At 41.2% G+C, this 288,358-nt stretch overlaps 4 protein-coding genes across 21 annotated transcripts; 2 read left to right on the top strand and 2 right to left on the bottom strand.

The window, feature by feature from the left end:
* Positions 1-33,130: 33,130 nt before the first annotated feature.
* Positions 33,131-59,629, bottom strand: THAP12 (THAP domain containing 12). 4 transcript variants are annotated; one of them, XM_023538906.2, is made up of 6 exons: positions 51,012-51,124; positions 50,003-50,097; positions 49,617-49,650; positions 46,725-46,832; positions 42,887-42,923; positions 33,131-38,653 (listed from the first exon to the last, which is right to left on the bottom strand). In XM_023538906.2, the coding sequence occupies exons 3-6, from the start codon at positions 49,626-49,628 to the stop codon at positions 36,720-36,722; spliced, it is 2,091 nt and encodes a 696-aa protein (XP_023394674.1). In that variant the 5' UTR covers positions 49,629-49,650; positions 50,003-50,097; positions 51,012-51,124; the 3' UTR covers positions 33,131-36,719. The 4 variants fall into 4 exon arrangements, with proteins under 4 accessions (XP_023394674.1, XP_023394675.1, XP_064144796.1 ...); XM_003420030.4 differs by lacking the exons at positions 49,617-49,650; positions 50,003-50,097 and adding an exon at positions 59,444-59,629 and having other exon boundaries at positions 33,132-38,653; positions 51,012-51,132; XM_023538907.2 differs by lacking the exons at positions 50,003-50,097; positions 51,012-51,124 and having other exon boundaries at positions 49,617-49,990.
* A 411-nt stretch (positions 59,630-60,040) lies between these two features.
* GVQW3 (GVQW motif containing 3) lies at positions 60,041-61,686 on the top strand. Its single transcript, XM_023538908.2, has one exon. It carries the CDS (start codon positions 60,541-60,543, stop codon positions 61,171-61,173), a length of 633 nt encoding a protein of 210 aa, XP_023394676.2. The 5' UTR covers positions 60,041-60,540; the 3' UTR covers positions 61,174-61,686.
* Positions 61,687-101,620: 39,934 nt separating this feature from the next.
* LOC135232183 (uncharacterized) lies at positions 101,621-114,235 on the bottom strand. Its single transcript, XM_064289515.1, has 3 exons — positions 114,229-114,235; positions 102,762-113,904; positions 101,621-102,273 (listed from the first exon to the last, which is right to left on the bottom strand). The coding sequence occupies exons 1-2, from the start codon at positions 114,233-114,235 to the stop codon at positions 112,748-112,750; spliced, it is 1,164 nt and encodes a 387-aa protein (XP_064145585.1). The 3' UTR covers positions 101,621-102,273; positions 102,762-112,747.
* EMSY (EMSY transcriptional repressor, BRCA2 interacting) lies at positions 112,971-220,635 on the top strand. 15 transcript variants are annotated; one of them, XM_023538900.2, is made up of 22 exons: positions 112,971-113,181; positions 114,963-115,071; positions 121,467-121,566; positions 123,018-123,092; positions 124,626-124,667; positions 128,503-128,678; positions 130,327-130,479; positions 132,321-132,580; positions 154,058-154,334; positions 179,272-179,526; positions 184,162-184,311; positions 186,655-186,825; positions 192,850-192,986; positions 195,572-195,745; positions 197,428-197,626; positions 204,943-205,107; positions 206,926-207,081; positions 208,122-208,163; positions 210,381-210,532; positions 212,514-213,077; positions 214,047-214,547; positions 218,598-220,635. In XM_023538900.2, the coding sequence occupies exons 2-22, from the start codon at positions 115,002-115,004 to the stop codon at positions 218,790-218,792; spliced, it is 4,014 nt and encodes a 1,337-aa protein (XP_023394668.1). In that variant the 5' UTR covers positions 112,971-113,181; positions 114,963-115,001; the 3' UTR covers positions 218,793-220,635. The 15 variants fall into 15 exon arrangements, with proteins under 15 accessions (XP_023394668.1, XP_010597866.1, XP_010597867.1 ...); XM_010599564.3 differs by having other exon boundaries at positions 113,153-113,262; XM_010599565.3 differs by having other exon boundaries at positions 113,153-113,262; positions 130,330-130,479.
* Positions 220,636-288,358: the final 67,723 nt, after the last annotated feature.

Here is a 288,358-nt window from a genome sequence, read left to right on the forward strand (position 1 = left end):
CCCAGAGAAGATCACCCACTTCCCCAAATCCACACCTTCAGGCAGCACTAAAAAAACAAAAAACCAAACCCGTTGCCGTCGAGTCAATTCCGACTCATAGCAACCCTACAGGATAGATCAGAACTGCCCCATAGAATTTCCAAGGAACACCTCGCAGATTTGAACTGCTGCGCTTTTGGTTAGCAGCTCTAACACTTAACCACTACACAACCAGAGTTTCCCAGGCAGCACTAGGGGGTTAAAATAAACCAGTTTGGAGTTTATGATTTGATTTCAGGTTCATAGCTGGGACATCAGTCATTGAGTGCTCAGTGGGTCCCACTTCCCTCCGTAGCCAAAAGAGGATGGAGAGGCTGGCCTCCAGGGTGTGGGGAGGCTGACCAGGGAGTGGGGCAGCGCTTGGTAACCTGCAGAGGGTTGCCAATTCTCTCCGACCTGGTGGGTGGATTGCAGGGCCCTGCCCTGCCTCTACCCTGGCCCCCAGCAAGCTGTTGATGTCAGTGAGTCTGCTGGCCAACAAGCTTGCTCGGGGCAGAGATCTGAGCTGAGATGGAGAATTTCTGAGATGAGGCCATGTGAAGCAGCGTGGGGCTAAAGCAACTCGACAGGCCAGGGATAGAGCTGGCGCCTTTCCTCATGCTCCCTGGATGGGGTTCAACACCAAGGTGACAGAACAGTGAGGCAGTTTCATGCTAAGAGTCTGCCTTTGTGGACTCAGCCCTAGCCTTCATGTCCCAGTGTACACATGGGTATTTGAAACCCAGCGTCACCCAGCCAGGTGGTGGCAGAACTGAGGCCCAAGGCTTATGGATTGGCAGATAGTGATATGTCCCCTGCCTTGTGTTGAAACCCTGGTGGTGTAGTGGTTAAGTGCTGCGGCTGCTAGCCAAAGGGTTGGCAGTTCGAGTCCGCCAGGTGCTCCTTGGAAACTCTATAGAGCAGTTCTACTCCACCCTATAGGGTCGCGATGAGTCGGAATCGACTTGACGGCGCTGGGTTTGGATTTTTTTTTTGGTTTTGTGTTGCTTGTTCCATTCATTCATTCATTTTCAGCCTTCCTTCCTGGCCCTATCATGGAAGCTGGAGACTCAGAGAGCAATCAGATAAGCCCCTACCCTCAAGGAACTCCTGGTCTGAGGGGGAAACAACGGCATAATGACAACATGGAAATAGTGTGACAACTCCCAAGGACTGGGGGAGCCCAGATCGGGGCCCAAACCAGGCTCAGGTGATGGGAGGCTTCCTGGAGGAGATTGATTCTGTAGAAGAAGAGGGCTCCCAGGGGTGTATTGCCAGAAAGCAGGGAACACAGGGCTATGAGAGCCAGGAGGGAGGAGCAAGGCACAGGAGCCCACAGCCTGAGTGTGGAGAGGCCCTTCCCAAAATGACTTGGATGGGGTGGGTGTTGGGGGGGGGGGTGGAATCTCACTGTTCATTTGGCCCTCTTTCAAGTCCTGGGTTCTCTTCTGCCTTCTTGGACTTGCTTATCTCTCAATGGTGGGAGATGAGACAGAGGAGATGATACCCCAGCAAGTCGTGAGATGCAAGTGTGACTCTGTCCTCAGGTCCCTGAGGCACAACTCTCCAGCCTCAGCAGCTATCCCTCTTCACGGAGAGTGTGATGTCCAAGAGGGCCCAGGGCGAATACCACTAAGGGCAGGCCATCTCGTCCACTGCCCAGGCCTTGAAAACCAGTTTGTTCCTTCACTCATTCCTTGAACAAATATTTATGGAGCTCCTAAAACCCAAACCAAACCCATGGCTGTCGAGTCAATTCCAACTCACAGTAACCTATAGTACAGAGTAGAATTGCCCCACATGGTTTCCAAGCTGTAAATCTTTACGGAGCAAATTGTCACATTAGCTGGTGGGTTTAAACCAGGGACTTTTTGGTTAGCAGCCAAGTATTTTAACCATTGCGCCACCAGGGCTCCCATTGAGCCCCTACCTGTTGCCTTCAAGTTGATTCCAACTCATAGAGACCCTATGGGACAGAGTAGAACTGCCCCATAGCGTTTCCAAGGAGTGGCTGGAAGATTCGAATTACCAACCTTTTGGTTAGCAGCCAAGCTCTTAACCATTTTGCCACCAGGGCCCCATTGAGCCCCTACTACATGCTAATGAAAATAGTTATTCCCACAAGTTACATTCGTTGTCAGAAACAAAAATTAACACATATAGTCTTTTTCTAGACATGAATGGGGACAGCTTGGAAAAAGCAGTAAATTTGGATTCAGAAAGATGACATTCAAATCCTGGCACCATCACTTAGTGGCTTGGCAATTTGGGGTCTCAGGTGGTAAACAGGGATGACAATACTTAAACCTCATGGAGGGACTCTGAGGAGTGGTGGAGCAAGGCATTTACACAAAGCACCAGCGGAGGCCCAGGAAGTGTTCATCCGGCTCCCTCTGGCCAGCAGGGCCAGCACCCTCAACACGCCCTTCTCTGGGAAGGGAGTGGATGTTTCAAGGATGAGGCAGAGCCTGAGGAAGAGCCAGGAAGCCAAGAGAAGCAGCTTTGGGTCATGTTAAGACTCGCCTGATTTCCCCACGTGGGGTGGGATGATGCTTTACCCCTCATGTCCCCTGAGGCAGGTGGTGGCACTGACCCAGAGGCTGATCTGACTTTTCCCACCAGGAAAGCAGTAGGAACCTCTCCCTGCAACCCAGAGCTGGGGAGCAATGACCAGAGGCCCCGCCATCCAGACCCAAGTGGTTCGAAGAGGTGCCCCACCCCTAAGATTGATGACCCTGAGGAAGAGTGACTTTCTGGAAGAATCAGGGAGAAGCCCTGACGAGGACCCCATGGGAGTCCCCAGGAAGAAGCCTCCCAGAGAGAGGATGATCTCATCAACCAGTGTGACGCCAGCGGATAGGCGCGAGGATGGGCAGGCGGGCGATGGGCAGGCAGGCGTCAGGCTGAGTTGGGCGTTGCCACCATGCAGACACCCCTCTCCTTACCAGCAACTCCTTATAACGTCTTGCCCAAACCCCACCCCCCACCCCCCAAGCAGGATGGCCGCAGCTAGATGGAGAGGGTAGACTAAAGGATTTAGACCAGGAAGACCTTCTGAATCCTCCCTCACAGGGGGCAAGGGTTAAGGTGGCACTGCCCAGACACAGGGGGCTGGACCAAATGACCACCAAACGGTTCGCCAAAAGGATCTGAGCTGGGAAGAGAAGGAGAGAATGTGCTTCAAGTCATTACCAAATCAGACTGGAAATCTGGAGGCCTGGATTGTGGGCCTGGCTTGTTGGGAGAGCCGGGCAGGTGCAGTCCTTCTCTCTGAGCCTCAGTTTCTCCTTCAGATAATGAAGGGCCTGGGTTTAAGGCACTGAGGGCCCTTTTATCTCTGACTTCTGTGTCCCTTAGGGACTCCAGGCTATAATTTGCCTTATTGGTGTACAGGGAGAGGCAGAGCCCAGGCCAAGGTTATGCAGCAAGTTGAGGACACCCCCATCATTTATACTGTGACCCGGAAGACTGAGACACTCTGCCAGCCCCTCACTTTGCCCATCCCCACCCCTGAGTTTCTGTGCAGCAAATATTTGCAGTTCATGACCACGTCCTGCCCGCCTGTCTTCTGTGGGCAGCCCTGCTGCTGTACCTCTTGCTTCCCGGCATCCAGCCTGCTGACCACAGGGCTCCTTGGAAAGACTGGGTATTTTGACCTGGCCTGATCCCAGACTGTCCACCTGGCTGGGTCTTGGCTCTCCCTGGATCACCACAGCAGCCTTCTCTCTAGCCTCCTATCACTGGGCTCTGCCTCATGGCTGCTACACAGATACTTCTGGTCCTTGGGTCGCCCATGTCCCTGCCTGACTCAGAAAGTTGAGAGCTCCCCATGCTCAAGACAGGGGAGGAACCTCATTTTTTTTTTTAATAAATTTTTTATTGTAATTTAGATGAAAGTTTACAGAACAAACTAGTTTCTCATTAAACAGTCAGTACACATGATGTTCTATAATATTCGTTAACAACCCCATGACATGTCAATACTCTCCCTTTTCAACCTTGGGGAACCTCACTTTTTGAGGTCCCTCTGGCCCAGACACAGAGTGGCCTCCTCATACCCCATACTGGCCATATTCAGGCCTCTGGGAGATGTGGCTTCTGCTACCCTGTTCACCTGGCAAGGCCCCACATAGCGAGTCCTTTCAGCTGCAGCTTGATGCCTTGCTGAGCCAGGCAGCCTGCTGAGTTACATTCCACTTGCTGGCTGTGTGTCCTCAGGCAAGTCACCTCTCCTAGCTGTACTTTACCCTCCTCTTCCGCAAGATGAGTGTGATGGTTAAGGTTGTGTGTCAACTTGGCTGGGCCATGATTCTCAGCAGTTTGACAGTTATGATGTTTGGCAGTCATACGATGTTGTGATCCCTTCCAAGATGAGATGTGATATAGTGTGATCACCTCCATGACGGGATCTGCTGTGAGTAGCCAATCAGTTGAACGGGAGTTTCCTTGGGTGTGTGGCCTGCATCAAATATAAGTGGACTTTCTGGCAAGGTTTAGGGGCTTTTGCTCACTCTGGATCTTGCAGCTGCCTCCTGTTTGTCTGACCTCTGGTTCTTGGGACTTGAGCTAGCAGCTTACCTGCAATCTTGCCTGACAATCTTGGGATTCAATGATCTTTGCAGCCTGTGAGCAAGAGCCCTGCTCTTTGACCTGCTGATCTTGGGTTCGCCAGCCCCTGCAGCTACATGAATCAGGAGAAGCCTCTATGCTGACCTACGGACTTGGAATGTTCCAGCCTCTACAACTGTGTGAGATATTTCCTTGGTATAAATGTCTCTCTATATGTATTTATACGCTTTACTGGTTTTGCTTCTCTCGAGAAGCCGGGCTAAGACAATGGGGATAAGGATTCCAATCTCAGACCTCATCAGGCTGCTGTGAGAATTGGAAAGGGCTATGCATGACTATATCCAGCATAATGCTTGACCCCAGTAGGGCTGAGCTGCTTTTGCCCATGCTCCAGAGCGTAACTATTGTTCAGTCATTCATCCAAAAACGCTGTTCTGAGCTGTGGGTCAAGCCTTGTGCCAATTCACTTGCGCCACATAGTGAATTGGGTGTCCTGCTCTGAGGCAGTCTGTGATTCAGAAGAGCAGATGGATGTGGGAAGGTCAGTCACACAGTGTGGTCACAGCCATGGAGCCCAGGAGGATCACCTAAGCCCCACATCCTGGAGGCCTCGTCTTAAAGGACAAATAGGATTTGACAGTAGGTCAGGGAAGGAAGGATCAGCCTGAGCAAAGGCTATCAGGGGTCTGGAAGCCCAGAGCCGAAATGAATGGTTGAGGCCTGGAAGAGGGAAGAGGACCTTGTTCATGTCCATAGGCCCTCCACTGCCAGGGTAAGGAGTCTGGGGGTAGTGGGGGGACATGAAAGGATTTCAGCAGTGGGGGAGGGTCACAGTCAGATTTGTGTGAGAGAAAAATCCCTGGGCTGGGTGGGTGATGGATGGGGTGGGGAGAGATACAGGCAAGCATGAAAAAGACCCACAGTGCAGGGACCTGTGGAGGCTGGGGCAACAGTCTGAGCCAGGCAGAGAAGAAGGACTGAGTGGGGAAGGGTCAGCAGGGACAGTCAGGAGGAGGGGGCAGTCAGGAGGAGGCAAGTTGCCAAGGGATTTAGGAGAGAGGGACAGGAAGACCACCCACACCTGGAACACAGGGACCACTCCTGAGCCATTAACCTACTCTGTGTCACAGGCAAGTTCCTCCTTTTCTGAGCTTTAGTTTTCCGACATCTGAGATATGGACATGGCACCCACCCCCCCAACCCGCCCCGACACACATTCTTTGGCTCTGTAAAGCAAGTGGCCTTCTTTGCTTCTGGGAGACAGGAAGCACAGCCCACCCCACCCAATCCCAGGGCCCTTCTCTGAGCCTCATCACCAGAGATAGGGACCAAGAGCCAGGGCCAAGCAGGACAAGAGGTTTCACCCTCCCAGGTGAGGGACAGGTGGCCGCACCCAGGAGGCTGGATGCACAGAGCTGCAGCGCCATCTACTGTCCACCTGAAAAGAGGTCACCAGTCCCAGGAGCCTAATTCAGACCAGGAATTTGGTCCCAGTGGATTAAAGCATAGCAAATAGTTCCTACTGGGTCCACTGCCCCAGTCCCCCATCCTGGACCTCTCTAGGTAACTCACTGGACACAAGCTGTTTCTTTCTCTAATGGGTTTTGAGCACATCACTCCCTTGCTCAGAAACGTTTCATGGCTCCTCACTGCCCTCAGATTCTGTGCACGCCTCTTAGCCTGGCATTCAAGGCTTTTCTGGTCCTGGCCCCTGCTGACCTCTGCAGTCTCATTTTCAATATTTCCTATACAGCCCCCTAAACACTCGATAATCTCCCTATCCTCGTGGTTTCGCGTATGCTCTTGCCTCTGCTTAAAATACCTTTCCCTGCCTTCTTGGTCTAGAAAACTCCTACACTGCCATCAAAGGCAAGGGCAAATGTCACCTCCTCCATGAAGCCTTCCTTAACGTACCTTTCTCCCCAAGTTCACCACTAAGCACAGAGCCTGTCCTACAGTAGGGGTTCAATCCCATCTGTCTTTGGGTCCTCACAGTCCCCATACTGCCCTTTATCACTGCATAGGCCAGGAATGTTTCTGTGCCTCAGACTCTAAGTTCCTTTGGGGAAGGGACTGTGTGACCCATTGCTGCCCAGCATAGGATCTGACATCAAATTAAACATCATGTATTAAGCATCTAATATGTGCTGGCCATTGGACTAGATGCTTTCTCATTCTTGACCTCATTACAGTGACTCAGTTTACCTGTGTCAAACCCAGAAGCCTTTACCACTTTGCTCCTGCTTTTCCTGTCACTCAAGATGTCCTGTCATTAGTCTGGTGCATGACCATGGGTGGCTCACCTGACTCTCACCTGGGCAAACAGTGGGTGCAGTGACACCACTGTTACGGCCCCTCCATCTGGGACCAACCCAAACTCTATGGCTCTGCCCATTGTCTCATCGCTTCAGTCCCAAGACACCTGCCCCCCATGCCCTCATTCCTGCTGCAGCTGCTCCAAGCCAGGCCCCTACCAGTTTGTCCTCTTGGATTGGCATCTCTGGGCTGGTCTTCCAGGGTTCTCTGCCTCCCAGGCCCAATCTCACCAGAATCCAAGCCCCACAGGAGTACCCGCCCCAGGTCTGGTCTCTGGAGGTCTGTGGGAGGACAATACTCTCACTTCCTTGTCAGGGTGGCCCCAGGGGGAAGCCAGACTCTTAGGCTGGGAAGGAAAACATCATGGCAGCCCAGGAATATAACTGCTATCCCACAGTATTCTGGGCTTTCTGGAAGCCATAGAGCTCCACTGGGAAACTGGATGTTGAGGGGCATCAGTGGGAACCTTAGGAACCATCCCGTCTATGACCTTGCTCAGATGGGAGAACCTGAGGTTCACTGAGGGACCCTGACTTGTCTGAAGTCATATAGGAAGTTAACCTCAAGAGTGCAGGCCTCCCAATCCCCAACCTGTCTATTATTCCACTTTCTATTATTATTATTCTATTTTCTATTAGTACCCTGTTACTTCTAATCCAAAAGCCCTAGGGAAGAAGTTCCAAGTAACACTTGAGAGGCCCTTGTTTGGTTTCTGGGCTGACGAACTCTAGCGGAAGAAAAAGCTCACTCACTGAGCATCTACCAAGTGCTAGGCATTTAACCCTCATAGAACCCTTCAAGGGAGGAATCATTATCCCCATTTCACAGATGAGAAGAGTAAGGCTCAGAGTGAATGAACGAATTACTTTCCCAGGTGACAAAGCAAGTCTGCAGTAGAACTGGAATTCTAATGTGATCTTAACCACTATGCCAGGCTCCAGGTGGTTGAAGTCTGATGCATAAGAATTAATTCCAGAACAACACAAGACAGCAAATAACCAGATACAAGCTTGACATGCTGAGGTCCATGAGAGAGCAGAGAAGACTTCCTGAAAGTGGAGTGGTGGGGCATTGAGTGAAGCCATGGAAGAAGGATCCAAGTTGGATAGGGAAGGAGGATTTTTCAAGCAGGAGAGATTATATGAGGAGCCACCATCCTCCCCCTTGCTTCCTACTTGAGAAAGGCCCTGCCACACACCCAGCTGGCTAAGCTGGTCACCTGGGCATTGCCCTCTTCCTGACCCAAAATTCAGTTTATCATCGCTGATTCCTACACATTCCACCTCAGGAATTCTCTTTAGTTCATGCCCACTGCTGCCCCCTCTTCACTCCATACTTTACTTCTGTCCATTCCCATTGCCACTACATTGGCCAAGGCACCATGATCTCCGTATACAGGTCTCTCACCCAAGTCCCTGTTGATGTTGTTGGGTGTCGTTGATTCCACCTCATAGCGACCCCATGTGAAATAAGAGAACTGCTCCACAGGGTTTTCTTGGCTGTAATCTTTACAGAAGCAGATCCCCAGGACTTCATACCACAGAGCAGCTGAGTGAGTTGAAACCCCCAACCTTTCCCCTAGCAGCCAAGCACTTAACTGTTGCGCCACCAGGGCTCCTCGCTACCCCTCTAGTCCACCTTTCATACCAAGCTAGAGTGGTCTTTCTTAAACAAATAATCAGGCCGAGGCACACTTCCTCCTCAGAGCCCTTCAGGGCCTGCCTCCACCCTTTCAGCGTGGCTAACAAGGCCCTGCTTGGACTGGCCTCTGCCAACCTCTCCAGCTTCATCTCCTGACACTCCACCTTCAACTCAATATCCAGTGACATGCAATATTCCTAATTTCCCCAAATGTTTTCTTGGCCTTTGCATATTCTGGTCCCTCCGTCCATTATATCCCTTCATCATCTTTCAGAAAGAGCTGAGCTTAAATGTCTGCAGAAAGCCTGCCCTGGGCCCTGGGTCCAGCGAAGCGTCTTCCCCCGCACACAGCGCGGGTCCGCGTCCGCCTCCTCCCGCCTACGCCCCCTCCCTCCGCCCCCTCCCCCGGCCCCCGCCCCCGGAGCGCCCCGCCCCCTGGGGGGGTCCGACGCCCAGCTCCCGGGGCCCGCGCATGCGCCCCTCGGGCGAGGGGGCAGGAGGGGCAGAGGGGCGCTGAGCAGCGTCCAGACTCCTCTCTGCAGAGTTCCGCCCGGGGGAAGGTGGTCTCGAGCCAGAAGACCCGCTGGAAAGCCCGTTTCCGCCCCCTCCGGGCCCGAGGAATATTTATGGGCTGTTGGAGGGCCCGGCGGGAGGGAAGCGCCGCGCACTCAGGTCCCCCGCGGTCCACGGCGGGGGGCCGGCGCGTGCGGACAGCGGCCCGGAGCCCCCAACCTCAGCGCCCGGCCGCAGCCGATTAGGAATTGACTGCAGCCCGGAAGCGAAGAGCCCCCAGCTGTTTGCTTCCACCCGGGGGTGGGCGGATGGAGGCGGGAAGGGGCCTGGGGAGGGAGGGAGGGAGGCAGGTGTGGAGCTCGTCAGCCTTATGGGGGCCGGCAGCCTGAGGCGCTTTTCTCTTGGAGCCTCGCGTGACCCGCCCCACTGTACGGGCGGGAAACTGAGGCAGACCATCCGAAGGCCAGAGGTAAGAAGGGCGGTGCTGACCCCAGGGCTCTGCCCACCGCACCATCCGGCACCACTGTTGGTGGCCAAGGGCGGCTCACTATTAAGAATCACAGGAGTGGGACAATCACCGGTGACAATTAAAATGCAGATTCCGGGGCCCTGTCTCCCAGAGATTGGGTAGGTCAGAGGTGGAACCCAGTAATCTTTTTAAAACAAGCATGCAGCCTACATGCCGCACGTTATGGAACACTGGCGAAGAGATATTTTGGAGTTGGAAGGCTCCTCTCAGCTGATGGCCTGGATAAAGCAGGGATGGGCAGGATGCGGCGGAAGCAGAGAGCCCTGGTCTTGGCACTGAAAGAGTGGAATCCTGAAGCCAACACTTAAACTCGCTGAGTAACCAGGAGCCAGTGATTAGCCTCTCTGTATCTTTATTTTTCTTTTGCATAAAAGGGAGATAACATTCAGCTCACAGGATTCTGTAATATCAAGGAGATGTGTGTAAAGTCCTTGGCAAATTTCACCACTACCGTCATTATCAAAATAGATTCACACCAGAACGCTGGGAACAAACAAGATCACAAAAGCTTCCAGACAGAAGAAAAAGTGAGGGGCTTCATACAAAGAGTCAAGAATCAGAATGGCTTTGGATTTCTCGATGGCAAGATGGAAACTGGAAGACAATGGCAAAATGCCTTCAAAATTCTGAGGGAAATTATTTCCATCCCAGAATTCTGTGCCCAGCCAAATGGTTATCCAGGGTGAAGACAGAATACATTTCAATCATGTTTAAGATCTTTTACATGCTTTCTCAGGAAGCTACTGGAGCATGTGCCTCAGCAAAAATGAGTGAAATAAACCAAGAAAGAGGAAAACATGGGGCCCAAAGAATAGGAGATGCAACAAAGGAGAGGGGCAAGGAGTCCCCAGGCCAGTGGTTGTGCCATAGCAACCATGCAGACTGGAACAGGATGGAAGACTCGGAGAGATTCCTTCAGGAAGATGAAATTGGTAGAGTACCCTGTGCATGTCCACATATTGAGAGGAGATTTACGCAGCTGAAATTGTTACGGGGGAAAGGAAAAGTAATCATACAATATTACATGGCTCAGTTGTCAACTGCATTTACATGGCATAATAATGCAAATAGTGAATACTGTTCAATCAAACTTGTGATGTAATTTTACTGGAAGGAATGGGGGACAGAAAATATAAGTGTGGCTGTGGCGAGAGCGAGGAAAAAGAGAGAATACCTAAAACTGAAAAATCCAAGAAGTAGAGACATAAGCAAACAATTTGGAGTTGAAAGCAGTTGCCTCTGTGAAGTGGAAATGGTGTGTGTGTGTGCGTGCGTGCGCGCACACGTGCATTGAGGGGGAGCTGCTGTTTTCCATTAAAGCCTGTAGACTTTCTAAAATAGCCGCAAAGATGGACTCAAACCCGCTGGCAATTGTGAGGATGATGCAGGCCTGGGCAGTGTTGCATTCTGTTGGGCGTAAGGTCACCATGCGTCAGAGTTGACTCAACAGCAGCTCTCTAATTATCTGTCTAGGATTTCTAAACTATGCCTATGTACAACTAAATTAAAAAAAAAAATTGAGTGACAAAAAGCCCCCACACCCGGGCCACTAGTGGCAGGAAGGCATTTTGTTGTTGTTTGTTTTTCAGTAATTTATATTTGTTGCTGTTGAAAATATACACAGCAAAACATAAACCAGTTGAACAGTTTCTACAAGTACATGTAGTGACACTGATTACATTCTTGGAATTATGCACCCGTTCCCACCCTCCATTTCTGAATTGTACCTCCCCCTTTAACACAAACTCACTGCTCCATAAGTTTCCTGTCTAACCTTTTGAGTTGCTATTGTCAATTTGATTCCATATAGATAGTTCTTTAAAGAGCTCAATGTTCAAGGCAAACATTCTTTACTAATTAAGCTAAACTATTGCTTTTTTTTTTTTGCTTGGTTTGAAGAAGACGTCAGGGGATATTTTTAGTTTATGGTTTAAAAATTTTCTCAGGACAATAGTTTTGGGGGTTCATCTAGCCTCAATGGCTCCAGAAAGTCCAGATTCCATGAAATTTTAAAATTCTGTCCCATATTTTCCCCTTTTTGATCAGGATTCTTCTATAGAATCTGATCAAAACGTTCGGTAATGGTAACCAGGCACCTTCCAGTTCTTCTGGTCTCATGGCCAAAGAAATATTTGTACATGGAAGCACTTAGCCACGCATTTCATTTCCTCCTCCTGTTCCTGACTCTCGTTCTTCCTCTGTTGCTCCAGATGAATAGGGACTGGCAGGAAAGCATTTTTAGCAGCAGGCTTAACCTAATACCAACTCTGCAGTGCTAGCAAGAGACTCCATCTGGGGAGCTAACCTGGGTAGGTGGAATGCAACTTGTTTTTCATGGCAAATCCAAATGCTACACCTCTAAGAAGACTGCTGTGTTCAGTGTAACCTCATGTGATGCTTCTAGCCCCCTCATCCCTCATCTGACCCTCATCCCTCATCTGACCCTCATCCCTGTAATCACTGTCTGGCTTCCACTGTAAACATTTTGTCTGTCCTCATCTCTGCCACCAGACTGTTGACACCTCAAGGACAATCACTTCAGTCTAGTACCTCATACAGGGCCAGGCATGCAGGTACATTTTTATTGATTTAATGGGGCCAGACTATAAATCTGTTGGCAGGGAGGGGGAAGAGGGGCTAGAATGCTAAGCCAAGGAATCTGGATTTGACCTAATCAACAGTAAGGAGTCATACTCAGAAAAGGATGGGTCATTGTTAGAAGAGCTTGAGATAGATAAAATACCAACAGAAGGACTGAACCAGAAAGGGGCTATTCTGGGTCTGAAGAGGAGAAAGAAAGAAATATATTTGGGGCCTGGAGAATGAATGGGGGCAGAAATCTGAGAGGAAAAATTTGGAAGCAGCTGGAAAGGAATAAGGAGTAGAATTGTGCAACATGTAGGCTTGAGGATAAGTAAGGCACCATTTCTCACTCCCTAATCCATGGCAGGCGTCACTAAGCAATCACAGCGCTGTGTCTCAGAACCGTTGTGAGCACAGCAATCCAGATAGGCACTACCCATTGCCGTCCAGTCCATTCCGACTCATAGCGACCCTATAGGACAGAGTAGAACTGCCCCACAGAGTTTCCAAGGAGCGCCTGGTGGATTTGAACTGCCGAACTTTTGGTTTGCTGCCATAGCACTTAACCACTGTACCACCAGAGTTTCCCAGATAGGCAGTAATCATTGATTAATCTGCACAATTATTAAAATATATTTGTCATCGAACAATAGACCCAAAGAACAGAATATTGGCAGCACAGAATCTTAGATCACAGAAAAATAGTATCTTAGAAGAAAAAACTAAGTTCTTCCATTTAAAGGGACCTTAGAAGTTCTCTCTCCCAAACCACACCCTAAACAGTAAATACTCAGAAGAAAAGGATAAAGGAAAATAGCGTTTTAAACTTCCTTGGTGGCTATTGTTGCATGCCGTCGAGTCAATTCTGACTCACTGACCCTTTTGCAACCCTATAGGACAAAGTAGAATTGCCCCAGAGGGTTTCCTAGGCTGAAATCCTTACAGGAGCAGATCACTAGGTCTTTTCTCCTGCGGAGAGGCTGGTGGATTCAAACCACCAACGTTTTGGTTAGCAGCAGAGCGCTTAACCATTGCACCATCAGGGGTCCTTTTTCTTTGTGGCTAGGATGCTCTACTCTCCATTGTTTTGTCTCCAGTGTGCCGAACTAGAATCTAAAAAGGCCTGTTTCTTATCCCTGCTCTGCCCCGGCCTTGTTGTGTGACCATGGGCAAACCCCTTTACTTCCCTAGTTCTCAGTTTGGTCATCTGTAAAATGGGGCTAAGAATTCCTATCTTGTCTACTCCTCAGGATTTACTCAAGAATCAAATGCCCACATATAAGGAATTCTGCCTTTCTTGATAGACAGGGAGCTCTGTGAGGCCTGCAACCATAACCATATTGTCCTCCACAAAATCCCCGGTGCCAGCACAGAGAAGCTGCTCAATAAGTATTTGCTGAGTGAATTAGTGGTCAGCACCTAGTGAGAGCTGGGCACACAGAAAGGACCTTCTTCCTTAGAATCACCCTAATCCATGTTTTTTCTACAGAGCAAGCCCTTGATAAATGTGCATTGCCTTGGTTGAGTGGACGTGGTCTCCTGGGACTTCAAATTCTAATCCCAGCCTGCTGTGTGATTTTGAACAAGTCTCTTAACATCTCTGTCCTATGATTGCGCCACGTATCAATCAAGAGGGAGAAGGTAGAGAATGATCTCCTGACTCTGGGAGGCATTGACTTGGGGAAGGGAGTGAGTGGCAATGATGGCACACAAAAGAACCCCTGAGGATCCCATAAATGTCCATAAGACCTGGCCCTGGAGCAGGCGAGTAGAAGGGAAGAGTAATGGCTTATGAAAAGCCCTGGAGAGCAGCTTGGATGGGAAGAATGATTCATCCCCCAGCATCTCCTGCCCAGAGCCACTCCTTTTCACTGCCCCTTGGCCCTGACTTCCACAGCTGGTCATGCTGAGCTGATTCCTGCATCTGGAGGGACATTTACTGGTCACAGAAAAAGGACGTGGAAGTGTTGGAAGAGAGGCAGGAGAGGTCAGGGCGGATGTTCCCAGATTTTCCCCTCTCCCCCGGGATTGGGCAGGCAGAGTCCAAGGCTCAAGCCTGCTTTCCCTGGTTGGTCCCTCTGGCTCCCAGGGCTCCAGCAGAGCTGTGGAGTGCTCACAACAGATGGGACATTAAATCATCGAGCCTGCAAGGCCCCCAAATTTTAGATTTTACAAACTGGTAAAATTAAAATAAAGCATGGAAGGACCAAAGTAAACTTGCCAGTGTTTTATTTTGCTAGGAAAAGAACATTAAAAAAAGAACTATCATGATATTCTGTTTCTTAATCTGAGTGGTGATTACACAGTGTGTTCACTTGGTGGAAAGACATCATCAGGCTGTACAATTATAATCCTGAGTATGGGTAATCCCCAATTTACGACGAGTTACGACGAACCCCACTCAGACAGTGTATCCGGGACATAGTATCTTCCTGGGAGGAAGTTAAGGGAAAATACATGCAGGGTATGTGGAAAAATTTGCTGAGTTATGTGAACACACTCCAAGCATTTGAATCAGGATAACATGATGGAAGAGATCGATGGAAAAATCATCCATATGGCAAGAATGCTGAATTTAGAACTTGATATCGCCTGTATAGAACAGCTCATGGATAGATCACGAAGGAGAACTGACGGATTGGAATTTACTGGATTTTGAAGAGGAAAGAAATACTAAAGAAGAAATAATGAGGAAGAGGAAGGACAGAAGTTGTCAACAAATTTTACAGTGAAAGGATTAGCTAGAGTTTTTTCTAAACTAAATCAGGAGCTTCTAGTCGCCTGAAAACATGGACCCAAACACTGATCACTTTGCTAAAGTCAACAGGCAAATTCAGGAAGCAGTGAGATGTTATCGTCAAATACATGAAGGAAAAAAGAAAAGGACCATACAGACAACTGTCACTAATTTTCTGAGTAGAAATGCCATTCCCAGGGATAATCCAGATGACCCAGAACCTTCCACAAGTGGAGTTATGACTGTAACTGACAAAATGCCAACGTCGTCCTCATGGTCAAAGTAAATTTTTATGATTTGTGTATTTTTTTATGTATGTACATATGTATTAAAATATATCTGTGTAAGTTTATATGTTATGTTTCCAACTCCCAAAGGCAAATAAAGATAGGATTTACATATTCTGAAAATAAAAGACAATAATAATGAAAACTAAAAAAAAAAAAAAAAAAATGAAGTATTCAACTTACATCAGAACCAATTTACAATGGAGTCGATAGAACCCTGTCATAAGTTGGAACGACCTGTATTCTGTACAGAACAGTTACCATTCTGTATAGAATTGTTCTGTTAGATTTTGTAAAGTATTTAATTGTAGAACTATCGTGTGATATCACATCATCATTTCATCTTAAAAAAAATAAATCACGCTTTAATGCCAAAAATGGGAAGGGCATAATCTCAATAAAGGATAGTTATTCTTCTGAAAAAGAAAAAAAAGGGAAACTGGTAAGTTTACAACAGCGTACTTAGGTGTAGGACAGTAAAAAAAATTTAGGGGAGAAAGAACCAAAATCTTTATTTCATGATATTATTCACACATTGGTTTTGTGCTTGTGAAGTTCTATATCCAGCTTGTTTTTAAGCTTTTTTATCACAGTTGTTTAGAAAAATCCAGCTTCACTTGCTTATCCTGAGGGAGATGGAAGCCACACCCAATGTGTTTCCATTGAATTTGGAATGTTCTAGGAGAACTGAGAGAGGCTGAGGACCAAGACAGAGAGTACCAGCCACCAGCTTTCCCTACAGTTTGAAGGGCCAGGAGGCCTGGTGGTGGGGACTCATGGCCGTCGGTCACCCTGACCACCTGGCAGGGAGTTAGTCAGGCCTTTATCAGAAAGGGATTGTGTAGACCAAGGACAACTTTGCCAGGAACCCTGGCCAGTCAGTTCATTTGCAGGCTTTGGGGAACCACTCATCAGACTCCCTTATGTGAAAACTGAGGCCCAGAGAGAGGAGATGATTTCCCAAAGTCACACAGCAAATTAGTGAGGAGTTGGGGGCTTGAACCCCGGCCTCTGGCCCATCAGCCCAGTATTCTCCCCACCCACTCTGGCTCTGGAGTTTCTGCTGGCCACTCTCTTCTGACCCTGAAAATTGCTCACAGGCCCAGCCAGTGTTGCTGAAAACTCTCCAGGGCTCTGGCTGTGGTGGCCAGAGCTGGGCTGGTGCTGGGCTGCCGGGGATCAGGTTGCCTGTTTGGAGAGGGCCCCCCCTCAGGAGCCAGTCACTCTCCAGCTTGGCAGAAGGACAACTTGGCAAGGCTGGGCTCCTGGAAAATGCCAGAGCTGCTACAATGGAGGGCTTCAGCCATACAACACCTCTTTCGGGGCTGCTGTCACCAAATCCAAGCTGACACCCTGGCTCTGGGCAGAGGATGGCGGGGGTGGGTAGAGGAGGGCGAGGTTGTAGGAAGGTTCTGCCAGGCAGAGGTGTGGGGGCTTGGCCTCTGCAATACGGGGCTTCTTTCCCACCTCCAGGGCTGTGCTCAGGCCAGGCCTCCTTCCTCATAGACACACCCAGTCTCCACTGATTCCACAAAGCTTCTTTGATTAGTGGTGCCATGAAGAGAGTGCTTCAGAGGACTCAGGGTTTGGTCTACTCTTAGAGTCTTCATCACCCAGTCTGTAAAATGGCCAGTTGTGTGTGTGCAAGTATCTCTAAGATTCCCATCGGCTCTGTGGTGGGTGCTCTCCCAGATCAGGGCATGGGCCTTTGGCAGCCCAGGTGACTGATTCCTACCCTGCGGGGAAGGGCTTGGGGAAAGACCCTTTATTTCTCTACCGCACATCAAAGCAGCTCAAAGGAGGAAGAAAATCCAGTCAACTGTATTTTCCAGACACCTTGTCGGTCTCAAAAGATGTTTGTTGAATGGATGAAAGAATGTTAACTTTCGCTTTAAGATTGGTTTAAAGAAAGGCGCCTCTGCTTAAAAAGATAAAATCAGACTTAGTCCAGCTGCCCTCATCTGACAGAAGAGGAAACTGAAGCCCAGTGAGGGGCCCTTTTTGCTGAAGGTCACACAGGGAGCACAAGGCAGGGCCAGGTAGGCATCCTGAGCCCAGCTATTTGAGCACTGCTCTTCTGATGGCTGAGAGCCAATCCCAGGGCCAGCCCCACTGCTCAGGCCCTCAAATCTGCAGCTGCCCTGTCTTCCATCCACATCCTGAGCCTCTCGGAAATTCCTGTCATTCCTTGGGCTAGTTCTTCTCCCTCTCCTCCTTTCTTTGAATTTCCTCCAACTTTTCTGACCCTCTGCTACAAGCTGTGTGACCTTGGGCAAATTGTTCAACTTCTCTGAGCTTGAGCATCATTATCATTCAAGTGAGAGGAACACTACCAACCATGAAGGATTGCTGTGAGGTTCACAAGCTCCAGCAGAGAAACTACTTGATAAAATCAACATCCATGGGCCCCCACTCTGTGCCAGGCACATGCTCAGGGGTGGATTAACCAGTAAGCAAGGTATGCACAGGCTTACAGTAAGCAAGGTATTAACCGGCTTAATTGTGCTTACTTACTAATGTGTAGTGCTACTATTTCACATGGGTTTCACTACATCTTTGACATGGTGAAAAACAGGTGAAATCATGCACTACAGATTAGTAAGCATAAGCAAGCCTGTGTGTACCCTGCTTATTGGGTAATCCATCCCTACTGACATGCTGGATGCACGATCATTTCGAACACAAAGCAGGTTAAGGTAAGACTGGACTCACAGGTGGGGTCGACCTGAGTTAGAATCCTGTCTCTACCAATGACTCACTGCGTGACCCTGAGTAAGTCACCTGGTCTTTCTAGGCCTCTCTTTTCTCATCTGTAAAATAGAGATAACAATGCCTACCTTTGTGGGTTGTTGGGAGAATTAAATGTGAACCCTGTAAATGTAGGTGCTCAGTGAAGGGCAGCCTCTATGTGTTTCCTTCTCCATGAAGTGTCCACTAGGCCTTCTTCCAGGCCCCCTCCCCCCACCCCGCCCAGGTCGTCAGGTGAGCACTGGCCCCTGGCACTTAGTAAGTCCTCCATCCAAGGCTGTGGAGTCCTGCCTGGGTCTAGCGGGAAGCAACAAAGTAAAGGGAGGGAGGCCCTGGGATGGGAAGCTTGGAGTGAAGGTGTCGTGCTGTGCGGCAGCCAACAGGCCTGGCCCTGTGCCCCAGGGCAACCACCTTTCTAAATCAGATCCTTCCCGCCAAGCAAGCCGGCTCTGGCAGGGGCCCTGGCCAAGCACAGCGGAACCTTTGTGAGCGCTTGGCTCTCCCCACAGCTCCCCCTTCCTCCTTGTCATCGCCTGCAAGAAGCCTGGGGATAGGGCTCCAGGCAGACTCCCGGCTCCCCGACAATCTCTAACTGCCTTAGCCTGGCATTCGAGGCCCGAGGACCTGGTCTGAGACCTTCTCTCCAGACCCATTTCCCTTCCCGTCTCCCTCTTTCCTCCCAGGCTGCCATCCTATCTTTGCACATGGGGCTTCCTCTCCCTTTGATTCTCTGGTGGAGGTGTGAACTGAAGTGGAGGCCAGGGAGGGCCACTCCAACACAGGGGCCAGGGCCGTGGACGGGCAGGAAGGGGCCTTTGCTCCAGGAGAGGTTAGCATTGTACCCTCACCCTCTGCTGCTCCCAGAGCACCACTTCGCCCCGCCCCAGCCAATCCAGATACTCAGACTTTGCTTAAGTCTCCACTGGCCTCTTACTAGCTGGGTGGCCTCAGCCTTGAGTGTCACTTTCCTCTTCTGTACAAAGACATGAGAACTCCTGCCTTGTGCAGCTTTCTGTTCACTTCAGGGTCTGAAGGGACTCCTTGAGCTCCTATCCTTGCTTCCCCATACACACTCAGGCATGGCTGTGCCAGTCATCTCATCATCACCCAGGACCACTTGGGCTCCAGGAGTCTGAACTCTGAAACCTCTCTGAGGTCTAGCCTTACACTGTTCACTGCTCAGAATGTTTTCCCTACAGCCTGGAGCCCTGGGTAGTCCCACTTCCTTCCTCAGGTCAAGCTGGGGAAGGTATCCTGTGACGTTTTCTCTGAGCATTGTCCCTACTCACGCATCGCCACCATGATGGCAGAGCCTTGGCCTGTCTTGCTCACCACTGGATTCCCAGGCCCTGGAGCAGGGTAGGCTTCAAAATGAGTACTGCCTGCCAGACTCAGGTCCCTCAGCCCTTCACTATCAGCACCTGAACCCACCTTCACTCTGCTGAGAAGATCCAGCTAACCTTTCCCCAACCTGAGGACCCATTCTTTCCCTCCACAGGGAAAGAGTTAAGTAAACCTGAAATATCTTTGCTGCCGGATTTGAAGTGGGGTGGCCTTTTATATGCTGCTGTGCCTTGTGGATTGGTTGGAGGAAGACCCTCTATGTGGTGCTTTCCCACACTTGCTGCATCCTTCACTCCCTCTCTTCACTGGCTGCTTCCTTTCAGGAGATAACAAAATTCTCCCCTCTTCAGAAATCAGGCCCAAACTGCCCTCTACCAGGCAGCTGTCCCACCCTCTCGCTTTCCTCCGCTCAGTGCCTAGTCCTTGTCAGGATCCCTTGTCTCCACTGGTGTCTCCACTGGCTTTCCTCCTGCTCTCAGCCCACCCAGACCGGGCTCCTCTCGGGAGGTAACCACTGCCTCCCCTTCTCCTCTGCCTCATGATGGACCCCACTCCTGCTCTCCCATCAGCCTCCATAGAGGCTCCTCCACAGAGGACTCGGTAACGTGTAGACAGACTGGCTATCCAGCTGAAAAAAGAAAGTGGATTCCTACTTCACTCCTTTCACTAAAATAAATTCCAGGTGGCTTAGCATTTTCAAGTAAATGTAATAAAATCATAAGAGCGCTAGAAGAAAGCAGGATTTTGCTAAAATCTTGGGGAAACTTTCTAAGTAAGACTCAGAAAGCATGAAAGAAAAGATCGATAAAGTTGACTTCATAAAATTTGAACATTTTTCCATGGAAAAAAAAGCCCTAAGCAAAGTCAGACAAATGGCAGTTGGAAAAAATATGTGCACACAGGACAGACAAAATACTAATTTCCTTAATCTTTTCTATTAAGCAGTAAAAGAAATACCTTTGGTCATATTCTTTACCCAAAAAAATTACAGATAGAAGAAATATAAACATTTTTATACCTGTGAAAAGATGCTTACCCTCACTCATAGTAAAGGAAAAATCAACTAAAATAACAGTGGGGTGTACTTTTTGAGCTATGTGTCTCAGATTGGCAGAGATCAAATAAGATGGTGTTTGTGAAATCTACTGGCAATAACGGTAAGGATACTGGCTGCAGCGATGTTTAGAGTAGGCGTCAGCAAACTTTTCCTGTAAAGGGCCAGATAATAACTATTTTAGGCTTGCGGGCCAGATGGTCTCATCGCAGCTGCTCAATTCCGCCACTGTAGTTATAAAGCAGCCACAGACAACACATAAAGGAATGGGCAGGTTGTGTTCCAATAAAATTTCATTTATGAACATTGAAATTTAAATTTCACATACTTTTCATATGTCACGAAATATTCTTTTTTTTTTTTTTTCTGTATCTCTATTCCAACGTTTAAAAATGAAATAAAAAATTCTTAGCTTGTATGCTTTACAAAAACAGATGATGGGCTGGATACAGCCAGTCAGCCATAGTTTGTTGACCTTTGGTTGAAAGTGACAAAAGACTGGAAACTATCTCAATGCCCATCATTAGGGAGTGGCTGCATTCCCTACAGTATATTCCCCGGGATGGAATACACCTGCAGCCCTTAAAACGCCTGCAGGAGAGATGTGTTTATGAGGTGTCTCCATCTGTATTTTGAAAACAGGGGCTGCTAATACACACATGCATCCTTGTGTCCACCTAGGATGTCCCTGGGCTGACACAGAAGAAGAGAGGCAAGTCACTACCTGGAGAGTCTGAGGGAACGGGGTAGGGGGGTGCGGGGGAGAGAAAACTTTTCAAAGCACACCCTGTTGCTCTGTCTGAAATGTATTAATACCTAAGCACATGTTAACTTAGAAAAAAATTAATCCCCTAAAGATAGTCCCTGAAACAAAGGAACCTGTGCTAAAATAATTTCAGTGAGTGCAGGGTTAAGTAAACCTGACATATCTTTGCTGCTGGATTTGAAGTGGGGTGGCCTTTGATACGCTGCTGTGCCTTGTGAATTGGTTGGAGGAAGACTCTCTATGTGGTGCTTTCCCACACTTGCTGGGACCACTGGTCCACAGAGGATCTCTGGGGACAATCATGCTGTGGAATAGATGTTAGGAATCACCCCCTCTAGGATCAAATACAAGTGCCTTCACTCTCACTACGCCCTGTTACACACACACACACACACACACACGCACGCACACACGCGCACACAGACACGCACTCCACAACATTTCCTCCAGGGCATTCCTCAGGCCACTGATTTCGTGAGATGCTCCGCGGTCAAATATTCTTGGGAAACACTACTACTCTGCCAAAGCGGATGAAAAATTATTGCTCACACTTCTCCCAGATTTTACTACTTCTCTGCCTTTACTCACACCATTCCTTCCATCTGGACTGCTCTTTGTTTTAACCCATCTCTGCCTGCCAAAGGAAACCCTGGTGGTGTAGTGGTTAAGTGCTTCAGCTGCTAACCAAAAGGTTGGCAGTTCAGATCCACCAGGTGCTCCTTGGAAACTCTATGGGGCAGTTCTACTCTGTCCTATAGGGTTGCTGTGAGTCGGAATGAACTCGACAGCAACGGCAATGGGTCTGCCTGCCAAAGTTCTATCTTGAGCTTAGGCCTCATGCTTTCTGCACCATGATGAAGGCTTCTTGAATCCTAGCAAATGTTAGAAGTGCCTGACAGGTATCTCAGACATTTGATGAAAGAAAAAATTAATTACTGAGTGCAACGGAGGAATAACTGGAGGGAGGGAGAAGGGAGGGGTGGATGGACGGATAGACGGATGGATGGATGGACGGATGGATGGGAGTGGCTCTGATTGGGTTAAGCTGTGGGGGGATGCAGTAGCTTGTTATACCTGTATCTAATAGATTGGTGCTTGTGGAACTTTAGCTCTGCAGGTCTGACTGAGGGTTCCAAAGCAGCTTGTTGGCCAGCTTTTGCACAGCCCCCAGGGACAGCTGAAAGGTCCCTCAGTCCTAAGCCTCAAGCAGGGCTCTCATTCCTGTTAGAAGCCCCACTGAGAAAGCTTCCCACCCCTAAAACATGTGGGTCCAGGAGGCGCCTTACCATACAACTTTTTCTTGCCCTTCAGATTGTCCCCACAGGCACTTCAGGGGAGGCTTGACCACAGAACCTGGTGGGACTCTGCAGAAACTGGGCTCCCCCCACTCCCTACCCCAGCTCTGTAGCTCACTGGACTCCCATCACTGCCCCTCTCAGGACCTGTATGAGGGTGGATCTGCACAGGGCCCCAAAATGGAAAGAAGCCAATTGTCTTGCTTGGCCTTATAAGAAATTTTCCTTATAAGCAGGTTCCTCTGGAACCTTCAGCAAATTGCCTAACCTCTTTGAATCTCATTTTCTCCAACTCTACAATGGACAGATCTACCTCTGCAGCTACCTATGCATATTAAGTTAAATAAAATAGATGAAAGTACCTGGCACGCAGTAGGTACTTAGCAACAGTTCCTTTCTCTCTTTCTCTCCAATGCTGATCCTAAGCTGCGAGAGAGAGACTTTCTTAGTTTTCTGTTGTGTGGTGTCAGGACACTGAATGCAGGAAAGCTGGGACAGATGGGAGAGGGCACCTGTGGCATCCACCACCCCCCACTGCTGTTGAGTCGATTCCAACTTATAGCAACACTATAGGACAAAGTAGAACTGCCCCCATAGGGTTTTCAAGCCTGTAATCTTTATGGAAGCTGACTGCCACATCTTTCTCCCACAGAGTGGCTACCGAGTTCAAACCATCGACCTTTTGGTTAGCAGCTGAGCACTTTAGCCGCTGCATCACCAGGGTTCCTACCTGTGGTCCAGTCCATGCCAAATACAGGTATGCAAGCTTTAAAAGTGGCCTTACCCTGCAGGGAAGGCTTTCTCGAGCCTCTCTCCTTCCAGGATTGCTTTTATCATGCTGTCCTATAACTAACTGGTTTCCCCCTCTATCTCCCTCTCACTCCTACCCACCTCCCACAGATGTGAGCACTCTCAGATCAGGTGCTAAGGATGACTCAGTTCTCTGTCCCCAACACACCCCACCCCAAGCTTGGCACAAAGCAGGCTCTCCAATGGAATTGTGGGAAAGGCTGTTCTCTGTAGTTGGCAGTGAAGGCCCCTTAAAGAACAGCTTTACTTGCTGCCCAGAGTCCCAAGCTCTTGGCAAGAGTGAGCAGTCACTGGGAGCCCCAGGCAAGGATGGTGAGTAGTGGTAAGAAGCAGGAGCAGACAGGGTTCAGTGAGAGACAAGCCACTTTGTGAAGCCACTTTGTGATTTGCTCTTGTGCATTCACTTATTAAATTCAGTTAACAAGTATTATGTGCCTAGTGTCTGCCAGACACTTTGCATACTCTGACTTGGAGTACTATAGTGTGTTGGTTAAGAACATGCTCTTCAGAGTGACGTGGATCTGGTTCTCTGCATTCTTGGGCAAGTTACTTAACATCTTGGAACCTCAGTGATATCATCAGCAAAATGGCTATAATATCCAATATTTCACAAGGTTGTTCTCAAAATTAAATGAGCTCATTTATGTAAATTGTTTGACACATCCCTGATAGGTAACTGTTGGCTAATGTAATTATTAAAGGCGGAAATAATTCTGACGGTGATCCTGTGTGGTTAGAGCTGGCGCTACAGCAGGCCAACAATCCAGTGCCTTCACCTGAGAGCGGAGAAAACAGGCCTGAGAAGACAGAGGCAGAACAGGAACAGATCCCAGGCTGCGGGCCTTCGGGGGCTCTCTTTCCATCTAAGCCGTTGTTTTGCTGAGTTTAGAGCCTGCAGAGCAGGCATGCAGCCTGGTTCGCCAAGTGTTCCTTCGGGGAAAGTGGTATGTGAAGCTGGGGTGCTGTTTGCACATAACAGTGCAACAAAGGCAACTTCCTGCACTCACAGCTGAGGATGTACTTAAGGAGCCATCCGCTGCTGGGCCTGCGACGTGCTGCTCTGAGCACCTCCTCTTTCTGGCTGTCCCTTCTGCTGAGTTACAGCCTGCCCCGGAGAATTTACTTCTTCACCCCAGAACATTCTTTTACTAGAGTTTGGAGCAATAATAATGACACCAGTATTTGTGTGATTTTCTTCTGTTTCCATAGTGCTTTCATATCCTTGATCTCATTTGACTTTCAGAATATTTTACTTTTACTAAATGGAGAGAAACTGAGGCTCAAAGAGTGAAGTAACTTACCTCAGGTCTTAGTATTGGTAACCAGGTATTTTTCACCAAGGTCTGGTGTTCTTTCAACTACTCTAATAGGAGCTAACACTCATGGAGTGCCTCTGGGTGCCAGTCTCTGTCTGAAGGGTTCTACACACATGAGTTCTCCACAACCAACCTATGTGGCTGCTACTGTTATTACCACTCTCATAGATGAAGACGCTGAGGAACAGAGGTCAAGCAACTGACTCAAGGATACGCAGCTAGTAGGTGGCAGAGCTAGTGTTCAAATCCAGGAAGTCGGGCTCCATGGTTCACTCTTAAACTCGTTGTCAGGTTTCTTAACCTCGGCACTATGGATATTTGGGGTGGGGCATTTTGGGTTGGATAATCCTTTGGGGAATCCTTTGTTGTTGGGTACACTGTAGGACGTTCAGCAGCACTTCTGGTGTCTACCCACTAGATGCCAGTAGCACCTACTCCTCTCCTCACCTCAGTTGTGACAACCAAAAATGTCTCCTGATATTACCAAATGTCCCTAGGGGAGCTAAATCGCCCCCAGTTGAGAAGCTCTGCTCTGTGTTATGGTATTCTAAAGTGACAACATATAAAAAAAGTTATTTTTAAAATATGGCAATCCCTAATCTTAGACAAAATATGTTCCTGTAGACCTCTTCCCAAAATGAATCAACGTTCATGTTCACATTCATACTTACCTCCTATGCTCAGGCTATTTATAGACCAATTAAAAAAATAAATTGATGCTTAGAAAAATCAAGTGAGTTGCCCAAAATAATAAACACAGTATGTGGCAGAACAGGAACTTACCCCACATGACTAACTTCTTTTGGTGGCATTGATTCTGAATTGATGTGTTCTGTATTTTTTCCATGCTAAGATACACTTTCTCCACATAGTTGAGTGGTTTTGAAATTGGGATGCAACTTAAAAACCAATGTATTTTTATAGTAGCAATATTTTTCTTCCCCTAAAACCTTTAAAAGCTACTGGAAACCCTGGTGGCATAGTGGTTAAGAGCTACAGCTGCTAACCAAAAGGTTGGCAGTTTGAATCCACCAGGTGATCCTTGGAAACTGTATTGGGCAGTTTTATTCTGTTCTCTAGGGTCACTATGAGTTGGAATTGACCTGACGGCAATGAGTTTGGATTTTTTTTTTTTTAAGCTACTATTTAATTAAAAGTTCATCTCACAACTAATAGTCTCTTAGAATTGAGAACTGAGAGCTCTAGCTGTGTGGGTGATGCTGACAGAGTCAGATGGGAAGGGAAGAGGCAGAGCAATAGCCCTTCCTGTTGATGCAGGATGCCCAGACCTCTTCCCCAGTCATCCATCCCAACTCTGAACCTTTACCTGCTGACATCCCGTCTAGCCTTCATGACCTAGCTCAAACCACACTCCTCCTAAAAGCCTTTCAAAGTTGTTTGGTGTGAGTCTCGCCCTTTGCTGATTTCATCCAAAAGCTTTTGTTTTTATCAGAGGATTTCAGGAACATGCCACAGCATACAGCTGACTAAACACTTTCTCCTTAATCAGGGGATGTATTAGCATCCTTGCTTTATAGATGAGGAGACTGAGGCACAGAGACAAGCAACTTGCCTAAGGTCTCTTTGAAAGTCAGTGGAAGGGCAGGGAAGTGAGTCTCCAGGTTCTACCCATCAAAACTTTATGCAACCAGCTGGTTAGCATGCAGGTTAGCCAAGCCTTCCCTTGGAGAAAGTGGAATCCCAAGTTATGGGAAGACTTCTCCGTGATTCCACAATAAAAACTGTGATATTTGAGCTCAGAGAGGTGACATGTTCACCCAAAGACCCACAACTCCCAACCAGCAGGGCTCAGACTGGGTTTCCTCACACTAAGCCCCTGCTTTCTTCTGCTCTGTCCAGCCCTGATCCCTCTCTCATTCCAATGCTTCTAGGTCCCGGCCAGGCCTGACTCCACTCTCATAAGCGGGAAACGGGCAGCAGCCTTTTCCAGGCTACCCCAAAAGAATGAGCACCCACATCTTTGCTCTTATTGGTCAAAGGATATAGTCTTGCCCCACCAAGGTTCTAACTCTTCCAGAGCTGGACCCAAATCCTCCACCTAGCACAGTGATGTGCAGAGAAGGGGCATTCCTCGTGTCTCCACTTAGACCCTGCACAAGCCCCAGATCTCAAATCAAGAGCCAGAGCTGGAGGAAAGGGTACATGAAGTCAAGTTCCAGCAGTGTTGCATTTGACAAGTCACTTGGGGATGCCACTGTCAGTTTCATGGGTTGTTACAAAGACTGAAATGACAAATGTTTGCGAAGATTCTCAGTGCACTTTAAAGTGCTGTAATGGGAGTTGAGGCTGGCTGCACAGTGTAGTGCAAAGAGCATGGGCTCTGGCTTTGGGCAGACAGGGACTGTGTGACCTCAGGCAAATAGCAATCTCTTTGAAATCCAGTTCTCTCATTTGTAAAATGGGGATAATATCAACCTCATCAAATCATGAGTGTTAAATAAGATAATACACATAAGGAATCTCACACAGTGCCTGGCATACAGGAGGCACTCAATAAATGTTAGATTCCTTCCTAAGTGTAAACATCATTACCTGAAGCATAGCAGAAATCAATATCTTCATCTTATTATTTAAGCTCACTGCTAAATTTCACGCAATGGGTAGGGGTTTTAACTTCAAGTGAGCACTAAGATCGCCGATTTTAAAGCACCAGCTGCCACTTTGCTTCTAGTTATCTATCTTCCAAGGAGACTGCAAAGCTGGAAGAGGAATTGCAGTCCAGAGGAAAATGCCACTATATGATGAGGGTAATTTCAAAGGACACATCTCTCCCTCCACACTGTTTCAGGTCTGTTCCCCTTCTCTATAAAAAGGCTGGAGCCGAGACACAAGTAGGTTCTAAAGAGGGCAATGAAAATTATATGGGTTGTGGTTTGAGAAGGGAAGGAAGAGAAATAAAAAACAAGGCAGGAATTACTTGGCTTGGAAAGGAAGAGGTAAGACGGGTGATAAATAGGAGGGTATTATATGGTGGGGGTGGGTAGTAAGTCACATGCCAAGGTCGTTATTGTGGTAGGGGGCTGGGAGGACCAAAAGGATCATATCTCAAGACTTGGAACACTTTGGAAGAAAGACTATACAAATCATGGACGTTATTATCATTAACAATGACCCATGTAGGGCTTGCTTTTTAACCTAATCATGTTCTCTCATTTTCTAAACATGCCCAGAAAATGCAGGCTGGACCTTGCCATATGCATCTCACCTATGAAGGAACTGTTCCTATGGCCAGTTCACATAGGCACAAGCTCTAGGCTCAGCATCTCTTAGAACACCCCTTGACCAGAGGGAGACAGCCAACTCTTGAGCAGGACTTCTAAAGGCTTTCATGGATTGGCCCCTAAACCCCTTCCTATCTTCATCTCTGGCTGCTTTTCCCTGCCTCAACCCTTCAGCCACTCTGAATTTCTCACTGGTCCTAGAACACATTATTTTTTTGTTAATTCAACAAATAGGGAACACCTATTAGATGCCAGGCACTGTTTTCAGCAGTGGGGATAAAACCTCAGTGAACAACAGACCCTCATAGAGCGTAGAAGACAAATCATTTCTGATAAACATAGGCGAGTTTTGAAGGGGTGGTCAGAGAAGGTCTGTCTGTGGAGGTAATATATGAGCACAGACCTGAATGATGCAAGAGTGAGCAAACAGGTAACTGGGCCAACAGCTTTCGAGACACATCAAAGATAGTATAAAAGTCTTGAAGAATCTTCTCAGAATGAGCTTGATGAATGGGAGAAACTGAAAGAAGAGCATAACAGTTGGGCTGAATGAACAAGAGTCTGAGACTAGGAGGTGAAGCCGGAGGCTGGCATGAACCAGATCACACAGAGCCTTAGAGCCATGGTCAAGGGCTTGGATTCTGGTCTAAGCGGGAGGGAAAGCCTCTGAGGGTTCTGAGAAGAGGAGGTGCATGACCACTCTGCCTGTTGGGTGGAAAATAAACATGGAGGGAAAGATAAGGTGAGAGATGATGGTGGCTTGGACTAGGGTAATAGGAGCAGAGGTGGTGAGAAATAACAGGGGGCAGGAAATGGGGGAAGCACTGGTGAAAAGACACTTGAGCTGGGCCTTGAATAACTAGCCATATGCCTAACAACTTGCCACTGACTCAATGTCTTATCTTTGTAGCCAAAACACTAAGAATAATGCCTGGCATGATGTATACTAAATTGAACTGGAAAAATAATAATAAATCTGGAAGAAAAATGTTTTCCTGTAACTAATCTTGAATTTTCTATTTTAGAAGGCTATTTAATCCTTTCCAACATGGGAAATTTACACACATGATAAAAAACGTGGAAACTAGAAATGTCAAAGAAGGGAAATTTATAACTCGTTATACTCTCAGACAAAAATTAGTATTTTGGTGTATTTTCCCCCCAGTCTTTTCATACACATTTTTACAAAGGTGGGTGAGTGGGAGAAAACTTGAGGGGCAGCCTGGTCAACCAGAATCAGTTGGTCAGGTTTTGAATCCTAGCTCTGCCACTAAGTGGCCTTGGACAAGTCATTTTCTCTCTGATCCATAAAATGGGGATATCAACACCTGCCGCATCAGGTTTTTGTGAGCCTAAATGAGATGATTCACACCAAGTACCTAGTGAGGTGCTTATTATTTAGTAAGTGCTCAGTATACAGTAGCTGCAATTAATAAAAGGAAGTCTAAATCCCACAACATACAATTATAAGGAAAGCTTTCACCATCTTATTTTTTAGGAAATAACCGCCCCCCCAAAACCAAACCCATTGCCATCTAGTGGGTTCTGACTCATAGCGACTCTAAGACAGAGTGGAACTGCCCTATAGGGTTTCCAAGGCTGTAATCTTTATGGAAGCAGGCTGCCTCATCTTTCTCCCAAGGAGCAACTGATGGGTTCAAACTGCTGACCTTTTGGTGAGCAGCTGAGCGCTTAACCACTGCACCACCAGGGCTCCTGGTTTTAGGAAATAGGTTTTGCAATTCACAGTCTAACCACATATGCTCTTCCAAAGAAAAATAATCACACTAAGTATAGGAATTTGCCAAATAAGATGCAAGCAATACCAAATATTTTTAAAACCAAAATTTTACGGTAATGCAAAACAGAAATGTGCCAAGAACTAACCCCAGGCCCTGGCCTGTTTAATAAATCTCTCTCCTATAAAGCTGACATGCTTATGGGATTACCGTTTACATTAGTAACAGTTTAAAGGGCACTCTCACCTGCCAAGAAATCATTCTTTCAGGTTTTCCATCTCCAGTTATGCCTGTGTGGTATGACAGAGCATGGCACTGAGTCAGGACGCTTCTGTTCTCCCCCAGCCTCTGCCACCACAGAGTGGTGGGATTCTGAGCAAGTTGCCCTCTCTAGTTTTCCAGAAAATGAGGTGTTGTCCACAGTCTCCACGGGTCCTTCAGCTCTAAAACTCTGCTACCATGCACATTTTATAGTTTAACATGTATAATATCGATTTGAGGAGAAAATACTACATCTTAATCAGGTACCTAAAAATACCTTAAATACCTAGTATCATAATTACCATCTATATAGGTTTTTGGGAGGGGGGGAAATGAATCACACATTATATGAGTGTACTTCTAAGACACCAGCCTCATTTTCATAGAGAAGGGAAGTGAAAGACTAAGTTAAAAACATTTGGAATCGTGAAATTCCACAGTACATACCATTTTCAAAGGTTGGCCTACTCTTACTAAATGCCAATTTTTCAGTGGCTTAAACCCATTCCAACTGGATCTATATTGGCAACGATGGTGGTGAATTTGGCTTAGTTTTATACACCATTGCCACTCATTAATTAAATGAGGTAATGTATGGGAAAACGAATACTGCTGTTTTTGTAAGATTCTGTAAAGGCTGTTACCTACCTCTTTGACCTATGTTCAACGCCGGCTGTCTACCCTGAAGTCCAAACTTAGAGGTGTGTGTGTGTGTCAGAACCACATGGGTTCTCACAGGGCTGGCATCTAGCAGAAGAGACAGGCCAACCTGGGAGTACATGACCTGGACTTCAGGGTTGGGGAAGCCTCCAGAGGAAGTGACATCTAAACTGAGGTCTGAATGAACAACGAGCCTGGAGGGAAGAGTATGCCTCACACTTTGCACTCTAGGTTTAGCTAAGGCATCACCTCCTCTAGTCTGTTAGAAGCCCTTTCTTCTTTGCTAGCCTCGTACCCTGGATTCTCCTCTGGGTAGGGTGACTCTTAATCTTGGTTTGCTCTGGATAGTCCTGGTTTTTTGCTTGTTCTAGAATGACTATTAGTAGTGCCCCATTACACTCTCAAAAGTAGCCTGGTTGGGACTATCAGACTATATGATTACCCTACTATTAGTCCTGCTCCTGGCAATCCCAGGCTTGCATGTCATGCTCTTGTGACTCAGCTCATTGAGGGCATGGCTCTATCTTATTCATCTTTGTATTCAGGACACCTAGCCTCACGTGTGATGCTAAACAGATTGAGCATAATAGGCATTCAACACAATATTTGAAATTAAAATGAAAAGCAAATACAAGCTACAACAAATGGTATTTGCAAATCTTTGTGGTAAAGAATCCCAGTTCCATCTTCCGCTAACTGTGACCTTGTAATCCTTAGGTTTTCACTAAACATGGGGTAACAGTATCCTCTTGCCTAGGGTGAAATCTAACTAAATAATCCACATCAAGTGCTCTAGAACCGTACCTGGTGTTTATTGAGCCTCGGCAGCAGTCGCTCCTGTGGACAGTGATGATTCCTCCTCCTGTTGCAACCCTGTTTTGCTAAGAAAACAGGCACCCAGTAGGGACTCAATACGTGTGCACCAAATGAATGCTTGGACTTATGCTAGATGCTGGCTGAAGCCCATACTCTTAAATTATCAGATGCATTAATCAAAATTAAAATTTAGAAGTCAAAAGCTTTGACTCTTCTAAGTCCAGTTTTAGTAATAACTGAAAACAAAAACCCACCTCATATCCATAAATCACAGAACACAGAACACAGCAGCACTGTCTGGCCCCGTCCTCGATGTGTTACCTATAATTAGCAGCATTTAAGCCTCACCCTCATTACAACTGTGCTCTCTTTTAAAGGTTACTCTTCAAAAAGCATGCCAACTTGGTTAGTTGGGTCCCCTCTTCCTCTTTTTGAACTGTCAGCCTTTCAAGCCTTATGTGATTAATGTACATACAGAGAACATTAGAAAGACCTCAGACTGAGTGAACAGTAGTTTCTTGATCCCCCAATTACAATATTCTCTTTGCAGTATATCCTTGTTGGACATTTGGAATGGATTAAGACTTTAAACTTCCAGATGTTTAAACTACTACTGTAAATTCAAACTCATTAAATGGGGCAGATTTACTACCTCTACTTAGTTTTGAAGTCTGTTGTTCGCCCTGTCCAAATAATTTATGAAACCAAATACAGTGGCAGGTAGTGTATTCTATTTATATAGTTTTCGTGGTGGGAAATAAAGGACATAAAAAAAAAGTCTGGAAATTAACTGCCATCTTCGCGAACCTATAGATCACACTTCTTGTTGTTTCTAAGCTAGTAATTGTTTCCTGAAACCGATCTAGTAGAGATTTTTATGCTAATCTGTACTAAAAATTACTTTGCTTTTTCTGGCCACAAAAGTTGGCTGCAGAGGAGCATTTGATTACAGCGAGAAGACAGCTGCGCCCACTCTCATGAAGTAAATGGGCCTGGATCTACAGGCCTTTGTGGTACTGTTTTGGCAGCCAAACAAAGGTGGCACCATTTCTACCCCCAGTTTGTAAAGTCTCAGAAGTTTCAGGCTCCAATTTTTTTTTTCTTTTGCGAGGAACCCACGTGGACTATAATGAGTGCATTTCAGAGATGCTGTGTTGAAAGCTGGCAATGGATAAAGCAAGAACATAAAAGGAGCCTATTCCTAAAGCAAATATTTCTTCTATGAACCGTAAGAATGAAGTGGCTTTCACAATCAATTTTAAGATTGAAGGACTGGACTGAAGTATCTGGCTCTGGCATTTATTTGCTATATAATTTGGGCCAATTCATTTACCTCTGTTTGATTTTTCAACTGAAAAATAGGGATAATACCCGCCCGAGGTTTTTTTTTTTAGGACTGAATGAAATAATTCAATGTGCTTTCTAAAAGTATCACATAAACATTAATAAACATTGCAAGTGCAATTTCCCTGTATTATATGAATTACATACTTTAAGTAGCACTTAAAAAGTAGTGGTACCTAATGTGAAATGAAAACAAATCCAACTAGGTTACTGCAGAAGAACTGGCCTCAAGAGGAGCGCTCTCTTTCAACTCAGCCAAATATTTACCTTGCAGGGCTATTATGGGAATTAAATAAAAATTACATTAAAATTATTAATAAGTCATTTGCTCTAGTTTCTTTTATAGGTAACAAATCCTGTATTACGCAGAATGGCTTCAATTGTGTAACTTTTTTTACAAAATGAGTGGATGTGTCAAAAGCAAAAGTTTCTCCAATTAGATATGCTAAGTTTTAGAATAAATTTCCAAGTACATTTTGTGAACTGTTTTGACACAGAATTTATTAAAAAAAAAAAAAAAAACTACACTTTTATGGATACCCTATATGATGTTATTCCCCTTTCCCTGAACTTTGATAAACCTGATTCACTAGTCTGAAGTGTGGGTGTGTATATATGTAATTATAACCAAGTACAGCTGTGATCCTGTGAACCAATGCTATGTTGCAAACTCTGAGTCAGAAAACACATCTGGTATTGCCACCACTTAGCCTGGAAGTCTGCCTGCCACGCAGTAAGCACTGAAGCAGTATTTGTGGAATAGTCACTACTCCTACCACTTTGTAACTATCTAATTTTGCAAGACAATCTGTTTCATGTGTGTGGATACTACCACGGACTCACCTATCTTTAAAGATCAAAGTTTGTGAAAATCCCCTTTAACCAGGGCTTTGGACCAGTTCATTCCAATTCAACCCTCCGCTGAGATTTACCTTTCCACTCCAGATATACTCAGTCAGCATCTACATTTTAACAAGAGCCTCAATCAACTGGGGATCTTGTTAAAATGTAGTTCTGCTATTTTAGGAGAAGGGAAAGACAGCACACAATACAGGAGAGGTCAGTGCAACTGGACTAAACCAAAAGCAAAGAGGTTTCCGGAATAAACTGAACACTTTGAAGGCCAGTGTAACAGCGCCAGGGGTTTGGGGACCATGGTTTCAGGGGACATCTAAGTCAACTGGCATAATAAAATCTATTGAGAAAACATTCTGAATCTCACATTGGAGAGTGGTGTCTAGGGTCTTAAATGCTAGCAAGAGGCCATCTAAGATGTATCAACTGGTCTCAACACACCTGGAGCAAGGAAGAATGAAGAACACCAAAGACACAAGGTAATGAGCCCAAGAGACAGAAAGGGCCACATAAACCAGAGACTACATCAGCCTGAGACCAGAACTAGATGGTGCCCGGGTACAACCGATGACTGCCCTAACAGGGAACACAACAGAGAACCCCTGAGAGAGCAGGAAAGCAGTGGGATGCAGACCCCAAATTCTTGTAAAAAGACCAGACTTAATGGTCCAACTGAGACTAGAAGGACCCCAGAGGTCATGGTCCCCAGACCTTCTGTTAGCTCAAGACAGGAACCACTCCCAAAGCCAACTCTCCAGACAGAGATTGGACTGGACTATGGGATAGAAAATGATACTGATCAAGAGTGATTTTGATCACTCTACTTGTATCACACTACTTGGATCAAGTAGACACATAAGACTATGTGGGTAGCCCCTGTCTGGAGAAGAGATGAGAGGGCAGAGGGGGGCAGAAGCTGGCTGAATGGACACGAGAATAGAGAGTGGAGGGAAGGAGTGTGCTGTCTCATTAGAGGGAGAACTAGGAGTATATAGCAAGGTGTATATAAGTTTTTGTATGAGAGACTGATTTGATTTGTAAACTTTCACTTAAAGCACAATAAAAATGAAAAAAAAAAATATAAAAAAAGGTAGTTCTGGTTCAATACATTTGGGGTGGAAATGCAAATTCTCAGCAGGGGGCCGAACCGCAACGAAATGGTTCAAAACTCTGCTTTTAATAAATTAGCGTTTCTAATCATTCACTAGATTCCCAAATTAACTTACAGATTATACGGGGTTATATAAACAAGCGCTGGGCATCTTAAAAGCTTAACTAATGCTTGTTGCATGAATGTTTTTGGATACGCTATTGTGGTAGACTAAAAACAGGGCCATATTTTGCTGTTTCTCCAACCAAGAAGAGTATTTCCTCTTATGACTTGCTTTGACCAAAAGAACGTGGTAAAAGTGATTTCTGTGAGTTCTTAAGCCCAGGCTTTGAAGCTACTGCCTTTGTCTTCCTGGTACTCTCAGACTACCATGGGATAAGCCCAGGATGAAAGACCACATGGAGAGGTCCAGCCCTCAGCCAAACTGCCAGTTGAATGCAGCTGCACAGAGTCCCACCAACCCACAAAACTGTGAGAATGAGCAATTGTTTAGGTCACTAAGGCTTAGGATGTTCTGATGCAGCAATATGTACCTGAGAAGTTATCTAACCCTCAGAGCACAATCACAAGGCAGATTTTAGAGTGAAGGAAACATACCCAGTGTGCCAAGGTCACACCACTTTTAATTGTCTGAAGAACTGGATGCAGGTATTTGAAAGGCCATTTCTGTTTCTCCTTCACTGTCATTCTGCCATCACGAACCAGCTCAGTTCTTTCTGGCAAGGACAGAGGTACTTCTTAGAGACCTGGCTGTAAGATAAACTCATCTGTTTTATAACTGGCATGGGCAATGAATGTGTCTCGGTCTGACACATCTGCTGGGCTTGCCCACGGCAGGGAAATGCACTGTGCCTGAAGACCCAGCGCACCAGCAAATGTACCCCATTCTGCTTTCTGAAACTCAAATGACAGTAACGGTACCCCACAGAATTCAGTGACATCTCCCAATTATATTCATTCATTTACATTGTAGCCAGCAACAATGCAAGCCCTGACAATTTATATCGGGTGTCATACGGTAGATAATATAAAAATCATCAGCTAGAGAAGCCTTACATTTAACAATGCCTCAGTTGAAACGGCTTTTCCTAAACCTCAAGTAGTAAAACACATACCGAAACAAAAAAAATTAAGAACTCATCTTCAAGAGTTGTGAAGTTGATAACCGAGTATTTTTGAGAAGACACTTTACCGTAAGAACCTGTTTTGTCCCCGCCAGAAACAATATACCTCAACTTTAAACAAAATTCGCATTTTATTTAGATTGAAATAAACTATACAAAATTGATTTTCTTCACCAAAAATAACAGTAATATTTTCTGGATTATTCCTAGATAAACCATAAAACACTTATTTTTGTAGGTTTTCCAGGTTTCGCTTATAAATCAAGACGGGGCAGTAGACGTACTAATGGAAAAAGACAGAAGACAAAAGATCTATCAGTTGTTAGTGTCCATGGCCTCTGACTCTGTCGCAACCATGAACAGAAGTGTTCAGCATGTACCTGCCAAAAAGTCTATGAAGGTGGGGGCTCAACAAAGGAATGTAAACAGCAGCAACCAGATGTGGAACAACAATGGTCAGCTCTTCCATTTGAACTTTACCTGTAACTTGTTCCTTTAGGCTCATTGGATAAGACAAAATCTACACTGAAATCCTCGTCTGGCGAGCTCAGTTTGTCTCACTCTGGTAATTCCCTTAACTGTCCATTACAGATTTTTTACAACATACTTAAAACTCCCTCTAGTCAAGGATCAGTCTTGAGATTCATTGTTACATTTTATAAAATGTATTCCTTCTTCCCACACCTTCTCAAAATTTATTTCTTAAAAGAACTGTAACTCAATACCTGAAAATTGGATCCACAGTGATGATAAATGTTACGTCTAAAATGACTTAACTAAAACAATTCCAGAGTGCCATAAGAGAGAGCACACAGAAACAAAATGTAGCACTTCATGGCTTTCTTATGGAAGAACAGAGACATCCTCAAAGCATGAGAGTTCAAATGAGGGGCTGTTTAAATAGGCAGATTATCAATGGCTAATGTATTCAATCGCAGACCTACAGGCAAAGATATTCGGTGATTAAGAGGCCTACTATACACTTTACAGCTTTTCCTCCAAATATCAAATATAAAAGAAAACCTATTTTAAAACAGTCTCTTAGGTATTTTCAATAGTTTCTGAATTACCTGTAGGAAGCTCTGACTTAGTTGTATAGAGTTTGATATATGTGTCCACCATTAAATCCAGATCATGTTTTATATCAAAATTTATGTTAAGCAAAGCCAAGTTACTTGACCTTTGATCTGTTAAAGTGTTCCTCAAGTATGCTCTGAGACGCCTTCGTCCATTTTCATAGCGCTCATTCTCAACTTTCATCACAGGAAGTATACATAGGACCTTCAGCAATGCATAAACATTAGGGAAGAACTTGATGTCAGGTAGATGGAGGGCTTCATAAATGGTGGATGGAAGCTCTATATCTTTTCCCCTGTGTTTCCACTTAATTCTCCAACAATGAAGCTCGGCTGACAGTGTGTCAGGATTAGGTAAGTCACTTCTGTACATGTCAGCATGGTGTTCCTCTGACGTATTGAATTTGAGCTGTCCCATGACAGAGGGTACCAGAGATAAGCATTTGAGAGATCTGAGGTGCTGTTCTGAGAATATATCTTTAAGTTCCTGAATAATGTGCTCCACTGTCGGGACACTTAGGGTTTCTTTATAGTAACTCTCAGAGGTTAGCTGAGAATCCACGTTACCTTGCTGAGCTCTGCGGAATTTCCCAGGGAGTTTCATTTGTATGTCAAGTTTGGTTGCCAAATTCGTGGCTTCCTCAAACCAAAACTCATGGTAAACTTCAATATTTTCCATCACTTCATTCAGTGAATGCAGCACTGCAGTCAAGCTGCTGGCTGCGAAGAAGACGTCAGAGGTTTGGCCCTGGAGATTTTTCCCAAAGGCTCTTGTAAAAGACAGAACATTCTTAAGAACAACAACGGTAACAATGAAATCAAAGTCTGTGACTGCACTACAGAGTACAAATGCTCGGCCAGCTATACAGTTATTCCATCTAATATTTGTGTCATTATTTATACCATCTAAACATAGAACAAGTGCTTGTAAGACGTCCACTAAAATTTCAAAAGCATCATGCCTGCCTGTCCATTGAGAATGGCAAATTTCCTTTAATTCATTACCCCTTTCTTCATTGTTCTGAAAAAGGGCAGAAATGACACTGTCAAGTTCTAAAAGCAGTTGTGGAGACCGATGGAAAAAAGAACAAACTTCCTCAATTGTCCCCAGTGCAACAGATACTCCCACAACAGGTACTGATTTTGCCAACCACATATTTAAGGCACAGGAAGAGCAGAGTGTGTAGATGGCTTGAGGGTATTTCTCTAAAAGTCTAGAAGCAACAACTTTCATCTTGGAAGAAAATCCACTGGACACAATGTAAGCCTGGCCACGACAGTACTCCATGTTTAGTCCCCATTTCTCAGTTATCGTAGTGTGAAATTTCACAGCCAAAATTTCTGCATCAGCTTCGTAAGGCAGAAAGCCCACAAATTCCTCTCTTAGGTTATGAGATTCATCGACAAACCTCACCAACACGGGCAGGTGCTCCTCCCCTGCTATATCCACCACGTCGTCAGTGATAATGGAAAAGAAGCGTGAGTCTCTCACTTCCCTGAGAGTTTCTTCCCGAATGCAGCTCTCACAGATCTCTAGCATCTGCTTCTGCTGCGTTTTTGAACAGAACAGTGTGTTAACTGCTGTTGTCTCAAACCGTTTTCTCAGAACCTCTTCACCAGAATTGATGCGGCATTCCAGCAGAGCTTGAAAGTTATCAGGAGTGAAGAGACCTTCTGGGATTTCCTCAGCCTCATGTCCGTCCAGAGGTATGTTTTGTTTTCCCATAAGAATCAAAATTTCAAATAACGATTTTAGGTATTCTTTGTTTTCCTTCTCTTCAAGGGTTAAAGGTAAAACGTCTTCATCCTGTTCTTCACCTCCTCCTTCTGCACTGAGGTTCTGAGCATCGCTGTTGTTTGTTTCTTTATGCTTTTGTTCCTGTTCAGAAGTTTCATCAACTGGAAAAGAAAGAATTAACTTTAGGAACAGGCTCATGAGCAACCATAAAAAACACACTATATTTTTGATTAAATATTTAAGATCCACAAACGCATTCATTCAACATTTACTGGGCATCTGCTCGTTCAGAGACTGGGATACAGACATTAAAATGAGACATGCATCACTGTTTCCAGATCAACACAATCCTAATGAATAAAACCAGTTCCAGGGGCTCCCCAATGCTCACTGCACTATTAGGCCAGTGGTTCTCCAGGTGTGGCCCCCAGACCAGCAGCACCAGCTCCACTTGGCAAATACTTGGGCCCGCCCAAGCCTACTAAATCAGAAACGCTGGGAGTGGGGCCCAACAAGAGGTAGCTGAAAGAGCCCTCCAGGTGATTACGATTAAGAGCCACTGGAATAGGGTAATGATTCAATTGATTGCCTTGAATTTAGGTTTTCCTTCCTGGTTCTTCTAATGGTACGGTAACAAATAAATTGTCCTTGTGTTTATTAAAGAAAAAGAGACAGACATTGCAGTGGGGAGACAAAAACTGTAAACAGATATATTCATAAGGTATATTTATAAGATAGAAAACATTTCTTACAAGACTTAACAAGGCATTTCATATATTATACAGAGTAATAACAGTCCATGCCCTCAGACAAGGGAGGGCAAGGCAACTACTATTTATTGAGGCATGGTACTAGGCTTTTTATATGCATCACATTAGTCTTTCTCCAGGCAGGAGATGAGGACAGCAAATAACTTGCCCAAGGTCACAGATGCAGTTAGAAGGAGGGAGGTGAAATTTAAATCTAAGCTTGTTTGGCTCCAGGGTCCATGCTATTTCTACCAAGCCATTAAGCCACACTTTTATAGGAGAAATTAGACACCTATACAAACTAATATAATACAGATTCATGCAACCTTTAGGGCTGAAATATGAGAAATCTTAGCCTATTCTTTTCATCTTTGGGTGGGAAAACTGAAGCCCTGCAACGTTAGGTGTCTCGCCCAGCCATACAGGACTAGAATCCATATCTGAAGAGTTACTGTTAGAGCTTAGTTCTTAGAACATAAGATATTTGAGAGGGCCACCAAGAGTTGTGTAGTACCATGGAGAGGGGAAAAAAAAAATTCAGAACAAAGAAGTTGCATTTCGCATGACAAAGATAAGGACACGGACAAGAAGGGCACTTTAAGTGGTGGAAGAATTTCACCAAGGTCAAAGAGGGAGGCAGGCTGTCCAGGTACAAAGCGAAACCTAATCTGACATCCCTGTGTAAACCATGCTTCCAGGCATCTCAGGGACTTTCAGAGCTTCTCCAGTTTCAGCAAGGCCAGGGAGCATCCTTCTCCAGCCCCTCCCCAACTCAGATAGCACTACTACTCATTATATATTTGTTGTTGTTAGTTGCCATTGAGTCAATTCCGACTCACGGCAACCCCATGTTGGCAAAGTAGAACTGCTCCATAGGATTTCAAGGCTGTGACCTTTTGCAAACAGACAGACCTGTCTTCCAAGGTGCCTCTGGGTGGGTTCGAACCACCAACCTTTTAGCTAGTACAGTCATGGGCGGCATAATGCCCGTTTGGGCAACATCCAACTGCATATATGTCCATGGTCCCCAGGTTACGAATGTTAGATTTATGTAGAACCTATACATGAACCAACCCCCATAAAGCCTATGATATTAAAAATTCAAGGTACATTTTACAATGGTTCATAATAACAAACAGGTGCTACTATGTGATGTGTTATCAAAACATTGTTACTATCACTACGGTAAAGATGTTTTAGTGTATCAAAGTATTTCTATAATATTTTTTATGCATTGAAAGGTACACTATATACTATGCTGTTGTTGTTGTTAGGTGTTGAGTCTATTCCAACTCATAGTGACCCTATGTACAACAGAATGAAACACTGCCTGGTCCTGTACCAATCTCACATTCGTTGCTATGCTCGAGCTCACTGTTGCAGCCACTGTGTCAATCTATCTCATTGAGGGTCTTCCTTTTTTTCATTGACCCTCTACTTTACCAAGCATGATATCCTTCTCCAGGGACTGATCCCTCCGGATAACATGTCCAAAGTATGTGAGACATAGTCTCACCATCTTTGCTTCTAGGGAGCTATCTGGCCCGTATTTCTTCCAAGACAAATTTGTTTGAACAAGTTTATATACAACATGTGTAGATAAACATTTGACTAACTAACTCATGTTAGATACAAACCGTACCTAACTGTTCTGACTTACACACAAATTCGACTTAAAGACAGATTTAGGAACAGAACTTGTTGATAATCTGGGGACTGCCTGTATATAACATAATGTTCGTACAACGTCCAAACAACGTATCGTGGATGTTAAGTGATGCATGACTGTAGCTTAGAGAGCTTAATCATTTGTGCCACCCAGGAACGCCTTATTCATCATATATAGTACATGGCTAGATTCATATAGTCATATGCTACAAAGCAGTGGTTCTCAACTTGGGGAGATTTTGCTCCCCACAGGGCATTTGGCAACGTCTGGAAACATTTTTGGTTGCCACAACTGTACGTGGGGAGGTGCTACTGACACTTGGTGGGTAGAGGGCAGGAATGCTGCTAAGCATCCGACAATGCACAGGACAGTCCCCACAACAAAATATTATCCAATCCAAAATGTCCATGGTGCTGAAGTTCAGAAACCTTCTATGCAGCTTTGGTATAAGTTTTAAAGAAAGGGTCTGGATGCTTAACATAAAAGTAATTTGAAAAAAAGCTGTGGTAGAAAAATAGCAGAAGAAAATTTTGGCCATCTTGTACAAGGCCCTGAAGGCCAAGCTGGGAAATCTGTACTTAATTTGTCAGGGTTTGTGGCTTGTGGAGCCTCTGAAGAATTAAATGCACTCTCCTATGTAAAGCACTTCAGCATGTGCTTGGCCTGGTGAGCAATCAGTCAACAGTAGCTTTTTTCTAAGTTTGTAAAGGGAACTCCTAAGGAAGGGACTCAGGTCTAGTCAGGGGTGAGTTGTCTATTGTGAACATATAGGTTTTCACAAGCCAGGGAAGAGGTTACCCTGGATGCCTGCCAGCCTGCCTCTCTCTCCCTCTCGCCTTCCTTTTCTCTCTATTTTCCATTACTTCTCCATTTCCAATCAAAAAGAATAATTCTATCACTTTTATTTTTTCAAAAAAGGTGCTTATAACAGAGAAGTCAAAGAGCGTAAAGTGAAAAGTAATTCCCTCTCCTCTGGCCATCCTTCCACATGTGAGACTTACAGGTATTTAAGTTTTTTGAGTTCCTTGAATCCATCCCCTCATCTCTATTCTCATTACCATTGTCTTAACTCAAGGTCTTTCAACTCTTGTTTGGTGTGAAAGCCTACCTGGCCTCCCTGCCTCCAGTGTTATCTTTTCTAATCCAACAGGGAATGCTTTACGTAACATGAAAATCAGGTCCATGTCATTACCTATTTACAAACCCCTCAAGGGTTCCCTATTGCCATCAGCCCACAACCCTGCATGTTTGGTCCCTGCAGTCCCCTCCAGGCTCATTTTCTAACCATCGTGGGTTATCAGAAGCTCCAATAACATCAAAATGTTTATAATTCCCTAAGGAAGAAAATAATAGTACTTACCTCAGGCTAGGGACTTACTATGAGAATTAAATTGATATAAGTAAAGCACTTAGAATAATGATTTGGGACACAGCAAGCATCATAAAAGGTTATGTTAATAATAATAATGGCAGCAGCAGGAAGAGGATGAGTAATATAGTAACTTACAAGAACAAAAACAACCACTAGCCCTCATTCTTTAGAGACACAACTCAGGCATCAGCACCTGCAAGAAGTGCTAAGTGCTCCACAGCACTTATTCCTTTAACATTTCACCAAGAACTTATTATGCACCATGAATTAGGTGGATAGAGATTCTGTTCCTGCCCTTACTGTTGCCTTCCTTTCCCTACTCTGGGACACTCTGCCTGTGTGCCTGCCATACTGAGAGTACCTGGGAGAGAGACGGAACAGTCACCTGTGAGGCCTGGACACGGCAAAGTGTATGGCACAGTGGCACTCAATAAAGACAAATGAACTGAGACTTCAATCTCACAGACCACAGGACAAAACCCACTACACTCTCTCATCCATTCTCAAGGTGGGTTTTAGACACAAAGCATATTTATTTGTCCTTACCAGATCAAGGCCTTTTAAAAAGGCATTCAGAAGTTGAGCCATTAACACTATCACTTACTTTTTTTCTGTTTCAGTGTCCTGATTTCATCTTCACTCTAAATGACAAGAAAAAGAAAAAAACAAACCATCTTTGAGACAACTGACCTCTAATATATTATCTTAGGCTCACAAATAAAAAGCATATTTTGAGGCAAATTTAATTCTTCTAAGCCTATAAATTGTTTATACGGAATACCTTTCTCAAACAGATGACAGGAAAACCAGAACAATAATTTGCTGATGACTCCAAGGTTAAAATAAAGCCCATCATTTAACTTACTTTATACCTAAATTAGCAAATCTTCAGATAACAAGTATTTATAGAAGGCATAAAGTACACCATGACAATTAGGGTCAAACTCAAGAGGACACAAATTGCCCATCCCCCCCATCTAACCCAGGAGATGCCACATAAGAAGTCTGCTGGATCCCAGAACCTAACACAAAAGCTATGAGAAATTCCTGGAAAGCAGGCAATGACAGAGTACCAGGATGGAAGAGAAATGGCAGCTCAGAGTAGGAGGGAGCAAGTGGCACAAACAGGGGTAAACCAAAGAAATTTCCAGTTGTATCCTTTTTTCTTCCTCCAATCTTGTACAATGTTTAGGTCACAGCCTACCCCATTACTGTTCTGTGGTAGGAAAGCTGCAATGCCACTGTCAGCTGGAGACAGCAAGGTACCTGCTGGGCAGTGCCTGGCATGGTGTTGACAATAAGAAACACCAGCAAGCTGGCCAATCTGGAATATTCCCTCCTTATCCTGTGAGCTGCACAATTACAAGCGACGGTAGGTGTGGAAAAGAGTGTGCCTTCTGTAAGGTGTCTGAGGCCCCCTGAAGGGCAGGGTACAGAAAATGATAGCTCCAGGATGAGAAGTGGTTGAGCCTTTCACCTCTGGTACGCATTACCAGGCAAGAAAGAAAGTACTAGGAATGACGTGGAAGAATGTTGTATACATCTCGGCATCCATCTACAAGGGGTTTAAAAAAAAAAAACAGATATAAACAAATCAAGGGGAACAAATAAAAACTGGGGATTTTCCAGAACTTAAGACCTAAGTCCTCAGAATGAAAGGACTTGTAAAATGCTAAACAGGCTGGATAAGGAAAAACTCATATCTAGCTATAGTTAAGTGAAATTAAAAATGTTGAAAATAAAGAAAAAATTCTAAAAGCTTTGTGGGAGAAAAAGTAGTTCACCTAAAAAAGAACAAGAATCAATCTGGCACCAGAATTCAACAGCAACAATGGTACAAAAAAACTAGAAAGAATCAGCACCATCTAGGCTATGCATCTCCTCTATGAATCACTTGACATCTGAAATAAAAAATATAAAATGTCTTAAAAAAATAAATCCAACTCTGGGAACTAAAAACAAAATAATTCTACGTTAAAGAAATCGGAGAATTACAAAATCCTTAGAGCTGAACAATGAAAGTGGTACATGTTTAGAATTACTGGATGTAGCTAAAACAGACAGAGATATTTACAGCTTCAAATACACATAAATATGACCTAAACATTGAAGCTAGAAAAAAAGCCAAAAGGCAAATCCCCAAATCAAGAAACCAGTAAAATATCTTACACTTATAGCAACCATTGGAAAACTAAATACTAATTCTTCAAAAAGGCAATTTTAAGAGCAGAAAAAGGCAAACATTTCAAAATCCTAGATGAAGTTCATAAACTTTTGAAAACATATACAACACAAGATGCAAGAGAAAACCAATAAAGAAATTGAAATGGCAATGAAAATCTTCCTACACCCACCCCAAGCCCTATAGCCTTGATGGTTTAACCAAGCTTACCTGATTTTCAAGAACAGACAGTGTCTATCTTATACAAATTTTTTTTTAAAAAAGGAAAGCTACTCCACTCATTTTATTAAGCTAATAAAACCTTGATATCATAACTAGATAAGGAGAGTACATGAAAAGAAAATTATAGGTCAATTCACCTAGAGTTATGAATGCAAAATCCTAAATAAAATACTGACTAACTGAATGCAACAGTATATAAAACTAAATGGATATCTTGCAATCAGTTAGGGTTCAGAGGAATGCAGAGATGGTCCAGCATCAGAAAATCCATCAATGTAATTCATCACATTAAAGAATAAAAAAAAACTGAACTTTCTACTTAGTAGATGCAATAAAAGCATTTGATAAGTTCAACAAGTTATAATGAAAACTGAATACCAGGACTAAAAGGAAATTTCCTTACCTTGAGGAAAGCTATCTAACAATACCAACAGCAATGGAACAAGGCATGTTTGCCAGCTGTGACATTACTGGGACTGCTGAACACAGTACTGGGGATCTTAACTAAACAGTAAGACAAGCAATAGAAAAAATGTCAAGGATGGGAAGAAGAGACAAAATTATACCTATATTATTTATAGATATAAACAGCTGCCTAGAAAACTCAGTAGATGATTAAGAAAAAAAGCTTTTTCAAAATTGCTGGAAACATTCTCAACCAGAATTGGTCTGTATACCGACAAGAACCAGTATTTAGGAAGTAATCTAAGGAAGAAGTATGCATCCTCTGTTAAAGAACAGCAACAAAAACTCTGAAAATTCTTCCAGGTTTTGACTAACTGTGCTCCTAAATTATTTTAATAGGCTTTCCAAGGAACCAGTATTTAGTTTTTTCAGTGATTGCTGTTACTTGTTAGCAACTTTATTTGTTTCTTCTGTTCATGGGTAGGACAAATTAATGTTGTAAAGATGTCAACTCAAAGCAGTTATAATGAAAATTCCAACAGAATTTCTAGGGGAACTACAAAAATGATTCTCAAATTCATATGGAAGAATAAAGGTCCACAAACAGCTAAGACAATTTTGAAACAGAAGTGTTAATAAATCACCCTATTTGAAAGTAAGATATATTACAAAGCTAAGGTAACAAAACAGGTGGTACAGTAAACAGACAAGTAATCCAACGGAACAGAACAGAGACAGCCTTGCATATATGTCAACTTGGTCTAAGACAGAGGTGACATCTCCTGCCAGTGGGAAAAAGGATGGATGAAGTAACAGGCTCATGTTAAGAAAACTGATTCTCTATAAGGAGAAAAATAAAGTCAGCTGCTACTGGACACCATACATATAAACTCTTAAACATGCAAGACAAAAATAGAAGAAAAGGAGGAAAATTAGATAAATGTTAAAAGCACATGGTAGGTGAACTGAAATGATATATATTAAATACTCTAACACGGATACCAAGAGGGAGGAGAATGGGAACGGTAATAGTGAAGAAGGCAAAAAAAAAGGGCGAGGGTCTTGTCAGTGACAATAATGACAGAAAGCCCTGAACTAAGGAGTCTGAGTAATTTAAATTTGTACACCTAAGGTCAACAAAAAACAGTTACATTTCAAACAGCAGACCTGAAGGATATCAATATAAACACATGTACAAATGATATAATATAGAAAGATTTAAAAGCTTTTTCTAAGCCCTGTTAGTACTCAATGGTGATAGAATTCTTATCTCGCAAACTCTTAACTTTCACTTTATGACTTTGTGCTGAATTCTGGAAGCATACCTCACCTCCACTTTCCTTACTCCAGAAGAAAAAGTAACATTTCTGTCATCCCAGGAAGGGAATAAACCAGAGACCCGTAATTAACAGCACTCTTTGGCCCAAGTAAATTTGACGGAGATTTTCCCATTTAAATACTGAAACAAACTAAGCACATCCAGGCTACTTTAACAGTAACCAAACCACTCATTTCCCATAACACTACCTTTGAAATACAGAATAACACTTGAATCAATTTTACAAAAAATGTATCTATTATTTGATTTCATTGTATTGCGGGGCAGGGGAGAGCTGAAAGCACACAGACATACCAATTCTTTTATTCGTTTTCTGTGTCTGCTATGTGGATTATTCAGATGACTGGTGAGATCAAATATTGTTGGTATAGCATTATCTCGAAGAACTGTCCTATAAGGACTCTGAAAAAGAAAAGTAATAAGTGAGAGATGGTCCCTAAGAATGTATTACATATAAAATAAATCAATGTTAATTATTTTCCCAGCACTCATTCAACCCCAGCTCGAAAGTGTAGAGACTTGCAGAATTTGATGATGTCAGTTCACATTGGCCTATTATTTCTAACTTTTTTGCATTTGTTCTCTTAGCAATCTTATTATAAATCAAGGAACTGAGCTGACAGTAGCCATAAAAAACAAAATGTATTTGTCTTTTGCATATACATATTTCTAATTCAGCCTCCCAGCTATTTTTTCTCTTCTGTCCTTTCACGAGACCATCAAATCTACAGCAGGCACTAAAGTCCCCAAACAATCCACCCTCTTGTATGTCCTATAGTACCGCTTCCCTCCTTTACCTGTGCTGTTCATCCCACTTTTGCTAATATCACTGAGAAGCATCAAGACACAGTGAAAAAAATACTGGACAGGGACCCAGGATCTTAGGAACTAGTCCAAACTCTACCAGTGACTCACTATGAGACCGTGGCAAAATTACTTTCCCTTTTTGGCCCTCAGTTTCATATTCTGAATAACACTGAACTAGATCACCATTTCCTAAAATGAAATTATTCCCATGCCAATGATCATAATGCTTGCCATCTCAGTTATACCACCATCTGTACTTTTACATAATCCACTCACTCTTTTAATTAACACTGTCTTCAGCAATGTTAATGATTTGGTAGGCTAGTTATATTTTTAACACATATTACAGAACTTCTTAAAATAAAAATTGATTCATGTGCCACCTGAAATCATCTCATCCCAGAAGTGATACACACAATCACATTTTTGCACCGTAAAGGAGTTACTTCTAAATTCTCCTCCGGTTCTAATGATCTTATCTTTAAAGGACCATTGTTCTCTACCTAATCCACTCTGGCTCGGAGCTGGGTGCATACTTAGTTGGTGACAGTCTTCCAGAGCCAGTCCAGAGGAGGCTGGGTAGGCACAAGAAGTTTATTAAGAGAGAGAAAAACTGTTGGATAACTGCTACTACATTCCCTTAGCTAGTCCAAAGAAGCAGTTCCTTTAATTTCTTCCTGAATTTTCAACGATTAAAGACAAAGAGCACTTCAATAAAGACGTTTTCTTAGGAAGCAGTGATTGTTTCAAAACTAACTATTAAAGCATGTTCAAAGACTATGCCAAATAAGAAAAATAACTCCTAAATCTTTTCACCTGGGGAAAGGAGATTTAGAAGATACAAAGGGAAAATATCTAAATGTTGTTGTTAGTTGCTATTAAGTCAATTCTGACTCATGGCAATTCCACGTATGCAGAGTAGGACTGCTCCACAGGGTGTTCAAGGCTCTAACTTTCAGAAACAGATCACCAGGTCTGTCTTCTGAGGCACCTCTGGGTGGGTTTGAACCGCCAACCTTCTGGCTAGTCATTGAGTGTTTAACTACTTGCACCACCAAGGGTCTCCAAATATCAAAAAGAACACACTATCTTTGAGCTTTATTTACAAATAAGAAATTAATTTTGCTAAACAAAACACACTTTCTTGGGTTTTACCTGAAAAGTTGTTAAACACAATTGGGAAGAATTTCTATTTAGATTCAGTATTTTCCAGTTGAATTCCATGCCTCATACAAAACAAAGAAGAAAATCTGATTTTTTTTTTAATTGTGCTTTAGGTGACAGTTTACAGAACAAATTAGTTTCTCATTGAACAGTTAATACACATGTTGTGTTGTAACATTGGTTGCCAACCCTGCAAACGTGTCAACACTCTTCGTTTCTCGACCTTGGTTTCCCCACTTCCACTCGTCCAGCTTTCCTGTCCTGTCCCGCCTTCTCATCTTTGTCCCTGGGCTGGTGTGCCCATTTAGTCTCGTACACATAGTTAAACTACACGTGTTATTGTTTGTTTTATAGGCCTGTCTAAACTTCAGCTGAAGAGTGAACCTCAGGAGTGCGTTTAGTACTGAGTTAAAAGGGTGTGTAGGGGCCACACTCTGGGGGTTTCCCAGTCTCTGTCAGACCAATAAGTCTCGTCTTTTTTTGTGGGTTTGAATTTTGTTCTACACTTTTCTCCAGCTCTGTCAGGAACCCTCTACTGCAATCCCTGAAAAATTTGATTTCTTAATGACACTCAGCTTCTAGAGCTGGGCCAATAACCTTGAGTCTACTGGGGAGTTTGAATCAGGGACTGATTAGAGACACACTCATTGAAGGGAGTCAAAACTATCATACCCAAAGCTTCCAATCTTTCCCACTACACAAATGTCTCAAAAATTAGCAAACACATATACAGTTAACACAACGTTTTTCAAACTATTAAAAAGAAGGGGAGGGATAAAACATTCTAATGAATTTTAAAAATTCAAATCAAATTAATTTGCTATTTGCAAATAAGGCTCAAAGATATTACAGACCAGAAAATAGACTATATCAACAAAAAGCATTCAATTTTTTATAAATATTTGTAAGTAGCATACAAAAAAAGGTACGTTCAAATGATATGAATGATAATTTTAATTCAGAATCAAGATATAATCATTAACTGCTGAATTCAGGTTTGGGCATACAGCTCAAAATTGATCTTACTCTAGCATCAAAAATAATAAAGTATTTGGCTTTAGTTTAACTAATCATGCGTGAATGTTTACCGATGAAATCTTAAATGCCAAACTAATGAAGTGAAAACACTTTTAAACACTTGGATATAGTTATCAAATAAGCCAGGTTTTAATAGCAGCACCTTCTTCTATATGTGTAGAAAAAACATTTTCTTACATTTGGATTCATTTATTCAAGACTGAAGAATCATCTGGAAATTTAAAAAATAGTAATAAAAAATAGCTCATTTTTCTGTTCTATGCTCTGACTAAACAAGAATATGAGTGAACTATATTTTAAATTTCTCACATTAATTTGGTTGAAATTATCTAATTAAAAGACCATACTTATTACCAAGACACAAATATAAAAATGCATATGGCTTGTATATTTAAAATAATAATTTGGGATATTTTTACTTAATGTCAAGAACATAAAAGTAGCTTGCCTTTTAAACATATGAAATCTCTTACTTTGGTTGATCATTATTCCCTTTTAGCAAAGCAAGGCAAAAATATCCCTCAAATATTTGTGATTATATTGTTGAACCGGAATTGGCTCACCTCCCAGTGACTTCACAAGTATCTGCTTCAATTAATTTTGAGAAATAAAATAACCCAATCATTCTTTAGTTTTCTGATGCCTCTGCAAAATGTATCTGAAAAAAATATCAAAATAAATTGCTGCATAACATATACTATAGTGTACCTTCTATAAATCAAGTTTACGTCTATTCCAATACCTGAGATGATACATTAATTAATTCCTAAACAAGAATATATAATTTGTTTAATAAAACTGTCTTCCTAGTTATTAAAGTGTTTCAAGTCTGCTTCATTTTGATCAAATCTGCCCTATTTGTGCCTTTTATGAATCACAGCAATAACAGAATCACAGAGGATTAAAAATCTTAGACACCTCAGAAATTATCTGGTCTAATCGCCTCATCAGAAACTGGGGCCCAGAAAGGGGAAGTGATTTGACCAAGCTCACACAGATAGCAGGAGTCAGGCTGAGAAACCCATGTTTTGATGTAAAATTATAAATTAGAGATGGAAATTTTTTTTCACATTACCTATATGGTTTGTTCCCTGTTGTAGTATCTAGGACATAAAAATTAAGGGTTGGTTCTAAAATTAAATATTAAAAAAAAAATACACACACACACACAAAAAAAAATGAAAACAAAGATCTTCATTCTTAACTGAAGATTTCACCCATAAAAAAGATCTAGAGGAACTACTCCAAATAAGAATACCAAATTTACCTTAGATAAATTTACACTTTTATAATCACCTAAAATTTTCTGAAGGCTACAGAAGAAGTTTAAAATTGATTACTTCTGATGAGTAGGAATGGGGTATCAGGAACAGGGAGATTAAAAAAAAAATCAGATTTTTAAGCACAAAATGGATACTATTCAGCTCAAATTTGTCTTCTTAAAAAAAGTATGGCAGGATATAGGAATACCTTCCAACATTAACAGATAAATATTTACATTTCCACTGGATACTGACGAGTAAGCGAGAAAGAGAGAAGGGAAAAGATAAACCAAGCTCTCCTATTACTTACAGTTCTACATATCATAGAGGTCTCAAAGTGTTTGGCACATAATCGATAATGTTTATTAAGCTGATCAGGTGTTTTATCTTCTAAGTCGGCTCTCCTACAATTCTCCACCCACTTCTGGCATCTATAAATAAAACCAAAAAAAAAAATCATGGAATATGAGCTCAACATTTAAATTTCAACATTCAGTTTGAAGGCAAAATATATACTATGAACAATTGGGTTTCTGCCCCGTGTCCCACAAGAACATAACAATTTGGAAAAGCTGATTAATAACAAAATGAGAGTTTTAATAGAACTTAAAAACCATTCAATCACAGGCAAGGTTAAGAAGTAAATCGCTCAGCGACAGTTACAAAGCCAGCCACAAAACCAGAACTTAACTCTGAATCTTCCGACTTCCAGGACATTCTAACATCAAAGGGGACCAAATCACTGGCAGTAAAAGCAAAAAGTTGCACAACCATGGGACCAAAAATCAAACCTGTTGCCACTGAGTCGATTCCGACTCATAGCGGCCCTACAGGACAGAGTAGAACTGCCCCATACAGTTTCCAAGGAGTGCCTGGTGGACTGGAACTGCCGATCTTTTGGTCAGCAGCCTCAGTTCTTAACCACTACGCCACCAGGGTTTCCACCATGGAACCAATGGCCTAATATCCCCCCAAGAATTTCAACTCAAACAAGCAAATGAAACAATGCTGTCATTACAGAAAATTCGTAAGTGCATGTTGTATAAAACATGATTTTTTTTTTTAGGAGGATGAAGGCTGTATTTGTTTTTCTTATTATCAACATGATTTATGATCTACAATTATATGCACAGACTAGATCACAAGCTCCATGAATGCTACATAATCTAGAACATAGTAGGTGTTGAAGATAATGGAATCAGCAAGACAAAGTCCATGCCCTCCTGGTGCTTATATACTTGCAGGAAAACTAATGATAATAATAATACTGCTCACTACATACTTACTATGAGCCAGACACCGTTCTAAGTCTTTTCCATGTTGTTGGGTGCCATCGAGTCAATTCTGACTCATAGAGACCTCGTGTGACAGAATAGAACTGCCTCATAGGGTTTTCTTGGCTATAATCTTTACGGAAGCAGATTGCCAGGTCTTTATCTCATGCAGCCGCTGGGTGGGTTCGAACTGTCAACCTTTCAGTTAGCAGCCAAACGCTTAACAACTGCGCCACCAGGGCTCCTTTCAGTCCTTTCCATAGGTGGGTACTATTATTCTCCTTTTGCACGTGAAAAACCAAGGTACAGAAATGTTAAGTAATTCTTTAAAGGTCACAACCAAATCTTTCCCTCACTCCTCAAGTTTCTAAAAATAAAGTCCTGCCACGGATAACGAGTGTCACAAATTTGAAAATATTCATTTTATAATTACATCAAAGTATATTTTCTTATGTCTTAACATTACTGCCCACCCCTACACACACCACCCTGACAACAGTCTCTCCTCTTAAATATGTAAAATCATAGTAAAACGTTATGATTTTCAAACCTAAACTAAAACCACACCCAAACTGTACAGCATTTCATTCAATTAAAAAACATTACTGAGCACAGTAATGAAGTAATGATGCCTAACATGTACACATTTTAATCATTTTACAGCTGCGCATTATGGTTATAAGTATTTCACGCTTCAGTGTCCAAGAATTTAGTATAAAATCTGTCTATAAAATAATTTGCCATGCTGTTGCAGTTAAGTTTGTTTTTTAATTCTTAAATCTCTGGAGATCTTCCACACAGAACACTGTACAGTATCTCTGAACTAAGCTAAAACAGCTTTCTGATACCAATAGCAACTCAGAATCAAACAATCAAGAATTGACTGGGCAGAGTCCAATTCTTAAAACTACACTTATGTCTTCCATATCAAACACCTAGGAATCTAGTGAAAAATGAATAAGACCTCTACTAAAAAAAGAGACAGACATACTTAAATAAATGGAGGGATGTCTAAGTTCATGGATGGAATTCTGGATTCTAAAGATACCAAGTCTCCCCAAATTGATTTACAGATTCAATACAATCACAACCCCAAGAAGTTCTTTTTTGTGCGTCAGTCTGTGTGTGAGGGAGAGACAGGCAGAAAGAGAAAGATGGATGACAAGATGATTCTAAGACTTTTTATATGGCAATTCAAAGGAGCAAGAATAGCCAAGCCAATCTTTGGGGAAAAAAAAGTTGGGAACATAGGCCAATGGAACAAAATAGAGTTATGGCTGAATGCTTCAAAGGCCAGCGTAGCAGGGGCAGGGGTCTGGGGACCATGGTTTCAGGGGACATCTATGTCAACTGGCATAATAAAATCTATTAACAAAACATTCTGCATCCCACTTTGAAGAGTGGTGTCTGGGGTCTTAAATGCTACTAAGCAGCCATCTAAGATGCATCAATTGGTCTCAACCCACCTGGATCAAAGGAGAATGAAGAACACCAAGGACACAAGGTGATTACAAGCCCAAGACTACATTATCCTGAGACCAGAAGAACTAGATGGTGACCGGCTACAACCGATGACTGCTCTGACAGGGAACACAACAGAGAACCCCTGAGGGAGCAGGAGAGCAGTGGGATGCAGACCCCAAATTCTCATAAGGCCAGACTTAATGGCCTGACAGACTGGAAGGACCCCGGTGGTCATGGTCCCCAGACCTTCTGTTGCCCCAGGACAGGAACTATTCCCGAAGCCAACTCTTCAGACATGGATTGGACTGGACACTGGGTTGGAAAGGGATGCTAGTGAGGAGTGAGCTTCTTGGATCGGGTGGACACTTGAGACTATGTTGGCATCTCCTGCCTGGAGGGGAGATGAGAGGGTGGAGGGGGTTAGAAGCTGGTGAAATGGACAGGAAGAGAATGGAGGGAGAGAGTGGGATGTCTCATTAGGGGGGAGAGTAATTGGGAGTGTGTAGCAAGGTGTATATGGGTTTTTGTGTGAGAGACTGACTTGATTTGTACATTTTCACTTAAAGCACAATAAAAATTATTTAAAAAAAAACAAAGTTATGGCTACTTAAGACAAAGGTAGCACTGAACAACAATGTAGATTTTTTTCAATAAATGGTGCTGGGTCACTTGAATACCCATAATAAAAAATAAATGTTTACAAAAATACATACAAATATAAATTCCAAATGGATTATAGATCTAAATATGAAAGGTAAAACATTAAAACTCCAAAAAGACAGCAGACTATCTTCACGACCTTGGAGTAAACAAAGATTCCTTAAAGAGAGCAAGAGAAGACACCAACTCTAGAGGAAAGGTGAGTAAATCAGACTACAGTTAATAACTTTTCTTCATTAAAAGACACCACTGGAAAATGAAATGGCAATCCACAAAAATGGAAGATATTTGCTATACACTTATCAATAAGGGACACGTATTCAAAATATATACAAAGGACTCCTACAAATAAATCAGACAATTCTACATAAAAACGGGCAAAAGACCAGGTACTTTACATGAAAATGTTATCCAAACGGGCAATACACAGATTTAAAAAAAAAAAAAAAAGGCTCAATCTCATTAGTCATCAGGAAAATAGTAATTAAAACCACAAGGTATTACTACATACTCAAAAGAATGACTATAATGTAAAAGAGACAATACCAAGGGTTAGTAAGAAGGTGAAACAACTTTGCCCATCAACAGCTGAAAGGATAAATTTTGGTATATTCTGTCAACAGAATACTGCTCGGCAACGGGAATGAGTGAACTACCTGTGGTCTCGCAAACATAATATTGAGAGGTAAAGAAGCCAGAAACACATACTATGTGATTCCTTTTATATTAAGTTCAAGAACAGACAAAACTCATCTGTAGTGATTATGTAGTAAAGAGTGAACACAGTAAACTCTCCTTAGGAAGGTCTGCTTGCAAGGTTTGGCTCTTGGCTGGCATCTGGGATCCTGGTTGGTAAACAGTTCCCTAAGCTGACATAAAACTTTCCCTAACTGATAAGAATGGCTCACTGTGCCTAGACTGTTTGTGCAAACAACATGATTTATGCGGAACACCTGCCTTCCTTCTGGGAGACTGGAATTTTAATATGTGCTATGCAAAGAACAGCCGACGTGAACAGCCCCCAATAAAAGCTGTAGGCACTGAGTCTCTAAAGGGCTTCGCTGGGCAAACACACGGCGCACAGGTTGCTGCATTTTCGATGCTGGGCAAGGGTAGACTCTGTGTGACCCGTCGTGAAAGGGAGAATATAAGCAACCCTGCACGTGGACTCCTCCAGACTCTGCCTGTCTTCTTCCCTTAGGATCCACATGTGTATCCTTACTACATCACTGTAATAAATCTTAGCCATGAATACAACTATATGCTGCGTCTTGAGAGTCCCCCAGTGCATCTCCCAATAGGGGGGTGGTCCTGGGGACCCCTGATACAGCAGGCACCTTTGGAGAGGGGTAACAACCCGGAGTAGGTACAAAGACTTCTAAGGTGCTGGTAATGTGCTAGATCTTAAACATTACCTGGGTATGTTCGCTTTGTAAAAATTCATCAAGCTCTAGACTATCACTTTTACACTTTTCTTTCTGTATGCTATACATCACTAAAAAATGGAAACCCTGGTGGTGTAATGGTTAAGAGCTATGGCCTCTAACCAAAAGGTCGGCAGTTCAAATCCACCAGGCACTCCTTGGAAAACGTATGGGGCAGTTTCACCCTGTCCTATATGGTGGCTATGAGTTGGAACCGACTAGACAACAACGGGTTTGGTTTAACTCTATTGCCCGTCCCCCCACCCCCCGCCAAAATAAAATAAAATAACTAAGGTGTGTAAAGTCAGACAGTGGCCGCCACTGGGGAGAGTAGGATAAAGAATGGGAGGGCCTTGAAGGGAGTGTGGGATGCTGGTATTGTTTTTTTTTTAAATCTGGGTCAGTTTCACCAATATGTCATTGAAAATTCAACAAGTTGTACACTTACAATTTGTGATCTTGTATGTATGTTTTATATCAATAAGTTATAAAAAGTATATATAACCACGATAGTCTTTAAATATACATGCATGTCTTTATACTGCAATTAAAAAAAAAAAACCAAACCCATTGCCGTTGAGTCAATTCTGACTCAAAGAGACCCTATAGGACAGGGTAGAACTGTCCCATATGGTTTCCAAAGAGCACCTGGTGGATTCGAACTGGCCATAGCTCTTAACCACTATGCCACCAGGGTTTCCTATATTGATATAAGTACATACATATTCATGGAATTATTTCTCAAACTTTTACCAATTTATCCCTCAAATTTTTTATCTTTCCAACTCTCTCTGTATTGCTGTATTCCAGATGTTTGGGCCTTTTCCTTAGTGGAATGGAAATCACTCCCCGAATCCACTTACTTCTCTACCTCACACCTTGGTCCAAGTTACCAGTATTTTTCACTAGGTCTACTTGTAATCTCTTCCGAACTGGTTTCTCGTTTTTCTCTAACCCCTTCTTCATGCTGCAGAGTGAATGTTCAGAAAAAACAATCTGAGAATGTCTCTTCCCTGCTTAATTAAAACCCTTCAGTAGGTTCTCATTACTCTTAGGATAAAGAACCAACTCCTCACATATCTTATGAGACCCTGTACAATCTGAACCTCATCTACCTTTCCATCTTCATATCATACCACCCTTCCACTCTCTCTTTGCCACCTCACATGCCTTCCCTCAGTTTCTTGATAGCATTGTGCTCGATTCTTTCATAGCGCCTTTTCCCCACGCTGTTTATCCAGTCTGAAATACTCTTCTTGTGATTTTTTTTTCACTTCCTTTGCAGTTAGGAAACCCTGGTGGCGTAGTGGTTAAGTGCTATGGCTGCTAACCAGAAGGTCAGCAGTTCGAATCCACCAGGCGCTCCTTGGAAACTCTATGAGGCTGTTTTACTCTGTCCTATAGGGTCACTATGAGTTGGAATCGACTCCACGGCAACGGGTTTGGTTTGGTTGGTTTGGTTGTATAGTTAACTCCAACTCAGCTTCAGATCTTAGCTCAAATGTCATTTCTTGGGAGAAACTTTTCCTGATTCATATGTGTATTTATGTGCATATAAAAAAAATGTGTATATAGACACACATATATCCAAGCAGGTATGACTGCCCCCTACCTCTCTGTATATGGTCTCTGAACACCCTATATTTATCCTAATGGATTATTCCCATCAGTATAAGCACGCTCTAGTATCTCCCATCTTAAAACTCCCATTGGCCCTGATCATAGAAAACTAGTTAAAAAGTCCCTTTTCACTGTATCCACTTTCTTATCTCACATTCTCTCCTTAATCAATTCCAAGGAAGCTTCCGCTCCATTTCTTTTCACTGAAACCGCTCGTGATTCCTACTGACTTCCATCCTGCCAAATCCAATGGTCACTTACCTGTCCTCATCTTAAGGGCCCTTTGAGCGCTATTCAGCCCTACTCAGTGACCACTTTTTTTTTAATGTTTCCTTCAATGGCCCCCCTACTACTGCATTTCCAAAAATGTATTCCAAAGAACACTAGTCAAAGAATTGTTTCATTAAAAAAAGGGTTCCATGATCAAATAAGTTTGGGTAACATTACATATTATACCCCTACTCTTGGAGTTTTAGACATTCCTGTGGGACCTTGGACAAGTTACTTATCCTCTCTTTGCCTGCTTTGGTCATCTGCAAAGCAGGGTCTACCCCAAAATTTACTGGGTTAAATAAAATAATATACAGAAAAGACCAGTGTCTGGCACATAGTATATGTTATATAAGTATTATTCTAATTAACAGCATTGTTTGGAAGATTAAATAAGATGATGTGAAAGTACTTTAAGATCATACTTTACAGCAACGGTTATCAAACTTTATAGTCTCGGGTCCCCTTTACACGCTTAAATTATTGAGGACCCCAAAGAGCTTTTATTTATGTGGGTTTTATCTATCAATACTTATCATATTAAAAATTAAAACAGAACTTTCAAAAATATTTATTAATTCATCAAAAATACAATTCCATTACATGTTAATATAAATAACATTTTAATGAAAAATAGTTATGTTTTTCCAAAACAAACAAAAAACATTTAGTGAGAAGAATAGCAATGTTTTCCATTTTTAAAAATCTCTTTACTACCTGGCTAAATAGAACACAGAGTCTCACATCTGCTTCTGAATTTACTCTGTTAACATATGTTGTCTGGTTGAAATATACGAAGAAAATCTGGCTTCACATTGATATGCAGTTGAAAAGGCTATTAGAATACTCCTTCCTTTTCCATACAATTATGGATGTTCTTCTCTGATACTATACCAACACTCTACAAGCAGTGGTTTCTTAAAGATTAATTGCAACATGGAATCTAAAACAAAATCAATGAGCTTTTTTATACTCTGTTACATTAAAATCTATCCACACACGTCTTTGTAAAACAATGTATTAGTCATTTGGAAAATATTGGTTCTGATTAATTTTCTATTTCCCCCCTCCAGAATGTAATCACTTTGAGGGCAGGGACTATGTCTGATTTGTTCATCTGCAGCCCTCCCCCTCAGAAAAATGTTTATCACATAGTAGGCTTTCAATTAATATTTGTTGAACTAATAAAAAGTGTGGTATATTACAACTGCCTGTTTATACTGTCTGCCCTACTGCACTGTGTGCTCCCTGCAGGCAGTAGCACTGCCTCATTCACCTGTGAATTCCCAGTCCTAACATCAGCGCTCCGCATACAGCAGTCCATAGGTTTTAAAAGAATGAATCAACAAGACAGGCCTATAAAATACCCTCAGCCTTTTCAAACACAGTCCCTGCACGATCACTCTCTAAATATAAGTCAGAGTGTGTGGGTTTCCCCAAGGAAGAGGTTTCAATACTAATTCCCATGCACTCGGGCGTAACTCCTGTTATCCCCATAATAACCTAATGAGATAACGTAACGGTCAGAACCAGAATTTAACCGTGCTTATAAAGAGTAGTTCTGACTTGAGATCAAAGTAGGTGGCTGGACTCCAAACAGAAACACTGTCCAGGGGGTGGGGTCAAGGAGAGGGAAGGGCCCCGGTGACCGCAACATAGTCTAAAGCCCTCTTTTGACAGCTGAGGAAACTAGAGCCCAGAGAGGAAACGCGGCTTGCCCGAGGTCACACAGCAAGTTAGCCGGGGAGAGAGCCACGTTATCTCGACTCCGCACGCCGCCCCAGTTGCCTCTTATTTCGGGCGGTGCGCTCCACGCGGAGCCCCCGCCAGCGCACGTGCTCCAAGGTCCGGGGCGCCCGCCCGCCCGCCCACTGCTCACGGCCGGTTCCCTACCCGGGTCCAAGGCTGGGGTCGACGCTGGCGCACCGACCTCCGACGCCCCCCTCGCCCGCAGCCTGCCCCAGGCCAGCGGTTGGCAGCAAGCACCACGGAGGTGGGCCGGGACTGCCAGCTCCGCGTCCGCCGCTTACCTAGCTGGATCCCGCGGGAACCTGAAGAAGGCCAGGTCGGACTGCGTGCTCTTCCGCGTGCAGTTGGGGGCAGCGCAGAAGTTCGGCATCGTCGCCCGCCCGCCGGCCGGCCCAGCTCTCCCCTCCCCGTCTCCTCAGGGCAGCCTGCCCGCCCGTCGGGGACGGGGAGGGGAGCCAGGCCGGCCGGCCGGCTCGGTAGGGCCGGCGCCCCGAGGGGAGGGGCGGGCGGACGAGAAGCCGTGAGGGGCAGGAGGGGCGCCGCGGTCCGAGGCCGGGCTGGAGACGCGGCTCCACAGTGCTGTGAGCGGCCGGGAGGATTTACCGCCGCCACCGCCGCTGCTGCACCTCCCGCCCGCCCGGGACGCTGCCGCCTCCTTCCCACAATGCACCGTGGCGCCCGGGGGTGCCCTCTCTTCCCTCAGCCTTCCTTCCCCGCCCCCCTGCTTTCCGCCGGCGTCTTCGCTGGCGGAGACGCGGAGGCGGGGCCTGACGCGCGGGGCCGCCGCAGTGCGCCTGCGTACGGCCTAACTCTCGAGGGGACGGGATTTGCGCATGGGAGTTTGTCCCTCGGGACTCTAGAGCCTGCGATCTCCAGGCAGCTGCGGTAGGTTTGGCGTGCGCGGGTGTCCGCTGATGTGGGGCGAGCTTGCACGTTACATCACCGTTGCGTCTCTCTTTACTTGCTTAAGTTGCCACCACTTAGTCCTCTATTACACAAATCACCATATACTCATAAGGGCCGGGGAATCCCGACGACCTTGGTGATTGACTTGCAAACTTCCGGCAGAGCTGCGTGCACGGGTTGGACGCAGACGTAGATTGTAGGGAATTTCATTTTCTACAGCTTTTGCAGCTACTCTTTGGCTCCTTTAGCTTCTCAGAGCAAGCTTACCCTACCTCGACTGGAAGTTGAGGAGCAAAAACTCCGAAAAGCAATTTACTCTGTGTTGTAGAGTGATTTCCAGGTAATTTTCCTGTGAGGCTTACAGAGGAGCAAGAATAGCGACACGATTCTGCCCGCGGCCCTGTAGAAACTGGCCCTGTCTTCCTTTCACAGTCCTGGCCTGTTAACGTTCCTGTTTTGCTTAAGTACCAAAATGAGTGACCGCTATTTAGAACAAAGGATTAGCATCAAATTTTGCGTAAAATTGAACAAGTCTGCAAGTGAGACTCACCACCTTTTAAAAGAAGCTTATGGGGATGAAGTTATGTCAAGGGCCAGAGTTTTTGACTGGCACAAAAGGTTTAAAGAAGGGCGGGAAGATGTTCGAGATGATGCACGAAGTGGTCGTCCGGTCACTCACCGGACGGATGAAAATATCCAGAAGGTGAAGGACTTGGTTTGTTCAAACAGGCAGTTAACCGTGAGGATGATGGCTGAAGAGTTAAATTTAGATAAAGAAACTGTTAGACTCATTCTGAAAGAAAACTTGAACATGAGGAAAGTGTCTGCAAAAGTTATATCGGGTATTTTGAAGGATGAGCCTAAACCTCAAATACTTGACTTTCAGTCTAATCTTTCAAAGGAAAGTAGAAAAAATAGCTCATCTGTGAGGAAAAAGATAACAATGTCTGAAACATGGAGTCATCTACAAAGCCAAGCTGGTCGAGAAGTGCCTCTGCCAGTACCCCATCCCAGAATCCAATACCCTGCCAGCCAGCTTCTGCAGGCTTCATCTTCAGCAAGTCTTTCCACCAGGGTAACTCAGGATTGGTTCACACCATGGTGAAAGGAATGTGAGGTAGCTGAGCTAGAAGGCTGCCTCCATGTTAAGCACCTTCATGTGTTGCTCATCTATTTTCTCTTCTCTACCACCTCTCCCTGTGTGTCATGGCTTCCTAGTTATTACTCTTTGGTGGACTGTTGGACCATTTTCTTTGTTGTTCTCCAGATCTTTGAAGAACTCTTGGCTGTTGACTACGTGTTCTCGATATCTTTTGCTTAACAAGTTTGGATCTCCTCACTGCCCAGACCTTAGCTTTCTGTGGTTTCACTGTTCCTTGGTTCTCAACCGTCTGCCTTAGGGGATCCTGCCAGTGAGAGGTGGAGACAGTACCCCTGGATGTGTATCTCTGTGCCCAGGGAGGCATGCTCTTCTAGAAGGACCACAAAGAAGGTCTGCAGTTCCAGCCTGCTTTGCAGTCAGGGCCTGAGGTATGGTACAGAAGGCAGTGGCATGCTGACATAATGAGCCATGCTGAGCCTAAGGACTGATCTGGCTCAGATGACTCAGTGGGAGCCTCTTGAAACTGAGGGGTTGGCCACCAGTACTAATCTACTCATAGTCCTATGCCTCACAGAAGAGCTGGGTTTGTTTCATTCCAGTGCTTTGAACCCCACACTCAACTGGGTATCCCCTCTGCTGCAAAAGGAGGATCTGGCCCTGGGAAATACAAATCAAGGAACTGGGCCTAGACTGTGATGTGTGGGGAAGGTGGTCAGGTGATATTCTAGACCTTGAATTAAGGGAGTTGGCTGCCTATGTATTGATTACCACACAGCAGCCTGTTTCTAGTGATTGACACTCACATTGTCAGGTTTTTTTGTTTTTAGTATTTGCTGTTTTTAGAACACTGCTGGATATTAATGATGCAGTTATGAAACAAGATCACCAAGGACTAAGTGGATTTCATGGATGAGGTGGTCCTTGAACTGAGTCCACAAGGAAGTGTGAGTCTTTGACAGGGGGTGAAGAAATTAGGGAAAGCTTTAGGCAGGTTGAATAGCATGAGGCTTTGAACTTGTGTCAGTAGGAAAATGATGGTATTATTGGCTGAAATCATGAAGTCTAAAAGGGAAATAATGGTGTTGCAGGTGAACAATTTGGAATAATTTGCTTCCTCTCCTCAGTCCCCAACAGTATGCCAGTAGTTTATAAATTTCTTCTCCTGAGTCTGTGAATAAGTTAATAATAACCTACTTATTTGAGTATGTAATTTTCCCATCCAACCCAAAAAAGCAGTCTCTACAAGTTCAGACTCTCTCTTCCTGCCTCTCTGCCAAGATTTATGGGCTAGAACTTGTCCTAAGTGGATGTCAGGCATTACCACGTAGACTGGAAATATCTCAGAATGCCTGATAGAGGTTGGGGAGTGGGAACGGCATTTGAGCCAGATTCTTTTTTTTTTTTTTTTTTAATTGTGGTTTAGGGGAAAGTTTACAGAGCAAATTAGTTTCTCATTGAACAATATACAAATTATTTTGTGACATTGGTTGCCAACCCCACTGTGTGTCAGCTCTCTCCCCTTCTCCATCCTGTGTTCCCTGTTTCCATTTGTGCAGTTTTCCTGTCCTGTCCTGCCTTCTCGTTTTTGCTTTTGGGCTGGTGTGCCCATTTTGTCTCATATACATGATTGAACTATGATGCACATTCCTCGTGTGTGTTATTGTTTGCCCTATAAACCTCCCTAATCTTTGGCTAAAGGGTGAACCTGTGGAGTGACTTCAGTACCGAGTTAAAAGGGTGTTGGGGGCCATACTCTCGGGGTTTCTTCAGTCTCTGTCAGACCAGCAAGTCTGGTCTTTTTTTTGTGAATTTGAATTTTGTTCTCCATTTTTCTCCAGTTCTGTCTGGAACCCTCTATTGTGATCCCTGTGAGAGCAGGTGGTGTGGGTGCCAGGCACCACGTAGATGTTCTGGGCTCAGTCTGATGGAGATTGTGATCCGTTAGTCCTTTGGACTAGTCTTTCCCTTGTGTCTTTGGTTTTCTTCATTCTGCTTTGCTCCAGCTGGGTTGGGACTAGTAGATGTATCTTAGATGGCCACTTGTGGGCTTTTAAGACCCCAGATGCTACTCACCACAGTCGGACGTAGAACGTTTTTTTCATAAACTATGTTATGTTAATTGAGCTAGATGTCCCCCCACTTTCTATGTTTTATCCAAAGATTTTTACACATAATAGCCCCTATTATTTAGGAAGGAAGTAAACAGTATTGGTTCATAGTAGGAAACGAAACCAAACCCATTGCTGTCGAGTTGATTCCAACTCATAGCAACCCTGTAGCACAGAGTAGAGGCCCAACAATTATTCAATTCAGTTACTTTTAGTTCTGTTTTTTCAGTGTCTCTGCCCCCTTCAGAAAATTACTAGTTCTCAACTAATACCTGTCAGTTTTGAGGCAACTGAAAGCGAGATCTTGTCCCACAAACAAAACATACTGTGCAAGAAAACTATTAAAGCAAGCAACAGCTTCCACCTACTTAGCGATTTCTAGACTTTCTGTTTCAGGACTCGTAAATCAGGTGCAGCCCTGGGTTCCCCACAATCTTTTGCCATTAAGGACATTGTCTTTCAGGAACAAAACCCCCACAGCTAGCTCTTGCAGCCTTGTTGCTGAATATATTAATCCTTGCTTAGGCTGGTAGTAATTGTTGCACAATTGCGTGCTCTGGGTCCAGACCAGGATCCCGCAACAGTATTTACAAATATTATCTTCGACTGGAAGAGATCCATATTTATGCCTGTTACCAGGAAAGGTGATCCAACCAAATGCAGAAATTGCCAAACAATGTCATTAATACCTCATGCAAGCAGAATTTAGCTGAAGATCATTCAAAAGTGGCTGCAGCAGTATATCAACAGGGATTCAGAAGAGGACATGGAACCAGGGATGGCAATCCTGATGTCAGATGGATCCTGGCTGAAAGCAGAGAATACCAGAAGGATGTTTACCTGTGTTTTATTGACTACGCAAAGGCATTCAACTGTGTGGATCATAACAAATTATGGATAACATTGTGAAGACTGGGAATTCCAAAACGTTTAATTGTGCCCATGAGAAACCTGTACATACATCAAGAAGCAATTGTTCAGACAGAATAAGGGGTGTGTGTCAGGGTTTTATCCTTTCACCATACTTATTCAGTCTGTATGCTGAGCAAATAATCCGAGAAGCTGGACTGTATGTACAAGAATGAGGCATCAAGATTGGAGGAAGACTCATTAACCTCATTATGCAGATGACACAACCTTGCTTGCTGAAAGTGAAGAGGACTTGAAGCACTTACTGGTGAAGATCAAAGACCACAGCCTTCGGTATGGATTACACCTCAATATAAAGAAAACAAAAATCCTCACAACTGGACCAATAAGCCACATCATGATAAATGGAGAAAAGATTGAAGTTGTCAAGAATTTCATTTTGCTTGGATCCACAATCAACACCCACGGAAGAAGCAGCCAAGAAATCAAAAGACGCATTGCATTGGGCAAATCTGCTGTAAAAGACCTCTTTAAAGTCTTGAAAAGCAAAGATGTCACCTTGAAGAATAAGGTGCGCCTGACCCAACCCATGGTATTTTCAGTTGCATCGTATGCTTGTGAAAGCTGGACAATGAATAAGGAAGACTGAAGAAGAATTGATGCCTTTGAATTGTGGTATTGGCGAAGAATATTGAATATACCATGGACTGCCAAAAGAATGAACAAATCTGTCTTGAAAGGAGTACAACCAGAATGCTCCTTAGGAGCAAGGATGGCGAGACTGCATCTTACATACTTCGGACATGTTGTCAGGAGAGAGTAGTCCCTGGAGAAGGACATCACAGTTGATAAAGTACGGGGTCAGCGGAAAAGAGGAAGACCCTCAACAATAGAGTGACACAGTGGCTGCAACAATGGGCTCAAGCATAATGATTTTAAGGATGGTGCAGGACTGGGCGTTGTTTCGTTCTGTGGTACATAAGGTCGCTGAGTTGGAACCAACTCGCAGCCCCTAACAGCAACAACAGTCTTCAACTTATAACACAGAGGTCTTGAGAGAACTCATTTCTGGAGTTTATTCCAGTCCTGTGAACAGGGCTGGAGTAACCCTGCCAGAGATGCTGGACCAAGACTTATGTTGGAATGTCAGGTACCAGAAGCAGTGTTGGCCTAGACAGATTTTGGACCTAGAGCAATGGAAGCAGGTAATCGGGAGAGAGAATTCAAATTGTCCCAAATGGCTGTAATGAATAGGACATGGTTTATTAACCTTAGATCATCCCGAGTAATAGGTTGAACTACTGCCACAGCCCATTGCTCATTTGCGGGGCTTCCCAGAAAATGTCCAATGAGATAAACTCTAGGATACCTCAGATTTGAGGAAAGTAAAATTACTGCCCTAAGACTCATACAGAGAAACCATTCTCAGAACCACTAAATCCAAGGCTAGAATATGATTTCCTAGGAGTATGCCGAGCAGGAGAATTCTCACATAAAATTACCTGTTACGTACCCACCTACAGGAATTTTGTCCTGGCTTGTACCTTGCTGAAAGGAGCCCTGGTGAACAGTGGTTAAAGTGCTTGACTGCTAACCAAAAGGTCAGTAGTTCAAACCCACCAGCTGCTCCATGGTAGAAAGATGTAACAGTCTGCTTCCATAAAGATTACAGCCTTAGAAACCCTATGGGGCAGTTCTACCCTGTCCTGTAGGGCCACAATGAGCCAGAATCCATTCATTGGCAGTGGGTTTGGTTTATGTTTATACCTTGCTTCCCAGGCCTCTTGAGCTCCTGATCCTATAGTCTCAGGGATCCACCCGCCCATGCATCATGCCCCAGGCATTTGTCCTTGGCTTGTCTCAGGCCTTTCAATTTATTCACCACCAGTTTGCTCTTCCTCTGCTCTTTGCCTCGTGCTTGGACCACACCTCTTGTACTTGCTTTTGGCCCCTTCGTTGTGCTGATCCTTGCATTGCGCTTTTGTTCATGGTTTTCCACTCAACTCACAACTTCTCTCTCTGATTTTTGGATTCCTCTTCTAGCCCCTTACCTCAGCGTTACAGTCTTGAGTAAGGAAACTGTTCCAGCCCTGGTCCATGTTACCTTCCTATCCCCAAGAGATGGGTGAAGCAACATGGGGGTACGTGCTCTTGTTTTTGTTTTTTATGAGGGGCATGCAAGGGGAAGAAAAAGCTCCTTCCCACCTCTGACTCAGCCGTCTGTTCCGCTCTCCAGGGACAACCAGAGTTAACCAATTTCTTAAGGGGGCAGTTTGGTTCCCTTTGGTACTCAAGCATCATGAAGTTTCTCATATAACATCCAAACACCATTCTCCCAGCAACTATATCTTCCCTAGCTGGAGAAGCTCTGCCTAATCATAAGACATCAAGCCCGGCTGGCTGTGGGATGTCAGAAGAGCTGGCCACCTGTAAACCGTGATCATAATACTCAAGCTCAACAGGCATTGAATCTCTTTGGCCGTCAGATTTCTCCCCCACCTCCATCCCCTGTTCTGATTCAGGATCCACATGAAATGTTATATGGCACAGCTGAAAGTCCGGGAAGAATAGATCTTTGGGCAGATCATCCCATCACTGATCTTATCCAGTTCACCCACCACGCATTGCTTCACACCCCCTAGGTCCGTCTGTTGTTATGTGCCATGGAGTTGATTTCAACTCATAGCGACCCCATGGGACTTATAAACCCCCATAGAATTTTCTAGCCTGTAATCTTTATGGGAGCAGATCACCAAGTCTTCTGCAGACCCATTGGGTGAGTTTGAACAACCAGCCTTTCAGTTAGTAGCCAGGTGCTTAACTGTTGCACCACTAGGGCTCCACCTGCCCCAGTGGTAAAGATCAAAAACAGAAAAAAAATGTTCACCCATCTTTGACTTAGAAAAACATGTAGATGGTTGTGCAGTCTTCTGAATTCAGGCTCCTGGCTCTGAATCCTCTTTGAAATGTTTTTCCAACATTATTGGAGAAGTATGTGTCCCTAGGCCTGCTTTCCAGGCCCTTTCTATCAGATCCATTTCTCAGTCTAAGTCCAGACTTGGCCATTGGAGATACTCAGATAAACTTGGATGCTAAATGACTTGAGGACACCTAATAAAGGAGTGGGGTACTCCTGGAGAGCTATCTGTCAGTGACCTCAGCATCACAGTCACTGCTCAGCCGGCCTGCTCTTTGCTAACGTTGCCAGCAAGACTCCCCGCTGTCCTCCCATGGGATTAGGTCTCGCCAGGGTCCCCTGTGGCTCAATTAGTAGGAGCCTGCCTTTGCTGCTGGAACTGTATACGGTACCTTGCCTTCTCCAACAGATTCTTTGGTTGGATTAGACCTCCCATGTTTTACCAGGTTTTTACATCCTATCTGAGGCCATCCTCCCATATTTATGTTCTTACCCTGTCAACCCTCTTACCTCTGACATATCAAGTATTTGCAAATCCTATCCCAGTTGCATCATCCTTCTCCCAGTGTTACTATCCAGAAACAAAAAATCTGTAATAAGAAAATTCAGTACCTTCAGGGACCCACTTAGGTCTAGTGCAGGAGTCAGCTAAATTTTTTCTGTGTATTTTAGACTTTGTGGGCTACGTGTTCACTGTCGCAACTGCTTAACTCTGCCATCTTAGTGCGAAAGCACACATAGGTAATACAGAAACAAATGAGCGTGGCCATGTTCCAGTAAAACTGAGTACTGAAGTTTGAATTGCGTATAATTTTCACATCACGAAATATTATTTTGATTTTTTTCAACCATTTAAAAATGTAAAAATCATTCTTAGCTTGCGGGACCTAGAAAAACCAGTAGCCAACCAGACTTTTCCCGTGAGGTATAGTTTACCAACCCTTAGTCTAATATATATATAATGTGTCTATAAAAATGACAGATAATTGTTCCTTTTCTGTCAGTAACATTGTTAATGACAAGTTATCTGGCAGTGTCTGGTAACGTGCTATACAGAGCTTGTGGAATACTGGAGGGAATCCGCGTGGAGCCACATGAGTGAATTACAGCTGAATGAGTGGCCATCCTGACGGTATTCTGGGTCATAAAATGATGTATGTGCTGTTTTTGATTTAAAATGGTATCACCCAAACCGCCAGCTATACTACTCCGTTATAATGTCTCAGAAACAATTTTAGCAATACCGAAAATGGTGCCAAGGTGCAACCAGCGAGAAAACGAACTGAAGCTACTTCCAGAAATGCCTTGACCATGAGTAGCATTTGCATAAGTTTATGCTGTCACCTATGAAAGTTACTTCTTTGGAGGTGACAAAATACAAGTCTATTTCTTGGCATGCTTGTAAAATACAAATATAATATATATATATTCGCACCTTGCAGCTGGTGCTGAGGTATGTCCTTTTAGGTGTGTGTATTCTTCCCCTAAAGAGAGCTTTATTGTGTCACCTTCATTTAAACTGATCTTCCAGTGTTAAAGTAGAATCTCAGGATTGGACAGACCTATACAGGGGCACCTAATCCAGCCACTCATGTTTCCCTTGAATCCAGGAGTGACTAAACCCTACAGCAGCTGAAAAACTGCATCTGAAAGAAGATTCTGTGTTAATTCGTTCAACAAAATTTTATTGATGGCTGTCTGTGCCAGACACTGTGTATTGTGCTGGAGTACAGCAGTGGGCCAAACAGACAAGGACCTTGGATGTAACAGTCTGAAATCTAATTATATTACTCTTTGCTTTTGCAAAACTTGTATGTGCTCACACCAACTTATTGTTAACTGCATACCTGGAAATAGGTGTGACCTTTGCCACATACCTTTGCACTCTGGTCATGATGCCCTTCTAACTGCATTAATAATTTGAGGACTGTATGTTCCACTTAGATTTTTATTATCAATTGGACAGGTCTATGTTGGTAGACAAACATACTGGCAATGTTGGAAGTGTAAATTGGCAGCAGTTTTCTGAAAGGCAATTTGGCAGTATCTGTCGGGAGCTTTAAAAATGTTTATACCCTCTGATCCTCTCATTCCACTTCTGGGAATCTGTCCTAAAAAAATAATCTAAAATGTGGGTAAAATTTATGCTTTAACAATCCAGAAGTTCAACAGAAGATTGGTTAAATAAACTTCAGTATGACTATTCAGTAGACTATTATGCAGTCATTATAATGTGTATGAGGTGTATATAACAGCATGGCAAAATGCTTATAATGGTAAGTGAAAAGAGTGATATACAAAATTGTATGTGCAGTAAAACCTGTGAAAGCCTGAACCTGTGTAAGGTGGAAACCTGTTAGAGGAGGAAAACTCAAATATTTTCCACTAAAGCGAGTGATAGAAAAGTGGTGAGACTGCACCCAAAGGTGGAAAACAAGGAGCTGTATAAATTTGAAAATGTTTAAAAATGACTGGAAATCATATGCCGACTCTGGGTGGTTGGATTATAGGTGATTTTAAAAATTACCTTTTTAAGTGTTTTTAAAAACTTTTTTTAATGCATTTAAAAAATACTTCTCCAAAGTGTCATTACTTTTATCATCAGAATGAAATAATAGCACAGAAATTGGCAGCATAGAGCACAAGGCAAGCCACTAGTTTGGTCCATGAACAATTAATGGGTGGGTTGCCTTGGAGACTGTATGATACTGTGTTGATAGAAGGAGTTGTACAGAAGGGAAAAGGCCTGCCACAGAGGAGAAGGAGGTAAGACCAGAATCCCTACCAAAAAAAAAATACAGGAGAAGGTGCTACGAGTTGCACACTACTGGCAGGCCCGGGTAGGTAAAAGAGCACTCACGAATCAAGTACCTTCTAACAAATGGAAGGAAAGAGTATAAAGAACTCGTTTGGTAAAATGAACCCCTTTTGGACTTCACTCCCACATCATCTCATTGAAAATTAATTTCCAAGATGGATTTTATTCTAATCAACTCTGTGAAGAATCCTTGAGTCTTCTGTATAATTTCTTTACGTAGGAACGGCTTTCAACACTCCAAGCCTACCTCCTGCCATGCTGGGAGACTCACGGATGTACACTGGAGTACTTGATATTCTGTGTTGAGACTACCACACACATACCATGAGTCATTGTGATGTTATAGTGCACCAGACTGGTTTGTGAATGTTATTTTGTCAGCATCCAGAATTACTGTGCTTTTATGTCTGAAGAATAATGTGGGATTTTTAAATGAGAAATGAAGTAGCTAATGCTTATCCATAGACGTAATTTTTGTTACACTGGGAAAGTGTGTATGTAATTTTTGCTTTAATAAAATGTTTATCGTTAAAATGCCAAAACTGTCTCCTTGGTGGAATTTCAAACCTCCAAATGAGTTATCGTTTTTAGGTACTGTTGTGTCAAATCCGACTCATAGTGACCCCAAGTGACAGAGTAGAACTTCTCCCATAGGATTTCCTAGGCTGTAATCTTCATGGGGACAGATCACCAAGTCTTTTCTCCCTTTGGAAAGCAGCTGAGCACTTAACAATTATGCCACCAGGGCTCCTTCAAATGTACACGAGGTAAATACATGTTTTATGGGCAGATAGAGTAGATTTGTCAAGCTGGAAGAGGTATTCAGTATGTAGATCTAAGTCCTTTGCTGTATAGAAAGAGCAAAAGAGTAAGATTTGGGTTTTAATCCCTGCTCTTTAACACCTAACACCTATGTGACTCTGGACAGTCTAACAGCTGTGCAACTAAACTAGCTATGTGACTTCAGGCAATTCGTTTCCCCTCTCTGAGCACTTCAATTCATCAGTAAAAGCAGAATAAAAACAGCTGTTCCATGGAGGAGTTTATTCAACAAATATTTATTGAGTGCTATGTATCTGACGTTGTTCTAGGCACTGAGGATATAGCAGTGATCAAGACAAAAGAATCTCATGAGCTTACGTTTAAGTAGAAGAAACAGACAAAAAATAAATGAGTAAAACTATAGTATGTCAGATAGTGATCATTAGTTACGAGGCTGACCTTGAATAATATGTATGCAGTTCCTGACACAATCTCTGGCATGTAGTAAGTGCTCAGTAGATCGTAATTGGCTTCTTGAGTCTTCCTAACAGGCCCTGAATTACTGTACAAAATGTTAGTAACCCACAAAAAGTCTTCTGCCAGTTCATCTGGCCTAAACACGTGTGTGCTTAAGAAGACAAAAGAATTCTTGGAATTGTGTTTTGTATTTCCTGTATGGCAGATTAATCAAAGTGATGCCTTAACACTTGATAAATGACCTTTTCTGAAGTGAGTTGGCAGAGACTAGATGGAGGTGTTAAGTCCACGAAGACAAACACATAGTGTCATTGCTGTTTAAGCAAAGCAACTAGGAGATTTAATGACTGTTTCTCCTGGAGAAAAAATACATGCCCTGTGGCATGTGCCAGAGACTTGGAGAACTGGGCAGACTGCAGCACTAGAAGGGGACTCACGACTTCATTACTTAGGAGAGATGGGGACATTGTCAGAAAGCCGGCCAGGGAAAGGAGGGCTTAACTCTTATAATTTGTATTTTTGCCCACTGTAGAAGAACTTGGAAGTTCAGAAATGATTTAAAGAAGCTGCCGAAAGTTCACTCCTAGGATTCAGGTCTTTCACAGACTCATCACTCTATCTTAGCTTCCTTTCAAAATCATCCAGTTAACAGTCATTTATTGGATTCCCTCTTTGGGGATTCCTTCTTTGTACAAGGCACAGGAGGTCCCGTGGTTGCCCTAAGGGAGTGCCCAGCCTTGTGGGAGAAGGGAAAGGGCCAGAGGTGGAGAGATACACCAAGAAGGAGCTCCTACCCAAGAATGTCAATCTTTCTCAGAGGACCAGCTGTAAGAAACAAGCTACTGTAAAGAATTTCGGGCAAAAAGTTGGAATCATCACAATTAGAGTACTTGCGGAAATGAGAGAGTGGGGTATGAAGAAGCAAAACATGCAATGGTACCTTGTGGCCTCTTGGCCATGCCATCCCTAGCTCCTCTTACTTGAAAGGGCTCTGAGCTCCGTCAACAAGGATTCAGATGTATCTCTCAGAAGGAACTGCATGTTAGGCTGTTGACCAGGACCCATGAACCTGGCTTTAAGAACCTAATAAATGAAAATTCAAAATTATAACCCAGATTTAAAAAAAAAAAACCAAACCTGTTGCCATCAAGTCGATTCTGACTCATAGCGGCCCTCAAGGACAGAGTAGAACTGCCCCATAGAAGTTTCCAAGGAGTGCCTGGTGGATTCGAGCTGCCAACCTTTTGGTTAGGAGCCGTAGCTCTTAACTACTTGAACTGCTGACTTTTTGGTTAGCAGCTGTAGCTCTTAACTACTACATCACCAGGGTTTCCACATCCTGGATTAGGTGAGGAAATCGGCCCATGGAGTTTGAGTGACTTTTCTTGAATCACACATCTAGCTGGTGGCAGAGCCAGGGTAATAATGAAGGACCTTGAACCTTACTCAGTCCGGTGAGTTTTTTCCATTACTCCGTTGGTAATAATTTGCTTTACTAAAGTATATTCTTAAAACAGCTTTAAAATAGTCACCCTTGATACATTTAGCAAATATAATTTACCAACAGTCGATTTACATGCAGTTTTTGGGGAACATATTTATGGCATAGAAGGTGGTAGGGAGGGTTTTTCCAAATTTCCCTGGGGTGCCCAGGCCCCCGGTCGTTCCAGAAGATGTGTATTCATAAGCAAATGTTGAGATTCTGTCATTTGGTTTTTCCAGATGTTCTTCCTAAGTAATGTATTATGTTTTGGGTTTTTAATATTTCTCATATGCATTTTTTTAAAATCAGGTGACATAAATCCTAATAAAGTTCTCAACTATCTTTGCTGTCTCAGATTTCCAAGTATGTTTATATTTATGACACAGCGTCTGAAGTCATGAATACTATCACATAATTAGGGCTTATATTCGCAAGCTCTAGTCTTATGTTTCTAGATGTTCTGAAAATTCTTGACACTTCACTTATAAATGCCACTATATACTGTGCCATGACATTCCCATAGTAACATGTATTTCAAACAGGAAAACAGAGGAAGCCCCATGGAAGGAGGGAGTAGGTTTCAAATGCAAAAAGTCATCAAAAATAGCTGAGTACATAAGACACAGGTAGGGAAAAAAAGAGGGGCCTGTAAATTCTATTCTAGATTGATGTCCCCTGGAAAGAGAATATCCTGCAGGTCCCCCTTAGGGGCTGGCAATATCCACTACCCACCAAGTGGCCCCGGCTTGGATGCAGACTTTCTCTGACCCTTACTTCTAGTCCGGTCTGTGTCTTTTCCAAGCATGTTAACCGTTTGTACCACCCAGGGACTCCTGCCTGCACATATAGGTAAAGTACATTGAATGTGGCATTGACTGTGCATATGGCAGGGGTTGGGGTTTCTGTTTTTCATGAGTGCCGTTTATTTCTCTACCCGAGGCCCCCACAGACATCAAGCTTTTTTGTGACTTTTCTCACCCTGGGGTAAAGTTTTTCCAGACTACTTTTCCTGGAAGGGGCTGTGCTTCCAATCTCGGGGCTTTATGCAAGGAGCTCAGTTCCAGCTTCATCCCTTGCCCGGGACGGAAGCCCCATCTCCTACTCCTTGGTGTACAGTGTAACTGTCTATATCCCACAGCTCTGAGAGCCTGTACCTAAGTCTGAAATCCTTGTGGATTTCTAAGGCACATCACCTGTCCACTGTTCTGGCTTTGAGCTCCTTTTGCTTTTCTGACATCTAGAGGTTTCTCTTTATACTTTTCAGCTTGGGCAATAAAAATATAACACTTCTGTTGTATTTTATCCAGAATCTCCATGTGTCTGTAGCAGGCCTTGAGATAGAAGACCCATCTATACCAGTATATAGTTAGCCATGTTTCTGGAAGTTGCCAGATCAGAAACAATAATTCTGGTAGGTAGACATACATTGTCCCCATTTTATAGATAAGAAAGCTGAAGCTCAGAAAGGTGGTCTAATTTGCCAAAGCAATACAACTTTAAGTGGAGAGGTAGATTTTGTATTCAGTCTATTTGTCTCTAAAATTCCATGTAAGGCATCCAGGCATCTTAAAGGTTGCCCAGTACCTCTGGCTTCTCTCCATTTTTAGCCTGTATAGATAATTCACCCCTGGCATTTTGCTGGAGCAAATACTCTGAAAAGGATTCTTTCTGCTTCCTAGGTAAGGCTGTTTGTGGGAGAAGGGGAAGAGGTAGAAAGCAAGCAGAAGAAGCCAGGCTCTCTTCAGCCTGGTAGGAGCATTTGGCTGGGAAGATGGGAGAAGTGACAGGCATTTCTGCCACTTACCCAGAAGCATCCCCAAGCTCCCCCCTGAGGTGGACAGTGAAGGGGACATACCAAGGGCCCTGTATATTGTCTTTGGCCTGCCTCTGGAAGAAGGAAGCTGGGGCCTTGGCAGGACTTACGTGTGTTCTGCAGCAGACGGGGCTCTGGCATCCTCCCAGACCTCTCTCCTCCCTCCTTAGGCTTGGAGCACTTCTTGTCCAGTGCATCTTGCACAGAGCCTAGTCCTGAGTAGGTGCCTTGCTACAGTGTGGTATGAGCTTAGACCTAAGTGAGGGAAAAGAGGCACTGCAAGTATTTACAATAGAGTGATTTTAATGAAGTGGGCTGGTCACACAGGTGATGGGGTAGAGGACAGATCTATCCCAGAGATTAGCAGAAGCGGGAAACCACTGCCACCCATAAGCCAAAGGGATAGAGAGAGGAGGCAGTGTCACCAGGGCCCAGGGCCCAGGTCACTTATCAGAATCTTGAACCAGAGCAGGCCTGTCAGTGGGAGCAGGGGCCTCTACCTACGAAGGAGGCTGGGAAAGCAAGTCTCAGTGGTGGGAAGTGTTGTTGTTGTTAGTTGCTGTTAGTCAATTCCTATTCATGGCAACTGCAGGTGTGCAGAGTAGAATGTGTGTGACTGCTGTGACTTTTCAGAAGCAGATTGTGGGGCCTGTCTCCATAGGAACCTCTGGGTGGGTTCAAACCGCCCACCTTTCTGCTAGTAGTTGAGCACTTAACCATTTGCGCCATCCGGGGAGGTAGCAAGGGAGAAATGACTTCTGAGTGATCAATCAACAGGGTTTGCCACATTCACATAAAGCGCAGTACTTGGCACAAAGTAACCAAAAAACCCAAACACATTGCTGTCAAGTAGATTCTGACTCACAGTGAACCTATAGAACAGAGTAGAACTGCCCCATAGGGTTTCTAAGAAGCAGCCGGTGGATTCAAACAGCTGACTTTTTGATTAGCAGCCAAGCTCTTAACCACTGGGCCACCAGGGCTCCTGGAATAAAGTAAGCACTCAATAGATGTTAGTTATGTAGTATGTCTATGTGTTTGTGTCTCTGTGTGTGGTTATATACATTCCCCATTTCTCCTAACAAATCCATGAAGTAGGATCCTCATTTACAAGTCAATCCTGACACACAGCTGGTAAAAGGCACTGCTTGGCATCAGACCCACATTTTTCCAACTGCACTTGGAGGGCTCTTACAATTACCGTGCCATGTCCTTCCTTCCCCCAAACTTCCCCTCTAAAGTCATGGCCATGGAATCATATCAGGCCCCAGTGGGTTTGATGAAGAGAGAAGAGGGGAAGAAACCAGCTCTGAAATAAGTTGATGCTTGTCCCTGGGGTTATACATGGAGTAACGGTGAAATCATGAGAAGAGGTACAATAATTACACAGCTAGACTCGTGCCTCCACGTGAGTGTAGCTGCTTTGGAATGGTCACACTGGGAGGCTCAATACTTGTTCCGATGATGACGCTACTTGCCCAGCACTCCTGTGGGACCCCTCTTTACAAATCACACACACACAAAAAAAACGCAATCTCATTACTGTAAAATTACACCTCATTTCTGATCCCAAGCTTGGCTGGAGCTCTCGTCCCATTTATCATGCATTTTAAATGACATTTGACTATTGCCAAAAATCAAAAATCATTCCCCAAAGACAGAAATATGTTACAAATTAGATACAAAAGATTGTGTTGTCTGCTTTGCAGGAAATTTTCAAATAAAAATTGTAGAATTGCTTAAAGTAGTGGAAGCACTGTTCACATAAACATACTCTTTCAGATTGATACCTTGGAAGAAGATAACTCTAAGTTTGGTTGTACAATTTCTGCTGTGTTTAAGAAAAATTACTGACCATAAGAGACATTGTGAAAAGAAAGCTGGAATTGGTATAAGTGGAATAATACTTAATACAGGAAAGGGCATTGTGAGATGGGTGCACTCATGCATTGGCGGAATTGTAAATCGGTATAACTTTCTCACAGCAATTTGGCAGTGAGTATCGTGAACCGTTAAAGAGTTTAAATCAATGGGCCTAGAAATTCCATTTCTAGGAATATATCTTAGGGAAATAGGAATGCTGACAAAATTTATGTATACCAAAAAAAAAAAAAAAAAAAAGATTTATGTATACAGCTATTCATTGCAGTGTTATGTGTAGAATAGTAAAAAGAAGGAAATAACCCAAATATCCCACAGTGGAGAAATTTTTAGGTGAATTATTATACACTAATTAAATGAAATAATGCAGCCATAAAATAATGCTTGGGAGAATTGACAATGATGTTTGAAGATATTCACAATAAGTGATAAAATCAGACTAAACCAGATTGTTCCACTCTTATTTTCTAGATGCTAAAAATAGACTCAAGATATACGCAAAATGTTAATGGTAGTTTTACCTGGGTGATGAAATTATAGGTGCTTTTAAACTTTCTTCATTATACTTTTATATATGCAATTTGTTTATAATTGTAACTACAAATATTATTTTTATAATTAGGAAAAAATAAGTCTAATAAAAATTACTTTTCAAGAAAGAAGTAAGTGTGTTTTACTGGGAGAGGATAGATCTGCCCCCAAAGAGCTGATTGTTTAATGGAGGAAATGAGACATGTATACAAATAAATTAATTACAATGTAATGAAGGTTATCATTGGGGTTTCACAAAGTGTAGAGGGAAGGATTAGCTCTGCCTGGGAGAGCTGAAGGCTGGTGAAAAGAGTTAACATTTGTGCTTGTGCTAGGGTCTTGAAGGATGAATAGGAGTTCTCTAGGGCTTTGTAAATTGCTAAGCATTATGTAAGCGTAAGTTAGTCTTCGGCCTTTATTGTCACTGTCAAGGCTTACCTCATATAAAGCTCTCTTTCTTGTCTCATTCCCATGCTCCCTGAAGCCCAGATCCCTGGGACAGGAAGCAGAGGCAGTTAAACAGTCACACATCAGTGCTTCAGCAAGTGAACTGAGGTGCATCCAACTAAGGAGCAGATCCAGGACCAGAGGACATAAAATTACCCGGGAGCAGTGCCAGGAAGGTGCTGGTGGGTAAACAATTCCCCCTTATTTGCCACCTTGAGGAAAGGCCAGTTTTGCTTGGGCCTCACCCTGAGTTATGGGGCTATCTCCACCTGGGGGATGGTAAAAACTGAGAACAAGCCTCACACATCAGCCTGTGATTTACATTGGCAGGAAATGGTGTGTCAGATGTCCCTACACCTTCCAGACAGGGTGGAGTGGAAAGCAGGGCTGTGAGTAAGGAGACTAGGCAGGGTGGCAAGAGATGATCTGTTCAGGAGAAATTCTGAGAAGCTCAGGGTTGGAAGAGATTTAGAAGTGATCTGATTTAATCTTTCTGATCCCCTCCCCAACATCTCCATCATATTGTTATCCTCTGACATCAGGGCACAGCTCAGAGGCCTCCTCTTCTATTGCCTCCCATCCCAATTCCTATGGCATTCACTTCAGGCATTCCTCAATGTTCAATTTTATGGAAAAAAAAAAATTCAATGTCCCCTGTATGCCAGGCGCTGTTCTAATAGTTCCTTGATTGCAGCATGCCCTCCTATACCTCCTGTTGTTCTTTCATTTATTTATTCATGCAAAAAATATATTGAACATCAGCGATATGCCAGGCAGTGTTCCAGGTGTTCGTTGTAATAGAGCGGGTAACAGACAGCCAAATCTCAGGTTCTCATGGATCTTTCATTCTAGTGAAGGAGGCATATAATAAACAAATGAATAAATAAGAAGATACCAGGTTACAAATGTCAAGAAGGAGCCAGTTATGGGAAGACCTGGCAGAAGAATTTTCCATGCAAAGAAACAGCTGATTATAAGATTCCAGGGGATAAGCTTCGTTTGTCCTAGGAACAGAAAGAAGGAAACTGTGGCCATGTGCTTGGATATCTTTTCTTGCTTTACCTGCAAATGAAAATCTTCTCATCTTTCAAGACTTAGCTCATGCATCATCTCCTCAGGCAATTCTTTCCTGATTTCCCCAGGTAGACATGACCTCTTTCTCCTTTTCTCCCCATTGGCACTGAATAAACTTTCTCAGCATTCCTGTAACACTTGGCCATTCTTATCATACTATATCACTGTGCGTCCTAGTGGACGACAATCTGGTGAGGGTAGGATGACCTCCCTAACAGAATCTCTAATGCCCAGCACAGGGCCTGGCACAGTTTGTGACCTGTGAACATTTGTTTGTGAAGACGTGAACGCTCACATAGCACTCCGTCAGAACCTCTCTTGTGACACTTATTCAGAATTGGCAACCATGTATTGATTGGTGCCAGGCCCTGTGTTGGGTACTTTCAATCCTGCTAACGCTTATAAGCCTCATAATTACCATGTGCAGTAGGCATTATTATTCCATTCCGTAGTTAAAACTAGGAGAATCAAAGTAACTGTCCAAGGTGATTCAGAACCAGAGCTGAGATTTGAACCCATGTCCCCTTGGTGCCAAATCCCGATGTTTTATCTTCTACGTAATGTCACCTGCCATGCCTTCATTCATCCGTAGGCTTGTCCTCTCTTTTCTCCTAGAAAACCATTTCCTAAGGGAAGGGTCTGTACTTGATTCAGTTTGTATTCTCTATGATACCAGAACAGTGCTTTGTATGTAGTATATACTCAGTGCATGCGTCCTAGATCTCTGAGGGGTAGAAAAGAATGAATGGGTGAATGAATGCTTCACCCAGAGGGAATCAGCCTCGGATGCCAGTTCATAGGATGGTGACAGGCTGGAGGGAGAGGTGTTTTTGAGGAGGAGGGTCTTCTCTGGGAGGGTCTGAGCACACATGTTCTCTGGGAGGGTCGGGGGGAAGCCGAGTGTGCCACCTATGTGCTAAGGCACTCATTTCTTAGAAATCACACCTTTTGCTCAGCTGTATATCTCGGCACACAGGCAGGAGCACAGAGGGGAACGAGCATGGCTTCCAGTGAGTTGAGAAAATGAGGTCAGGTTTCGATTCAAATAGCTATTTGTGTTTTCTGGGTCTGCACGGTCGATAAATTTTCAACGAGCAGTGATTCTGTTCCTCATCTTTCATTGCTTTATGGGGCTTCAGGGAATGAAAGCATAACATCCTGCTTTCCCATAAGTTCTCTGGCGGCTACCCTGGCACCAATTAAAGACATGTCTATGTAATTAATCAAAACCAATTTGGAAGTACTCTGGCGCTGCCCCTCTGATGTGCTGCCTGTTCCCCGTACAGTAGTTCCTCAGCTGCAGTGATGGAGCCAGGCACATAGGAGCTTTTGATGAACTGACTGCGCCAGCCCCAAGTGTTAACTATGTCATCTGACATGACTAATGAGGCTTCCAACCTGATCCACCTGAACGGAGCAGCCCCGCTGTCTGGAGGAGGCTCGGTTTCTGAAGCCAGCCTGGGAAGAGGCTGCAACGTGCAGGGTACACACTCTGTCATGTCAGCTGGAGTCCTGGAGGCCTCTAGTGTTGGAGTTGGGAGTTGTCCATGGGGAGGGTGATGGAAACTGTGGGCTAGGCTCTGTGCTGGGTGCTGGTGTGAATAGGACCCAATTTAAACTTCTAGCTCAGCCTACTCATTTTACAGACATGAAAACCGGGACCCAGCCAAAGTGTGGGGCTTGCCAAAAACCTGAGTTTTGGGGAGAGAAATGGCATGGTCTCAGCCCTTGAGCAGCTAGCTAAATCCCTAGCTGAGCAGATAAATTTGCATGGGTGTGATAACTGGGACCTAATGCAAGTCCTCCTTATCAACCTGGAAACCATAGCTTCTCTGTCTTCACTCTGCAAATCTTCATCAAGCACCTACTGTGTGCAAAGGGAGCCTCTGCCCTAATCACCTCAGCAATCCCAAGAGCATGGGGTTCGGAGTCAAAGGCGGTAGGTTTGAGTTCCAGCCCTACTATGAGTTGATGTAATCGTGACCAAATCACTTCATTTTTCTGAACCTTAGTTTCCTCACCTGTGACATTGGGACAGCCAAATACTGCCCACTCAGCGTATTTCCTAGAGTCCTTGTGAGGCTCCACAGAGTTAACTGGTGTCAAAGTGTAAGTGAGAGTCTCTGCACATGTTAGTTATTATTCATATTATTACCCCCTCTAAGGAGCTCTGGCTGAAATCCCTGCAATATGGATCCACAGATAGCTTTAACTCTCTTCCTCTTCCTGCCCTTCTCAAAATGCACAGGAAAGAAATGGACATAAAACCAGTTGGTCATCTGCCTACAATCTCAACAACTTTCCCAGAGAGTCCAATGACACATACAGAGGGAGAATTTAGTCATTGTAATTTAACATCATTCCACACGTTGATTGATCACCTACCATATGCCAGACGTTGGCCACACTGTGTGGGGAATCAGAGCTGGATAAGACATGTTTCTTGGCCACTTTAAGAAGCTCATGATTTAGTGGGAGAAACAGACATGGACATAAATAACTATAATGTACTGCAAGAAAATAGAATGGCCATAGGAAAGACACAAACCAAGTGCTGCAGGAGCCAGTGGAGGGAATGATTCATTCCCCAAAGGAGATTGGGAAAAGGTGTACCAGTGGAGGGCAGGATTTAACCAAGTCAAGATGCACAAGAAAGGGCACTCCGGGCTAAAGCAACAGCCTGGGCAAAAGCATGGAATCAGGAGGAGAATGGTGATCCAGAGAACAGAATAAAATCAAGTATGAGGTATAAACAAGGACAAAAGAAAAATCACTGGGCCCCAGCTCCAAAACCTAAGCACTGATATTGTTTCACTGTTTTCTTTGCTGGCTAAGGTCACCTTAGCCTCTGTCCCACAATCACAGAAAATCCCATACTGGCCCTTCCTCCAGCCAGGCTGAATCCAAGTCCCAGCCAGGAGAGTCAAAACAAATGAACAGGAAGTGGTAACGACCCCCAGATACAAAGAGGCCTGGGCTGGGGAGCACTTGGTCATAGCCACACCTCCCCAGCCCAGGTGAGAGCTTCACATCCAATGTTGTGATGATACCAACATTCGGAGCATGAGAGCAAAGAGCTGCAGCCTCTTGACATGGGCCACGCACTGCGTTTTTGTCCAGAAGAAGCCAGCTTCTTTATGAGTGCTGCTGTCAGAATGACTTTGGAAGGCCAGGAGTTGCAGCTGGACTCAAGACATGGCTGTGGGCCACCCCAGGAGCTCATATGTTCTCAGTCTTTCCTTATTTCATCATGAATTGTTTTTATTGTGCAAATAATACTATGATAAGTACAGAAACCCCAAAAATAAGGGAAAGAGGAAAGAGAGTACCCACCTATATATTATCTGTTTTTAGTTCCCCTTGCCCCTTCCTGCTGTTGTCTGTGAGCTGTGTGTGTGTGTGTGTGTGTGTGTGTGTAGTCTGCTTTTAGCACTGATTCTTGCATCAACAACTATATCTTCTACTCTTATTTCTTAACATTGTATCATAAAGCTTTTTCCATTTTTCTATTTACAGTTGGTTCCTGGTGTTTACAGAGGCTTGGCCCTGTTTCCCCAAGATTGAAGAAAGAGGCCAGGGACCATAGAAAAGGAATGTCCCATAGATAACATGCTCGTCACTAACAAGTGGCATCATGGTGCAGAGGAGAAGCACTGACTGCCCTTGTACGATATGTAGGTATAGCTCCTCTGCTAGGCCTGAGTGGGCGTAACAAGCAGGGCTGAGGCAAGCCTCTGGGGGAAGCCAACAGCAGTGCCGGCCTCTCCAGCAAGGTCCTGGGGCCCCTGAGTGTGCCAAGTATTGTCTCTTTAGTTGCTAAATCCTGGGAAGGTCCAGAGAGTTCTGAGACTAGGGAAAGGGCAGCTGGGACAGTGGGGATGGGGTCCTCAGGGAGTTTAGGGTAGCTACTGTTTACTAACCAGTATAGAAATATTTCAACACTTTGACAACTAATACATTCTAACATAATTAATACAGTCCTGTGGGTCCTGATTATGACTGTGTAAATATTCACAACCAAGCCGTGCTGGGCCCTGTGATTGCATTTCCATTCTAGTTAAGATTTTACTTTTTCCTAGAGTTATAATTGTCTCCTTTTTTTCTTGTGCTCAGCTTCTGCCTCAACCACTAGTTGCTATCGAGTTGACTCTGACTCATGGCAACCCCATGTGTGCCAGAATAGAGCTGTCTGTGCTCCATAGAGTTTTTAATGACTGATTTTTCACAAGTAGATCATCGGGCCTTTCTTCTGAGGGGCCTCTGGTGGACTTGAACCTCCAACCTTTCGGTTAGCAGCCAAGCACATTAATCGTTTGCACCACACAGGGACTGGTTTCTATATACCCATCACTAACTCTTCTCCCAAACTCTTTATAGAAGAGTATGGTGATCAAACCCTCCAAGTAATTTATCACTTCCAGCTATATCCGAGCACTGTGCTCAACACTGGGGACACAACTATGAACAAGACAGACATGATCCCTGCTGTCATCGAGTTATAGTCTAGCAAAGGATCAGATGCAAGAAACTACAGTTGTTTTAAGTGTTGCGATGGGGAAGTGTGGGTTCCATGTGAACACATAGCAGAAATACCTCACCCAACAAGGGAGACAGGAAAGATTTCAGACCAGAAGGATGAATGGAAAGTATTCAGACAACATAAATTTATTTGAGTGCTTCTTACATGCCTGGCACTGTTCTAAATGTTAAGAACACAGAACTGAACAACACAAAAAAGGCCCCTGCCTTCCTGGAGCTTACATTCTAATGAGGGAAGACGGATAATAAACAAGGTAATTTCAGATTGAAAAAAAGGACTATAAAATAAAAAGGGTGGCATGATGGGAAATGGCTGGGAAGGGATTGGAGGGTGAGTATTTTAGGCAGGTTGGCAAAGATGAGGAAGGTTTCTCTGAGGAGATGACATCTGATCTGATATCTGGCTGAGGATAGCCAGTTATGTGAAGAGCAAGGGGAAGGTGTTCCAGGTAGAGGGAACAATATATGCAAGATCCTGGAAGAGCAAAATCATAAGGTCTTAGAGCATTTTTTTCTTTTTATTGTGTTTTAGGTGAAAGTTTATAGCTCGAGTTAATTTCTCATACAAAAATTTATATACATATTGTTATGTGACACTAATTGCAATCCCTGTAATGTGACAGCATACTCCCCCTTTCCACCACTGGCTTCCCATATCCATCCAACCAGCTCCTGTCCCTTCCTGCATTCTCATCCACCCTGCCTCTGAACAGGAGCTGCCCATTTGGTCTCCTGTATATGCTTGAACTAAGAAGCACACTCTTCACGAGTATTATTTTATGTTTTATGGTCCTGTCTAACCTTAGAAGAGTGGGCTTCGAGAATGGTTTTAGTTCTGGGCCAACAGAGTGTCTGGGGGCCATGGCATTGGGGTTTCCTCCAGTCTCAGTCAGAATGGTGATCCAGAGAACAGAATAAAATCAAGTGAAGTATGTAGTGAAAAAGACCAGCCCATCTCCGTGACTGTGGGTTGGCTTCACCCAGAAGTGGTAGCACCTTCCTAAGCTCTTTTTTTCCTCTTCTAACCCCTTCCTTTCTTCCTTGGGCTACTCTCACATGCCCAACATCTTTGTAAACAATTCCCCACATTAAATCTCTTTCCGCTTGAAATATCTAGAGTAGCACTGTCCAATAGGACATTCTGTGATGATAGAAATGCCCTAGCTATACTGACCAATACAGTATCTTGAGTTGCTTGTAGCTATTGAGCTCTTGAAATGTGGCTAAAGTGATTGAGGAACTACATTTTTAATTTCATTTAATTTTAATAACTTAATGTAAATAGTCACATGTAGGTAATGACTACCATATTGGACAGCACAGATTGAGAATGGTTTGTTTTCCTGACTGCACAGTGGCTTATGCAGTGCTTGGTACTGAAAGTGGTTATGGGAAACTGACCCTCAAAAATGGGAATCTGGGATTGGTTATATGACCTGATTGGGCTTGACTTCAGTGATGACCTCATTGCCAATAGAAAATGGGATACTGTGTCTGAAAAGAACCCCAGCCTCATAGAAGATGGCAAGGAGTGATGGGATTCCAAAGGATATGGAAAAGCAAGCAAGCAAGTTGGCTTTCCATAACTCCACAGGTCCTGAAAGTAGACAAGAAGCAATGGATCAGAGAAAGACAGTTTATTGTTTATAGTACAGGAAACGGTAGGACCAGCAGCGTGGAGGAACTGGTTTCCCCGCCCCCAAGTTCCACATGGCAATGCAGTGGGCCCAGATGGTGGCTAGCATGAAGTAGAGTTGTGCCGTGGCTGAGGAATCCTGGGCCAAGGTCTCAGAACTTTTATAGCAAGCAGTAAACAAGCCAGTCTCCTTCCACTGGAGTGTGAATAGTTGTAGAGAGTTGTCATGCTGTGTCACCTTGACCTACGTAACTGCCTTTGTGACTGGTTGCAGAAATGGCTCAGGGTCAGAAGATAGTTAGGCCTTGCAGTTTGGCACACTCAACAAGGATATGCAGGGGCACTTGGGGCCCACGGTAGACTGCCTCTCCCAACAACTAATAGTCCACGGCATGCAATGGCAAAAGATTCACTTAAATTATCGCCTGTGAATCCTGGGATGAAGCACCTGTTGAAGGCAAGTCTTTGGGAGACCAAATCCCTGTTGAAATGGACTATTATAGTGGGAATTGTGACCACAAGGATTTTGAGATGGGTTGACTGCTTCTGGCTACAATGGAAGGCTTTTTTAAAAATAATTTTTATTGTGCTTTAAGTGAAAGTTTACAAATCAAGTCAGTCTGTCACATATAAGCTTATATACACCTTACTCCATACTCCCATTTACTCTCCCCCTAATGAGTCAGCCCGCTCCCTTCTTCCAGTCTCTCCTTTCGTGACCATTTTACCAGTTTCTAACCCTCTCTACCCTCCCATCTCCCCTCCAGACAGGAGATGCCAATACAGTCTCAAGTGTCCACCTGATACAAGTAGCTCACTCTTCATCAGCATCTCTCTCCAACCCATTGTCCAGTCCCTCCCATGTCTGATGAGTAGTCTTTGGGAATGGTTCCTGTCCTGGGCCAACAGAAGGTTTGGGGACCATGACCACTGGGATTCTTCTAGTCTCAGTCAGACCATTAAGTCTGGTCTTTTTATGAGAATTTGGGGTCTGCATCCCACTGTTCTCCTGCTCCCTCAGGAGTTCTGTTGTGTTCCCTGTCAGGGCAGTCATCGGTTGTGGCCGGGCACCATCTAGTTCTTCTGGTCTCAGAATGATGTAAGTCTCTGGTTCATGTGGCCCTTTCTGTCTCGGGCTCATAGTTATCGTGTGACCTTGGTGTTCTTCATTCTCCTTTGATCCAGATGGGTTGAGACCAATTGATGCATCTTAGATGGCCGCTTGTTAGCATTTAAGACCCCAGATGCCTCATTTCAAAGTGGAATGCAGAATGTTTTCATAATAGAATTATTTTGCCAATTGACTTAGAAGTCCCCTTAAGCCATAGTCCCCAAACCCCCGCCTTGCTCCGCTGACCTTCGAAGCATTCAGTTTATCCCGGAAACTTCTTTCCTTTTGGTCCAGTCCAGTTGAGCTGACCTTCCCTGTATTGAATATTGTCCTTCCCTTCACCTAAAGTAGTTCTTATCTACTAACTAATCAGTAAATAACCCTCTCCCACCCTCCCGCCCTCCCCCCTCTCCTAACCACAAAAGAATGTGTTCTCAGTTTATACTATTTCTCAAGAACTTATAATAGTGGTCTTATACAGTATTTGTCCTTTTGCATCTGACAAATTTCACTCAGCATAATGCCTCCCAGGTTCCTCCATGTTATGAAATGTTTCACAGATTCGTCACTGTTCTTTATCGATGCGTGGTATTCCATTGTGTGAATGTATCATAATTTATTTAACCATTCATCTATCGATAGGCACCTTGGTTGCTTCCAGCTTTTTGCTATTGTAAACAGTGCTGCAATAAACATGGATGTGCATATATCTGTTCGTGTAAAGGCTCTTATTTCTCTAGGGTATATTAATGGAAGGCTTTTGAAAGAAAATTACAAACTTAGGGTTCTAAACTCTCATCTCTAGGCACAGTAAGGGAAACAGAGAGCTTCTATTATGGCTCTAATTTTTTTTTTAACTTATTACACCTTGCAGAAGTAATATTATTGAAAATCAGACCCAAACTTTGATCCTGTGGGTACAGAATTAAAATGTTAGTAGAATTCACAGGTTCCCCAGGTTTCTTACATGAAAGAGCATTTATTGGGAAGGAATGCTACCCAGAGACTTAGAATAGAGACATTTGGTTGAACTCTGACAAATATGAGAATCTGGAATGCCTCCATCTTCCTGAGCTCCAGAAAAGTAAAAAGGAATCTTGTTTGAGTCTCTTTCCTATTTAATTTCCTGGGGGAAGCATAGAAGCATGATCATACATACATTTTTTAAATAAACCACTGCATAGATAACTGTGTGTGTATGTGTTGAGAGAGAAAAGAGAGAGACAGCAGAGAGCAAGCACATGTGTGCAAAAGGCACATACATCCCCTAAGACTATTCAGGGCCTCTGTGATTGAAGATGGAATGTAAAAATTCAAAGCCCTTTCCAAGTCAAATGAATCTAGGTCTCCTACTGCCTCCAAATCACTTTGGCTCTATGTCCAGCCTTGCCTGTTAGTATATTGGAGGCAGACAAGGTCCATGTGGAAACTCAAACTTCCCAATCATAAATCTGTCAACTGTGGAAGTATTCACAGCTTCCTGCCAAATCTGATTCCAACCCTCCTCTTGAGGGCCAACATTTCCCTCTCCCATTTGTTCCACACTTCTATTGTTTGTTTATTAAAATGCTCCACTTGCTGGGATAGTTTCCCAAGGAAGTCATCATGCTATTTTGTTGTGGTTGGGATTCCTAGGGTATGGAGGGAAGGAGGATGAATGATTCGGTGGTGATATTGTCTGGGGCCCCACAAAACACCAATGGTAACTTCTTTGGAAACTGCAGAGCCCCCTTCACTGATAAGACTTCAGTGCAGTGATAACACTTCAACATTCTTTACTCATCTGAGGGTACAGCAATGAATAAATTGGGGGACTCTGCCCTCAATTCATGGATCTCACAATCTCATAGTAAAGATAGATTAGGAAAAGACAGTTACAGTCCAGGAAGATCAATACAGTGATAGAAATAAGTACAAGATGCTATGGGTGGGAGGTGGAGACACAGAGACGCTTTTCTGAATCTCATCCTGAAGGATGAGGAGGGGTAATCTGGGAGACAATGGGCATGGAGCTGGCATTGATCTTGGCAGAGGAAGTAGCAGAGGCTAGGTGAGTATGCTCAGAAACTGCAGGTCGTTCCAAGTGACTGGTACCCAGCATTTGAAGGAAAATTGATGAGAGGTAAGACTAGACAGGTAAGAAGGACCACCTGTTCTAGAAGAGCTTTAAATATATGAGTGACATGATCAGTTTTTCTGTTGGATATGTCATTCTAGAGGATGACATGGGGGCAGAGATGAGATAACATGAAGGCAGATAGACCGGTTAAGAGACTGCTGCATTAGTCCAGGCAAGAGATGTCAGAGGCCTGAAACAGGGTAGTGGCAGTGGGAAGCATTTAAGTTTCCTAGGGCTTCTGTAACAAAGGACCGCAGATTAGGTGAGTTAATAAAAAAAAAAAAAAAAAGAAAGAAATTTATTGTTTCACAGTTCTGGAGGCTAGGAGTCTGAAATCAGGGTATCGGCTGTATTGATTCCTTCTGAGGGCTCTGAGTGTCTGGATGAGATTCCCGGAACGTTGGCAACCGTCTTATGACCATAAGGTGTACCAGCTTAGGAAAGCCTACAAGGTCGAAAGAGCATAAAGATGGAAAGAACCTGAGTCCTTAATAAATTAACCAATCCCAAAACTCCCCTACTTTTGGACTTCTTATGTGAGATAATAAAATTTCCAAATTATTTTAGCCATTTTGGGTTTTTGTTACTTGCAGCTGAAGACATCCTCACTGATACACATGTATTTTCTCATGTAATAGTCACCATAAATCAGTGAGAATGGTATTATTGTCCTATTTTACGTATTAGAAAATGAAGGCTCAGAGAAGTTGGGTAATCTGTCTGAGATCAGAGATAGGAAATGACAGAAGACGTTTTAAACCTAGTTCTGCCTAACTCCAAAGTCAGAGTTCTTGACGTCACATCATACCCAACAAGACAGAATGGAAATTGAACCCCACCTGGCCAGTTACATTTCATTGCTAACTTCTGGGATGAAATTCCCCTAAACTTAAAGCCATGAATGTGTGGTCCTTACAATATGATGCCCACCTTTCATGAAGATAAGGAGGGGTAACCATGGGGTGCAGGGCCCAGACATACAAGTTAGCTTGGTCTGGGTCCACTGTTACCAGTGGACCAGGCCTTTCCTGCCCCTGAGGCTTGAGAACGTCTGCTGAGAGGGATAGGCTGGCCCCCAATGAGACAAAACTGTATTAACTCTGGTGCTTTTTTTTACATGAAATTCCTCTCTTGCCTTAGGTATTTAGTCCCACCTGGATCCACTTTTTCACCTGCCCCAGTGGGAGATTCTTATCATCAAATGTGTTGTTGTTGTTAGGTGCCGTCGAGTTGGTTCTGACTCATAGCGACCCTATGCACAGCAGAACAAAACACTGCCCAGTCCCGAGCCATCCTTACAATCGTTGTTATGCTTGAGCTCATTGTTGCAGCCACTATGTCAATCCACCTCGTTGGCGGTCTTCCTCTTTTCCACTGACCCTGTACTCTGCCAAGCATGATGTCCTTCTCCAGGGACTGATCCCTCCTGACAACATGTCCAAAGTATGTAAAACGCAGTCTCTCCATCCTTGCCTCTAAGGAGCATTCTGGCTGTACTTCTTCCAAAACAGCTATGTTCTTTCTTTTGGCAGTCCATGGTATATTCAATATTCTTCGCCAACACCACAATTCAAAGGCGTCAATTCTTCTTCGGTCTTCCTTATTCATTGTCCAGCTTTCACATGCATATGATGTGATTGGAAATACCATGGGTTGGGTCAGGCGCACCTTAGTCTTCAAGGTAGACATCTTTGCTCTTCAACACTATAAAGAGGTCCTTTGCAGCAGATTTACCCAATGCAATGTGTCTTTTGGTTTCTTGACTGCTGCTTCCATGGCTGTTGATTGTGGATCCAAATAAAATTAAACCCTTGACAACTTCAATCTTTTCTCCATTTATCATGATGTTGCTCATTCGTCCAGTTGTGAGGATTTTTGTTTTCTTTACGTTGAGGTGCAATCCATACCGAAGGCTGTGGTCTTTGATCTTCATTAGTAAGTGCTTCAAGTCCTCTTCACTTTCAGCAAGCAAGGTTGTGTCATCTGCATAACGCGGGTTGTTAATGAGTCTTCCTTAAATCCTGATGTCCTGTTCTTCTTCATATAGTCCAACTTCTCATATTATTTGCTCAATCATCAAATGTAGGATTGGACAAAATGATTGTTAAGATCCATTCCTCTGCTGAAGAGTCTAAGATTACTTGAGAGCTACCAGTAAGGGTTCACCCCCCACCCCAATCTACCCAAAAAATAGGGCAGGGAGGAAGAATGCAATCAATTCAAATAAATATTTCTGAGCATCTTTGATTCACCAGGCCCTGTCTGGGACATGGTGATACAGATGAACAATACATAACCACCACTGTCTAAGATCAGTCTAGCAAGAAGGTTTAAGTGTGTGGTTATATAATTAAAATAGGAAGTAGCCTATGCCCAGAATTTAGCAAGAAAAGGCAGAAACCTCAAACCAGGAGAGACCATATGTGTCTGAGGCCATCAGGGACATTGAGAAGTGGCACTGAGATGAGATTTATACAATGAGTAGGCTTTGGACAGGTGGGTTGGCTGTGGAGGAGGGAGAAGAAGACAAAGGCAAAAACTACATGTCTGTAGAGAATGACTAGGCTCATCCTGGTTGGAGCATTTGGTATTCACAGTGGGAGACAAGCCTAGAAAAATCATTTGGGGTCATCCTGGGGAAACATGCCAGAGCAGATAACTAGGTTTGAGTTTGATAGGAAATGGAAAGCCATCGAAGGCTTTTGATCAGAAATATGCCGTAGAACATGCATCATGTTCTAATGGGCATGCATTCAGCAGGTGCAAGCAGAATTGCTGTGGGAAAATATGGGGAGCAGAGACATCAGTTTAAAGACTTAGGGGATTCCCTTCTCCCTGGCCACTTAGTGTAGGCACTGCTTTTTTTTTTTAAGACTATTAAGTGGAGCCCAAGTGTCTGGCTTACCGAGGAAAGGCCGCTTCAATGACCTGGGAAGAAACTCCCACCATACTCTGAGGGGTCCTTCCCAGCTCAGGGCTCACACATGTCGTAGTGTACACAGCAGAGGTGCTGAAAGAACCAGAGGATGGGGATCAGTTACACAGCGAGAGGAGTTAAGACTGCCAGAGCTAAACTGCAGAGACTTGTCACTGAAGACAGGAGGCCCCAAAGGAGCCCAAGGCAGCCTCATCTCAGCCAGCTGCAAGGAGCTCAGGAGCAGAAGTTTAAGGCTCTGGGAGGGTTGGAGGATTTAGATACTTGGAAGTGCAGTGTAGTTCCAGCATGTGAGGACCATGGGGGTTTTGTGCAGGATCCAGTAATCCTCTTACTGAGAAGCTGGGCCAGTTCTGCATGGTTCCTGAGAGCAGCTTGGTCTTTTGGCCCTAGATCTGGAAGTGGGGGTTGCGCTGTGTTTCTTCGGTGCTGTCGCTGGCTGCAGAGAACTCCTGCCGTTAGCTGCCTTTGGGGCACAGGTAGCTGAGACTTACAATGAGCCCTTTTCTCTACCCTCTCAACTTCTTTTACTTGATTAATCACCTATTTGAGGCTCTCCGAGAGTCAGTGTTGGTCTCTGTTTGACAAACTCTGGCCAAACATGTACATGTCTCCTACACCTTCTTTAAGACTAGCACTCTCAGCACATTTGTTCTTGATGGTCTGTGAGCATTGCAAGGCTTTATAAAAAGGCAACCCCAGAGGTAATCATTCTTTATATAGCAACCTGTGCAGGTGACATAAACTAGTGAAGGGGACTGGGTTTAAGAGAAAGTTGCAATCAGTAATAACCAAAAAACTAGTGTATGGTCACACAGATAGGTGTACAGGCATATATGTGTATGGGTAAGTACAAGCAAGTACATATGTGTGCACAGATAGAAGTATTTATATGTATGGGTATATACAGCTATGTGTGTGCACACGTATATATATTCATAGAGGACACAGTTACAGATACTTCTCAGACATAAGCAAACACCTTATAAGGATGGTTTTCTAGGTTTGAAGGCTTAGGACCTTAGTCTCATGGGACAACTCAGTCATTTGGCACCACGAAGCTCATGTTCTGCATCCTAGTGAGGTAAGTAGATTCTGGGATCTTAAAAAGCTTACATGTAGCCATCTAAGATATAACTATTGGTCTCTACTTGGCCAGAGCAAAAGAGAAAGGAAACCAAAGCCTCAGAGAAGAAACTAGTCTACATGGCTAATAACTGACTCAAGCCATGGCTTCATCTATCTGAGACCAGAAGAACTAGATGGTGCCCAGTTACTACTGCTGATTGTACTGATCAGGGCCACAATAGATGGACAGTGATAGAACAGGAGAAAAATGTGGAACAGAACTCAGATTCTTAAAAAGTCCAAACTTACTGGACTGGTTGAGACTGGAGGACTCCCTGAAGCTTTTGCTCTGAGATAGTCTTTAAGCCTTGAACTGAAACTATCCCTTGAAGTCACCTTTTAGCGAAATAACAGATTAGCACTTTTTTTATGGTGCTCCAGTTAAAAAACCATCTATATGAAGCCAAATGATCAACAATCACTCTAAAGCAAAGATAAGAGGATAAGTGGGGGCAGGGAAACTAGAGTACTAGAATCGGAACAACGAGAACACAAAGAGAATGTTGACACATTGTGAAAAATGTAATTGAACAAATTGTGCAGAAATTGTCAAATGGGAAATTAATTTGCCTGTAAACTTTCACCAAAAACACAAAGTATTATTTTAAAGAGAGAAAGTTACAGTCCTCTAATAGATACTTTGTTTCCTCACCTCTGCAAAGAAGCACACTCTACCTGTTTTGTTTTTTTTTTTTTTTAATGCCTGGCTCTTGCGGTCCATCTTGCATTTCCTCACTTTTCACAGAGACATGGGGAGTAAAAAATACCTCTCCCCTTGAAGAAAAACAAGAGTGCAAGCATGATGCTAAAAGCGTCTGGTGGAGACTAGTGAGCTGGAAAACACATCTAAGAAGGACAAACAACACTCAGCTCGTGTGGGAATGAGAGCCCAGTGTGGCCAGATCTTCTAATTTGCCAACAGAAGCTAGAGATCCAGGCTTTTTTTGTTGTTGTTGTTATTTCTCCCGATTTTTAAATGTTGGCTTTCTTTTTTTAACTGTGCAGGGCAAACCAATCATATCTCTGGGCCAAATCAACCTGACAATTTACAACCTCTGTCGTATAGGATCGTGTCTGAGCCCCTTAGCTGGAAAAACAGGGTCTTTCATGTTCTGCACATTTCCTCCCACTTTCCAAGTGTGCTTCAATGCTCTTCCCACCACACCAACCCACCTGCAGCTCCCTAAACCCTACTCTATCTCTCCTGTCTTCACACTTCTGAATTACTGGTCTCTGTCTGCAATGCAAGTCCTCCCTTTCTGTCTTGGGAATCATCTTTGCAATTTCTCAAGACCCAGGTCAAGCTACACTTCCTCTGAAAGCTTTCTTCTCTTTGTATGTTTGGGTGCTCTTCATTCATTCTATGCTTCCACAGTACCCTGAACATACTTCCACCGTACTCTTACCACACTGCTCTGGAATTGCCGGTTTCCTTGTCTATTGTTCACCATCTAGAGAACTCTGTGAGGGCAGCAACTTTCATAATCATCTCAGTGTCCTGATGTTGAGCAAAGAACTCACACAAAGTAGATACTCAGTAAATGCTGGTTGAATAAATGTTCAATTTAAATCTATGAAATTCAGGAATACTAATTAGGAAAAAAAAAATGAGGAAGCTGTTGTAATTGTCCAGACAAGAGATCCTGAATGACTGAATTAATACAGTAACAATGGGGGTGGTAGTGGTGGTGGTGAAAGGGAAAGGGAAAGGGAATTTTAAGGATACAACCCGTAGAACTTGGTAACTGATGAAGATGCAGACTAGGACAAAGATGACCCTAAAGCTTCTAGTCTGAAAGGTTTGAATGATGGTGGTGCCAAATCAGAAGGGAAAATGTGCTGTGTTCTGCAAATATAGAACTTGACGTATGTGTGCAATAACCAAATGGTGATGTCTAAATACATATAGATCTTGAGTTCAGGAGAGCTTCGATGCAGATAAAGAACCGGGGCTCGCAGTGCAGAAATAAGGTTGGGGCCCTGGGACAGAATGTAAAAGCTGTGCTTCGGGAAATACGCATCTACATGGAGTGCTATTATCCTGGGTTTTGCAGTGAAAAATGGTGATATATTGGTCAAGCAGGCAAGTACCAACTGGGCTTCAGGAGTTCTTAAGCCTTGATGGAGAAATTGTCAGTTAGTGTTAAAGTTACAGCTTCATGTAGTGAGAAATTCCACTGAATCAGCTCCTTAAGGGGTGAATAGCTCTTGGAGGATTTAATTCATAAATGTAAAATGATCTAATCAAACTAATGCTGTCTGAAGATGCTGGTGGCTAGTTGCAGCAACAGGAGTCCCTGGTGCAAACAGTTATGTGCTGGACTACTAGCCAAAACGTCAAAAGTTTGAACCCACCAGAGGCTCCTCAGAAGACAGGCTTGGGGTTTTACTTCTGAAAGTTCACATCCTTGAAAACCCTGTGGAGCAGTTTTACTCTGCACACATGGGATCTCCATGAGTTGGAATTGACATGATGGCAGCTAACAAAATTTGCAGCAACAATGGACACAGAGGTGTCAGCAGGTTTCAGCTTGCTCTCTCACTCTCCTCCACTCCAGCTCTTCTTGACAGCTGACCCCACTGACCAATAGTAGCTCTAGGTGCTTTGCCCAACCTTTGGCTGTGGACCTCCAGGCTTCTGTAGGCTTCCCTATCAGCACCCCTTCTGCAGCCCCATCTCAGCAGCTGGGTGTGCTTGGCCTCTTCTCAGAGAATGGATGGTGACTCCACTGACCCTACCCGCTCCACTCCGAAAGCTACATTTTCCAGCCCCTCCCACCATTGTGTAAGTTCTAATTAGAATAATGAATCTCTTATCCCATAACTTAAAGTGGTTCAGCTTCACTAACTGAACCCTGAGACAATTTGCTTTTCCCAAAGATGAAAATACGTCAATGAGTCAGAGTTGACTCGACGGCAACAAGTATACAACAACGAGCTATGATGAGAGCTCTAGCTTCACCAATATCTTTATAACTTCAGTGCCCTGCATGCAGTTCCGTAAATATTTCTTGAATCGGATTGAAATTTTAGGTTACTTCTTTTTTTTTGTTTTTTTTTACCGGTTACATATTAGTACAGTTATCACTGCAGAGAAAAGCTTCTGGAGCATTTCTTCTAATTGTGGTAGTATATATATAACAAAACATTAGACATGTCAACCATTGTTATGTGTACAATTCAATGATATCATGTCCACCATGTTATGCAATCGTCAACACTATCCATTTTCCTATTTTTTTCATCACCCTTAACAGAAACTCAGTGCTCCTTTGGAGCAGTTTTTGTTTGTTTCTATTAAATTATTTTCCTTGGATCGATTTAAGGGTATAGAGTCCCTTACGATTCTGATGTTTTGACCCAGGATGGTATCTGTTGTGTTGGCTTTATGTGTTCTTCATCTCCTGGGGTACGACAGATTTTCCTTTGGCTTCAATTTTGCTTTCTCTCCCTTGCAAAAACAGAGAAAAACACCACTCTTATGCATTTTCTCCGAAGAAAGTATTTCACACTCATCAGATCAGCAAAAGAGGATATATTGAGTTACCCTTATGGGAATGCTTCTCTGGCCTGGCTGGGCTGAAAATGGTAGAAACAAAGACATCTGGAAGTGGAGTCTCTGCTTACTTGGGCTGGACACCGACTGCAATCAACTCTGAGCCACTTAATTACAGGGGAATTTCCTCCTTGCTACTTACACCATTCAGCACTTATTGGGAGGGGACATGTTACATGCTCACTTTGCCTCCTAGAAAAAAAAATAGGTTAAATGCTGTTTCAATTAGGAAACCATTTATGGCAAGTCTCTCTGAAGCTAGTTCCTATGCTAGGTGCTGGAAACACTGCCCTTTGAGGTGTTCTCAGCCTGAGGGAGCCAAACACAATGAGTTATAGCACAAGTCAATCTGTAATAAGTGGCAAAAAAAAAAAAAAAAAAAGGCATTGACAAAGCGCTATGGAACAGAGGAGGGAGCAATTATATCTGATCAGGGAGTGGTGGTGGTGGTGGGAGGGAGGAAGAAGTCTAAGAGAGGTGTTAACGTATAGGCAGAGGGTCCTAACCTTTATTAAGCAATGAGCTGCGTGAATCAGGGGAGAGAGCTAACAGTTATTTATTAATGATCTATCCTGTGCCAGTCACCGAGCTAGGCACTTTACACGTTGTTGTTGTTAGGTGCCGTTGAGTCCATTCCAACTCATAGTGACCCTGTGTACAACAGGATGAAACACTGCCCGGTCCTGCACCACCCTCACAATTGTTGTTATACTTGAGCCCATTGTGGCAGCCACTGTGTCAGTCCATCTCCTTGAGGGTCTTCCTCTTTTTCACTGACCCTCTACTCTACCAAGCATGATGTCCTTCTCCGGGGACTGATCCCTCCAGATAACATGTCCTAAGTATGTGAGACGAAATCTCGCCATCCTTGCTTGTAAGGAGCATTCTGTTTGTACTTCTTCCAAGACAGATTTGTTTGTTCCTTTGGCAGTCCACAGTATATTCGGTGTTCTTCGCCAATACCACAGTTCAAAGGTGTCAATTCTTCTTCGATCTTCCTTATTCATTGTCCAGCTTTCCATGCATATGAGGTGACCAAAACTACCATGGCTTGGGTCAGGTGCACCTTAGTCTTCAAGGTGACATCTTTGCCTTTTAACACTTTAAGGAGGTCTTTTGCAGCAGATTTGCCCAATGCAATGCATCGTTTGATTTCTTGACTGCCGCTTCCATAGGTGTTGACTGTGGATCCAAGTAAAATGAAATCCTTGACAACTTCAGTCTTTTCTCCGTTTATCACAATGTTGCTTATTGGTCCAGTTGTGAGAATTTTTTTTTTCTTTATGTTGAGGTATAATTTGTACTGAAGGCTGTGGTCTTTGATTTTCATCAGTAAGTGCTTCAAGTTCTCTTCACTTTCAGCAAGCAAGGTTGTGTCATCTCCATAACACAGCTTGTTAGTCTTCCTCCAATCTTGGTGCCCCATTCTTCTTCCTAAAGTCTAGCTTCTCAGATTGTTTGCTCAGCACACAAATTTAATAAGTATGGTGAAAGTATATAACCCTGGTGAACACCCTTCATGACTTTAAACCATGCAGTAATCCCCTTGTTCCGTTTGAACAATTGCCTCTTGATCTAAGTACACATTCCTCATGAGCACAATTAAGCCATTCTTCGCAATGTTATCCATAATTTGTTATGATCCACACAGTTGAATGCCTTTGCATAGTCAATAAAATACAGGTAAATATCTTTCTAGTATTCTCTGCTTTCAGCAAGGATCACTCTGACATCAGCAATGATATCCCCGGTTCCATGTCCTTTTCTGAATCCGGCTTGAATTTTTGGCAGTTCCCTGTTGATGTACTGCTGCAGCCGCTTTTGAATGATCTTCAGCAAAATTTTACTTGTGTGTGAAGTTAATGATATTGTTCGATAATTTCCAAATTCTGTTGGATCACCTTTCTTTGAAATAGGCACAAATATGGGTCTCGTTCAGTCGGTTGGCCAGGTAGCTGTTTTTCAAATTTCTTGGCATAGATGAGTGAGCACTTTCAGCGCTGCATCTGTTTGTTAAAGCATCTCAACCGGTATGCTCTCAATCCCTGGAGCCTTGTTTTTTGCCAAAGCCTTCAGTGTAGCTTGAACTTCTTCCTTCAGTATCATTGGTTCCTGATCATATTCTACCCCCTGAAATGGCTGAATGTTGATCAGTTTTTTTTGGTATATGACTCTGTGTATTCTTCCCATCTTTTTTTAATTAATTAATTTTTTTTTTTGCTGCGTCATATGTCATTTTCCCCATAGAGTTCTTCAATTTTGCAACTCAAGGCTTGAATTTTCTTCTTAATTCTTTCAGCTTGAGAAATGCTGAGCATGTTTTTCCCTTTTGGTTTTCTAACTCCAGGTCTTTGTACATGTCATTATAATACTTTGTCTTCTCGAGCAGCCCTTTGAAATCTTCTGTTCAGCTCTTTTACTTCATCATTTCTTCCATTTGCTTTAGCTACTTGTTGTTCAAGAGCAAGGTTCAGAGTCTCTTCTGACATTCATTTTGGTCTTTTCTTTCTTGTTTTTTTAATGACCTCTTGCTTTCTTCATGTATGATGTCCTTGATGTCATTCCACAACTCGTCTGGTCTTTGGTCATTAGTGTTCAATGCATCAAATCTATTCTTGAGACGGTCTCTAAATTCAGGTGGGATATATTCAGGGTTGTCCTTTGGCTGTCTCGGACTTGTTCTAATTTTCTTCAGCTTCTACTTGAACTTGCACATGAGCAACTGATGATCTGTTCCACAGTGAGCCCCTGGCCTTGTTCTGACTGATATTGAGCTTTTCCATTGTCTCTTTCAACAAATGTAGTTGATTTGATTCCTGTGTATTCCATCTGGGGAGGTCCATGTATATAGTCACTGTTCATGTTGTTGAAAAAATGTATTTGCAATGAAGAAGCATTGGTCTTACGAAATTTCTATCATGTGATCTCTGGCATCGTTTCTATCACCAAGGCCATATTTTCCAACTACCTGTCCTTCTTTGTTCCCAACTTTCCCATTCCAATTTTACACATTAAATCTTCCCAAAACCCATCTGGAGGAAACTGAGGCACAAACAAGTGAAGTAATGTGTTCAAGAACTTGAAAGTGGTAGAACTGGAATTCAAGTCCAGATCTCTCTGACTTCTAAGAACATGAACTACTACCATTTGTGCTTGGAGAATTTTTTTTTTAATTAATTTTTATTGAGTTCTAAGTGAAAGTCAATAAATCAAGTCAGTCTCTCATACAAAAATTTATATATACCTGGCTATACACTCCTAATTGCTCTCCCCATCATGAGACAGCATACTCCTTCCCTCCACTTTCTCTCCTCGTGTCCATTCGGGCAGCTTCCGGCTCCCTCTGCCCTCCCATCTCCCCTCCAGACAGGAGATGCCAACACAGCCTCATGTGTCCACTTGATCCGAGCAGCTCATTCCTCACCAGTATCATTCTCTATTGCATACTCCAGTCCAATCCCTGTCTGAAGAGTTGGCTCTGGGAATGGTTCTTGTCTTGGCCTAACAGAAGGCCTGGGGACCATGGCCTCTGGGGTCCTTCTAGTTCCATTCTGACCATTAAGTCTGGTCTTTTTATGAGAATTTGGGGTCTGCATCCCACTGTTCTCCTGCTCCCTCAGGAGTTCTCTGTTGTGTTTCCTGTCAGGGCAGTCATCAGTTATGGCTGGGCACCATCTAGTTCTTCCGGTCTCAGGCTGGTGTAGACTCCTTTCTGTCTCTTAGGCTCATAATTACCTTGTGTCTTTGGTGTTCCTCATCATTCCTTGCTCCAGGTGTGTTGAGACCAATTGATGCATCTTAGATGGCCACTTGCTAGCGTTTAAGACCCCAGACGCCACTCACTTGGAGAATTTTTACAAAAAACATTTTAGACCGAGTATAAAGAATGAGAAAGATTTTGACATGCTACAGAAGGCAAGGGGGTGGAAGGAAGGGATGGGTAAAGGCATTCTAAGAAGAGAAAGAATGGGAGTACAGTCACAGGGCAGAACATGAAGGTGTGAGGCCTATTTGGGGGAATTTAGGCAGCCAGTGTGGCTGTGGGAAGACATTGTCACTTGCCTATATCACTCTTTTTAAAGTTAGTACATCATTCATTAATTCACTTAACACAGTATTGGCTGCTGGGGTTGCAGAGTTCAAAAAGCTTCAGCTCTTGGTTTCAGTGAGTCTCCAGTCTAATCATAGTCTGGTGAGATAACTGCTACCAGTGCTGATTATTTTGTAAGCTTCAGCCCAGGGTGTGTGTGTGTTTATGTGTATATGGATGTTGTGCATACTCACACAGGATTATCTTGGCCATTTCCTTCTTACAGTTATTTCTCAAGGCGTACACTCCCGGGATTTTATAAGCGTGTGTTCCTTTATTACCTCTGCCTCTCAAAAGGCTGGGATTTGGATTTGAACTGCTGGCCTTGAAGTGATAAGTTTAAAGCCCATAGCATCTCACAGTTTCTCAACAGATGCCCTTTCAACCCAAGAGAGACCGGCCCTGCTCTTCCATTAGCTCACTTAGAAAATAATGATCAACTCTGGGGTTGCAAGGAAAAGATCTTAATTGGAACTGACAAGAAAGTGGGCACCTTCTACCATTTCTCTGCAGACATCACAAGTGCTCAACATTTCTTGAAAAAGAATATGGCTCCAAGTGGAGGGCCTTTCGTTCAGCTGGCTGGAGCAGAGCTTTAAAAAAATGCATTTCATCTCTGGCAAATCACGGCCGAATGTCATAAACAGCTGGAAACTCTCTGAGGTGAAGACAAGTTGGATATTATGTTTGGATTTATAGCCCCCTCCCCCACGATAGCTGATTTCCATTTCCGACAGGGTTATTATTTCCATCTTTCTGAAACATCTTGGATCTCACCTTGGATAATTACTGATTATCATCAGCTCCTCACCTGAGGCGTCGTAGCACTTGTGTGAACCTAAAAAAAAACTTTTTCTTTTATCAAAAATGAACTGAGGAAAACTCAATTTTGTGACTATGTATTCCCATTTTCATTTGCAATTCCCTTTGGCTTTCTAATGATCAAGCCATTAATCAGTGTCAAATCACCATTCACAGCACAGACTGTATTTTTACCTCTTGGCTTCCAACATGGATTAAATGGCAATTACTTGTGTTGTTAGGTCTGGTGCTCTCCCAGGAGGTACTATGGTAATTACAGACTCAGAAACTTTTAGGGTGTAGACAAAATCTCAGTGGCCAGCTAAGGTTTTTAGCCAAGGGTGTGCATCAAGATCTTCTGAAATTTCATAAATTCCCTGGGTTATTCTGACAAGTCCTTTTGACTGAAGACCACTAAGAGTCCAACATCCCTCCTTTTGCTTCTTGAAGTTGTCACTCTGTATGTCCTTTCATGCCTCCATGCCTTTGCTTCTCCTATTCCCTCTGCCTTGATATCCTCTCCTCACTCCTCTACCACTTGCCGCCTGGTAAAATCCTGCTTACCCAATGAGGCCCAGCCAAAATGGCTACCTCTGCTGGGAAGCCTTCTGTGATGGAAAGAATTATTTTCTCCCTGCTTCCGCAGCACTTCTTAAATACTTTTATCATCCTGTGTTATCCCCTTCTACTATGATATTCAGAGCTATCTGTATATATGTCTCTCTACCTCACTCAAGAGGAAAAAAGTTGTATTTTATTCATCTTTATATCTCAGGGTCTGGAGTGGGGCCTGGCACTTGAATAAATGAGGAAGCTGATACCCAAAGAGACTTCTAATTTACATTGGTCTGTTTGATTTAGCCTGATCTGGGTTTCTTCTGTATTTATTCAGTAAGGTGCTTATAAGGACTGATGTGCAAGGCCGTGAAAGGGAAAGACCTAAAGAGCCTGGTATTATTTTTTAATATTCTTCTTAAAACATCACTTTCTCAATAATAGCAATAATAGCTGGTTTAATCTGAATTAGTAATGTAAGACTGAATACAAACTTGAAGTTGAAAATGTGTTTTCAGGAAAGCAGACAATCTTACAAAAATCCAAACTGTACATTGCTTCCATTAGTGTAGGGAAGGTTAGCCTGAAAATCAGGAGACATACCCCTGGTTCCTGAGTGATTTCTTCTAACTCAGAGTCTATGACCTTAACCAGTATCATCAGTCAACTGATGTAGCAACGTTATTCTATACCTAGGAGAATGAAGATTCTTAATAAGGTCCTAAGGAATTTTACAAAATACATTATTAAATTATAATGATATAAATTCCTAAAAAGAAACTTGGAAAAAAGAATCATCCATAGTTCTACCACTCTAATTTATTATTCTGGTTTTAGCATGTCTTCTTCCATTATTCTTTTTTAAATAACATTTTATTGTGTTTTCAGTAAAGGTTTACATAGTAGTTTAGGTTCCCATTTAACAATTTCTACATAAGTTTTTCAGTGACATTGGTTACAATCTTCACAGTATGTGACCATTTTGATGGTTTCCATTCTGGTTCTTTCATTTCCATAAATCTAGCTTCCCCTCCCCCTTACATTCTCATCTTTGTTTTAAAGTAATTGTCTATCGTTTGGTCTTAGGTAGGTAATTTTTAAAAGCAGCACAGTATTTACCGGTGATATTATTTTTTGAGCCTGTTTGTTATTTAGCTACAAGGTGACCTCAGGGGTTAGTTTCAGTTCAAAGTTTGGAGTATCTCGTGTCTGGGAATCCTCCAGTCTCAACCAGTCCAGTAGGTATTTTTTAAAGCAATTTTAGGTTCTGTTCCACATTTTTCTTCCATTCTATCAGGGTCTATCTATTGTGGCCCTGATGAGAACAGTTGGTAGTAGCAGCCGGGCACCACGTAGTCCTTTTGGTCTCAGGGTAAATGAGATCATGGTTCATGTAGACTATTTATCCTGTAGACTAGTTTCTTCTTTGAGTCTTTGGTTTCCTTCTTGCTCCTTTGCTCCAGACAAGTAGAGACCAATAGTCCATTATTTTTTGATAGTCACATGCATATGCTTTTTCCACTTATCACAAACATTTTTCCTTGATGTTAATTATTTGTAATTTTCAATTTAAACGACTACATACTGGGTAGATACGTGGGATGTATACTCTCCTATTGTAAGATAATTAGGTTGTCAAACTTTCTGATAACATTGTAATTAAAATCTCTGTAATTACAACTTTTCCCATATTTTGGTTATTCTCACAAATGGGAATCCTGTATCAAACGGTTACAAACATTTTTGACGCTTATTACACATTGCCATGGTTTAACTGCAGTGAACATCTGTGGTTCTCCATGTTGTATTCTTTCATCTTCCTCTATTAGTAACACCCTAGCTTTCCTGAGGGAAACCAAGCCAACTCCATGTGCTTTGGGAATAAATGACTCTACCCACATCCCTCCTCCTTTTCCCAGAGAGTAACATGTGGCTCATACCTGGCAAATCAGGGCATTACATTCCCCTGGCCACAGTTCAGGGATGGTCATGTGACCCAGATAGAGCCAAGAGCAACGGAACAAGGAGACTTTGGTAAGACTGTTGGGAAGGATGGCACTACTCTTTTCTGCTGACCAGGGACGATGATGTAAACTTGGAACTGCTGGGACCCACCACATGGAACCTGAGAATGAAGCCAATACAGTAGAAGACAGAGCTGAGGGATGGAGAGATACTAGGACAGGCCCTGTTTGAATTGCTGGATTCAGTAATGTCTGATGCCAGAACTACCCCAGGACTTTTCAGTAACATGAACCAAAATTTGTCTTTGCTCCTTAAGCTATTTCATTCATTCATTTACTTTTCTATCATTTGTGACCAAACAAGTCTGAGCTGGTACAGGTAGGTCCTTTTTACTGAGGTGTAACTCGTATGAAGTACACAAATCTTGCATGTACAGCTTGATAAACTTTTACACACGTGTATCTATCAATACAGTCATCACTCAGATCAAGGTGTAAGCATTTACAGCACCCTATTTTGAGTAGGTTCTTGGAAACCCTGGTGGTGCGATGGTTAAAGAGCTACGTCTGCTAACCAAAAGGCTGGCAGTTTGAATCCACCAAGTGCTCCTTCAAAACTCTACGGGGCTGTTCTACTCTGTCCTACAGGGTCCCTATGAGTTGGAATCAACTCGACGGCAACAGGTTTGGTTTTTTTTTTTTGGAGTAGGTTCTTGGAGCCCTGGTGGTGCAGTGGTTAAAAGCTTGGCTGGCTAACCCAAAGGTCAGCTTTTGAATCCACCAGCTGCTCCTTGGAAACCCTGTGGGGCAGTTTTACTCTGTCCTATGGGGTCGCTATGAGTCAGAATCGACTTGACAGCAACAAGTTTGGTTTTGGTTTTAGTAGGTTACAAGCTCTATCCCAGTAGTTACTCCCCTAAACTCAACTATGGTTGAGAGTGATTTTTGTAAAATATAGATCTGATTGTGTATTGATAAACAAAAACCAAACAGAAAAAACTTTTTATACTGGGGGGATAAAGTCTGAGTATCTTAACATGCTTTACATGATCCTTCTCTGGTTAACCTTTGATGAACTTTCCAGTCTTTCTTCCTATGGCCTCCTTATGTACCACACATTCTGGCTGAACTGAAATGCATGCAGTACCCAAATCCCAGTGTTGTTCATGCCTGCGAGTTTGCCGTTGGTGCTTCTTTCTCTGCCTTGAATATCCTTTCCTCCTTTGCCTGTTGAACTGTCAAGGCCCTACTCAAATACTGTCTTCTTGGTAACCTTTCCTTACTAGATCCAGGAAAAGGCTCCTTAACGCTTTCCTTATAACTTCACAATACCGTGACGCCATATCTATGGTAATGTATGATAAGGGATGTGTCTGTCTCCCTCCGCCATTAAATTATGAGCTTCTGAAGGGCAGTGATCATGTTTATTCATCCGTTTCTCCAGTGCCTGGTACAGTGTCTTACCCATATTAAGTACTCAACAATGAATAAACAAACTTTATTATGTGTGAATTCTTTAATGTTTACCACAAATCATTTTCTGGAAGAGAAAAGATATGTCTAACCTTTAGAATTACTCCCAGGTTTACGTAACATTTTTGACAACAGTTACCCAAGCCCCTGCTTTTACCATAACACTGGTACAGCTAGTATGCTGTCCATGTAGTTCGTTTTCAGATTGACCTTCTTACCTTTTAATTCTTCTTTTGCACACAGATTCTTTTGGCTTTTAAATTTCATATTCACCCATCCAAGAAAGACAGTATGATACAGTGGAAAAGCATGGGCTTTAGAGTCAGACCTAAGTTTAAATCTTCACCTGGCTCTGTTGCAGTTTGTATTTTCTAGAAATGGCCAGGGTCCCTGCCAAATCCTGCCCAAATTGCAGACTCATGAACAAAAATAAACCTTGTTGTCTTCACCCAGATCGTTTTGTGGTGCTTTGTTATGTAGGAATAGATAACCAGATCAGATTTTGGTATGATAAATGGAATGCTATTTAATAAAAACTAAAACATGTGATTTGGGACTGACTGGACATTGAGGATAGTGTTAGTAAAAGTCCAAAGGGCCTTCAAGAGACTGTTAGCAGAAGCCTGATATCCCTGAAGGAGGCTGTCTGTGAGGGCTTAACATGAGGAAAATCTAATTGGAAGCTAAAGGAAAACAGACCTTTGTTATATAAAACCAAAAACCAAGCTCCCTGCCAGGGAGTCAGTTTCAACTCATGGTGACTCCATGTGTTACAGAGCAGAACTGCTCCATAGGGTTTTCTTGGCTGTAATCTTTACAGAAGCAGATTGCCAGGCCTTTCTTCCACAGAACTGCTGGGTGGGGTCAAACTGCCAACCTTCCAGTTGGTAGCCAAGTGCAAACTGCACAAGCCACAGACCTTAATAGTGGAAGAAAATTTAGCAACATTGTCACCTGTGGTAATGTGAAAATATGAAATATACTTAATGAACTAGATGATCTAGTTAAAGAGATTTCTAGGTAAAATATCAGAGGTGTCACCTGGCTTTTTCTGACTTCGTATAGTAAAATGAAGAAATAAAGAACAAACTGTTAAGAAGAAAGGAGCCAGCACTCACTAATTTTCAAAGTAAAATGTTCTTATTCCCAGATGCCAAGTGGTATTAAAATTAACAAATGGCTGTTGAGCAGATAAACCTAGTGTGCTATCAGGACAACATGGTCTAAAAATGAAGCCCAGGGCATGCATATAAAACCCTCTGTTGTGATTTCAGGAGGTGGTGTCTCTGACAGATAAAACTCCCTCTAGGGATTTCAAGGGTATACCTTGCAGATCTTCTTTGCTAAACAATATGATTTCTATGAATCTTAAGGGTATTGCCCCACAGTAGCCTTACAGGAGGAGCCTTGGAAGCAAAATGGTTAATTAAGTACTAGGCTGCTAACCAAAAGGTTGATGGTTGGAACCCACCAAGTGGCTACACCCACCCAGCGGATCCGAGGGAGAAAGACCTGGTGATCTGCTTCTGTGAAAGATTACAGCCTAGGAAACCCTATGGGGTAGTTCTAGTCTGTCACATGGGGCTGCTATGAGTCAGAACAGACTCAGTGGCAGCTAACAACAGCCTCACAAGATCAAGACAGAGGAGGACTTATCTTTTTTTTTGCCTTGCACTTCTACAATTTTACTTTTTTTTTTTTAATAATACTTTATTGTTTTAGGTGAAAGTTTACACAGCAAATTAGATTCCTCTTTAACAATTTTTTATACAAATTGCTCCCTGCCATTGGTTACAAAGTTTACAATGTGTCAGCACTCATTATTTCCATTCTGTTTGTTCTGTTTCCACTGATCTAGCTTTCCTTCCCCTCCTTGCCTTTTCATCTTTGCTTTTGGGTAAATGTTGACCATTGGGTCTCGTATAGTTAATTGTTTAAGGAAGCACATTACTCACAGGTGATATTGTTTATTTTATAAGCCAACCTATTATTTGGCTGAAAGGTAACCTGTAGAAATAGCTTTAATTCCAAGTTCAAAGGGTACCTTAGGGCAATAGTCTTGGGGGTTCCTCTAACCTCTATCAGCAGAGGGACTTGATGAGCTTTGTTGCTATAGCTTTTGTCAAAAGTAGTATATAAACACCAGTAAGATTCATTAAAAAGCCACGAAATTTTTAAGAGAATTGTACTAATGGAAATACTGCAACCTTAGAGTAAAAGGAACAGAAAGTCCAAAATGAAAAGAAGCCTTTTGGACTCCTGAATTTCTATGAGCAGGAAGCAAGCTGAGAAAACAACTCAGTGTCAAACACCAACCTCTTTTTTTTTTTTTTCTTTAATGGAAAAGGAAGAATGATTCAGAGGGCAGAACCTAGAGTCCAGAGGGTACAGTCAAGAGCTGTGGAGAACCATTCCTAGGCAATAAGACCGAGCCCTAAACAAGGAACTTAATTATTAAAAAGATACAACTTTCTCTGGGCTCTCCCTCTATACTGACTTGGCTTTGGAATCTAACCTGGCAACACGTTGTGAGGAAAGCAAGGCCACACAGAGAAGCCACGTATAGATGTTCTGGTCGACACCTCAGCAAAGGTTTTAGGCAAAGGCCAACATCAACATATGAATGAATAAACGTTCAGATGATTCTAGATCTCAGCCTTCAAGTCCCCACTAAACCCTACCCAAATTGGAGGTTCACGAGCAAAATAAAATATTTAAGCTACAACAATAGTAACCATAGACAACTAGAGCTCCTTAATACCCTTGTGTTCTTGGGAAGAGACTTCTAGTGCTATTTGACTTTGAACAAATTACTTTTAACTCTAAGTCTTGGTTTCCTTGGCTGTAAAATGGAACAATAATTACTATGTTGCGGTACAATGGGTTTCTTTTATGTGGCCTTTCTGGTCCTGGGTTTGCAACTCTCCCAAAAGGATTGGTTGGTTTGCTATCTGCATAAACCGCTTGCGAGGACTGGCTGGTTTGCTATCTGCCTAAGTGGCTTACAAGGATTCGTAGGTTCGCTATCCTCCTAAGCAGTTTGCAAGGTTGGTCAGGTTGCTATTCGAGTAAGTGGCTTGCAATCCACCCAATAGGATTGGTTGGTTTACGAAAGTCATGCCTTGAAATTGGCAAAGAGTTTTCATATATAAATAGCCCATCTCACAGAAGTTTTTTGGGGACCTCCTGATCAATAAGAGCCTGGAGAGGAGCACATCCTTCAATAAATGCTATCTAATATTTTTTTTTTAATATTGGCTGGGTTTGTTTTTTAATATTAGTTCAACTTATTTCCATGAAGTTGTTCTAGTTCTACTACTCTGTACACATTCCCCTTCAGGCTATGTGTGTGTTATATACATCTACACACACACACACAGATATACATGCATGTATAAAACCTGGTATATATATTTCTCACCTCCACTGATTCTCATTTCTGGTATTCATGTCCCGGTACAGTCCTCTCCCACAATGAATAGGGTTGCAGAAATGATCTGTTGGAGGTTAGGTCAAAAAAGACATTGTTGCTTCTGTACTGCTCTCTTTCTTCGATCACTTGCTCTGGAGAAAGCCAGCTACCACGTTGTGAAGATGCTCAAGTGGCTTGTAAGGAGGTCCACATAGCTTAAGAAACTGAGAACTCTTGCCTCACTAACTTGACAACCATGCGAGTGTGCTACCTTTGAAGTGGGTTCTCCAGGCCTAGTCAGCTTTGAGATGACCGCAACCTCCTGGGAGACCCTGAGCCAGAACCACCCAACTAAGCTGCTCTTAACATTGGTTTTCCACAGAAACTCTGGAAACAGTATGAGATAAAAAATACTATTATTGCTTTAATCCATAAGGTTTGAGATAATTTATTATGCAGCAATAATTCACAGATATATTAGTTAATTACTGCTGTAGGGGAAACACTAGCTCAAGTTGAGGACTGTTTTAGAGTCCATGTGGAAGGACAGGGGTGGCTGAACGGACTTGAAGATGCTGATGAGACTGAGTTTGAAATAAATGACCATGAGGTTCAAGGTAGAAAGTGAAGACAGAGGAGGCAAACAGACCTGGAGAACTGGGAGAGACTATAAACCTGCAGACTTCACTGAAGTTGAAAAGCAGGTTTGGTGAGGGTAAAGGAGTAAGAAATCTGGAATAAAAGAAAGTTTTGTTTAGAATGTGCAATACTTTGGTTACTGATTTCAGCAGTGTTAACAGTTCTGCAGAACGAAGTGCAGGAAGTGGTCACAGAAGTGGATGGTCAAATGGCAGTGGTGGTGAAAGGCTTTTATGTTGGTGAGTTCAAAGGCACAGAGGACAATGGATCGGCCTAAGCTGATGACAGGATACTGCTAAAATCTTCTCCCTAAAAGAGTGACAGGTCCCTAGGTGGTGCAAGTGGTTTGCACTCATCTGCTAACCTACAGGTTGGCAATTCAAACCTACCTACTGGTACCATGGAAGAAAGTCCTGGTGATCTGCTTCTGTTAAGATTTAAAAAAACCCAGGGAAACCCTGTGAAACAGTTCTACTCTGTAACACGTGGTCACCATGAGTCAAAAATGACTCCATGGCAATTAACAACAAAACAATGATGGAATGAGGGTGGAACAGTGTATGGCCTGATGACGAAGGCAGGGGAGCTGGCTTGGAATCTGTAGTGAGAAGTTAGAATACCAGCCGCTATTCCTGGTTCCAGTGGACACCCTGGTGGTGTGAAGGTTAAGAGTTTGGCTGCTAACCAAAAGGTTAGCAGTTCCAATTCACCAGGTACTCCTTGGAAACCCTATAGGGCAGTTCTACCCTGTCCTAAAGGGTTGCTACGAGTTGGAATTGACTTGATGGCAATGGGTTTGGTTTGGTTTTGGTTTATTCCTGGTTCCAGATATTGATAGTGGGCAAGAATGAAGATGTCCACTTGAAAGGTCTTCAAGGGAAGCAGTGCATTTAAGAAAAAAGAACTGAGATCAGATTTTAGACAAGATAAAGAGGCCGCAGCAGTATTCTAGGAAAAGATTAGATATGTAAGCAAGTTTCTTGGCACGATAGGATTGTTTGTAAAGAAACCAGAACTTTTAGTCTATTGGCAATTGGGAGTCATTGAAATGAAGCCCTGGTGGCATAATGGTTAAGAGTTCAGCTGCTAAGCAAAAGGCTGGCAGTTCGAATCTTAGAAGCCACTCCTTGGAAATCCTATGGGGTGGTTCTGTTCTGTCCTACAGGGCTGCTGAGTCGGATTCGACTTGACAGCATCAGGTTTATAAGGTTTTATGCAGGAAACTGACACAACAAGCTTAGAATTTTGGAAAGCTCCCCTAGATACCAGTAGCAGTGTAGTGGATATACTGGGCAAGGGCGGAGGTCCACAGAGGTTCCTCTGGAGGAAGGGGGTTGGTAAAAAGTCCATTCCACAGAGGTGATAAGCCCCATCATGCACACCACTGAAACAATGAGGTCAGCTACTTAGGAAGTGGAGACTACGTAATTTAATGGAAGATGAGGGAGAGAGAGGAGTGGAGGCAGTTGGCAAGGAAGAGAATTTAATGTGGGAAACATTTGGGAATTCATTAACATCAGAGGTGGCACAGGGAAGGCAGTTTCTGGCTACAAAAGAAATACGGTTAGAAGGAAGGGAGGGGATGTGTGGTAGATTAGAGGTAGCATATAGTGGCCAGCAGCATCAACATCATTTCGGAGATTATTAGATACACAGGGTCTCGAGCCTCATGCCAGACCTACTCATCAAATCTGCACTTTCTCAAGATCCTCAGATGGTTCATATTAGACGTTAACAGTTTGAGAACTACTGGTCTAGAGCACAGACTCTGGAGCCATACAGCTTAGGTTTAAATCCTCGCTTTACCATTTACATATTTAGAATGTGTGACTTTAGGCAAGCTATTTAACCTCCTCCCCATGCCTGCTTCCCCATTTATAATTAAGAATAGTAAGTTTCCACCTCATAAAGCTAAGATCCAAAGTTAATATGTGAAATGCCTAGATAATACTTGGTGCTTAGAAAGCATATCAAACCAAAAGCCCGTTGCTGTCGAGTCAATTCCGACTCATAGGGACCCTATAGGACTCAGTAGAATGCCCCATAGAGTTTCCAAGGAGCATCTTGTGTATTCAAACTGCCGGCCTTTTCATTAGCAGCTGCAGCTCTTAACCACTATGCCACTAGGGTTTTCTTAGTAAGCCTAGCACTAGCTACTTTCCAGTCTCATTTTCTACTTAGTATGATCAGGGTTGGTCTTATAAGCTCCTTGTCTTTTCATTTCTACCCCCTTATGTCATTATGGGAAACCCTGGTGGCGTAGTGATTAAGTGCTACGGCTGCTAAACAAAGGATCGGCAGTTTGAATCCACCAGGCGCTCCTTGGAAACTCTGTGGGGCAGTTCTACTCTGTCCTATGGGCTCACTATGAGTCGGAATCGACTCCACAGCACTGGGCTTGGTTTTTGGTTCTGGTATGCTGAGCAAATAATCTGAGAAGCCAGACTGTATGAAGAATGGGGCATCAGGATTGGAGGAAGACTCATTAACAACCTGTGTTATGCAGATGACACAAGCTTGCTTGCTGAAAGTGAAGAAGACTCGAAGCACTTACTGATGAAGATCAAAGACCAGAGCCTTCAGTATGGATTACACCTCAACATAAAGAAAACAAAAATCCTCACAACTGGACCAATAAGCAATATCATGATAAATGGAGAAAAGACTGAAGGTGTCAAGGATTTCATTTTACTTGGATCCACAATCAATGCCCATGGAAGCAGCAGTCAAGAAATCAAACAACATATCACATTGGGCAAATCTGCTGCAAAAGACCTCTTTAAAGTGTTAAAAAGTAAAGATGTCACTTTAAGGACTAAGGTGCGCCTGACCCAAGCCATATTTGTAATTGCTTCATATGCACGTGAAAGCTGGACAATGCATAAGATGGAAGAATTGAAGCCTTTGAGTTATGGTACCGGTGAAGAATACTGAATATACCATGGATTGCCAAAAGAACCAACAAATCTGTTTTGGAAGAAGTATAGCGAGAATGCTTCTTGAAAACAAGACTCCGTATCACATACTTTGGACATGTTATCAGGAGGGACCAGTCCCTGAAGGACATCATGCTGGGTAAATTAGAAGGTCAGCAAAAAAAAGAAGACCCTCAACAAGATGGATTGACACAGTGACTGCATCGACGGGCTCAAGCATAACATGACTGTGAAGATGGCACAGGACTAGGCAGTTTTGTTCTGTTGTTGCTGAGTCGGAATTGACTTGACAGCACCTAACAACAACGTGGCATTTTGAAATTTGTTGTAAAGTACTCTTGGAGGTCAAAAAACCTCGGGTACAAATGACTTTGGGTGAATTCCTGAGTATGTATATATTTTCTCATCCACAGTCTGAGGGACCTTAATTATACCTGCTCCATTGAGATGCTGTAAGGCTCAGATCAAACAATGGATGTTAAAATTGCAAAATCTTCTATTAAGGTTTCATGTATCATCTTTTCAAGGGTTCTTAAACATTTGGCCTGAAAGCAGGTGGTATCCCAACTTAGTGGGAAACACATGGAAGAGAATGCACTCCAAGGTCAGGGAACGAGTGGAGGGAGATCCTGAAGGTTAATTTGCCCCACTGTACGATTTTCTGAAGGGGCAGGCTTAGATTTCAACAATTATTTCCCTGGACCTTGGACAGTAGTTTTAGCTAATAGGTAAAAAGTAGTAGGAAAGTTAAATGCTGTTACTTATTTTCTCTTCCTAACCTACAGCTCCATTCAAGAACAGCCTGACACGTTTGTACGGTGGTTCACAACTTTTATCTACATTGTGTCTTACAACATCACCATAGGGTAGTATTAAGCACATTTTTCAGAGAAGGAAAGTATGTCTGGTAATAGCAGAATACATATAAAAAGACCCTCTGACTTGAGCATTTCTAGCCAGATCCCATGTTGCTACCCAAAATACAAAATTTAAAGAGAACTGAATCTTCAAGAATACCAGGTACTGGCTTCGATTTTACGGTCGCGAGTAAGTTTACAGTGGGATCCTTTTCTCATCTGTAAAATACCTTCTTCACAAAATTGTTGTAAGATTAAATAAGAAAGGCTGAAGGTGCACCTACCACGTCGTAGGGGCTCAAGTAAACCCCTTCTGCTTCTTGCCTTTGACAGATATAGCACGAGATAATCACCATTCTCGCTTCACATGTGGAGAAACCCAAAGTCGAGAAAGACTGACTATAACCCAAATCGGAGCCTGACCTGTTGGTTCCCCTTGTCTACATGCAACTCCGCAGCCCCCAGAGTGGGTAGAGGCACCTGCGATGTCCACTATGTCCGTACCCGTAACGTGGATTATCTCTGAGTTGTCGTTTGGGAGGCCGGCGGCCGCTGATAATTGCTCCCATGATTGTGAGAAATCCATTCCTAATCCTCAACGCCGGATCAGGGACAAAGCTACTTTCCCATCATCCCTAACTTCCCCTAGCGTAAAGGTCGCAGCAAATTCTCGGACCCAGCCACTGACGCCATTTCGACCGCTACGTGTGACGCCACACGTAGCAGAGAGCGCAGCCGATTGGCTGGGAGACAGCAACTCCCGAGGAGAGGCGCGCGAAGCCAGAGAGAAGAGGGTATGGAGGTGAAGCCAAAGAAACTACAATCCCAGCCTTCCTTGCGCGTGAGACAGCAAACCCGGAGCAAAAGAGGAGAGAGCCTGGGTTCGGACCACAACTCCCAGCACCCCTCGCGATGTCTCTTTTTTCCTTTCGTAACGCAGAGGAAAAGGGGGCCAAGAAGAATGGAGGCCTTTTGGTGTCTATTCTCCGAAAGGCGGGAAAGGCGAACTACACCTCCCGACTGGCAGCGCGTGGGTGCGCCTGCGCCTTGATACCTGTCGCCATCTTGCCCCCTCAGAGGTACCGCAAACAAACCCAATTCCTGGTGTCCCCTAGTCTTGGCGGAGGAGCCTTTTAGATGAGCGCCGAAAGGCCGGGCAGGTAGGTGACTCTCAGGCAGGGTCCTGGGAAGAGCTGGCAGCCTAGCCAGGCTAGAGGAGCTCCAGACCAAGCATTCGGAGCCCGGTTTGGGGCGCTTTGCCCCATCCCCCGTTGTCTCATAACGGGATCGCGGTGCTCCCCGATGTGGGCTAAGGGGGTCTCTGGCAGGCCTGGTGCTGGAGTCCTTGGGGTCCAGCTTTGGGAGCCTCCCGGTGAGTCTCGGCTCATCTGGCTGGCTGTCCGCGCGCCTAATCTCTCTCGGTTGTCCTTTCCGCTGAGGAGGGAGGGAGGCACGGACGCCGGCCGGGGCCCCTGACACTGGCTCCTGGCCCCGAGGGTCTTCGGTCGTGGGCTTGACATTGGGGCGGGCGCTGAGAAGCCCCGGTGCGGAGGGTGGGCGGGCTGCTCTTGTTGTGGTGCTGTGAAAGAGTGCGTGTTTAGGGAGGGGGCGGGGCGGGTTGCCTCCTTGACACTTGAGTGGGGTAAAGATTACACTAGATCTCGGTTCCCTGGGCGGGCTCCGGCATCTACTGCCCAGGTTTCCGAAGCGGTGTGGCCCGGTGGTGGGGTCCGCTGGCGGGGACGCCTCGGGATGCCGTGACGTGTGCCTGATTCGGGCGGTCGCCGGCCGCCTCCGAGATCCTGTCGGGAGGCGGGGACTGGCCTGTGGAGGGAGCGGATTCCTTTGGCTCTGCCCCTTCTTCCTCCTACCCACCCCTTTTCTTTATGTCATCTTGCCGAGTGGGGCGCGCAGTTCAGTTCTCCTTGCTCTGGGTTGGTTCTGAACTGAGAGGACTATGGGAAGAAGGGGGAGGGGGGCTCAAATCGGGGCGAAGAGTTGGAGTTAGCAGCCTCAGCGCCTGGAACGAGATGTATAGCAAGTTAGTTATTTCGGCTCGGTGTGTGATTCCTAGGCTAGACAGCGGGCTCGTTCATTCATTCGTTTTACACACTCACTGCCTCAACCATCCATTGATCTATTTAAGAAATATTTTCCGCGGTTTTACTATGAGCTAAGCAAGTATTGTCCAAGAGCCCAGAGTTTTTTATCCTCTAAACCAGGGAGTTTTCAGTACGGAATCAGTTCCTGGGATACCAATAGTAAACTTGGTAAATAGTTGTTTAACGACTACAGGGTCCAAATTTATATTTCATTGTTAAGGCTTGAAGAGAGAGTTCTTTATTAAGTTCCATTTACCCAGGAAATGATCTAAGAGCTATCTGTACTTTGTCTTACGTAACTCGTGAGGAAACAGACCTGGAGAAATCAAACAACTTGCTTAATGTTACACAGATAGTAGCACCTATTTATTAAAATAAAAAAAATTTTTTTTTCTTTTTAGCCCCTGCTCTTTAATCCTCCTAACAAACTAGGTGGTATTATCTCTGTTTAGCAAATGTGTAAGTTTCAAGATTCAGAGAGGCTAATTTACCCAGTATCACAACACCAGTAAGTCTAAAAGCTGGAACTGGAACCTAGATGTGTCCAACCCTAAACCCTGTGCTCTTTCCACTGTCATAGGCTGGCATATTAAGTTCTCAAATGGTTAATTCTTCATTTTTCAGAAGTTGAAAAGTGTGGTATTAAAAAAGGATTGTGGGATATCTTCTTGGTTTTACTTCTTAGCCTGTCGAACACAAGGTGAGTGGCCTTTTGAACGTGCCTTAGTAATTTGATTTCTTTTTTTTCTTTTTGGCAGGGAAGACAAGCTCTCTGGGGCTACCAAAAGGAAGCAGCAATGCCTGTTGTGTGGCCAACCCTTTTGGATCTCAGCAGGGATGAATGCAAAAGGATTCTTCGAAAATTGGGTATGATTTTAATTTTTGATGTTTTACACCTTTCTGTGATACTTTTCCCTTTCTGCTTTGGGTCATGGCTATTTGCATAGATGTTGCACCTCATACTAGGTTAGAAATTCCTTGAAGGTATAGCCCCTGTCTCACTCATTGCTATTTCTCCTACCACAGCGCTTTGTACATAATTGGTGCATAAATCATAGTAGTAATAATAGTAGTAGCTAAGAGTTATTGAGGGGTATTGGGCTGATAGGAGCCCTTGACATTCAACAACTCATTTAATCCTCACTCAAACCTAAAAAATAGACTTTTTTGGTCACCATCTTACCTGTGAGGAAACTGAAGCTTTAGAGCCGGAGGTAAAGCTGCTAGTAAGTAGTGGAGTCAGAATTTGAACCCAAGAAGTATAATTCCAGCCTCGCTTTAGTCTACTCTTAACGATCATACTATATTTCCTTCATGGATGTATGCGTGAGTTATACACTATTTCTGAATTCTAAATGTAAACTATGCTGACTTCCCCAAATTATATCTTACTGTCAGTTATAAGGAGCTGTGGTGGCGTAGTGGTTAAGAGCTTGGCTGCAACCAAAAGCTCAAATCCATGAGCAGCTGCTTAGAAACCTTATGGGGCAGTTCTACTACTCTGTATCATAGGGTTGCTCTGAGTCAGGATTGACTCAGTGGCAACAGGTTATCAGTAATAAAACATACTTTATTCTTGTAATTACTTATTTAGTGTCTGGTGGTGTAGTGGTTAAGTGCTACAGCTGCTAACCAAGAGGTTGGCAGTTCAAATCCACCAGGCGCTCCTTGGAAACTCTATGGGGCAGTTCTACTCTGTCCTATAGGGTCGCTGTGAGTCGGAATCGACTCAATGGCAGTGGGTTCAGTGGGTTTTTCCCTGATGGAAACTCCGGTGGCATAGTGGTTAAAAGTTCGGCTGCTAACCAAAAGGTCAGCAGTTCGAATACACTAGGTGTTCCCTGGAAATCCTATGGGGCAGTTCTACTCTGTCTTACAGGGTTGCTGTGATGAATCAGAATTGACTTGATGGCAACGGGTTTTTTTTTTTTTTTTCGCGCCTGAGAGCAACATTTTTCAACCAGAATTTAAGTCCTAATGCTAAGGTACCCATTGTATGTACTGAATTAACGTCTCCCCATGTATCTAAACCGAAAACCAAACCCATTGCCAGAGTGGAGTACGGCAGAGTAGAACTGTTCCATAGGGCTTCCAAGGCTATAATCTTTACAGAAGCAGACTGCCACATCTTTCTCCCATAGAGTGGCTCGCGGCTTCAAACTGCTGACCTTTGGGTAAGCAGCCAAATGCTTAACCACTGTGCCATCAGGGCTTCCCCCATGTATCTAGAATGGTGTTATAGTTATGCACAATCCTTGGGAAAATTGGGAAGAGAGCTATTCAAATCTGTGATTTAAATGAGGACTCTGGTTTGAGACTGTAAATTCCAAGAAAAGGACCTTGTTTGTCTTATTTACTGCTCTGTCCTAGGGCTAGCACATTGTAGGTGTCCAGTAAATGAATAATTTGAAAACGAACATTAAATATTTTAGCAGTGGATATGAATAGATATCCATGGTTTTGAAGGTATACCAGTGTAGGGAAATTGTGGGTCTTGAATTCAGACAGATCTGGGGTCTTAGTCCTGTTACTAATGACCTATGTGATCAAGGACGAGTTGTTTCATCTCCCTAAATCTGCTGACACTTTTGAAAAGAAGGATAGTAATATCTGCCTCATTAGTTTGTTGTGTGGATTAACTGTGTGTAAAGGGCCTATCACAGTGGCTGACATCAGAGTGTAATGTTTTAAATCAGATGCTTTCAGACATCTATTTATTTGCAGCTGAACCTTTTCTTCAAAAGAAGTTTTGTTGGGAATTCCTATGTATAAGTTAAAATCATAGTTGCTGTGGCCCTGCCTACTAATAACTTTTGCCCTTTTTATTTCCCTTCAGGTCACTGTAAGGATTTCTCTTAAACTACTTCTTAGCATTGTGTTTTAGTATTGTCTAGAAAGCCTTTTTTTGGCAATTATTCCTTTATATTGTTTTACCTCATGTCCAAAATTTTAATACTAATGCGAGGATGGTTTTCTACACAATTACATGCAATTGCTGTAACTCAGTTGCTGATTATAAAATTGGACTCATATTTATTTCATAGCTGAAATAATTGCAGAAGGATAGATCACAATATAGCAAATTGGACTGAGGTTTCTGGGCTTCCAGGGCCTTGAATCAAAAGATAATGTTTAAATATAAAAATGGTAGTCTTTAGGTCTAACCAAGAAACCAAACCAGTTGCCATCAAGTCAATTCTGACTCTTAGCGACTCTATAGGACAGAGTAGAACTACCCCATAGGATTTCCAAGGAGTGGCTGGTGGATTTGAACTGCTGACCTTTTGGTTAGCAGCCAAGTTCTTAGCTATAGTACCACCAGGGCTCCTTAAGTCTACGTATACCCATAATTTTAAATCAGAGCCGTGTGAGTAATGCTGCTGGGGAGCTGTGTCTATTAAAATGAAACAAAACAAAACAAAGCTATCCTACAGGGAAATGTAATGTGCAGTGAGCCTTCACTTTAGGAGGTGAGTGAATTGTAGAAAGATTTCTTCTTCACCTGTTGGCTTATTATCATAACAATGAAACCTTTGAAATGCCTTCAACCAAAGCTTTGAACCGCTTCATTCTGGTTGGAACCCCTGCTGAGAATTTGCATTTCTACCCAAGATATGCTGAGTCAAAATCACTTAAATTTTACTTAATTAAAGATAAATTGAGGTAGAGAATTTGTTTCTGATGTGCTGAATATTCCAAAAACACAAAGAAAAGAATATACCAGTGATAGATAAATGCTTCCTTCCTTCTGATCTGCTTCTCTACTACCCTGTTTTATGTGACCATTTCTGAGCTGTAACTCTAACATGGCGCTTTATGGACTACAGTATAAAATTTGTTTAAATGGAATGGGTTGAGGGCTTTGTAAAAATAGCTCAGCAACTCTTATTTTCTGAGGTGTTTGCATGTGTTTATTATTTCATTATACTTTAGTGTCATTTCAAAAAAAAAAAAAACCCAAACCCTTTGCTGTTGAGTTGATTATGATGCACAGTGACTCTATAGGACAGAGTAGAACTGCCTTACGGGGTTTCCAAAGCTATAAATCTTTAGTGAAGCAGACTGCCACACAATTCTCCCTTGGAGTGGCTGGCAGGTTCAAACTGCTGACCTTTTGGTTAGCAGCCAGCACTTTACCCACAGTGCCACCAGGGCTCCTTTGTGTCATTACAGTTAACTCTAAAATTGGATACCGACCAAGATAGTACCAGCAATTCAACTAAGTTCGAGATGTATCAGGATCTGAGGATACCCGTCAAAATGGGCATCAATAAATATGTAGGGTGGGAAGCTAGTAAGGCTTCTTTACAAAGAGTGCATTTCTGGAGAAGGGGAGGAAATGCCTTGGGTTGTGTAGCTTTGTGTGAGGTTGCCACATCTTACTTTTGTATATGCTCTTTTTAGTTAGACTTGAAATGCAAGAAATATTTATCACATTTCTTTAGTTAATTACGTTTTCTTTGAAATAGTGTCTCCATCACCATAAATTCCACAGGCCAAATGGACTTTTTCTTTAAACTACTTTCCTCTCCCTGACCTCTCCATTTCTTTTTGTGTCATTGCCATTCTCCTGAATACCTTGCAAACTGTAAAACCTGACTCCTTCCCTTCTCTCACTCCTATAGTCAATCAATTACTGAGCCCTATCAAATAGAAACTTTTTAGGCTGGAATTAAAGGCTTTTCTCAGTCTGGCCCCAAACTGCTTTTTCATTTTTATCCTTTTCTATTCTCTTACATGTGCGAACCAATCTTTATAATAGTTATATATTTCTTAGGTCCCTTATTGAATTTTAATCACCTTGAGGATAGGAACTTTGTTGATAAAATATTCTCCATGGTACCTTGTGCTAGTAATGTTCAGTTAGGCGTTTGACTTGAATCAGTGATTATCCAAGTATGGACTCCCCTAGTGCAAACCGGTCATAGTCACTGACTCTTACTGGGAGTTGTCTATATGAAGCATTTCCTTCACTCCCTCTATTCCTTTTGAACATTTGCATTTTTTCCCCCGCCTGCCTGGAGCATAGTTCTTTTTCTGATTAAAGCTTATGCCTCCAGACTAGATGCGTTTCTCCTTTGTGCATTTCCACTGTATTGTAAACTGAATCGTAATTGTCTGATTACTTGTTTCACTGTAGTTTCATCCTAGAGTTAACTCCTTGATGGCAGGACTTAGCGCACTGTCTGGCTTATATAACAGGGACTTAGTACTGATTTGTTGAATAAAATATTCCATAAACAGAGCATAAACCTTTAGAGTATAGTGATTTCTTAGTTGGTTATCCGTGGTGCCTTTCTGAACTCTCCCACGTGCCCTGATAAAAGCTGAAATATGTGTTCCCTGGAACTGTTTCTTCCACTACTCCAGAGCAGCAGAGCCTTGCACTTAAGTAGAGAACTCAGGAAATGTCTATGTAGTACCTAGCACAGATTGAACATGCATATGGTTACACATGGGGCAATTCACTTGGACCAGGCATTTGTATTTAACATAGTGAGCTCACTCTTGTATATAAAGCTTTCTTTTGCCAGTCAGAAATGTGAATAATATGAACTGGATGATGCTACTAGTTGATTGTGTATGTAGTACCTAGCATGCATGCGGTGCAGTGCTTAAGCACTCAGCTTCTGAATGAAAGGTTGGGAGTTCAAACCCACCAGCTGCTCTGTGGGAAAAAAATGTGGCAGTCTCCTTCTGTAGAGATTTACATCCTTGGACAGTCGGAGTGGACTCAGTGGCAATGGGTTTTTAACCATGCATGCGTGCATTCATTATTTGGGTAATATTTATTATCGTTTGTGTTGTCAGACATGGACAAATAGCGAATACTCTATAGGAACTTGAACTGAGTTTGGAGGTAACTGTAGTCCGGACATTATTTCCCATCATTTTATTTTGCGTAGATGTATGTGTCTCATAGTGGTAATGGTTTCAGACAACAACCATTTTATTTTTTTTTCACGCTTCTGTGGGTTGCTTGTCTTGCCTGAGCTCTCTCATATGGCTGTATTCAGCTGATAGCATAGATGAGGACTGGGTTTAACTGAAATGACTGGGCCTCTCTCCACGTGGTGTTTCATCCTGGGTGTCTTCACAGCTTGGTAGTAGTGCAAATGCTTGGTAAGCTTCTGCTTACATTGTGTTTGCTGATGCTCCGCTGGCCAAAGCAAGTCACATGCCAAGCCCAGAGTCAATGTGGGAGGGGACTACACAAAGGTAGTACACAGGAGGACTACATTGGGAGACATGCGTAATTCATTAGGACCATTAGGGACTTTATGGTTATATATTTTAACCAGTACTAGGGACTGACCTTTTTATTTCATAATGGTTGTATTTGTGGAAAGATAGTGAAATGAGACGGTCCAACATTAAGGTTTAGCATATTATGTCCTGGTTGCTGTAAGAGCATTTCATGGCCTCTGTGAGTCAGAATCAACTTGATGGCAGTGGTTTTGGTTTTTTGTTTGAATCACCAAGAGCTGCCTCAGAAGAAAGGCCTGGCAATCTAGTTCCAAAAAAAATCAGCCATTGAAAACCGTGTGGAGCACAGGCCTACTCTGACAGATGGGGTTGCCCTGAGTTAGAATTGACTCAATGGCAACTGATTATTTTTTTATAGAGCGGAGAATCTTAGATCTGGAAGGTACCTTAGAAGTTCCTTCTGGATAAGGAAACAGATTCAGAGATGAGAAAGGATTTGCCCAAGGTCACACAACTAGTAAGTGGCAATGCTGGAGCCAGAGTCTGGTTACTTGACTCTCATTCCAGTATTTTTTCAGTTGCACTGTATTCTTTCTGACAACTACCCCAAGAGAGAGTTAGAATATAGTTTGAGTTCTTAGGCAGAGCTAAGGAATTATTTGAAGGATTGACCAGTGAAGGTACCTTTCAGTAATGCTAAAAGCTTCTCTTAAGCAGCCTTTTTGCATCACTTGGAGCCTGTTCCCAGTTGTTTGTAGCACCGGAGTTATGTGTTCTCAAGTAATAACATATGAGACCAAATGTTTACTATTAGATTTTTCTACCTAAACATTTTACATACATGACTTCCATGTGTCAGTAAAAAACAAAATGATATAAAATTATAAAATTGTAAAACCCACATTTTGATCTCTTTTTAGATAAACTGTCTGAAAGGAATTAAAAAATATTTACAGTTGATTTTTCAGTGTCTTGCCCTGCAGTTTTGCTCTATGATGCCATAGTAGTAAAATACTGAAGGCCTATCTTGATGAAATAAAATTTTCTTCTTCCAGAATTGGAGGCATATGCTGGAGTTATCAGTGCCCTTCGGGCACAGGGGGATCTCACCAAGGAAAAGAAAGATCTTCTTGGAGAACTCTCAAAAGTTCTTAGGTAAATTTTCATAAAAGTTTGTGAGATGTGATTCTAGAAATTTCATTTTGAGGGGTTTCATTACTACTCATTTTAGTAACTGAAATTAAGTTGAAGAACAGAAGTGTTCAAATTGTGGGTGCTTTGAGATCCCTTCCCAGTTATGTGATCTGTTACAGAAAATTTAGAAAATTGTATAACTTTAACATTTATTCTGAAGTCCAATCAGAAAAGGTTTAAGGCAACTTGTTTTTAGATTTGGGCCACCTAGAAAAGGGAAGCACTTTTTTGACAGGGGTGAAGGAAAGGAGAGCTGGCAGCAACTGGATATGAAGATCTAAAGTGGTATCTGTTGAGGGAAAGCACAGAGTGCAAGGAAGGTGCCGTCTCAGTTTTATGTAAGTGGGTGGTGATTAGACGGTCATATCCTTAAGCATAGTCTCTTCCTTCAGCTTCCCACTAGAGTGACACTTGAACCCATTAAAAAATTCTAGTGAAGGGGTTCCTCAACACTTTATCTTGATCCAGTCTAAAATCTTGAGCTTCATCAGAAAATGTTCTGTTTTAACTGAATTTCTACATTTAGAATTATTTTGTCTTATTCTTTTTATAAGTAAAATATGGAAGAGGTTCTTCCTATGTTTGTTTAATTAACATTAATATCTTGTCTTCACATTTAACAGTTTATAGTTTTTGTTTGTTGTTTATGTTTCCTTCTAAACTGCTTTCCAGCTCCAAAATGTTTTGGTCCATGGTACAGATTTAGCTTAAGCAATAAAGATTATAATTTGAAGAGTAGTTTTCATTTCATTGAATATTTATGAATGGAATAGACATAGCCTTTTCTTACTAGTTCAGTATTAACTTTCCATTTGTTAGATGAGGATCAGTGTAAGCACATTTTTACCCTATTGGTAACGTATAATGTGGAAGACGCATACCTGAAGTGTTGTGTAATAAGGGGTATTAATAGAATATAACCACAGTAAACAGACTGTTTTGCCGCTCTTATTTCTTTATTATGTTTACTGAACTTAAAATTATAGAATCTTAAGCTTTAGAAAGGACCTTAGAAAACTCTTCTGAGAGCCCGGATCCTCAGAAACCATGATTAGGAGGTCACCTAGCTTTGGTTTGCATATTTATGTAGGTAAATAAAAGTCTTTGCTAATCTTGTCTGTGGTGTGACAGTTCTGAGTTTTGGAATTCCTGCCTTGATATCAAGTTGAATTTGTCTTCCTGTGATTTCTAATTTGCAACTAACTCTCTCTGCAGTTACACAGAATCAGTATGAATCCTTTTCTATGACTTTAAGCATTTGAAGATATATGAGGCCCCTGTGTATATCTTTTCACAAATCAGTCTTGTCCCCTATGCTCCCCCAAAGCAAACTGTTGATGTAGACATTAATAAAAGTATAGAAAAGAGCTGCCTGCTTGGCAGAGTTCTATAATGGCTATTTTTTTTCATAGCATCTCAACAGAACGCCACCGTGCTGAAGTTCGGAGAGCAGTAAACGATGAACGGTTAACAACAATTGCACATAAGTAAGCCATTAGTCATACCACCCCTGATTTTTTTATGACATAGTATAACATAGTTTTGAAAGTCTTCCTATTGTGTAGCAGATTCCTGAGTCTGTTATCTTACTAGTCATATTTCTAAACTCAGGGATCCTGACCATAGTGTGTTAACTGATTATTCAGTTGGTTAAGTTTTTGCATTTGGTTAGGCACGCTTTAAATATTCAGGTCAAATCCTGTTACAGTGAAACCTTTGTATAACTAAAGACCACCACAGTTTAGCAGATGATTCACTTATTTGAAGCAAAGTTCAATAACAAAGTAGTGTGCCCCCCCAAATTTGACAGCCACTTAGAGGTTGTTTGTAATGGTATTTGATATGTATATTGCTTTATAAATAGGCATTATAAATTTTTTGATATCTGACTAATCACTTCATGTATTTTGAGATTCAGAAAAGAACTGTGAATGTAATGTATTTTAACTTTAAAAACCCAACAAAATAAAATGATAAAGAAGTCTTATCAAATTATTTTCAGATCATTTTAACTGTTTGACAGGTGGGGTGGAGGATGGTGGAGGACTGAGTGTAGGGATCAAGCATTAATAGAGTATGCCTGAAGACAGTGCCTCCTAAAGAATAGAACCAAGCCCAAACCAAACCCATTGCTGTCAAGTCATTTCTGACTCATAGTGAGCCTATAAGACAAAGTAGAGTGCCCCGTAGGGTTTCTAAGGCTGTAAATCTTTAGGAAAGCAAACTGCCACATCTTTCTCCCATGCAGCGGCTGGTGGGTTTGAACCCCCAACCTTTTAGTTAGCAGCTGAGCCCTTTAACCAGCATACCACCAGGGCTCCTTAAAACTAGAAAGGAACAGAAATTATCCTTTAAATACTAATGCAAGATGATGGAAATGATTCATAAAATTTGTTGTAGTGTAATTCAGTTACTTTTTATTTGTTTTAATGTGAAATGAAACTAAAGGGAAAAATTCGGTATGTTTCCGTAATGTAATAAACAGTATATTTAAACCAATTGGCGGTATTTGAATTGACTTCCAAAGATCCGTTAGCTGAATGTTGTGCTTCACTGTCCCTCATTTTACCTAACTTACAAAATGGGGTGCTACCTTTTTAACTGCCTAGTTTGAAGGTTTAGCTATTTATCCTGCAATTTTGTGGTTTTTCAGTGTTGGGTATGCACCATAGAAATTTGGAAAATTTCCATGAGAGACATTTAGTATTTAGTTGTCAGGTTAACATGGTTGAAAGATGAAAATATTAATGTGTTCCTTCTTTAATTTGTTCTAAACTTTAGATTTGGGGTGCCCTAAAAGTAATAACTGAGCTTAGATTTTAATTTGAGAACTGGTAACAGGAAACTTATATGCTAGATAATCAAGTAATTAACAATAGTTTGCTCTCAGAGGCACTTAGAAACAAACTTAGTACCTTAGAAGCATTGGAACAGTATTGTGGGTTGTAAGTTGATGCATCAGTTTCATACTTAAAGGATAACATTTATTTAGTCTCCTTTTCCTTTTTTCCCCTTCCAAGAATGAATTTATCCTTATATTTGGGTGAAAGACCAAGTTACAGGTATGCAAATAGGTTATTATTATTTCAGGCTTTTTCTTGTATTTATTTCAAAATTGAAGCTCTCAATTATTCAGGGGCACATTATTCCATTTATGAATTAACCGTGCTCCTTGCTTTTCCTTCTCTCGTCCTCCTAATGCTGCCCACCCTTTAGCCATTTTGCTGCTTGGGAGTACTTCTAGTCAGAGGGTGGGAAGGGAGAGGAGGTGACAAATTTTAATTAGTTATCTTACTACATGTTAGCTGTCTTGGAAAAGGTTTGATGGAAGAATTTACAAGTATTTGCCAAAATATTTTTGGATAATATGTGGGTTTCTTTAATCTATTTGACCTCTCCCTTTCCCTCCTCTCTCCATTAGCATGGATAATTGAGAGTTGGCTTTTATCTGCCTGTTTCTTTTTTTCTCTCCTTTTTGATTTAATACATGAATTTCATTTTTTCTGAAGAGTTTTTACTTCAGTGTGTAATTTTAAGCTTCTTAGGTCTTTCAGTACTCCTGTTTTAATATTTTGTATTGTGATTTTAGTTTGACCAGCTCTTGTATTTATTTGTTGAGCCCAAGGGCCAGCGAATTGGGAATTTGCGAGATGGGTATAGATCTCTCATTCTGTCCATCTCCTCAGCCCTCTTCCTCCAGAAAGTACACTAGAGCTTAATTCCGAAGATTATATATAAAACCCATTGCTGCTGAGTCGATTCCAACTTATAATGGCCCCATAGGGCAGAGTAGAACTGCCCCCTAGTGTTTACAAGGCTGTAGCCTTTACGAAAGACAGTCACATTTTTCGCCCACGGAGCGGCTGAGCACTTAACCACTGTGCCACACTGGGGCTTCCTGGGTTATCTCTGACCCATTGGACCCATTGCCATTGAGTAGATTCTGACTCATATATAGGACAGAATAGAGCTGCCCCATATGTTTTTCCAAGGACCGCCTGGTGGATTTGAACTGTTGACCTTTTGGTTAGCAGCGGTAGCTCTAAACCACTACACTACCAGGGTTTCCAGATAGGAGGACCTTATATTATGAGCCTGAAAAAACAACTGGAGCTGAGGAGGAATGTGTCTGAACTGACTGCATTTCCTTTCTCCTCTCTCTTCCCTCCCCCACTCAGAACAGCAGCTTAGGCCAGAAGGCATGTGGTCAAAAGGTGATGAGAAAGCCCAGATGATTGAGCACAAAGGAGTGGGGAAACAAAAGGAGTAGGGTGTCTGGGATCAAAGAAGAACCTTGCTTGCGGCCTGAGGCATAACACGTGGTTATTGTTTGGAACTGGGCCATTTATTAAATTTGATATTCGAATTCAATTTTGGATTGTGTCAGAATATTGCATTATAAAGCCCTGAATGTCAAGGGGCTTCAGATTTTTTTTAACTGGGCCACTTTGGCCAGAATTGTCTCTAGGGTTAGAAGAAAATAGCTATCTGGAATTTATACTCTCTTAACCCTTTCCCTATCAGCCAAACATTCAAAGTGATTTCTTGCTGGTGCCCAGTATGCCAGTGGATATGAGGGCCAAGGTAGTTTTATTAGTATCATGTTAAATTTCTCACAGAAAGTAAGGGAGCAAGGATCTCCACCCTCCCTTGCTACACTTTGTATAAACAGAGAGGCATTCTTACATTGAGATTAAGGTATCCCAGTGAATCAGTGCAGTAAGATGTTTATAAAAGCCTGTAAAATTCACTTTAGATGACTTGTGCAACTAATACATATTTGCACCCTCGTTACTAAGCAAATAGCATTTTAGAAATCTAATTCTAATGTGATATTCTTTATTCACTTCAAGTTGAGCATGTTTGCATGAGTGGAAATTTGGAAGATTTATAAATCTTTACAAGTTGCAGTTGTATCTTTTACACTGCAAGTTCTGTCTTTTCAGTAGCATAAGTTCATGTGCTTCAAATTATTAATCTTCCATAATTTCTGCCACCATTTAAAAATGCACCAGATAATAGCAAGAGAAAAATATCTAACTTTTAAAGGTAAGTGTAGATATTTTTTATGTGGTAAACTCACCAAGCAAGTTTATTAGTGATAGTCTAATAAAATGATAGTAAAATAGGGGTAAGACAAGGTAACAGTGCTGAATAGCTTTTAGTATTTTTCTTTCTTTCTTTTGACGATTAGCAATAGCTCTGTTCTGTCTCTCTTACCAATTGCACCATTCTCCTTTTCAGAACTAGCATCAATGTGGAGATTATGCAATGACGAATTTGTTAGGGTTTTTGGGATCTTAGGAACTCTTCTTTGCCTTGTGTTTAAGTAGGACTGTGTTAAACCATGAGGGCATTTACGGACTTCCCACAATAATCCAGTTGAATTATTCAACTCCTAGAAATTCTTTTCTGAACCGAACTTAAATTAAATCCTGTCAAATTGTGAATAATTTGTTTCATTCAGTGAAAGTTGATAGTAATTAGACAGCAATACCCAGTTAGTATAAATCAAAGGCAAAGTTACATATAAAACTCATTTGAAAAGTTTTATACTTTCTACTTTTGCCGTGGTAAATAATTTCAACAGCATGATATGTGCTTGTTTTAGGAAACATTTAGTAACTGTGTGACTTTAGGCATGTTATTTAACCTCTCTGTGACGCAGTTTCTCCATCTATAAAATGGAGAGAATGATAGTACCTACTTCATAGGATTGTTAAGAGATTTATATGAATTAATACTATAGGTCAAATGTTTAGAACAGTGCCTGGCGTATAATAAGTGCCTAATTGATGTTAACTGCTGTCATTACCATCATCATTATCATTAATGCTACTATCCAACTATCCACTAACAAGGGTTTTTGTGAATTCTATCTAAAACTGAAGAATTAGTTGACATACAGTCTTAAATTCTAGGCTAGGTTGTAGAATTCCTGGTTTTGAAAAAGGTGCAAAAGTATTTCTGATTCACTGAAGAGTAAATTGATGGATTAATTCATTCTGGGTGAGGTTTAAACCTTGATGCCAGTCGTAAGTCAGGGTCATTCATCAGCTAAGTCAAGAGAAGTAACGCAATCAAGAGAAGTAACACAACTACCTTTTGATACTTCAATCTCTGGTTGGATTTCTGATAAATTTGCTCAAGAAGTTTAGGGTAGAAAAACCGAGAGTGGGATCTGCATAGGGGTAGAGTTGAATTGCCTCAAATCCTTCTTAGAGTGAAGGATGGTACAAATGAATACAAAAAACTAAGTGGCAGGTTTCTTCCAGAGTTCTCAGATCTAATCTATTTTTAACAGGAAGGATAATGATACAATACATTGTTAGTGACATATACTGTGACATACACAACCCTCTTCCATCCCTCACTACCTAGTCCCCCTCGTTTACTGCCTCAGTTTCCCTTGTTTGAAAGCCTTAGAACTTCTGGCCATGCAGGCAGTTAGTTAAAAAGTTTTTATTTTGCAAAGGTTCCAGTGAATTCCATTTTTAATTATTAAGGAAAATCCTATTTTTAATATTATGAGTACTTTTTGCTTTAACTACAAAATTAGGTATTAAAAGTTAGTAGAAATACTGGTTTTTATTAGTGATACCAGATTTAAACTAATGCAACCAAAATCAATATTAATGTGGAAAAAAAAAAAGCATGGGGAAATTTTCATTGTTTCAACTTTGTTCATTATAATAATTCAGATTATAGAATAAAATGTGTAAGAGCCTAAATGTGTATGGAATTCCTTGAATTCTAATTTGTAATTTCGATCTCGCTTGCTTAAAGTGAAGCCTTTCTTATTCAGTAAGGGCGCTTTGTATAATTTAAAAAGGTATATTTGTTTGATCATTTTTAGTGATTGAGAACCCTTGTAGCAGCATTTTCTTTTTTGTTTAGTATGTCTGGACCTAATAGCTCTTCAGAATGGTCCATTGAAGGTCGTCGGTTGGTACCGCTTATGCCCCGGCTGGTTCCCCAGACTGCCTTCACTGTAACAGCTAACGCTGTTGCCAATGCAGCCATCCAGCACAACGCATCTCTTCCAGTGCCTGCAGAGACGGGAAGCAAGGAAGGTGAGCTGGAAAATATTTCTTATGTGTAGAGATTATTTGTCTGAGATCCTTTTTAGTTCAAAAAAAGTTGTCTTATTTTTCCTTTATTTTTATTCCAGTGTTTAAAGATTGCAGAACATAGTGAGCAACTCTGATTCCGAAACTAGAAACTGCCAAATTTTTAGTCTCAGCCAAAACTAAATCTCTGTTTTGTGGAAAGTGTGAATTAATTAGTCACAAAATTGCAAAAGCCTTCATGGAATGAATTTTTGACATCAGTATGTCCGTCAGAAGTGGATAGAAGCCCTTAGTGAGTGCCATAGAAAATAAGGAAGATGACAGAAGTCGTTTAGCAGCTGGAGAAAGATGCTCAACTGATAGCTTAAAAAAATACAGCTCTGTTTTTTGTCTTCTGGAATCAACGGTGTATGCTGTTCTCTGTTCTAGTTAACGTGCTGAAGCCCCAGGGATCCCACTGAGGACAGAAAGGCTTTCTTACTGCTATTTAATCTAGTATATTGACATGTGCTTTAAAAATCCTGGAATTCTCCTGAGGCCACAGGACTAATATGAAGTTTGAGAGAGCATATTTGGGTTGACTCCAGTAGCTTAGTTTGGTGTTGCATGAAAATGACCCTGAAAACAATGCAGTTGCCGGGTTGCTTTGGGGTGTTGTCTTTGCTTGCGTAGCAAGGGACTGTGGAGCAGAGTGAGACGCTGTTTATGTGTGCTAGGGTCTGCTTTAGGCTGACAGAAGCTGTATTTTAGAGAGATACAGTGTGTAAACTTGGCCTCCATTGAATTCCTGTTTTATTTGTTGTAGGAGAAATATCTTTCCTCTCTTCCCACTTTTACCCTTTCCATCCACCAATTCTCTGATAGAGTGGAAAGAATATAGGATTTCCGATAGTCAGATCTGTTTGAATCCTAGTTTGCCATTTCCTAACTGTGTGATGTCTAGCAAGTCATTTAGCTTCTGTGAACCTCAGCTTCTTCATCTTTAAAATAAGGATGTAGTGTTGTGAGAATTAGTGGTAATATACAGAAAGGATTTAGCACAGTACATGGTACTCAGTACTGGTAAATGGTAGTAGCTATGAGCTATTCTTTCTGTTTTTGAGCTGTATCCCTTCATTGAATGATGAAGAGGTTGACATATGATGTCATTATTTTAGTTGAATTATTGTTGACAGCTTGGATGACAAAAGACTAGTGAGCTAGTTCATAATAAAAGAACCATGTCTTGGTTTCCACTTAGTAGCCTTGTTGGTAATTGTTACAGTTAGGGAAAAATTAGTCGTCACTCCATCATGGGTGCTGCTATTAGTATTAAAAGGGAATACAAGTACATGCCTGTTTGCCCAACTCCTGCAGTGAATGAAAAATAATTTTCATTTTCCTCAATATAATTTTAAACTTGATTTATTTGTAATTGCTTTCTTCTGCATTGGCAATGTCATCTGTAGACAGCTGTTAACTACTTGGGGAAAACCCCTTTAAGCGATGATTTTTAGGAAGCCTCTAACTGGTGGACCTCATACCTCACACTGGCCTCTAGCTTCTGATCACATGAAAATGTTAAGATTGGCCTGCAATAAAAAATAATTTTGCTGTATGCCTGGACAGTTTTGGTGAAAGTTAACAGCAAACTTTTTTATCGTTCCTTTAGTAGTGGTTTGCTATTCCTACACAAGTACCACGTCAACCCCAACCTCTACCCCTGTTCCAAGTGGCAGCATAGCAACGGTTAAGTCTCCAAGACCTGCCAGTCCTGCCTCCAATGTAGTTGTCTTGCCAAGTGGAAGTACTGTTTATGTCAAAAGTAAGTGACACTCTCAGTGCTATCAGGGCCGCCTTGGCTAAATGGTGAAGCGTAGGCTCTGACTAGATCTCCTTTCCTGGATTAAATCATCAGGCCACTGTCTGGATATTAGCAGTGGTTTTTTTTGACAGTTCTAAAGAATTCCTTTCTTTACATGTGACTTGGTATATTTTGCTTTTTAATCAGTTCTGGGGGTTGAGAAATGCCTTCTTTTTTGCTCTCTTTGGGGAATCTGCCTTTGAACAGTGCTATCCTTCAAGTATTCACTTGTTTTGATTGCCATGGAATAGAAATGTAAATAGATAACTGAAGGAATGTGCTTATTCAGTGTTAAGTCCTATATTGTAATCTCAGTAATATTTCCTTAAATTATTTTATGTAACACATCATCTGATTGTGAGATTCAGTGAAGCATTCTAGAGAGTCCATCTTCTATATTTCCAATTGGCTGTAATTTTTTGAAGTTTTTTTTTATTTGCTGTCTTTAGCTCCTTGCTTTTACCTTATAAACCAATTTGATTTCAAATTCACTTTTTTATTTTAAAATTTCTGTTATGTCAGCATTGCTTTGCTTTTGATATCAACTGGAAATCATTAGTATTTGATCTTCATTTTTCTCAGTATAGTTACAAACTTGATTTCTTTTTAACTTTTAGAAGTGGCGTTTGCTGTTTTAGACAAGAATGATTCTAGGTCATTGTCAGCCTTGTTTAAATTACAGTCTATAAATTGAAGGTATAAGGAGTTATGTTTTATTATCAATTCTGTGAATCATGCTATATAATTTTTTATGTCTGCTCTGTAGAGATTTCCTTTGTAGGTTGCTGGGTTTTGTGGTTCTCACTTGATGTTTTAAAAGCCATTATAAAAAGCAATGGAGGCTTTATTCCATAAAGAAGAAACTAAAAATCTGGAACTATTAATTAAGTTTACATTAGCCAAGGTAGTCTTTTAAAATAACTGTAGAGACCTATTTTTGGTCATTTTTTAAACACTGACAGTTAATTCCAAATATCAAGAAACCATATCACATAATATGTAGTTATATAACTACATGATGAATGATATAATTATTCATTCACCTAACTTCATATGTGTAAGGCGCTATACCAGGGAAACAGACAATAAGGCATAGCTGTTTTCCTCTTGGAACCCTTTAATGATGGGAGATGTGCAGATAAACAATCACATTGCCATCTGGTAAGTGATACAGAAGAGAGTATACAGAGGTGATGTGGAGTAGTTCTGTTTCACTGAGGGGGTGGTTGGATCCTGCAGGATGATTAAGAGGTCATTGGTAGTAGTTGGTATTCCCCCAAAAGCACTAGTATATAGAGACCTGGAGATAGATAGAATTTTGTAAGATGGCTTTGGGTAATGTTGAGCAGTTCAGCATGCCGAGATTATAAGGGTGCACAGGATTAGGTGGAACTGGGTACTGTGTTCTTAGAAAGATATAAGTAAGATATGGTGATGGTTTTGTATGTCATAGGAAGATAAAAACTACTTAAGGGTTTGAGGTGGGGCATTGGCATGATTAAATGAGATTTTGGAACTGGTAGTAGCATGGGAGATAGAATGGACATCTTTTAGGAGGTTGTTGCTAAAATACAGGCAAGATATGAGGAATTTCAACATGGAACATTGGCCATAGGGGTAAAGAAAGGAGGGAAGGCAGAGACAACTTCTCTGAGGAAGAGTTGTTAAGACTTATTGGCTGACTGGGCTTAAGGCAAAGGGAGAAATCAAGGATGACTTGATGCACACAGAGGTTTTTAAAAAAAGTATAAAATGCAACATTTGTTCAGTATAAATATAGCAATATTATTGTCACCTTTCAGGTGTTAGCTGTTCAGATGAAGATGAAAAACCCAGAAAACGAAGGCGAACAAACTCTTCTAGTTCCTCCCCTGTTGTCCTAAAGGAAGTTCCAAAGGCTGTTGTTCCAGTCTCAAAGACGATCACTGTACCTGTGAGTGGCAGTCCCAAGATGAGCAACATCATGCAGAGCATTGCCAACTCCTTGCCGCCTCATATGTCTCCTGTTAAAATAACCTTCACCAAACCCTCAACACAGACGACAAACACAACAACACAGAAGGTATGTGGTGGAGGGAGCCTCTGCCTGCCAATGGCCGTTTCCATCTCTTTCAGACAGTATGGTTCAGATGTAACAAATATGCACTGAGTGCTTACTATGAGCCCGGCATTATGCTTGGAATGTTCACATGTCTTACTTTATTTAATTCTGCACATAAAGCTTTGGAATAGGTATTACACCCACTCCTCACTTACTGATGTGATTAGGTTACAAAGGCCAGGTCATCATGTGAAATGGAGGATGACCACATCAGATCACAAAATGGAGAATGACTATATCATTACATAACTGCCAAATTATGTCATTACATAACTGCCAAATTACATTACTACATAACTGCCAATTTAGATCATTATGTAACTGCCAAACCACTGAGAATCATGGCTCAGCCAAATTGGTATATAACCTTAACCATCATAACCAGTGTTACTCTCACCTCACACCTCGGCATTCATTACTGCCAGATGTATGTCACATGTATGTCGTTAATGTGTGAAGTAGCCTGATAGTAGATCTTTTACTATTGTCATAAATGCAAAATGTCAGATAACGAGATGTTGATAGGTGAGGAGTAGATGTATTTCACTTTTTGTACATGAGGCTCAGAGATGCTAAATGACTTGCATAAGGTGACATAGCTAGTTAGTCTTTTACTTCTGAGACTTTGACTTTATTTTATAATTACGATACTGTTTGGAAAAAAAAATAAATACACAAGTTTCTCTAACCTGTATTAAGATGACTTTACCTTTAGGAACTCAGTTTTCAACTTTGCCAGAGTAGCAAAGTTGTTAGGTATTCAGCAGAGGAAAGGAAGAATATATAATTAAGTGAATAATTGTTGTCTTTTTTTATTCTTTGTATGCCACCATTAATTCATTCCTAAAATCTCCTCTAAGTATGTCCAAATCATCAGTATTCTGTCAATTTCATGTTATTAGAACCCTTTGCCTTCCCACATCAATCTGGACCCCAGTTGCTCTCTAGGCTTGCTGTATACCTGTTTTCTGGAATTTCCCTGTCTTCCTCTTAGTTTATTTACTCATTTCGCTGGAGCACAGACACATCTTCCAGAGCTTCCTGGTGTATAAGCTTATGGAAAGTTAGTTTTTTGAAACCTTACATGGTGAACTAAAAATTTTTTTTATCCAACCCTCTCACTTTATTGAAGGTTTACCTAGGTGAATTATTCTGGGTTGGAAGTCATTTTCCCTGAGAATTTTGAAAATAATTGCTCCGTTGGCTTTTAGCTTTCACTTTGGCTTTGGAGAAATCCAATGTTGTACTAATTTCAGGTTCTGTTTTTCTCTTTGAAAACTCTTAGGAACTTCTCTTTGACCTTACGGTTCTGAAATTTCAAGGTTACCTTCCTTGGTATGGGTCTCTATCCATTGGGTACAACACTCAGTGGGCCCTTTCAATCTGAACACTCATGTCCTTCAATTCTGGGAAATTTCTTTGATTTTTCTCTGTTCTCTCTCTCTTTTTATTTCTTTATTGTGTTTTAGATGAAGGTTTACAGAGCAAAGTAGTTTCTCATTAACCAATACACACATTGTTTTGTTACATTGGTTGCCAACCCCACAATGTGTCAACACTCTCCTTCTCAACCTTGGATTTCCCATTACCAGCTTTCCTGTCTCCTCCTACCTTCTTGTCCTTGCCCGTGGACTGGTTGCTCATTAAGTCTTATTCTGTTTTATGGACTTGCCTAATCTTTGGCTGAAGGGTGAACCTCAGGAGTGACTTCCCATACCCATTGCCGTCAAGCTGATTCCGACTCGTAGCGACTCTATATGACATAGTAGAACTGCCCCACAGGGTTTCCAAGGAGCTGCTGGTGGATTCGAACTGCCGACCTTTTGATTGGCAGCTGAGCTCTTAACTACTCTGCTGCAGGGCTAAGGAATAACTTCAGTACTGAGTTAAAAGGGAGTCTGAGGGTCATACTCTTGAGTTTTATCCAGTCTCTGTCAGACCAGTAAGTCTGGTCTTTTGTTGTAAGTTAGAATTTTGTTCTATGTTTTTTCCAGCTATGTCTGGGACCCTCTATTGTGATCCCTGTCAGAGCAGTCGGTGGTGGTCTCATACAGTATTTGTCCTTTTGTGGTTGACTTATTTCACTTAGTGTAATGCCCCCCAGATTCATCCATGTTGTGAGATGTGTTGCAGATTCATCATCATTCTTTATTGTTGTGTAGTATTCCATTTTGTGTATGTACCATATTTTGTTCATTCATGTGTTAACGAGTACTTCGGCTGTTTCCATCTTTTTGCAGTTGTGAATAATGCTGCTATGAACATGGGTGTGCATATATCTATTTGTGTGCCGGCTCTTATTTCTCTAGGATATGTTCCTAGGAGTGGGATAGCTATCATTTTCCAAAATGGTTGTACCATTTGCATTCCCACCAGCAGTGCATAAGAGTTCCAGTCTCCTTGCATCCTCTCCATCATTTGTTATTTTCTGTTTTTTTTTCATTTGTGCCAGTAGTGTCAGGGTGAGATGGTATCTCACTGTAGTTTTGATTTGCATTTCTCTAATGGGTAGCGATTGTGAGCATTTCCCCATGTGTCTGTTAGCTGCCCAAATGTCTTCTTTGATGTAGTATCTGTTCATATCCTTTGCCCATTTTTTGATTGGATTAATTGTGTTTTTGTTGTAGAGGTGTTGGATTTTCCTATAGATTTTAGAGATCAGACCTTTCTCAGATTTGTCATAGCCAAAATTTTTTTTCCAGTCTGTAGGTTCTTTTTAATTTTTTGCTGAAGTCTTTTGATGAGCATAAGTGTTTAATTTTTTGAAGATCCCAGTTATCACGCTTATCTTCTGGAGTTCGTGTAGTTATGGTTTATATCCTATTTATGCTGTGTATTAGGGCCTGTAGTGTTGACCCTATTTTTTTCTTCAGTGATGTTATAGTTTTTGGCTTTATATTTAGGACTTTGATCCATTGTGAGTTAGTTTTTGTGTATGGTGTAAGGTATGGGTCCTGTTTATTTTTTACAGATGGACATCCAATTTTGCCAGCACAATTTATTAAAAAGACTGTCTTTTCCCCATTTAATGGACTTTGGGCCTTTATTGAAGCTCAGGTGACTGTAGGTAAATGTATTTACATCTGGGTTCTTGATTCTGTTCCATTGTTCAATGTGTTTGATGTTGTACCAGTACCAGGCTGTTGTGATTATCGTATCTGTGTAGTAGGTTCTGAGGTAAGGTAGTGTGAGTCCTCATACTTTATTCTTCTTCTTCAGTAGTGCTTTACTTATCCTGGGCCTCTTTCCTTTCCTTATAAAGTTAATGGTTAGTTTTTCCATCTCTTTAAAGAATGCTCTTGGTGTTTGGGGAAACCCTGGTGGTGTAGTGGTTAAATGCTACAGCTGTTAACCAAGAGGTCGGCAGTTCAAATCCACCAGGTGCTCCTTGGAAACTCTATGGGGCAGTTCTTCTCTGTCCTATAGGGTCGCTGGGAGTTGGAATCGACTCGACGGCAGTGGGTTTGTGTTGTATTTGTAGATTGCTTTTGGTAGAATTGATGTATTCGCAATGTTGAGTCTCCCCTCTCCATGAGCGTGGTGTGTTTTTCTGTTTGTGTAGATCTCTTTTGGTTTCTTGCAGTAGTGCTTTGTAGTTTTCTTTGTATAGGTCTTTTACATTCCTGGTTAGATTTATTTCTAAGTACTTTATTTTTTAGGGGCTATTATAAATAGTATTGCTTTTCCGATACCCTTTTTGTAGTTCTCTTTATTGGTTTATAGGAATCCCACTGATTTTCATGTGTTTATCTTGTATCCTGCTATTCTGCTGAATCTATCAGTTCCAGTGGTTTTCTTATGGAGTCTTCTGGGTTCCCTATGTATAATATATCATCTGCCAATAGGGACAGTTTTACTTCTTCTTTGCCAATTTGGATGCCCTTTATTTCTTTCTCTTGCCGTATTGCTCTAGCTAGGACCTCCAACACAATGTTAAATAGGAGTGCTGATAAAGGGCATCCTTGTCTTTTGTTCCTGTTCTTAGGGGGAATGATTTCAGCCTCTCTTGATTAAGAATTATGTTGGTTGTTGGTTTTGTGTAGATGCCGTGTGTTATGTTGAGGAATTTCCCCTCTATACCTATTTTATTGAGAGTTTTTTTCAGAAGTGAGTGTTGGACCTTATCGATTTTTTTCTGCATTAATGAGATGATCACATGATTCTTTTATTTATGTGGTGGATCATATTGATTGATTTTCTAATATTGAAGCATTCTTGCATACCTGCTGTGAATCCCACTTGGTTGTGGTGAATTATTTTTTGATATGATGCTGAATTCTCTTGGCTAGAATTTTGTTTAAGTTTTTTGCATCTATTTTCATGGTCTGTAATTTTTTTTTTTGTGTGGGATCTTTGCCTGGTTTTAGTATCAGGGTCATGCTGGCTTTCAGAATGAACTTGGAAGTATCTGTCCTTTTCTATGTTCTGAAATAATTTGAGGAGTACTGGTGCAAGCTCTTCCCTGAATGTTGGGTATAATTCTCCAGTGAAGCCATCTGGGCCAGGGCTTTATTTTGTTGGGAGTTTTTTTGTTGTTGTTGTTTTGTATCTTTTCTCTTGTTATGGGTCTCTACAGATATTTGACCTCAGTTTGTGTTAGTTTAGGGAGGTAGTGTGTTTCTAGAAATTTGTCCATTTCCCCTAGGTTTTCAAATTTGTTGGAGTATAGTTTTTCATAGTACTCTGTTATGATCCTTTTTATTTCAGTTCGGTCTGCTGTAATGGCCCCCATTTCACTTCTTATTTGAGTTATTTGCATCCTCTCCTGTTTTTCTTTTGGGCCAATAGTTTGTTGATCCTTTCAAAAAAACTAATATTTGGTTTTGTTGATTCTTTGGATTGTTCTTCTATTCTCTATTTCATTTATTTCTGATCTGATCTTTATTATTTCCTTTCTTCTGATAGCTGTGAGCTTCTTTTGCTGTCCTCTTTCTGTTTGTTCAAATTGTGTAGCTAATGTTTTAAAAGATTTTGTTCCTTCTTTTTTGATGTGTGCATCTATTGCTATTAATTGACCTCAGTGCTGCTTTTGCTGTGTCCCAAAGGTTTTGGTATGATGTGTTTCCATTCTCGTTTGATTCTATGAATTTTTGGATTGTGTCTTTGATTTCTTCAATTACACAGTGGTTTTAAAGCAAGGCGTTACTCAGTTTCCATGTATTTGATCTTTTTTCCTTGCTCTTCCTTTTATTAATTTCTACTTTTATGGTGGTGTGATCAGAGAAGACACTTTGTATTATCTTAGTGTTTTGGATTTTGTTGAGGGTTACCTTGTGGCCTAAGATGTGGTCTATTCTGGAGAATGTTCTATGTGAATTGGAAAAGAATGCGTACTTTGCCGCTGTTGGCTGGAGTGTTCTATATATGTCTAGTTGGTTGATCGTGTCCTTTTAGATCTTCTGTATCTTTGTTGAGTTTCTTTTTAGATGTTTTTCATTTACTGAGAGTGGTGAGTTGAAGCCTCCTACTGTTATTGTGGAACTGTCAATTTCTCTTTTCGGTGCAGTTAGAGTTTGTTTTATATATTTTGGAGCCCTGTCATTGGGTGCGTAGATATTTGTCATGATTATATCCTGATGGTGGTTTGTACCATAAATCATTATATAATGTCCTTCCTTGTTTTTTATGGTAGATTTTGTTTTAAAGTCTATTTTATCTGAGATTAATATTGCCACTCCTCTTTTTTTGGTGCTGGTTGCTGGGTATATTTTTTTCCTTCCTTTGATTTTTAATATTTTTACATGTTTGTTTTTAAGGTGTGTCTCTTATAGACAGCATATTGGTGGGTCCTGTTTTTTTTAATCCATCCTGTCACTCTGTCACTTTATGAGTGCATTGAAGCCATTTATGTTCAGCGTGATTATTGATGGGTGTGAATTTATTACTATTGTTTTGTAGTGCTTTTAAAAAAAAATTGTGTTTTAGATGAAGGTTTACAGAGCAAATTAGTTTCTCATTAAACAGTTAATACACACATTGTTTTGTGACACTGGTTGCCAACCCCGTGACATGTCAGCACTCTTCCTTCTCGACCGTGGGTTCCCCATTACCAGCTTTCCTGTCCCCTCCTGCTTCCTCATCCTTGCCCGTGGGTTGCTGTGCACATTTAGTTTCTTTTTGTTTTATGAGCCTGTCTGATCTTTGGGTGAAGGGTGAACCTCGAGTGTGACTTCAGTATTGAGTTAAAAAAGTGTTTGGGGCCCATACTCTCAGAGTTTCTCCAGTCTTCGTCAGACCAGTAAGTCTGATCTTTTTCTGTGAGTTAGAATTTTGTTCTAGATTTTTTTCCGGCTTTGTCTGGGACCCTCTATTGTGATCCCTGTCAGAGCAGTTGGTGATGGTATCCTGGCGCCATCTAGTTGTGCTGGACTCAGTCTAATAGAGGCTGTGGTAGTTGTCCGTTAGTCCTTTGGACCAATTTTCTGTCGTGTCTTTGGTTTTCTTCATTCTTCCTTGCTCAGACTAGGTGAGACCAGTGGAGTATCTTAGATGGCCGTTCACAGGAGTTTAAGACCCCAGACACTACTCACTAAAGTAGGATATAGAACATTTTCTTTATAAACTATGTTACATCGATTGAGCTGGATGTTTCCTGAGACCATGGTCCCTAGCCCTCAGCCCAGTAATTCTGTCCCTTAGGGAGTTTGGATGTGTCTATGAAGCTTCTATGACCTTGCCGTAGTCAAGTTGAGTTCCTTTTATAGTGTATTTTTTTGTTGTTGTGCTGATGTCTTCTTTGTTCCTCTTACTCTCCTGTGCTGAATTCCTTTCGTTTCTGGATTTTTTGTTCGTTTGTTTTTGCAGATTTTGTGTTTACTGAGACTTTATGTTTTGTTTTGATGAGTAGGTTTGTTAACTTTTCTTGTGGCCACCTTGAAATTTACCCTTCTCCCTAAGTTTAAACTAGTTTTTTATTACTTGATACCACCTTGACTTCCTCTCCATCTGAAAGTTCTATACTTACACTGTTCAGTCCCTCTTTCATTGTTCTGACATTGTTGTAATTTACAGATTGATCTCTCTGGTTCCCTGTTGTAAATCTTTTAGTTTAGTTTTATCCGGGAGAGTTCATTACCTAAGTTGATATCTGGCTGATGCTGTCTTGCATCCCAGACTAGGGTGTTGTCTGATGTTGTTGATTGTCTAACTGTAAAACCAAACAAAACCCATTGCTGTCAAGTCGATTCTGACTCATAAAAAAAAAAAAAAATAGACTCCCTTTAATAGCTATTGTCAGTTTGGTTTGATTTTTACATATGCTCTTAATTTCTTTTTACTTACAAATGTCCTGATTTCATCATCATATTTGAGCGACAGTTTTGCAGGACATACTATTCTTGGTTCACATTTTTTTTTCTTTCCAAATTTTATATATGTCATCCCATTGCCTTCTTGCCTTCATGGTTTCTGCTGGGTAATCAGAGCTTAGTCTTATTGTTTTCCCTTTGTATGTGACTTTACATTTTTCTTGAGCTGCTCTCAGGATTCTTTATCTTTTGTTTTAGAGAGTTTGATTATGATATGTCTTGGTTATTTTCTTTTGGAGTCTATCCTGTGTGTGGTTTGTTACACTACTTGGACGTTCAGCTTTTCATCTTTCATGGTATTAAGGAAGTTTTCTGTCAGCAAATCTTCAGTGATCCTCTCTGTGTTGTCTGTTTTCTCCCCCTGTTCTGGAAGTCTGATCACATGCAAATTTTTACTTTCGATTGTATCCCACGTTGTTCTCAGAGTTTCTTCATTTTTCTTCATTCTTTTCTCTAATTATCTTCAAAAAAAAAAAAAAATGGTGTCCAAAGATTTGTCTTCAATTTCATCGATCCTGTTTTCCACTGTTTCAAATTTGCTCCTAAAACCTATTGCACTGTCCATTTCTGAAAATTTGTTGTTTATCTTTTGAATTTCTAATTGCTGTTTTTGTATGATTTCTAGTTGTTTATTTTGACATTTTCTTCCTGTATTATTTTCTTGAATTCTTCCATTGCTTTGTCTGTGTTTTCCCGAGTTTGTCTGTATTTTTCATGTTTTTGTCTATTTTTTCCTTATTTTTGTCTGCATTTTCCTTTATTTCTAGGAGAGCCCTGAATATTAGAGTTTTCAATTCCCTATCAGGTAGTTCTAGTGCCTTTTCTTCTACTGGAAGGTCATCCGGTATTTTATTTTCATTGCTTTCTGGAGCCATCCTGTCCTGTATTTTTTATATACATTGATGTAGTCTGTTGTCTTCGGGCCATTCAGGAATTCTTTGTTTATCGATTGTAGATTCATTTGTTTTGTCCTGCTTTTTTTGTTTTCTTTTTGGTTATATCTGGGCAGGTGGGCTGGGCATCCTTTGTTGCTTGCTCTTCTGTGAGTATGATACTTCTCACCAACTTGTCCAGGTGGGCAGGGCTAGTTGGTCAGCTGTAGTGCGGCAGGGCAGGGCCAGCGAGGGGTGGGGAAGGAGTAGGGATGGGTCATTTGCTGCACATACTGGGGCCCATTGGGTGGGGTCAGGGGGCAGTGCAGGGTGGGGCCATGTGGTCCAAGCTGGTGCCACTTGGGGGTGCAGCATTCAGGCGTGTGGTACAAATAGGCAGGAGGGAAGGGAGAGGCTATGATGTGTGGAGCTAAGTAAGTGAGAGAAAGAAGACAAAGAGAGAGAAACAGAAGCGAAAAAAGTAAATAAAATGGCAGTGCAGTAGGATTCGGTAGGTGAGGGAAGGGCAGACCTGGCGAGACCATGTACCAGTGGCTCTCTAACTGAGTGGTGCAGCTCAGACTGCTGAGAATGGGCAGGGTGGCACATGAGTGGAGATGGGCAGGAAACAGGAAAGGAAAGAAGAGAAAGAGGAAACAAACCAAAAATCCTCACAGAACCACAGCAACAACAACAAATATAGTATGCAGGAGCCGGCCGTTGAAGTCAGGGTAGAATTGAGGTGGCAGCGAGCTGATGTCTCTGTCACCAGGGGTCGTGGCACAGCCCATCAGGAAGGGATGGAGGTAGCACAGGGCTGGGTTTTCTGTCTCCTGTTGAGAGCTACATGAAGTTGCCTTCTTGTACTCCCCATCCGCTGTTCTTGGTGGCTGAGGTCCACGATGGCAAATCCGTGTCATGTTAGCTGGTAAAGGAACTTCACTCTGCAGCTCACCCTGTTCCCCATTCTCTGTCAACTTCCTATTGCATTCAGTGCTTGGTCCAGTTCTTTATCCCTTCATTTGATGCCTAGGGTCCTAGGACTGATGTTTGTATTTGCCCCCACTCAGTTCTTTGGGTCTGTGCTGCAGAGGGACTGCATATGCCTCTGTCTATACTGCCTTGTTGGCTCTGCTTCTGTTCTCTCTTTTTGGATCACCTGTTACTCAGGATGTTGAACCGCCTGGATCGATCCACTAATTTTCTTATCTTTTCTCTTCCATTTTCCATTTGTTTATTGTTTCTTCTTTAGTTGCCACTTTTATTAGCTGTGTGACTGGGGAAACTAAACTCTATACATAAGCTTTGTCATCTGAAAAGTCGGGAAAACAATCGCCCATTTCATAGGGTTTTCGTATGTAAATAAATGAGATAACATGTAAAACTGTTAGAATAGAGCCTAATCAAAAAAAAAAAAAAAAACCAAACCCACTGCCGTCAAGTGGATTCCAACTCATAGCGACCCTATAGGACAGAGCAGAACTGCCTGATAGAGTTGCCAAGGAGCATCTGGCGGATTCGAACTGTCGACCTCTTGGTTAGCAGCTGTAGCACTTAACCACTGTGCCACCAGGGTTTCCATAGAACATAGTAAATGTTATGTAAGTATTATTTTTTCAACTTGTATTTGTCACTGTTGTTGTTGTTAGCTGCTAAGTCGGTTCTGACTCATAGTGACCCCACACACAACAGAACGAAACACTGCCCAGTCCTGTGCCATCCTCACAAGCATTGTTATGCTTGAGACCATTGTTGCAGCTACTGTGTCAATCCATCTTGTTGAGGGTCTTCCTCTTTTTCACTGGCTCTCTGCTTTATCAATCAGGATGTCCCTCTCCAGAGACCGATCCCTCCTGATAACATGTCCAAAGTATGTGAGGCGTAGTCTCTCCATCCTTGCTTCTAAGAAGCATTCTGGTTGTACTTCTTCCAAGACAGATTTATTCATCCTTTGGCAGCCAATGGTATCTTCAATATTCTTTGCCAAAACCACAATTCAAAGGCGTCAGTTCTTCTTCGGTCTTCCTTATTCATCGTCCAGCTTTCACATGCATATGAGGTGATTGAAAATACCATGGCTTGGGTCAGGCACACCTTAGTCTTTAAGGCGATGTCTTTACTTTGCAATTGCTTTTGAAGAGGTCTTTTCCAGCAGATTTGCCTAATGCAATGTCTCTTTCAGCTTCTTGACTGCTACTCTTCCGTGGATGTTGATTGTGGATCCAAATAAAATGAAATCATTGACAGTTTCAGTCTTTTCTCTGTTTACCATGATATTGCTTATTGGTCCAGTTGAGAGCATTTTTATTTTCTTTATGTTGAGATGTAATCCATACTGAAGGCTGTAGTCTTTGATCTTCATCAGTAGGCACTTCAAGTCATCTTCACTTTCAGCAAGCAAGGGTTTGTCATCTGCATAACTCAGGTTATTAATGAGTCTTTCTTATATCCTGAAGCCATGTTCTTCTTCATATAGCCCAACTTCTCGAATTATTTGTTCATACAGATTGAATAAGTATGGGGAAAGGATACAACCCTGATACACAGCTTTCCTGATTTTAAACCAAGCAGTGTCCCCTTGTTCTGTTTGAATGACAGCCTCTTGATCTATATACAGGTTCCTTACGGGCACAATTAAGTGTCCTGGAATTCCCATTCTTCGAAATGTTATCCATAATTTGTTAGGATCCATACAGTTGAATCCTTTGCATAGTCAATAAACACAGGTAAGCCTTTTTCTGATATTCTCTGCTTTCAGCCAGGACCCATCTGATATCAGCAATGATATCCCTCCTTCCATATCTTCTTCCGAATATGGCTTGAATTTCTGACATAAATATGGAACTCTCCAGTCGGTTGGACCTATTCCCAAGAAAGGTAATCCAAGTGTATGTGGAAATTATCGAACAATATCATTAATATCACACGCAAGTAAAATTTTGCTGAAGGCCATTCAAAAGCGGTTGCAGCAGTATATTGACAGGGAACTGCCAGAAATTCAGCCATTTGTTGCAACATCTCAATTGATATTCCATCAATTCCTGGAGCCTTGGTTTTTGCCAGTGCCTTCAGTGCAGCTTGGACTTCTTCCTTCAGTATCATCAGTTCCTGATCATATTCTGCCTCCTGAAATGGCTGAACATTGATCAATTCTTTTTGGTATAGTGACTCTGTGTTTTCCTTTCATCTTCTTTTAATGCTTCCTGCAATGCTTAATATTTCCTGTAGAATTCTTTAGTATTGCAACTTGAAGCTTGAATTTTTTTCTTCAGTTCTTTAAGCTTAAGAAATGCAGAGTCTGTTCTTCCCTTTTGGTTTTCTACCTCCAGGTCTTTGCACACACGTGTTGTTATAATACTTTAGTTTGTCTACTCAAGCCTCTTTTTGAAATCTTCTGTTCAGGTCTTTTACTTCATTATTTCTTCTTTAGCTTTAGCTACTTCACATTCATTAGTTAGTTTCAGAGTCTCTTCTGACAGCCATTTTGGTCTTTTCTTTCTTTCCTATCTTTTTAGTGATCTTTTGGTTTCTTCATGTATAATGTCCGTGATGTCACTCCACAACTCGTCTGGTCTTTGGTCATTAGTGTTCAATGCGTCAAATCTATTCTTGAGATGGTTTCTAAATTAGGTGGGATATATTCAAGGTCGTACTTTGGCTCTCGTGGACTTATTCTAATTTTCTTCAGCTTCTGCTCTGTTCCAAAGCCCTGCTGCTATTTCATAGAATTACTATATTATTTTATCTCTGATGATATTCATTTCATGAAAATCTTTTTGATGTTTTCTTTTTCCGTGTTCTCTCTCTTACTTGTAAGTTCCTTTTATCTATTTGTTTTAATTTCTATCTTTTATTTTAGAGTTTCTTTAAATGTCTTTTGGCTTATATATGAGTGGACACTAAAAAGTGAGTAGAAAACTCTATGTGCATGGGTAGCACATTTGACTGGTGAAATTCATCATAGCATTATTGATCTAGCTTGGCTCTTTTGTTGGGAATGCCCACTGCCACTTCGCTCCCACCAGTTGTCAGTGGCTTTAAGGCTTTTTCTTTGGATGGTCAAATATCCACTTAGAGCCCTACAAGCCTGGCTGCCAGTGTTTAGGAGTAAATGGAGGAAGGGGCTGAGTGGTCTCACCATTCCATATTAGACTTTATTTAACCTCTCAGTTTTCAGTATAGCACCTGTCCTTCTGCCCCTTAGCTGTGCCTGAAGTTATCAGATTCCCTTGGGTTCAGTCTCTCCCTCAACAGAGTAAATTCCTAATTTTCCTTTAAGCTGGGGGAGGAGAACTGGGTATCCAATTGCTTCTTAAGCAGATTTTCAACTAATATGGCTGTGAGAATCAACTCTATGGCACACAGCAACAATAATAACACCACTTTTACCTCCATTTCTGGAGTATTTGGTGCCCTCAAATTTTGAGTCTTTTTCTGGTTCTCTGATGCAAAGTTGTCTTTTTTTTTTTGTTGTTCTTTCATTTGCCGCTTTAGGTTTCTACTTTCTTGGGTTTGCTAGATCAGTCAGTTATTACTTCTGTGTTCATTTTCCATCTTCTAAAACTTTATAGCTGTTACCTCCTTTCTGTTTTAACCTTACAGGTTTTTGTTCCTCTCTCCCCTTTAAAAATTCCCTTAATACTGTTTAAGAGGGATTTTAAGGGAGGAATGAAGGTAAATTCTTCTGTTTATTGCATGGTCTTTCCCACCTTTGAGTCTTCAGTCTCACCATAACCTTCATTTAAAAGAACTTCCTATAGTTTCCTGGAAAGATACCACTGTATATAAAAGATTATTATTTTCTTTTTAAGAACTAGAAATGATTGTGAGCTGTTTTGTGGAATGTAATTTTGAGTCTTAGGATGAGGCAATATGATACAGTGTTAAAATCAAGTAAGAATTTTCATAGTGAAAAAGATGTGGATTTGGACTGTACCTCTTCCATATGACCTGAGATAAATTACTCTTTCTAAATCTGTTTACTCATCTGTGAGATATGAATAATGGCCATCTTATAAAGTTATTGTAAGGATTAAATGAGTCGGTGCATTTAAAGTGCAGCAAAAAAATGTCAGCTCCCTTTCCTTGCAGGTATTTGATGAAAAGCAGTATTTTTTTTAATTTATATTGTTGAGAACGAGCTGTTCCAAATAAGTGAATTTATTGGTTGACTGAAGCTTACCCTTTAATATATAGAAATTAACTTTTTTGATGACTTCTTAAATGAACTTTTTTTTTCTTTTTTTATTGTCCTTTAAGTGAAAGTTTATAATTCAAGTTGATTTCGCATACAAAAACTTATACACACATTGTTACATGACCCTAGTTGCTTATTCCTACAATGTGACAGCACACTCTTACTGTCTACTTTGTATTTCCCGTGTCCATTCAACCAGCTCCTGTCCCCCTCTGCCTTCTCATCTCACCTCTGAACAGGAGCTGCTCACATTGTCTTGTGTGTCTACTTGAGCTAAGAAGCACACTCCTCACCAGTATCATTTTATGTCTTATAGTCCAGTCTAATCTTTGTCTGAAGAGTTGGCTTTGGGAATGGTTTTAATTTTGGGCTAACAGAGTGTATGGAGTCATTTCTTCCAGGGTCCCTCCAGTTTCAGTCAGACCTTTAAGTCTGATCTTTTTATTAGGATTTGAGTTCTGCATCCCACTTTTCTCCTGTTCCATCAGGGATTGTCTGTTGTGTTCCCTGTCAGGGCAGTCATCAGTGGTAACTGGGCACCATCTAGTTCTTTGGTCTCAGGCTGATGGAGTCGCTGGTTTATGTGGGCCTTTCTGTCTCTTGGGCTCGTATTTTCCTTGTGTGTTTTGTGTTCTTCATTCTCCTTTGTTCCAGGTGGGTTGAGGCCAATTCATGCATCTTATATGGCTGCTTGCTAGCTTTCAAGACCCCAGATGCCCCTCACCAAAGTGGGAAACAGAACGTTTTCTTAATACACTTTGTTATACCAGTTGACTTAGATGAAAACGAATATAATTTTTATAATTTTACTTGATAACTCCAAGGCAATCTGTCTGAATATCATTTTTTGTATAATAATATAGCTATCGCGTTCTGGGCCAGCCCCATATTAGATGGCATTAGCCTGGTATACGCTGTGAATTTTTATGTCTACTTATAATTTTTTTTACTGCCTTCCTTGCTGGATTTTATTTTGTTAGCAATTTTTCTTCCCCTGCCCTTCTCACCTACTCTTCTAATTGGGTGTTTGAGAAATAGTTTAGCAAACTCTCATCTCCCATCCATTCCTGTCTCTATTCCTTTACTCTATTTTATTTTTATTTGTTATATTTACAGTAATTGATGTGTTATTACGTATTGGTTTATTTTCTATTTCTTCCATATTTCTGTTCCTGTTTCTGTAAGCTGCTGAGGGTAGGGACTTTGTCTTATTCATCGCTGTGTTCCTTGTTGTTTAGAACATGCCTGCCATCATGTAGTAGGTGGTGATCAATATTTGTTGAATGAATGAATGTATAAATAGATCTGGTTCTAATCCTGGCACTGCCACCTTCCTTGAGCCTTGGCTTCCCTATAAAACAAACAGGTAGTAACAGTACCTACTTCCTAGAGTTATTGAGAGAATTAAATGAGATGATTCATGGAAAATACTTAGTGCATAGAGTGAATGCTCAGGAAATGTCACCAAACATAGTTAACTTTCTGACCTTCTTTGGTAGTCTTTTGTAAAAAAAAAACTTGTAACAGATTAGGGGTTCACCTGTTAGTGAAGTATGTGAACTTTTTTTTTTTGACTTACTGACTTTACAGTATCTTTATTTCATTTTTTCTTCTGAATTCTCAATTGAGAATGGGTAGTTTAGGTTGTCAGTCTTGTGATGCATATAAGAGAGCATATTTATCTCCAAAGTCATATGAGCCATACCATGAGATTTCAGGCTCAGAACCTTAAATATGTCCTACTGTGTTTAAAAAAATAAATATTTACAACAAATTAAAAATAGGACTTAATCCACAAATATTTATTGAGCATCTACTGTGTTCCAGATGCAAATATCTACTGTTTCACTCCGTATGTACTCAGTGTCATCAGTTTTGTTACTGCATGGACAAGCCGAGTAGAACTTATAAATATTCTTTGGTTTTTGTTCTTTTGCTGGGTGATTGGATTTTTTGAAATCTGTCCAGGGCTGTTGCCATTAATGCATTCACCTTGGATTTCTCACAAACCCCTTGTAAGTCAATTTAGGAATTATTTTAGGTAAAGTGACTTTTATGTTAAGTATAATTATTTATGAATTTGTGGACCTTTTCACATTCAAATAGGTCATATATTTTTGGTGTAGACAAATTTCCACCTATGTTAATGTGGTGTCTTAATTTTAAATATAACATTGGTATAGCACTTATATAAATTTTTTCTGTAACAAAGCAACAGAACATAGCTTTGTGCTTTATATGCTTGATTGATATTTTTTATTTTGTCCTTAGGGTGCAAGTCTCAGCACTCTTAAGGAGTTTTTGTGAGTGCTAGAAGGTCAGTAATTTAAATTATGGCCTGAATAAACACTGTTTGGTTCACTTGGTTTCAAAATCCCTTAATTTTCTGTGTTGTAATAAGTAACTTTGAAGTGCAAGTAGGTTTTTCCAAGGTGGTTCTCTAATTTTGGACAATCCCTTTTTAGATCAAAAATCATGTTGCAGACTAAAATCTCAAATTATGTTTTATCATTTGTATCTATAACCTAAAACATGCTCTTAAGAGAACTCTGGATTTATTTTGCTGAAATTTGTTATCTTCATGTCAGAAGACTACGTGCATGCTCTAGTTCTGAAATTCCAAATATTTGACGCGGTGTGAACACCTTCCATTCCCTTGCTCGTGACAGCCATTGCTAATTAACTGTGGCATACATTCCTACCAGGCCTAGGTAAATCCTTGTCCATGCTCTAGATTCCTTACAAACACTGTGCTCCAGGAAGCTACTACTATTAGTTCAGAGTTGGCAAAAGTGAAAACCTAATTGCTATTACTATTCTAATTTTTTTTGGCTGTGGCAGTAGCTGTGCCTTCTTTAGATTCTTAGGGTTATCAGAATTTGGAAAAAAGATATGTAAAATGTTTTTACTGAAACAAAAATAGAGGAAATTGAAATGCATTTCCAGATTTTGTCTATAACTCCCATACCGATATCTAATTATTAAGTAATAAACTACTAATAGTACCATCTGTTGACCTTAAGTATTGACCACCTGCTATGTGCCTAGAACTATGTTAGATGCTTCACATCATTATCGCATTTAATCCTTGTAATGACTTTGCAAGGTAGGACTTATTATCCCCATTTTATAGATGAAATGGAAGTCTAGAGATTTTAACATGTCCAGGGGCTGCTATTTGTAAGTGGCACAGGCAGGATCTAAGCTCAGATTCATTTCACTCTTAAGCTTGTGGTCTTTTTATCATCTTGGTTTACCTCTTGTCAGTTTTGTGATGATTGATTGCTACTTTTCTAATAATACTATTAGATGTGCGCTGATCAAGTCTGTATAGGAAGTATGGTGGTCACCAGTGTATAGGTATTTGCTGGTGAAGCCTTAGTATCTTTCTTGACTCCCCAGTTAACAAACTCCTTAAAGTAATGGACATATACTTGGACCTTGTAATTCCCTGTAACACTCAAAATGTATAACAGCAGTAATATAGTCAAAGCTTCTGTGAGATGTCGGTACTAAATACAGACATATTCAGTAAATGTTTACTGACTTAACTTCAGGCCTTCTTTGGTACGGATGTAAAAATAAAAAAGAATTTCTCCTAAATTCTTCTAATTTTTCAAAACATTTTTTTTCTGTCTTAGGTAAGTACAAAAAAAAAGACACTCTTCTCTGTTTTGAGTATTACTATGTTACCGTTATAGAGTCACCAGGAGTCAAAATCGACTTGATAGCACACAACACCATCGGTACCATTATACTCACCCCAAAATAAAACTCTGAGGCTACAGATTAATAAATGATTTTTGTGTTCTCAGCTGTAAAATGTAAATGATAATAGTATCTGCGTAATGAAATTTTGGACAGATTTAAATAAGCCAGTGCATTTTAGCTCTAGGAGGTATTCTTGATTCTGTTCTTTTCTTTAGCCCCGCTATTTCCCTCCATCGACAAGTTTAAATCTCAAAATATTCTGAATCTTTATTTGTCTTTATTTCTACTACTGACACACTAGTCCAGACAGCCTCTATCATTTCTTGCCTGCTCCACTATAATAGCTTCTTAACTGGTTTTACTACTTCTACTGTTGAGTGTCAGTTCATTCAACACATTGCAGCTAGACTGATCTTTCAAAATATAAATCATAATTTGCTGTTCCCTTGCTTAAAATCCTCCCATGACTTCCCATTATATAAAATCAGAATTCTTTACCTTCATTTACAGATTTGATCTGTCACTTGCCTGCTTTTTCTTGTGCTATATGCCTCTGTCACACTGCCTTTCTGTTTTTAAATAAATCTAGCTATGACAACCCTGGATCCTTTGCTTTGTGCTCTTCCCACTGTCTAGAACGCCCTTGTCTAAATCACATACAGGTAGTCACCAACTTAAAACTTACTCGAGTTATGACAAACCGCAGTTCAGACTGTCAGTGTATGTGGAACATTGCATCTTCCTGGGAGAATGGTACGGGAAAATACATGCAGGGGATATGGGAAAAATTGCTGAGCTGTGTGAACTTTCCCTAAGCATTTAGCCAGGATAATATGATGGAAAACATCAGTGGAAAAATCATCTACACAGCAAGAATGCTGAATTTAGAACTTGATATCACCGATGTGGAACAGCTCATAGATCATGAAGAAGAATTGACAGATCAGGACTTAATGATTTTTGAAGAGGGAAGAAATGCTAAAGAAGAAAGAAATAATGAGAAAGAGGAAGGAGAGAAATAGTCAATAAATTTTACAGTGAAAGGATTAGCTATAGCTTTTCTAAACTAAATCAGGGGCTTCAGTTTCTTGAAAACATGGACCCAAATGCTGATTGCTTTGTTAAAGTTAATAGGCAGTTACAGGCAGCAGTGAGATCTTACTGTGAAAAAAGGAGAAAGGGCCATACAGATGACTGTCACTAGTTTTTTGACTAGAAATGCCATCCCTATTCCCAGAGATAATCCAGATTATCCAGAACCTTCCACAAGTGGAATTATTACTGCAACTGACAAAATGCCAACATTTTCCAATTCTTCTTCATTGTTGGAGTAAATTTTTATGATTCGTATATTTTTATTTGGTTATGTATTAAAATATGTCTGTAAGTTTATATGTAATGTTTCCAGTCCCCAAAGACAAATAAAGATCGGATTTATAAAGATACTGATAATAAAAGGCAATAATAATGAAAACTAAAAAAAAAAAAAAAAGAAAATGAGGTATTTGACTTATGTCAGAACTGACTTATGATGGAGTCATTGGAATGAAACCCCATCGTAAGCTGGGGACTACCTGTAGTTTTCCAGCCATACTGGCTGAATCTTGAAGTCATTTTTCTGTCTCCCTTTTCGCTGTTATCCATATCAACCTGTGGATAAATCTTGTTGGTTTTACCTTTAAAATATACTGAGACTCTGTTCACTTTTTAGTACTTCCACCACAAATGCTTTGTCACCATCATCTCTTCCTGGTTTATCATAGGAGCCTCATAATTTGTCTTTCTGTTTCTGCCTTTACTGCTCTACTCTACTTTTACCTAGCAGTTTTACAAAAATAGACTTTATGTTTTAGAATAATTTTAGATTTACAGAAAAATTGAGAAGATAGTACAGAGAGTTCCCGTATATCCCGCACCCAGTTTCCCTTATTCTTAACATCATTCATTAGTATGGTACATTTGTTAAAATTAATCAATATAGATGCATTATTATTAACTAAAGTCCATGGTTTATTTGGATTCCCTAGTTTTTACCTATTGACTTTCTGTTCCAGGATCCCATCCAGGATACCACATTACATTTACTTGTCATGTCTCCTTAGGCTACTCTTGTCTGTGACAGTGTTTTAGACTTCCCTTGCTTTTGATGATCTTGATAGTTTTGAGGAACACTGGTCAAGTATTTTGTAGGATGCCCCTCTGTTGGAATTTTTCTGATGTTTTTCTGGTGATTAGACTGGGGTTATAGATTTGGGTGAGGAAAATCACAGAGGAAAGGTGACATTTTCATCACGTTGTATCAAGGGTATTGTCTTAGTTATCTAGTGTTGCTATAACAGAAATACCACAAGTGGGTGGCTTTAACAGAAATTTTCTCACAGTTTAGGAGGCTAGAAGTCCAAGTTCAGGGTGCTGGCTCTAGGGGAAGGCTTTCAGTCTCTGTGGGGAGAAATCCTTGTGTCTTGAGCTTGTTTCTTGTTCCTTGGAGATCTCCTTGTGGCTTGGCATCAATCTTCCCCCATCTCTGCTTGCCTAATCCGCTCCTTTTATCTCTTTAAGACATCGACTCAAGATACACCCTACGCTAATCCTGCCGTATTAACAACAAAAAACTCATTCCCAAAAGGGATTATAACCACAGGCATAGAGGTTAAGATTTACAACACATATTTTGGGGGGACACAATTCAATGCATATACTAGCAACGTGATCTTACATGATTTAGTCCTCCATTATTTCTCTGAATTTGTCTCCTCCTACTCTCCACCTGGAAACCCTGGTGTCGTAGTGGTTAAGTTATAGCTGCTAACCAGAAGGTTGGCAGTAGTTTGAATCTACCAGGTGCTCCTTTGAAACCCCATGGGGCAGTTCTCCTCTGTCCTGTAGGGTCGCTATGAGTCAGAATTGACTCAATGGCAGAGGGTTTGGTTTTTGGTTTGAGACTTCACCTTGGAGTGGTGCAGTGATGAAGAGCTTGGCTGCCAATCAAAAGGTCAGCCACTTCTTGGAAACCGTATGGGGCAGTTCTACTCTGTCCTGTAGGGTCACTGTGAGTTGGAATCAACTTGATAGCAATGGTTTTTTTTTTTTGGTTTTTGGTACCTTAGGAGGAGCGCTGGTGGCACAGTGGTTATAGAACTCAGCTGCTAACCAAAAAGTCAGCAGTTTGAATCCACCAGCTACTCCTTGGAAACCCTTGGGAACAGTTCTCCTCTGTTCCGTAGGGTCACTATGAGTCAGAATCAGCTTGACGGCAATGGATTGATTTGGTTTCGGTTTGTGCCTTAGGTAAGGAGCTCTGGTGCGCAGTGGTTAAAGCACTCAGTTGCTAACTGAAAGGTTGGCGGTTTGAATCCACCAACCGCTCCGTGGGAGAAAGATGTGGCAGTCTGCTTCTGTAAAGATTTACAGCCTTTGAAACCTTATGGGTCAGTTTTACTCTGTCTTATTGGGTTGTTACGAGTTGGAATCGATTTGACGGCAGTGGGTTTTGCTTTACTCTTCCCCTAGGTAGCAACATAGTTCACACGCCAACTTTTGGTCTCTGCTCAGATGTCACCTTATCAGAGATGTCTTCATCGAATATTCTGTAAAAATTGTGCACCACTTCCACCATCATCTGTTCCCTTACTCTGCTTTATTTTCTCTTCCGTTTATCATTACATGTCATATATATACTTTGTTTATTGACCCCCCCCCCACTAGAATGTAAATTCTATGAAAGTGTGAGCTTTGTCTGCTTTGTTCATTACTCTATTCCCAGCAGCTAGAACTGTGCCTGGCACATAGTAGATGCTCAATAAATATTTATAAATGAATGAATGTCCAGATTGCTTTCTAGAAAGATTGTGCCTATTTATAAATCCCTAAGCAGTATATTGAAATGCTTACTTTGTTGTATCTTGCACAGCATTGTATGTTGTCTTTTAAGATATTTGATAAAATTGTTACTTTTAAATACATTTTGAGGATTACTAATAAAGGCAAGGAAACCCTGGTGGTGTAGTGGTTAAGAGCTACAGCTGCTAATCAGAAGGTTGACAGTTGGAATCTACCAGGTGCCCCTTGGAAGCCCTATGAGGCAGTTCTACTCTGTCCCATAGAGTCGCTATGAGTTGGAATCGACTCGATGGCAATGGGTTTGGTTTTTTTAACGGGTTTAGTAAAGGAAAACTCATGTATTTTTAGTTGTATATTCCTCTCTGTTGAATTGTTTCTTCATGTTTCATAAGCTATTTTTGAATTCTGTATGACTGTGTATCTAGATACATTACAGTATAGTAAAAAAAACAGTGTAGTAAAAAAAACAGTGTAGTAGGTACATGAAAATAACTTATTTTCCCTCCCTTAGGTTATTATAGTGACCACATCTCCAAGTTCAACCTTCGTGCCGAACATTCTCTCCAAATCCCATAACTATGCAGCAGTCACTAAGCTTGTACCAACATCAGTCATTGCTTCTACAACCCAGAAGCCACCCGTGGTTATAACTGCTTCACAGTCATCTCTGGTCAGTAGCAGCAGCAGTGGTAGCAGCAGCTCTACGCCATCACCTATTCCTAACACGGTTGCGGTAACAGCTGTAGTATCTTCCACACCATCTGTGGTCATGTCAACAGTAGCACAAGGTGAGTGGTGATTTCCGATTTAATTCTGTTTGTTGCTGTGAGGGAATTTTGAAGAAAACTGTGTTTTTTGTGCTTTGGGTATAAAGGTGCCTATTGTTATATCAGGAATTACCAGCCCCCGTCCCCCAGTTTGAGCATGCTAAGATAGTGGTTGCTCAGTTTTCTTACATTAATATGCTTATTACTGTAAGATTTTTTAAAAAAATGCATAGTATATAACCACATAGGAAATTAACATTCACAAAATGTAGGTTAAATCCTGTCACAGCAAATTCAAAGGAGCCTAACATACTGAAAATTTTTTATGAGGAACTTGAAATTACATTGCTATGGTTTCTTCAGAAAAAGCAGCAAGTATACAATCTCTACAGATTAAGTTACCCAATGATAAGAAGTTGAAGAAAGAGGATAGTTTCAAGGACATGCCGCTTGCCTTTTCTTTAGGCTCCTGAATTAGAAGTCTGTATGGGTGGATGATGGAGGTGTTACCTGAGAGAGGAACTGAATGCGGAGCTGGAGGACAATTGCTGGTTGATATCAGAGAAGGGAAATGTGGAAACCTAAGTTTCATTTTAACTTAAATCAGTTTAGCTCTCCTCCATATCTCTGTGTTCCTCTTCTATGAAAGGCAGGTAAGATACTGTCAGAAATTTTCTTTTTAGAGTGTTGGTAAGTCTTAGGGATCAGAGGAAAGCATTTATTAACAGATTTCATAGCCATATTTGTAGTCTATTGAAGAGAGCATAGAAGCAATATAGTACAGTACCTGGTATTAGTTTTCATTGTGTTTTACTTGAATAAAATATAGCTTAGACTAGGACTATATCATAGATCAGAACTTCAGAATATCTTAGTTTATGAATTAGTAGTGAAAGCAAACATTCATAGAAAAGCAGTGTTTTTCTGAATGTAGTTACTCAAGGAAACTGTATGATAATTATTTTGAGTTTCTTTTCTAGAGATGTTTAATTTAGATGAGTTCTAAAAAAAAATTTTTTTTTTTTTTTTTACTAAGAAAATGAGGCATTTTATTTAAAAAAAAAAAAAAAGGTAAACATTGGGGGTGACAATATACAGACTGCAGTTGTAATTCTGACTTCAGAGCTTATGCAGCAGCTCCTGTGTACCTTACAGACAAGATGCTGTTCAGTATTTTCTTCTGCTGGAGACTAGGGACAGGCTGTTTTAAGGCTATCTCTGGAGGGTCACAGAGCGAGTTACTACTACTAAGACCCCTCCCCCTCTAACATTAGCCACTCCTATGAGTGGCTAATGTTAGAGGGGGAGGGGTCTTAGTAGTAGTAACTCGCTCTGTGACCCTGTGTTTATAAGTGTTGAAGTGCTTCCAAAGGTAGAAAGTAGAGGGATATGGATGGTTGGCTAATGCTGTAGGAAGGGAAAAAAACTCCTTAATGTTTGGAAAATGGGAATTCTATAATCGTATCAATTAAAATGGCTATTCTGACTGGCTGGTCATCTAGAGGAAAGGATAATTAAAAATTTTTTTCATATTATACAAAATTTCAAACATGCAAAAGTAGAGAAAATAGTAAAATGAAGCTCTTGTGCCCATTATCCAGCTTTACCAGTTATCAACACAGCTAACCTTCCTTCATCTGTACAGGAGTTCCCCACACACACTTCTGCTATTTCCCTGCACACACTCCTGCTCTGGAGTGTTTTGAAGCTAATCTGTGTTATCATATAATTTCACCTATAATACTTCAGTATGTATCTCTAAAAGAAAGATCATGACAATACCATTATCACACCTAATTTTAAAAAATAATTTCTTGATATAATAAAATATCCAGTTAGTGTCCAAATTGCCTTAATTGTTTCATAATTTTTTTTTTCAGTTAAATTTTTTGAATTAGGATCCAGTGTGGTCCACACATTGCAGTGATTGATATGTGTGTATCTCTTTTAACTCTTGCAATTTATTTCTTGAAGAAACCTCTCATTTTTCCTGGAAGTTTTCCAGTTTGGGTTTTGCTGGTTTCATCCCTGTAGTGGTGTTTAACAAATTCTTCTGTTCATGTATTTTCATAAAACCGGTAGTTAAATCTAGACGCTTAATCAGATTCACATCTGATTGTTTTTGGAGGTAGGGGAATGAACGTTTTATAAGGGATATTGTGTATTTTCAAAGTCCCTGCAAACTGTTAATACAGCTGCTAACCAGAAAAGATTGGAGGTTCAAGTCATGCAGGCCTGGAGATGTACATCCGAAAAATAAGCCACTGAAAACCCCAGTGGAGCAGAGTTCCACTGTGATACCCATGGAGTCTCCATGAGTCGGAATCAACTCGAGGGCGACTGGTTTATCGTGTGTATCCTGTTGCAGCGCATTAGGAAGCACATAATGTCTGCTTGTCTCTTGTATGATATGAACGTTGTTCAGTGGATACAGGTGTTGCCCAAGAGTTCCAAAGTTATTGATATCCTCTACCGAGATCCATTACTTTATTGGCGGTTGCAAAATGAGTGTTTATTTTCTTCCATTTATTAGCTGGAATTCTTAAAGAAGAACTTTCTCTTATTACCATCGGCTACCCTGAGGTACAATCCACATAGCAAAAGCAGGCTACAAGTGCCCTAGTGTTTCCATGTTTTCAGATAATGTGTTGGTTCAGTGACCAATGAGATTTTTATTCTGTGTATCAAGATGTTTGATTTATATCACTGCATTGCAGATATTCTTTTTGCTGTTCAAATTGTTCCATCCATTCCGGTGTGAGCCTCTTCAAGTTGGCTCCGAAATTCTTTTGACACAACCGTGTTACTCTTTAATATTTGTGATAACAACGTGTTCTGTGCTCATCTTGTATATTTTCTACTCCAGACTTGCAATTAGACATTTCTTCAAGAAACCTTAGTTTATTAGTTAGAAATGGTGTTTAGACATCACAGTCTGGGTACTGTGCGGGTAACCCGGTCATTGCTACTGGATTGGTCATTGTTTCTAGATCTTTTCAGTGAACAGAATTAGAGTCTCTTACCCCCTTTTTAAGGAAGAACTGTAATCTTAGGTCATAATGATATTGCCAGTTCCAATTGAGAATTAAGGGGTTTTAAACCTTTATCTTACTATTTTTGTGTCCCCCCTCCCCCCAATACTGAGAATCCTGGTTCTTATGACTAATAAAATTACGTATTTGATCTTACCTGAAATATGTGATAGTTTCAGAATAACAAAATCAATATGATGACTAACGATATGAGTACTAAACACAATTTAAAATTTTATTGTGGTTCTTAGAGTATTCTCACTAAGGGCATGTAGTGAAATTACTGTATTTGAAATTAAAGCAATTTAAAATAATTATTTTCTCTGTGCTCAAGCACTAATTTGATATATAATAAGGTTAATTTGTTTTATCTTTTTAGAGATTGCCATTTCAATTTTTTTATTTAAAATTTTAATCATGCTTTAAGTGAAAGTTTACAAATTGAGTCAGTCTCTCATACAAAAATTTATATACACCTGGCTATATACTCCTAATTGCTCTCCCCCTAATGAGACAGCACACTCCTTCCGTGTCCATTCAGCCAGCTTCTGATCTCCTCTGCCCTCTTAGCTCCCCTCCAGACAGGAGATGCCAACATAGTCTCATGTGCCTACTTGATCCAAGAAGCTCAGTCCTCATCAGTATCATTTTCTATTCCATAATCCAGTCCAATCCCTGTCTGAAGAGTTGGCTTTGGGAATGGTTCCTACCTTGGGCTAACAGAAGGTCTGGGGACCATGACCTCTGGGGTCCTTCTAGCCTCAGTCAGACCATTAAGTCTGGTCTTTTTACAAGAATTTGAGGTCTGCATGCCACTGCTCTCCTGCTCCCTCAGGGGTTCTCTGTTGTGTTCCCTGTCAGGGCAGTCATCAGTTGTAGCCAGGCACCATCTAGTTCTTCTGGTCTCAGGCTGGTATAATCTCTGGTTTATGTGGCCCTTTCTGTCTCTTGGGCTCATAATTACCCTGTGTCTTTGGTGTTCTTCGTTCTCCTTTACCCCAGGTGGCTTGAGACCAATTGATGCATCTTAGATGGCTGCTTGCTAGCCAATTGACTTAGATGTCCCCTGAAACCATGGTCCCGAAACCCCTGCCCCTGCAACGCTGGCCTTCGAAGCATTGAGTTTATTCCAGAAACTTCTTTGCTTTTGATTTAATCCAGTTGTGCTGACCTTTCCTGTATTGTGTGTTGTCTTTCCCATCACCTAAAAAAGTTCCTATCTACTATCTAATTAGTGAATACCCTTTTCCAACTCCCCCTACCTCCCCCTTCTCGTAACCATCAAAGAATATTTTCTTCTCTGTTTAAACTATTTCTTGAGTTCTTAAAATAGTGGTCTTATACAATATTTGTACTTTTGCAACTGACTAATTTCACCCAGCATAATGCCTTCCAGATTCCTCCATGTTACGAAATGTTTCACAGATTCATCACTGTTCTTTATTGATGTGTAGTATTCCATTGTGAATATACCATAATTTATTCATCCATTCATCTGTTGATGGACACCTTGGTTGCTTCCATCTTTTTGCTGTTGTAAACAGTGCTGCGATGAACGTGGGTGTGCATGTATCTGTTTATGTAAAGGCTCTTATTTCTCTAGGATATGTTCCAAGGAGTGGGATTGCTGGATTGTATGGTAGTTCTATTTCTAGTTTTTTAAGGAAGTGCCAAATTGATTTCCAATGTGGTTGTACCATTTTACATTCCCAGCAGCAGCATATAAGTGTTCCAATCTCTCCACAGCATCTCCAACATTTATTGTTTTGTGTTTTTTGGATTAATGCCAACCTTGAAATCTCATTGTAGTTTTGATGTGCATTTCTCTAATGGCTAATGATAGTGAGCATTTCCTCATGTATCTGTTAGCTACCTGAAAGTCTTCTTTAGTGAAGTGTCTATTCATATCTTTTGCCCATTTTTTAATTGGGTTATTTGTCTTTTCATAGTTGAGTTTTTGCAGTATCATGTAGATTTTAGAGATCAGGCGCTGATTAGAAATGTCATAGCTAAAAACTTCTTCCCAGTCTGTAGGTAATCTTTTTACTCTTTTGGTGAAGTCTTTAGATGACCATAGGTGTTTGATTTTTAGGAGCTCCCAGTTATCTAGTTTTTCTTCTGCATTGTTAGTAATGTTTTGTATACTGTTTATGCCATGTATTAGGTCTCCTAACGTTGTCCCTATTTTTTCTTCCATGATCTTTATCGTTTTAGATTTTCTATTTAGGTCTTTGATGCATTTTGAGCTCGTTTATGTGCTTGGAGTGAGGTATGGGTCTTGTTTCATTTTTTAGTGGATGGATATCCAATTATGCCAGCACCATTTGTTAAAAAGACTGTCTTTCCCGCCATTTAACTGTTTTGGGGCCTTTGTCAAATATCAACTGCTCATATGTGGATGGATTTATGTCTGGATTCTCAGTTCTGTTCCATTGGTCTGTGTATCTGTTGTACCAGTACCAGACTGTTTGACTACTGTGGCAGTATAATAGGTTCTAAAATCAGGTAGAGTGAGCTCTGCCACTTTATTCTTCTTTTTCAGTAATGCCTTATTTATCCGGGGTCTCTTTCCCTTCCATATGAAGTTGGTGATTTGTTTCTCCATCTCAGTAAAAAATGCCGATGGAATTTGAATCGGAATTGCATTGTATCTGTAGATCGCTTTTGGTAGAATAGACATTTTTACAATGTTAAGTTCTTCCTATCCATGAGTAAGGTATGTTTTTCCACTTATGTAGGTCTCTTTTGATTTCTTGCAATAGTGTCTTGTAGTTTTCTTTGTATAGGTCTTTTACATGTCTGGTAAGATTTATTCCTAAGTATTTATCTTCCTGGGGGCTACTGTAAATGGTATTGATTTTGTGATTCCTCCTTGATGTTCTTTTTGTTGGTGTAGAGGAAGCCAACTGATTTTTGTTTATTTTGTATCTTGATACTCTGCTGAACTCTTTTATTAGTTTTAGTAGTTTTCTTGAGGATTCTTTAGGGTTTTTGTTTTTTTTTTTTAAGATCATGTCACCTGCAAATAGAGATAATTTTACTTCTTCCTTGCCAATCCGAATGCCCTTTACTGCTTTATCTAGCCTAATTGCTCTGGCCGGGACCTCCAGCATAATGTTGAATAAGAGTGGTGATAAAGGGCATCCTTGTCTGGTTCCCGATCTCAAAGGGAATGCTTTCAGCCTCTCTCCATTGAGGATGATGTTGGCTTTTGGCCTTATATGAATGCCTTTTATGATGCTGAAGAACTTTCCTTCTATTCCTATTTTGCTAAGAGTTTTTTATCGTGAATGGGTGTTGAACTTTGACAAATGCCTTTTCTGCATTAATTGATAAAATCATGTCATTTTTGTCTTTTGTTTCATTTATATAGTGGATTACTTTAATTGTTTTTCTAATGTTGAACCATCCCTGCATACCTGGTATGAATCCCACTTGGTCATGGTGAATTATTTTTTTGATATGTTGTTGAATTCTATTGGCTAGAATTTTGTTGAGGATTTTTGCATCTCAGTTCATGAGGGATATAAGTCTGTAATTTTCTTTTTTGTGGTGTCTTTACCTGGTTTTGGTATCAGGGATATGGTGGCTTCATAAAATGAGTTTGGGAGTATTCCGTCCTTTTCTATCTTCTGAAATACCTTTAGTAGTAGTGGTGTTAACTCTTCTCTGAAAGTTTGTTAGAACTCTACAGTGAAGCTGTCCGGGCCAGGGCTTTTTTTTGTTGGGAGTTTTTTGATTTCCTTTCCAGTCTCTTTTGTTATGGGTCTATTTAGTTGTTCTACTTCTGTTTGTGTTAGTTTAGGTAGGTAGTGTGTTTCTAGGAATTCATCCACTTTTTCTAGGTTTTCAAATTTGTTAGAGTACAATTTTTTGTAGTAATCTGATGTGATTCTTTTAATTTCAGTTGGGTCGGTTTGTAATGTCGCCCATCTCATTTCTTGTTCAGGTTATTTGCTTCCTCTCATGTTTTTCTTTTGTCAGTTTGGCCAATGGTTTATCAATTTTATTGATTTTTTTCAAAGAACCAGCTTTTGGTCTTGCTAATTCTTTCAATTGTTTTTCTGTTTTCTATTTCATTTCGTTCTGCTCTAATTTTTATTATTTGCTTTCTTCTGGTGCCTGAGGGTTTCTTTTGTCACTCTCTATTTGTTCAAGCTGTAGGGATAATTTTTTGATTTTGGCCCTTCTTTTTGTGTGCATGCTTTTATTGATATAAATCGACCTTTGAGCACTGCTTTCGCTGTGTCCCAAAGGTTCTGATAGGAAGTGTTTTCGTTCTCATTGGAATCTATGAATTTCTTTATTCCATCCTTAATGTCTTCTATAATCCAGTCTTTTTTGAGCAGGGTGGTGTTCAGTTTCCAAGTGTTTGATTTCTTTTCCCTGGTTTTTCTGTTATTGATTTCTATTTTTATGGTCTTCTTGTCAGAGAAGATGCTTTGTAATAGTCCAATGTTTTGGATTCTGCTAAGGCTTGCTTTATGACCTAATATGTGGTCTATTCTAGAGGATGTTCCACGTGCATTAGAAAAGAAAGTATACTTGGCTACCGTTGGGTGGAGTGTTCTGTATATGTCTATGAGGTCAAGTTGGTTGATTGTGGCATTTAGATCTTCTGTGTCTTTATTGAACTTCTTTCTGGATGTCCTGTCTTTCACCAAAAGTGGTGCGTTGAAGTCTCCTACTATCATTGTGGAGCTGCCTGTCTCACTTTTCAATGCTGATTGAGTTTGTTTTATGTATCTTGCAGCCCTGTCATTGGGTACATAAATATTTAGTATAGTTATATCCTCGTGGTATATTGTCCCTTTAATCATTATATAGTGTCCTTCCTTATCCTTTATGATAAATTTAACTTTAAAGTCTTTTTTATCAGAAATTAATATTGCCACACCTGCTCTTTTTTGATTGTTGTTTGCTTGCTGTATTTTTTTCCATCCTTTGAGTTTTAGCTTGTTTGTGTCTCTAAGTCTAAGGTGTGTCTCCTGTTGGCAGCATATAGATGCATACTGTTTTTTAATCCATTCGGCCACTCTCTGTCTCTTTATTGGTGAGTTTAGTCCATTTACATTCAGTGTGATTATGGATAGGTATGAATTTAGTGCTATCATTTTGATGTCTTTTTCTGTGCGTTGTTGACAGTTTCTTTTTCCCACTTAATTTTTTATCCTGAGTAGATTATCGTTATATATTGTCTTTTCCTTGAATTCGTTGCCATTGATTTTTTTTCTATGGAGTCTCTATTTTTTCTTGTATTTTATTTTGATGTGTAGGATAGTTTGTCTCCTTTGTAGTTACCTTATTATTTATGCCTATTTTTCTGAATGTAAACCTGAGTTTTATTTCTTTGTACTGCCTTGTCTTCTCCATATGAAAGATCTGTGACTGCATTTCTTAATCCCTCTTTATTGTTTTAATGTTGTCTTCTTTTACATAATAACATCACTATTTCCCTGTTTTGAGTGTTTTTTTTTTAATCTTGATTTATGTTTGTGATTTTCCTGTCTGGGTTGACATCTGATTGCTCTGCCCAGTGTTCTCGTCTTGGGTTGATACCTGATATTATACCCAAAGAGCTCCCTTTAGTGTTTCTTGTAGTTTTGGTTTGGTTTTCACGAATTCCCTAATCTTCTGTTTATCTGGAAATGTCCTAATATCACCTTCATATCTGAGAGACCGTTTTGCTGGATATATGATTCTTGGCTGGCAATTTTTTTCCTTTCAGTTTTTTAAATAAGTCAGTCCATTGCCTTCTTGCCTTTGTAGTTTCTACTGAGTAGTCTGAGATTATTCTTACTGGCTCTCCTGTGTAGGTGACTTTTTGTTTATCCCTAGCTGCTCTTAAAATTCTCTCTTTATCTTTCGTTTTGGCAAGTTTGATTATAATATGTCTTGGTGACTTTCTTTTAAAATCCTTATGTGGAATTCCATGAGCATCTTGGATAGATATCTTCTCATCTTTCACGATATCAGGTAAGTTTTCTACCGACAAATCTTCAACAATTTTCTCTGCATTTTCTGTTATCCTTCCCTGTTCTGGTACTCCAATCACATGTAGATTATTTCTCTTGGTAGAGTCCCATATGATTCTTAAGGTTTCTTCATTTTTTTAAAAAATTATTTTATCTGATTTTTCTTCAAATATATTGGTTCCATGTGCTTTATCTTCAAGTTCAGAAATTCTGCCTTCTAGTTTCTCAATTCTGCTCCTCTGACTTTCTACTGAGTTGTGTAATTCTGTAATTTTATTGTTAACCTTCTGAATTTCTGATTGCTGTCCGCCTGTGGCTTTTTCCGGCTTATTAAATTTTTTATCATGTTCCAGAATAGCCTTTTTAATTTCTTCAAATGCTTTATCTCTGTGTTCCTTGGGAAACCCTGGTGGTGTAGTGGTTAAGTGCTACGGTTGCTAACCAAAGGATCGGCAGTTTGAATCTGCCAGGTGCTCCTTGGAAGCTCTACGGGGCAGTTCTGTCTTATAGGGTTGCTACGAGTCGGAATCGACTCAACAGCAGTGGGTTTGGTTTTTTTGGGTTTGGTGTGTTGCTTGGCTTGTTCTGCATATTGCCTGATCTCCTTCCCAGTTCCATTCCTGATGTCTTGATGAGTTCTGTATATTAATGTTTTGAATTCTGCATCTGGTAATTCCAAGACAGCACCTTCATCCAGAAGATCCTTTGATTCTTTGTTTTGAGAGCTTGTTGAGGTGATCATGGTCTGTTTCTGTATGTGACTTCTTATTGACTGTTTTTTCCAAGCCATCCATGAGTTATTGTATTAGTTTATTTTATGTTTGCTTACTATATTCTAGCTTCTTGCTTTGTTTTGTTTTGGTATGTCCAAATGGGTTACTTGAGTGAGCTAGCCTGATTATTTTCGCCTCTGAAGCTCTGACGTTCTGTCACCAGATGGCTAGAGCTGTTACCAGGTACATCACTCTGGGAGTCCGTTCACTTTTCTTGTGTGAATTCAGCTGAGGTGTGCAGGTAGCTGGTCATCTAGTGTGTGGTACAGGCTCTGTCCTACAGTCTTAGAGGGGCATGGGTGATTGGTGTAGGTACCAGTATCTGGTTGCAGCAGGGGGTCATGCTCTGAATGAGGCAGGGGGCTGAGAACTGTTCCTTGAATGTCTGTGAGGAAATTGCATCCCTGTGCTGTAGAGCATACAGGTGGGTGGGTCATGGGCACCCAGTGCTTTTGTTAGTGAGGACTGGGAGGTACCAGTTATCCTTGGTTCCCTGTCACCAGTGGCTGGGTGACCTGAGTGGAGCCACCAGTCCTTATGTCCCTGGTGTGGGTAGGTGAGGAGCCTATTTAATAGGCAAAATGGTGTCAAATATCAAACACCCACCATTTCACAGCACAGCTGAAACGGTTGCAGTCTGCCAACAAGGGCCTGTTCTCCTAAAATAAGCCCACATAGGTCCACGCAGGGGAGAAAGGTATTCAAAGTGCAGGGACCATTTATTCCTGGACAGCAGCCACTTGTGTCCTGGGCTCCCCGTTAGTGGAGCTGGCAAATTATCTTATCCCCCAATTGTGAATTTATTCCTACCCCAAGGCTGGGACAATGGCTCCAGGCGCTCAACACGGCCTATTTCAGGCCCAGGGAAATCAACAGCCACCGAAGCCGGCTTGGGGGCTGGGGGCACGGTAAAATATACACAAGTAATTATCTTTTGCTGAGATCGCTGTTCTTCTCTGGTTCCGGAGGTGTGAGTAGGCTGTGTGGCTGGCTGCTTCTTCCTGAGGCAGCTGTGGCTGAACGCTACCACCGGCCCGCCGCAGCCGCTCCCAGGAATGGTACCAGAGGGATCCCAGTGATTTAGGTCCGGTAACTCCTCTCCGTTTCTGAACCGTCTCTCCCTCTGCCTGCCGCTCAGCCCATTTTCTAACTTTTCCTTTGATGTTCAGGGCTCTTAGCTTGTCATAAATATAATAGTTTCAGTAGTGTTCTCGGGTCTTTGTTGTAAGAGGGATCGCAGGAAGCGTCTGGCTATTCTGCTGTCTTGGCCCTGTCTCCCTAAATTTTTTTACTTTGCTTATAATTGTGTAAAATATTTATAGTTCCAAAGTCAAATCTTCAAAACAACGTGTTCTGCAAAATCTGCATTTATCCATAAATCCTTCACTGTATTGTGTCCTTCTCTTATAAAAAAAACCAAAACCAATCTCATCGCCTTTGAGTCAGTTCTGACACATAGTGACCCTATAGGACAGAGCAGAACTGTCCCATAGGATTTTCAAGGAGTGGCTGGTGGATTTGAACTGTCGAGCCTGAGCTCTTAACCACTGCACCACCAGGGCTCCTCCCCCTTTTCTTTTCTTTAATAAGGCTTTTATTTATTATTACTTTTTTTAAACACATAAATAAATATGTAGGTTATATTTTTCCTCTTTCTTAGATGAAAGGTAGCATATTACGCACACTGTTAATGTTTCGAGAAGATCATTTTTAATTGAGTGGTTTTAAGTTTGATGCTGCTAATACCAAAAAAGATGTTAGTTAAAATGTGGTTTGTGTCTGTATAAAGTTATTCACTTATTTTTGGACATTCAGAGTATATCCAGTTTTGAATGTTATAGATTTAACTGTAGTAAACATCTTTGTGAATTTAATTGACCCTTGTTTTTAATTAGAACCAGCTCTCAGGAGCAGGATTACCAAATCACAGGGTTGAAATTTTTTGGTGGATTTTGCTAATGACATATTTTATCTCCCTGAAGTATACCATCTTTGAGTGTTTCACTAGTGTCTTGCCACTGTAAAGTTTTTGTGTTTACAAAAAAAAAAAGTGCTAATTCCTAGGATTCAAAACAAAACGCAGCTGAATGGCTTACTGTTTAATCAATCAAGTGTTTCAAATCTGTTTTTTAAAATTCTTTAGCGTCTGTGGGTATAAGACAAAATGCAGTGTAATGTTATTACATTTATGTATCTTTTATTCCCCTCCGCTTAAACACACGGCGTTTTTCTTTCTTCGTCTTTATTGAGGAATAATTCACATATAATTTGCCAATTTTAAGTAGACATTATGATGCTATTTTTTTCCGTCACCTACTGCTCCCCCTAACCTGAGGTAACCACCAGTCTTCTTTTGTATTGATGGATTTATCCATTCCAGATATTTCCTATAAGTGAGATTATATAATATTTGTCCTTTTGTGTCTGTCTTATTACACTTAGCATAATGTTTTTCAAGGTTCATCCATACATGGCGGCATGTATCAGAACTTCACTTTTCTTTATAGCTGAATAATACTACATTGTGTGTATATACCACAGTTTTTTTTTTTTTTTTTATAAACATGAGTTGTTTTCCACATTTTAGCTGTTGTAAAAAATGTTGTAATGTACGTTGATGTACATATGTCTTCTTGAGTAGCTGCTTTGGATTCTTTTGGTTATATACCTAGGAATGGAATTGCTGGGTCATGTGGTATTTCTATGTTTAACTTTTTTAGAAACCACCAAACTGTTTTCCATAGCAAATGCACCAGTTTACATTCCCCCCGGCAGCGTATGAGTGTTCTGATTTCTCCACAACCTCACAAATACTTGTTTTTGATAGTGGCCATCCTAGTGAGTATGAAGTGGTATCTCATTGTGGTTTTGGTCTGCATTTCACTAATGACTAATGATGTTGAGTATCCTTTCATGTACTTTTTAGCCATTTATATATCTTCTTTGGAGAAATGTCTATTTATGTCTTTTGCCCATTTTTTAAATTGGGTTGTTAGTCTTTTTATTATTGGGCTTTAAGGGTTCTTTATACATTTTGGGGCCCTGGTGGTGCAGTGGTTAAGTGTTAGCAGTTTGAATCCCCCAGCTGCTCCTTGGAAATCCTATGGGGTAGTTCTCCTCTGTCCCGTAGGGTCGCCATGAGTTGAAATCAAGTCGACGGCCACAGGGAATTTTTAAGTTCATACATTTTAGATATTAAACCCTTATCTGATATATGGTTAGCAAATATTCCCTCTCATTCTGTCGATTGTCTCTTCATTTTCTTAATAGTGTCCCTTGATGCAATGGAAAGTTTTTAATTTTGGTGTGGTCCAATTCATCATTTTTTTGTTGTTGTTTGTGTTTTATCGTTTATAAAGATTCATTGCCTAAAGAAAGGTCTTCAAGCTTTACCCCTATGTTTTCTTCTAAGTTTTATCATTTTGGCTCTTATATTTAAGTCATGCATTCATTTTGAATTAATTTTCGTATGTTGTGTGAGGTATGGGCCTAGCTTCATTCTTTTGCGTATTGAAACCCAATTGTCCCAGCATCATTTGTTGAAGAGGCTATTCTTTCCCCACTGAATGTATCTGGTACCCTTAACAAAAGTCAATTGGCCATAGATGTATGGGTTTATTTCTAGATTCTCAATTCTATTCCATTGTTCTGTATGTTTATCATTATACCAGTACCGTATTGTTTTAATTACTGTAGCTTTATAGTATATTTTGGGTACTATAATTCCTCTTACTTTGTTCTTCTTTTTCAAGATTGCTTGGGCTGTTATCAGGCCTGTTGCAATTCCGTATAAACTTGAGGATTGGTTTTCCATTTCTACAAAAAGCTGTTGGAATTTTGACGGGATTGCATTGAATCAATAGATTGCTTCAGGTGGTATTGACATCTTAACAGTATTAAGTCTTTCAGTCCATCAGCATGGAATGTCCTTCCATTTATTTAGATCTTCTTTAATTTCGTTCGTCAATGTTTTATAGTTTTCATTGTACAAATCTTTCACTTTCCTGGTTAAATTTACTCCTAGGTATTTTATTCTTTCAGATGCTATTTTAAAAGGAATGGTTTTCTTAATTTCCTTATCAAATTGTTCATTGCTGAGGTATAGAGACACAAATGATTTTTTTGTGTTGATCTTGAACCCTGCAACTTTGCTGAATTAATTAGTTTTTTTTTTTAGTAGCTTTCTTGTGGATTCTTGAGGATTTTCTAAATGTAGCATCATGTCATTTGCAAATAAAGGTAGTTTTACTTTTCTGATTTAGATCCCTTTTACTTATTTTCCTTTCCCAATTGCCCTGGCTAGGATTTCTGGTACAATGCTGAATAGCAGTGGCGAAAGCAGCATCTTCATCTTGTTCCTGATCTTAGGGGGAAAGCTTTCAGTCTTTCACCATTGAGTGTAATATTCTCTGTGTTTTTTTCATAAATACCTTTTATCATGGTGAAGAGTTTCCCTTCTGTGATGGTTAAGATTGTGTGTCAACTTGGCTTGGCTGTGATTCTCAGTGTTTATATGTGATCACACTTGTGATGGAATCTGCTGTGAGTAGCCAATCAGTTGAAGGGGAGTGTGGCCTGCATCTGAATATAAGCAGATGTTCTGGCTTTTTGCTTGCTCTGGATCGTGCGGCTGCCTCCTGTTCGTCTGACCTCTGATTCTTGGGACATGAGCTGTCAGCTTATCTGCCGATCTTAGGATTCGTCGATATTCACACCCTGTGTGTGGGAACCCTGTCCTCCAACCTGCTGATCTTGGATTCGCCAGCCCCTGCAGCTACATGAATAAGTAGAAGCCTTGCGGTCTTGCCTGCCAAACTTGGGATTCGTTGATCTTCACAGTCTGTGAGCAAGAGCCCTGCTCTCTGACCTGCCAGTGTTGGGTTCACCAGCCTACGTGAATCGAGAGAAGCCTCTATCCTGATCCACAGACTTGGGATGTTCCAGCCTCTACAATCTTATGAGCCGTTTCCTTGATATAAATCTCTCTATACATGTGTTTATACACTTTACTGGTTTTGCTTGTCTAGAGAACCCAGCCTAAGACACTTTCTATCCCTAGTTTGCTGAGTTTTTAATCATGAAAGGGTGTTCAGATTTGTCAAATCCCTTTTTCTGTGTCAATTGAAATGATCATGTGTTTTTTTTCCCCTTCATTCTATTAATGTGATCTATTGCATTGATTGATTTTCTTACATTGAACCAACCTTGCGTTCCTGGAATAAATTTCATTTGGTTGTTTTATATAACTCTTTTAATATGTTATTGGATTCAGTTTGCTGGAATTTTATTGAGGATTTTTCCATCTATGTCATAAGGGGTATTGATCTAGAGTTTTCGTACAGTGTCTTTATCTGGGCTTAGTATCAGAGTAATGCAGGTCTCATAAAATGAGTTAGTCAATTTTCCATCTTCTATTTTTTGGGAAGAGTTTGAGTAGAATTGGTGCTAATTTTTTAAATATTCAGTAGAATTCACTAGTGAAGCCGTCTTATTCTGACTTTCCTTGTTGGAAGGTTTTTTTTTTTTTTTTTTTCCATTATTGTACTTGAGATGAAGGTTTACAGAACAAACTAGCTTCTCATTAAACAGTTAGTATACATATTGTTTTGTGACATTGTTTACCAATCTCATGACATGTCAACACTCTCCCTTCTCAACTTTGGTTCCCTATTACCAGCTTTCCTGTCCCCTTCTGCCTTCTCATCCTTGCCCTTGGGCTGTTGTGCCCCTTTAGTCTTGTTTTGTTTTATGGGCCTGTCTAATCTTTGGATGAAGGGTGAACCTCAGGAATGACTTTAATACTGAGTTAAAAGGGTGTCTCGAGGTCCATACGCTTGGGGTTTTTCCAGTCTCTGTTAGGCTAGTAAGTCTGGTCTTTTTTTGTGAGTTAGAATTTTGTTCTGTTTTTCTCCAACGCTGTCCAGGACCCTCTATTGTGATCCCTGTCAGAGCAGTCGGTGGTGGTACCCAGGTACTATCTAGTTGTATGGGACTCAGTCTAGTGGAGGCTGTGGTAGTTGTGGTCCATTAGTCCTTTGGACTAATCTTTCCCTCGTGTCTTTGGTTTTCTTCATTCTCCCTTGCTTCCAAAGGGATGAGACCAGAGGAGTGTCTTAGATGGCCACTCACAGGCTTTTAAGACCCCAGGCACTACTCACCAAAGTAGAATATAGAACGTTTTCTTTATAGACTTATGTTATGCGAGTTGAGCTAGATGTTCCCCGAGGTCATGGTCCCCACAGCCCTCGGCCCAGCAATTTGGTCCCTCAGGGAGTTTGGATGTGTCTGTGGAGCTTCTTTGACCCTGCCCTGGATAAGTTGTGCTGGCTTCCCCAGTATTGTGTACTGTCTTACCCTTCACCAAAGTTATCAGTTATCTATTGTCTATTTAGTGTTTTTCCATCCCCACCCATCCCCTCTCTTGTAACCATCAAAGATTATTCCTTTTTGTATGTAAAGCTTTTCATTAATTTTTATAGTATTGGTCTCATACAGTATTTGTCCTTTTGTGATTGTAATGCCTTCCAGATTCATCCATGTCCTGAGATGCTTCACAGATTGGTCATTGTTCTTTTTTATTGCATAGTACTCCATTGTGTATATGTACCATTGTTTGTTTATCCATTCCTCTGTTGACAGACATCTAGGTTGTTTCCATCTTTTTGCGATTGTAAACAATGCTGCAGTGAACATGGGTGTGCATATGTCTATTCACGTGATGACTCTTATTTCTCTAGGATATAGTTCTAGGAGTGGAATTGCTGGATCATATGGTATTTCTGTTTCTAGCTAAGGAAGTGTTGTATCATTGTCCAAAATGGTTGTATCATTTTGCATTCCCACCAGCAGCACATAAGATTTCCAGTCTCCCCACAGCCTTTCCAACATGTATTATTTTCTGGTGTTTTTGATTCGTGCCAGTAATGCCGGGGTGAGATGGCATCTCGTTGTGGTTTTGATTTGCATTTCTCTAATGGCTCATGATTCGGAGCATTTCCTCATGTGTCTTTTAGCCACTTGAATGTGTTCTTTGGTGAAGTGTCTGCTCATTTCCTTTGCCCACCTTTTTAATTGGATTATTTGTCTTTTTGTTGTAGAGGCGTTGGATTTTCCTGTAGGTTTTAGGGATTAAATGTTTGTCAGATTTGTCATAGCCAAAAATTTTTTCCCAGTCTGTAGGTTCTCTTTTTACTCTTTTTGGTGAAGTCTTTTGATGAGCTTAAGTGTTTAGTTTTTAGAAGATCCCAGTTATCTAGCTTATCTTCTGAAGTTTGTGTGTTGTTCGTTAGTAGTAGTTTGTGTCCTGTTACAGCCGTGTATTAAGGCCTCTAGCACTGACCCTGTTTTTTGTTCTATGATCTTTATAGTTTTTGATTTTATATTTAAGCCTTTGATCATTTTGATTTAGTTTGTGTGTATGGTGTGAGGTATGGGCCCTGTTTCATTTTTTTGCAGATGGACATCCAGATTTGTCAGCACCATTTGTTAAGAAGACTGTCTTTTCCCCATTTGATGGACTTTGGGCCCTTGTCAAAGATCAGGTGACCATAGGTGGATGGATTTACATCTGGGTTCTCAGTTCGGTCCCATTGGTCAGTGTATCTCTTGTTGTACCAGTATTAGGCTGTTTTGACTACCATAGCCGTATAGTACGTTCTGAGGTCAAGTAGAGTGAGTGCTCCTACTTTATTCTTCTTTTTCAACAGTGTTTTACTTATCCAGGGCTCCTTCCTTTTCCATATAAAGTTAATGATTAGTTTTTCCATCTCTTTAAAGAATGTTGTTTGGATTGGGATTGCATAGTATTTGTAAATTGCTTTGAGTAGAATTGTCATTTTCACAATGTTGAGCCTACCTATCCATGAGCGTGGTATGTTTTTCCACTTAAGTAATCATTTTTGTTTCCTTGCAGTAGTGTTTTGTAGTTTTCTTTGAATAGGTCTTTTACATCCCTGGTGAGATTTATTCCTAAATATTTAGTTTTTTTTTAGGGGCTATTAATTTTTTTTTTTTTTTTATAAATGGTATTGTTTTCTTGATTTCCTTTTCATAGTTCTCTTTATTGGTGTATAGGAATTCAACTGATTTTTGTATGTTTATCTTGTATCCTGTTACTCTGCTGAATCTTTCTATTAGTTCCAGTAGTTTTCTTGTGGAGTCCTGCGTTTTCTATGTATAATGTCATTTGCAAATAGGGACAGTTTAACATCTTCATTACCAACTTGGATTCCATTTGTTTCTTTTTCTTGCCATATTGCTCTAGCTAAGACTTCCAGCACAATGTTAAATAAGAATGGTGATAAAGGGCATCCTTGTCTTGTTCCTGTTCTCAGCCTCTCTTCATTAAGAATGATGTTGGCTATTGGTTTTGTATAGATGCCCTTTGTTATGTTGGGGAATTTCCCTTCTATACTTATTGAGAGTTTTTATCAGGAATGTGTGCTGGAGTTTGAGTGCCTTTTCTGCATCAGTCTAGATGATCATGTGATTCTTTTATTTATGTGGTGGATTACATTGATTTTCTAATGTTGAACCATCCTTGCATACCTGGTATGAGTCCTACTTGGTTGTAGTGTATTATTTTTTTGATGATGCTGAATTCTATTGGCTAGAATTTTGTTGAGAATTTTTGCATCTATATTCATGAAGGATATTGGTCTGTAATTTTCTTTTTTTGAGGTGTCTTTGCCTGGTTTTGATATCAGGATTATGCTAGCTTCATAGAATGAATTTGGAAGTATTGCTTCCTTTTCTGTGCCCTGAAATAGTTTGAGTAGTAGTAGTGTAAGCTTTTCTCTGAATGTTTGGTAGAATTCTCCAGTGAAGCCATCTGGGCCAGGGCTTTTTGGGGGGGAAGTTTTTTTTTTATTACCTTTTCATTCTTTTCTCTTGTTATGGATCTGTTCAAATTTTCAACATTATTTTGTGTTAGCTTGGGTAGGTAGTGTGTTTCTAGAAATTTATCCATTTCCGCTAGGTTTTCAAATTTGTTGGAGTATAGTTTTTCATAGTACTGTTATCCTTTTTATTTTAGTTGGGTCTGTTGTAATATCCTCCATTTCATCTCTTATTTGGGTTATTTGCGTCCTCTTCTGTTTTTCTTTTGTCAATTTGACCAGTGGTTTGTCGATTTTTTTGATTGTTTCAAAGAACCAACTTTAGGTTTTGTAGATTCTTCCTCTATTTCATTTATTTCTGCTCTGATCTTTATTATTTCCTTTCTTCTAGTGGCTGTGAGCTTCTTTTGCCGCTCTCTATTTGTTCGAGTTGTATAGCTAACATTTTGATTGTGTCCCTTTCTTTTTTGATGTGTGCATCTATTGCTATAAATTGACCTCTGAGCGCTGCCTTTGCTGCTTCCCAGTGGTTTTGGTATGATGTGTTTTCATTCTCATTTGATTCTAGGAATTTTTTTATTCCATCTCTGGTTTCTTCTATTACCCAGTGGTTTTTAAGCAGGGTGTTATTCATTTTCCATGTAATCGATCTTTTTCTTTTTTCCGTAGTCTTTCTGTCGTTAATTTGTACTTTGATGGCATTGTGGTCAAAGAAGATACTTTGTATTATCTCAGTGTTTTGGCTTTTGCTGAAGGTTGCTTTGTGGCCTAAGATGTGGTCTGTCCTGGAGAACGTTCCATGTGCATTGGAAAAGAATGTGTACTTTGCAGCTGTTGGGCAGAGTGTTCTATATATGCCTGTGAAGTTAAGTTGGCAGATTGTGTCCTTTAGATCTTATGTATCTTTGTTGAGTTTCTTTCTAGATGTTCTGCCCTTTACTGAGAGTGGTGTGTTGGAGTCTCCTACTGTTTATTGTGGAAATGTCAATTTCTCTTTTCAGTGCTGTTAGGGTTTTTTTTTTTTTTTAAATGTATTTTGGAGCCCTGTCATTGGGTGCGTAGATATTTATTATGGTTATGTCTTCATGATGGATCATCCGTTTAATGATTATATAGTGCCCTCCTTTGTCTTTTATGGTAGATTTTGTTGTAAGTCTATTTCATCTGAGATTAGTTTTTCCACTCCTGCTTTTTTTTGGTAGCTGTTTGCTTGATATATTTTTTTCCATCTTTTGGTTTTTAATAAATTTATGTCTTGGTTTCTAAGGTGTGTCTCTTCTAAAGAGCATACTGATGGATCCTATTTTTTTAATCCATTCTGTTCCTCTCCATGTCTTTAGGGGTGCATTTAGGCCATTTGTGTTCGGTGTAATTATTGATAGGTACGAGTTTATTGCTATCATTTTGTAGTGCTTTATTTGTGGTGCTGACCTTTTCTTTGTTCCTCTTACTCTCCTGTGTGAATTCTTTTTGTTTTTGATTTTTTTTTCATTTCTTTTGTTTTCATAGATTTTTTGCTTACTGAGACTTTGTTTTTCTTCTTCATTTTGACGAGTAGGTTTGTTAACTTTCTTTGTGGTTACCTTGAAATTTACCCTTCTCTTCCTAGATTTGAACCAGTCTATTATTACTTGGTATCACCTTGCTTTCCTCTCCGTTAGAAAGTTGTATACTTATACCATTTATTGCCTCTTTTATTGATCTGATGTTGTTGTCATTTATAGATTAACTTGTCTGGTTCACTGTTGTAAACCTTTTGGTTTTGAATAGTCCTTGAGAGTTCATTTCCTAGGCTGGTATCTGTCTGGTATGATCTTGCCTCCAAGATTCAGGCTGTGGTCTGATGTTGTTTGTTCTGAACCGAAGGACTCCTTTTAATAATTCTTTTAAGTTTGGTTTGGTTTTTACATATACCCTCAATTTCTGTTAATCCAGAAATGTCCTAATTTCACCATCATATTTGAATGAGAGTTTTGCAGGATATATTACTCTTGGTTGACAGTTTTTTTCTTTCAAGGTTTTATATATTGCTCTCTTGCCTGCATAGTTTCTGCCAGATACTCAGAGCTTAGACTTATTGTTTCCCTTCTGTATGTGACTTTTTGTTTTTCTCGAGCTGCTCTCAGGATTCTTTGTCTTTGGTTTTAGCAAGTATGACTGATATGGATTTGTCGTAGTCAAATTTTTTTTCCCAGTCTGTAGGTTCTCTTTTTACTCTTTTGGTCAACTCTTTTGATGAGCATAATCGTTTAATTTTTAGAATATCCCAGTTATCTTGTCTTCTAAAATTCATGTGTTACTTATGGTTTGTATCCTATTTATGCTGTGTTTTATAGCATCTAACGTTGACCCTATTTTTCCTTCTATGATCTTTATAGTTCTTGGTTTTATATTTAGATCTTTGATCCATTTTGAATTAGTTTTTGTGTGTGGTGTCTGGTATGGTTCCTGTTTCATTTTTTTGCAGATGGACATCCAGTGTTGCCAGTACCATTTGTTAAAAAGACTGACATTTCCGCATTTGATATATTTCGAGCCCTTGTTGAAGATCACATGACCATAGGTGGATGGATTTACATCTGGGTTCTCAATTCTGTTCCATTGGTCAATGAACCTTTCGTTATACCAGTAGCAGGCTGTTTTGACTACCGTAGCTGTACGGTAGGTTCTGAGGTCAGATAGTGTGAGTCCTCTTTATTCTTCTTTTTCAATAGTGTTTTACTTATCCAGGGTTTCTTCTCTTTCCATATAGTTATTGATTTCCATCTCTTTAATGAATGTTGTTGGTATTTGGATTGGGATTGCATTATATATGTAAATTGCTTTGGGTAGAATTGTCATTTTCACAATGTTGAGTCTACCAATCCATGAGCATGGTATGTTTTTTCCATTTATGTAGATCATTTTTGGTTTCTTGCAGTAGTGTTCTGTAGTTTTCTTTGTATAGGTCTTTTACATCCCTGGTTAGATTTATTCCTAAGTATTTTGTTTTTTTAGGGGCTGTTATAAATGGTATTGTTTTCCTGATTTCCTTTTCAAAGTTCTCTTTATTGATGTATAGGAATCCCATTGATATTTGTGTGTGTACCTTGTATCCTGCCACTCTGCTGAATCTTTGTTAGTTCCAGTAGTTTTCTTGTGGAGTCTTTTGGGAACAAAAAAAAGCCTGTTTATTACCAGAACTTCTGTAGCCTGACTGCTCAATCTTTTGGCCATGAATTGCATAAACCACCTGCCCTATAGCTTACATTTCTGAGAAATAGTTACTGTTTTCTTCTTGGAATCTTTTGGGTTTTCTATGTATAGTATCGTATTACCTGCAAATAGGAATGTTGAAAGAAGTTTGATTATTGTTTCTATCTTCCCTTGTTACAGATCTGTTAAGGCTCTCTATTTCTTCTTGAGTCAATTTAGGTAGTTTGTATGTCTCTCAGAATTTATCTGTTTTATATAGCTTATTGGAAATGCTATGAGTCGGAATCGACTCGACGGCAGTGGGCTTGGTTTGGTTTTTGGTTTATTGGAAACCCTGGTGGTGTAGTGGTTAAGTGCTATGGCTGCTGACCAAAGGGTCAGCGGGTCAAATCTGCCAGGCGCTCCTTGGAAACTCTATGGGGCAGATCCACCCTGTACTATAGGGTTGCTATGAAGTCGGAATCAACTTGACGGCACTGGGTTTGTTTTTTTTGGTATCTTGTTTATTGTCATACAATTGTTCATAGCATTCTCTTATAATCTTTTAAATTTCTGCAGAGTCAGCAGTAATATTGCTGCTTTTATTCCTGATTTTAGTTACTAGTATCTTTTTTTCTTTATCAGTGGAGCTAGAAGTTTGTCAGTTTTCTTGATCTTTTCAAAAATTCAGCTTCTTTTTTTTTTTTTTTTTAATTCTCTTTTGTTTCTTATTTCATTTATCTCTGTTGTAATCTTAATTGTCTTCTAGTTTCTTTGGGCTTCCTTTGTTTCTTCCCTCTCTAATTTCTAAAGGTGTAAAGTTAGGTTATTGATTTGGGTTCTTTGTTCTCCTTCAGTGTAGGTGTTTATAGTTATAAATCTCCTTCTCAGTACTGCCTTTGCTGCATCTCATAGGTTTTGGTATGTTGTGCTTTCATTTTTATTTGTATTTTCTGATTTGCATTATGATTTCTTCTTTTACCCCATTGGTTGTTTAATAGTGTTTTGTTTAATTTCCACGTTTTTGTGGAATTTCCAGTTTTCCTCTTATTATTGATTTCTGGTTTTATTCCACTATGGTCAGAGAAAATACTTCATATGAGTATAATTTTTTTTAGAATTTGAGGCTTATTTTGTGACCTAACATATGGTCTGTCTTGGAGAATGATCCATTTACTTTGGGGAAGAATATATATCCTACTGTAGTAGGGTAGTAGGGTAGGGTAAAGTATTCTATAAATATCTATTAGGTCTAGTAGGTTTATAGTGTTGTCAAGATCCTTTATTATCTTGCTTATCTTCTGTCTGGATGGTTCTATCCATTATTGAAAGCTTTGCGTTGAAGCCACCAATTATCATCATAGAACTGTCTATTTCTCCCTTCAGTTCTGTCCGTGTTGGCGTCACATATTTTGAGCTATTTTGAGCTCTGCTATTAAGTGCATGAATATTTTTAATTGCTATCTCTTCTTGATGAATTGATCCTTTTCTCATTGTATAATATTCTTTATCTCTCATAACAGTTTTTCACTTATTTTATCTGATTCATATAGCTACCCTGACTCTTTTGGTTTCTGTTTATGTAGAATATTTTTTCCAACTTTTCACTTAAACCCTGTCTGTATCTTTTGATTTAAAATGGGTCTCTTGTAGACAACATATAGGTGGGTTGTGTTTTCTTACCCATTCTGCTAATCAGTGCCTTTTGATTGGCGAGTTCAGTCCAGTTGTAATTAATTTCTGATGAAGAAGGACTTACTTCTGCCATTTTCCTATTTGTTTTCTGCATGTCTTACACCTTTTTTGTCCCTTATTTAATCAAATTCTTCCTTGTTTTGTTTAGTTGATTTTTTTTATGCTGAATCATTTTGATTCCCTTCTCATTTGCTATTCTGTACATTTTTTAAAGAAGTTTTCTTAGTGTGTACCATGGAGATTACCTTTACCGTCCTAAATTTATAAAAATCTGCAGGCAATTCCTATTGTGCCTTTTGTCTCCTCTCTAAATGTCCCTCAGTCTTTGATCTTACCTCATCCACACAGTAATCTTTAGAGATTTGTAGGAAAAATTCAACAAATGAGGAAGCTGAAGCCCAGAGAGCCAGAGTGACTTCTCAAGGTTTTTTCCATCTTCATCATTCTCCAAAGACATTTTGCTTGAGGATATGATATTAGTATTATTTAAAAAAAATTTTGTAATGCAAGATAATTGTCATGGGGTGTGGTGGAGGAAGATGTGAAATAATATGCTGTAGGTATTTGTTAATTATGTTATTTATCAGTTTCCTTTCATTGTTTCAACAGTGCTCAAAAAATTCATATAGTGAATTATATTCCAGGTTCTTTCTGTTAGATATATTAATTTATTGACAGATAATAGACCTGTTGGATAGTTGATGAACTGTAAGAAGATTACAGATGAAAAATCTGTGAGAGACGGAAGAATTTCTCTGAAGCTCATGCATCTTTAGTGAAAGTTACTAGTACTCCTTACTTATGCATGCTTGTGTATTAATGTTGCACAGAAAAAAAGTCTTGAAACCTTATATCGAGATTTTTTTTTGCTATGGATATATTGTTATGTCCATTAACATACATTTCACATAATTATTTAACAACTCAGTTTGAGTTCACATGAAATGACTTTAACCTGTGGATTATTGGCAGTGAGATAGAGAAAAGCTACCTTGTCATGCTAAAGATTTCAAAAGGTGAGTTGTTTTATCTGGTGCCATGTTTAAATTGGCTGATTAGAACCTGAAAAGTGGTATTTAAAAAAATATATTACAAATAAGATTTAGAACTCAATTAGCCTGTTTGGTTTATATTATTGACATTGAGAACCTGCATTTTCTAACAGAAAGTCTATTGGGAAACAAATTTGTGAATATCCTGCCTGATAGTTTGTTTCTTTTAGTTTAGGTCTTTATCAAGGGAAAATCAGTTAATTTTTTTGAGTCTGGGAGCAATAAGGCCTCCTTTGCGAGTTTGAGGACTAGATATCAAATATATAAAGAACCACTCATTATGTCTGGCACTTGCTAGGTGCTCAAAAGTCGTAGTTTTTATTGATTTATTTAGCTTTTAAGCAATTATCTACTACAGTAACCAGAAGTAACTTTAATTGTACATTACTCCTAAGTTCTCTTTCCCTTACTCTTCTACAGGTGTGTCTACATCAGCAATCAAAATGGCCTCAACCAGACTTCCTTCCCCCAAAAGCTTAGTGAGTGCACCAACTCAGATTCTTGCTCAGTTCCCTAAACAGCATCAACAGTCTCCTAAGCAGCAGTTACATCAAGTGCCGCAACAGACACAGCAGCAGGTGGCCCAACCTTCTCCAGTATCTCATCAGCAACAGCCTCAGCAGTCTCCTTTGCCACCTGGTATCAAGCCCACCATCCAAATCAAACAGGAGTCAGGTAACTGGAAAGTGTTTACAAGACATAGTCATCCTTCCCCAATTGACAGTTCCCTGAAGACTGCTAATCTGTATGGATTTACTTCCATATATATTTCCTCAAGCACCAAAGTTTTAGTTCCAAAATATAATTTGAGACTCTCTTGTTGGAAATACTTGTATGTAGGGAGAACTAGGGCTTGGGAATAGAAAAGGAAGAAAAGCAGCTTGCAGAACAGGAAGAGTTTTTTCCAGTGAAGTCTCAGGAGGGATAAAGGAAGTCCATAAAATAAACCCAAATTTTAGAACCATCCTCCAAGACATAATTGGGGTTATGGAAAGTGTGCGGTGGAAAAATTGGTCTGGAGAGCCTTTTGTTAGAGGGCTAATATTATGAGCTTGGTATAAAGTTGTCAATTTAGCAGTTTATTTAGCATCTCCAGCACAGTGGGGACTCAGAGGTGGGAGTTGTTTCTGTAAGTCATAAAATCCTAAGGGTATTGAGTAGAAAGGCAGGTAGAATAGAAGTTCAGACACAGGAAAATTAAGAAGTCTCTTAACATGCTCAGCATCTTTAAGAAAATACAACGAATTTTTAATCATCTCATTGCAACAGCAGGAGTGGGAGATCCTGAAAAGTTTCTAGTAAGGAGGGTATAATAAATTACATTAATTCCACAAAATTTATTATGGCTAATATAAGCCATGTGACATAACCTGTTGTATTATTTGGATTCTATGTTTCAGAGTACTGGGTTTTCAGAAATCTCACCATCATAGTTAGGGAAGGAATATGTGTAACAAAATGACAGTAATAGGGCTGGATTTTATTCACTAGTGTAGATTTTGATAAAGTTCAATTTATCAATTTTTCCTGTTATGAAAAATGCTTTTGGTGTCAACTATAAGCCTAGCCCTGGGTATTGAAATTTTTTCCTACATTCTTTTCTCTAAGTTTTATAGTTTTACGTTTAAGTCTGTGTCCTATTTTGAGTTAATTTTATATAAGGTATGAGGTTTAGGGGCTCATTTTCTTATGTATTGATGTCAGATGGCTTCATCACCGTTTATTGAAAAGGCCATCCTTCCTCTGTTGAATTGCTTTTGCATCTTTGTCAAAAATCAGTTGGGAATATTTGTGTGGGTCTGTTTCTGGGTTCTGTAGTCTATTCCATTGTTCTATTTGTCTGTCCCTCTGTTAATACCACAATGTCTTGATTACTGTAGCTATACAGGTAGTCCCCATTTATGATGTATTCGAGTAACAACGAACCATACTTCCAACCACCTGGTTTTTTTTTTTTGGACATCTTTTCATTAGTAATATGTACTACATAGTGTTGTAGCATGTGATTTGCAGATGTTATCATTCTCAGATGTTCACTTGCAAATGTTCAATTTTATCATTTATTTTTCAAAACACTGTCGTATAGCAGACTATGTCCTGGTCTACAGTGAAGGTGGTGTTGGGAGTCATAATGGATAGAAAGTTGCACAGTGTTCAACTCTAATGACAGTTGATCTGCTCACGTGCCTGATAGTTGTAATGACTCCAACTTCATTGTTACAAGGATTTATAAAGATACTGATAATAAAAGGTAATAATAAGTGAAAACTAAAAAAAAAAAAAGAGATATTTGATTTACTTCAGAACCGACTTACAATGAAGTCGTTGGAATGGAACCCCACCATAAGTCAGGGACTACCTGTATACCCATTAAAAACCATTGCCATCGAGTCAATTCATAGTAAGCCTTAATATTGGGTAGAGTTAATTCTTTTTCAAAATTATTTTAGCTATTCTAGTTCTGTTGCCGTTCCATATAAATTTAAGAATAAGCTTGTATATGTCTACTAAAACCTTGATAGGATTTTCCTAGAAATTACATTAAACCTATAGATCAATTTGAGAATTGACATTTTTATTGTTAGAGTCTTCTAATACATTTATTTAAGTCTGTTTTGATTTCTTTTATCAGTGTCTTATAATTTTCAGCATACAAGTCTTAACACATGTTTTGTTAGGTTTATACCTAAGTATTTCATTTTCCTGGAGTGATTGTAAGTGGTATTGTGATTTTAATATCAGTTTCCACATGTTCCCTGTTAGTATACAGAAATAGTGTTAATCATATATTCTTTGACCTTGCCGAACTTACTTTATTAGTTCTATAAGTATTTTCATAGATTCGTTAGGATTTTCTGCATTGACAATACATCATCTCTAAATAGGGACAGTTTTACCTCTTCCTTTCCAATCTGCATCCCTTCTGTTTCCCCAATCCCCCCCTTTTTTCCCCCTTTTGACCCAGGTGAATGTTCTGTGACACTTGAAAAATGTCTATCTTGCTGTTGTTGGGTGGAATATTCTATATATATCAATTAGATCCTGTTGGTTGATTGTGTTGTTCATTTTTTTCTATATCCTTGCTGCCTAGTAGTTCTCTGAGTTGATAAGATTGGGATGTTGAAGTCCCCAACTCTAATTGTTGGATTTCAACACCCTAAAAACAGCTCTCAGTTTTTGTTTCATGTATTTTGAGACATCTATCATTTGGTGCCTACATATTTAGAAATGTTATGTCTTCCTGGTAGAGTGGTCCTTTTATCATTATGTTCTGAACTCAGGAGGGCTCCTTCCAGTTTGCCTTATTTCCTTGCTACAAAGTCTAGACTGTTCCTCATTAAATCCGCAAATCTTCTCCCATTGCCTTCCAGCGCTCTTCTGTTCTTGAGAATGCCCTTAGTGTTCTGTTGTAAATGAAGTCAATTTCTTTGGGAGCTGTGGGTGGAGAAAATGGCAAGCTTCTCTCTGAATGAAACCTTCACTCTAGGATTTGAGCATTTTTCTGGATTGGGGCCAGTAGCCTGAGGTCCTCTTGGTTTGCCTCTTCTTCCATGGAGCCATTGCCCTTTGAGCTGGGGCAAAGTTGTCAAGACTTCAGTATTCTCGTTGGTGGCATACCCAAGTTACAGCCTCCATTCCATGAATGGGGGCTGAATGGAAGAGGGAAACCCCTACCTCTCAGATATACCCCCCTAGGACTTAGCCTCAGCAACAGGTAGCATGAAGCAAGATGAGAAATGCTGAAGTCCTGTTGCTCCTGGGGAAAAACCCCTCTGATTGGGACCCTGCCAAGTGTTTGGTAAAGTACTACCAAAAATTTCCTTCCTCAGTTACCAATTACTAGTAGTTAGCATCAGAAGTTTTCTTTTAAATTAACATTTTACATTTGGGAAGTCAATGTAACAAATATAACATTGTAAATAAAATGTTTGAAAATGCTTAGAAAAAAATCTATAACATCAGCACTCTTAACACTTGCTTTTGCACACTGGGATCCTGTATTCTTGACTCTGGAGCATAATCTTCACCTCCGTGACCTGGGAGAGGAGAGTGAAAGGTCTTGGTTTCAAGCACTACAGTCTTTGACTTACTGAATTTTCATAGATTTTCTTTAATAGATAATTCATTTGCTGTTTGCCCTTGAGTCACAGAGATTAAGTAACTTGCCTAATTATGTCATAATTTTAATTTTTTTTATTGGTTATTAGAAGTTTAACGTTGTATAAGACTATTAAGTAAATGGAAACCCTGGTGACATAGTAGTTAAGTGTTCGGCTGCTGACCAAAAAGGTCAGCAGTTCGAATCCATGACACACCCCTTGGAAACCCAATGAGGCAGTTATACTCTGTCCTATAGGGCCACTATGAGTCGGAATCGACTCGATGATAATGGGTATGGGTTTTTTTTTTTAATTAAGTAAATAGATTTGTCTTCTTCCTAATGTCTCAATCTAAGTCACTGTCCAAAAATGTCATATAATTCTCAGTTTTCCATAGCAACGTATTCTATCCCATGAATTATTTCAGTGAAATTAGCGGAAGGAAAAGTGTTACCGAAAATTTTCTTCCTTAATTACCAATTATTAATACGTAAATTCGTAGTTAGCATAAAATATTTAAACTTAGTATTTGGAAAGTCAATGTAACAAATATACCATTTTAGATAAAAATTTTGAAAATGTGGAAAAAAAAAAAGCACCCTAACACTTTTATTGTTGCACATTGCTGTGAAGTTCTTGTCCACTTGCATATTTTATGTAGGTACAGTTACAATGTATCCTTTATTTTGTATTCTGTATTTGACAAAGTGAGCTTTCAAAAGTATTTTTTAAAGGAAGCAACTTAAAGATTCAAAAAGAAAATGTTTTTGCTCTTTATAATTTTCAACAGCTTTTATAATTTAAGAGACTATGGAAAATACATTAACTTTTGTTTTTAACTTCTTATCCTTGTCCTTTCATCCCAAGTACTTGCATGGGGCAGATAATTGATTTGCCTATAAAAGTTCAGGTCTAATGGCTACCTTTAGGTTTTATTTGACTTGAAATCTCTTGTATGACCCAATCATAGACAAAGGAAAAAAAAAAGGTTTCCCTTTAAGAACTTTGTTAATAGGTTGTGTAATATTGAGAGCAATTAGGAAACACAGGGATTTGAGGAAAAAAAGGTTAAAGAGTTTTATGTGTATGAAAAAAGCCTCTGTTTAGGTAAGACTGAGTAAATGTATAAGACTACTGCCCTCTTGGGTTGGTATAAGAGACAAGTTTTTAAAAATAATTTGTACTGAGATTTATCTTTCTTCTTTCAAAGGTGTTAAAATCATCACACAACAGGTTCAACCAAGTAAAATCTTACCCAAACCAGTGACAGCAACTCTGCCCACCAGTAGTAATTCCCCTATAATGGTGGTTAGCAGTAATGGTGCAATTATGACAACTAAACTGGTAACCACTCCTACTGGTAAGTTTTCCTGAGCATCACCCCATTTATTCATCATCCATTCATTGAGCACTTTCTCTATACCAGTAACATGCTTGACACTGGGGATATAAAAATTAATGAGGTAATTCCTTAAAGAGGTCTTTCTTGACCTTTCTCTCCCCAGTTGAAATTAGCTCTGTCTTGTTATCTTTTCTCATGATCCTCTGTTCTTTTCCTTTATAGCATTACTACGGTTTCTAATTACTAAGCTAATTGTTTGGTGATTTGTTTAATATCCTCCTTATTAGACCATAAACCCCATGAGGATGAGACAAATGCCTGTTTTATTCACCACATAACATACAGAGCTGGCCTGTAAGTAGGTGCTCAGTCAGGATTTGTTTAGTGAATGAAAACATGGTCTTAGCCTACAAGGTACTAACTGATGAGGTTGAGAGTTTGCATTACATTACAGGGCAATAAATGTTACTGAGACTGAGGGAAGTACAGGATGCCTTTGTGTGTCCAGATGGGAGAGCAACCAGCCTATGCTCAAGAAAGTGACAGTGCAGAACATTTTAAATTGGACCACCCATTGTGACTTTGAGCAGATTACTTAATCTCTCTCAGTCTTTTCCCTCATCTCTTTAAGTGAAATAATAAAACCTATACCATAAGGATATTGTATTAAATGAAATCAGATATGTAAAGTCCCCAGCACAATGCTCAGTAGCTATTACTGTTAATTACTAATAGAATTAGCCATTACTATTTTTTTTTATTATTTTAAATGTAACTCTTACCATACTTTTTGAGGAGGACCATTATTTAGATGACACAATCTAAACAGTGTAAAATGATACCTGTCTCAAGTTATAAGCTATCATTTATTGACCAATATGTAAAGGACTGTATAGACATTGCATTTTAACTCTTCATGCTTTATTATCTACATTTTCATCAGCAAAACAGACTTAAGTAACCTGCCCAAGGTCACACAGTCAGTAAGAAGCAGACATAGGGTTTGAACCCAGAGCTGCCTGACTCCAAAGCCTATGCTTTTAAACATTTCTTCTGGTATTGAATCTCTCTGTCATACTTCTCCTAAACTTTTCTCTGATTGGCACAAAGGTAACAGTGTTGTGTATATATGATTACTCATGGTAGGGAAGTTAGTGAAAAATAATAATGTATCTATGTCTATGTTAGAATAAGTGTTTTTCCTTTTAAAACAAAAGCTTAATTTGAAATTTTTTTTCCATTGTAATTCAACTGACTCAAACTGTGTATCGCTGTAGCATATTTACTTTGCACTACACTTTTTTCTTCTGATTCAAGATATATGCTTGTAAATAATTTAAACTAATTTTCTTAATGTTCTTCCCCCCTCTCTCCCATTTTGGGTAGTGATCATATTTTTTAAACACAGGATAACTTGCTGAAAGCATTGTTTTTTTCTTGGGTTTATTGAAAATGGCTATCATAGTAGCCTCTGAATCTAATAATCAGTATCATGAAAGAAAATTTTTCAGTTGAAGAAGGTGCTATCTTTGTTATTTTCCTCATTCTTTCCAAGACTAATAATTTTCAGCTTAGGAATATTTATGACTTACTAGTTTTATGAAAAACTATAACAGGCTCATCTGGTTAGTTTTTAAATCTTGTTTGGGAAAACGAACAAGTCCTAGAAATAGTAGGGTAAAATCTCTTCAGAGACATGAAGAAAAATATTCTAACAGGTTAGTTAGAGTTGAGGAAATGTGTAAGTAGAGAACTTTTTAGACTAGAGAGAAATATTCCTGTCAGTTCTTGGCAACTTCAACTTTAATCTCTAGTAAAATGATGGAATAACCCTTTAGAAGATGGAAATATATTTTGAAGGTAGCAGAGTATAAAGCAGTACAAATTTATAAAATTTTAGGCAAACAATACTGCCTTATTTCCTGAGTGCTGACACTGAGTTTGGCACTGAGACAGCATGAAACAGATGCAGAGACTTTAAAATCTGCAACAGACAAATATCGGAAATGCTCTGGCAGGAAAGATGATTAAATTTAAGTTTATTTTGGCATTAAACCAGTGGAAGAAGGGTAGTGGAAGAAGTGAACAGAGTTAGCTATACTTTTTCTTGGGTTAGTAATTTGATGCAACACATCACAAAATTTTATGTGTAAAATTAATTGAAATTGACTTGGCTATATATAGTTCTTGCTGTGTGCATTGAAAACTGACTATAAAATTATAAATTAATGCCTTGACTCCTTGAAATTCCATTTTCAAGTTAAAGCAATGTAGGTTATGCTGAATTATAGTTAAACTGCACAAATTATCATCCTTCTATAAACAATGACAAATTCTCTTTTGGCTTTTCCCTTTTTATAGGCACACAGGCAACCTATACTCGGCCAACAGTGAGCCCATCCATAGGTCGAATGGCTGCAACCCCTGGAGCTGCAACCTATGTGAAAACTACCAGTGGTAGCATCATTACAGTAGTGCCCAAATCATTAGCTACCTTGGGGGGCAAGATAATTAGCAGTAATATAGTTTCTGGTAGGTATATCTGAATTATGTTAAAGGTTCAGGTGACCTTCAGTAAGAGGAAAAAACATTTCACTGTTGAAGGATTCTGTTTGATCTCAGTTTTCTGCTTAGAAATCTAATTTAGTGCTTATGTTTAGTAATTAAGTATAGGGTCTGAATTTAAGTTTTTTAATTCTAGCATTGAATATTCACATGTTCAACTTTTGATAGTTCCAAATAGAAAGAACATTTAATTGTTTTTAATCAGAGTGGAAAGAGGATGGTTTACACTTGCAAAGATATTTTTTATTGACAAAGTATTCTCTCATATGTTAGCATATTTAGACTTTTTTTTTTTATAGCTCTGAGGTAGTTGTTATCATCCCCATTTTACAGATGAACATACATATGGGTTTAGAGAGGTTACATTGACTTGTCCAATGCCACGCAAACTAAGTAGTGGAAGAATTAACATTTGTTTAGCTAGTTATGTTTGAGGGAACATATCTCATAATTTCAATTACTAATGTCACTTTAGCTTATTAAAAATATCTTTATTTGCTTTTCACCATTTATGTTGGCTGTTCACTTGAAATTTTTTTTTTACTCCGAGAAGGCTGACTATCTGCCTATTTATTGCTATTATTAGAACTTTACCTGGTTTTTACTGGCTTATTAATTCCTGCAGTATTTGGGTTGTGAGTGTGAAGTGGAATGTTAACATGGCATCCATTTTCATTGATTATTGTTTTTTAATTAAAATGTTGTAAATCCGATCAAGCAAGCCTTATGGACTTTTGAAGTGTCTACCATTTTTGTAGACTAGCCATATTTTGTATACCCAGGTGAGTTGTTCTAACATTTTAAAGTCAAAGGATTGAAATTTCTGGCAGTAATTTGACATTGCTGATAACTCAGGGAGTGAAAAAAAAATAGCAAAGCAGGGTATGGTATTTGCATAAAGGGCTGTATTTAAAGCTGTTAATTTTGGCTCTACTTTTAAGTATAAGTGAGAAAACTCAGCGTTTGCCAAACTGAGGAAGGTGAAACCATAGGGAAAGAATCATCATATCCCAGCTTTTAAGAGGGTATTTTAAATAACACAGTTAAAACCTAAATCATAATTTATTACTTGACAATGTCTTTAAATAGTATAGAACACTTACTCAATTAAAAAAATTTTTTTAATTGATCATTTTTTCATTGGTTGGTAGCTTTTTATGACCTTGAGGTTTTGTTTTTTGTTTCTTTTTACTTATATATGGATTCATAGTACCATATGGCTTAAAGGAATGTCTAGATATCAAGAGGCCTCTGTTTCATATCTTATTCATTACTTAGCTGCCTTGTACCAGATTAGATCAATACAAGTAAAGCCTATTTTCCTAGAAGTAGAGAGGCAGTCTCAGATATATACCCTATATATATGTACTCATTATCTGTTTTTGTATTTGAATATATATTGTTTTTATAAAAATAATACTCTTTCCCTCATTGTGGAGAATTTGGAAAATACAGAAAGATACAAAGAAAATTAAAAACTTGTAATTTTTACTATCCAGGGAAATGTCTTAAAATTTAGATGTATTTTTCATTATTTATTTGTATACATGTGTTTGTGTACTTACGTAGATTAAGAAATTAAATTGAGATCTAACATAATCAGTTTTTCTCCTTTTTTGCATATAACATTGATAATTTTCCCATGACATTCAATGTATTTTCAACTCTTCCTCCCCTTAGTAGCTGTATAATGTTCTTACGAATGATGTGCCATAATTTAACTATTCTGTTATTGTTGAATGTTTCAGGTTGTTTACAATTTTTTTGTCAATATAAATAATCCTGTGATGGACATCGTTATATGTAAATTATTATCTGAAATTCTTGATTCCTTTGTATAATGTGCTAGAAGGCAGTTAAATGCATCCAGAGTGTTTTCTAGAAAGGTCAAGTTTTTCTTTTAAATAGAATAAGCCATTTAATGACAAGCATGACTCTCATCTTTGCACTTATTTAACTCATATAGTCAAATATTTACTTATATATATGTAGAGAGAGTTATCAGATTTTGGGGGGGAAAGTGGGAGCTTTGTTGAGAGTTGAGGAATCACACTCATTTAATGTAGAAGATTGGATCCTTCAGAAATGAACTCATTGTCTTAACCTGAAGGACATTATGAGAACCTGTGACCATGGCAAGACTTAATTTTGATTCTTTTGATCTTTAATACAGTGTCTAGGCAAATAACTAGTGTTCATACACTTTTTTGTTGTTGTTCATGCGGAACCTGTACATAGACCAAGAGGCAGTTGTTCAAACAGAACAAGGTGATACTGCGTTTGGTTTAAAATCAGGAAAGGTGTGCATCAGGGTTGTATCCTTTCACCATACTTATTCAATCTGTATGCTGAGCAAAATAATCCAAGAAGCTGGACTATATGAAGAAGAACAAGGCATTAGGGTTGGAGGAAGACTCATTAAAAACCTGTGATATACAGATGACACAACCTTGCAGAAAACGAAGAGGACTTGAAGCATTTACTGATGAAAATCAAAGACTATTCAGTATGGATTACACCTCAACAATAAGAAAAAAAAATCCTCACAACTGGCCAATAAGCAACGTCACGATAAATGAAGAAAAGATTGAAGTTGTCAGGGACTTCATTTTACTTGGATTCACAGTCAACGCCCATGAAAGCAGCAGCTAAGACATCAGATGACGTATTGCATTGCACAGATCTGCTGCAAAAGACCTCTTTAAAGTGTTCAAACGCGAAGATATCACCTGAGGACTTAGGTGCGCCTGACCCAAACCATGGTATGTTCAGTTACGTCATATGTATTTCAAAGCTGGACAATGAATAAGGAAGACCGAAGAAGAATTGATGCCTTTGAATTACAGTGTTGGTGAAGAATATTGAGTATAGGATGGACTGCCGGAAGAACAAACAAGTCTGTCTTGGAAGAAATACAGTCAGAATGCTCTGTGGAAGTGAGGATGGTGAGACTTCATCTCATGTACTTTGGACATGTTACCAGGAGGAACCAGTCCCTGGAGAAGGACATCATACTTGCTAAAGTAGAGAGTCAGTGAAAATGAGGAAGACCCACAACAAGATAGATTGACACAGTGGCTTCACCAATGGGCTTAAACATGGGAACAATTGTGAGGATGGCACAAGACTGGGAAGTGTTTCATTCTGTTGTATGTAGGGGTCTCTGTGAGTTCGAACTGACTGTACGGCACCTAACAACAACATATATTTTTCATTCATTCATTCGCTCATTCTTTAAGCAAACCAGCCTAAAACATTGTCCTCTGTTCCATTTATTCTTCAAGATAACAAGATTGTCAGGGTGATTTAACAATCTGTGACTAATAAAATATGAGCTAGTACATTTGTAATCTTCTTTAAGCCTACTTTGACAGGCATCTTCTTTTTAAATAGGAATCCCTGGAATACGTAAGTTTATCATAGCCCATTGTGATTCAAATGTGATTCACGATTATTTGCACCCATTGTGCCTTGACTCTTTTTAAGTAAAGACTGTATAGATGAGTTCTTGGATATGCTATGAGCCAGATACTGTGCTAGGTGCTGTGATACATAGGTATGTACATGAGGCACATTCGCTGTCCTAAAGAGTGCTAAACAAATGAATTTGTATACATTTTGTTGTAACGGAACTATACACCAAGTGCTATGAAAACATAGAGGAGGACCTTTTTTATGAGTAATGCTTCTTTCTTCAGTACGATGTAGGTACCCCCTGAGATTTAGAAACATGCTCACTGGAATTTCAGGCTTTTATAATTGATAATTCTAGTGGTAAATTATATTCTGATATAACACTGTACTTGTTTTTCTTTATGCCTTGCCTTTTTCTATTTTCTAACATTTTTTCCTCATTTTGTTAAATTGATGAACTTGGTTTGCAACTGTCTTATAAATTGACAGACCTCTATAATGGAAGGGATTAGACATTTTAGTAGATAGAAGTACAATCCACTTGTTAAGCAAGTTTCATCAAAAAAGTGGTCCTTGTGCCTTGGCATAAAGTTGACTTACATTTCCTTGGTAATTTTTAATGCTTACTTTCTAAAAATATTTTTTTATTAATGGAATATTTTGTGAGGCTACAGTGTCAAAAGAGGTATTTACAGCCAGTCACATATGAGGGATTGGAGTTAACTTAAAATTAAAGTTTGTATAAATGAATAATGGGCAGCTTGGGTTTTGTGGCTTTTAAGAGACTACAAATAAAGAGAAACAGTTTTGAAGTTGGCCCATAGATGAAAATGCATTTTAATGTAACCTCTGAGTGTGTTAACGTGGACTGACAAGACATTGGGTAATACCAAGTATATTGTGAAGGCTTTTTTGTAACAGAGATTCCCAGAATTAGCACATAGCTAGAATATTCTTAGAGCGGTCTCACTTCTGATCTCTCATAAGGAGTGCTAAGGTTTTCTAGTGAAAAAGGATAAAATTTTGTTTAATTTTTCTTCTGGAGAATATATTAATCAATGATAGTTTATTGAGTATGTACTATGGACTCAGCCATCTGATAGATGATATATAGGCCTATAGAAAAAGAACGTGACATGCCTGCTTTCACGGAAAGAAGAAATTATAAGAACAAAGGTAGCACTGGGACTGGCATGCTCCATGACCAGTGTAGAAACCAGCCCACTGAAGGAGAGGTGTATGTTGGATAATCATGAGAATTAAAGTCTGACAGTTCCTGGAAAACTAGCCAGAGGATCTATAGTGAAGAAGTTACTTGTTAGGGTAGAGTTTATGATATCTGTTGTGCTTTAGGAACAAATAAAATCAAATTGGTAGATTAAGGGGCAGATCATGTAGGATTTTGAAACTCAAGAGAGGAAGCTGGAATTAGATACAATAGGAATTAGGGAGGTTTTTGACCAATTTGACAGGTTTTGGATTCTTGACACGATGAAATTACTTCTTTAAGGATGCTTGATATGACAGGGAACACCAGAGCTATTTACATGGTAGAGAAACTTGAAATAGGGAGACAGCCTGGGAAGCCAAGGGAGATGAGAGCCTGCTATTAGGCTAGCATTGATACCTTTAAAAAGAAAACGTATGTTCATGACAAACTTGGCAAATTGGGTCCTTTCACATAATCACTGAACCGCTATTCCTGAGTGGATACCAAACACTGAGGAACCAATGACATAAACAGTGTGTAGCTCAGTTGGCTTACATTTTGTTGGGGGATACAGGGAGTAAAGGAAAGAATAAATCAAGTATCTACACTAGGATTTTCAATTTGGACAATTAGAAGAAAATGGGACATAAATTTGGAAGGCAGGCTAGGAGCAAATTGTGGAAGGAAATGGGGGAGAGGGCAAGATAATGTTTGGAGCAGTAGATCAAAGTAGAGGTCATAATTGTTAAAAATGTCAGATTGGAGTATAAATTCAGAGTTTCATATTTAGACTTCAAACTGCTGTGGATTATAAATGCACACATTTAATCTGTGACGTGGTCTGAATGTCTGCTTAACTGTTTTTTAGTCACAGAAAAATACATGGCTATTTCTTTTTATAAATTTTCTCCAGAGTCTAGCGTTGTATGGATTTTGATAAGTATTTAACGATTTCTTTATTTTTTTCTTTCTTGAAGAGTTTTCCACATTATGCTAGTAACAAAGATAAAATACTGGATTTGGGAAAAAATATTTGTCATGAAATAGCTGTTCTGATTTATTTTAATTATTCAGGAAAAGAATATTGTTGGGGAAATGGATAGTGGTGTTTTTAGATTCTGGCTTTAACGTATAGGTCCTCAGATTCCCAAAAGATGACTGCTTTAAAAGTTAGTTCTTAATACTCTCTCATTCTGGGAAGACTTAGAACTTACTATTCCAAACCTTCATTTTCATCCTTAAGACAGTCTTCATGTCATCTAGGGATGACATTGACTACATGTATTAATTGTATACAGCATAAACAGAAATAACCAAATATCACTTAGTCCTTAACTCAGGCCTCCTTTTCTTCCCCCTTTTCTAAGGAACAACTACCAAAATCACTACAATCCCAATGACTTCCAAGCCCAATGTGATTGTTGTGCAAAAGACTACAGGAAAAGGAACGACCATTCAAGGCCTCCCGGGCAAAAACGTTGTCACAACATTGCTAAATGCTGGAGTAAGTAAGAGCTTGAACTACAGACTCAGCAACCCACTGAGGATTTTAAAGACCAGCTATGCAAATATTTGCCTAAAGACTTCAGAACCCCACAGTGGCCAGAATGGCTTGATTTACCACTGCTGTGATGTAATAACTTGATACGCCACCTACCGATGCCATTTCGACAGTAATTTCTAAAACATGTTGCTTATAGCTAGGATGTTTGTGACCATAATTTAGATGCTTAGCTTGGTTCCAGATGGAGGAGTTCACTCAGCTTAACTATAGGGAGATCGCTGTTAGAAGATAATTTTATTCCTGTTGTGGCCAATAGATATTGACCTAGTATTTAATTTAGGCTGGGAAAAGAGAAATACTTAGAATTAAAATGAAATTAATTCATGGGGATTTGTTAGTTTCATTTTTTCTTCTTTGAGCTAGTTTGAAAATACGATATATCAAGTAAATAATTGATTTATAATTTTGCAGGCATTTGAGCATAGTAGTTAAACTGTTTGGTGTTAGACAAACCTGGGCGTTTTCTCTCAGTATTGTAGTAGTTTGACCTTAGGTAATTTATTCAACCTTTCTAATCCTTAATTTCCTCATTAGCACAGTGGAGATGATAATATCTACCTGTGAGGTTGTTCAGTAACTGGTAGCTGTTTTGAAAGTGCTTAGAAAGGTGCCTGGCACATAGGAAGTTCTCAATAAATGGTTTTCTTCTTCTTATTACTACTCTCGGCACTTACTGTTTAGGCTTGGTAGTGTCCCTGCCTTGCCTGACTTTGTTAGAAAATAGAAGGCTATATTTCATTTAAGTAGATCTCATAAAAGTTTCTTAGGCATCACATTCTTAACAATGTTGGTACGAGCGTAGCATTAGGTTTTTTCAGTCCATGGGAGAACTTAGATTATTCCTAGCCTGAGTTCACTTAGTAAGCCAAAAATAAAGCCAGGGTTGGAATTCAGGTTTTGAGAGCCCTTTTTAGTGTGGTTTGCACTTCCATAGAACATGATATACAAGAGGGGGTGCCATGTTCCCTAGGTCTTATGGCCACATAGATCAAAGAGTCGTGTGTAATCATATAGGTAGATATATATGATGCATATTCACCTGTACCCACTACCTGCTCACCTATGCATGCCCTCATACGTATCAGAACAGCTTAAAAAAAAAAAAAAACTGTTAATTGTTTTTGATTGGCTTTATAGGGGTCATAATATTTGGACAGCGCCTGGCAAGCTATTTGATAGACATGCCTACTTACAGGCTAGCGGTTGTTGTCAAATGAACTAGAGCTCTGGTTTCCAGAGATGTTGCTGTGAAGGGAGTGTGTGTGAAAATAAGTAATTGCATGATTGACAGACACCTCTTATTTCCTTTAGATAAATATAGCAGATAGTTGAATTTGGGAGGTTTGTGATTGTATTTAGTTCATTTTCATGGAGTGATTGCTTTTTGCCAGCTTACCTGGATGCACATTTAGATGATAATGGCTAAAAATTAGGAAAAACTGATAAGATGAGAAATTTATGATCCTTTAATTCTCTTTTTTAATTTTATAGATTTAAATTTTATAATTTATTAAAATCACCATATATGAACTTATTTTGGTTAAGCTCAAGTGAAAAGACTTGAGTCCATGAATGACCATATAATGATACCTTAAGAATAAAGCAGAGGAAAATGCAGAAAATGGTGAAAAGTTAATGGACTTCAGCATCTAGTTAATAGACTAAAGTGATATTAGTAGCATCCTAATAGTAAAATGTGGGGAAGCTCCTTAAGTTTGTCCTTCATATTTTTCCGTATAACCTTAGAATGTTACTATCTCTGCTGATTTCACCTCTTTCCCAGACTTTTTCACAGAGATATTCCACTATATATCCTTATAATTTCATATTTGGGGAACTTAGGGAGTTTATTGTGTGTATGTACATTTAGCTACTGGTATATTACACAGTAATTTTTTTTTATTAATAGATGTTCATTTCAGATAAATTAGAAAATAAAAATTAATATGTATGTGTGTAGGGGGAGACCTATAATCCCAATTCTTAGAGACAATCATTGTTAACATTTTAATATATAGTCTTCCAGAATTTTCTGATTCTATTTTAATATATGTATTGTATGAATGGGACAGTATAATAAGTATTTTTACGTGAGGTAATTTTTTTTTTTTTTAATTTACTCATCAGGAAATAATTCTTCATTTGGACAGAAAATTGGTGAGATGACTTCTAAGGTCATTTCAACCAAGTCTAGGATTTTTGATCACCTAGAAACATTGTGGAAACCCTAGTGGCATAGTGATTAAGAACTACGGCTTCTAATCAAAAGGTCGGCAGTTTGAATCTACCAGGCGCTCCTTGGAAGCTCTATGGGGCAGTTCTATTCTGCCCTATAGGGTTGCTATGAGTCTGAACTGACTTGATGGCAATGGGTTTTTTTAGAGACATTGTACTTTGTTGTATAATCTACAGTCCTTTTCCCATCATTCTGGTAAAACCATTCTGTGATTTTTAAGTAATTTAAAATGTGATTTATTGTTTATTATGCATATAAATTTCTTATGTAATCATTGACTTCAATTTAGGGAGAAAAGACTATTCAGACAGTGCCAGCAGGAGCAAAGCCCGCTATCATCACTGCTACAAGACCCATCACCAAAATGATTGTAACTCAGCCAAAAGGAATCGGTTCCACAGTTCAACCAGCAGCTAAAATCATCCCAACAAAAATTGTTTATGGACAGCAAGGGAAAACACAGGTAAGCTATAAGATTTGGTGATTTTTCTTGACTTTTGTATATTTTATAAACTTCTAAAATTCCCGGGAAGAAATATGAAAGAAAAAATCAGTAATCTTAAGAAAAATATCAGATCGTAAAACTTAGAATTGAATGGGTATTCATCTAATTTCAAAACCTGTGTTTCTCTCTTTAGCACTTTTCTAGATGTCTAAATATTTGTGTCATGCCATCAACAAAGACTGGAGAAAGTCTCCCTGGAATAAAATTTGCTGAAGGTGCATATTGTTACTTGAGGAGTAAATGGTGAAGGGAGGATGACGGTTACTCAGAATCTCGCAAAGAAAAGTATTTACTTTTTATAAGCTAACATGGCCTTTACAGGCATGTAGTTTACATGAAAATCTGCTTCACTTGAACCCTAAATTATGGAAAAACTAGAGATCTGTTCATTTTTCAATCAGCAGAAGAAGATAAAGGAACTTTTCCTGAATTTTGCTTAGGAATTTGAGGCTCAGGATTTCATCTTATTTTGCTAGGCTGCTGTTTATTTTGCAGGTATTTAACTGCTTTTCTGAGAACATCAAAGGGAGCAATATCCATGAGTGTTTAGAAGTTTGGTTGAGAAATGCTATCCTAGAATTTTTGTAAAAAGTATTAATTTACCTGTAAACTAATAATTTGCCTTTAGGATCTGCTCCCTTAGAATTGTAGTAAAATAGTTTATATATCTAAAAACATAAATTTGTGGTTAGAAATAAGACACCTGTCCAAATTGCCTATTGATTTTCATCAGTAACAATTTCATTTTCTCCCATCATATGTGTAAGTCATAGAAAGGCTTGTTTTCATTCTTGAATTCTTGGAATTGAGTAACTTAATAGAGTCCAAAAAGGTTTAGAGTCTTATATATGGTTGAAATAAAAGTAATTGTGGTGAGTTAACATTTTTTCTTCCATGAACCCAATTGAAGTCAACTTGAAGAGTCCAAATTTTGAAATGGAATTCTCCAGTTTGAAAATTTACTCCCATTTCACTTGTTTCATTGCCTGTTGTTTTAACCGTTGCCAGGAAGTTGATCCATCACATTCCATGTTGCTTCTAATAGTTGTCTAAATCAGTGTTCGTCTCGGGTTTTCTTCAAAGATGACTTAGGTCTCAAGCAAGTTTACTTTGTGCAGGTGTGTCAGTTAGGAATTTCATTTGATTGCTAATAAAAAGAAATGAGAAGAATAGTGCCTTAAGCAAATTAGGGTTTTATTTTTATTATGCTAATAAAAGTTCAGAGGGAAACAGTCCTGGGCTGATATTGTGGCTCAGAAATTCCAGTGGGAATCTAGGCTCCTTGTGTCTTTCTGTTCTGCCATCCTTAGCTTGTGGCTATCATCCTACTATACTTCCTACAGGTTGTAAAATGACTCTTAAAGTCATTATAGGCAACAGAAAATAGGGACAAAGGCTGTTGTCAGGATCATGGTTGTTGCAATCTGGCATGTACCACTTAAAAAGTTGTATATGGCTTAGCTGTAATTTGTCCATAGGTTGAATTAGTCTTTCATGAACAGTGCTGTGCCCAAAGCATGATAAGTGGGCAGAATGCTGGTTTCCATGTATTGACAATATTAGTTCATGACCTAGAAGTTCAGCATTTTAAATAAGTGCTCTAAAATTTCATTTAGATATTATTTACACTTTTCTTCTAGGTTCTTATTAAACCCAAACCAGTGACATTTCAAGCTACAGTTGTTAGTGAACAAACAAGGCAGCTGGTAACAGAAACATTACAGCAAGCATCCAGGGTAGCAGAGGCTGGTAATTCATCTATTCAGGAGGGAAAGGAAGAACCACAGAGTTACACAGATAGTAGTTCCTCTTCTACAGAGTCCTCCCAAAGTTCCCAAGGTAAGATCCATTTTACTTCTGATTTACATAATTACTACTGACATAGTGCCCTAGTACTACAATAGAATTGCATCTAGGGATTTCAAAACAAATTTTCATGTTTTAATTTGTTGATTCTTTTGATTTCTTTTGTTTGATATTATATCAATGGCTGAAGTTTTATTTTTGGTAAGGCTTACCATTCTTTCCTGCATGGCTTGTATTCATTAAATAATGGGTAAACTTTAGCTGGTGATTTTGTCAAGGCAGGTGCTATTAAACTAGATAGAACCATGATTCCCAGATGGTAATTCTCATATTCCTGTTGTTTGGTTTGGGTAAGTAGGGGAAGAAGTATGTGAGAAAGTGAATACAGCCTTTTGAAGTTGCTGAACCTTGGGAAAGAATCAAGGTGGCCAGAGGAGGGCTATAAATGGACTGTGAGTAGGGTGACCGTACATTCCAATTTGCATGGAACAATCCTAGTTTATACCTGTGTGCTAGCATAATTATTAATGGCACCCCCTTTCACTCAGCGGTATCCCAATTTAGATGATAATTGTAGGATCATCCAGCTTATATAGACGGAGCTATGAAGCTTGACTCTCCAGACAGGAAGCTCTTTGTCCTCAGTGCTGTTTTAATTATGTTGTTATTCTTCTGGGAAATCTCTTGAAATAAACTCACGATCATAGGCTGTGAGATCTTGTACAAACGTAGTACTCATGTCTGTCACTTATCTTAATGGCCCTTATTGTCAGGTGGTATATTTATAGCTATGCTTATGCATTCTGATACATCTAGGCATGGCTGTTTTTCTTGCTTTGCTCATTCCTCACTCGCTCCTTCCCTCTCTCTGCCTCCTCATCATCTTTTCTGGAGTGCTTTCTTAGCTTTCGTGTTTCTAGTGTAGTTTCTTTATATTGTGCAAACATTATTATTATTTAACTTCTCAATCTGAAATCTTTCCAGATTGTTCTTACATGGGTCAAATTGCTGATTATTCCATTAACTCAATTTGACAACTACTTATTAGTTTATACTGTGTACATTGTGCTTGACCCTACAGAGGTCGAATAAAATATAGCCCTTGGCCTCTAGGAACTTAATATCTAGAATAGGAGATAAAAATATACACATAACAATCTAGTGTCAGGTAGAATTTTATTAGTAACAGCCCAAAAAACTCAAAGGCTGAAAGTTTACACTCTAGTGAGGAGATGATGAGAAAGCACTTCATGAAGGAGGTAGCTTTTGAAATGGTCCTCGAAAACTCATGAATTCAAAATAAATAAAAATGTTGATTTTTAACAAGCAATATGGCACTCATTTCAGAAAATGGATAGTTTTCTTCAACCATATTATCAAGATAGTAATATTTTCTAAATCAGTTTGCAAAATTCACCATGTCATTTTATATTGATTATGAATCATTTGATGTGCTAGTTACAATGGAGTGATGCTTATTCTCTAATCTTTTCTTTTAAACTTACTGACTTGATATTTACAGATTCCATTCTTAGTGTCGGAGTCCTGGTGGTACAGTGGTTAAGTGATACAGCTGCTAACCAAACTGTCAGCAGTTCAAATCCACCAGCCACTTCTTAGAAACCATATGGGGCAGTTCTACTTTGTCTTCTAGGGTCACTATGGGTTGGAATCGACTGGATGGCAATGGGTTATTCTTAGCTTAACAGATCAATCAGCTGCTTTATCTTTTATTTTTGAGTCTGTAGCTCCTTGAATAATTCTACCTTTTTTTTCCCCATTGAGAATTTTTTTTTTTTTCATAGAAATCAGGTAGAATGTTTAGCATATGGATTGGTGCTCAAGGGGTCACAAACAGTAGAAATCTCTAGATCTATTTGTCTATCTATCTATACTTAATCTCAGGTTATCCTTTGAAATTGCTAGTCTTTTCCTAAGGGATCTGTAAAGCAAACAGTACTTCCCAGATACGTCATTATCATTAGCGAGCCTTCAGTTTTCATTCTAAGGGGCAAAAGCTTGGCTGTTTTTAGCAAAGTGATTATGTATAATGTTTTCTGCTCTTCTGTCATTTGTATATGATTTCCTCTATTTGTACTTAATCTCTATTTTTCCTTGTATATTGTTTCTTTTAAAAATATTCTGTAATACTGAGAATTTCACAATTCAGAATAGGTATCTCTAATATAGTTGACTGTAAAGCCAGTTTTTATAATCTGAGTTTGTCCCTCCCCTCATATCCTTGTATAGCTCCTTAGTATGTTCTCACAAAGCCAGGGGGCTGGGATTATATATATGTGCTGTGATTTAAAGAGAAAGGGATTAAGATTTTGGTCAGCCGAAAATTAGGATTTTGGTCAGTCTAAAATTATGCTGGTTTTTAAATTATACAAGGGCCATAATTACTGGGAATATAGATGCTGCATAACTGTCCATTTTTCCTACTTTGATTTGTAGTTTTTAGTCTTCTTTTTTCCCTAAAGTAACTTTTACTTCTGATGTAATTTCAAACTTTGTAAATGGCAGGAATAGTAAAAAGACTAGTAACATACTCTTTACATAGATTCATGAATTGTATACGTTGTGCCCTATTTGCTTTGTCATTGATTCTTTGTCTTGCTCTTTCTCTATGTGTATATAATTTTAAAATTTCTTCACTATTTGAGAACAAGTTGCAAACAATGTTCCTCTACCCCTAAATACTTAAATTTGTAGATCTGTATTTCCTAAGGATTATTCTCTTCATGAAAAGTCCCTGGGTGGCACAAGCAGTTTGCAAATGGCTATTAATCTAAAGGTTGGCAGTTCAAACTCACCCAGCAGTGCCATGGAAGAAGAGCTTGGTGGTCTGCTTCCGTAAAGATTACAGTTGAGAAAACCCTATGGAGTAGTTCTACTCTGTAGCACATGGGGTTGCCATGAGTCAGAATCAACTTGATGGCAATGAGTTTTTTGTTTTTCTTTATTCTTTTCATAACCAAGGTACAATTGTCAAATTTAGAAATTTAACATTGTTACAATACTATTATTATCTAATCTGTAATCCATATTCAACTATCAGTTGTCCAATAATATTCTTTATAGCTTCTTTCCCCATTGTTCATGATCATGCATTTCATTTAGCTATATTTAACTGTCATGGCTCTTTATTCTCCTTTATTGTGGACTAGGCCCTCAGCCTTTCTTTGTGTCTCTTGACCTTGACATTTTTTAAGGATGTAGGCTACTTACTATGCAGACTGTCCCTTCAAATTGGTTTTGTCTGATGTTTCTTCATGATTAGATTTAGCATGAATTCCACTGATGTGATGATGTGTCCTTCTCAGTTTTAACATATCAGGAGGCCCATGTCAGTTTGTCCAAATATTGATGATGTTAACTTTTATCATTTGGTTAAGGTGATACCTCTGAGTTTTCTCCACTTTGAAGTTACCATATTTCTCTTTGAGATCAATAGTAATTTGTGAGGAGATACTTTGAGACTATGTAAGTATCATGCTCCTCATCAAACATTTATCCACTAGTTTTAGTCTCCATTAATGATTTCCTAAAGTCTGTCATTTTTTCTACATATAGTAGTTAGCATTCTTCTGTAAGGAAGAATCAACCTTTTCTTGACTTTACATCCTTTTTCTGATGACTTTTTTTTGGGGTGTTGGGTTCCCTACACACAAGTCCTAGAATATAAAAATATCTTTTATACCAAGGGAATCCCTCAATTCCACTTGATTCCCTTAAAATTACATCTAAACTTTCTCCTTTTGTCCTCCACCCCCATGAATGAGCAGTTTAGGCCTGATACCTTATTCCTGAACTGTCTCCTCACAGACTAGAAGCCTTCATCATCACCCTGTTGTAAGGCTTTTCTTGATCGCCTTGAGAGGGCTAATCACTCCTTATACACTATGCTCCCAATATTACTTTGTATTACCAGCTATTTTAATACTGATCATTTAGCAAAGAGGATAGCTAGCACTGACTTGGCAGCCATAATAACTATGGCATAGAGTATATAATCGTCAGCCTTATAGACTCTTATTTGTTGCTTGAATCTAAAATGTTGTTTCCTTTCTGGAGTTCCCCATAATCTTGTGGGTGGGTCTTTTAAGTGACATAGACTGGACTATTGCTTAGATATTGATAGATAGCTACGTGACCAAGCCTAACATATCAAGGCCATACTTGCCTAGATCACGTACTGAAAATTTGGTCATATACCTTCCATAGCTTCTATGCTAGTGTCATTGGGTTCTAGATCCTCTGGTGTGAGACCACCTTGCTCTCTGTACCTCAGTGTTCTGGCGATTAGAGATTATATATATATATATATATATATATATATATATATATATTCTGCTTCATTGAATACAAGTTTACGTTAAATAAAAAAAAGAGAACAAGGAGAAAAAACCAAGGGTAGGGCTTTAAAATGGAACAAGGCACAAGGCAAATACAAAAATGCATACTGTAAAGACATTGTTTTGGGTAGGTCACAATTCAGTTTCTAAAATAATGTTTCTTGAAGTTGCACTGGCTCGATAGGTCAGGGTAAGGGTGGAGAATAAACCTGAGTTAAAGAAAACATACTTTTGTAGGACTTTTCAGAGCCATTTTGCACTAATATATATTGTGATAGATGAAGAGTGGAGTATATAATGTAGGGTGTTCTCCAGCCTTTTTGACAATGAAACCCTTCTTTTGCAGAATATCTTTGAGTAACTAAAGTTCTTGGAACATTTTGTGTGATGCTGTCTAGGCGGTTAAGTACTGGGAAGGCCTTGGGATTTAGGACAGTACTTTGAGGGCAGGTACATATTATATCACAGAAGGGATATAGACATCTTAGGTTGAGTTCAGAAGAGATGGTGTAGGTGGGTAAGCCATCTGAGAATCATTTTGTATGAGGAATGGTTGGGGGAAATAGGATATTTGTCCTGGAGAAGAGAAAGTACAGGTAGGGCTGGGCTGGGAGGGATGTGAGCACACTCATCAGTTATCTTGAGGACTGTTGCATGGAAGAGGGAAAAGATCTTTGTGAATACATAGATGGAAATTACAACCATTGAAGAGAAGTCACAGGAAGACCTTTCTAATTGTCAGAGCTATGCAGAGATAGAAGAAAACCGTCTTAGAAAGTAGTGAATTCTTTGGTACTCCCAGACTGGTGGGGATATTGTTGTGAAGGTTTTGGTATAGAATTGACTTGGCACTAAACAAACTTTAAGGCTTCTTTTAGCGGAGAGGTCTTATGAGTCTATGAAAGTGTGATATAGACCCTTCATAGTAGAAACATACGACACATCTTCCATATAGAGGGATGCCTTTCGATGTAATAACTGAAGTTTGTGTATCTAGTATCTAACATGTAGTAGGTGTCCAATAAATATTTGTTGAATGACTTGTGGGAAAAGACATCTGAGGGTCAACAGGTCACCATCCTCAAGAGAGGTCGGAAAGTCTAAATGGATGTACACTGCATAAGCAGATGGTTCTGGTGAGACCAGGCACCTGGTGTCCCAGTCATTGTACTCTTTGACTCCAGTATCAGACTCAAGAGGCAGTAGATTTATCTAGGTATAACTACAAGCCAAAGATAGGGTGGAGAATCACTTAAGGAATGGTTTTCACATCTGGGCTTATGCTCACATTCTGTGACTGTTGAGTTGTTACAGTGATACTTTATAATGATCAGCCGTTCTATTGAGTATGGACAGAAAGAGAGTGAGCAATTGCTCCATCCCCTACAGGATGATGTTTTGGGGCGATGGTCTCTGATCGGTGCACCCTTGTGGAAATTTGTCTTCTTTTTCAATCCTTTTCGACCTTACCTCACTACAAATGCAATCTGTGCGTTCTCCTGGATCTTCAGTGTGTCACAAAGAGTTGGATTGCAAAGTCATTCTTTGCCTATAGGTCCTATCACCTAACCAAGAGGTATTTATATCATCATGAAGTTATCTTAAGTTTGCAAATTTAGGTTCTATAAAAGGAGTTATTCCCTAATCGGTTCTCTTATGTTTAAATTCTTTATATCTACTTAGGATGAGTAAAGAAAAACTATGTTTCACATGGCATTCGATATTGCAAGATAGTATGCTTCAGTCTTCTGCATTTTTTTGGAAGTTTTTTTTTTTTTAATGGATACTATACGTCCTTGGGCTGGCATATATTCTACTCAGTGTTTCTGGAAAATACAGTTTATTAATGGTAATTAAAAATTTCAGATCTGTCGTACATTGATTTTGTTTTCTTCAAACAAAAAGGCTGTTTTATTTGAGTATGTTTTTCCTGTTATAATCTAAACTTGATATAGGGATCTTGCCTTTATATCTTTCACAATTTTCTGTATGGTATCTTGGACAGAGGAGTTTAGGAACTTAGTGATAGTCCAGCCCAACCTGCTTATTTTATAGATGGAAAACTCAAATAATTTCTTGCTTGATTTGGTACACATTTAGTATTTATGCACATGCTTGTATAGCATGTATATGGTAAACTTTGGATTAGGACTGTAATTTTTTTTGAAACTAACAAAGAGCCTTAGAATTGAGACAGAACTTTCAGGCCATAATAACAACAATAATAATATCTTTATTGTCCTCCATAGTTTATAAAGCTCTTTTACATGTATCATTTCATTTTATCCTCTGAAACCTTTTGAGTTAGAGAGGTAATTTTACTGTTTGCATTTTAGAAATGATGAAATTAAGACCCAAAGAATCAGTTACTAGTAGTGATAGAGCTGGGGCTGTGACCCACGACTTTGAAATCCAGATGTTATACTTGTCCTGTTATATCATGCTCCTTCTAGGCCGCCTGTCCTTTCTTGCTGTTGGTGAACAGAATTTCCTTTCAGTAATTTAGCCATCCAGTAAGTGTTGACTGGGTGCTCATGCTGTAATACAGAACCATTTTCAGGTGCATTGGGGTAAATAAGACTCCTTCAGCATTTTGTTCTTATTAGAAACAAACATGCATCTACCTACACAAATGCACACCTATTTATTATAGCAGTTATCACATTGAATTGTAATTTGTCTTTTTACATGTCTGTCTCCCCAACCAGATTGTGTGCTTCTTGAGTATCCTCTGATAATTCCATGAGCTCCTTATGTCCTTAATGCCAAATACAGATTCTGGCAAATTGGTACCTAGTTGAATCAAGGAATGAATAAATGAATACAGAAGTGAAAGACCTTTATGCCCTCTGGGGCTTACAGTCTTGTTGGGGAGATAAAGCATAAAGTTTACAATAAATACAAAGATAAAAACAAAAACAAATTGTTTTTTTTTTTTCCAAGAGAAACTTTGTTTATAGGGTTTGTTTTTTTTTAACTAATATAAAACAGATTCCCAGCCTGTAGTTCATGTAATTGCTTCCCGGCGTCAGGATTGGTCAGAACATGAGATTGCAATGGAGACTAGCCCCACCATAATTTATCAGGATGTATCCAGTGAATCACAATCAGCTACTTCAACAATCAAAGCTCTGTTAGAACTCCAACAGACAACAGGTATGAATTCACATGCTCACCTGAATGAAGCATGTTTTCTCTAGAGATGGGTTGTGCTAAAATACTACCACTGTTATATTTTCCTTGTTATTATTTGAGCACATTTCCCCCCTCTGGACTTGTCTGCAATCATTGGTGCAGTCTGTTTACTTGTCATTTCATTAAGATGTGCACAGGAATACTGAAGGTCTGATAGACTGCAGTCAGTAGAAAGAAGAAAAAAATGCAGAGCCCCTTCCTCTCTGTCTCTTGCTTAAAATGGGCAATCCTGTTGCCTCTTTCCACCAGAAAGGAGTAGGTCCATCACTTCTAAGCATAAGGATTAATGCAATGCAGTTGCCAGTTCTAATCAAGACTAGCAGGAAGCAGAGTAGAGGGCTCCTGCCATCTATCTGGATATTGGTAGAGGAGTTTTGTGGCCATAAAACATTATTAATGGCCTCTTGGTAATGTTCTAATTTGTTTTAATTTTATCTTTAGATTTATTCCTTAGTGTGAGTGAGCTTCTATGCAAGCCTATCCTCATATAGGACAAACCTGTAACTAGAAATAAAGGATTCTTTCAGTATTTCTAGTTACAGGTTTGTCTTAGAATCTATGAAAGATATTTAGTGTTAGTTATACTGACTTTTCTGTTGTAATAGGTCAAAGATTGTCAGAGTATTTAAGGACCTCAGCAATTATCTTGTTCAGTCCTTTCATTTTATAGATAATAAGTAAATTGAGATCTGGAGAGGGTACCCATTTGTTTAAGTAGCAGAGTGAGAGACTCTGTGTTTTTTAATTCCTAGCTCAATGCCTTCTCTGCTTGTGGGGGGTGACTTTTATATTCTTTTGGTTTTGTTTTGCTTTCTTTGTTTAAATGATTGTTTTGACTTAGTCACATTGTATACTTGCTGGGAACAATTTGAGTGATCATTCAGTGGACTTGATTACTGGTTACTGTTTATTGTAACATCTATACTTCTCAAAGAATGCTAGCATTTAAGTCTTTGGTTAATACTTATATTGGTGTTATTTTTGGCCTTAGACATTCCTCAGCTTCTTGTCTTTGACACACACAGCCATATTCATTAATGCCTTATAGACAGTGTCCCTTGTAGCACAACTTTGAAAGTTAGAGGGTGGGAACTAAATGAGTAGATTTCGTTTAAATAATAATAATAATAAAAAGTAGAAATAAGATAGAAAGTAAGTCTATCCACTGAAACCATTCTTGATTTCACACCACCCCATTTTCAGACACTTTTGCAGGAACAGAGAGGCCATTTTTTCATAACTCTGAAAATTTTTACTCTTTGAGAGTCATTGAAGACATTGTGACATTTCTTTGGTGATTATCTTTGGTCACTGTGTTTTCCTATTCTGGGTAGATGTGCCCTAGAGCAAATCAAACTGTGTACTGCTTATTCACCCTTCGTTTTTACGTTCATGAACTCAAGAACACCAGGGACTACCCTGAAGAAGGGTAAAGGAAATATCCTAAGGAGAGTCTATACCAGGGATATAACAAACCCGGTTGTTTGGACTAGTGATAGTAAGAGGGATTTAGCTTGATTGTATCTGAGTCTGAGATTTTTTTAAATTTTGTTTTGTTTAGAGCACCTTCTTGTTAGGCTGCTGGGTATGGTTGTGCAAATTGTGTACTATAGAGCCAGAATAGCACTTCTGCTGCTTTCTTTTCAACTCACTGCCTCCCTAATCACTGCACTGCCAGTGTGGCACCCCAGAGGACTGGTTCATTATTCCCATGGACAACTCTGGTTTTGGTACCTGTTTATGATAAAAGTTAACTTTTCCCCTGACTTTTTTATGCAGTAAAGGAAAAATTGGAATCTAAACCAAGACAACCCACTATTGACTTGAGTCAAATGGCAGTGCCTATTCAGATGACCCAGGAAAAGAGACATTCTCCTGAGAGTCCATCAATTGCTGTGGTAGAGTCAGAACTAGTTGCTGAATACATCACTACTGGTAGGTGTCCTATTAAAAAGTAGTATTAAGGTAGGAGAGCTACCTTTCTGAATTTCATGGGATGGTTATTTGGGGGAGAATAAGGAAAAGTATATATATATTTTTTTTTCTTTATATTTCTAGTTTGCTCTCAGAGCAAATTCATATTGTCGTTAGGATTTACCCTGTCTTTAATGACTAGAAAAAAATCAGTAAGATGTTATGAAGTTTGCAAGTAATGTAAAACTACAAGTTGGCCATAAATAATGTCTGTGAATAGAGGGCAGCAATTGTAGAGGGAGGATAAATATCTTTTATGTAAGAATAAGTATTTTCTTCCATCTGAATTTTTTAGTTTTGGAATAGGTGGGTCAAAGGACAAAGAAGGTATAAAATTCAGCCTTTTTTGTGTGTGTAAAAAAAAGGTAGAAAACCTTAAATCCCTGTAATACTTAGGAGTGCTGGTGGAAAGCAAATTAGATACTTGTTTAAAATGTGGTGCGGCAGCAGAAAATGCTAATGAGATTTTTAGGTGGCACACATGGAGAAATAGAACAGGAAGGATGATAGATTCTTTCGTTCTGGTGAGACCACACCCTGGAATACTACTTTCTGTTTTAGACACTTCATTACCTTAAGATTGGAGATATTTCAGAGAATAGTAATATGAATAATTAAGGAGTAGGAAGAGATGATTTATGAGGCAATATGTAAAGAACTCCAGTCATAAGTTTTCTTAAGGGGTGATTAAATAAGAATACAAAGTTAAAAATATTTGAAGTATGTAAATACCAAAGAGGAAAGGGAATTCTTTGGCATTATTTCAGGACACATTATTAAGATTAATGGGTTAAAATTACCCAAAGGGAAAATCCAGTTTGAAAAAGAAGAGATTTTGGAAAATATCTTGGGTCTTTCTTTAAAGATACTTAGCAGAAAGCCAGTTAAAGCAGAGACCAGTATGTTGGGGAAACCAGTTTTAACCTCTGGGGGTAGAGTAGATTATCAAATGGTAAACAGATGAAAAGACCTGTGATTTCTTCCTTACTTATCCTTTTCAGAATGCACTGATGAGGGGACAGAGGTTGCTTTTCCCCTTCTAGGTAAGTGGTGTGCATCCATTCGTAGCATAATTGAAGAAAAAAGACCGTTGTTTTGGGGGGAGAAACATTTAAATGGATGCGCTCTACTCTGATCTGGTAGAGGAAAGGTAAGCTCCACTTAGTGAAAGGGGTGGAGATTTTCCTTTTATAGACAATAGTGGGATTCTTTCTTAGAAATGAGCAATTTGACACTAGGAAAAATAGGAGTTGTTTAAAGAAATAAGTGACTGTTTTATGGTGTGTGTATGGTCCACTTAAGGTCACTTCAGCTGTCTTGCAAATGTTCACTCTGTGACCTCGTTGTACAACCTCCTCCTATCATACCTCAGTGACACTGAGCTTTCTCTTTGACTTCAAAGCCAGCTGCCAGATTGTGGCCCCTTGTACCGTCCTGCAGTGGGTGTTAGTTTTCTCTAACCTTCCTGAACTCTGGGGAATTACTATGAAGAGCCTTATAGTATCCTGAATGAGGATTCATTTTAAATGGTTATAGTTGATCTATTTAATCTATTTCATGTCTTTAAAAAAAAAAATTAATGTAGTAATTACGTAAATCAGTACGGGCAGCAGAAATGTTCCATTTAATCTGATAATTTAATCAGAAACTTATTTTTCAAATGTTATGTATGTCTGATGATGCTTCCAAAAAAAAAAAAAACTTCCGTTAATTTGCTTGCTTATTTTTAATATTAGTATGATTATTTTTTCTCCTACTCAATCATATTGTGAATGATTTCAGTAGTTGTTTTAATGTAAGCATTGACTTCCTTTTGGTCGAGCACATATGGCCCTAAAATTTTTATTAACTCATGTAATTAAAAATGTACATATAAAAAGTACTGTGACATGCAGTAATGTACTACAGTAAATTCAGAAAAGAATACTGATGATGCTGCCTGTAAGCTCTTATATCACTTGTTGGCATATGTACAACACCAGTAGAAAAATTGCATTGGTGAATATAGATAGAATCAATCATAAAAATAAATAAAACTTGTTTATATTTCACTGGATGGTTTTAAAGTTCTGTGCTTACAATGCATAGATGACATTTTTCCATTGATTTCTGTAGTGGTCATTTTACTCTTGGACGTCCCACTCTGCCCTTTTCTAAGCATGCAACCAGGACTACTTGAAATTGTAGATGAAGGTATATGAACATTAGGATCGTGGGCTATTGAGAGGGTTTTGATATTCTCAAAATCCTTAGCAAATTTACAGATTTGCTTTGTTCTATTTGTTCCTGTTTGGGAGAATTGGTTTCTCAGTAACCATAGGTATTTTTAAACTCTGTAGATTAGGAAGTTGAAATTGAGGCTGGTAAAGTAGATTGGCATCGAAATAGATGTACAGTTTTAATTACTTCATGGAACCTTGGGTCTGATGAGCTAAATTTGGGAAGATTTAAAGAACACTGATTTTTTCCTATTCCTTTGTTAACCTTATGTTCGTTTAGTACTTTGCAATTTAGAGCGTTTTTAACTCATTGCTTCATTTGATCCTCTTCTAGGTAGAAATGGCAATTTTTTATTATTCCATTAAAAAACAAACAAAACCTCTAAGTTTTAAAGGTTAATAGAGGTTAAGTAACCCCTTCAAATTCACTTGGCTGGTTGGCGGCAGAGCCATATAGAATCAGATCTGACTCGTGATCCAGTTCTCTTTGTAACATCACCCTGAGTTGTTAAACCTTTAGGGCCTATAAGGCTGCGAGACAGTATCACTTCATACGAAGGAGCGAGTGCTTCTAATTTTTGTATTATATTTGGAAGTGGAACTGAGAGATTAAAGAACATGTATTATCTCAATGTCCTTAAACGTATTAGTCTGGGATTTGATTATAGAAACCAATTATTGCTTTGTTACCTTAAAAAAAAAACTTAGTGGGATAAAAATCAATTGGAGAAAGTGAGTACAACTCACAGGAGGATGTAACCTTAAGGAATTTGTTCCTCCTCTGTGGTAATAGTTTTCACAGCACTTCTACGTACGTTTCTCATCTCATCCTTACTATAGCTTACAGATGAGGAAACAGAGTCTCAGGGAAGGTAAGTGACTTTCTTAGCGTTACACAACTCATAGACAGTCAGACTCTGGTCTTCTGCTTCCTAGTTGACAATACTACACTCTTTGACACAAGCTCACAGTTTAAAATGACTGTTGGTTTAAGTGCTGTAGTGATTTCTGGAGAAATATCATTACCTTCTCTATTTCCAGTCAGCCATCGTTCCCAGCCCCAGCAGCCCTCTCAGCCCCAGAGGACCCTGCTCCAGCATGTGGCTCAGTCACAGACTGCAACACAGACTTCAGTGGTGGTGAAGTCCATCCCGGCATCTTCAACCGGTGCAATCACCCACATTATGCAGCAGGTTGTATCTCTTCTCTTTCTTCCTGCCTTCTGTAACTGCCTCATTCCTGAGATAAGATTCAGTTTCTTTTCCTATTTTAAGAAGGTAAATAACTGAATCGTAGAGTGCGCAGTTCTTTGATCTCTGAGTAGTGAGTACAGGCAATGAATTAAAGGCCTTAACACCTAAAAACAATGAAAAAACAGTATTCCTGGATCTTCTGTGAAGTCTAATCATTTTAAAAGGGTGGGGCAGTCTAGATGAATCTAATAACATCAGAATTGGTCACTGTTTCTATGTATTTTATTATTATGGAAGAAGTTATCTGAGTTGAATACGATTTTCAAATGAAATAGCATTTGGCTTGTTTAGCTATTTGTTGCTGGGCTTTTTTGTTTGCTTGTTTTTTATTTCTATAACGAATCCTCATGGGAACATTATGAATAAGTAGGTAAATAAATATATGATTTCTTTAACTATATGTGACCAATTAAGGAAGAAGGGGCTCAACAGAAAGGAGAGAATAAACTAATATAAACAGAAATATAAAAAACTAATATAAAACAGAAACACCTGGTAACAAGGGTAATGGGGAAGAGGAAAAATAATCTTTATTATAAGTTGATTTTGTATCAGATGCTGTGCTTTGAGCTTCATAAATGTTAACTTGCTTAATTCTTACTATGATCCTACAAGGTAGCTGTATTATTCCTTTTTTTTTTTTTACAAATGAGGAAGCTCATACTCATAGAAGTTAAGTAACTTGCCTTAGGCAGTAGAGCCAGGGTTTAAACCCAGATCTGTCTAATCCCAAACTATACTGCCTTTGTTATATGAATCCTAATTATATCATGGATACCAGATTTATGCATCACTGATCATTAAAAAATATTTATTTATTTATTTAGCAGTCACATAAATCACATAACTCACTTGGTAGCAGTTGACCCTAATTGTAGGCAAACTACCTGAAAGGCAGTGAAGAAATGTTGAATTAAAAACCTATATGTGTAAAGTCATTACGATATAGAGGAGGGTTTCAAGAGTGGAGTCTTTTCAAGAGTGGAGTTTAACATATGACAAGGCAGTGGGAAGGATGAGGGTTGCTGTGTCACTGAGGGAAGCCAGCTGGCCAAGGTTTCACTGGGTGGCAGGCCTCAGCCTGGAGTCTGGCCCTCATCTGGCAGGTCCTGAAAGTAACCTTTCTCAAGACACTTAGAGAGGTCAGCCAGGCCAGCCTTAACCATGTCACTCAAGATCGATTCCTCTTCCTAACACTGTTATAACTGACACCAGACAAAGTCTCTTTCCACTGATGGGAATGCTCTTGTTCCCCGCTCTCCAGTCTCTCACTCGCCTGGGATCCAGGTCTTTGGGAGGCTGTTCCGGGTGGGCCTGGAATCTAGTGAAGGGGCAAAGAAGGTGTGTCCAGAGTGTTGTTCACTCAGACCTTGGTGAAGGAAGCCTGATGAACCATCTCGACCCCCAGCAGGGAGGGCCTCTGTGGGGACTGGAGTGGGCATGTCCCTCAGACAACATCTCTTATCTCCAGACAGTGTTGGACATGCACACAGCCAAAGTGGCTTCTGTGAACCTTGGCTTTTCTCTGGATGCCTCCCTCCTTAGTTGTTGTATCCTTCCTTGAAATGGGCTGACATCTCTGATGAATAGTCTGGAGAGAGCATTGCCTGAGCCAGGGAGCCTTTCTCTTCTTTTTCTGTTGTCTGTGCTTGCAGCACAAACTTACTCCTCTAATCTACAAGTCCTGGGTCCTCTAGCACTTTCCCTATAGAAGTGAATAGACTAGTTTTTACAGTACTTAATGTTTGAGAGTTGAAATTAGAAGAGTCTCAATCTAAAGTTCCTTTTAGGTTTCTTGGTCTTTCAGCCTCTTTGAAATTTTTGAATGAATCTCATACTCAGGTCTTTTCCAGTTTGAGGAAAATGTAGCAATGTAGGTGTTTTTCTTATTTCATTCTTACTTTGTGCCTTTTTTACTTAGGCATTAAGCAGTCACACTGCTTTTACCAAACACAGCGAGGAACTTGGAACTGAGGAGGGCGAGGTTGAAGAGATGGACACTTTAGACCCTCAGACAGGTCTGTTTTACCGATCTGCCCTGACTCAGTCACAGTCAGCTAAACAGCAGAAACTTAGCCAGCCCCCGCTGGAACAGACTCAGCTGCAAGTGAAAACTCTGCAGTGCTTCCAGACTAAACAGAAGCAGACCATCCACCTGCAGGCAGAGCAGCTCCAGCACAAACTCCCGCAGATGCCCCAGCTTTCCATCAGGCATCAGAAACTCGCCCCTCTCCAGCAAGAACAAGCACAGCCCAAGCCAGATGTACAGCACACACAGCATCCCATGGTGGCCAAAGACAGGCAGCTTCCTACCCTAATGGCACAGCCCCCACAAACTGTAGTACAGGTGCTTGCAGTGAAAACCACGCAGCAGCTCCCCAAACTGCAGCAGGCTCCGAATCAACCAAAAATCTACGTGCAACCCCCAACCCCCCAGAGCCAAATGCCGCTCCCAGCCTCGTCAGAGAAACAGCCGACAAGCCAGGTAACGGAATATTGATAGCATGCAAAGTTAAACTTCTCTGTTCACGGAAAAAATGAGACCATCACGACCCTATCGTGATAGCAGTGCTTTCTCCTGGCAAGAGGAAACCCAAAAGCCTCATTACGCTGCTGTTACTTTATCCCATCAGAAGGCTGACATTAGGGAAGAAATGCACGCATTAATATAGGAAGAAAAAAAAAGGCATAGCACTCAGAACTTGATTTTCCAGCCAGTTTTTAATGAATCACTTCAGCATTGACCAACAGTTCATAAAATTGATATCCCTAAATTATTATTTTTTTTTAAGGTATAAAATATTTCTTTCCATGCCTGTGAACTCTTTATTTCTGTGGCAGTAATGCTAAGTAGATGGCAGTCTTTTAAGGAGCTTCACTGAATGTCTTCCTTTGTAGTTTACATCATCACCATCTAGTTAATAAATTTATCTTCTAGATTACAGAGGAATTATCTGTAGATAATCGAAAGTAAAATTACGTTAGGGAAAATCAATGACGGAGTGATATATATGTGTGTATGGTTATTATAAATACATATATATAATATGTTTCTAAAAATGTATTTTGAACCAAACGATTGAGAAAAAAAATCCCTACTTCTTTTTATTTGAAAAAGCCAAAGATTGTACGAAATAATTTGAAATGGTTTGAAGGTGTGCTATGTGGAGATGTAAATCCCAAAGGAAAACAAGGCTGCTGTGACTTTTTTTTCCTTCACCACTATGAACCTTGGCTGGCTGAACAAAGATTTTTTTCAACCCCTTCTCTTTTCCTAGGTTCCTTGAAAGTAGCCAGATGCTTCCCATCCAGCCCTCTTATTAAAACACCGCTCTTTACAATGTCTTCCTAGTATACCGCACGAATGTTTCTTTTGCCGTATTGTCTGAGGTGTTTGATTAGGTTTTCTCAAAGAGATGTAGCTGTAACACACACAACCCCAATTTATTTTCAGGTGGAGCAGCCAATTATAACCCAAGGATCCTCTGTTACAAAGATAACTTTTGAGGGGCGCCAGCCTCCCACAGTTACAAAGATAACTGGTGGCAGTTCTGTGCCTAAGCTGACATCACCAGTTACAAGCATATCTCCCATGCAGGCCTCTGAGAAGACAGCAGTGTCAGACATTTTGAAAATGTCTTTGATGGAAGCTCAGATTGATACAAATGTAGAGCATATGGTAGTGGACCCCCCAAAGAAGGTTCTTGCCACTAGTATGCTCACTGGTGAAGCAGGACCGTTACCCTCCACCCACGTGGTGGTGGCAGGGATGGCGAATTCTACTTCCCAGCAACAGAAATGTAGAGAGTCCTGTTCAAGTCCATCTGCTGTTGGCCCTCCCCTAACGACAAGGAAAATCGATGCACCAGGAGTGCCTATAACAGGCCAGTTCATGCGTATTCAGAATATAGGCCAAAAGAAAGCTGAAGAGAGCCCAGCAGAAATTATCATTCAGGTAAGAATTGAAAGGAAAATGAGAAATCTTGGGTATCTTGGGGGCTGTGGGTTTGGGTGTGTTTGGGGATGTCACAGGAAGACTCAGGCATTCCAATCCAAGATGGTATAAAGACATGAGATTATTTTTGAAATAGTGTTTGACAAATTTGGTTTAAAAACTACAAATAGAGAAATTTATACCTATTTAGTTTCTGGAAGAGAATCCTAGAAAAGTGATGAATATTGTCACAAAGCACACCTTAGAGACAGTCAAAGGTTCTGAGCTTGATTTTCTAGGTGTAAGCCACGCTTGCCAGTGTCAGCTCAGCAAGTCAGTCAGGAGATCAGCGGTTTCCTGGGTCTGAACTTTGAACCCCTTAATTTTTGCTCAAAAACTCCTGGAATATAACTGGATTGTACTCCTATGTTTATTTCAGGGACCATTTCTTTAGAAAAGCATAGTTCTAATTCTTGATCCAAATTTATGATTCTCAGTATGGTAGAACCTCAATTAACTACACTATCTAGAGAAACATGATGTAAGGAAAAGTGCCTCAGTAACTCAATATCTAACTGGGAATTAACCATAAAAATTGGCTTTTTATTCCAATCATTGTTAGTAAAAATCTGGTTATGGTTACTGTCCTGCCTTGGTAAGTACAGGCTAGTGAACGTAATAGAATTATTTATTGACGGTAGATCTTTCTGTGCATCACATTTCCTTCATTCTAAAAGTCATCTGTCATCATGTATCAGAGATCAAGGCCGGAGAATTACTGAGTCCAGACCAGTCCCTGGAAGTTGTGTTTTATTTCCCTTTCTTTGTGCAGGGTATCGGGTTGTTTTCCTGGTATCTTTCATTTTCTGCTAACCTGATACATGATTTGGAAGTATCAGAGCAGCTCGTTATAGTTCTTTGAGAATTTGGATTTACTGGCGTGTGGATAGTGTAGGATTTACCGTAGATTTGTTACGTGTGATTTAGAAGTTTCTGTAATAAGCCTTCTCTTTGCCATGATTCTGACCTATGAGAAAATGCAAATTAGGCAGTATTAAACCAAATAAAACGTAATCCAGCATGAAGGAAATGCTTGAAGGTAGGTAGAAATGACTGCTGAATTATTCAAATAATTCATTCCTCTCTATAAATACAAATGTTAGTGAATTCAATAATCCTTGACAAAAGGATACGTATATATATATTGCCCCTAAACAGATAGGGTACAGTAGAAGAGGAGTGGTTTCCTGGCACTGCCATTCACTGTGTAACTTTGGGCAAGGTTGCTCAGTGTTGCTCAAAACTGCCTTAGTTTTCTCATCAGTAAGATGGGAATAAGTAATACCTACTTTACAGGATTGATGTGAGGGTTGCCTAAAATTGAGATGAAGTGCCAAGCACAAGAGTCCCTGGCTCTTAGTGATTGTTCCATAGATGGTAGCTATTACCATTTTTACTAAAATTTACTGGTGATTTAGTTTGGTTTCCTCACTAAACTGAAAATAATTTTTGACAGTTTATTTGAAAATTGTTTTCCTGTACTTTTTAAACAGGGGTAAAAATGTGATTTGCTTTAAGTATCAAGGACTGTAGCTACTGAGTAGGTCCTCTGCGGAATACCCAGTTAACTTCTAGCATGTACCATGTGCCAGGTGTGCTGTGTCAGAGGGAAGGACAGCAGTGATTAAGAACCGAGCTTTTGGACTCAGAAGTACCTAGATTTAAGTTTTATCTCTACTCCTTACTAGCATTGTGACTTTGAGCAACTGAATTAAAATAACCTCTCCACCTCAGTTTCCTCACACATGAAATGGAAACAACAGCACTTACCTTGCAGGGTTGTTTTGAGGATTAAGTGAGAAAATACATATATAAAGCACCTGGTGAGGTGTCTGGCAGAGAATGTCTCCATAAAAATGCTCCTGTTATTATAGCCAGGCATCATTAATATATTGCTAAAATAGTTCAGATCATACTAATTATGCCTAGCTTTGATCTGAATTATTGATTTCCTTGATTCAGTAAAATACCTATGAAGATTAGTGAAGGAAGTGTATAAAAGTGCTTTAATTCCTTGAAGAATGCTATATGAAAATTCAGCATGTTTGATATTAAATGCTTTGAAATGAAAAATGTTTTTGTAGGTGGACAATATATCTTTCATTCATTCGTTCATTCATTCATTCATTCATTCATTCATTCATTCCATGTGTCTTATTTATCTACTGTGTTCCAGGCACTGTGCTAGGTGCTGGGGATAGGGGAGTAAACAAGATGGCTGTATTTTCTCTCCTGAAGGAATCTCTATATATGGAATCCATAGAATTTTAGAACTGCAAGGATCTTTACGGCATTTCCAACTGTATTTTTACACAGAATTAAACTAAGGCTCAAAGAAGGGAAATGAGTTTCTCAGTGACCCACAGCAAGTCAGATCCAGAGCTGAACTGAAATCCTGGTCTCCTGATCCCGTCCGTGTAGTACTTTTTCCACAATGCTGTATTTTCCCAATGATCAGCTGTATAGAACAGAGGAGGGGAAAAAAAAAAAAAAAAACTCCAACCTAGAGTCAGTGCCTAAGCATCTTACATTATTTTCTTGATAGTGTTAAAACTAAATTAACATCTCTCCCCAGTAAAGGTTATTTTGGCAAGGTATATTTACAAAGTACTGATATTTAACTTTGCTTTGGGGTTTTTAGTGTTAAAAATGTATCACTCATTAAGTAAATGTTTATTGAGCATCTAATGTGTGTCAGACCCTGTTTAAAGCTCTGGGCACCTAACAATGACAAAATAGTCAAGTTCTGCACTCTGGTCCATGCTCTCGTGGAGCTTAAATTCTAAGGATGAGAAGCAGTTTAACGAACAGATGGTAAATGCAACGAAGGAAATGTATATGGATATAATGGGGCCAGAGGCTAGCCCAATATTTTTGGTTTCCTGATCATGGAAGGCTTCTCTAAGCTTTTGAGCTAAGATACAGATAACAGGATGGAGCCAGCCATGCAGAGATCTGGGGGAAGAGTATTCCAGGAATAGGGGAGGAGTTAGTGCAAAGGCCCTAAGGTACAAGTGTGTTTGGCAGAGGCTGACGTCCTGGTACGGAGTTTGATTTGTATAGCAAGTGCACAACCAACCAGAGAACCAAACCCGTTGCCATCGAGTCGATCCTGACTCATAGTGACCCTAGACAGAGTAGAACTGCCCCACAGGGTTTCCAAGGAGCGCCTGGTGGATTCAACCTGCTGACCTTTTGGCTAATAGCCGTAGAACATAACCACTACATCACCAGGGTTTCCCCTAGCAAGTACAGTAGTAAATAATTGTAGAGTTTTAAGCAGGGGCATGACATGAACTGATTTGCCTTTTAAAAGGATCTGCCTAATAAGAAAAGGAATCTGACAAAGTAATATGCCCATAATATGTGTGCATCTACTGATATTTTTGTTTTTTGGAAGGCGGTTTTGTCCTCCCTTGTACTTTAATACTTTTACTATTCTCATTTTCAATAAAAATTGTTACTCTGTGACCCAAATAACTTCCCCTTTGAGCCACCAAAGGCTTACCAAAGGATTCAAAATATATTGTGGTATCTGCAAATTAATCATTCAGCTTGCAGATATTAAAGAGTAAAATTTTATTACATTTCCATTTAAGTTTGCTTAATGATCAAATTAAAATGTCCTTGAAAGCCTGTCTCTTGAATTAAGACACCAGACTTCAGCCTCCTTTGTTAGAAGAGGCTCCATAAAGGAGTGGAAGGAAAGAGCACTTCGAGTTTTACAAGACTTGGATTTGAATCCTGGCATTACCCCTGACTAAGTGTGTGACCTTGATTCAGTCCCATAGCCTGTCAGTCTCCTCATTTGTAAAACAGGAGTAATATTTTCCTTACAGTGTTGTGGGGATTTAGTAGAATTTCATATGTGAAAGCACCTAGCACAGGGCCTGGCATGTGATAGTTGTCAGTAAGTGGCGGTTTCCTTTTATACTTCCGTAGCTTTGTTGGGGAAATCCTTCTGTTACCTTTTCTTACCATAAAGCTTCTCTCCTGTGTCTTCTCTTCCAGGCCATTCCCCAGTATGCTATTCCTTGTCACTCCAGCTCCAACGTGGTAGTAGAGCCCAGCGGGCTCCTTGAGCTCAACAACTTCACCAGTCAGCAGCTGGATGACGATGAGACAGCAATGGAGCAGGACATAGACAGTAGCACGGAGGATGGAACTGAGCCCAGCCCCTCTCAGAGTTCCGCGGAACGGTCCTAGTGTTTTGGACACAGGAGTGCACTTTAAAACCTGCTTGGTTACCAGGTGTCCAGGGAAGCCCTTGTATTTTGATGTCTAAAGAGAGCACTTTGCCCGTAATTAGGCTGTGGACCCTGAAACGGCAGTGTTTCAACAAGATACCTGCTTCAGGAGCAGCATTTTAAAACAAGATAAAACTCATGGGGGAATGTACTTTTTTAAAAAAAACAAAAAACAACAACAAAAAAAATGCACATCTACAGTGACTTCAGACCTGATACTCTTTCTGTCTTGGACAATGGCTGGTGGAAAAGTCTGTCTTGCGGTGGAAAGAGACTTTTCCTGTGAATGTTCCTCAATTGGTTTCTACTGAGCAAAACATCAAAAAAGAAGAGTGTGAATAGTTTGTATTTTGAAATGGTGTGTCAGGAACAGTTTTTAAAAAAAACCTTGTATGTTTTTGCAAATCCCTGGAAGTGTTGAATTGGTTAACATTTTACAATTTGCTCAGTTCATAATGAGTTTATAAAATATCTAGAAAAATACTGGCATTAAAGAGTCCTTGTTGGGTGGTGAAAATCAGATCACTAACCAGTGGAAAGTGCTTTTTTGGTGGCTTGTACATTTTCGCCAGTTGTCTGCTAATTTATTGTGTTGTTTCTTTGTGCTGTAGGCAGCACACTTTGCCTTTTATTTATTTAAGTGTAAAAATTTCACAGCAGTCCGTATACCTTCTGACACAGTTCCTGTAAACCAGGATTGTCTACTCTCTCCTCTTCCTCCCTTTAAAAAAAAAAAAAATTATGAAAAAATGTTTCATTGTGAAGCAGAGGAAAAGAAACATTTTCTGGCTCAAAGGAAATGTTCAGTTATGTTAAGGAAAACAAATTATTCATTCATATGATGCTTTCTTATATTGAAATTGCACATTTATGTTGGACTGAGACTTTGAAAATAACTTTTATATACTTTTGTTTAACCTTCTTTGAAATGTATGAAACATTCACTCACAGTCCTAAATGTAATGTTTTTAAGCATTCTACCTTGTTAGGACGCAGTTTGTTCAAGCAATATGTTTGGGTCTTGTGAGCGCTGTCTGTCACAAGTAGAATGGGGTAAGAGGGTGGGAGGGTCAGAGTCAGTTTTGACAAGTTGTGGCAAAGGAAACTATACTTTTCATTTTTAAAAATGTAAATACAAAAGTTTTTAACGGTTTTATATAGATTCACTATAAATAAGCATTTTAAGACTGACAAATATTGAACTGTACATACATATATCAGCATAACTGCCCAATTTTTTGGTGCTGAAGTACTGTAAGTAGAAGTCATCAACAGTCTCCTAATTTTTGCATCTATGTCTGAAAAAAAAAAGCTGTGATATTATAGTTAATAAATTTCAACTAGAGTGACACTGAAGATTTGAATACAAGCATTCATAAGATGCACTGATCTCTCTGGTGGTTGTCAATATTTCTACTTGGTGATAATGACTTACCCATAGATGGAGCTGTTGGATATTATTTTATTGTACAAATTTTTCATGTTTAAAAGACTTTGTGACTCTGTTTCTAGTTAAATAATTTTTTAACCTCTCTTGGGTCATAGACTTCTTTGAAAATCTGATTAAACTATGAACTGTCTCACTCATCAAAAAGATACACATGCCAATATACATGTTAGGTTTTTGCATACAATTTTAGGGGTTCATGGGTCCTCAAGCCTGTCCACGTATTCCAGGTTGAGCCCTCTGTTAAGGTCAATTCATTACTTACAGATATAAGTTTTTATAAAATAAAATCTCTTTTAAATATTCATGGATTGGGTTATAAGAACAAACTCGAATAAAGGTATTACGTTCTACATTCTCTGGCAGCATAACATACCTGTGTTCCTTGCAGAATTTTAGTATGTTTCAGTAACTGGAATGGCAAATGAAACTGCCATCGTCTACGTTTTATTATTACTATTACGGATATTAACATTGTCAAGTGAAGTCTTTAAAAACATTTTTTTAAGATGCTAATAACAGGGCATGAATTTTTTTCTTTATTCGAAGAAGTATTTACTTAGCATCTTCTGTGTGCCAGGTACTACTCTAAGCACTGGGGATATCGCAGTGAACAAACCGTCCTACCTTCGTGGTGTTTACAAACAGGGCTTCTTTCCTGCTGATGAAATGGGTGTGAGAGAGGAAGGAAGGAGGAAGCAATAATGACTCTTAGATTTCTTGTTTGAGTAACAGGATGGATGGTCATGCCATATACGGATCTCCAGCCATCGTTTTCCTGAAAGTTTTAGTATTGGTAGTTTTAAATACTCCATAAGAAATGTAATTTTAAGCCATCCCTGTGAAGGATATTTAGAGGTTGCAAATGCTACAAAATTATTATAGGCAGTGATAAGAAAAGTCCATTCGCCTTAAAGTAAATTTTACCAAGTACCTAGTATTGCAGAACTGGAGCCCTGGTGGTGGCTAACCAAAAAGTCAGCAGTTCGAATCCACCAGCCGCTCCGTGGAAACCCTAGGGGGCTGTTCTACTCTGTCCTGTGGGGTTGCTGTGAGTCAGAATCCACTTGACGGCAACGGGTTTGGGCTTTTAGTATTGCAGATGCAGTTTATAGTGAACTTAGAGAACTTTTTATATAATAACAGTTTATTGAGCTCTAATTCACATACCATTCAGTATGCCCATTTTAAGTGTAGAACTCGTTGTTTTTTAGTGTATTCACAGAGTTGTGCAGCCATTGCTGCAATTTTAGAGCGTTTCCATCACTCCAAAAAAGAAACCCTGTATGGCTTAGCTATCACTCTCCGATCCTCCTGCATCCTCCCACCCCTTCAGCCTCTGGCCCTAGGCAACCACTAATCTGCTTTCTTTCTCTAAAGATTTGTCTATTCTGGACATTGTATAAAATTGGGTCATACAACGCGGTCTTTTGTGGCTGGTTCCTTTCACTTAGCATACTGTTTTCAGGGTTCACCCGTATAGTAGCATTTATCAGCACTTCATTCATTTTTATGGCTGAATAATATCCTATTGCGTGGATATATACCACATTTTGTTTATGTTTGTCAGTTGATGAACATGTAGGTTTTCAATTTTTAGCTATTATGCATAATGCTGCTATGAACATTTGTGTACAAGTTTTACATGTTTTCAGTTCTCTCGGCTGTATGCCTAGGAGTGGAATTGTTGGATGTTACGGTAACACTGTTTAACCTTTTGAGGAACTGCCAGACTGTTTTCCACAGCAACTGCATCATTTTACATGTCCACCAACAGCGTATAAGAGCTCGAATTTCTGCACAACATCGCCAGCGTGTACTTCCTCTCTATGGTTACAGCCCATCCTGGTGGGTATGAAAACCTATCTCATTGTGGTTTTGATTTGAATTTTCCTAATGGCCATTTGTTTATCTTCTTTGGATAAATGTCTCTTCAGGTCCTTTGCCCATTTTTTAATTGGGCCATTTTCTTTTTTATTATTTAAATGGAGAATTTTTGAAGTATAGGAAATATTACTATTGAGAGAAAAATTATCTCTGCTGATCAATTCATCCCCTTAAAATCTTAGATTAGGTTCTGGTTCTTCCTCTCTGTGGTGTAACAAGTTGTTTAACATTCTTAACATTGTATAGAGCTTTATAGTCAAAAAATTGCTTTTAAATACATTTCTTTTGTGAAGTTCTCACAATAGCCTGCTGGAGTGGGGACATAATACAAAGGAAATAGTGGTCAGGTGATCTGGATTTGAGCCCTGGACTCTGTTTATCAATCATGCAGACGTGAGCAAGTCACATTCCCTCTCCGAGTTAGCCTCCCAGTAATACAAGGTGAATATCCTGTGCCCATGGGATTATTGTGAAGACTAGATGAAATAGTGTGTATAAGAATGCCAGGCACAGAGAGTTAGGTGCTCAGCATTTTTTGAGTCTAATAGTTACGTAACTTCCACGTTATAAATAAAAAAAACTGAGGGCTCAAAGAAGTTAAGTGATGTACCAGAACTCACGTGATTAAATGCTGATAGGCGGGCGTCATTCTGAACCAAGAGTTGCTACTTTCTGTAAAAGGTGTTTTTGCCACCAAATGCACCGCTTGCCATTGGAAGGAGAGAGGAACATGCTGTTGGTCTGTAACATGATCTTTTCGCCAGCCTCAGGTGCCTTCACACAGAAGTGCTCAATACAGGGTTTTTTTTAGTTCAATTATGTGTCACTAATCCCATATAAGAGGAAGTGAATGAAAAAAGCACCATATAAGCAAGGCCTTTCCCAGAAAGGACAGTGAAACACGTCTGCTGCCTTTGCTTGCAGGTTTATAGACCTTTAAGCGAGACACGATGACCTATATAATAAAACAAGAACTGAAACGGAGGGATCAGGTTTGTACTTGTGAGAAGGCTTATGCCGCCTTCTTTCTCCCATGCTCACACTCATACACACTAGCCGGAAACACATGTTCTTTAAAAAAATGTTTTCAAACCAGTCCTGGGTTTGAATCTTGATAAGTTGTATAACTTTGGACAAACTCTAGATAAATAAAAGAGGCTAGAGTGAGGTCTGGTGCTTCATTATCTGATTTCCTAGATGGATAGACAAGCAATCCTTCCCCTCCCTGCCCCCACACACAATGGTTTTATCTGATGTCCAGACTGTCCTTACAACAGATAACTGTTGGGCACTTTCTACGTGCAGACATTGGAGGGTACAGATATCAGCCTGGGGGACAAAAGCCCCTACCCTCATGGAGCTTCCAGCTTAGTAGAGGAAACATGTTAATCAAAGAATCAATCGCAAGTGGATATGCTGAGCAATAAGTGCTGTGATGGAGAAAAACATGATGGCATGGGGCAGTGGGGGAGAGTTTCCCTCAGGGAGTAACGCTTCAGCTATGATCTGAAGAAGAGGAAGAATTAGAGTTCAACTGGGCAAAGAGTAGGGGGAAAGCTGTCCAGGAAGATGGGCCAGCAAGTGCAAAAGCCCTGTGGTGTGAGAGGCTTGGTGCATTCAGGGAGCGTGGAGCAGGTGTGGGTGGGGCCGGGAGTGGGCTGCAGCGCTTAGAGCAAGGGCAGTGTGGTGTGAGAGGAAAGTAGAGACCAGGCTATCGGGATCTTGCAGGTTATGATAAAGGCTTGGGTCTGTATTCTAAGAGCAATGGGAAGTCGTTGAAAAGCCATCAGCACAGGGAGCTGGCAAAATGAATCAAGATAGTTACAAAATATTTGGAGCCGTATTGGTTCATTAGGACAGAAAAATACATATGACATTTCTTTTTTGATGCCAGCCTCGCCTCCTTATGTCCTTTCTCAAACACCTTCCATGGTTCCCCAGTACAGTAGTGTGAATCTGGCCTACGGTAGTAGTATTGCTCTTAGCCACAGCCTCAACCTACGTTTCTAGTTTCAAAGCCCATTTCACTACCCAGGCCTGCTGCTTACCTCCACTACCGCATACACACTTTATGCTCTGCATTTGAGTCTCACATTTCTCCCAGTCCAGCTTGAATTCCACCTTCTTCACCAAGACTGCCCAGATCTCTTTTAAGAGAATTCACTCCAGCCTACTTTTTCCCCTAGCATTTTGGCTGCTAACCAAGAAAGAGGTCAGCAGTTCAAATCCACCAACTGCTCCTTGGAAACCCTATGGGGCAGTTGTACTCTCTCCTATAGGGTCACTATGAGTCGGAATCAACAACTTATGGTTTAGTTTGGTTTTAGCATTTTGGAAGAAATACGTGTTTACTTGCCACTCTCCATTGACTACCTACTGTGGGTTATTGCAGTGCCTAAGGATCCTGTATTTTGCTGAAGATCATTCAAAAGCGGTTGCAGCAGTACATCGACAGGGAACTGCTAGAAATGGAAGTCAGATTCAGAAGAGGATGTGGAATGAGGGACATCATTGCTGTACATAGATCAAGAGGCAGTCATTGGCACAGAACCAGGAGATACTACGGTAAGGTGTGCATCAGTTGTATCCTTTCACCATACTTAATCTGTACGTTGATCAAATAATCCGAGAAGCTGGACTATATGAAGAAGAACGGGGCATCAGGATTGGAGGAAGACTCATTAACAACCTGCAATATGCAGATGACACAACCTTGCTTGCTGAAAGTGAAGAGGACTTGAAGCACTTACTGATGAGGATCAAAGACTACAGCCTTCAGTATGGATTACACCTCAACATAAAGAAAACAAGGGTCCTCACAACTGGACCAATAAGCAACATCATGATAAATAGAGAAAAGATTGAAGTTGTCAAGGATTTCATTTTACTTGGTTTCACAGTCAAGACCCATGGAAGCAGCAGACAAAAATTCAAATGACACATTGCATTGGGCAAATCTGCTGCAAAAGACCTCTTTAAGGTATTAAAAAGCAAAGATGTCACTTTAAGGACTAAGATACACCTGACCCAAGCCATGGTGTTTTCAATCGCCTCATATGCATGCAAAAGCTGGGCAATGAGTAAGGAAGATGGAAGAACAATTGACGACTTTGAATTATGTCGTTAGCAAAGAATATTGAATATACCATTGCCTGCCAAAAGAACAAATCTGTCTTGGAAGAAATACAGCCAGAATGCTCCTTAGAAGCCAGGATGGCAAGACTTCCTCTCACATACTTTGGATATGTCATCAGGAGGGATCAATCCTAGAGAAGGACATCATGCTTGGTAAAGTAGAGGGTCAGCGAAAAAGAGGTAGACCCTCAACAAGATGAAGTGACAGTGTCTGCAACAGTGGGCCCAAGCATAACAATGATCAGGATTGACACAGTGGCTGCAACAATGGGCTCAAGCATAACAGTGATCATGAGCATGGCGCAGGACCCGGCAGTGCTTCATTCTGTTGTACCTAGGGTTGCCAAGAGTCAGAAGCGACTTGACGGCTCCTAACCAACAACAAAGATCCTGTATGTGGGTAGGGCTCCTCTGTATGAGATTCATATGTTATTTTTTAAAGTTACCAAATTCCTCATATAATACCTGATAAGAATTCCAGGTATGCACCATCCCACAATATGAGGGTTCCTTTGAAATCCCCCATAGCATGTCCCTCGATGAATCCTTAAAGTGGAATCTTGGAATATTCTAGGAAGTTGTTCTAAAAAATTCTTTCAGCTAAAGTGAAAAGTGCTGAGCTTTCTCAGTTCTTTTTCTCTTATGCATTGAATTGAATCTCAAGACAATATTCAGAAGAGTTTAGTGAGATTATTAATAACCTTGTTAAGATTCACTCTCACATTCAACTCAGTAGCATTCCTGTTTGGTCCTCTGTGGGATCAACTGCTCTGCCCTTGCAAGGTGTTGTTTGTTGGGGTCTTTCCTCAACCCACATCCCTTCTTTCTCTGCACAGCTTTCCTAGGCATTCATCTATGCTCTGGCTTCAACCTCCACCCATATACTGATGCCTTTCCTCCTTCATTTATACGTACTTACTGAGTGCTTATTATGTCCCCGGAGACCTGTTGCACTGCGGTTAAGAGCTCAGCTGCTAACCAAAAGGTCGGCAGTTCAAATCCACCAGCGGCTCCTTGGAAACCTTATGGAACAGTTCCACTTTGTTCTATAGGGTTGCTATGAGTTGGAATTGACTCAATGGCAGTGGGTTTGTTTTTTTTCTTTTTGGAATGGAACTTACATTCTGATCATTGAGATAGGCAATACTTATAAATAAAACATATAGTATCTTAGTGATAAATAATAACGAGGAAAAAATAATGCAGAAAAGGGGAATATGAAATGCCAGTGGATGTGGGTATGAAATTTTAGATAAGGTGGACAGGGACGACCTCACTGAGAAGATGACTTAAAAAACCTGAAGGAAGTGAGGAGCGAGGGAGTCAGTGGGAAGTGTTCCCGGTGGAGGGAACCACAAGTGCAAAGACCCTGAGATATGTGTCTGGCATGTTCAAAGAACAGTAAAGAGAATAATGGGACAGGATCAGAGTGGATCAGGAGAAAGGGATTAGTAAGATATAAGGTCAGAGAGAACTGGAAGCTAAGATATATAGGGCTTTATACCAGTAAAAATATATCCCACTGCCTTGGAACATCCCCATCTAGATTTTCTACAAGTACCTCAGCTTCAAGTTGTTCCAAACCAAGATCAATTCCTTTCTCTCTAGCTCACTCTTCCACCTGTCTATGACATTCCCATCCATGCTGAGGAGAGGAGGAGTCAGTGTTTTGGGTGGGGCCTCAAGATAGTAGCCCCAGAGTTGAGCCTGGAAGGTGAGTAGACATTTGCTACACGGGCAAGGGAGTGGAAGAATGAGGCAGGCAGAGCACCCAAAGGGTGGTGGAAAACTGGGCTGGAGTGCAGTGAGCTCAGAGCAGTCGCTTGCAGGCTGTTACACACCCAGCTGCTAAGAAAGCATCCTGTCAGGGCTCCTCCAGTTACCCATAGTTCCTTACAGGAGCCAAAAGGCCACTTGTCTGGAGTTTTTGTTCCACAGCATTGGATTGTTGTCCCCCTCTGGGCTTTTCACAGGCTTAACTTCTTTGTCAACCAAACCCCTCCTCACCCTTTATCTCCAAGGTCACCTGGGACACTTTTCCTGACTTTCCCTCTTAGCTTCAACCATATCTCCTTTATGGCTTTTCTCACCAGGTATTCCAGTTTTTGCTCCACAAGGGTTTTGCTCTGAGAGATTCATCCCATATCCTTAGAACAGGGACTGGCATGGAGGAGGCATTCACAGGTTTGTTGATCGACTGTACAGATACCACCACCCCCCTACCCCCCCAGACCATCCTGGTCCCAGGGCTCTGCCTACAGGTGCACAAATGCTTATTTACTAAAATGCACAAGCAAGTACCAGAAATAGCATCCTTATTTCAGGTTGTTTTTAGATGAGGATGTTATTGTTGTGAGATGTTTGTGTATCAGTCACTCTGTATTCAGGGAACAGTGCCCATCTCTTCTGTCATTTGTTCTGGCACTTCAAAGTGCAGGAAAACCATGGGTGGTGATTTTAGAATCTGGTGCAGAACCCTCAGGGAATGAATCACTTTGTACTGACGAATTTTCCAGATCACCACAGGTCAAAGAAATTAAGCAACAGGATAGTATTTTTGTTAATTCTAACTGTTTTTGTTGATAAATTTCAGAAATGCATTGTCATGCTTTTCTGAACATGATTCTACCAACTCCTTATTTCCTTGGGATCATTATTATGAGCATATTTACAATAATATCCAAGCTTAGCAGCGAGAATGCACAGCCTTGGTAGAGGAGTAAGAGGAGAGTGTACATATGCTAGTGCTATTACCCGGGACGCAAGCTTGGTCTCTCGCTGGAGAGGTCCAGAGTAGAGCCCCAAATCTGAGTGGAGGCAGCTGAACTGGCACCAAGCACAGCATCAGTGAATCTCAGGCTTAATGCGCCTTTGAATCACCTGGGCATCTTGTTAAAATGCAGGTTCTCATTCAGAAGCTGTGGGCTGGGATCTGAGCTCTGCGCATCCAACAAGATGGGCCAGTCCATGCCGAGGCCGGTCCATAGACCACACTTTGAATATCGAGTCTTTAGTTGACCTCCCAGAGGTTTTTCTTGTCATCTTGCGTGGATTTTATTGGGAAGCTTATCTTTAGAGACTCTTTCTCTGGAGCATCTTAGTAAGTACCAGGTGGCCTCTGATATAATTCCTCCATGTGTACAGTGCTCTGAGGTCTTTAAAGTGAACTCATAGTCCCTGTTTCTCTTCATATGCATAATAATCCTGGGAGGTAAGTTAGCACCCTTTTACCAGATGGGAAACCAATTGCTGATATCACACAGCTCATTGAGGGGCAGAACCAGGGCTGTGGCTCCATGTTTAGTGTTCTTTTCACTTCTCTTTGCTTCCTCCCACTCTGTCTGTGCCATAATACAGCCCCGTGGACTCTTAACATTGCGGGAACGCTGCAGGGAAATGGTTGCTATGCACACATACATGTGTGTGCCCGGTTCAAATGAAAGACTAATCACCAACGGCTGTAGCACATGGGGCCCATACTATCTTACTTGGGACTCCCTAAGGGAGGATGACATTTCCTCTCTCCTCAAACCTGCACCCTCAGATGATGACCTTACCTCATACTTTATAAATACAGTAATCACAATTAGCAATGACCACCTGTAACATATGCTGAGATGCTGTTGGTGCCCTACCCATAGCCCCTGCAAGCTCTTCCATTTCATGGTCTGCCTTGACCTGCCAACATCTGCCTGGGGGCTTTTTCTGACCACTAGCACCTGCTCTGCCCTGGGTAAGGTACAGAAGAGTTATGGAATTCATGCCCCTCAGTCAGCCAATGACTGATGGGAGCTGATGTAAAAATAACCCAGCTCCCTCATCTCTTGAGTGGGCTTTTTCCCCCACAGGCGTAAACTCCAGCTGCCCACAGCGGTAACTGGCTTGATAATGTTTCCTTTATTTTCTGTCTTTCCCTCCCTATCTCATGTCCCCACTCCCATACTGGTGTTTCCTAGGATCCGATCCTAGATGAATGGCCTGCACTCAACTCCTTGACTCAGGGTCTGCTGACACTTCTCCTAACCACCACTTCTACTGACCTACTTACATCTGAGCCCACATGCCTAACTTTCCTCTAGTCGCAAAGGAAAAAGTATTCCAATCCCTTAGTAAGGCCATACCCTCCACCGGTGGCCTGAATTACATCCCTCAAGCTTTCTTAGGGATATTCCTCCTACAATTATCCCTTTTTTCAGCAGCAAAGCATCTCTCTTCCTCTCTTTTTCTTTCTCTCTCTACATCCTCTCTTTCTCCTAGAACATTCCAACCTGCAAATAAACCTCAGTATGACCTTTCTCAGGTCATGGTCTTCTGATTCTGGCTTATATGGAGTAACAGGAACTGGATTTCCCTTCTGACTGAAACAAACAAAACAACAACAAAAACAGCCTAGACAAAATATATGAAAAAATGGTTTTCAAGACACTGGACATCAAGCAACAAAGGACAGTGATTCTTGAAATATGGGAAACACAAAAGGTGAGCCCTATGATAGCCCAAGCATAGGAGAGAGTTTCCAGGCCATAGTACAGGAAGGGAGAACCCAAGCAGAGCCTCATGGACTGCCTGAGTTGAAGACTGGAGACCAAGGTAGCTAGACAGGAGAGAGCTTTGCTGAGAGAAACTTCTGGACATCTGCAGAGGGACCCTTCCAGTGTTCAGCAGAGTACGTGTGTGTATGAAGAAACTACCCAAGATTAGGGAAAGTACCACCTAAAAGGATTATAGGAAACAATAGCTGGCTTTCACAAGGGGCCAAGAATAGTGCCTATTCCCACCAGTCAGTTTGGGAAACCTCATACTTCACAAAGCATCAGGTAGAGTATTCAGAAAGATTTTGCCTCAGTACTGGGGAATGAAAAGCCCTAAGCTAAATACAGATGCAGTCCTGCCTAACCTCTCTCGCTGTCTGCGATGTTACAGCTCTCTCTTTCTCTGTCTCCTGGGCCTAGTAGGTTCTCAGTACAGGGACCCTGAATCCAAAGGATATGCTCCACTCCCAGCTCTTCTTTCTTGGTTGTAATGAGGCCCCCCACCCCCGCCGCCTATGGAATGGTTCATTTTAAGCCTAGTGGAATGACAAAAGTGACCAATCCCCTTGTTAGGGTTCCATACACTTTATTTGCATGGTCCCACCTCCACAAGGGTGCCATGCACCTTATTTGCACCTTATTTGCATTATTAGCAAGCCATCCAATCCCCTTGATGGACCACAATCACCTCATTTGCATAGTCCCACCCATTCATTTGGTGGGAGTTACAAGAGCATGGCTAGAAAGGCCATATAAAAATGATCCTCACACCACACTCATGTATCTAAGAAGCTCAGCAAACTCTAAGTACAAGAAACATGAAGAAAACTACACCAAGATACTTAGTAGTCAAATTGCTAAAAACCAACGATAAGGAGTAAATCTCAAAAGCACAGAGGAAAAAAAAAAGATACATTATATACAAAGGAACAAATATAAAGTAACATTTCTTTTCAGAAAAAAGATTCACAGAGAAGATAGTGGAACATCTTTAAAGCACTGAAAGAAAATAAGTGTCAACCTAGAATTCTTTGCCCACTGAAAATAATTTTCAAAAACGAAGGTAATGATTTTTACGATATTTTATGATTATGTAGGACATTGTCAGTGAGAGAAGGTGGGTGAAGGGTATGTAGGGACAAAGAAGAGACAGAACAAATAGCAATATGATAGACTTAAACCTACCCATATAACTAATTACATTAAATGTAAATGCTCTTAAACACTCTCAGCCAAAAGGCATTGATTATTAGATTAGGTATAAAAGCAAGACCTAGTAACTACATGCTGCTTACAAGAAACACACTTCAAATATAAAGACACAATAGGTTAAAAGTAAAAAGATTAAAAAAGATAAAGCATGTTATCACTAATTAAGAGAATGCTGGAGTGTCTGTATCAATGTCACAAAGTATTCCCTGCCTCAGAGTAAAGAATATTACCAGGGAAAAACAACATCATTTCATAATGATAAAGGGGCCAATTCATCAAGAGGACAGCAATCCTAAAAGTAAACAAACAAAAAAACCCTCTTGCTGTTGAGTCAATTTCAACTCATAGCGACCCTATAGGACAGAGTAGAACTGCTCCTTAGGGTTTCCAAGGAGTGGCTGGTGGATTTGAACTGCCAATCTTTGGGTTAACAGCTGAGTTCTTAATCACTCTGTCACCAAGGGCTCCAGTATCCTAAAAGTATATACGTCTAACAACAGAGTTTCAAAATATATGAGGGAATAATGAATAGAACTGCAAAGAGATATAGACAGATCCACAATTATATTTTGGTAATTCAATGCTTCTCTCTCAATAACTGATAGAATAAGTAAACATAAAATCAGTAAATATGTAGAAGACTTGAACAACTCTATCAACCAACTTGACATAACTAATGTTTGTAGAACACCCCACCCCAAAACAGCTGGATACACATTGTTTTCAAGTGCACATGGACCGTTTACCAAGATACAGGTACTCTGGACTGTAAAGCAGTTTTCAATAAATGTAAAAGGATTCAAGTCATATGAAATTTGTTTTCTGACAACAATGAAATTAAATTAGAAATCAACAACAGAAAGATCTCCGGAAAACCTCCAGCTATCTGGAAGCAAAATAGCGCACTTCTAAATAATCTGAGGATCAAAGAAGAGTCAAAAGAGAAATTAGAAAGTATTTTGAACAGAATGAAAAAAAAAAAATGCAACATGTCAAATTTGTGGGATGCAATTGAAGCAGCAATTCAGGGAAATTTATGGCACTAAATACCTATATTAGAAAAGGAAAAAGGTCTCAAATCAATGGCCTCAGCTTCTACTTTAAGAAACTAGAAAAAGAAGAGCTATGGCCTTTTGGAAGCAGGTCACCAGGTCTTACTTCCGAGGTGCCTTTGGGTGGGTTCATACTGCCAACCTTCCAGTTAGTAGCAGAGCACGGAACCATATGTGCCACTCAGGACACAAATGCAATAAAAGAAATAATAAAGATCAGAGCAGAAATCAATGAAATACAAAACAAATAATGTTGCTGTCAGGTGCCATCGAGTTAGTTCTGATTCGTAGCGATCCTGTGCACGACAGAACGAAACACTGCCTGGTCCTGCACCATTCTCACATTCATTGCTATGTTTGAGCCCCTTGTTGGAGTCACTGTGTCAGCCCATCTTGTTGAGGGTCTTCCTCTTTTTCGCTGGCATTCTACCTTACCAAACTTGATGTCCTTCTCCAGGGACTGGTCCCTCCTGATAACATGTCCAAAGTACCTGAGACAAAGTTTTGCCATCCTTGCTTTTAAGGGCCGTCTGACTGCACTTCTTCCAAGACAGATTTTTTTGTTCTTTTGGCAGTGCATGGTATATTCCATATTCTTCACCAACACCTAATTCAAAGGCATCAATTCTTCTTTGGTCTTCCTTATTCATTGTCTGGCTTTTGCATGTATATAAGGCAGTTGAAAACACCATGGATTGAATCAGGGGCACCTTAGTCCTCAAAGTGACATCTTTGCTTTTTAACAATTTAAAGAGGTCTTTTGCAGCAGATCTGTTCAATGCATTATGTTGTTTGATTTCTTAACTGCTGCTTCCATGGGTGTTGGCTGTGGATCCAAGTAAAATGAAATCCTTGACAACTTCAATCTTTTCTCCGTTTATCATGATGCTGCTTATTGGTCCAGTGGTGAGAATCCTTGTTTTCTTTATGTTGAGGTGTAATCCAGACTGAAGGCTGTGGTCTTTGATTTTCATCAATAAGTGCTTCAAGTCCTCTTTGCTTTCAGCAAGCCAAGGTTGTGTCATGTACCATTGTGATGCCATGTTCTTCTTCATATAGTCCAGCTTCTCAGATGATTTGCTTAGCATACAGGCTGAATAAATATGATGAAAGGATACAACCCTGACACACGTCTTCCCTGATTTTAGAACTACACAGTATCTCCTTGTTCTGTTTGAATGACAGCCTCTTGGTTCATGTACAAGTTCTGAATTAGCACAATTAAGCATTCTGGAATTCTATTCTTTGTAATGTTATCCATAATTTGTTATGATCCACACAGTTGAATGCCTTTACATAGTCCATAAAACACAGGTAAACATCTTTCTGGTATTCTCTGCTTCCAGCCAAGATCCATCTACATCATCATTGATATCCCTTGTTCCACGTCCTAATATGAACCCAGGTTGAATTTCTGGCAGTTCCCTGTCAAAGTACTGCTGCAACTTTTTTGAATTATCTTCAGCAAATATTTACTTGCACGTGATATTAATGATATTGTCCACTAATTTCTGCATTCTGTTGGATCACATTTCTTTGGAATGGACACAAAATAAGGATACCTTCCAGTCTTTGGCCAGGTAGCTTTTTCCCAAATTTCTTGGCATAGATGAGTGAGCATCTGTTTGTTGAAGCATCTCAATTGGTATTCCATCAATTCCTGGAGCCTTGTTTTCACCAATGCCCTCAGTTCAGCTTGGATTTCCTCCTTCAGTACCATCCGTTCTTGAATATGCTGCCTTCTGAAATGGTTGAATGTCGACCAGTTCTTTTTGGTACTGTGACTCTGTGTATTCCTTCCATCTTCTTTTGATGCTTCCTGCATCGTTCAATATCGCAGCTCGAGGCTTGAATTTTTTCCTCAGTTTTTCATCTTGAGAAATGCTGAGCATGTTCTTTCCTTTTGGTTTTCTAACTCCAGGACTTTCCACATTTCATTATAATACCATATGTATTTTGTCTTCTTGAGTTGCCCGCCCTTTGACATTTTCTATTCAGCTCTTTTAAGTAATCAGTTCTTCCGTTCACTTTAGCTATTCTATGTTCAAAAGCAAGTTTCAGAGTCTTTTCTGACATCCATTTTGGTCTTTTCTTTTTCCATGTCTTTTTATTGACCTTTTGCTTTTTTCATTATGGTGTCCTTGATGTCATCCTACAAGTCGCCTGGTTTTGCATCGTTAGTGGTCAATGGTCAAATCCATTCTTGAGATGGGCTCTAAATTTAGGTGGGACATACTCAAGGTCGTAGTTTGGCTCTCATGGACTTGTTTTAATTTCATTCAACTTTAACTTGAATTTGCATATGAGCAGTTTATGGTCTGTTTAGCCGTCGGCCCCTGGCCTTGTTCTGACTGATGATACTGAGCTTCTCCATCATCTCTTTCCACAGCATGTAGTCGATTTGATTCCTGGGTATTCCATCAGGTGAGGTCCATGTGTCTAGTTGCCGCTTATGTTCTTAAAAAAGATATTTGCAATGAATAAGTCGTTGGTCTTGCCAAATTATATCATGTGATCTCTGGTGTCATTTCAATCACAGAGGCCATATTTTCCAACTACCAATCCTTTTTCTTTGTTTCCAACTTTTGCGTTCCAATCACCAGTAATTATCAATGCATCTGGTTTGCATGTTTCATCAATTTCAGACTGCAGAAGCTGTTAAAAATCTTGTTTCTTCATCTTTGGCATTAGCAGTTGGTGCGTATGTTTGAATAGGAGCTGTATTAACTGGTCTTCCTTTTAGATGTATGAATATTATCCTATCACGGACAGCATTGTACTTCAGTTTAGATCTTGAAATGTTCTTTTTGACAATGAATGTGATGCCGTTCCTTTCCAGATTTGTCATTCCCAGCATAGTAGAACATACGATTGTCCAATTCAAAATGGCCAATGCCAGTCCATTTTGGATCATTAATGCCTAGGATATTGATCTTTATGCTTTCCATTTCATTTTCGATAAATTGTAATTTTCTTAGATTCATACTTCTTACATTCCAGCATCACAGCAGCACACAAGCCACCACAGTATGACAATTTGACAGATGAATGATGGAGAAAAATAATAGAGGAGGTAAACAAAACAAAAGGCTAGTTTTCTGAAATCAACAAAATTGATAAACCTCTAGTCAAATGGTAAAACTCTACTCGAACTATTCAAGACACAAAGGTTCAATATTGGGAAAGAAGGAGTTAACATCGCCACAGATTGCACAGCTATTAAAAGGGTAATAAAAGAATAATACAAGCAAATGTATCCATATCATAAATAATATAATCATTTAAAATAATTTAAAATAATAATTATTAAATATGAAAAATTCAGCAACTAAGATGAAATGGACAAATTCCTGGAAAGACACAAACAACCAAAACTCACTCAAGAAGCAAGAGATGGCTGGGATAGCCATACATCTAGTTAAAAAATTGGATTTGTAGGAAGTATCTTCCCACAAAGATTACTCCAGTTCCAGATAGATTCACTGGTGAATCCGAACCTTTGAGGAAGAAAATACAAATTCTTCACAAACTCTTGTTGAATAGGAACAAGAAGGGAATAGCTCCCAGTCCAGTATATGAAGACAGCATTTCCCTGACACCAAAATCAGACAAAGCCATTACAAGAAACTATGGTCCAATATGTCTTAAACACGGATGTAAAAATTCTGAGTCTTTTCAACCAATGGTACTAGAACAATTGAGTATCCACATGCCAAAAATATGAACTTTGGGTCATACCTCAAATCATATTTAAAATTAATTCAAAAGGCTTCATAGACATACTTACCTGCCTACCTATCTACCTACCTACCTTTCTACCCACCTACCTGCCTACCTATCTACCTACCTACCTATCTGCCTACCTACCTACCTACCTATCTGCCTACCTACCTACCTATCTACCTATCCACCTACTTACCTGCCTACCTACCTATCTGCCTGCCTGCCTGCCTACCTATCTATCTACCTGCCTACCTACCTACCTACTTTCCTACCTACCTACCTATCTACTACCTACCTGCTTTCCTACCTACCTACCTACCTCTCTATCTCCAAGGCGTGGAGATACTTGCATTTGCACAAGACTATTTCTAGCATCATTTTCATAACAGCAAAAAACTGGAAACTTAATCTGCAATAGATTGGAAAATAAATTGTGGTATATTCATTCAATGGAATACTATACAGCACCAATAATGAACAACTGTGTCTGTCGATACAGGTGTATCTTATGAACATAAGGGAAAGAAGTAAGTCATAGAAGAATACATTCAGAATAACTTACTTATATAATGTCCCAAAACTGAATAATGTATTACTTAGGCATGCATAAGTAGATTTCCTGCAGTAGGAGTTCCCTAGTGGTATTGGTTTAGGATTCTGGGCCCAGAACAGTTTCCTGCCCCTCTACCAGCATAGAGTGATTTTTCTTCTATTCTTCCCCCATCAGCTACTGGGACAGAGTTTGCTTCCCCTGCCCCAGTAGCATAAGGCTTTTGTTCCACACGAGGGAGGGTCTTGGAAGGTGGACAGGACAGTGTGCCTCTCCTGTAGTAGTTACAGATCCCCTCCTGCACATCTGCACCCCTAAAGTGGCTCTCTCCAATCCTCTCTAGTCTCTCATCCTCCCTCCAATCTTTCTCAAGAGTACTCGATAGAACCAAACCAAACCCACTGCTGTCAAGTCGATTCCGATTCATAGTGACTCTCTAGGACGGAGTAGAACTGACCCATAGGGTTTCTAAGGCCTCAAATCTTTATGGAAACAGACTGCCACATCTTTCTCCTGCAGAGCGGCTGGCAGGTTTGAACCACTGACATTTCAGTTAGCGGCTGAACACTTAACCACTGCATTACCAGGGCTCCTTGTACTTAGTAGAGGTCTATGAAAAAGAGCCCGAAAGTATGTTAAAGCTCTCTTTGAGGCCAGCCAACACTTTGCTTTAGTGGCTCGTTAACACTGTTAGCTGTTTTCTTCCTATTCGCTTATATGGTGGCCGGGCTCCTTCCTCCTGTCATCTGTCACAGGTGAGCCAATCCTTGTGTCCCTTCTCTCCTTGGTTGGTTGTCCTGTGACTTCAGATCACTGACGGGTTCAAGAGAAGTTATGGTTTGCAGTTTATATGGCTTTTTCTTATTAGGATGGGAGCAACGCTCTTTCCAGCTTTCTACATTTTGGGCAGTAGTGAAACCTCTCTCCTGTATTCTTAATAAAGAGGCTGAACCTCTTAAGCCAATCCTCCCTCTTGCAATCTGATTCTGTTGCTTTCTGCTTACCCTCCAGCTCCATCCTTCACTCCCAAAGTAAAAGATCCCCTCTGGCATCAAGGACAAAGGCAGAAAGCTGGTAGTGCACAGGGGTTAGGAAAAGCCCTTGCATACTCCTATGCTAATTTTTGCCCTGCCACACCTTTTAATCCTAGTAATAATTGGGATGGGACACAGGTTATTAACACAGGATTGTCCTCCCCCACCCCCATCATGGGAATCCTATGAAGGACCCTACAGTTTTTCCCCTATTTCTGGACAAGAGGCCAAGATGGTCCACATAGGGGTGAGGGAAAGGAGGGAAGAGGAGAAAACCGAATATTTGGAGTTGAAAATTTTTTTCAGGGCGTCTGAGGAGAGAGGAACCAAGCCAGGCATAGGATAGGAGTGGGCAGAAGAGAGTAGAGTAGATTCTGAGAGCGTTGGATGGACTCTGTGTTTAGATTCTCTCTTCTCTTCAAGAGAATCAGGTAAAGAGGAAATTATTTTAATGGCTTTGTTGGTTTAATTTGTGCTTTTTAAACACAATGCCACACTGAGACTGAACCGTGAGTGTCTCTGGCTTCATAAGAGTTAGACTGCAGGTTTACTATGTATGTGCCAGAACTGTGCAAAATACTTCACAGGTACAGACTGGAACTGAGAGTCAGAGAGGCAGGTGGCTTGTCCCCAGTCACACCTAATGAGTGATAGAGCTTGGACAAAATGAGGTCTTCCAGTCTGGTTACTCAGACAGCTCTCCTCTGGTCAGCACTGATGCCTGGCTCATTCTTGCCCCTCTTATACTCCCTGCCCTCCAGTCCACAGGGGTAGGCATTGCCTTAGGCCTGGCTAAGGCTACATCCTATCCAGTCCCCACCATACTCAGCATCTAGAGACGTGTTCCCCCCTCCACCCCCACCACTGAGAAGGAGACAAAGTTCTTTGCCTCCTGACACTCCCCAGACAGCCAGGCCCCAGGACTTGCAGCCAAGCGGAACCCCTCTGGGTCCCCCAGCCTGGTCTCCTGTGTGCTCCCCGTCACAGCCCAAGAATGTGGGCATCCAAGCAGACATGCTGGCTGCCAGCCGAGCCAGGGCCCCCGATTACTGACAGGAGCTGAAAGAACCACTAGAGAGGAAGGCTGGGCTGAGGGGGTGCATTTCAGAGGCACCTGGGCTGTGCAGAGCCGTGCGAGGCAGCTGAGGCTGGTAGCCTTGGTTAAGCCACTTCCTGACAGGCCTCAGTTTCCCCATCTGAAGAATAGGGATGTTATCTCTTGGCCTCTCTGCCTCACCAGGCAGCTGTGAGAAAATGACTGTACCGCCTGATCATATTCCCTATTCCAGCTTGTCTTAGAGACCCACAGGGGAAACTGAGGCCCAGAGAGATCAGGTTACATTTCGAAGTTGGTAGCAGAGCTCGAACTGGCCTGCCTCCCCAACCAGGAGTCTTCTCTCCCAGTTTCAGCACCTTTCTGCCCTGAGCTCACCCGAGGAGGAAGGATAATTTGCTGCCTGGAGGACCAGGGGAAACCCTGGTGGCCTAGTGGTTAAGTGCTACAGCTGCTAACCAAAGGGTCGGCAGTTCAAATCCACCTGGCGCTTCTTGGAAACTCTATGGGGCAGTTCTACTCTGTCCTGTAGGGTCGCTATGAGTCAGAATCGACTTGACGGCACTGGGTTTGGTTTTTTGGTTTAGAGGACCAGGATGGGGTGAAACTAGTCCAAGGACCTGGGATGAAGACCAGGAGTCCTGGCCTCTAGGCTTAGCACTGCCACTGACTCTCTGTGGGAACCCGGGCAGGAGATTTTTCCTTTCAGAACCTCAGTTTCTTTATCATAAAATAGGGGAATTGGCAAGAACAGCACTTCTCAAACTTTAACTTGCTTATGAATTGCTCAGATCTTGCTAACAGCCAGATTCTGAATCGGCTGGGCTGAGACAGGGCCTAAGACCCTGTATTTTTAACAAACCCCCCAGATCTGCTGCTTCTGGGGTCCATTTTCAGAACAGAGGCCTAGATGAACCCTGAGGGCTTCCAGGTCAGGCATTCAGGAAGTTGTTAGGCCTCAAAAATGCCTCCTTCCCCTCATCCCACTCTCCACAGGGCTGTTTTCATGTTCCTGAAATTTCTCTTTGGGAGCTCTTTCTACCTTCTCTGGGTCTGTCCCCTCCATCTACTCCTGCCTCATCTTGGGGCTCAAGAAGGCTGTCCTCCCTCCTTGGACCTGCCTTCTGAAGGACCACCCTCCAGCTTTTAGTAGGGAGCAAAGACCCAAGTCTGTTGAGGAGGCGGGGAGCTCTTTACACAGAGCCCCAGCTCCACCGGGCTCCTACGAAGCCTCTTGCCACTGAGGCATGCAGTCCGCTGATATGCAGCTGCCTGGCCATTCCTGCCCCTCCCTCTACCCCCTCCCCCCAGTATCAGTGACTGCTGGAGTGAGATTTATGTTGATGCCGTTGAGGTTTTGTAAAGAAAAGAGGGCATGCACTCATAAGGAAGGAGGAAAAATGACATTTATTAAGGTCCTATTGTGTGGCAGGCACATTTGCAATATCACTTCCACCAACCTTGGCCCTGTAAGGGACACTTGCCTGGCAGGGTAATTGTGAGATGAAATAAGATCAAACATGTTGAAACTCCTCCCTGATTGTCAGCAGCTTGAGGGGTGGACAGAAGGCCAGCCTGGCTTCAGAGCACAAGAAAGAGGAGGCTGAGGAGGTCCAACTCAGGCAGGGCCTATAGACCACGGGATGGAGTTGGACTTTGTCCTAAGAGAAGTGTGAGGCTGATCAAGGGTTAAGCAAGTTGGGGGCCAAATCAGATTGGCTCTCCAGAAGGACATTGTGGTCACTGAGTTGAGATGGATGGTAGGGGACAGTGCTAGATGTATGCAGGCTGGCAGGTGTCAGAGGGAACCCCAGCAAGATCCCTCCCACCTCTGGGATCTTGAGCTGGATAGGTTGTGCGGTGGTCCTGTTCTTTGCCTACACCTTAAATATCTCTACAGTATGTTCACACCTGTGACGTGATTTCCTCTTTCAAAATCCTCAGGTGGGGGCAGTACAGGCCTCATTCTCCCCTTTGGGGGATAAGATTCAGGAGCACCAAAGGCTTTCCCAAGACCAGTGCAGGATGAGTCACAGGACTGGGATTGGGACTCAGGCTCCCACAGGCTGCAATGCTGCCAGGACTCCGGGTCCTGGGAGGGAGAGAGGCCGGAAGGCAGAGGCCCAGCCCGGGTCAGCCAGTATCCATCACCAAGAGTATCACCCGGCTGGTCTGGCTCAAAATAGCTTTCCAGACGCAAGGAAATATTTTATCCTACTCTGTTTTCCCACAAAAAAATAAACACTCCCAAATCTCAATGGGGCCAAACTCCAAAGAGGGGGGAAAGGGAACAAGAACATGGCCAGCAGCCCCCTGAGAAATCCAATTTTTGTCCTAGTTCCTTTCTTGGGGGCAATACTTTGCTTTGTGACATGCGTGTGGAGACTCTCACTGCTTTCCCAGGGGTGACTGGCTTTCTCTGGGTGTCAGACTGTCCTTTCCTGAGGGTCACATTCTCAGACACGGTGACGTTGATGGGGCAGCTGCAGTGACCATGTACTGGGGAATTTACAAGTATATGACACAGCTCTGCCCTCAAGGGCCTTTCAAGCACTGGGAGCATGGCTGGGCCTCCTCCATCCTGAGAAGCTCTTGGAGACTAGGGAGAGATATTTACGAGAGCTGACTATGTGCCTTGGTACATATGAGGCACCTCCACAAACATCATCCCATTTGACCTTCACAACAAACCTTTGAGGTGTGTATTATCACTTCCCATTTTACAGATGAAGAAACTGACGTTCACAAGGGGTATAACCTGTTCAAGTTTTCACACCAGTGCCTGGTAGATACAGGACTTTATACTGCTTGGCTCACTGACTGTGCTTTGTTTGCATCATGCCGGCCTTGGTAGGGCCCCCTCGGAGGCTGGTGGATGGACTAGATAAGCCCAGGAGTCACTAGTGCACAGAGTTCCCATCCTTTCCTCAGGTTGTGGTAGCCCCAGGTCCTGGGACACTAGGAGAGTCAAGGATCCCTCTGACCAGGAAGGTAGAAATGAGACTGGAGTTGGGCTGGTTGCCCTCTGGGCCTCCTCAGGAAGCATGAAGAATGGGATCTATGGGAGTGGCACCGGGGCAGGGGGCAGTTCTCAGCTCCATGAGGGAACAACTTGCTCTTAGTTAGAGCTGATCTTCAGAGGAAGAGCTTGCGTCTGAAGGAGTAAGGGCTATGTCATGGAGGGTATATATGAAGGGGTGGAAGAACGTTTGGTGGAAATGCTGGGTTGATTTTCTTATTGATTTTTTGGAATTCATAAATGCATACAGGTAGTCTTCTAACTTATGACCCATTAGAGTTACAACAAACCACACTTATGGCCATCCTTGTTTTCCCCATCTTATCATTAGTAATATGTACCACATACAATGTTGCAGTGTGTAACTTGCTGACGTTATCATTCTTATGCCAACCCCCAAGAAGATACTGCTAATAAAAGGCAACAACAGTGAAAACTTAAAAAAAACAAAAAACGGGGTATTTGACTTATGTCAGAACTGACTTACAATGGAGCTAGCAGAACAGAACCCTGTTCTAAGTTGGAGACTACCAGTATGTAAATATAGCAAGATAGGTAGGTTTACCAAGTAATATGTTTGTTAGGTATTTTGCAGATGTATTTCCTAGTTTGGGGCTTGCCTTTTCATGTTCTTTATGGTGGCTTTTTTTTTTTTTTTTTTTAACGTTAAAGTTTTTTTTTTTTAATGTTATCGTAGTAAGATATATATACAATGTATATATACCTATTGTGAGAGCTTGACCTTGACGGGACTGCCTTGTTTTTCCACATCTTGCAAGTTTTCCACCTTTGACAGGGTGCAGTCTTACCACTTTTCTCTCTCTCATTTTAGTGGAAAATATTTGAGTTTCCTTTTCCTGAGAGTTCTCCACCTTACACATGTTCAGGCCTTCGCGGGTTTTACCGTGCAGGCAGCCCCTGGCTTATGCTGGGGTTCTGTTCTGACAACTCTGTCATAAGTCGGTTCTGACACAAATCGAATACCTCATTTTTTTTTTTTTAGCTTTCATTTCAAAATACAGCAATGTTTTGAACAGTAAATCATAAAATTGAATATCTGCAATATCTTATGTAGTAGGTACGTATTACTAATGATAAGATGTTAAAAAAGAAAAAAAGGATGGTCATAAAGCGGTTTGTTGTAACTCGAATATGCCTTAAGTCGGGGACTACCTGTATAACCAAATACTTGCCATTTTAACCATTTTTAAGTGCACAAGTCAGTGACATTAATTTACACTCACCACGTTGTGCAATATCCTTATAGTTGCCTTTAATGAACAGACTTTCTTAAGTTTAAGCTGTCAAATTTATCAATCATTTTTGTTGTCTGCTTTATTTATTTTATTGTACTTTAGATGAAGGTTTACAGAGCAAATTAGTTTCTCATTAAACAATTAATACACACATTGTTTTTTGTGACATTGGTTGCCAGCCCCATGATGTATCGACACTTTGCCCTTCTTGAGCTGGGGTTCCCTATTACCAGCTTTCCTGTCCCCTCCTGCATTCTCATCCTTGCCCCTGGGCTGGTGTGCCCATTTAGTCTAGTTTTGTTTTATGGGTCTGTCTAATCTTTGACTGAATGGTGAGCCTCAGGAGTGACTTCAGCACTGAGTTAAAAGGGTGTCTGGGGGCTGTACTTTCAGGGTTTCTCTGGTCTCTGTCAGGCCAGTAAGTCTGGTCTTCTTTTGTGAGTTAAAATTTTGTTCTACATTTTTCTCCAGCTTTGTCCTGGACCCTCTATTGTGATCCCTGTCAGAGTAGTTGGTGGTGGTAGCCAGGCACCATCCAGTTGTGCTGAACTCAGTCTGGTGGAGGTTGTGGTAGTTGTGGCCCATTAGTCCTTTGGACTAATCTTTCCCTTGTACCTTTGGTTTTCCTCATTCTCCCTTGCTCCAGACTAGATGGAACCAGTGGAGTATCTTAGATGGCTACTCAGAAGCTTTTAAGATCCCAGATGCTACTCACCAAAGTAGAATGTAGAATATTTTCTTTATAAACTATGTTATACCAGTTGAGCTAGATGTCCTCAGCCCTCAGTCTAGATGTCCTCAGCCCTCAGTCCAGTAATTCGGTCCCTCAGGGAGTTTGCATGTGTCTATGGAGCTTCCATGACCTTGCTTTGGTCAAGTTAGAGTCTTTTTTTTTAACCTCAGGATCATAAGAGAGATTCCTAAATTTTTCTCAGAAATTAAATACTACTTTTCACATATGTATTTAATTCATCTGGAATTGATTTTTGTGTAGGGTGTGAGGTAGGGCTCTAGTTTTATTTTTTAAATATAGATAAACAACTGTCTCAGCATCCTTTATTGATCTGTAGTACCTCTGTCTTATATCTACCCTTGCATCAATACCCCCACAGTCTCACAGTCTTAATTGCTAGAATTTTCTAATAAGCCTTAATAATGGGCAGAATAAAACTCCCCCATCCTTATCTTGGTCTTTTTCAGAAATGCCTTTGCTTATTTTTGGGGGCGGAGGGGGGGTGTTGGGGGAGGTATCCTTTAATGTCATTTAAAAAATTCTTAAGTTCATTTATATACAGATTCTTTTACATTAATGCTAGTATCACTCTTCATTTTAATGATTTACTTTAAAATTTGTTTAAAAGAGAAAGTGAGAGTTTGATAGTTTGTATATATTATTATAAAAACTTTTCAGTGTATATACAAACATAGACACACAATGTGTTTATACACACATTATGATGGAACCAGTTTTCATATACTGTTTTGCCACTTGATTTTTTAAATTTAGAAATCTGTCAAATATATTTTCATGTCAGAAAAATAAAACTGCCTGTATAAAAATATACCTGCAGAGTATCCTATTTTAGAGTACCCAAAAAAACCAAATCAAACCCATTGCCTTCAAGTCGATTCCAACCCACAGCAACCCTAGAGGACAGAGTAGAACTGCCCCATACGGTTAACCAGGGAGCTGCTGGTGGATCTGAACTGCTGACCTTTTGGTTAGCAGCCATATCACTTAATCACTGTGCCACCAGGGCTCCAATTTTTTGAGCAGTACTCTAATGCAGCTAACCGATTTCTTTTTGAGGTACATTGCAGTTGTTTCCAAAGATTCGTTTTTCATCAACTCTACTTCAGTAAAAAAAAATACACTCCAAAAAGATTGTACCCACTTATGTTCCCACTAGCACTGTATCATACTACCTGTTTGATCCCACCAATATAGGGTGTTTTTTTTTTTTTTTTAACTTTATTGAGCTTCAAGTGAACGTTTACAAATCAAGTCAGACTGTCACATATAAGTTTATATACACCTTACTCCGTACTCCCACTTGCTCTCCCCCTAATGAGTCAGCCCTGCCAGTCTCTCCTTTCGTGACAATTTTGCCAGCTTCCAACTCTCTCTATCCTCCCATCCCCCCTCCAGACAGGAGATGCCAACACAGTCTCAAGTGTCCACCTGATATAATTAGCTCACTCTTCATCAGCATCTCTCTCCTACTCAATGTCCGGTCCCTTTCATGTCTGATGAGTTGTCTTCGGGAATGGTTCCTGTCCTGGGCCAACAGAAGGTTTGGGGACCATGACCACTGGGATTCCTCTAGTCTCAGTCAGACCATTAAGTATGGTCTTTTTGTGTGAATTTGGGGTCTGCATCCCACTGATCTCCTGCTCCCTCAGGGGTTCTCTGTTGTGCTCCCTGTCAGGGCAGTCATCGATTGTGGCCGGGCACCAACTAGTTCTTCTGGTCTCAGGATAATGTAGGTCTCTAGTTCATGTGGCCCTTACTGTCTCTTGGGCTCTTAGTTATCATGTGACCTCGGTGTTCTTCATTCTCCTTTGATCCAGGTGGGTTGAGACCAATTGATGCATCTTAGATGGCTGCTTGTTAGCATTTAAGACCCCAGACGCCACATTTCAAAGTGGGATGCAGAATGTTTTCATAATAGAATTATTTTGCCAATTGACTTAGAAGTCCTCTTAAACCATGGTCCCCAAACCCCCACCCTTGCTCTGCGGACCTTTGAAGCATTCATTTTATCCCGGAAACTTCTTTGCTTTTGGTCCAGTCCAGTTGAGCTGACCTTCCATGTATTGAGTATTGTCCTTCCCTTCACCTAAAGCAGTTCTTATCTACTAATTAATCAGTAAAAAACCCTCTCTCACCCTCCCTCCCTCCCCCCCTCGTAACCACAAAAGTATGTGTTCTTCTCAGTTTATACTATTTCTCAAGGTCTTATAATAGTGGTCTTATACAATATTTGTCCTTTTGCCTCTGACTAATTTCCCTCATTTTTTAATTTCCCTCAGCATAATGCCTTCCAGATTCCTCCATGTTACGAAATGTTTCACAGATTCGTCACTGTTCTTTATCGATGCGTAGTATTCCATTGTGTGGATATACCACAATTTATTTACCCATTCATCCGCTGATGGACACCTTGGTTGCTTCTAGCTTTTTGCTATCGTAAACAGAGCTGCAATAAACATGGGTGTGTATATATTTGTTTGTGTGAAGGCTCTTATTTTTCTAGGGTATATTCCGAGGAGTGGGATTTCTGGGTTGTATGGTAGTTCTATTTCTAACTGTTTAAGATAACGCCAGATAGATTTCCAAAGTGGTTGTACCATTTTACATTCCCACCAGCAGTGTATAAGAGTTCCAATCTCTCCGCAGCCTCTCCAACATTTATTATTTTGTGTTTTTTGGATTAATGCCAGCCTTGTTGGAGTGAGATGGAATCTCATCGAAGTTTTAATTTGCATTTCTCTAATGGCTAATGATCGAGAGCATTTTCTCATGTATCTGTTAGCTGCCTGAATATCTTCTTTAGTGAAGTGTGTGTTCATATCCTTTGCCCACTTCTTGATTGGGTTGTTTGTCTTTTTGTGGTTGAGTTTTGACAGAATTATATAGATTTTAGAGATCAGGCGCTGGTCAGAGATGTCATAGCTAAAAATTCTTTCCCAGTCTGTAGGTGGTCTTTTTACTCTTTTGGTGAAGTCTTTAGATGAGCATAGGTGTTTGGTTTTTAGGAGCTCCCAGTTATCTGGTTTCTCTTCGTCATTTTTGGTAATGTTTTGTATTCTGTTTATGCCTTGTATTAGGGCTCCTAAGGTTGTCCCTATTTTTTCTTCCATGATCTTTATCGTTTTAGTCTTTATGTTTAGGTCTTCCATCCACTTGGAGTCAGTTTTTGTGCATGGTGTGAGGTATGGGTCCTGTTTCATTTTTTTGCAAATGGATATCCAGTTATGCCAGCACCATTTGTTAAAAAGACTATCTTTTCCCCAATTAACTGACACTGGGCCTTTGTCAAATATCAGCTGCTCATACGTGGATGGATTTATATCTGGGTTCTCAATTCTGTTCCACTGGTCTATGTGCCTGTTGTTGTACCAGTACCAGGCTGTTTTGACTACTGTGGCTGTATAATAGGTTCTGAAATCAGGTAGAGTGAGGCCTCCCACTTTCTTCTTCTTTTTCAGTAATGCTTTGCTTATCCGAGGCTTCTTTCCTTTCCATATGAAGTTGGTGATTTGTTTCTCTATCACCTTAAAAAATGACATTGGAATTTGGATCAGAAGTGCATTGTATGTATAGACGGCTTTTGGTAGAATAGACATTTTTACTATGTTAAGTCTTCCTATCCACGAGCAAGGAATGTTTTTCCACTTAAGTATGTCCTTTTTAATTTCTTGTAGTAGAGCTTTGTAGTTTTCTTTGTATAGGTCTTTTACATCCTTGGTAAGATTTATTCCTAAGTATTTTATCTTCTTGGGGGCTACTGTGAATGGTATTGATTTGGTGATTTCCTCTTCGATGTTCTTTTTGTTGATGTAGAGGAATCCAAGTGATTTTTGTATGTTTGTCTTATAACCTGAGACTCTGCCAAACTCTTCTATTAGTTTCAGTAGTTTTCTGGAGGATTCCTTAGGGTTTTCTGTGTATAAGATCATGTCATCTGCAAATAGAGATAATTTTACTTCCTCCTTGCCAATCCGGATGCCCTTTATTTCTTTGTCTAGCCTAATTGCTCTGGCTAGGACTTCTAGCACAATGTTGAATAAGAGCGGTGATAAAGGGCATTCTTGTCTGGTTCCCGTTCTCAAGGGAAATGCTTTCAGGTTCCCTCCATTTAGAGTGATGTTGGCTGTTGGCTTTGCATAGATGCCCTTTATTATGTTGAGGAATTTTCCTTCAATTCCTATTTTGGTGAGAGTTTTTATCGTAAATGGGTGTTGGACTTTGTCAAATGCCTTTTCTGCATCAATTGCTAAGATCATGCGGTTTTTGTCTTTTGTTTTACTTATGTGGTGGATTACATTAATGGTTTTTCTGATATTAAACCAGCCTTGCATAAAAAAAAAGAATCCCACTTGGCCGTGGTGAATTATTTTTTTGATATGTTGTTGAATTCTATTGGCTAGAATTTTGTTGAGGATTTTTGCATCTATGTTCATGAGGGAGATAGGTCTGTAATTTTCTTTTTTTGTGATGTCTTTACCTGGTTTTGGTATCAGGGAGATGGTGGCTTCATAGAATGAGTTAGGTAGTATTCCGTCATTTTCTATGCTTTGAAATACCTTTAGTAGTAGTGGTGTTATCTCTTCTCTGAAAGTTTGGTAGAACTCTGCAGTATAGCCATCCGGGCCAGGGCTTTTTTTTGTTGGGAGTTTTTTGATTACCTTTTCAACCTCTTTTTTTGTTACAGATCTATTTAATTGTTCTACTTCTGATTGTGTTAGTTTAGGTAGGTAGTGTTTTTCCAGGAATTCATCCATTTCTTCTAGGTTTTCAAATTTGTTAGAGTACAATTTTTCGTAATAATCTGATATGATTCTTTTAATTTCAGTTGGGTCTGTTGTGATGTGGCCCTTCTCGTTTCTTATTCGGGTTATTTGTTTCCTTTCCTGTATTTCTTCAGTCAGTCTAGCCAATGGTTTATCAATTTTGTTAATTTTTTCAAAGAACCAGCTTTTGGCTTTGTTAATTCTTTCAATTGTTTTTCTGTTCTCTAATACATTTAGTTCAGCTCTAATTTTTATTATTTGTTTTCTTCTGGTGCCTGATGGATTCTTTTGTTGCTCACTTTCTATTTGTTCAAGTTGTAGGGACAGTTCTCTGTTTTTGGCTCTTTCTTCTTTTTGTATGTGTGCATTTATCGATATAAATTGGCCTCTGAGCACTGTTTTTGCTGTGTCCCAGAGGTTTTGATAAGAAGTATTTTCATTCTCGTTGCATTCTATGAATTTCCTTATTCCCTCCTTAATGTCTTCTATAACCCAGTCTTTTTTCAGGAGGGTATTGTTCAGTTTCCAAGTATTTGATTTCTTTTCCCTGGTTTTTCTGTTATTGATTTCCAGTTTTATGGCCTTGTGGTCTGAGAAGATGCTTTGTAATATTTCGATGTTTTGGATTCTGCAAAGGTTTGTTTTATGACCTAATATGTGGTCTATTCTAGAGAATGTTCCATGTGTGCTAGGAAAAAATGTATACTTTGCAGCAGTTGGGTCAAATGAGGTCAAGTTGGTTGATTGTTGTAATTAGGTCTTCCGTGTCTCTATTGAGCTTCTTACTGGATGTCCTGTCCTTCTCCGAAAGTGGTGTGTTGAAGTCTCCTACTATAATTGTGGAGGTGTCTGTCTCACTTTCAGTTCTGTTAAAGTTTGTTTTACGTATCTTGCTGCCCTGTCATTGGGTGCATAAATATTTAATATGGTTATATCTTCCTGGTCAACAGTCCCTTTTATCATTATGTAGTGTCCTTCTTTATCCTTTGTGGTGGATTTAACTTTAAAGTCTATTTTGTCAGAAATTAATATTGCTACTCCTTTTTTGCTTCTTGTTTGCTTGATATATTTTTTTTCCATCCTTTGAGTTTTAGTTTGTTTGTGTCTCTAAGTTTAAGGTGTGTCTCTTGTAGGCAGCATACAGACGGATCGTGTTTCTTTATCCAGTCCGAGACTCTCTGTCTCTTTATTGGTGCATTTAGTCCATTTACATTCAGCGTAATTATAGATAAGTAAGTGTTTAGTGTTGTCATTTTGATGCCTTTTTATGTGTGTTGTTGACAATTTCATTTTTCCACTTACTTTTTTGTGCTGAGACGTTTTTCTTAGTAAATTGTGAGATCCTCATTTTCATAGTATTTGACTTTATGTTTGTTGAGTCGTTATGTTTTTCTTGGTTTTTATTTTGAGTTCTGGAGTTGTTATACGTCTTTGTGGTTACCTTAATATTTACCCCTATTTTTCTAAGTAAAAACCTAACTTGTATTGTCCTATATCGCCTTGTATCCCTCTCCATATGGCAGTTCTATGCCACCTGTATTTAGTCCCTCTTTTTGATTATTGTGATCTTTTACATATTGACTTCAATGATTCCCTGTTTTGAGCATTTTTTTTTTAATTAATCTTAATTTGTTTTTGTGATTTCCCTATTTGAGCTGATATCAGGATATTCTGTTCTGTGACCTTGTGTTGTGCTGGTATCTGATATTATTGGTTTTCTGACCCAACAATTTCCTTTAGTTTTTCTTGTAGCTTTGGTTTGGTTCTTGCAAATTCTCTAAGCTTGTGTTTATCTGTCAATACCTTAATTTCGCCTTCATATTTCAGAGAGAGTTTTGCTGGATATATGATCCTTGCCTGGCAGTTTTTCTCCTTCAGTGCTCTATATATGTCATCCCATTGCCTTCTTGCCTGCATGGTTTCTGCTGAGTAGTCTGAACTTATTCTTATTCATTCTCCCTTGAAGGAGACCTTTCTTTTATCCCTGGCTGCTTTTAAAATTTTCTCTTTATCTTTGGTTTTGGCAAGTTTGATGATAATATGTCTTGGTGTTTTTCTTTTTGGATCAATCTTAAATGGGGTTCGATGAGCATCTTGGATAGATATCCTTTCGTCTTTCATGATGTCGGGGAAGTTTTCTGCCAACAGATCTTTGACTATTTTCTCTGTGTTTTCTGTTATCACTCCCTGTTCTGGGACTCCAATCACACAAAAGTTATCCTTCTTGATAGAGCCCCACATGATTCTTAGGGTTTCTTCATTTTTTTAATTCTTTTATCTGATTTTTTTTCAGCTATGTTGGTGTTAATTCTCTGGTCTGCCAGATTTCCCACTCTGCGTTCTAATTGCTCGCGTCTGCTCCTCTGACTTCCTATTGCATTATCTAATTCTGTAATTTTATTGTTAATCTTTTGGATTTCTGCATGCTGTCTCTTTATGGATTCTTGCAACTTATAAATTTTTCCACTATGTTCTTGCATAATCTTTTGAGTTCTTCAACTGTTTTATCAGTGCGTTCCTTGGCTTTTTCTGCAGTTTGCCTTATTTCATTTCTGAGGTCATCCCGTCTTGAAGCATTCTGTAAATTAGTTTGTTATATTCTGTATCTGATAATTCCAGGATTGTATCTTCATTTGGGAAAGATTTTGATTCTTTTGTTTGAGGGGTTGTAGAAGCTGTCATGGTCTGGTTCTTTATGTGGTTTGATATCGACTGCTGTCTCCGAGCCGTCACTAAGATATTGTAGTGATTTATTCTGTATTTGTTCACTGAGTCTTATCTTGTTTTGTTTTCTTTCAGTATACGTGGATGGGCTACTAGATTGTGCTGTCTTGTTTGTTGTAGCCCTTGACTTACTTATGACCTATTACCAGCTGGTTTGGGCTGTTGCCAGATATATATGCCTGAGTCTATTCACTATTCTTGAGTAGAATCTGATTTTGGGTCATCAAGTGTGTGCTGCACCCTAACACCTATCCACTTCGAGAAGTAGTGGTGATAGTTGTGTGCACCAGATTCTATTAGGAGCTGGGGTTCACACTCCAGGGGTGGCAGGATGCTGACAGGCTTCCCCCAAGTGTCAGTGAGGTAGGTGTGTCTCTATTCCTAAAGCACCTTGGTGGGAGGGCTCTGCAGCTGTACCTTAGGCCCCCAATGCAAGTACCTCTACTGATTGGTAGGTGTCACCCTCTTTAGACCCCTAAGGCAAGAGGCTAGGTGGTCTGGGGGGAGCTTTAGCCCTCAGTTCTATAGGGTGTTTTTAAGAAAATAATTAAACAAATATGGGAAGAGAGCAAAGAACATAATAGATACCGTATATCCACTGTCTGTGTTTACTGCATATCTACTACATTAGCTTTTTTTTGTTTTTAATCACATTTTCTTTGGAAATTAAAAAAAATTATTAAGGAAAAGTTTTAAACATACGCACAGGTAGAGCGAATGGTATAATGAAACCATATGTACCTATTACCCAACATCAGCAATTATAGCTCATGGTTAATTGTGTTCAATCTAGATGCCCAGTCTCAGAATATTTTGAAGCAAATGCCAAACATCATATAATTTCATTTATAAATATTTCAGAAAATATCTCCAAAAGATACTCTTTTGCATCTTAAAAAAATAATTTTAATATAATCCAATACCCAATATATCAAATTTCTCTGGTTATCTTTTTTTTTTTAATAATTTGTTTGCTTGAATAAGGATCCAAAGTAAGATCCAGACACGGCCTTTGATTTTGTCTCTTAAAGAATTTTATTTCAACAATCACAAACTTACAGAAAAGTTGAAAGTCCATTACAAAGAACTTATTTTCCCTTGAACCTTTTGAGAGTGAGCTGCATATCTGACTTCCCCCCTCCCACCCCCCACATACAAATCTTTAATGTTGCCTACAAACCAAGATGATCACCCATATAATGACAGTACGGCCATCAAAGCCGGGAGTGTCCTATGGAATCGTTACTGTCATCTCCTCCTCAGACTCCCTCAAATCTTTTTCCCCAGTGGCTTTTATAGCAAAAGAATATGTTTCAGACTCATGCATTGCATTTTGTTATCTCTGTAGTCTTCTTTAGTCTGGAGACCTTCCTCAATTTTTCCTTGACTTTCATGACTTTGACGCTTTTGAAGATTGCAGGCCAGTTATTTTCTAAAATCTCCCTCAGTTTGAGTTTGTCTGAGGTTTCTTCATGATTATTCATCTTTGTACAGTCAGGCTATGGGTCTTTGGTAGGCATATCACAGAAGTGACATGGTGTTTTTTCTCATTGTATCTTATCTTGTGGTGTGTGATTTTTATTTGTCCCATTACTGATGATGGTCACTTTGATCACTTGATTAAGATGGTGCCTGCCAGAGTCCTCCACTGTGAAGTTACTCTTTCTCCTTTTATTTTATGGAGAGATACTTTGAAACTTGGCAAATACTCATTTTTCATCAAGTTTCCAGTTGTTTCGCTTGTATCAATATGGGTTTATGGTTTCCTATTTTATTCAATGGGTTATAACCTTTTATTATCATTATTTATTTTGATGCTCAATTGTTCCCAGTTTGGCCAGCAGAACTCCCTTCAAGTGGGCTTTTCCATCCTTTTGAAAACTCCCCATCATTCTTGTTCAACATCGCCTTACTTTCTCAAATAACAAGTTGTTCCAGGCTCATCTCGTACCTTCCCTGTTCCTGTGCTGTGATTAGTCTTTTCTCTAAGGAAATGCAAAAGTGGTGATATTCTAATTCTATCATTCCTTCTTTGTCCTTCTTTGGTTATTAGCCAGAATTTCTTTAGAAAAATAATCTTGTCTTTTCTTCAACTACACTAGTTCATTTCCCCGAGGTACATACAGTTCAAATAACAAATCAGGATAAATGTTTGATTCTTTTCCTTTACTTACCAGTTTTCATAATATGAATTAGATTTCTACCATCCTCCAGATTTGAGCAATAAGGTTTTTTTTTAAGGATTATAGTGAACTTATTAATTTTTATGCATTTAAATCCATTTCTGTCATTATTCTTACTGATGTTCTAATTATCCCATCTTTGGCCAGCAGGAGCCTGTCTTGGCTACTCTTGGAAACTTTGCTATTCCTTATGAATCTTTTCTTTTTTTCCTAAATTTTATTTATTTTGTTGCTGTTGAGAATAGGCATAGCAAAATATAGAGTAATTCAACAATTTCTACATGTACAATTTAGTGACATTGATTACATTCTTTGAGTTGTGCAACCGTTCTTACCCGCCTTTTCTGAGTTGTTCCTCCCTCATTAACATCAGCTCACTGCCCCTTAAGCTTCCTAATCTTTCATGTTGTTGCTGTCTATTCAATTCCATATAGTTCTTAAAAGAGGATAATGATCAAGGCAGACCCTTATTACTAGTTAAGCTAAACTATTTTTGTTTTTAAGAAGACTTTGGGGATATTTTTGATTTAAGGTTTAAAGATTATCTCAGGGTAATAGTTTGAGGGGTTCGTCCACCCTCCGTCTTTCCAGGAAGCCTGGAGTCCATGAGAATTTGAAATTCTGTTCTGCATTTCCCCCTTTTCTTATTATTCTTCTGTGGAATCTTTGATCAAAATGTTCAGTAATGGTAGCTGGGCACCATCCAGTTCTTCTGGTCTTATGGCAAAGGAGGCAGTTGTTCATCGAGGCAATTAGCCACACATTCCATATCTTCCTCCTGTGTCTGGTTCTCCTTCTCCTTCTGTGGCTCCAAGTGAATAGAGACCAAATGTTTTGCCTTGGATGGCCGCTTGCAAACTTTTAAGACCCCGGGCATTATGCAATCCATATGAATCTTATCATGAGGGACAAAACTCAAACTTAGTTTTCTTCCAATGAAAAAAATCATTGAGAATTTTATTTGGGATTGCATTGAATCTACAGGTCAATTGGGGGAGAACTGACGCCTTTGATATAGTGAGCCTTTCTGTTCATGAACATAGTATACATCTGTTTATGTTTTCTTTAGTGTCTTTCAATGAAGTTTTATTAAAGATCTTGCACATCTTTTGTTAGATTTATTCCAAAGTATCTTATAATTTTATTGGTAGTAAAACATCCTTTTAAAGTGCATTTTCTAATGAAAAAATACTAGCGTATAGAAGTGCAATTGATCTTGTATCAGACAAATTGCTAAACTGTTCTTAAATGTAATAATTTGTAGATTCTTTTGCTTTTCTATGAAGAAAATCATATCATCTGTGAAGAATGACAGTTTTGTTTCCTCCTTTTTAATCCTTATAACTTTATTTCTGTCTTGTCTTATTTTGCTTTCTGGCACTTCTTTATAATCTTGAATAGAAATGGCAATAGTGGACATCGTTGTCTTGGTCCTGATTTTAAAAAGAATACTTTTAATGTTTCAGAATTTAATAAGATGTTTGCTATAGCTTTGTTTGTTTTTTGTGGATATTAGGTTTAGAAAGTTTCCTTATATGTTGATATTTGCTTCGTATGTTGATATTTGCTTTAGTGCATTATAAATATGCAAAAGTGGCCCATACACATACAAGTGTGTGTACTCTCCAGCCATTGAGTGCAGGGTTCTAGGTTCACCACAGGTCACTTTAAAAAAAAATTTTTTTTTAATTTATTTTATTGTTATGAGAAACCCTGGTGGCATAATGGTTAAGAGCTATGGCTGCTAACCAAAAAATTGGCAGTTTGAATCTACCACGCGCTCCTTGGAAACCCTATGGGGCAGTTCTGCTCTGTCCTATAGGGTCGCTATGAGTCAGAATCAACTCGATGGCAATGGTTTGTTGTTATGGTTGAGAATATTCACAGCAAAACATATACCAATTCACCCATTTCTACATGTACATTTCAGTGACACTGATGACATTCTTTCAGTTGTGTTGGGTAACCATTCTTACCCCCCTTTTCTGAGTTGTTCCTCCCCTATAACATAAACTCACTGCCCCCTAAGATTCTTATTTAATATTTCAAGTTGCTGTTGTCACTTTGATTCTAAAATAGATAGTTCTTAAAAGAGCATAATGCTTAAGGCAGACTTTTTTTTACTAGTTTAGCTAAACTGTTGTTTGGTTTTAAGAAGACTTTTTTTTTTCAGGGACTATTTCTGGCTCATCTAGGTCACTTTTTAGTTGCATTGCTGAAGTCTTATCAATAATTTTTATGTTTGCTTGATCTGTAAAATCTTGATAGATATCCCACTATTTGTCTGTTTTTTAATTTATGCATATTTTCAAGCAATGTTATTATGCAAGTAGAAATAAAACATTTTAATACCTTCCTAGTTAACTGAATTTTATATCTTTTCATAATGACTGACTATCTCTAGTGACATTTTTGTCTTCCAGTCTACTTTGCCTGATATTAATATGGTCAAACCAGATTTCTTTTAATGTGGCAGCTTTGTTTCTTCCTTTACAATACTTACGATTTTATTTCTGTTTTGTCTTATTACGTTTTCTGGAACTTCTAGTACAATGTTGAATAGAAATGGCAATAGTGTGCATTCTTGTTTCTGTCTTCTTCGAGCTGATTTTTTTTTTTTTTTTGCTCAGTTTACAATCTTCCTCTCTTTATTGTGATTACTGATGTATTAATTTTATTTCTACCATTTAGCACATAGTAGGTGCTTAGGAAATGAGCCACTGTAAATCCCTGGCCTATTGGAGGTCAGCTGGGGGGTGGGTGGAATGTATGTCACTATTACCCCCAGTCTGGGGGAACTACAGGACATGGTTTTTCCTGAGAAAAGGATGGCGTTTCCAGAAAGACTTGGCTGAGAAAACCCCAACCTAGCTTGAGGCCACATGACTGTTTCCTAGAAAAGAGATGTGAGTGAAACTCGGCCTGTGCCCGAGTCACAGCGTACATTTCCTGTTTTCATCCACTAGCTAAGGAGGCCCCCTGCCTCAAGGCTCGAGGCGACTGTTATCCACCACCCAGCTCCAAGCAGAAGGAGGAAATGGACTGGGCTCGGCTTGGGGAGGAACTTCCTCTGAAGGAGGCTGGTCAACTCTTCTCCGCTACACATGTTCCCTACACTCTTAGCTGCTCTGTGGCATTGGAACGACTTCTACCCTGACAGCTTCCAGGGCTCTGTCCCTAGCCTGGACCCCTCTGCAGCATGCCTGACCCATCTATCTAGTCCTTTTGGAAGTCCCCTGTATGTTAGACTAAAGCACCTCAAATTCTGCATGTCCCAAATGGATCTTACCTTGCCTTGGCCCACGTTTTTCCTGGTGTTCCTCATGTCCCCCATTTCTCTGATGGTATCACCATCCATCCAGCAGCTCAGTCAGAATTAAGGGCATCATTGCGCCCACTGCCCAATCCTTGCAGCCTCTCTGTCAGCAGGTTCTGTGGACACTACATAAGGTAATACCAGCACCTTTCTCTAGGCTCCCTGTTCCAGACTGGGTTCCCTGTCTGTGAGGGTTCTTGCCTGGCCATACCTCTGCTTGCCACTGACTTGGAGCTTCTCCAGGGCACAGATAAGACAGGTTCATCTTGGTGCCCCTATCACCTAGCACAGGGTGTGGCTTGGGAAAATCTGTTGAATGACTAAAGAGTAGGCTACTCCCGGGTCTTCTCCAGGATGACACCCTGCCACCCTAGCTCCTCTGGCCATCCCTCCCTGGCTATGATTTCCAGGGAACTTCTCTTCCTTCTCCTTCCTCTGGACATGCTCCAGGTCTCCACAGTCTTCTCCACATGTGCAGCTCAGCTGCGGACACTGTCTTGGTCTTAGCTCAGGCCTTGGGGTAGCACAGTCCTACAGAGATAAAGTTGGCTACAGGAGCCAGGGATATTTCAGGGGGTCAGTCATTCTTCATCACTCAAACATGGAGACTGGACCACGTGCCATGCACTGGGGACACAGCCTGACCAAAGCCGACAAAGCCCTACCACCCAGAGGCTCACTCACCACTATGGGAGAGCATGGGACCACTAAGCACTCAGTCACCAGGTGGGGTCCGGGTGGGCTAGAGCATTTGCAGGTGTGTGCGGATGGTGGGCACAGCCATGCAGTAAGAGTCAGGACAAGAGGCCTTGGGAAACTGTTCAGGAAACAGGCCCAGACCACATGCTGAGCTGCAGGGCTGAGTCTGGTCCCTAGGATGAAGCATGGTGAAGGATAGAGGACAATGGCCCTGGGGACTGGGTCCTACTGTAGACGACCCAAACAAATGATGGAGTGGGAAGGTCACAGGGGTTAGAGTCAGGTAGCACTGACACACTGAGGGCTGGGTGACCTGGAGTAAGTCACTCTGCGACCCCATTTTCCCTCTCTGTAGAATGGATGTTAATAATCCCACTTACTAGAGGAGAAAATGAACTCACACATGGGAAGGCATTACGTAAAGCCTCTGGCACATGTGAGGGGAGGCGGGACCCCTTATTCAGTCCTGAAGTAGGTGGCTGAGGCCAGAGGTAGGGCCAGAGCTGCTTGAGGCCCTCCTGGCCTCCTTTGCTCAGAGGAAGATAAGACAGGACCAATGCGGAGGGACAAGGAGTTCAAGAGGATTTGGGTTAGGGCTAGGAGGTGAGGAGGAAGAGAAGATACAGTTTTGAGTTCGACCTTTTAGGTACATGAAGTCATATAATCCTCACAAACCTAGGGTAGAGCGTCTATCACCCACTATGTGTCACCCTGAGGAGACTCAGGCTTAGAGGAGAAGTGACTTGCCAGGGGTGAGCAGAAGAGCTGTGTTCAAATCAGGCCTGCAGGCTCCTGTACTCACACCCCTCACCCAGCACTGAGGTTACAGGACTTCTTCCCAGCGCTCATTTCCTTTCTCAGAATCACAGCCCCCCCTTGCCCTGGGCACATGCACCTGCATTTTAAAATACCTTATTCATCCTGACCAGCTCATCTCTTCTTTCTGGCCCTGCCTTGAGCCTGTAGATGCCCCGGTGAACCTAATTCTGTCCCTGGCTGAGCTGCCGGAGTGGCCACTGTGCTGAGATCTTGGGGGCAGGGCTGGGCCTGCCTCATCCTGTGTTGCCGGTCCCCAGCCACAGCCTGGCTCAGAACAAGAGCCAGGAAAAGATTTGCTGGAGAAATGAATATTCTCCCAGACCTTCCAGGAAGGGGCGGAAGGTGACCTGGGTCACCAGGACTGCTTGAGGGTGAACTTTTCTTCACTGTGCAGAAGACAAAGAATGCTGAGCGTGGCACCCATCATCCAGGGCCTACTGTTCCACTGTAGCTACTTTTTATTTTTTTAATTGTGCTTTAGGTGAAGGTTTACAGGGCAAATTAGCTTGCCATTCAATGGTTCACACACAGATTGTTCCATGACACAGGCTGCACCCCTGCAATGTGTCAGCACTCCCCCACTTACCATCCTGAGCTCCCATTTCCCTTCCTCTGGTTTTCCTACTGCTTCCTGCCTTCTCATCTTGCTTTAGGGCATATGTTGTCCCTTTGGTCTCACGTAGATGATTGTTCTAAGGAGCACTTTCCTCATGCGTGTTATTGTTTATCTATAGGCCTGTATATTATTTTACTGAAAGATGATCTCCGGGAAAGGCTTCAGCTCCAAGTTAGAAGGATATCTAAGGGCTATAGTCTCAGGAGTTCCTCCAGTCTCTCTCAGATCAGCCAATCTGATTTTTTTTATGAATTTGAATTTTGTTCTACATTTTTCCCTTCACTGTAACCAGGACCTTCTACTGTGATCCTGATCAGAGCAGTTGGTAGCGGTTGCCAGGCACCATCTAGTTCTTCTGGTCTCAGGCTGGTGGAGGCTTACAGTTCCTGTGGGCCATTAGTCCTTTGGACAAATTGTTTCCTTGGGTCTTTGGTTTTCTTCACTTTCCTTTGCTCTGGATGGAAAGAGACCAATAGTCGTATCTTAGATGGCCACTCACAAGCTTTTAACACCTCAGATGCTACTCACCAAATTAAGATGTAGGATGTTTTATGAGCTATGTTATGCCAATTGACCTAGATGTCCTTAGCTTCATGTCCAATAACTCAGTCCTGAGAGGTGTTTGGTTATGTCTAGGTTGTTTCAATGACTGTGTCCCCTGTGTGTTCTATTATGTATATGAATATACCTGCAGCACATACAAATATACACGTAGAAACATCCACAGCCAAACCTACATATGTGCATTGGCCTACTTCCACATGCCCTCCCACACCTACTCAGCATACGTATCTACCATGTATCCATTCATAAATTATTGTTTGTTATTACTGTTGTTGCAGGATTTTATATGTTATGGTATTTACCATTGTTGCTTTTTATTCTGGTGTACCTCTCAGTGTCTGCACTTGCCTTGGCCATATCACGCTAACTTCCCCCATATTGCATACAGCCTTTCCCTTCACCAAAGTTAACATGTGTTTATTCTCTAGTTAGTGATTTTTCCTCCCCCCCACCCATCCCTGGTAGCCATCAGAAAATGTTTCTTTCTGTGTAAACCTTCTCTTGACTATTTATAATAGTCGTCTCATACAATATTTGTCCTTTTGTGATTGACTTATTTCACTCAGAAAAATGTCCTCGAAGTTCATCCATGTTGTGAGATGTTTCCCAGATTTGTCATTATTCTTTATGGTTGTGTAGTATTCCATTGTGTGTATGTACCTATTGTGGCTTTTTTTTTTTTTTTTTTTGCGGTGTGCTGTCAGGTGAGTACCTCCCAGCCTCTGAGCCTCATTGTTCTCATATGCAAACCAGGGAGAATGATTTGTTGTGAGACTAAAGGAGATGGGTATGGACCCCTGCTTCCTGGTCAAGTGGGTACACCCAGGAGTGACTGATGTTTTTCTAGTCACAGCCTAGTCCCTCGAGTGTATGTAATAATAAGGATAATTATGGTAACCATCATAACAATGAGGCATCGAGAAGAGGGCCTGGCTGGGAAGCCAGGAGGTGTAAAACCTAAACCTGCTCTGCCACTAACTAGCTATATGGCCTTGGGCAAGTCCCTGCCCCTCCTGGGTCTCAGCTTCCTCCCTGAACAAAGAGGAGGTGCACACCGGGGGACTTTCTTTCCCAGTGCCCAAGGCGCCTTTTCCTCCATTAGCTCCTTACCTGCTCCCCTCAGTCAGGCCAGGAGGCTGGGCAAAGCCCAGTTCCCAGTGAGTATGGATGGGGACACCAGCTGCTTCCCAGGCATTTTGTGTACTGGTCCACCAGGCCACAAGACCCTTGAGGGCAGGAGTCCTGGTTTTGTCTCATTCGTGTATTCCTGCACTGATCCATTCATTCACTTATATACTTATTGGACCATTGTTCAGTAAGTGCTGGGCCTGCACAGGACACAGTATCTGACTTTCTAGGGTTCCTGGTCTGGTGGGGGGAGGTCAGAGCTGGTTCATACATGTTGGTACAAGGTGGCCGGTGCTCGTGAGCCCTCACAGTCCTGGGCTTGCAGGGATAACATCAGAACCCTGGGTGCCCTCTGCCCTGCAGAGCAGTGGGGTGAGGAGTGCGCTATGGTGTGAGACACTGTGCCAAGTTCTCATCTCCTTCAAACTTCTAGAAACAGAGACGGATCACAGCACAGCCCCAGGAGGCTATTGTAAGGAGCAAGCAAGGCTGGCATGTAAAGCCCTGAGCACAGTCGCTCTGTAGGGCTCACTCTCATCGTGGACACCCCACGGGGCCAGGACTTGGGAACCCACCAGCAAATGCTGTATTTGCACATACAACCTTCAGCCAAACACCTGTTGGAACAAAGCAGATTTCTGGCCCGGTATTGCATACATCACACGAAAAATAAGCTGCTCACTTCTGCGAGGTACTTCTTGAGAACCCTTAGAGATGTTTATCTCCACTTCAGCTGTGGTTCTCAGAAGGGATCTACTGTTTATTAAGCATAAACTCTGAGGCTGGGACACAAGGTTAGACAGGCCCCTCCCTCCAGACCCTCAATCTCGGGTGGAGGGTAGCGGAGAAAGAGACAGGTGTGAAACTGCAAGTGGCTTGCCCCGTACGTGGGTGGAGAGTGCAACCAGGTGCAGTCCCAGGACTATGCCCCCAGTAGGGGCAGGGGAGTGTGGAGCAGATGACTGACTCCATCTCACGGATGGAAGACAGGATGAACCTGAAGTAAGGAACTGCTTTGGCCTGCTCTGATTTTTATTCTCACAATATCCCCCGCCCCCTGCCCTCAACTACATACATACATATGATTGAGGCATTATATCTATCATTACCATTTTTCAGATGTGGAAGCTGAGGCTTCGAAAGGTTATGCCATTTGCCTAAGATCACACTGCTGGTAGGTGCAAGGCCGAGATTTGAAGCCATGCATATGTGATATCAGAGGCAGTGCCCTCAATCACTGCCAGGCTCCTTTACCACGTGCGGTCCAGTCTTTCTGAGCACCCGACCTCTCTCCTCCTTCCCTTTTCACTAGCCTGCGCTCTAACCTCCTCCAGATTTCATCTTAAAGTCCCAGGGCCGCAAGACTGCATCACCTGCCCTGTCACAAGCCGTCAGGCTGGGACTTCCTGGGTGCAATCCCCAGGGCAGCAGTGACTTCATAATGCCCACGTCTCCAACAGCCACAGCCCCCTTCACTTCAGCCCAGCTCCACCCTGGGGTGTGGAGCTGGGACAAAGCCTCTTTGTTCCATTGTCTGGCCCCACCTGGCCCCATCCCTGAGCAGCATGGATTTGGGGTGGACTTGGTAGCTGTGCCAACCAGGCTTGGGTTTGCTGATGAGGAAGTGGAATTCATGTATCCACAGACTCTCATCCCTGCCTGCACATCAGAATTACCTGGGAGCTTATGAGAAACCCCAGTGCCTGGGCCCCACAACGGACTAATGAAATTAGAATCTCTGAGGGTGAGGCCTTCAGCTCTTCAGCCATTCATCCAGTCGTGCATCTAGAAGGTAGGCAATGTCCTAAGCACAGGACTCAGCAGAACAACAACAAAAACCCCACTCCAAATCCTCTCCCACATGGGAACAGACAATAAACAAGGTAAGTAAAATATAGGTTAATAGTATGTTACACGGTATAAGTGCCATGAAGAAAAATGAAGTAGAGAAAGGAAGTGCTGAGAGGGTGGAGTTTTAAGTAAGGTCGGTTCAGGGAGGTGACACCTGAAAGAGAACTCTTCTGGCTGCCCCTCCCAGCTCCATTGCACCTGACCACGCTGTAGACCACCTCTATAGAGACACCTTCCGGATCCTCCCCAGTCATGTTCCCTACTGTGATGGATTGAATCGTGACCCCCACCCCCCAACCAAGATAAGTTGAAGTCCTGACCCCTGGTACCTGCTAACATGACCTTGTTTGGAAATAGTGTCTTTGGAGATGTTATCAGTTAGGCTAACGTGAGATTATACCGGAGGAGCGTGGGTCATAATCCAATATTGTCCTTATAAAAGAGGCGAAGATACACAGAGACAGAGACATGAAGGAAGGATGCCATGTGACACCATAGCTGTGAGCCAAGGAAAGCCTGGACCTACCAGAAGCTAAGAGAGAGGCATGGGGCAGATTCTCTCTTGAAGCCCCTAGAAGGAACTGACACAGCTGACATTCTGACCCTGGACTTCCAGTCTCCAGAGCTATGAGACAACAAATTTCTGTTCTTTAAAGTCAGCCACATTGTGGTATTTTGAAACGGCAGCCCTAGGAAGCCAATATATCTACTGTGTACCTCCCCTTGGACTCCTGTGCCCAACCTAGACTCCATATGCTTCACCACCGTGTGCGCATCCCAGCAAATGGCACCACCGACAATCCACCCACACTAGACTTTGACAGGGTAAATGAAGGAGAACAAAAGCTGTTGCCACCCGTCAGCCAAGGAGCCCTGGTAGAGCAGTGGTTAAAGCACTTGGCTGCCAACCATAAGGTCTTCGGTTTGAATCCACCAGCTGCTCCGTGGGAGAAAGATGCGGCAATCTGCTTCTGGCCTTGGAAACCCTATGGAGCAGTTCTACTCTGTCCTGTTGTTGTTAGGTGCCATTGAGTCAGCTCCGACTCACAGTGACTGTATGTACAACAGAGAGATACGCTTCCCAGTCCTGCACCATCCTTACAATCGTTGTTATGCCTGAGCCCATTGTTGCAGCCACCGTCTCAATCCATCTCATCGAGGATCTTCTTTTTCAGTGACCCTCTACTGTACCAAGCATGATGTCCTTCTCCAAAAACTGGTTCCTTCTGATAACATGTCCAAAGCATGTGAGACATGTTCTCACCATCCTTGCTTCTAAGGAACATTCTGGCTGTACTTCTTCCACTCTGTCCTATGAAGAAAAAAAAAAAAATTTTTTTTTTTGGATCACTATTAATCAGAATCAACTCAATGGCAATGGTAATGGGGCCTGCCCAGCAAGCACCTGGTTCCCCTGCTTTTCATCTCCCTGGATATGCCCTCCCTGTCTGGGAACCAGGGATCAGTGAGCCCAGAGGTCCTGGGGTTGGGGTCCCTCTATGTCCATCTGTGCTCCTGGGGTGAGGTGGGCTGCAGCATCAACTCTCAGTGGTGGGGGGCGACTTAACTCCCATCCTGCTGTATGACCCTTGTGTAAGTCACTTGACTTCCCTGATCTGGCTTTCTCATATTCCTAACAGATTATAATACTTGCCTCATGGGATTGGTGAGAGGATTAAATGACATATAGAGAGCCCTATTAAAGAGCCCCAAAAAGTCAGCAGTTTGAACCCACCAGCTGCTTCTTGGAAACTCTATGGAGAAGTTCTGCTCTGTCCTATACGGTCACTAAGAGTCAGAATTGACTCTACAGCAACAAGGTTTATTAAGGAGCCCTGGTGGCACAATGGTTAAGCACTCAGCTGCTAACTAAAAGGTTGCTGGTTCAAACCCACCCAGCAACTCCGTGGGACAAAGACCTGGAGATGTGCTCCCATAAAGATTACAGCCCAGAAAACCCCATGGGGGCAGTTCTACTCTGTCCCATGAGGTCGCTATGAGTTGAAATCCTCCTGAAGGCACCGATTGATTTGGCGGCACCCAACAACAGAGCCTTATTTTTACCTCTTGGTCCCCAGCCTGGCCAATGCCTGGCACTAAGATCCACCTTCTTCATTTTTTCTTGGGAGGTCAGCATCCTCAGATCGTCCCTGTGCAATGTAGTACCACTGGATAGTCACATGCGGCAATTGAACATTTGACTTGTGGCTAGTCTGAACTGAGGTGTAAGTGTAAAATACACCCTGGATTTCAAAGACTTAATACAAAAAAAAAAAAAAAATGTAAAATACGTCATTAATAATGTTTAACATTGAGTACATGTTGACATGACAATGTTTTTTTTATATATTAAGGTTAAACAACACAAACCATTAGATTTAACCTCATCCATTTCTTTTTATTTTTTTGATGTGGCGAATTGAAAAAGTTTAATGACCTGTGTCTCACATTATATTTTATTGGATAGTGCTGCCCTAGAAATTGGAAAGGTCATTTCCAGGGCATCTTCCCGGCCAGGCAGCTCCCAGGAAAAGCAGCCTTAGGAATTCCCAGCAGCCACTGAAGAATGTCTGCTCCCTGGCTGGCCCCTGGGTTCCAGAACCCTCTGAGCAGGGCCTCACACACAGCTCCCCTACCCTCCACACGTCATGCAGACTCCTAGGAGGCTCAGACTTCTGCCAAGGGACCCTCCCTACCCCTCCCCTCAAATGAGTGTAACCAACAAAACCTGCAGCCCTCCCACCCCCCACGAACCCCAGCTTCCCAACTGGTTAGCGCCTTTAGGTTGTGTGGGAATTTCCTCCGCATCACTTTCTCCCTCTCAGCAGACCCCAGAGATGTGGCTTCCTTGCCCCAGGCCCTGAGTCACCCCCAAGGAATCTCTCTCCTTTCCAAAAGGGTTCTCAGGGTAAGAGGCAGGCCCACGTGAAGCTCATGAGCACAGCTTTAGGAGTCAGAGAAACCTGGATGAGAATCCAGGCTGTGCCTCACACTAGCTGTGAGGCTGGGGCAAGCCCCCTCCTCTCTATGCCTCGGTTTCCTAATACATGGAATGGGCATCGTTGTACCTGTCCCATAGAGTTACTGGGGATTAAATGACATCATCATGGTGAGTGGCCCTCAGCACAGCACCTGGTTTATAGTAAGTGGTAGCTGTTCAAGGTCAGGAAAGAGTTAGGGATGTGACTTTGAGCCACAGCCTCACTCAGCCAACGAAGGAGAGGAGGCTGGAGCCAAAGGGGAAGGGCCAGGGGTAGGAAGAAGGCGGTGGGGTTATAATTTCCTTTTAGACCTTATAGATCTAATGATAGCCCAATACATAGCCCAGCTGGCCTATTTTCAGATGAGAAAACTGAAGCTCTAGAGGTGAAGTAGTAGTGCTAGGGGTTGATTTTCAGGCTCCAAAGCCTACCCTCTCCCTATTACACTGTACTGTGAAGTCTGAGAGGAGTTTCTGGAGGAAGTGGGCTCAAGATGAATTGAGAAGAAACTTGAGCTAATGTGGGCTATTTCCCACTGGTGTTTTTGAGTTCTGAAAGTGCTCACAACTCCTGTCCTAAATTGGTTTCCCCTAAAAGCAGACCCCACCCAAGACAGACTTGGGTGCAGGTAGTTCATTCAGAAAGTGATCCCAGGAAGTGGAGAAGTGAGACAGGGAGGGAGAAAACTCAATAAACTGTGCTTTGACTAGCAGGTTACTGCTGTGGGCAACTGGTGCTCAGCCCTTCAGGGGAACCTCTCAGCTGCTGTGTAGAACATACATCAGAATTTTCAGAGTGAGGTGCTGTGGGCTGGATATTTGTCCACCAACTTCCATCCCTCATTAGTTGATGGTTTTCCCTAGGGGTGTTAAATCTCTGGAGGACCCCTCAGATAGAGAAACAGAGAGGCAGAGGAGAGAGAAGAGAAGTAGGCACCTGAGACCGGAAGCTGGGCCATGTGGGCCACAGAAGGACATCCATGTGGTTGGCTTCAGCCCCACTCCTGGAGTTTCTTCTTGGGAAAAACGTTCAGGCTGTACTACGATGTTCATTACAGTTTTGTTTTGTTTTAGTATGATTGTGAAAATTTAGAAGTAACTTACATATATTCACCAAGAAGAAATTGGCTTAATAATTACGGTACATTGGCAAGATAGAATATTCTTCAGCCAAAAAAGAAGACTGTTGCAACATGGAGAAGTGTTGGGAAGGAACGTTAGATCAAAAATGGCATTTAAACATGGTCTTTGGAACCACAGAAAGTGTAAAGCATGGAAGGTATCAGTCAGGGCTCCACCAGAGTAACAGAACCACAGGAGATATGTGTTAAGAGATTTATTGCAAGGAATTTGGTTACAGTATTTTGGAGGCTGGCTAGGCAAGTCTTAAATCCCTAGGCAGGCTGTCAAGGAAAGTTAAAGCTGCTGCCCAGAGGCAGAATTTCTTCTTTCTCAGGGAAGCTTCAGCTCTGCTCTTACGGCCTTTCAGTGAATTGAATCAGGACTACTCAGGGATTATCTGGGATAATCTCCCTCACTTACAGTCAACTGATTATGAACTTTAATCACTTCTACAAAACACCTTTACAGCAACACCTAGATTAGTGCGTGACTGAATAACTGGTGACTGTATCCAAACTGACGTGTAAAACTGACCATCACAGAAGGTGTGCGGAGATGTTGTCAGGGTGTTGGTGACAGAGCTCAGTTTAGGACCAGAGTCTGGGCTCATTCTGGAGTTGTTTGAGGCCATGGAGCAGATCATAAGTAGTTGGCCTACAGAGCATTCAGATGCATCAAGCTGGTACCACTCTAGCCCAAGGCTGGATCCTTCTGGAGCTCCTTCCCTACTCCTACCAGTCCCTGTCAGCAGATGTAAGGTGGCCACAGGGTGGAGGGTAGGGGGTACTTTCTCTCCTGCAGCCTCAGCATTTGTCACCTCTGGGCACAGTGCCTGGATGACACACCATAGCCCCTTCCCTCCTCCCCTCCAGGGTCCCTTGGGGTTGGGTGGGGAGAGCTATGAGGGGGGCAAGGCCTGAACACATGGATCCCATCAGTGACCTCACTCTGACTGGCCATCACCAGGTTTTCTCTGGCCTGGCAAAGGTCTGGGAGAGCTGGCTTCACCCCTGGCCCCCAGCACAAATTGAAGCGAAGTAGAAATGAGTCAAATTTTTATTTGCTGTGTTACCTTGGGCAAGCCCCTGCCCATCTCTGGGCTCTCTGGCCTCCCCTAACTCTGACATGAGAAATGTAAGGACTAGCCCTTTGATTAAGGCAGTGTTAGCACATGTATGTCTCAGAGTCAGTGACCAGAGCTGAGCTGCCCAAAGCAGGGCTGTGTAGACAAGGTGGCTGGGCCAATTTGGGGCCAGCTGGCCTGGGTATGGAGGTCATTTAGGCCTGGAATCTGACCTGCCCTTGCTGGTCCCAGACCTTGTGCCCTGGTCCTGGAATAAGCTCACCAGACCTAGGGACCCTGTAGGATACACTTCTGAGATAGCAGTGCCCAGCCCAGGGTCTGGCATAAAGGGGGCACCCAGTGAATGGGAGAGAGAGAGAAAATAAGAAAGAGAAAGGAAGGGAAGGAGGGAGGGAGGAAAGGAGAGAGAGGAAGGAAGAGAAGAAGGAAGGAAAGGAAGACATAGAAAGAAAAAAATAAGAGAAAGGGAGAGAGAAAGAAAAAGGGAAAAAGAGATACTGAAGGAGTGGATGAATAAATGAAAGCATGAGTGAATGGTGGGTGGGTAGGTGGGTGGGCTGAGGGCCTGTTGTACACAGGGCATGGCCTATGTAGCCCAGTTTTGCTGCTGGTTCAAGACATATTGCTGGATGGGCCCTTGGTGATCACTCAGCCCAGCCCTTTCTACAGAAGAAGAGACTGAGGCACAGGGAAGGGAGAGGGGGCACGAGGTTGCATGGTGAACAGAGGCAGGGCCAGGACCCAGGCTGTCATCTCAGGCTCACAGTCCAGGGCTTTTCTCACTTTCCAAAACAGCCTCAGAGAAATGGTTTCCCAGAGTGCAGCAGGGAAAGTAACTCTGGGGAGGAGGAGACCCAGGACTCCAAGCTTCCTTTTGCAGCTCCCCAAGGACCCTCAGTCCAAGATAGAGGCAGGAGGGAGGCACCCTCTGGCAGAGTTCTGTGCAGAGGTTGCTGAGGCCCATATCAGACCAGCCTAGCTGGGACTGGCCTCTCCTGGTGTGCCCGTGGCTGCCAGGACTGCTGGCTGCAGCTGGGGGCCCTCTGAACTCGGGGCCTTCACCACCCTGACACCTTCCAGGTTCTGCCAGTCTTGCCAGCTCTCACCTTGCTGGCATCTCCTCAGCCTTGTTCTTTCTCCCTTTTGGCGCTGTCTCGCTTTTCCCCCTCTATTCTCTGTTCTCCCTCTCCTTTTTTCCCCTTGTCCCTCTTTCCTTTGAGCCCCTTCTTGAGTTTCTGACTCTCCGCTGTCTCTGCCTCTCTCTCCGAGCTTCCAGCACTCAGTGCTTTTCTCCCTCTGACTTGCTCTCTGTTGCTGTCACTCCTTCTGACTCTGCCTCCCACTGTTACTTCGACTTCTGTCCTCTTCTTGCTCTAACCCATTCCCTGCCTTGCTCTGCTCTGACTTGGTATTTCCGTCTGTCTCTGTCACCTTCTCTCTCTGATTTCCTTTCTGCCCCTGTCTCACCCTCCCTCTTCTCCAATTACCCAAGGCCCCTGGGTGCTAGGCAGTGCCCTCACACCATTCTTCCCCGCCCCCACCAGCCCACCCTGCCCACCTCTGGTAACAATTACTCTGGGCTGGAATGGAATCCTCCAGAGCCCCAGACAGACCCACAGGCAGCACATGGGGACCAGATGGAGACAGATTCCTCAAGAAACTAACCACTTCAAGGCCAAGGGGTGGGGGCTCTTGGGGAGCACAAAGACAAAGAGCAAAAGACCCACAGTTCTGGGGCTGTTCCAGGGTCCTGGGAACAAAACCCATCCCGGGGCCTCTCAAGCTACAGCTGGGGCTGCCCTCCCTGCTGGGCCAAGAGGCACTGAAAGTGCTGTTAGGCTCCCAGGGCACAGATGCCAGCAACAGCCAAAGTTGAAGGAGAAGGGCCGCTGAAAATTAGGTCATCTTGCCCTTGACTTTACAGGCAGGAAATCAAGGCTCAGACTCATCCAGTGACCTTCTCAGGCTCTGCTCCCCAGAGCAAATTACGTCCCCTCTGCTGAGTCTTTTTCTGGAGTCGGATTGTCTAGGCTTAAGTCCCAGCTCCACCACTTCCTAGCTGTGTGACTTTGGGCAAGTCACTAAACTGCTCAGTGTCCTCACCTGCAAATCAGGTGTAATATTAGCACCTAATTCAAAGGGTCAGTGAGAGGATTCATGAATTCATATGTGCAAAGTACGAGCACAGGAGCAGCCCAGGCTGAGGGCCCAATCGATGGTAAATAATAATAAAGTAATGATTAGCCTTCCTAAAGCACAGCTGAGGCCACTCCCTGCTCAGAAGCCTATCATGGCTCCCTGTTGTCTCCTGAATAAAGTCCTAACAAGTTTTTGTGGTCTGTTTTCTGCCCTTATCTTACTCAACCAGCTGGCCTCTCCCTCTGTGTATGTATGCACTTTGTTCACCAGCTCCTGGGTCTCCACCACCCCACCGGCGCTTCTCAGCCCCTCCTACTGGGATTTCCTTCCCCTGCACAAGCTCAATGTGGACGTGCCCCCAGGGCTCTGCCCTCAGCCACATCTTTTCATTTACCCTACTCCTTTGCCCATCTCAGGCAGGCCCATGGCTTTAAATACCACCAGGATACTGAAGATGTCCATGTTTGAATCTCCAGCCTTGGTCTGTTGCTGGACTCCTCAACATCTCCAGCTGGTTAGCTAGTTGACCTTCATACTTGTCCAAATCAGAACTGGTGATTCTCTCCCCAGATGTCTCCTCCCATCTCCCCAGCTTCCCATTGCCCAGGCCAAGAATTCACAGTCGTTCTTGAGTCTTCTCTTTCTCTCACACCCCACATCCAAAATGTCAGGAAATTCTTTCAACTCAACCTTCAGAAACAGACCCATAAGTCGATATGAGCCACCACCCTAGTCTGAGACATTGCCCTCTCTCCCCAGCCTTCAAGGTGGTCCCCCTGAAGGACCCTTTTCAAAAGGGACACATGACGCTTACATGACTATATGCTTATGTCAAAACTCATGGAACTGTATGCTTAAAATGGTACATTTTACTGTATATAAGTTATGTGTTAATTTTTAAAGTGGAACAAATATAAGACAAATCACATCACTCCTGTACTCAAACTCATCCAACAGCTCCCACTTCACTCTTTACAGTGGTCAGTAAGACCCTACAGCAATGTTTCTCCAACGCTAGGCCATGACCTGTTGGTAGGTCATGAAGTCAATTTAAGGATCATGACTAGCAATATTTTATAAATGAAATAGAATAGAACATGCGAGTGTATCACATATAGTAAAGGTATGTTTCACGAAACGTTTACTTCAGCTTTATTTTCAGGCCTGTATATTTGTTCCGGATTGCAATATAAAGTTTCTTACTGTGGGTTGTAGTCAATAGAAGTTAAAAGCCAGTACTTGGCGTGGTCTGTCCTCCCATTCCAGTTATCCCTCTGACCTCAGCTTTTACCCTCTCTCCCTGGCTGTCTCTGCTGCAGCCTCACTGACTTTCTTGCTTTTCCTACATCACACCTGGAACGCTCCTGCCTCAGGGCCTTTGCACTGGCTGTTTTCTCTGCCTGAAACACTCTTTCCCCAGATTCCTGTCTGGCACCCTCACTTCCTGCAGGTCTTGAGTTAAATGTCAACCTCCAGAGAGAGGCCTCCCAGACTAAAAAAAAAATTTTTTTTTTTTTTTAGACTACCTCGTTTAAAATAGGCTCCCACTCCCGGGTTTCTCCTTGCCCCACATGATTTTTCTCCATAGCACTTACCAACACCTGGAATATTATACAGTGAAGCCTGTGAAAGCCAGAACTCTTTGGAACTGCTTTGTTTTTCTGGTGCAGAGGTTAAAACATTTAGCTGCTAACCAAAAGATTGGTACTTCGAATCCACCAAGCCACTTCTTGGAAACCTTATGGGACAGTTCTACTCTGTCCTATAGGGTCACTGTGAGTTGGAATCGACTGGATGGTGACGGCCTAATGGGCAAGTTTTCTGCCTCAGACAGGGCGTAGTCACTTTTCTATCTCTCCTTTTAGTGGAAAACATTTGAGTTTTCCTTCTCTGACAGGTTTCCACCTTACACAGGTTCCGGCTTTTGCAGGTTTTACTGTGCGTTTGTTTCCCCACTTCCCACCACTAGAATGTCAGCTCCCAGAGGGTAGAGACAGTGTCAGCTTCATTCACTGTTGTACCCCAGCACCTACAACAGTGCTTGGCACAAGTAGGCGCACTGCGAATATTTATTGAATAAATACGGTCCTTGCACCGATGGAATGTATGGTGTGCTTTCTGTGGCCTCTAACAGTTCTCTTTAAAGGGAAAGTTCCTGGAAGCCAACTCAGCTCACTACTGAAAGGAGAGATGGAGCTCCTGAGAATTGAGGATTCCGTGGCTTGGTGAGGCTTGAACATCCTCCGGGCTCTTTGTTGACTCTGTGGGATCTCAGTGAGAATCGCTGGCTCCTCAAAGTTCCAGAGCACATCTGTTGGGATTTCCTGCTGGGATCCCGGTGGTCTGTGTAGAACCTGGGCCTGGGCCCTGCTGAAGCAAACGACATGGAAAGGCTGTGGTTGGCATGTTTCATTTCAGTTGACAAGACTCGTGGGTTGAGTTCTCCAGCTGAGACAAAACAGAGAAACCCGAACCAGATGAATAGTGGCTTCCCCATGGGCAGGAGAGGGAGGGCTGCTCCTGCTGTAGGCTGCCCATTGGTTTAGAAGTCAGCCTCACCAGGCACCCCATCCCACCAGTAGCTGCCAGAGACCCCCTCAGCAGCCCACAACTGCCTCAGAAGTGACTGACTTTCTGGGGAAGAATGGGGAGAAGAGGAGGGGACCCCACCTCCAATAACTTGAGAGTCAGGGCAAGTTCCCTCCACCGAAATGATCTTAGTCCCCCAAATGGTGAATTGCAGACTCAGACAGCTAGGAGGGCCCATAACCTGTTGCCACTGAGTCAATTCTGACTCATGGCGACCCTGTGTGCGTCAGAGTAGAACTATGCTCCATAGTGTTTTCAATAGCTGTGATCTTTCAGAAATAAATTGCCAGGACTTTCTCCTGAGGCACCCCTGGACAGATTAGACCCACCAACCTTTCACTTAGTAGGCAAACACATGAAATACAACTTCTCCATTTCATGGCAGGGAAACAGAGTCAGACAGCTACACCCTCAAAGTCACAAAGTTGAGGCTAGAATCTGCATGCTCTAATCAGCAGTCTGGGGCCATTTTGAACCAAGCAGAGGTTACGGGATGGGCAGGCCTCAGCCAGGGATAGAGGGCACTGAAGCATGGCCACTCATCCTGAGCCAACGGCATCAGGAGGGCCTTCACGGCTGAGGTGGCGTTTAAGCTGACTCTTCACAGACTGGTTGAATTTCAGCAGGGTGGTGAGTGGCTAGGAGGCTTGGTTAGGCCAAGGTTCAGAGGTGGGAAGAACCATTGTCCATTTGGAACATCATGTGGAACAGTGTGGCTGGTGTCCAAATTGGGTTTGTAGGGGTCAGAGGACTAGTGATAGATGAGGCTCAAGGCCTTATCTGGGTAGTTCACAGACAGCCTTATGCACAGCGGAAGAATTTGGAGCTCAGGACATAATGCTTGGAAGGGGGCCAGGGAATATAGCAATGTGCTACCTGGGAGGTTTCCATCCAGGCCATCCTCTGCCCCCATACCAGGCAGCACTGTCTCCCTGCAGGTGGCTATCTCTCCTTGCCAAGTGCTGATGCTATTTTGGGATGTGGAACCTGCCAGCTGAGTGGGGCCTGGGCTTGGGAAGTCTGCCCTCCTCAGCCCCACCTCCTGCAGGGTTGCCGAGGGTCTGGGAAGCAGGAGCAGGGCCTGGGAAAACAGACCATCAAAGCAGGGCCTGGCTGCTTGGGCAATTCCCTCCGGCCATGGAGAGGAGAGGGCGGCAGGGTCACAGCAGACAGCTAAATATAGGAACGCTCAGAGGTGGAAGTGGTTCCTGCCTGCTGCAGGGGGCCCCCCAGCTCCTTCTTACAGGGAGAGGGACGAGGTCCTCAGGAACAGTGTGTTTGGGAAACTCTGTTCGGAACACCAGGTCATGCTGGGGCTGGATCAGCCACTGGGAGGACCTCAACTAAATTTGAGTTTGGTATTAGGTCTCTGTCTATGGCTGGGGCCATGGCTTGGGTTATCCTTTTTTTAATTCTTTATTTTCATTTTAACCATTAACATTTATTTTATTTTTCATTTGTATTATTCTTTATTTTAATTTTAACCACTGTCCATCTAGCCCCTACTCTGGGCCAGGACTTGTGTGTGGAGTTCAAGCTCAGAGGTCCCTGCTCTTAGGAGCAAATGCTTTCCTGGGGAGACAAACACATAAATGGTCAACCAACCACCTTTGGGTAAATGGAAAAAGGGGTAAGCCTAGAAGATCAATACCTACCTCACTGGAATGCAAGCTCCCTAAGGGAGAAATTTTTGCCTGTTCACTGCTACGTGCCCAGCAGCACCTAGATCAGTGCCTGGCACATAGTAGGTGCTCAATAAATGTTTGTGGAATAGCCGAATAACTGACTCTACCCAGAGAATCAGCACAGGCTTTATGGAGGGGGTGGGCTGGTGCTGGCTCTTGAAGAAAGGAAAGAACCTTGGGGATGGGCATACCAGGTAAAGAGAATCACATTACAAAGACACAAAAACCTGTGATATATTTGGGGACATTGGATCTAGTTTTATGTGGGAGCTAAGGTGGAATGAAGTTAATCCATTCATGTAGAAAGAATATTCTGGAATTTTTATTTATACCTTAAAGAAGAAAAATTTAAGCTCTGTTGTAGTCAGGTGGCTTTGAGTCTGTTCCTACATATAGCAATGAAACACTGCCCAGTTCTGCACCATCCTCACAATCGTTGTTATACTTGAGCCCATCGTTGTAGCCACTGTGTCAATCCATCTTGTTGAGGTTCTTCCTCTTTTTCGATGACCCTCTATTTTACCAAGCACGATGTCCTTCTCCAGAGACTGATCCCTCCTGATAACATGTCCGAAGTATATGAGGCGTAGTCTCACCATCCTTGCTTCTAAGGAGCATTTTGGCTGTACTTCCAAGACAGATTTGTTCATTCTTCTGGAAGTCCATGGTATATTCAATATTCTTCACCAACATCATAATCCAAAGGCATCAGTGCTTCTTCTATCTAGCTTTCACACGTGTATAAGGCAATTGAAAACACCATGGCTTGGGTCAGGCACACCTTAGTCTTCAAGGTGACGTCTTTGCTTTTTAACACTTTGAAGAGGTCTTTTACAGCAGATTTTCCCAGTGCAATGTGTCTTTTTATTTCTTGACTGCTGCTTTCATGGGTGTTCATCGTGGATCCAAGTGAAATGAAATCCTTGACAACGTCAACCTTTTCTCTGTTTATCATGATGTTGCTTATTGGTCCAGTTGTGAGGATTTTTGTTTTCTTTATGTTGAGGTGTATTCCACAGTGAAGGCTCTAGTCTTTGATCTCCATCAGTAAGTGCTTCAAGTCCTCTTCACTTTCAGGAAGCAAGGTTGTGTCATCTACATGACACAGGTTGTTGACGAGTCTTCCTCCAATCCTGATGCCATGTTCTTCTTCATATAGCCCAGTTTCTCGGATTATTTGCTCAGCAATACAGATTGAATAACAAAGGATACAGCCCTGACACACACCTTTCCTGACTTTAAACCATGACATATCCCCATATTCTGTTTGAACAACTGCCTCTTGATCTATATACAGGTTCCTCATGAGCACAATTAAGTGCTCTGGAATTCCCATTCTTTGAAATGTTATTCATAATTTGTTACGATCCACACAGTCAAATCCTTTGCATAGTCAATAAAACACAGGTAAGCCTCTTTCTGGTATTTTCTGCTTTCAGCCAGGACCCATCTGACATCAGCAATGATATCGCTGGTTCCACGTCCTCTTCTGAATCTGGCTTGAATTTCTGGCAGTTCCCTGTCAATATACTGCTGCAACTGCTTTTGAATGGTCTTCAGCAAAATTTTACTTGTGTGTAATATTGTTTGATTATTTCCACATTCCTTTGGACCACCTTTCTTGGGAATAGGCATAAGTATGGATCTCTTCCAGTTGGTTGGCCAGGTAGCTGTCTTCCAAATTTCTTAGCATAGATGAATGAGCACCTCCAGGAATGCATCCATTTGTTGAAACATCTCAGTTGGTATTCCTTCAATTCCTGGAGCCTTGTTTTTTGTCAATGCCTTCAGTGCAGCTTGAACCTCTTAAGTACCATCAGTTCCTGATCATAAGCTACCTCTTGAAACGGTTGAATGTCGACCAGTGCTTCTTGGTGTAGTGACTCTGTGTATTCCTTCCATCTTCTTTTGATGCTTCCTGAGTCGTTTCATATTTTCCCCCATGGAATCCTTTCACACTGTAGTTTGAGGCTTGAATGTTTTCTTCAGCTCTTTCAGCTTTTGAGAAATGCCGAGTATGTTCTTCCCTTTTGGTTTTCTAACTCCAGGTCTTTGCACATGTGGTTATAATACTTTCCTTTGTTTTCTCAAGCTGCCCTTTTAAATCTTCTGTTCAGCTCTTTTACGTGATCATTTCTTCTGTTTGCTTTAGCTACTCTACGTTCAACAGTAAGTTTCAGAGCCTCTTCTGACATCCATTTTGTTTTTTTTCTTTCTTTTTAATGACCTCTTGCTTTCTTCATGTATGATGTCCTTGATGTCATTTCACAACTAGCCTGGTCTTCGATCACTAGTGTTCAATGTGTCAAATCTATTCTTGAGATGGTCTCTAAATTCAGGTGGGATATATTCAAGGTTGCACTTTGGCTCTCGTGGATTTGTTCTAATTTTCTTCAGCTTCAACTTGAACTTGCATATGAGCAATCGATGGTCTGTTCTGCAGCTGGCCCCTGGCCTTGTTCTGACTGATGATATTGAGCTCCCCAACACATCTATCGGTTTGTTGTACTGTGGGGGCTTGCAAGTTGCTGTGATGCTGGAAGCTATGCCTGTTAAACCTGTTGCCATCGAGTCTATTCAGACTCATATCGATGCTATAAGACTGAGTAGAACTGCCCCCATAGAATTTCCAAGGAGTGCCTGGTGGATTTGAACTACTGACTTTTTGGCTAGCAGCCATAGGGTTAACCACTATGCCACCAGGGTTTCCAGAACCAATGCCACTGGTATTCAACCACCAGCAGGGTCACCTATGGCAGACAGGTTTCAGCTGAGCTTCCAGACTAAGACAGGCTAGGAAGAAGGACCTGGTGGTCTCCTTCTGAAAGGAATTCACCAGTGAAAAATCTTATGAATAGCACAGAACACTGTCTGATATAGTGTGGGAAGATGAGCCCCTGAGGTTGGAAGGCACTCAAAAGACAACTAGGGAAGAGCTGCCTTCTCAAAGTAGAGTCAACCTTAATGAAGTGGATGGAGTCAAGCTTTCGGGACCTTCATTTGCTGATGTGGTACGACTCAAAATGAGAAAAAACAGCTGCAAACATCCATTAATAATCAGAACATGGAATGTGCGAAGTATGAATCTAGGAAAACTGGAAATCATCAAAAAATGAACTGGAACGCATAAACATCAATATCCTAGGCATTAGTGACCTGAAATGGACTGTTATTGGCCATTTTGAATCAGATATGGCCTACTGTGCCAGGAATGAAAACTTGAAGAGGAATAGCTTGCATTCATCATCAAAAAGAACATTTCAAGATCTATTCTGAAGTACAATGCTGCCAGTGATAGGATAATATCCATATGCCCTCAAGAAAGACCAGTTAATATGGGTATTATTTGAATTTACGAACCAATCACTAAGGCCAAAGATGAAGAAGCTGAAGATTTTTACAAACTTCTGCAGTCTGAAATTGATCAAACATGCAATCAGGATGCATTCATAATTACTGGATATTGGAATTCGAAAACTGGAAACAAAGAAGGATCAGTAGTTGGAAAATACAGCCTTGACAACAGAAACAATGCTGGAGATGGCGTGATAGAGTTTTGCAAGACCAATGACTTCTTCACTGCAAATACTTTTTTCACCAGCATAAATGGTAGGTGTGGACCTTGCCACATAGAATACACAAGAATCAACTTGACTACATCTGTGGAAAGAGACGATGGAAAAGAGTTTAAACTCTACTAACATGTAATAATTAGGCCAATGTCGATACCTTACCTGGTCCACGTGATAGTAGGTCACATGTCCCAGACTCCAGGTCTTCTGGAGGGTCCATGGTGTGGGCCTCACTGACAACAGCGCCCCCACCCCACTGTGGTGCCTGCGGTTAACCTGCCACAGGATGTCACCCAGGCATTCAATTTTATAACAACAAAACCTTTAAAAACAGAATCTTTACAAGGCTCGTCACTGAGAGCAGCAGTGGCCACAAACATCTTTTGTACCACACAGAAATCTGCTGGTCATTTCAGAGTGAAATAATTAAAAGAGCTGCCACCTTCAAGGTGAGTTTTGCCTTCTTTTACAAAAAGGCACATGACCTAAATGCGCTAGCTTATCCTGTGGCGACGGCATGCTACCCAGCAGATATTAAATCAATCAATACACAGCATAGATAAAGGTGCTGTTTTAAAACTGGGTGAGAAAGTAACTGCTTTTGGGAAGGAACCCATGTTACAGAGAGAATTTTGCAGGCCTATATTTCGGAAAGACTTCTGTTGCTAAGTAGTTGCTAACCTGTCACAGTTGCAAACTTAAAAACAGGGAAATAGAACGTTACAACCTATTTTAAAATTTTCCAAGTGAGGAGCCTCCGTTGGCTTTGGACTCATTTGTCAAAAATGTTAAGAAGTAACATTTTCTGATTAGTTTACAGTAACAACTGACTGACATCGGTTATTGAAGAAACCCACAGGCAGAATTGAAAAGGCGCTTCTTCTCTGTGGCCATGGCTCTTTGTGAGGTGTACTTTTAACTACTATAGTATCAAACCAAGGGAAAAGGTAAATGGAATTTATACCAGATGCTCAAATGACTGTACCACAGGATTAAACCAAAATTTTATAAAAGAATGAAAAATTCTTCATGACAGTTTTTTTGTAATAATATATTTAGTCAGAACAAGGTTATTTTTTACACTATGAAATAAAATAAAGATAAGACTTCTCTCCGTAACATTTATTTCATCTCATTCTTTTTTCATATATATTTTTATTTTATAATACATCTGATATATCTATATGGCGGCACATGTATATAATTTATGAATAAGTGAATGCATATATTGAGTTGATTGCATAACTTTTTTTTTTTTTTTTTTACTGGTAAGAGCGTGAGACTCACCAGTGACTGAGAGCAATGTGGAAACTAGGGAGGGACTCTGGAGGGAGGGACAGGATCCATGCAAGGCCACTTTGGGGACTAGAGGCTCAGAGTCTAGAGAGGAAGCTGGACTGTGATCAGATCAGGGCTCAGGAGGGAGTTCGGGCTGGACCCAGGGCTAAGGGCATCCAGGAGTGGAGGGAAAACTACTGAGGTTTTTGGAGAAGGAAGCAGGGCAGGCTGTGGTGATGGATGAAATGTGGGGCCGGGAAGAGCTCAGAAGCCTTCCATGGTGCTACCCGGGGCACTGGCTCACATGTTGCGGCAGCAGTGGCCCTCGTTGAGTTGGGGAACTCGGTGGTGGGAGAAGCAGATTTGGGGGACAGTTCGGTTTTGGGTGCTGTCCGTGTGGAGAGAAGTTGGGAGGCCATGAATATCCATTCTGGAAGCTGAGGAGTGGTAGCTGGGCTCTGGAAGTGGTCGTTGGCCTGGAGAAAGGCGGACGGAGCCCAGGGAGAGGAAGAGGGACTGAAGGCCATACATCTCTCTGTTCTCCCCCAGGCTGAGACATCCCCAGAGGCCCAGACAGGACTTCCCCCTGCCTCAGCCCAGCTGAGCCAGGGAGGGCTGCATGGTAAGTGCTCAAGGCCGGCAGCCGGTGTTGGGGGTGGAGGCCCCAGGTCCTAAGGTCTGGAGGTCACCTTGGCAACAGGCTCTGTTGTGATGCTTCATGGAGCCAGTGGCCTGTTAGTTAGAGCCATGCAGGAAGGGGTCACAATGTCTCTTCTGGCCTTGGAAGGCCTGGCAGGACAAATCTGATCACTGCTGGGAGCAGTCCAAGAACTGATCATTGTCCTGTCTGGCCCCGGCAGTCAGGCCAGAAGGAGAGTAGATGGCCAAAGGGGAGACCTTGTGCCAGAGACTCACAGCAGGAATCTGGGCTCAAAAGTCAAACTACTGGCCATTAACAAACTGTGATAAGGACAAAGGGCAAATCAGACTCTACCCTGGGTGTGAGGCGGAGGGCATCAGAGATGTCTGTCCAGCCATCAGGAGGCTCACTTCCCCAGAACATCTAGAGCTCATCCCTCCAGAAATGCTCAGCCCTTGAAGCAGTCGCCTTTGGAGGGGGAAGTTCCTGCACTTATGCCGGCGATGCTCCTGGGGCTCCATATTTCAGGGCTCTTTGTGTGGATCACTTCAGAGCCACAGGGGAATGGCAAGTGATTTCAGACCTGGCCTGGAACATTCTAGTGTACTTAAAAAAAAAAAAAAAAAAAAAACGGAATAGACAATTCCCTGCAGGCTCCCATTTTACCTCAGCAGATCACCCAGGAGAACCCCCACCCCACTCCCCACACCCACTACTCCTGCTGCCTCAGAGCCCACCTCCCCTCACCCGGCCCCTACAAGCCCCCACTCTACTCACATTGAGCTTTGACCGCGCCACACACATCTCTTTGCTAACGCTGTTTCATCTGCCCAGGAGGCCCTGTCCCGCATGCTTGTCTATCTCAACCTACTCACCTTTCCCAAAAAAAAAACAAACCTACCGCCGTCAAGTCGATTCCGACTCATAGTGACCCTATCCCAGGAGGGCTCAAATATCACCTCCTTCTGCTGTGGGACCTGCCGCCAAAGGTAGCGAGAGGCCCTGGGCTTGGGACACAGCCCCCAGTGAATAGGCCTCTTTACCTCTTTTTCAGACTAGGAGAATCCAAAGGGGTGATAACCCGGTCCCTTCCCTGTTGTGCCTAACCCCTACAATCCCCATAACACACACAAAGTACTCCCTGGGCACACCCGAACCAAAGACACCAGTTGCAGAATGACTAGCCAGCCCGGCCTCTCTGTGTGGCCTCAGTGGAGTCACTTCCCCTCTTCAGTCTCAGTTTCCTCTGCAAAGACAGAGGGTGACCAGAGTGACCTCACAGGGAGGTGTACCAGCGACAGAGTTCTGACGCTCTCGTTCACATTTAAGGAATTGTTATTTTTATTATTAACGTGGGCGTCTCTTGTTGGCTTGGCTTTTTGGGACTGTTTTGATGAATAATCCTAGGCGTGGGTCAGACACTGCTTCCCTTGACCCTCCTGTGGGTTGGAGGAGCTGGAGGCAGGTGGTGGGAGGCCTGTTCTCTGGGACTCCGCCTGGACCCTCGGCTTGAATGTCAGGAACCTCAGTGTCAACAGCAGAGCAGTCCTGAGTCACTCCCCACTCCCCACTCCCCATCCCTGGGGAGAGCTGAGAATAGATCCAGGAGCCCTTCTGGGAAGCAGCTTGGTGCACAGGGAAAGGCAGGCAGGGCCGAATTAGAACTCTGATTCTGCCGTGACTCCCGGCAGGTCACCTGACCCTTGAGCCTCAAACTCATCCCTACTTCCTTCCTAGTCTTCCCTCCCTGAATCCTATTGCCCAAAATTGGAAATGTCCCTATCAGACCCTGTGGCTTCCCACTGCCATACTTTTGCTTAAGCTGTTCTCTCTACCCAGACGCCTTTTCATTTCTCCTGGGCCCAATCTCAATGTCACACAGATCTGCCTAACCCTAAAGTCCATGTTCTTAAACTACCAAGCAGGAGCCTCTGCTCCTCTCCTCCAGGAAGTCTTCCCGGGTTTCCCCAGGGGGAAGGGATCTTTTCTTTAGCACCTTATAGAGGTCACTGGCACAGTAGTTAAGAGCTATGGCTGCTAACCAAAAGGTCAGCAGTTCAAATTCACCAGCCGCTCTTTGGAAACCCTATGGGACAGTTCTACTCTGTCCTGTAGGGTCTCTATGAGTTGGAATCAACTCAATGGCAATGGGTTTTTTGTTATTGTTGTTGTTAGGTGCCTTGGAGCCAATTTTCAACTCATAGCGACCCAATGTGTTACAGAGTAGAACTGCCCCATAGGATTTTCTAGGCTGTAACCTTTACGGAAGCAGATCACCAGGTCTTTCTCCCATGGAGCGACTGGGTAGGTTCGCATTGCCAACCTTTTTGTTAGCAGCTGAGTGCTTAACCATTGTGCCACCAGGGCTCCTTGGGGGTCACTTCAATGGCCCCAAATAACAACTCCAACTCAATTTGTGCTGCCGGGCCAGGGGCTGGGCAGGGCTGTTCACGTGCGTCATCTCATTTTTCTCTATTTTATAGATGAGGAAACTGAGGTTCAGAGAGGTTAAATTACTTGCTCTTGATCCATAGAGCTAGGATTCAAAGCATGGTGACATGGAAGCCCACGGCTTTCTCACATCCTATGTCACACTCCTATTTCCTCACTCTCCTTGAGTTAAGGTAAACGAAGCTCATGTCCTGAAGGGGAAAAAAAAAAAAAAAAAAAACACTGAAAGTTACCAGTAAATTGCCCAAGTTCTTTTCTCTCAGTGGTTAAGTGCTTGGCTCCTAATCCGAAGGTCGAACTTTCGAACCCACCAGAAGTTCTGCAGGAGAAAAGATCTATCAATCTACTACCTTAAAGATGACAACTAGGAAACCCTATGGGGCAGCTGTACTCTGTCATATAGGATCACTATGAATGGAATCGATTCAATGGCACCCAACAACAAAAACAACCAGCATTATACACCTGTTTCTCCTGTAGAAATACATTTCCTAGAACCAAATAACTCTCAGTGAACTCAGTGAACTCAAATACCCAGGAGAATGTGGAAGTCTTTTGTCTCCTCTTTAATAAACTTGGACCTGACTTCTCAAAGGGACTCTTCAGGTCACCTCAGCAACTCCTGCCTAGCCCGGCTGACTTCTCCACCATTGCTGAGGATGGTAATAGTAACTATATTTGTGTGGTAGCTCCACGCCAGGTGAGAGCCAAGGTATTTGCCTCACTCATTTCATCTTCACAACTGGTGATGAGGGTACTCTTATCCTCATGTCACAGAGGGGTTCAGAGAGGTTGGTGGTCAACCTGGATGTCACACAGATCTACTTAACCCTAAAGTCCATGTTTTTTGTTTTTAATTTTATTGTGCTTCAGGTGAAAGTTTATAGTACGAATTAGTTTCTTATTGAAAATTTCATACACAAGCTGTTTTGTGACGTTGGTTGCAATCCCCACAATGTGTCAGCACTCTCCCCCTTTCTACTTCGGGTTCCCCGTGTCCATTTGTCCAGTTTTCCTGTCCCTTCCTGCCTTCTCATCTTTGTGTTTGCGCATGTGTTGCCCACTTGGCCCTTGTATACTTGATTGAACTAAGAAGCATGCTCCTCACATGTGTTGTTTATTTTATAGACCTGTCTAATCTTTGTCTGAGAGGTGGACTTTTGGAGTGACTTCAGTTTTGGATTAGCAGAGTGTTTAGGGGTCATGATCTCGGGGGTTCCTCCAGTCTCTGTCAGAGCAGTTTAAATCTGGCCTTTTTTTTTTTTTTAATTTGAATTTTGTTCTACGTTATTCTCCCACTCTTTCTGGGACCCTCTACTGTGATCCCTGTCAGAGTGGTCGGTGGAGGTAGCCGGGCACCAACTAGTTCTTCTGGGTTCAGGCTGGTGGAGGCTGTCGTTCACATGGTTCATTAGTCCTTTGGATTAATACTTATCTTCTATCTTTGATTTCTTCATTCTTCTTTGCTCTGGATGGGATGGGACCAATAGATGTATCTTAGATAGCCACTCACAAGCTTTTAAGACCCCAGGCACTACTGACTACTACTAAGTAGGATGTAGAACATTTTCTTTATGAACTATGTTGTGCCAGTTGACCGGATGTCTCCTGAGACCACCATCCCTAGCCCTCAGCCTAAGCAACTCTGTCCCTCAAGGCGTTTGGATGTGTCTAGGAAGCTTCTATGGCTTTGTCTAGGTCAAGTTGTGCTGGCTTCCCCTGTATTGTGTGCTGTCTTACCCTTTACCAAAGTTAACACTTGTCTACCATCTAGTTAGTGATTTCTCCTCCTCACCCCTCCTTGTAACCATCAAAGATTGTTTTTTTCTGTGTGTAAACCTTTTCTTGAGTTTTTATAACACTGATCTCATACAGTGTTTGTCCTTCTGTGATTGACTTATTTCACTCAGCATAATGTCCTTCAGATTTATCCGCACTGTGAGATGTTTCAGGGATTTATCATTGTTCTTTCTCGTTGAGCAATATTCCATTGTGTGTATGTACCGTAATTTGTTTATCCATTCATCTGTTGATGGGCACTTAAGTTGTCCCCATCTTTTTGCTACTGTGAATAATGCTGCAATGAACATGGGTGTTATATGTCTATTCGAGTGATGGCTCTTATTTCTCTGGGATATATTCCAAGGAGTGGGATTGCTGGATCATATGGTATTTATATTTCTAGCTTTTTAAGGAGGTGCCATATCATTTTCCATACTGGTTATAAAGTTCATGTTCTTAACCTACCAGGCTGGGTCCGCTCCCCACCTCCTTTCCCAGGGCAGCCCCCTCCCCCGTGGCAGAGCATCTCAGCCTGGGTGAACCATTAGATCTCTATTGGGGTGACCTGCCTTGGGGGCCTCCGTGGGGCTTTCCTTCCTCCCAGGGGCCACAGAACTTGGCTGACCTCAGCACATCCAAGGCTAGCTTGCCCCTGTGGTCACATGGACTCTGGTGCTCCATTAGTGTCTCAAGGCAGCTGTTGGGGAAGAACACTGGACTTGAAGCCTTGAGACTGGAGTTGGAATCCTTGCTCTGCCCCTCTTAGTTGCTATGCTTGACTTTGGACAAATCACTCACCTATCTAAGCATCCAAAGTGAAATGAGGGTATGGAGGTAATGTAGTGGGCCTCCCTGAAAAGAGTTGGGTCTGAGATGGGGGTAGAGGGGTGGACCCAGGACACCAGGCGATTCTAGGTCTGGGCCAGGAAGCTGAGGAGGGAGGGAGGGAGGGAAGGCATGAGAGCAAGGACATGCTTTTCTGTGTGTGGGGAGCTTCAGGGAGCATTGCTCTCCTGCTGTGGGTAGAAAGGAGAAAGAGCTTTCCCCTTTGGAATGCACCCCTCCACCCCCCCATGCCACAAGACACAGACCTTCAGCATTTGGGCTGAATTAAGGGCGTCAGACATCAGCTGCCTCTGAATCATGGGCTGCTCTCAGCAGCGGGGAGCCGGGGGAGCACATAGGGATCACATCCTTATGGCAGTTTTCATACCGTCTGGTAGGCTCTGGGGGGCCTCGGGGGTGCCCAGGAGGAGGGTGGCTCTGGGCCCCCACCCTGGTTTCTTTTATAGCAGCTCCCCTTACCTGCTTTTATATTGTATTCCTGTTATTTCAAGTAAAGAGAGGGATCTTCATCCAAACATAGAGAGTGAGTAAACCACCCATGTGTCCCTTGTGCTGGTTTTACAGAGTTCCGGAGAAGTCACACAGCCAGACAGGGAGGGTGGGATTGGAACTCTGTCTGCCGGACTCATTCATGCACCCATGCCTGGATTCACTAATGGATTCAACACGTACGGACTGGATGCCCTGTACTTCCCTGGTCTGGTGCTGGGCAAGAGGACTCAGAGGAAGCTGAAATAGACAGGGGCCGTGTCCTCACGGAGTGTAGAGTCTAGTAGAGGAGATGACACTGATTAATAACAGCCACACACTGGCCCTTAATTGTCAGGATGGCACACGGCATAGCGTCACCGTGAGTTGAAACCAACTCAGCAGCACCTAACAACAGCAACCACCACCACGTGCTATGTACGTCACATGGCTCAACTCTCATGAGTAAACCCCCAATTTAAAGATGAGAACATTGAAGTACAATATACCCAGGTCCAGGCAGCTAATAAATGGCAGAGCTGGGATAGGAACCTTGGCCGTCTGGCTCCAGAAATAAATACAGTTTATTGCCTGTGGTGCTATCTATGATAAATATAGTTTACAGTCTATGGTGCTATCTATGTGTTTTATATATATATAGGGGAACCTGGCTGAGCTACAGTGGGGGATGGGGGTGAGGTGGCAGCAAAGGCTTCCTTGAGGAAGTGAAGCTTGAGCTAAGATGAAAGGATGACATTTACAGGCAACTGATTTTTGACAAGAGTGCCAAGACGGCTCAATGGTGAAAGAACAGTCCTGTCAACAAATGGTGCTGGGACAAGGGGAAAGCCAAACGCAAAAGCATGAAGCTGGACTCCTACTTTACATGGTATACAAAAATTAACTCAGAATGGATCAAAGACCTACATGTAAGAGCTAGAACTATAAAACTCTTAGAAGAAAACATAGGGGTAAGTCTCCCTGACCTTGGATTAATCAGTGTTTTCTTAGATATGACAGCAAAAGCACAAGCAACAAAAGAAAAAATAGGTGAACGGGGCATCATCAAAATTAAGAACTCTGCACTTCAAAGGACATCATTAAGAAAGTGAAAGACAACCCACAGGATGGGAGAAAATTTTTGCAAATCATGTATCTGATAAAGGACTTCTATCTAGAATATATAAAGAACTCTTAAAACTCAATAATCAAAATAAAAATAACCCAATTAAAAAAGGGGCAAAGGATCTCAATAGGCATTTCTCCCCCAAGAATGTATGCAAATGGCCAGTAAGCATATGAAAAGATGCTCAGCATCATTAGCTGCCAGGGAAAGGCAGCGCATAACCACAAGGAGATAACGTTTCACACTGACCAGGATGGCTATAATAAAAAAGGCAGATAGTAACTGATGTTGGTGAGGTTGGGGAAGAACACTCACACACTGTTGGTGGGACTGCAAAATGGTGCAGACGCTTTGGAAAACAGTCTGGCAGCTTCTCAAAAGGTTAAGCATAGAGTTACCACACCAAAACCAAAAACCAAACCTGTTGCCGTCACATCGATCACTCATAGTGACCCGATAGGACAGAATAGAACTGCCCTGTAGGGCTTCCAAGGAGCAGCTGGTGGATTCAAACTGCTGACTTTTTGGTTAGCAGCCGTAGTTCTTAACCACTGTGCTACCAGGCTTCCAGAGGTACCCTATGACCCAGCAATTCCACTCTTAGGAAGATAACGAACAGAAATGAAAACATATGTCCACACAAAAAAACTTCTACCTGAATGTTCATAGTAGCATTATTCGTAATAGCCAAAAAGTAGAAATAGCCCAGATGTCTATCAGCTGATGAGTGGATCAATAAAAGGTGGTAGGTATAGCCGTACAATGGAATATTAGTCAGCAATAAAAATAAAGGAACTGCTGATGAATGCCACAATATGAATGAACCCTGAAAACATTATGTTAAGTGAAGGATGACAATCACAAAAGCACAAAAGACCATGTATGATACCATTTCTAGAAAATGTCTAGAATAGGCAAATCTATAGAGACAGAGCAGGTTAGGGTTGCCTGGGCCTGGCAGGTGGGATGGGAAAGAACAGCGATTGCTAATGGGTTTTTTGGGGGGCTGGGGTGTGATGCAAATGTTCTAAAATTGTGGTGATGGTTGCACAACTCTGTGAATACATTAAAAACCACTGAACTCTGGACTTTAAATAGGTGAATTGTGTGGTATGTGAGTTATATCTCAATAAAGCTTTTATCAAAATAAAAAGATAGAAGGATGTTGAACCCAAACTAACCCCTGAGGTCACCTTGTAGCTAAATAACAAATTGGCTCAAAAAATAATGACTGTCACATATAAATACTGTGCTTCTTTACAAAAAAATCACCTATATGAGACCACAGGGCTAACAATTATTTTTACAAAGTTGAAAATGTAAAGGGGCACAAAACAGAGAACCCCTGAGGGAGCAGGAGAACAGTGGGATGCAGACCGCAAATTCTCAAAAAAAGACAAGACTTAATGGTCTGACTGAGACTAGAAGGACCCCGGCAGTCAGGGTCCCCAAACCTTCTGTTGGCCCAGGACAGGAACCATTCCTGAAGCCAACCCATCAGACATGGAATGGACTGGACAATGGGTTGGAGAGAGATGCTGATGAGGAGTGAGGTACTTGCACCATGTGGACACTTGAGACTATGTTGGCATCTCCTGTCTGGAGGGGAGATGGGAGAGTAGAGAGGGTTAGAAACTGACAAAATGGTCACGAAAGGAAAGACTGGAAGGAGGGAGCGGGCTGACTCATTAAAAAAAAAAGACTCATTAGGGGGAGAGTAATTAGTAGTATGTTAGTAAGGTGTTTTAGTAAGGTGTTATATAAGTTTATATGTGAGAGACTGACTTGATTTGTAAACTTTCACTTAAAGCACAATAAAAATTATTAAAAAAAAAAAAAGTAAGGGGGCAGGGAAACTAGATTAATGGAAGCAGAACAACCAGAGTGGAAATACAGTAATCCTCACTTATCTGTGGGGCATACATTCCAAGACCCCAGTGGATGTCTGAAACTGTGGATAGTACCGAACTCAATATATACTAATCTTTTCCTATACGTCGTACCTATGATAAAGTTTAATTTATAAATTAGGCACAGTAAGAGATTAAGAACAACGATAATAAAATAGAACAATTTTAACGATATACTGTAATAAAACTTATGTGAATATTGTCTCTTTTTGACGTATCCAAATTGCCAGTATCACTACTCTTGCACCTTGGGGCCGTTATTAAGTAAAACAAGGGTTACTTGAACACAAACACTGTGGACCTGGACAGTGGATCTGATAACTGAGACGGCTGCTAAGTGACTAACAGGCAGGTAGTGTGTATGACGTGGATATGCTGGCCAAAGGAATGATTCACATCTCGGGACGGATGGAGCGAGACAGCGGGAGATTTCATCACCGCTACTCAGAACAGGGCAAAATTTAAAATTTATGATTTGTTTATTTCTGGAATTTTCCATTTAATATTTATGGACCTCGGTTGACTGTGGATAACT

The sequence above is a fragment of the Loxodonta africana genome, chromosome 7 (assembly GCF_030014295.1).
Source record: "Loxodonta africana isolate mLoxAfr1 chromosome 7, mLoxAfr1.hap2, whole genome shotgun sequence".
Classification (NCBI taxonomy): Eukaryota; Metazoa; Chordata; class Mammalia; order Proboscidea; family Elephantidae; genus Loxodonta; species Loxodonta africana.

Bases quoted from the DNA above. Each gene is read 5' to 3' on its own strand.
- THAP12 (XM_003420030.4), bottom strand. From the start codon at position 59,532: ATGCCGAACTTCTGCGCTGCCCCCAACTGCACGCGGAAGAGCACGCAG. The intron at 46,833-51,011 runs GTAAGTAATAGG...TTTCTTTTTCAG, and splicing joins CCTCTATGATATGTAGAACT to AGTCCTTATAGGACAGTTCT. The intron at 42,924-46,724 runs GTATGTCTGTGT...CTTGTCATTTAG, and splicing joins GAAAACGAATAAAAGAATTG to AGTGAAGATGAAATCAGGAC.
- GVQW3 (XM_023538908.2), top strand. From the start codon at position 60,541: ATGAGTGACCGCTATTTAGAACAAAGGATTAGCATCAAATTTTGCGTA.
- EMSY (XM_023538900.2), top strand. From the start codon at position 115,002: ATGCCTGTTGTGTGGCCAACCCTTTTGGATCTCAGCAGGGATGAATGC. The intron at 195,746-197,427 runs GTAAGCTATAAG...CTTTTCTTCTAG, and splicing joins GACAGCAAGGGAAAACACAG to GTTCTTATTAAACCCAAACC. The intron at 205,108-206,925 runs GTATGAATTCAC...TTTTTTATGCAG, and splicing joins AGAACTCCAACAGACAACAG to TAAAGGAAAAATTGGAATCT.